At 39.0% G+C, this 243,793-nt stretch overlaps 7 protein-coding genes across 26 annotated transcripts; 3 read left to right on the forward strand and 4 right to left on the reverse strand.

Moving 5' to 3' along the window:
* Positions 1-21,359: 21,359 nt before the first annotated feature.
* tmcc1a (transmembrane and coiled-coil domain family 1a) lies at positions 21,360-68,261 on the forward strand. Of its 12 annotated transcripts, none has more exons than XM_032554142.1 (9): positions 21,360-21,460; positions 22,177-22,206; positions 22,303-22,348; positions 30,166-30,215; positions 31,929-32,833; positions 60,542-60,799; positions 60,993-61,684; positions 64,091-64,226; positions 66,179-68,261. In XM_032554142.1, exons 5-9 carry the CDS (start codon positions 32,174-32,176, stop codon positions 66,491-66,493), a joined length of 2,061 nt encoding a protein of 686 aa, XP_032410033.1. In that variant the 5' UTR covers positions 21,360-21,460; positions 22,177-22,206; positions 22,303-22,348; positions 30,166-30,215; positions 31,929-32,173; the 3' UTR covers positions 66,494-68,261. The 12 variants fall into 12 exon arrangements, with proteins under 12 accessions (XP_032410033.1, XP_032412755.1, XP_032410783.1 ...); XM_032556864.1 differs by having other exon boundaries at positions 32,553-32,833; XM_032554892.1 differs by having other exon boundaries at positions 30,166-30,211.
* Positions 68,262-72,370: 4,109 nt separating this feature from the next.
* On the forward strand, positions 72,371-176,862 carry plxnd1 (plexin D1). Of its 4 annotated transcripts, none has more exons than XM_032558079.1 (36): positions 72,371-73,791; positions 76,597-76,773; positions 84,434-84,565; positions 86,133-86,233; positions 100,986-101,115; positions 104,412-104,580; positions 104,771-104,879; positions 111,804-111,903; positions 113,202-113,300; positions 115,854-115,943; positions 117,985-118,093; positions 119,909-120,066; positions 125,374-125,519; positions 135,359-135,464; positions 138,246-138,385; positions 138,844-139,023; positions 139,113-139,197; positions 139,277-139,534; positions 147,049-147,198; positions 151,823-151,937; positions 152,511-152,618; positions 154,548-154,660; positions 155,657-155,767; positions 157,810-157,940; positions 160,861-161,059; positions 161,134-161,280; positions 161,376-161,532; positions 161,890-161,993; positions 164,781-164,844; positions 166,104-166,138; positions 168,101-168,205; positions 169,235-169,398; positions 169,485-169,632; positions 173,978-174,118; positions 174,242-174,316; positions 175,744-176,862. In XM_032558079.1, the coding sequence occupies exons 1-36, from the start codon at positions 72,580-72,582 to the stop codon at positions 175,858-175,860; spliced, it is 5,685 nt and encodes a 1,894-aa protein (XP_032413970.1). In that variant the 5' UTR covers positions 72,371-72,579; the 3' UTR covers positions 175,861-176,862. The 4 variants fall into 4 exon arrangements, with proteins under 4 accessions (XP_032413970.1, XP_032414127.1, XP_032413888.1 ...); XM_032558236.1 differs by having other exon boundaries at positions 155,657-155,761; XM_032557997.1 differs by having other exon boundaries at positions 72,372-73,791; positions 147,046-147,198.
* Positions 176,863-177,323: 461 nt separating this feature from the next.
* On the reverse strand, positions 177,324-183,590 carry exorh (extra-ocular rhodopsin). The gene is made up of 5 exons (XM_032558939.1): positions 183,049-183,590; positions 182,642-182,810; positions 182,343-182,508; positions 180,704-180,943; positions 177,324-178,880 (listed from the first exon to the last, which is right to left on the reverse strand). Exons 1-5 carry the CDS (start codon positions 183,407-183,409, stop codon positions 178,755-178,757), a joined length of 1,062 nt encoding a protein of 353 aa, XP_032414830.1. The 5' UTR covers positions 183,410-183,590; the 3' UTR covers positions 177,324-178,754.
* A 563-nt stretch (positions 183,591-184,153) lies between these two features.
* On the reverse strand, positions 184,154-211,760 carry ift122 (intraflagellar transport 122 homolog (Chlamydomonas)). Its single transcript, XM_032558360.1, has 29 exons — positions 211,620-211,760; positions 210,346-210,412; positions 210,177-210,261; positions 210,012-210,090; positions 208,975-209,051; positions 208,789-208,855; positions 208,555-208,701; positions 207,768-207,840; positions 205,866-206,057; positions 205,374-205,512; positions 204,537-204,730; positions 203,551-203,688; positions 201,942-202,106; positions 201,508-201,705; positions 200,212-200,352; positions 199,394-199,447; positions 198,091-198,252; positions 196,462-196,628; positions 195,770-195,941; positions 194,071-194,173; positions 190,035-190,175; positions 189,844-189,941; positions 188,837-188,937; positions 187,124-187,289; positions 186,936-187,053; positions 186,716-186,844; positions 186,097-186,173; positions 185,805-185,969; positions 184,154-185,323 (listed from the first exon to the last, which is right to left on the reverse strand). The coding sequence occupies exons 1-29, from the start codon at positions 211,658-211,660 to the stop codon at positions 185,237-185,239; spliced, it is 3,543 nt and encodes a 1,180-aa protein (XP_032414251.1). The 5' UTR covers positions 211,661-211,760; the 3' UTR covers positions 184,154-185,236.
* Positions 211,761-211,776: 16 nt separating this feature from the next.
* mbd4 (methyl-CpG binding domain protein 4) lies at positions 211,777-217,132 on the forward strand. 5 transcript variants are annotated; one of them, XR_004338729.1, is made up of 9 exons: positions 211,778-211,872; positions 212,015-212,219; positions 213,025-213,743; positions 214,778-214,843; positions 214,940-215,074; positions 215,148-215,297; positions 215,369-215,472; positions 215,564-216,783; positions 216,908-217,132. XR_004338729.1 is itself a non-coding variant. In XM_032558693.1 (8 exons), the coding sequence occupies exons 2-8, from the start codon at positions 212,113-212,115 to the stop codon at positions 215,636-215,638; spliced, it is 1,200 nt and encodes a 399-aa protein (XP_032414584.1). In that variant the 5' UTR covers positions 211,777-211,872; positions 212,015-212,112; the 3' UTR covers positions 215,639-217,132. The 5 variants fall into 5 exon arrangements, 2 of the variants coding, with proteins under 2 accessions (XP_032414584.1, XP_032414373.1); XR_004338728.1 differs by having other exon boundaries at positions 216,929-217,132; XR_004338719.1 differs by having other exon boundaries at positions 215,564-216,505; positions 216,598-217,132.
* A 1,317-nt stretch (positions 217,133-218,449) lies between these two features.
* creld1b (CRELD disulfide isomerase 1b) lies at positions 218,450-223,751 on the reverse strand. The gene is made up of 11 exons (XM_032558814.1): positions 223,469-223,751; positions 222,148-222,268; positions 221,964-222,046; positions 221,664-221,774; positions 221,392-221,483; positions 221,086-221,265; positions 220,889-220,984; positions 220,725-220,808; positions 220,193-220,288; positions 219,959-220,099; positions 218,450-219,476 (listed from the first exon to the last, which is right to left on the reverse strand). The coding sequence occupies exons 2-11, from the start codon at positions 222,262-222,264 to the stop codon at positions 219,256-219,258; spliced, it is 1,221 nt and encodes a 406-aa protein (XP_032414705.1). The 5' UTR covers positions 222,265-222,268; positions 223,469-223,751; the 3' UTR covers positions 218,450-219,255.
* Positions 223,752-225,279: 1,528 nt separating this feature from the next.
* On the reverse strand, positions 225,280-243,568 carry LOC116717675 (interleukin-17 receptor C). Of its 2 annotated transcripts, none has more exons than XM_032559332.1 (16): positions 243,193-243,568; positions 240,460-240,487; positions 240,242-240,364; positions 239,835-239,891; positions 238,050-238,147; positions 231,956-232,061; positions 231,835-231,876; positions 230,849-230,976; positions 230,703-230,765; positions 230,567-230,624; positions 230,239-230,462; positions 229,791-229,838; positions 229,638-229,689; positions 228,751-228,846; positions 228,629-228,667; positions 225,280-227,488 (listed from the first exon to the last, which is right to left on the reverse strand). In XM_032559332.1, the coding sequence occupies exons 1-16, from the start codon at positions 243,301-243,303 to the stop codon at positions 226,707-226,709; spliced, it is 2,055 nt and encodes a 684-aa protein (XP_032415223.1). In that variant the 5' UTR covers positions 243,304-243,568; the 3' UTR covers positions 225,280-226,706. The 2 variants fall into 2 exon arrangements, with proteins under 2 accessions (XP_032415223.1, XP_032415145.1); XM_032559254.1 differs by having other exon boundaries at positions 239,835-239,894.
* Between the last annotated feature and the right edge of the window lie 225 nt (positions 243,569-243,793).

The raw sequence follows: 243,793 nt of genomic DNA on the forward strand, positions 1-243,793 counted from the left end.
CGCGAGCACGAAACCAGTGTGCCTCATATGCTCCGAAACCGTGGCACTTGTTAAAAGTGCCAATGTCAAGCGTCACTATGAGACTAAGCACAAAGCATTTGACCAATCATACCCCCCTAAGTCCGAACTCCGGACGCAGAAAATTCGAAGTCTCACTGCCCAATATGATCAGTCCACCAGGGTATTAAGCCGTGCTTTCAGCGCACAACAAACATACACAACAAAAATATCGTTCCAAGCTCACCAATGAGCATCTGCACATGTGCATGAGAATGGCCCTGACCTCCTTCAAGCCCAGATTTAAAATGTTGGCAGGGCAAGCCAAAGCTCAATTCTCACACTGAGCAAGGGAAATTGGGGGAAGACAGATGTAAGAGAAATCTGTAAGAGAAATAGTTCAGGTGTTTTGAGAGTTGTTTTGTTGAGCAGAAATATTGAGATTGTTCAAACAAAAGGAAACTGAAGCTGCTATTTTTTCTTAAGCACTTTCTTTATTTTTGAATACATAATTTAGTTATTTTTAATTTAAACTGCAGCCACACAATGTTATCCTGTGTTTCAGTGCTAATAAACTTTTTTGAAATTATTTTAACCTGTATTATTATTTTTTTTAACACCATGTATTCCGATATTGTCATACTGCAAATAGACGATATTGCGGACCTCTGCTTGAGGAAATTTCTTTGAACTGGACCTCCTCACAGTTTTCTTGAATACCCCTGGTATAGATCTTAAAACTTTAGGAGACCATGATAAATTTCCTTTTCTGTCCAGTCATGTGGAGATTTTTGGCACTGGTGATTTATAAAAATATTAACTTGATTTCTCTCTATTTATTTATTTGAGCAGGGGCAAGACAAAAATATTACATTAAGGCGCTTCAGCATTTTAGTATGTAACATTTAAAATTAATGATACTAAAAAACCTGCTTAAATCTAACAGTAAAAAAAGACTTTATTACAATTAAGAAGTTAACCTGTAACTTCTAGAACGAAGGAGGAAAACTTTAATTAAGAGAGAAAAAAAAGACCCTGAGCAGTTGGTAATGATATGGACGTACATGTACTGTAAATATCACCACCACTTCAGTAACTGATAGGTTTTTACTCATTCCTTATAATGCTTCTTGCTGTAGCACAACATAAAAAATCTTATCAGGACTTACAGAAATACAACATGGACAGTAGAGAACAAATATCTCAGTTTATAGCAACATCATAATATAGCAGAGGTATAATACAATGAACAATAAAGCTGATCTGTCAACTGGTTTACAAGGAAATAATCACCGGACTGATGAAGAATTCTGCGTTTTATTCATTAAGTCAACATCTCAGAGAATTCAGGCTGTTGTTCAAGATTTAATGTTATTTCTCCTGACTGAAGATCACTTTAGCCTGACAGTCCACACCTACAATTATGTGTTTTTCACAAAAGCTATGTCAACATCCTCATGGAGTACTTTTTATTCTGACATTTAAACTCTCTTAATGTTAATACAACAATATAAAGTCAATCATGAGCATATTCATGGTTTTCTATGGACTGTGTCTGGACATGATGACAGCGTAATTGAGTTTCTTTATATGCAGAAAAAGAGATGAGCTCCTCTTTTTGTTTAGGACAGGAAGTTTAACAAAGGTTGGACAGATGGCTCCTGAAGACTTGTGAGTCAAGAGATTTGCCAAATCACTTTACTTTTGTTTCTCGTGACTTACCATTGAGCTGAGCAGCAAGTAAACTGATTTTACTAAAAGACTACTTAAAGGTAACATAATAGAGCAGTGATTTGTTATTGTTTGGCATGTGTAGGTGTGTGTACAGTTTGTTAGTGGAGGGGAACACACACTGTGGTGCTTCAGATGGTTGAAAGTTAAATTATTTTATTTTTGTTTCTTAAAGCAGGTTTCGAATAACAGAATCAATATGTTCACATTTCAGATTGTTTGAAATTTTTTAAAAGTTGCTCTGACTGAAGATGTTAAAAAAAATTCCAAGATGACAGCACAGAGTAACACACATGAAGTCCAAAGTCCTGTTTTTGAAAAATATTAGTGGAAATAAAGCGCAAGAAAATGCTTATTTTAAATAAATATCTTTTACAGCTAAGTTTTTTGGTGTTCCCATTTTTGTTTTATCTGTTTGTTTATCTTTATCATTTTCTTTCAGTTTTTATTTTCCTTATAACTGTTCAACACTTTGGAAAATATTATTTTATTAATGAAACAACAAATGACAAAATAAACAGCAAATGTCACTATATCAACATATAGATATCAAACACTGTATGCTCTTTATATAATATTTATTTAGATATTTTGTCAAATCATCCAATAACATTTTTTACTTCTTTATAAAGACAATTATTTGATTTTAATATCCTCCCCTTACCGTTCTGTGAACCTTAAATGTTGATTTTCTTTTATTGGTAGCATTTTGTCTCTGTAGTAAAGGTTTTATTTTAAAGTTTTCTTACCCATTTTCAGTAGAGGTTCCATAGATTGTGGAGGGAGTTGTGGCCAAATGGACAAACAGATGAAGTCTGCAGTTTTTCTTACCCTGGGTCTTCTTTAAGAGATGATTGCTCTGTAATCAGTTCTTTCAGCATGCCCTCACTCATTGATTTTTCATCTGCTGTAAAAACTTTGATGTACTTTTGTTTGGAGCCGTTGGAGCAGAGAAGAGTTACAATTTCACAGGTTGGTGTCAGTTTAATATGTTTCTAAAAAGGAGAAATCACTTAAAGGAAAAGAAAAAAAAAACTCCATTACCTACACCTGATGGATCTTAAATTGCTTCACTGGTTGAAGTGATCACATGAACATTTTGGAAATTGTACATTGTGTCATTGCTGGTAAAATTCCTGTTGCTGTTCTAGCAAACACCACAGGAATGGTGGTGCAAAGCAACATTTACTAGTTGCTTTAACTAGTAAATGTGCTTCCACATTTACTAGTCAAAGCAACATCTCAAGCCCAAATGGTAATCAACTCTACTAAGTAATTATAATATGGACTGAGGGTTTTCAATTCATCTTAATTCTGAATGCTATTTCTTACCTTGGAGTCATTATTAAGCAAAACTGAAATGTTCAGCTCCCACAATGTTTCCCACAATGCAACACGTATCCTTCTCCCACTCATAGGAGTGGGAGAAGGTCCAGATTATTTGCTGCTCTGTGACCAGTCTCCTGCTCCATCTTCTGCCCCCTCGGCCTCTTGTCTCAGCTCTCGATCAGACACCCCGTCAACGTCCTGCTGCGCTGCCATCCTGCCAACAGATGCCTACCCGCTGCCACTGCGATGGAGCTGAGAAACAAAGAGGCTGACAGTCAGGGTGACTCACCAGCTCCAAAGAGGTACTTGAAAATCACCCTTAACCCCTGAAACTACACCGGATAACGTCAAACCTACATGGCATAAAAGAAGGGTCTGTCTGGATGTTGAGCAGACCAGGTACGACTTCATTCATTCACCATTCAGAGATATTCAAATAACCTGAGATGTGTGTGTTAATTTACTCCCATATATACTTTGAATGTAGACAGCACTGGCAGGCTGGTCCATCTTCATCGAGAATGATGGAGAATCAGTGATTCACAATTACCTCTGAGCCCACATGTAGTTGTCTCTACAATAAAACCATTTTACCTTGATGCAAGAGCCTCAACTTTAAGGATAAACTTTTTTCGTGGTCTTTTTTAATCCAGGGACTCCCTTAGATTCTGCTGACCTTCTATAAAGTTGATTTAAACATTGACAGCTACACTGTATAGGAATGTTTAATAAGCCTCAAATAAATTAATTCACATTGATGATGAGTGCATACACTGTTAGACCTTTTATTGTAATTTTACAGTAACTTACTGGCAACACTGTTGCCAGCAAGTTACTGTAATTACCATTCTACAGTACCTTTACTGGCAACAGTGTTGCCAGTAAGTTACTGTAATTACCATTCTACAGTACTCTTACTGGCAACACTGTTGCCAGTAAGTTACTGTAATTACCATTCTACAGTACTCTTACTGGCAACACTGTTGCCAGTAAGTTACTGTAATTACCATTCTACAGTACTCTTACTGGCAACACTGTTGCCAGTAAGGCAACAGTACCCTTACTGGCAACACTGTTGCCAGTAAGTTACTGTAATTACCATTCTACAGTACCTTTACTGTTATGATATTTCACAGTTAATTTTTACTGTGAGTGTGCTTTACAGTTATAACTGCATTACTGTAAATGTAGTTTCTAGTATAATACAGTAATTGTATTTTATAGTAAAGCTGGTCTACTGTAAACTTGTTTCACAACATAATGTCAGAGTTTTACTGTAAATTAAAGTTTACATTTCTTTAAGATAAGAATATTTTACCATAAACCGAAAAATTTCATAAAAGAAATTTTAGTCCAAGTACTGTGAATAACAGGTATTTATTTTCAGCAGATTTGTAGAAATAAAATCCATTTACATATTCGCAATGTCATAAAAAACAATGTCACAATACAATATAATGTGCTATAAAACAACAAAACCATAGAACACATTTCCTACATCAGAAGAACTTTTATTCCATTCGTCAAACAAAATCAGTGGGATCCATCTTGTGGAAGCTGAACTGTAAAGAATAAGACAGACAATGTGGGAGGTCATGAGATGGTCAGGAAGTTATCTACATTTTCAAATCGACAGGAAGTTGACAAATTAAGCTGAAGTGACAATGTTCACATGCATAAAATCTTTGTCATAAAGCAGCATTAAGTTGATAATTTGTTTTAAAAAAAAATCAATTGGACTGAAGTGATAATAGAAGCTGCATAAAGAATGAGCAGGACTGGCTTCACTTCAGGTTTTTGGATTGTTTATGGCAAAAGCAGTCAGTCAGTCAGTCAGTCTTCAGTAATTCAAAAGATTACGTACTACAAATGTCCCCAAGGGGACGATGAAGTACAACAATCTTTTTAGTCATTTTGTTGGTGCTGACGGATTACTGCAAAGGTGTGCCTAATAAACTGAAAACTGCATAGTATAAAAATACACCACACTTAAACGACTACACACTTATACATTTCTGTGATTTATTAAGAGATGCAGCGACATCCACTTTTTACCACAGACACAGAAAAGATGTAGGCTACTCTAAAGGGCTATTGTGTAGGAATCACATGGCATTTATAAATAATCATTAAAATCATATTAAAAAGGCTAAAGTAAAGTCAGAGCATGCAAGATAGGAGGAAAAGACAACAAAATAATAAACATTTACATTTGGTAAAATACTTACCTAGTTGGAAGTCCTCCATTCAAATTCAGCAAGTTGTTGGAAGAAGGTGGTGATCTGGGAGTTGACACTGACTACTTTCTTCTTGACAAGACTTCCCGTCTTGCGGCTTGTACCGACTTTGGCTGTGCATTTGGTACCAACATCTGGATTGATCCTCACAAAGAATCTTTTAACAGAAATAAAATATATTAATTGTAATTTTTAATGAAGACGTACAATACAGCAATCAGCTATGGTTCTTCATCATCAGTCAAACTGTCATTAAATTTAATTCATAAATGGCTTGGTGTAGAGTACTTGCCATTGTATCATCTCCAGCGTGGTGGATGCTGACTCCTGATACTCCAGATTGAAGACAGAATATGACCCAAAAAAGACAGCAAGGACGCTGGCAAAGTCATGTAGTTGCTCAGGCTGGAAAAATACCTTCTCCTCCATACTGACCATCCACCGGGTTGCAGACATCAAGCTATTTCCTAAAATAGACAAACCCTTGTCAGGCTAACGCTAGTGAGTAAAAGTACAGACTACCATAACAATTACATACATTGCTACGAAAAAATTATAGTGATAGAAAATATTCCTCTTACCAAGCATGATTACCCTTGGTGTAGTGGGTAAGGTCATTTCCATTTCAACAGACATCTTGGTGGAAGATACCTTTAAAACATAAAAGGAAAACTCTCTTAAATATGAATTACTGGTAGTAATTTATATTTAAAGGGCCAGTTCACTCAGATTACAACAGGTTTTTGAGAACCTCATCCCGGAGACTAGACTAGATTTTACTCCTACATCCTGCTACCACTCTGAAACAGCGGATGTGAATGACAGTTTGTGGGGCTAAATGCATTTTTTAAAGCATTACATTCCACAAGTGTTCAGTCTGACTTCTACAATGGCGGTGACTCCTGTGCATGTGGGACCTGAATGCAGAAAATGTTCTGAAGGAAGCAGGACATTGCTCTGTTCCACATGCAAACCGATAATTAGCTGTGTGTTGATGTTTCTTCACATGACTACAAAATTCTGTAAATTCTGAAGTACAAATGCTGCAGAATTTACACCTGTACATAGTTGCACCTGTTAGTACTGACTTAACTTTAAATTTACAGGAGCATGGTTTAAACATGTGAACAGTCCTTAGGTGTAACCAGGGTTGGAAATTAACTTTTTTGTCCACCTGCCACTGTGGCTGAACCAACTCAAAAAATAACAGAAACTACTTTAATGTTTTTCACCTTTGTCCTCATTTACAGACTCTTATACACTATGTTGGAGATGTAATGGTACTTTAGCAGGCTAACCAGCTGTAGCAAGCTCAAAGTTATAGATTAGGTTAGCTGCTCCTCTACATTTCCAGACTATTTTGTGGCTTCAAATATGTTTGAAGAGCTGTCTTTTTACCTGTTGTCTTGTCTTTTGAAGAGTTGAAGCTATGTTAGCAGTCAGCAGGACAGAACTGCACAGCCACTTGGAGGGAAAAAGCTTAGGAGTTAAAAAAAAAGGTCATCTGAAGAAAAGAAAAAAAAGAACAAAGTTAGAAATTCATCCTTGCTGACCTACATAGCTAATCTGCACTTTTAACATCTGCAAGATCATGGTTTAAACAAATGAACAGTCATTAGATGTAAAAAAAAAAAAAAGAGAAGGGGGGGGATCAATTATCAGTTAAGGTTATATTGTTCGACAAAGGATGTAACAACAATGCTAACAGACACTCAGCACTGAGCTCATCTCAACCCAAAGCCGCCCGAGGAAGATTAAGCGGTAAAAGTCAAGCTAAAACCTTCAGCGGTAAAATTAGCACCTTTGCTAACGTTAATTCCGAACCAGCTCAAAAAGTAACACCATCATATTTTCCTATCTTTCACCTCATTTACAGACACGTAACTTATAAGGTTGCAATATGCCAGTTATATAAAACACCAGAGTTAGTAAAGGTAACGTTATTTTACCAGGCTAACCAGCACAAACGAGCTCATGCTATAATGCTAAGTTATAGCATTATAGCATGATGCTATAAGTTACGTTAACTCCATCTAAAATGTACATTTCCAGAGTAGGCTTTGGCTTCAAACAGTTCTCTAAGAAGTGGTTTTTTACCTGTCTTGAAGAGCTGAAGCAGTGTGAGCCCACAGCACGGAGACAGAGCTGCACTTGCACTTGGAGAGCAAAAACTTCGGAGTTTAAAACAAACGTCATCAGAAAACAGTTGGAAGCGAAGCCACGCTTGATGACGTAGCTAGATAAACTGCATATTAATGTTAGTTAGGATGTGAAAAAACAAAAGTACATGCTCTCTTTCTGCCTTAAAAATATGTTAACCACTAAAGGAGTAAAAATACAGAAACAGGGAACCACGATGAAGCAGCTATGATGACCGTTGGAAATCAAATATAATTCTTACTGTATATGATAAGTACAGTACCACTACTGTAATGTGTAAACAGTAAATTACTGCAAATTCAAAACATACAGTAAATTACTGTAATACTATGTACTATACCCATAATGCAATGCAAACTACAGTAACTACTTGTAAAGATGTCTTATGGTAGGGTGACCAAACGTCCGTATTTCCCGGGACATGTCCGTATTTCACGTCCTGTCCCGGGCGTCCCGGGGTTTTTTTAGAAAGTGAGGAAATGTCCTGTTTTTTAAATTACCTTCATTGGACCATTATATTTACAGGCACTAGGGCACTGCGCACGGCCCTGCGTGTGACGTAATCCCTGAGCCGCGTCAGTGCGGGCAGCCCTGTTCTTAATCAGAAGATAGATAGCGTGGCTGTCAGTACGAAAACAACATACGAAAGCGCAAATGTATGTTTACCTACTATTTACAAAAGAGTTTCCCCGCTTTCAGACCCCCCCACCCCCCTCGCTACAACGTGTCCTGGTTTTCCCAACTGAAAATATGGTCACCCTATTTATGGTAGTTTTACTGGGCATTTTGTGGTATTTAACTGTAATAAATACAGCAAAGGCTAACAGTGTATGATGACCGTTGGGAATCAAATATAATTCTTACTGTATATTATAAGTACAGCACCACTACTGTAATGTGTAAACAGTAAATTACTGCAAATTCAAAACATACAGTAAGTTACTGTAATACTATGTACTATACCCATAATGCAATGCAAATTACAGTAACTACTTGTAAAGATGTCTTATGGTAGTTTTACTGGGCATTTTGTGGTATTTAACTGTAGAAAATACAGCAAAGGATAACAGTGTATGAACTTTTAAATGTTTTTTTTATTTTTCTTTTAATTGAAATCCATCAACGTTCTCACAGTTTTAAGCATTACAAACCTCTTTGGCTGAGATATTTCTGCCTAAACTCTTTAGAAAACCCTTTTCTTGGTATCAAATACAAAATTTACCCATAGTTTCTAAAGAATACTCTTTAAATTTAGTTTGTTGTCTTTGTATTTTCACCTAAAATTGACAAACAGAAAACACATTGTTAATCTCGCATTAGAATTTACAAACCTCTGTGGAAGTCTGAGAAAAATATAGCATTTTAAATGAATATGTGGAAGTCGAGTCCCGGACTGCTGCGAGTTTACAGCAAATACGGTGCTGTGATCTGCAGCTCAATTTCTTCTTTCTGTGTTTGAAGACGGTTTCCCTCCATAATACATGGGCAGTAATTGAGGGTTCAGAAACTAATCATTAGCAGGGTTTCCTGGCAGCAACTGCCACCTACGTATTACCTTATATTGACTACAGAGGGAAGAGAAAAGCCACACGGCAGCTAGCATTGTTCGAACGCGGCAGTATGACATCTGCAGGAGACAACAGAATAGCATTGGTTGTTGTTATGTATGAACGCTGTGTGTTGTGTGCAGTGCTGTGGGCTGTAATGGAGAGGTAGGGGCATTAGGCACACTCATCTCTGAGGCAGCAGGAACTTGCAGCAGAACTCCACAGAGCCCTCTCCATCTGTAATCAACAAAGTGAGAGGGGAGTCACACCTTTTATTCCTCCACACAAACAATCTGTTTCTTTGCCACCTGTCTTCTTCTTTTGTCTTGGTTATCTTCTCTTTCTTTAACGACACCTTACATTTTCATGCCAAGAAATATTCATTTCAAGGTTTGAGGTTTCATATCACATGACAGACGTGATATCCAGCCATTTATTCCCTCGTGCAAAGTTAAACATTTTGTATGCATCTTGTCTTCTGTGATGATACCTGCTCCCTGTCCGTACCTGTCCCCTCCGCTGGTCTCAGTTGGGTTTGCTGTATTAGAGATTTCACCGCTGTGCCTGCGGTCTCTCCCCAGTCCCATTAAGAAGCCAGTTCATGAATAAATGAATAAAAGGGAAAATTATTATATGGATGCTCATTATATTACCCAGCAGGGCATGTGTGTGGCTCAAGGAGACTCAAATTACCTGAAATGTACCAAAACCTGCTCCCACATTTACTAGTCAAAGCAACATCTCAAGCCCAAATGGTAATCAACTCTACTAAGTAATTATAATATGGACTGAGGGTTTTCAATTCATCTTAATTCTGAATGCTATTTCTTACCTTGGAGTCATTATTAAGCAAAACTGAAATGTTCAGCTCCCACGATGTTTCCCACAATGCAACACGTATCCAAATTTATACCCTAGTACAAAAAGTGTAATTTAAATAAAGAAAAACATCTTTACATGAATTACATATCAGATGTTTTAACCACAAAGTTATGAAAATGACCTTATTTTTTTCAACTTCTCTTGCCTTTGTTAAAAGAGTATGATTATACAATATATTGTAATTTATGAGCTGCTGCCTTGCTTTTTTAATATTCTTCTATTAGGTATTATTAGACCATCAGGAAATTTAATAAAGCTCTTACATAGCGCCAGATATGCATTTTCAGTCCTTTTCATGGGTTTATTTTTCCACTTCAGAGGGGAGCCAGAGCCAAGCAACAGACTTTGGTCCCTTTCCGCTAAAGTACTTCTGTCTAACTTTGTCAATCAGTGACTAGTGGCTGTTAGTCTTGTCTGGCATTATATTTGAGTACCTAAAACACATCTGTTTGATTATCTGAGCTTTTATTGAGCCGAGGAGTCCAGAAGTTACATCCATAGAAATTTAAATCATGTTCTCATGTTCATTTAATTTACTTCTGTTCTTTGCGTATTTTAGTTTGTTCTATTTAGTCAGTATTTATCTTTTCCCCTTGGCTAGTGTCCCTTCATCCAGTTTAGTTATCTTGTGTTAATTAGTCTCGTTCCCTTATAGATAAGCTCCCTGGTTTTTGTAGTTTTTTTCTGGTTCTTCCCATTACTCTGCTGTGTGTCCTGTGAGCTTCCCTGTAAATCTCCTTGTTTGTTTATCATTAAATTTGCAGTTCTACTTCATTCATGGCGGATCAAGATTTTACATTACATTTTGGTTTATCTCATTCATCCAGAGGTTTTCTCTGTCCAGTTTGTGTTTTAGTGTTAATATGAAATTACAAAAATAACATAAATGTGGAATTCTCACACCCTCTTCATCTCCTTTAACCTCAAAATATTCTAGTTTTGTCCACTGCACCAAAGGAATTTCAGACTTGCTCTACTTACTTGAAAGGCCACCTCAACCTCCAGCTAATCTTGTCAGAGTCCCTCTCCCCTTTGTTTTACTTCTCTGTCTTGCCTTTACCATAAAACGTAAAATTAGTGTTTTAGTCAGAATGCATTCCTCTGCTATAGGCCCAGTCCAGGAGGAAGAAGAGAAAGTGCCCAGTGAGCAAAATGCTAAATCTGCTCTGTGGTGATGGGCGGATCCAGCTGGATGCCATTATTCTTTTGGTGTTCTTTTACAAGCTACAGTAACGGTTTTCAATTCAATGTTTTCTGATATTTTAGCACCATGGTTAAATGTTAATCTACAGGTGTTGCATGTCTAATTGACGATCCCTTCCTGTTTTGATCTAATGATGAAAAGAGCAAACTAATAATCAGCTTCCTTTAAAGTACATGCTGTAAAAGTTTTAAACTGACTATAAAAAGGCATGCACTTAACAGAAAAAGCAAACATTTTCTTCCTTTTCAGTCAGCCACTTTTTCTATTTCTAATTAGGCACTGCTGAGATCGGTGGGTGTCGTAATGCTGTCTTTGGGAAGGTCAGAGCTGTCTTATGATCGCTAACTACCTTGAGTGCAAACATTATTGGATGTGCTGGAAGTCTGCATATTAGTTATGTTTGTTTGTAACTGGAGGATCACCTTAAAAATGCCACCTGACATTATTAGGAGGTGTAAAAGTCCTAGAGTGTGTTAATCGCCACACTGAATATGTACCATAAAGTTTCATAGACAGAAATCACATTGCATCCCACTCTGCATGTATTAGTTCTTGGCACTTATCATAATGCTCTTACTGGATTAAAAACTCAGCAAAAAATTTAATAAGACAAAATGAGGCTGCAGGAAAGTAATATATTGTATTAGCACAATGTAAAGAGAGGGAAATTTGCTTGTGGTGTTACTCATGTGGAGTGAAGAGTTCATTGTGATGCATTTGTTATTCAGTAGTGTAGCTCCAAAGTGACAACACTGGCACGGCTTCCTTTAGACAGGCTCTTTATGAAACGAAGTGAAAACTGTAGAAATAAAATACAAGGCTTTAGATACAGATACATGTACAAACAGGTGACACGTGCTTTAACAAAAGTTACCTCGTGGCCCTGCCACTTCGGAGGTCTTTAACAGATTATTTCTTCGTCGTCCACTCTAAATTAAAATATGAAATAATTACACCATAACCAATAAATTTACAAAATATTACAAACATAACTACAAAAAACCTGGACAGCTACAGGAGACACGAGGCTGCTACACGTCCAGGCTTCTGTTCTGTTTATTCAACTCTCGCAGCCTTTCGCATACATGCAAATCTCGCTATAACGTACAGCAAAAAAAAATAGTTCGAGACGAAATTAAATAAAATACATTCATTTTTTACAAACTCAAAACGTGAACCAAGCAACTTAAATTACATTACCCTGATTGTTAGAAATAAACATACATTTTTTCATGACATAAATCATTTTAGTGACATTTACAAATAGTTTTAGCATACGATCTAAGCTACAAGCTCGCGCTTGCGTGATTTCTCTCACTAAAAAATTCTCAACTGCTGTTTCTCCATCATTAATAAAGCAAAACAACAACAAAAGTAAAACTTTTAGATGCCAAAGTTAGTGATATTTGAGTCATTTTCAGCTTTTGGGTAAATCTGTCTTAAAGGATTACCTTCAGGGATGCTGAACGTAACACCTTCAGGTGGTATTTGTGTCACTCCTGGTAATGTGACCATGTTTTTGTTTCCTTCACATGTTTTACAGTAATTGAAGCCAGTACAATCTGCAATGTATTGACTGGTTCATAGGTGTGCTTGTTACAACATCCAAAATTAAATGCAATCAAATGATTGAACCAGAGAGAACCAAGCAAGTGCAAATCTACACCAACTTACCCTGATTTAAATCCTTGCCACTAAAAACAGATTAATCCTCTAAGATGGCTGTCACAATCTCACTCTCAATTCAGTGAGTGTTGCCCAAAATTAACAAATGCCTGCATTATCCTGGTCTGACGTAATTAGTTAACATTTTGGCCTTATCAACATAACAAAAATAGCAAAACTCACCCATGTATATCTAACTTTGCCCAGATAAATCTCACTTCAAATAAAATTACGTGGCTTACTCCAGTCAGAGAACAGAGTGATTTGAAACGATAGGTGAGCAACATAAGCTCAAGCAATTAGGTATTACAATCAATATCAAAACTTGAAGCAGATGAGCTACAGCAGCACTAGACCAAACTTCTGGTGCCAGATTTTTACTTGTTACTGAAACTTCCAACAAATCAGAACATTTTCTCACTCTTATGCCCACAAATCTCCCTTGAACTAACATGTTTTTATTAGTGAGAAGACTGAAAAACAGTAGTTTGATCTTAAGTACACATTTATCTATAATTTTTCTTTCAAATTATCTATTTGATCTTTGTAAACATGACAGTTTGTACAAGGTATTGACTGCACATTGGCAACAGTGAGAATGTCACTGCTTTGAATCATCAATTAGGATGGACAAACAAGTCCCTTCTGTTGCTGTTAAGCTTCATTGCTCTAAATCTGATCAATGAAGCAGACTACTTCTCTCTCAAACACATATTAGCAATTCTTTGTTGTTGTTTTTGCGCTGCAGGGTTAAAGGCCAAATGAGCAAACCCACCCATCCAAAAAGAAAAGCCATTCAAATACAATCACAATAATCATTAAAAGTCTGTAATTTTTTATTTTTTTGCCTTACTCTATCTCAACATTCTGACTAAAGATATCTCATTACTAGAAAATCCTTTCCATGTCGTTAAACCTTAGATTTGGTTCAATTCAAACATGACTCATGCACCATTAAGTCATTTCACTCCATTCCTTAATGAGAAGAACAAGAACTTTGCTTATCATATTACACCAAGTTTAAATGTTTCGTTAACGGCGTTTATTATGACCAGTTAGAAGGTTACTTACTAAGCTGAGATTGCAGCTGACGGAAGTTGATATTTTAAACACATTTGAATCAATCAGTTTAGTTTTTAAGCAACTACACTGATATAGTGCTTTGGAAAAAAAAAATATATATTTTTTTTAGATCAATAAAGTGATTGACAGATGTGTGGTGATCAAGCTGTGGTTGCTATTGATCTCTGTGTTCCATGTGGAGTTCCCAGATCCCATATCATCCCAACTGACCACAGTGCTGGCCAGTGTTTTCCATCTGAATGCAAATCCTATACAAGAAATGGCAATTATTTCTATTAGCATGCTGATCACTGTGAGGGTGCAGGAACATTGAGGAGGAGGCAGAGGGGTCCTGACCTTATCAAGGACTGAGCGATAGCTTGCATGATTAGAATATGGAATCAGGTTTTTTTTTTTTTCTGCATTTCCTTAATGATTGTTATTTCTTCTTGCACTTGAAAATCAGACAATATTTAAAAAGAAATAGGACTTACCCTCTGAGGACTTTGACTATCCCCAGTAGCCTCTTGATAAGAGCTGTGGACACTGACATTTCATTTTATTTCTGAGGTTAATATGCAGTTAGACTGCCTTGCAAAAGTAGTGATATCTACTGAACGTTTTCATGTGTTACTTTACAACTGCAAACTTTTTGACAAACCCATACCCTCCTGAGACCCTGCATCCTCATATGAGGACATTACATTTTTGCTGTTCTGCACCATGATACTTAATTTGTAAGAATTTTGACCAATTGCCCTCATATGGGGGCCCTGCCTGCACCACCTAGTGGTCTCATAATGAAATTACACTCATTTGAAAAAAAACAACATGGCGGGGATGACAGCGAACGTCTTCTACGGCAGCTCCCGACAGAAACATGGACAAGGTAAAAATCCTAATCAAATTTTATGATTGAAACTAGTTTATTTATGCACAATAATGTCTGTAGCTTCACGTGGCATGCTTATTTGATATATTTGAGTAATATTAGCAAGCTACAACGTCTGTAAACATGACGTACTTCTTTAAGGACATCAGGTCTACCTTCAGTGCAAAAACGTAAAATTTTTCCAAGAGCATTTGTGTTATTTCTAGTCAAAATGTCTAATTTCTAGTCAAAATAAGTCTTATTACACTTAAAATAAGACTCATCCTGTAAAAAGTAACTTGTTTTTAGACAATCACCACTTGTTTCAAGCGAACTTTCACTAAAAAATAAGTAGAATAATTTGCCAGTGGAGCAAGTTTTTATTTCCTATTACAAGGAAATAGATTGTGCATTTTTATCATTACATTATTGTTTGAGTTTGCTATGACACGTTCATAATGATGCTCATAAACGTTGCACTTTTCCATGCAAAGCCTTTCACATAGGCAAGCAGGAATACTTGAATTAATGACTGAGCTCGCTATGACATGTTCATAATGAAGTTCATAAAGTTTGCACTTTTCCATGCAAAAGCTGCACACTTTTATCTGCACTTTTATGTTTGTTGACAGTATAAAATAAAGTTTTGTACTTTGTTAACCAATGGTGTCTTCATTATGAAAGTCTGGACAGAAAGCAGAGTAAATGTACATACTGTGAAACACAGATGTAAATAATAACATTGATTGAATGGTCTTATCGTCACACAGATAGACCCAATGTCATCATCTGAGGACATTGGGTTTTGAGATAACCACTTATTGTAGAAAGCTAAAATTTCATTTTTAGGCTAATTGGGTCCTTATAATCCCAAATGACAAGGAAAAAATGTATATGCAAAAACAGACCCATTGTCCTTATATGAGGGCATTGGTTTTGACATAGTTCAAAAGCACATAGAAAGCTAAAATTTAATTTCAACTAAAATTAGGTCATACTAATCCCAAATAGTAAGGAGACATAAAAAATGCACATCAAACAAAAGCCCGGGTCTCAGGAGGATACGAAGCAGTGATTTATTGTGATATGAAACACACAAAACTTGGCAGGAAAGAAGATCATCTCAGTTTTATTTTATTTGTAAGATAATTTTATCCCTGAATGGAACTTGAACTATTTAATCTATGGAAAATATCTTAGAATTTATTACAGTTTTTGAATAAAGTTGTGTGCTCAATCTAAAGAATTATTCTTCTTATACAAGTTTCACAAGATGAAAATCAACCCACACAAACTACTCAGTTTAGTTTTAAACTAGCTTAAGGTGGGCGTCACATAAGCTTTCGAGTCAATGTTTGCACTGATGATGTACATCAGCAACAGTTTAACATGAGAAAAGGAGTGACTACTGCTGTTGGAAGGTCAAATGAGGGAATATCTTCCTCCAGGAGATGTATATTATGATAAAAGAAGAAGATGCAGTTCCTCAGTCCCCAGGCTTTCCCATCTTTGCCCCCCAGCTGTGCCCTCAGCAGTGTGGGGATCGATCCCTGCCTGCCCGGCTCGACTCCCACACTCCGACCTCTTCATTAGGCCAAGCCTGTGAGAGAGGAGGCTCTAATTGACAAGGGCCACTGAGAGCCAGCATCCTCGTCTGCCTGTCTCTCAGAAAAGGGGACACCAGGCATCAGCCGCTCAGACTAATCTTCCCCATTATGCTGTGCTCTACCGTGGGAGCAGGAAAAACAGCCTGCCTGCCGCTGCCACATATCATACATTTCAATAGGCCTCTGTTTGTGTGAAACTGTTCACAAGTGTCTCTCTTGTTATTTGGCTACTGGTGGCACGTTAGATCATATAGAAAAACAGAACACATTGTAGCCATTTCAGGTGCTCAGTGACAATATCTGCTTTGAGAACATCTAATGTTTTTTCCCCCTTTCTACAGGGTATTTTTCCATCAGTCCAACTTTTTATTCACCTCATATTTTGTAAAAAAACAACTCTGAAACAATGATTAAGAGTCTCTCTCTACCTGTTTGGCAGCTAATTACTCATCATATCAGTTCACCGCTGAAGACATGGTGCACTCATTTTTATTCACAGGCCCTGTGGGGATTTATATCATTCACACGTCCAATTTCAACCTGTAATTGATGTGATTGAACATTTAATTTACGATGCAAAGCAATCTGAAGCACGGCGATGATCATTTGCAGGATGGGTAACATTTTTTGATGACCTATGAGAAATACCTGCCTCTCACGGTGCAGTGAGAGCTCTTACTGCGACCAAGCAGGGGCTGTGAGTTCTTCTGTAAAAGATATAAATATAGTGTGAAAAACCTTCTCGGGTTTTGGCCTTTGCAGTAACACAACATTCACACACAAACAGAGTAAAACCAGATCATGCTCTGGCTGAGCTGAAAAAACCAAAGTAGCTGTCCAGTAGGAAGTGTTGAGAGAAATTGTTACACATCAACTCAGTTAAAACATTACAGCTTGTACAGAGTTTCAATTATAACCCTTTTTTATGTGCATGTCACCAATACCAGGCTGAATTTCCTTTTCTCTTCAACAACTTTAACTCAACAAGGTGTAGAAAACCTTCCTTGGAGAATCTGCTCTATATTAACTTGACAACATCACACAGCTGCTGCATAATTGTCTGCTATACAACTATGTTGCAAACCTTTTGTTCCATCACATCCCAAAAGGGGTGATGTAGAGTGGGCTCTTTTTCATGCTCAAGAAACTAGTTTGACATTATTTGATCTCTGAAACATGCTGCATTTTCCAGCTGGAAGTAGGCATCAAAGATGTGTATACTACTCAGCTAGGTTGTTGAGATTAGACAATGTATTTCCTAAACACTAACCAGAGCAGGCAACATTTTTCCAATCAACCATTATCCCATTTTGATAAGGTTTTCTGAATTGTAGCTTCAGTTTTCCTGTTCTGTGCTGACTGGAGTGGACTGGAGTCCATTTGTTTCAAGGGTCAACATTTATTTTATGTTCAGAGTTTGTAGTTTTCACAACAAGTGGTTATTTGAGCTACTGTCACGATCATCTCAAAACAGGCTGTTCATACTTTGATTTCTTATTTTCATCTACACACTCTGTGTGCAGCGCCTATCCAAAGTCAACGGTTTCAGTTTGTCTATTGACAACTTTTTGGATTCTCCCTCCAACAGGGCAGTATACTTCTTCCAACCAACTCCATCCTCTCCTTACCCCCATATTCTGCTTCCATCCTGGTACACAGTTTTGTCATTTCTTGAATTGATTACTGAATTCAACTGATAGTGTCATTACTAAAGCTTCCTCATTTTGTCACATTACCCCAATTTTACAGTGACTTCACTGGCGTCTGGTCATGTACAAAATGCAATTTAAAATACTGCCTATACCTTCAAAGCCATCCATAACATTTCCCCTGCCTATCTCTCCGATCTCCTGCACATCACCACTCGGTCGTATTTTATCCAGTCTTCCTCTTCTATCCATCGCCCTGTTTACTCTGTCCACCTCAACAACATAAGGAGCAGAGCCTTTTCTCACTCTGCTCCCCATCTCTAGAACGCTCTACTCTCTTCTTATTTTCAAATCAGAACTCAAAACGCATTTATTTTTAGTGTATTCTTGTAAAATGTCCTTGGGTGTCTTTAAAGGCAACTAACAAACAAGATGCATTTTTGTTCTTATAATAATCATTATTTTTTACAGTCACTATATACTGTATATACTGTATATATATATATATATATATATATATATATATATATATATACATACAGTATATATATATATATATATATTAGGCCATTCTCTGTAAACCAGAGATGATTTTGCAAGTAAATCCCTGTAGGTCAGCAGTCTCTGACATACTCAGACCAACCTGCCTGGCACCAACACCCACACCATTTTCAAAGTCATCTAAATCTCCTTTCATCTCTATTCTGATGCTCAGTTTGAATTTTAGCCAACCATGTAAACCATGCCAACATGCCTAAATTCACTGTGTTTCTGTCGTGTGGTTGGGTGATAGGGATTCAGGTTTAATTCTCAATTCAATAACATACTGTAGAAACTTTAAAATACTCTAGCAGCTGGAATAAATGTCAAGACTCATGATGGTTCCGATAGTGGGGTTCACTTATATTCCCTGAATAAGTGTATAATGAAACTTTTCATGGTTTTAATTTGAACAAAAAAGGTGGGTGATTATGTGGTTTGTTTAGTCAAAACTACATAAATCAGTGGTAAATACATGTAAGCTTTGCTGATAAGTTATCCCATGAGCATATTTAATAACACACATGCAATCATGTATGTCCTTGTTTCTCATCCAGACAAATCTAAAGTAATTTGTCTTCATGTGTTTTTTTCTACTTCTCATCCATTACCGCTCTGTCTTGTGGCACAGTTGTGACTCTTATGTTTTCACTTTACCTCTTCCTATTAGGAAACCTCTTTAATAGTCATGTCATTTTATTGCAATGACACTTTATTTAATTGCCTTTTATGCCTTTATTTAATTACCATTTAATCAACCCCCTCTCTGGCAACGCCACTGACAAAACTCTATGACTTTTAATTTCCAAAAATTAAGAGAAGGTAAATCTGACATGGTTGTGTTTGAGCCGACACTAACCCCTAATAATTTTCTTTGGATATGGGTCTATCACAAGCATTTGTTAAACCAGTTGTTAATGATGTTAGTTTTGAAATACACACTTCTTTGGAGTTTGATGAAGATATAAATGTTGTTCTTGACTCTAGTTTTTAACATTTATGAGTTTTAGTTAAAATTAAACCAATATCTATTCAAATTGTGAACATGAATGTGAACACATTATATCTCCTGTTTGGCTTCCTCTTGTCTTTGAGGATCACTTTTTTAAAATTGTATTATACCCACTCCTTTTACTCTTCTTCCCTGATCCAAGTTTTTTTTTTCACTCTAAAAATAAATGTGAACATTTTAAACAGCATGATTACATTACAGGTTTTGGAAAGAACAGCATGAAGCGTCTCCCTTGCATTTCCCAGTTAATGCTGCCATCTAGTGGATAACAATAGAATACAAGTAAGTCAATGAAGGACATCATGCAGATTAAATGGATAGTCCCACAGAAAACAATAGCGATTATAGAGAAATGAGCAGCCTATCAAACAATAGCAGACTTTTAAAAATAAAAAAGCAGACCTAAGATATATAAAAGATGTACTGTATTAATGTATTTTAGCTTCCTATTAAGAAAGAGTAAGGGAATGTGTTAATGCAATAACCAAAACATAACGTTTATTGGTTTATGATTGAAACTCCCATTGAAGGTTTTGAAGGTAAGATCACAAAATAGAAATTTCAGCAGTGAGATGTAGTTTCCATAGTTACAACAGCTCTGAGACAGCAACCTCACACTTATTACCCAGAGTTGTAATACTTCTCTTCATGTTATCCGCCACCCAAGTGAGATATGAGGGATTGCAGACCTGTTAAAAGCTTGATTGGTTAGCTACTGCAAGAACAGTGTTTGAGCAGGTTTACGTTCTCACCATTTAGTCTTTACTTAAACCTTTTGAATTGCACTATTTTCAACAGGCCTTTTAAATATAACCTGCCAACAAACATTCAAACAATGTTTGATGTTATGCTTGATGATAGAGGAAAAGACAAGCAATGTTTAAGAGATCTCGTTTAAGTCAAATCCTTCCAATGCTTCGAATACTTCATCACAACAGGGCCTGGTGGAGGATCAACCCACGCAGGCCTCATCCATGACAACATCAGCAAAAATCACTGAGCGCGTATCTCTTTTGCTTCAGAAGAATAGCCATTCATCCGATTTCCAATAAACAATTATTGGGGAGTTCTGTTTTTTATAACCAGTGTTTTATAGAGAAGAATGAGAGACAGATGTGTTTCCTAAAATGTCTGGGATGCAAGTGTTTTTTTTCCCTCACTCTCTGGATCATAGTTGAATAACTGGCATCAGTGTGAAGATTATGCCTGATGCAGTTATATGAAGCTCTACAGCTTCACAAAACTGTGAGTCCACATTTACTTCTGTATTTTTTAAAATTGAAATACATGGTTCTATTGATTAATTATTTAATAAAATAAAGTATTAAAAAAGTATTATTGGACTGAATTTCTACCCACAAGAACTGAAAAAAAAATGGATGAAACAAATTGTTCTCGGACATTTATACTTCTGACCCTAGACTGGATTGGTTCCTTTTTCTCATTTTACAGTTTGTAAAAATATAATTACAAATACATGGTTACTATTACATCATCTTGGGCTGCATTAACATCAACAGGAATTATACATTACTGTCAGCAATGTGCAGTATTGCAATATTTTTCGGTTGACATTTCCGTAGATAAAATCATCAGCAATATGCTAATGATTTATTTCATTTATAGGAAATAAATGCTTCATATTTATCGTATAAAGAAACTGTATACATGCGTTTACGTTTTGATAATATTTATTAAAATAAATTAACTTTTCGATCATAGTCAGTTATTGATTGAGATGCAGATGTAAACCTGAAGCTAACTTGTTATCTAACGAGAGATGTAGGTCTCTGTTTTAAAAGTGCTGAGTAAGTCATCATCTCAACATACAATCTTTGGTTACGCCTTACGCCTCTACGTCAGATCTATGTTTTTGGGGAGGGCGGGCGGCCCGTGGTGTGTACCGCTCTCATCGGAGGGGTGTAGCTTGCTTAACGTCTATCAGTTTCCACAGTTCATCACTCATGGTAAATGTTTCTTATTTCTTTTGTTGAGTGTTTCTGTTTATTTTAGGAGGCTCTTCTTACCGCCAGTTTGTGCGTGTTTGTGATGCCTGTTGAGCCTCTGACTGTCAGAGTATCGCTGTTGATAATTTACCGTATTAGCAGCTCTGCGCGATGACACTAACGGGACTGTCAACCTGAGTCCTCTAAACTGAATGGTAGAAACTGCTGTCGAAAAACGCACTTGACTTGAACTGAACTGATACTTTAACGGATTTGGTCACTTTTATTTTCCTTTAGTGTTTCCACTAAACACACTAAGTACCGTCTCCTGTAATTTTATTTATATAGAACAGAAAGTACTTTTGCGTTACTCAACCGAGAATTTTTGGACTTATCTTTCGTAACGGTCTTGTCCTGCCATAACAGTACCCGTATTTACAGTTATAGAGAAATTATTTCTCTCTCTCTCTCCCTCTTTCTATGTATATATATATAGTACTTTTCTGTGTAATTTTGTAAGGTATTATATAGAAAGACAAATTATATATGTCTATATATTTATATTTATATTTCTAGGCTGATAAGAAATTTATCATAAAACGAGTTATTCAAGGTATTGTGAAGCAACTACATTATTTAAAAATTCCTTCCAGAGGTTAAAGCAGGATAATTCTAGAATCCGATGAACCTGCAGCCTCATTGTATCTGAAGGCTGTTTCTTTTTTTTTTTTCTTTAGCTTTTCATTGTCATTGTCGAAGAAAAACAGGTATGCATACTAAAAACAGGGAAACAGTCAGGAAGGCAGATGTCGAGGATTACAGAGTTCATCTCCTCTTTTTCTCATGCTGCTGGTTGAGGGCAGATTCACCAAATGTGGAAGCTTGTCACCTCCTCTGCAATGATTGAAGGTTGGTTTTCACCCTTTCACTCCACTCATACATTCTGATAACTGTTTCCATCTGTGCAGAGATGTAGCGGCCTGGAAGAGTCTAACATGACATGATGCATCCTAGTATCTGTTTGGCTGTTTCTGCTAAGTGGCTGAGAGCTTGTCTGCCCCTTCAGGGCACTGCTAACACAGCACAGCTATTCACGTCTCACTTGGATGGTCAGACCACCATGATGACGCTGCCCCTCCCCGCCTCCTCCTGTTCCTGCTGCCCTCACATTGCTCCATCCCTTCTTGGGCCTAGACTCAGAATTAAGGGTCTTTGTAGGAGCGTAATGTGTTGTGCATCTTTGTGTTGATGGTAGTGAGCATGACGCATACAAGATTGAACTCTGCGGCTTCTAAAGATGGGAGTTGCTTCACTCTCAGTTATGTGCTCAGCTTATTAAAACACTTTAATACTAGAGGTGATGAATCCTGAAGACACGCAGGCGAAGAAGACAGGACTGCAGTGTAATTTGGCCTCCAGAAGTGTTGGTTAGCTCCGTAAGAACAGCCACAATGTGTTTCTCCGAATGATGCTGACACTGGATCAGAATAATCACATGAAATTAGCAGTAATTAGTGAGGAATATCACTCATGTAATGGCTTTGATATTACTGTTATTCATTGACAAAACTTATTAATGTCTTTGTTGTTTATGGAAATGGGGGTTGGAGGACGAAACTAGCTTTTCAATAGAATTTTCCAATGTATGCTGTTGAAACAATTTAAGATTAAAAACTTACAACTTGGTATAGGCTGGAATAAAATTCTGCAGCTGTGATATTTATTGTTTTGATCTCGATGCATGTAAAAAATGGATATTCTTAATATATTCTTTATATTTTTATTTACATTGTGCATCCCTATCACAGATTTTAAGTAAGTTTTTGTTCATTCACTAAATGAATAATCACTTAATGGTTGTGGTTTTATTTAACACATGCTGATGCTTGACAAGATTAATGCTTAATTAATGATTAATTATTAATTATAATTAATATTACCTGCACCGTTTAGAAAATTGTGGTGAGGTGCTTATTCTCATTATGGTTCATAAAATTACCTGTGACTTTGTTTCATAAGACTTTGAAAACCTTTTAGTCATAAAAATATAAAACTATTTGTGCTTGTGAAGATTGATTTTAATATTACTGATGAGATCGCTGAAGTTCAGATAATCTTGATTCCCAAATTGATGGTTAGCAGCAGAGTTGTTGTTGATGTCCTACATTCTTGACTTTCTGTTAAAACAGAGCAAACAGGTGTATTTTTTTGTAATTTTTATTCACTTGCACATTTGAGGTTAAAGTTGAATAACTTTTTTATCTGACGAAGAGCCACTGACTTTAATTTTGTCCTGACAACGTAAAACCTCTTGACCTGGAAGAGGATGTACTTTTCAGAATCACATAATTTTAAAAAACAGCAAGTGTCCCTTATTTTAGTAGCTCTACATCAGGGATGTCCAAAGTTCGGCCTCCGGGGGCCTTTTATGGGCCTTGACCTCAGTGCCAGAATAGTTTGCACAGGGACAGTGGATAAATGTTTGGATGTAATTTTCTCTGATAAGATTTTGGATTTCAGTGGAAAGAATAATAATTTAAATATTGTCCTTCTCTGAGTACTTTCATCATGACATTTTTTAACCCAATTGAGAAAAGGTTGGATGTCTCTGCTTTAACATTTAGTCATAGTGAAAGGAAGTAATCATTTTCTGTATCCTCACTAGCCACCCATATTACTGAGAATATGCATTAATCAGTGTCTTTTCACTGTTGCTTCATTTCCTTGTGGTTTGTGAGAATTTCTTTCTACACAGCCATCTTTATTTCGCACCACATTTCATTTAGATTTGGACTGTAACTGGAGCACTGTAACGCTTTGATTAATTTTATTTGGGTCGTTTTGGTGTAGATTTGCTGCTGTACTTGAGATAAATGTTCTGTTTCTTGACCCAGTTTCAGTCAAGCTTCAGCTTAATTGCTCAGATGGTCTTAAGTTTGACTGTAAAGTACCTTGGTATACAGAGAAGTTCATTGTCAAAGCAGTGACTGTAAGGTCAACTTTGGTCATGCTGTTTTTGGTTGACAATATGTTCTTGTGACAACCAACTCAAGCAAATTAAGCTATTTTCCAGTGTTCTCAGTAGTATATACGTCAAAAATTTCCCCCAAAGATTAGGCTATCATCGAGACATTATGACTTCTTTCCTTGGGTGACCATTGCTGAGATATTTATTCTTATGGAGATTGTTACTGGTCTTGAATATTTTCTACTGATGAACTTTTAAACCTTAGAGTTAAAGGATGAGTTGTAAGTGATACATCCAAATTAACAATATAAAGGGCCTTTTTTCACACATGAAATATTTTTATTTATTATTTTTATGTAAGGTTCTTATAGTAGAGTTGGACAACATGTCTAAAAAAATTGGCCATATTTGTTTATGCCCTAACCTTAGAGTTGTACGGGCAGGGGCACTTACTTTTTTCCATGTCTGTTTCTGGCAGGTTTTTGTCTCCATTATAACTTACTCCCACACTTCCAGATAGAAGGTGAAATTCCTTCATAAAGGCTGTGGTTTCTCGTGGCAACAAGCTGCCGGCCTCTCTCTGATCCCTCCCAACAGAAAACAGGCAAAGGCAGCTCAGCACCACAAGAGTTTACACTTGAAAGCGGGGCTGAGTACCTGGTAATCAGTGTTAAATGCAAGAGTCATAATATATTAAATTTTGTAAGACAATGATGAAATTGACATAAACTTCAAAGCAAAACTTAATCTTCTCTTTTAAAAAATCTTGTTTATTTCTTGGCTATTTGAGATCTTAATAAACACCAACAGTGGAGGAGGATTCTAATGTCCAGTTTTTCTGCCAGATAATTAGTTTCTTCCAGTGCTATGGCTCAGCCTCCTTAAGAACGATAATGTTGAGTACTACTTAAAATGTTCCATAACTTTTGAACATCTTCTCATTCAAACACAAAGGTGCTAAACTAATCCGTCAACTGAAATAATTTTGTAACTTGAAATTTTGTAATTTTTGTAATTTTGCAATGTTTTTGGTTAAGTGCCACCAATATATTTGAGAAGATGCATATTACTGGACAAAAATATTTCAATCTGAACATCCCTAAAACTATTGGTGTTTGTTAAATTTTGTTTATCAAAAAGCTTTCAATAAAATCATGCCAGAGTAATTTTATTTTGAAGTTATTACCACAGACTGCTGGAGATAGTCTGTGGTCTGCTGGAGGATAATCGGAGTGCCCTCCAAGGTGGAGGTGGAGAGGTGCCCTCCAAGGATAATTATGTTAGATGATAAATGGATAGATGGATAGATAGGAGATAGATAGTTACAATCACAGAACTATTCATTTATTCAGTTTTAACATGTTCAATCACTTGGTCAGTTTTACCACCTGACAATTTGACTGAGTAATTGTAGTCAAACTACTAAAATTTTGTACATCACTTGAAGTAATTAAATTGTTTAAAATAAGAATTAATCCACTTGGACACAATCATTTGCATCCAATATCGAAGACGCAAATGGTTTCAGGTTGACTATAAAGTTCTTCTCACCTGCTGGAAGCATAAAGAGCTTCAAAGAGTCAAATGCTTCTTGGCCTGATGAGCTGGCAGGTTTCCCCCATCTGTTGTACCAAGTCACCATTGATCATGACATTGGCCACTCTCCCCATTGTCCATAGTGGCTGTGTGCTTTTAATACTGTTGGTGGTATGATATTTCAGCTGGTGTGTAGGTGGTTTCCAGTCTGTTGACAGCTAACTATGCTCTCCCAGACCTGTTGGAGTATGAGCTGGATCACTTCTGCTAAACACTCATCAGTTCACTAAGTGAGGCACTACTGAAAGCCTAGCATGTTTTACATGATCTGTTTATCACTGAAAAAGCAAACAAATGCTAGTAGGTGATAAAACAAGCCCTTCAGTAGTTGGAGAAATTTAATTTGTGTTGTTGTCGTTGTAGCTGGACTAGTGTCGATTCCTCCAAGGTTCTAAATTATTCAGTAGAGCACCTGCTGTGGTGTTGAACACAAACAGAGGTGTTCTATAAACAAGACCTCTCCTGTAAATGCAAACCTTTTCCAAGAATATGTTAAACCTGCAATCTGACCATTACTCATTCCCAGGCTTCAGCTCTGACCTGTCTAGATTTATTCAATATGCTGCACTGTTACACACCCACATCTCGGCGCATCAGATGATATTTTCAGCCATTTACAACTGCAGCAGATCAATATGAATAGTTCCCACTGTTCACAGTATGTGCCAGGTCTCATGGTTAGAAATGACTCATGTTTGCATCACACCTATTGTTGGCTTAGCTCTTATAAATATTGATAGTGCAGGAGTGCTAGTAAGTTGTTTTTTTTTCATATTTATGTTTTGGATATCTTTTCACCAAACATAAAACCCACAATAGATTTCAAAGTGAAAAACCCACCACACTTTATTTGTATAGCACCCTGCAAACAAATGTAATAGTATTTTGCAAGATTAAAAACAGACACCCCAACCCACCAAAAAATAAGCAGTTAAATAGAGTAAGGAGTTAAAAACTTTTGGCAAAAGAGGTTGACCCCCACTCCGAAAATCAGTTTAATACAGACATGAGCAGAAACTTCATGTTTTTGCCCTTCATTAACAAATAAATGCTAAAGAATGAAAAGTTAAATTATTTGATTAGACCAACACGCTTGACAACAAAGGACAAGTCCTAAAACACAAAGGTTTTGCCATTCTAAATGTCTAGTTAGACTATTTGGCAACTTCAGCTTGGTACATGTGCAAGCATGTTTTATGAACTTTTCTTTGACGTCAAACACTTGTTAAAGGAGGTCATTGCACATTCACTTGTTTATCCTGTTCCTCGAAGGTTTAACACCACCTTGGCATCAATGTGCCAAAATGTGGGTTTTATCAGACAATGGGGAAAATTGTGCCTATATAGAGCAAACTACCTGCTGCACGCCTCCTCACTTTCACTGGGTGGCAGGGTTAAACCCGATACAACCAGGCGAAAAATGCCGCGAACCTTTCGATGGCTTTGATTCATGTGGCGTCTTTCACTTCCTTTGTAATGTCTTTGTCTCCGTTGTCTCGTTTACTCTGCATCACCATTTGACACAAAGAGCTGTGTCTCTTATCACAGTCTGTGCAGCGTGCTGAAGTCATCTCCTTCACTGTCACAGCTGGCACAACTGTGCCATTATCTGCCTCTGAGCCCCACGTACACACACGTTAATACAATAACGATTGTTCCTGTTTCCTGGCTGTACTGTTGTTCTGCAGCTGCTGAATGAGATATGCTGCAGTTTCCACTGGTCATAGATGTCACTCACCAAAACCCATACATATACTGTATAAGTATACACATACACACTCTATGTAATTATGTTGCAGGTTTTTTTTTTTTTTTTGTAGTCGCTGTTTTCTGGGTTTGACACAAACATGCACTGCACTGAAACACAAACAGCTGACCGAACTCTCTGGCCTCATTCTGCTCTTATTGATGTGTGTCTGTCAGTGAAAGGACCGCAGGACAAAGAGCAGCGATGGGTCTGTGTGGGGCTCACAGGAAACAAAGAGAGGCCTATTCCATGCCAGCTTGTAGACTCTTCTGGAAACACTGCGCTGGCTTGTTTAGGCTGCATCCATATTTTCAGCTAAGCAGCTGTATATTCAGCAAATGCCAACAGCATATTTTCTAAAGGGTCATAGAAACCAGGCCACTCTGACTTCTATGTTGTGTCATTCATTCCTAGTTAGCTTTGTCCCTCAACAAGAGATGAATTTAAGAGAACTGACTAGAAAAGACCATGTGCTTTGTCATGCTGCTGTGATAATAACCTATTGAGATGAAGCTTGAAAACGTCAAAAAACGTATCACGATATAATCGTTTCATATCAGTTTATAAAGATAGTTATTGTTTTTTTTTTTTGTTTTAAATATCCAAAATATTGCCAGGCTGGTGACGTGACATCTTTGACTGGTGACATCTTTTATCCACAATTTCCTCCTTAGCTGTTGCAATTATTTTCTCTTTCTTGTACATTTTTGTCAGCACACAGTTGAGATAGGAATGAGATGTAGAGTTATGGATGGTGACGTGTTTGTATGAATGAAGATGATTCTGCTCCAGATTGGCCTGTGGTCACTTGTTATTGGCCATTGACAGTGTTGTGAATTTTTTGAGAAACATGCTGATGTTCATAGGATGCCAATCCTATCTCTGTTTGTTAGGAGCTGTTCTTGGTTCCTTGCATTTAAAAATGTACAGCATTCTCAATGTCTTGTGCTTTTTGATATCAAAATCTTGATACAGATTCAGAATAGGAGTTGATGTGACGTTGCCAGCTGTGCTTTATTTATTAGTCAGTTCCTGGTAGGCTGTAAGAATGTCATGAGGTGACACCGTTTGGTCTAGAAAAGGACATTTGTCATGCAAGACCCATCTGGTGTTCTTTCAGTTGCGTCATCAATTTGTTAAGGTGGATCACCAAGACTTTATTAAACTGAACAAATGTTTATACATGTAAACCAAGTCTGATAACGAAGCTAGTGTCCTCTAAAAGCTCCTGAAAGCGGATTTAGTTTGGACATAAAACCATGGGCAATCAAGAAACATCCAATCCACACAGGGATCAGCCTCGGGATGAGGGAGGGGATTTACTACAATAGCAAGAGTGTTGGGTCCTGCTGTCGGGACAGAACATCAGGTTCAGCTTCAGCTGTGGGACAGGATTAACTTAGGTTTATCCCTTGACTCATCAACTCTGAGTCAACAGCCGAGTGTTGAATCAGAATGAAACACACTTCTCTGTCACTTTCCCAGCTGGTAGGTTGCAAATCTATGCTCTGATCTGCGACTAAGATAGTCAGTGCAATATTATTCTGCAGGTGAATGCATTGCTAGTTTAAATTCCGTGATGTAATGAATGACCGACATTTTTTTTACTCAGAAAACCCATACACCATGAATGTTTCTTCATTATGAAAGTTTAACAGAAAAATTGACAAACTACAGTTTTGAGCTTGTTGAGGCAGCTCATAAAGACATTCACTTCTAGCCATTGGTAGTTAAATAATACAGCAGATTCCATTAAAATCAATGTCAGGATAGAATGTGTTTATTTGAATATAAATGATTTCATATTATTTTGTCATAATCTGTCAAACACTTGTCTCAATGATAGATTATTCTTCCCATAAAATCATTTTGTTATAACAGATCTAAAAAATTAAGGAGGTACTGTGTATTTCTCAGATCAAAATTTATTTAGTCTCAAACAAATTATACCTAAATTAAGGATTATGAGAAAAGCTAGCAGAAACTGCTAGCTTTTCATAACCAGTAGCTAACATATCCAAAGTTAATTTTACAACTGAATATCTTTTTGCTGCTGATTTTCAAACACTATTTATTATTTTAAAATATGGACACTAGTTCTTCACACTAATCTTCTACAGCCAGAAGTTTTAAAATAGGTTTTAAGTTTAAACCAAGATTTATTATTCTCTGAATTGTATTTTTTGTATCTATTCCAAGTACGTTGACAAAATCAGAAGTATGGTGTACTATTATTATTATTATTATTATTATTATTATTATTATTATTAGTTTCTGAAGTTAGAAAATGAGATTTACAAGCTGCTTAGTCATGACTCCTGTGAAGAAGACATTTAGAGTTGCTGCTGACATTTTAAAAGTTTTCCGCTCTGTTTTTTCCCCCCATCTTTTATTCTTTATTCTTGTCTCTCTCAGCATCCCAGGAAGAGTGAAAAATAAAAGGATGACAGCTGGGCTGATGGTAGGTGGGTTTTTCTCAGTTTTTTCCCTTTTCTGCTCCTTTTCCCTGCAATATTTTTCAGGCTGTCTTCAGTTCCTCAGTTTGTGTTCATAGTTATACAGGAAGATAAGAACCACAGTGCTGGTACTGTTGGACCTCAGTGCAGCTTTTGACACTGTTGACCATGACATATTACTGAATCGACTGGAGAGTTGGGTCGGACTCTCCGGTCCAGTGCTTAACTGGTTTGAATCCTACATAAAGAACAGGGATTTCTTTGTTTCAATTGAAAACTTTTCATCAAAGAGGTCAAAGGTCACATGTGGGGTACCCCAAGGTTCAATCCTAGGACCCCTTTTATTCAATATTTATATGCTCCCACTAGCTCAGGTTATAACAGGAAATAATATTAGCTACCATAACTATGCAGATGACACACAGCTCTACATTACGATGTCACCAGGTGACTCAGAGCCCATCCAATTACTGAACAGATGCTTAGAACAGATAAATGTGTGGATGTGCCAAAACTTTCTCCAGCTGAACAGAAACAAAACTGAAGTTATTATTTTTGGACCTAAAGAGGAACAATCTAGAGTCAATGCACAGCTTCAGTTATTACAACTGAAAACTAGCGATCAGGCCCGAAACCTGGGAGTAGTGATGGACTCTGACCTGAACCTCCAGAGCCACATAAAGACAGTCACAAAGTCGGCCTTCTATCACCTGAAGAACATTTCCAGGATTAAAGGACTAATGTCTCAGCCAGATCTAGAGAAACTCATCCATGCGTTCATCTTCAGTCGTGTTGATTATTGCAACAGCGTCTTCACAGGTCTGTCCAACAAATTAATCAAACAGCTGCAGCTGATTCAGAATGCTGCTGCTCGCGTTCTCACTAAAACCAGGAAGATAGAGCACATAACACCAGTTCTAAAGTCCCTCCACTGGCTCCCTGTAGCTCAAAGAATAGACTTTAAAATACTGTTGTTAGTTTATAAATCACTGAACGGCTTAGCACCACAATACATTAAAGATCTGCTTTCATTGTATCAACCTTCCAGACCTCTCAGGTCTTCCGGGTCTGGTCTGCTCTGCATCCCCAGAACCAGAACCAAACGAGGAGAAGCAGCTTTCAGCATCTATGCACCACGAATTTGGAACAAACTTCCAGAAAACTGTAAAACAGCTGAAACACTGACTTCTTTTAAATCTCAACTGAAAACCCACCTGTTTAGAATTGTATTTGAAATGTAATCAATTACAAATTTATTGATGTAACTTGACTTAATGATTGATTCTATATTGCATTGTGATTCTGTGTTTGTTATGATGTAAAGCACTTTGAAATGCCTTGCTGCTGAAATGTGCTATACAAATAAAATTTGATTGATTGATTGATTGATAAGATATTTAGCATTTGATGTTGTGGTATCATTGGATTTGCTACATAGAACAGGAACACATTTCAACTTCAAGCCTTGCAGATTAGTCTTATTTCAAATGTTTGTTGGCTGTTTATATTTTTAGCTGTTTTTTTCTAATAAAACATTTTATACTGCTTTACGTATTCCAGTTCCCTACTTAAATCCAACATTTTTAAAAGCATTTCGCTGTTTAATTCTCAAGGATTAAAGTTGTTTGCATTAAATTGATCTCGAGTTGAGGGAAAATTAATGACAATTAATCAAGGAAACATTTGAGCCTCTGATTAACTTTGTCCTTTTTTGTGTGTTAGACCAAGGCTGCTTGTTCCTGAGTCAAAGATGTTTGCTCCCAATTTGGATTCATCCCTCTGAAGGCGCCTGACCTGATCCCATCCTCCATCACAGTCCCGCCTCTTCTTCTACTGTCCTGCCATCCTTTATTCTCCCTTCTCTGTCATTGTCCCTCAGCATGTCTCACACATAGAGAGCGAGGCGAAAGCAGACTGTCGAGTTAGGCAATATATCCTTGCTATTTATTTGGTTTCAGCAGGGCTATATGCAGCAAGGGGAAAGCAGTCAAAGTGACCCAGAAAAGATGGGCCCCAGTTCAAATCCTGCAGGTAGTGGAGGGATGGAGCGTTCACAGGGCCCAGGGTTGAGGAGGGCCTCATCTCTTTCTACACATCCTTCTTTGAGTAAGATGAGCCAAAACGCCAAGGAAAGCATGGGGGTTTTTGGTCAGGGTTTGAAGCAACTGTTCCACCATCAACGTAAACGCCTCTCCCGCTCTCGCTCCACCATCCCTTCATCATCCTCCTCCTCATCCTCCTCAGTGGTGTCAGCAGGCGGCGCTTCTCCCTCTGCTCCTCAGGACATTTTGGGGTCCTGCACTTCTGACTTTGATTGCCTGTCTGCTCCTGTGATTTCTTCTGCAGCTGGACAGGGCTCAGGCGCTGCAGGCATGATTAGGCGTGGGACCAGCCTGCAGGCGCGACGCAGCAAGGGGTCCGGGTCTGGGAGTGGAGACCGGGACCCCCTTCTGAGAAGTAGCCCTCAGCCTCCGCAGCGACGGAACACCCACGACCCACAGCAGCATGTTAGTCGCCCACGCTCCTCGTCCACCACCGACACCACACCCAGCAGCCCTGCACCTGCGCTCGGCGTAGGGGATGTGGTGCTGTCGTCTGGGTACCAGTCTACTGAGGAAACGGACAGAGTAAGTGACAGGGGCCATTAATCACCGCTTCAGTTGCGGGTGATCAATGTGTCCTCTGTTTGCTTTCACAAGTGTCAAGCTTTGTTTGTCAGTGAATCGTCAATCAAAAGTTGAAGTTCACCCTGCTTTGTGTACAAAAACATCTCGCTGCTATTTTAGCTGAGAATTAGTTCCCATTCATACTGAGAATATATTAAATTACCAACCTCAAAATTAATGAATAATGTCAGCTGGTTCAATTGCGCCACTCTTGTTTTTTCAAAGCCAACTATAATAATGTATGTTGTGCTATTCTATCGTAACTCATTTTAAAACTACGTTTGAGTTCAGGCAAGTGTGTCGTACTTTTGGAATAGACCCATCGCAGCAAGACATGGTGAAAGTCTGTTGTTTTTACTCTTGTGTTTTCTCTGGTTAGCAAAAGAGCCTAAATGTTATATCAAACTTGAGCCGGAAATTTGTAGAAACTTTGAGAAGTGAATGTAAACAGCCAAGTACTGAGACTTTGTTGTGTACATGGGTACACTCTAAGATTTATTAGAGACCATACAATTGTTACAACTTTTCCTATATTTCAGCTGTGGCCAGGCCTACATATTATAATGGTTATATTTATTGTGTCTGATATCCAGAAATGTGTAAAAAAAAAAAAAACATCAAGGAAAGGGAAAAGGACGAGCAACCGAGAACGTAGCTGAAAATTGTTGAAGAGCAATGATGTCATATGTGGAGCACCAAATTTTTAAATGAAAAGTAGAAATGGTGCAATCTTCAGTTTGAATTGAAGTTCATGAAGTAAAAATTCACATTCTGATTATCCAGTGAAGAGAAGGAAGTCAGGAAATGTGTTATCTGAGAAAATTAGCTTGAACTGATACAACATGTTGGGATTGTTTCAAACCCAGTCTGCCTGTAATTCACCATAGTAGCAACTGACAACTTGCTACAAAAACTGTCATTACAATTCTGCAAGTTTTATAGTGAGTCATTATTAATTTTGCTCTTTTTTGATTAGCATTGTTGCTGTAATGCCACAGACATCACCCCTACAGTTTCAGAAGGATTTTTTTTAGCAAACCCTAACCTAACCTCTCCCCACATTATCAATCTGTTTTACTTAGGTCAGTTTAACTGGATACAGTAAACTAGCTGTCAAAACATTAACTAGTCGGTCACGCTCCTCAAACTCTATAAATATGTTTGCATCTAGTTTTTTCATAGCATGTCTCACACCAGCAGTTGCCTTATCATCTGGCTGTTTACTGCCTGCATTTTGATTTGTAAAATCTAAGATTTAAATTATTAAGTAATTATGAGGAAAATATACAGTTTTTTATGGGTTTGGAGAAATCTGTCTGTCCTATCTGTGTTTACATTCATGAAGCTCACCTGCGCAGTTTGTCTTTGCAGTAAAAGTACTCGCTCCATTCAGTAAACATTCACAAATTCATTTGAGATATTCCAGTTATAAAGGTGTTTTTGTCAAGAAAACGATTCGTTTTCCCTGTAAACTCCTACACTAAAGCCCTAGGATTCATTATGTAACACAATGTCCATATGTAGCTATCTCTGGCTCTCATTTTGTTCTTCCCACATCACCTGAATCAGAACTTTTCTATAACTATATATAGCTTTGTGTGCTTTTAAGTGGGAACACATTTTCAGTCTATTTTGAAAACTACAATCAAATCCCTCTGCAGTTTGTCTCAGTAGAGATGGATGACGAATCAATTCTTCTTGGCAAAACACAAGTACAGTTTGAGATGGGTAAGCAGCTAGATGTGGTCTCCCTCTTTTGTTTTCTTCATGTTTTATGAAACCATAATAATCCCGAGACATGAACTAATTTATAAATCAAGGTTGCACAAGAGAAGGTCTGTAAAAATGGTTGAAATATATATTCAGGGTTTCAGCTGCTTTTGTTTGAGAAATCCAACATGCATTGATACAAAGTAGTCATAGAAACCTGATTATCCCATCTGCAATCTCTCTTTAGGGTTTAATTCACGGTTATTTGAATATACTGTAGCTTGATTGTATTTTATGGTATCTTATTGCATTTTATTAATATTATTATTATTTTTTTTATTATCTTTTAGCAGCCTTTTTCTAATATGTATAATATTTATAGGTTTCTTCTCAATATTTGTCCAGTCAGGTTTTAAATAAAGTAGCTCTGGATTTTCATTAATAAACAAGTCCTTTTATGTCTTAAAACATAATGCATTCTCTAATCTTTATCGTGTTTGATAAAGTAATTATAGAATAATGAAAGGTCCACATACAGAATGTCTTTTTTTTAAAAAAAAAACATTTTAGGTAGGACGACTTTGTGTGCCAAATGAGCACTATTAAAGTAAGAATCTGTACTTTGGACAGTGTAGCCATTGGCCAGGTCCTGCTGGAAAATGAAATCATCATCTGCTTCTCAGCAGAGAAGTAGTCTGAAGTGTCCCAATCGACAGCTGCATTTACTTAATTCTGGTTCTGTGCCTCTCCACTCCTACTTCTGACTCTGGAACCTTGATTTCCAAATCAAGTGCAAAATACACTGTGATCAGACTGAGTGTGGTCCTTTTTCTCCCTTGGTGAAGTAAGATGCTTCTGACTTTGTCCCTTGCTCAGAGGCGGTTAACACAAGAAATGCAACAGCTGTGCCCGTGTTTTGGATGTATTTGTGGATGACCCCCAAACTCTTGAATGGGCTTTACTTGATCCTCTTGATCCTCTGTTTTCCTTCCACTCAATTTTACATTAATATGATTGGATATAGCATTCTGATTGTTTGTTGGAGATGCTGTCTGCTCTAAAACTGTCTTTCCATGATTGTTTAGGCCATAACATTTCAGTATTATAAATAATTTATTTAATATTCAAATTTTCTGAGACACTGAATTTTTTGGTTTTATTAGCTGAAATACATACTTCTCAAAAATATTAAGTTACACTTTTTAAACTGAATTATTAAAAAATAATCAACATTTCAATTAATGTAACATTTCTTTAAAGATGCACCTGTAGAGATGATAGAAGTTAGGCCTTTGTGCCACCAGAGGTCGCTGTCAGATCTACTAACCAGCTCTGAAGAGTAACATGGAGCTGCTATTTGCACTATGAGCTCATCGTGGGTTATTAAAATGACCTTACATTATTAGAATAAAATGATTTCCTTTTAATCCAGTTGTGTCTGGCAAATCTCAGTCATCTGTAGAGGTGCTTACATTCAGTAACAACTTTAATGTAGGCTCTATATTTAATAAAGTTCCTGCCCTGTGTGAGTGACCTCACCCTAACAGAGAGCAGACATGCGAGCGGTATTAGTCTTTAGAGGATCATGGACCTTTCTGAGGTCTGGTGGAGGAGATCAGAACCCGCTCGCTCATTTCCAGCTAACATCACAGCCCTGCCTTAGCATAGCAACATAGCAATGTCATCAGGGCAATCCAAGCTGTCGCTGTGGCTACCCTTAAAATTGCAACATGATGTATACCCTACTTTTAGTTACCATAGTAACAGCGTAGTTGACCTTGGAAGTGTGACATCCTGCTGTTTGTAGGGGTTGATGGTTCAAGGCTTCTTTTTTTTTTTTAAGTTGTTTATCAGGAATATTCAGCAAGTGATCGATTTCTTTCTTTTCTCCTTTGCTTCCTCTCCTTAATTTCCCCCCGCTGTGCTTCCTTTGACCCTCTGGTTTCCCTTCACTTCCCCCCCCTCCCTCAATCCCTGGAGAGAGCTATTACAAGCAGTCAGCTGGTCCCTCCTCCTTTGCTATCTCCCCCTCCTCCCTTTCATTCCCTCTACCGGCACCTCCTCCACCTCATCCTTCTCACCACCCCACCCTTCGGCACATTGACAGGAAGCAGGAGGCAACCTTACCTCGTCCTAGATGAGTGAGAGCTGAGCTGTAGCTGTATGTGTCTGAGGGTATCGTCAGCCTCCGTCATCAGAGAAGAATGTGGAGGGGTGTGTGCATGCGTGAATGTAAAGTCTCATTTTCATCCGTGTTTACGGAAAATCATTTGTGCATTGATGGCCATGTGATTGTGACTGACTTTGTGAGTGAGTGAGTGAGTGAGTGAGTATGACACACCTCACTTCACTATGAATACAAGTGTGGAGGAAACACAGTAGATCTGTTTGTCTTTAGCCACTTCATCTTTTTTGTCTCTACCCAGTTTCCTCTCCTCTCTGCTCACTTGTGTTTGCATAGTGAAGGGGTGCAGTGTGAACCCATGGCTATTTAGAGAGGATGGTAGCATGTGTGTTTGTAGCACGTGTGTGTGAATGGGGAGTGTGTTATTGGAGGCTGTGTGTGCTTTGGAGGACTATCAGCAGAGGGGAGTAGAACAGGGATTCCAGCTGTGGGTCTGTCAGTCAGTCAGAGAGGATGGTGCAGCGTTTCAGTCTTCGTAGACAATACTCCAAGGTAAGCTTTGCACTCAAATGTGTGCTCATATCTCCATCCATTAATTTTTCCTTTTTTTAAATTTTGCAATGAAATCCGGGTAACATCCTTTTAAATCTTTTTTCTTCTTTTCACCACCTGTCATGAAACTTCTTGATAGTATCCTTCCTGCTAAGGTTTTAGCTTGATTTAAAAACTATCCACATCTATATTATAAGATAGAAATCTCCCTGCACCCGTATTTCACAAGAAGCATCAGTTACACTCTTTGTTTTGTGTGTTTTTAATTTTTTTCCACTTCTGGGTGGTGTGTTGCACATGGTAACTGAGTGCTCCATCTTCTGAGTTTATTCAGGCTCTTATAAACATTAACTCGCACTAATGCTGTAAGTGTGCCTGTCTTTGTAATCGATCCAAGGTCTATCCAAGGGATAGGCTTTAACTACATATACATGTGATTATTTTTGACTAGAGAGCATTTATGACTCGGTCTTGATAGCAGGCTGTTAATGTGTGTTTTACGATTGTCCCCTGGTGGTGATGTGGATAAAGACAGTGGATAGGTTGTGTTAAGTACCAATGATATTATTTTTGAGAGCCTGATGTTCTGGTTCTTGAACTCAGTCTGTTATTTATAACAACTAGGTTTTGCTCTGATTATTTAGTTGACTAGCCACATCTTCCCAACCTATATATATATATGCAATAGTTCTGGTAACACCACATACTTCTGATTTTGACATACTTCTGATTAGTTTTTAGATAATAAAAACTAATCTACTGATCTACTGGCAGACTTACTAAACCAAGTAAAAGAGCATTTAATAATAAATCCAATAAGGAGGAGATGGGAGTGCTCTGGTTTATGAGGGGTGTCTTAAAATGGGATTTTTCTGTAATTACAGAAAAATCCAATTAGTCCATTTTAGTAATAACCAAGAGCAGCCTCGTAGACACAGAATACAGTCCCTTATAAAATCCCTTTTGATGTTTTTCACATTTTTCTCATGTTACAACCACCAACTTCAATGAACTGTTTTGGGTTTTATTTGACAGACCCATAACAGAGCGTTAGCTAGTAGTTGAAAGGATACAAGGTTTTTCTTTGTTGCGAGTAGAAATGAGGGAAATGTGTCAGGTGTTTGTATTTAGTCCACCCTCCACTGCATAATGTTTCCACCACCATGGTTCACTGCGAGGGTGGTGTGTTAGTTAGTTAGTTATACATGGAGGCTGAAAAGTTTTGTTCGGGTCTGATCTGACCAGGCCATCTTCTTCTACATGTTTTGTTTGTGCAAATATGACTTCTTTAATCAATTACTTTATTTTCTTGTAATTCTTGTACTTTATATATTATGTATTCTTGTTTATCTGGTTGTAACATGATAAATTGTGGAAAAATTCCAAGGAGTATAAATACTTTTGGAAGATGATATAAATTAGAGCTGTAATGAAAACAAACTGTGAATGTTAATAAATCGGTGAGGTACCGCATGCCTGGCTTTTTTCCTGTCTACAACATGGGTCATATAAGCATAAACTAGATTGTGTGCTCAGTGTAAATTATGTTGCCTTCTTCATCTTGCTAGACTTTATCTTATATAAATGAGAAGGTTAATTTTACATGAGTTTTATGTATCTTTTCCGTTCAACTATATTCAAACATGTCACTACTTGTTGTTTAGGGGAACAGAATCTGATAGTTGAGAGAAAAAAACATCAGTGCAAACCCTTACAGATTTGTAATCATCCAGCTGTCACATTTATTTATTTGCTGCTCCTGCTAATATGGAAAACACATTTTCTTTCACAGCTTTTGGTCAAGTCTAATGAGTTGCAGTATGATTAGTTAGAGGTTTCATGTTTGTGTTTCCTCCAATAAGTTAAGGACAAAGTGGTTTAGTGGTCATATTAATTATGTCTCCTTTTGCCCTTCCAAATAAATGTACATGTTAGAATAATCTGCCTTTGTTTTAAGTGCTTTCTCATGCAAATGTTGAAGATCTGTTTTTTCCATCCTGCAGCAGCTGTCATATCAGTTACAGATTTTAAGGCTTGTGGCTAAATTTGCAGGTAAATAATGCCACAGTTGACAGTGATGCCTAATTTGGTATCCTCCATAAATTTTCAACACAGTAGCACACAAATAATATTAATTTACAACATAAATACCAAAATAAAGTGTATTAAGGTGCAAGACTTTAAACTGATGTAGGGATTTTTTCTAATTGGGATGTTATAAGAGGAGTTTAAGCAGTAAAAATGAAAAAGCTCTGTTGGGATTTGAGATAACAAACTGAAAAAAACTGAAGCTAAGCCTTGAGGCTATACCTTTCACGCTAAGAAAAATATTTTTTCTGGCTGAAAAACTTTGACAGCGTTGGTCTTTGGTAATCATAGTGTTTTTCGGGCCTGTCTGCAACTTGTTTTTTCCAAAAATGTGGAGATGGGGGAATTATTGGAAAAGAAGGGGGTTGGTAGGTGACCTCTTTTCTTTCCCTCAAGTCAAATTTTCACAACCCACCTGTCTTCCTGCTCAACCTTTGTCTCCTTTTGTTTACATGTGCACATGATGTGACATTGCTGTAAATTATCCATGCAGACTAAGACGAGGCACAATTCCTTTTGTTGTTGTAAATCCAAAAATGAAAACCTAAAAATAGAAAAGAATCAACTATTTTAAATATGAAATATTAACGTTTACTTAATGGCTATATAAATCAAATTATCCCGGTATTCCCATTTTATGCTTTAATGACCACAGATCTGAATCTGCATAAAGAATTTTAAGATTCAAACCTGGCAAATGTTAAGTGGATCTGATGTCAGATGAAGGGAGAAAAAAATACTTGAGACCCAACATGCTTTTCTTTTCCATTTAAAGCCTTTGACCTAGCAAAGCTGTCTTTTGATAGCGCTTTCATTAATTGATTAGCTCTTTATTTAGCAAAATCTGTCTCTGGGTTCAAGTTCTGTTTGTTTCTTTGTTACTAATGAAGCCTGATTTGCAGGACATCTTTGCCTGTTGGGCACTATTTTATGCTCTGATTAGGGTTTTTCACCCACACAGCATAAGAATCTGATCTTCAAAATCAAAAGTATTCAAAGTCTAAAATTTACATAGAATAAAATGGCTTTTTCTTTAAAGTTTTGGACAAACCAAGCTGATGATGTAATTTCTTTAAAACAGCAATTCTTTCAGTTTGCTAGAATTTTGGTACAATTTGCCAAACTATTAGCAAACTATTATATGAATGTTAACAAAGGATCACAAAAAACATTTGCTTTTCATGAAGTTTAAAACTTACTTTTATCTTCTGACTGAAGAAAATAAAAAAACTTACCATTTAAAAAAAAATATTTTCTCTCATCCTCTTAGCATTTAACAAACAAAAATAATTTTGGTTACCCTAAATGACTTTAAGCAGAAAACATTTGGTTTGATTTAATGATATACTAATATGGCAAAAAACCCCAACAAACTCTGCCTTAATACTTTCCATCTGGAGGACTTTGCTGAAGTGCTAGGCTGTTGCTGCTTTAGTTATTCTCTGATTTGATATGACTTATTGGTTATCCTGCTAATATATTTGAATGTTGTTCTAGATAATTGTAAGCAGACAAATATCTGTTCTTCTGGTTCATAAATCACTTTGCTTTGATTGTCGTTAAGATTAACAAATTGCTTCAACTCCATTCAGCACAGCCATCCCTCAAGAGGCCGTAGTAGATCACATACTTGGACTGTTACTTGTAAAGTTGGAAAAACTGGCATTACAAGGGAACACAACAATGTTAACACTGTTTTGCAAGCAGAATAGTTGTGATTTTTCAAATATTGACTGAATAAAACACGTCTGCATGACTCACTAGTGTGCAGACAGGAATTAATTGACAGGATAACACTTGCCTAGAGTTTCTAATATTTAGATTTAAAAATATGTTGATCATAATTTTATCTTATACCTGGAATTAGATTAGACCAGCTATACTATTTAGTTTTTACTAGTCTTGGGTTTAATTAACTGACATAAAAGTTTATAAGTGGAAAATTGCTTCTGACATTTTTTGGCAGTATTTCTCGAGCTGTGACACTATAAGAAAACATTTGTAAGTGTGAGTGGGAGGGAGAAACTGGACAACTCCTGGTCCCTGAGGCTTGTTCTGTCCTTGCTAATTTTAACATCCTCTTCAATGAGCTCTTCTCATTTCTCACCCTTTCAGCCTATTGGTTGTTTTTTTTCTCCAGGTTTTACTTCAGTGGCGTTACATTTTCTGAAAACCTTTAGTAGAAATTGGGTTTTCTCGCATTTTAATGCATGTATCGTGTCCAGTCACTGACACCCTGCATTGTCTTGAAAATCTTTGTACAGAAAAGCAAAGAAGCTCTCAGGCACACCCATGTATAATCAAACAATCGAGTTTCAGGGAAAGAAAGGGACAGCCCAGGGGATAATGAAGCATGTGTTCTTGATTCACACTGGAGGTGATGTCATCCCTGTGTGTTTGCTCAGTACCAACCCATTGATGGTTGTTTTTCAGGTAGTGTCTAGAAGTGTGTGCTGCTGTGAGCAAGCATAGTGTCTGATAGAGTTCCTCAGTGCTACCTGGTTAATGGTGACGTTTCAGTGAAATTTGGAAGCACTTCAACAAGCTACCACTAATCTAAAAATCTATAGTTTGATTTCTACTAACTTTTGGAATATGATAGTTATTCTTCTTTGAGTGAGTTAAGACTTACCTCCTCTATTGGCGTTAGTTCCTCTTATCAAATGTGGCCATTAGTCATTATCCAACCATATCTCTAAGTCCTGATCTTAAGTCCATCATGTCAGACAAACAAATCACACCTTTTTTTTCTATTGCATGATATATTATTGATTTACCTTTGTTGTTTCTGCCAGTAGTGAACTTTTATCATGTGAGCATTTTTTTAACCAAGATAATCATTGATCACCAGAGATAATCATTGATCACTGCACCAGAGTAAACAGCAGTATTGATGATGAGTTAAGTACAATTAATGTTATAAACTTTTAAGGCCTACATTGTGCAGTGAGCAGCTGTATTTTTACTATGATTAAATTATGCATATTGCAACTTTTATTTATGTTTATAGTCCAGTTCAGGTAGGCACTACACTCCTTGTTACCTCTGTGTTTTTCTTCCTTAGCAACCTTTATTTCTTTATTTTGACCTCCACATTCTTTACTTTGTCACTCCCGGTCTTAAAGGCCTCCTCAATTTGGTTTCCTCACCCCCCACTTCATCGCTCTCCCTCTCATCTGTGTCCAGTCTCAGACAGGGGAGCTGGTCTCCATGGTAACAGGGTGATGTTCAGAGATGGTGGGGGCTGAAGCAGCGTAACCCAGCTGAATCCTCGCAGGTTTCCCGAATGATCTCACAGCCGCCTCATCAGCCTGTCTGGTGCAGTGATGACCTCTCACAGCAAGAGAAAAAGCTGCTGTCTAAAATTAGATTCACTTCACTGAATCACTGACTTTGTGTCAATACTGTATTGTGTCAGCATGGAAGACTCAATTTTTTGTAAGTGTTTGAAATACTACATATAAACAGGGCCCACTAGAGACTTCATTAGAGAAATCTCTGCTTCCCTTCCTGATATATATTTAAACGAGTCTGATATAATGACCTACAAACAGCAGATATTTTAAAATGATCCCAGTTCACTGGGTGCTCTGTTGCTTTAGTAAAGGGGGACAAATTAAGTAAATGTATTTCATGTAGAGATGTAAGACTTTATATGTGTTTGTAAAGCTTTGACCTGCTGATCGTGATTGAAGTAGATTCTGATATCTTGTCAGTAAATATAATAGAAAAAGACAGAACTGCAGCATTCATATTTTTTTCTAGCCTTTCTGCCATGTGTGGTCTTTAAATATTAATATCAAGAGCATGTGAGAGCAGTCGCTGCAAAAGTGAGTTTTTTTTGTTGTTGTTTTAGACCAAAGACAAAATAAGTTGTCATGAGTTGACATTATAAACGGTCTTTAGCATTTTACTAACAAATAGCATTAACAAGACTCCTCAGAGCATATAAGTTCTTACCTTAAGTCTGAGATTTTCTAAATTATTACCACATTTCCAAATCAGGCATTGTGTTGAATCATTTTAGAGAAAAAAAAAAACGAGCAACTTTGCATTAAACCTTCATCTTATCCCTGAGGTCTAAGAAGAAAATAATTCCTTTTGTACAGGTTTTTACACCTCTGTGCTTCCTCTGATTTAATTTTATACACCTCATGGATACAAGACCTCTTGGGTAAAAATGGCAACTTTGACAGTTGTCACTGATCAGAAAAATATTTGATAATTGAGTTTGTGACCAACTGGTCCCCAGTCAGCCTGATTAAGCTGAAAATGAGCTGATCCTTGCCAAAAGTGGATTTCTCAATGCATAACTAAATGGTTTGCTGTGCATATTTTCTGTGCAGACTTGGATCTTTTCTATCATGCTGTGTTGCATATGTGTGCAGCTTTGTGTGTGCTTGAACTCTTCACCCAAACAGTTTGTGTTCCCTTTGAAGTGTCGCCTCAGCCTGTTTAATTAGGCTGTTGAATATTCATTTCATTATGCATGTAGGCCAACGCCCTTTTCCATAACCCACTGCTTGCAGTTGTAACCCAAACTGCATTTCCTACTTGAACAATGCATTAAAGCTTTCACAGTTGATATCCTAATATGATATTTTAAAAGAACAGGAAGAGTTTTTGTGGCTCAGGAATGTCTGTGTGTATGATGGTGGTTGTTGATCAGCAGGGTGGACGGAGTCTTGTCGGGAAAGCTGTTTTGCAGAGGTAATCTTATTTTCCTCACAGACAGTTTGATGTTTTTCTGATATGGGTCTAAATGAGGAAGTCTGCTTAATCTCTCCATCTTCCACTGGTTCTATTAATAGACAACCGGTGTTAATCAAACTCATCATTCACCAGTATTCAAACCTACTGCTTTATACTGTATGTTCAACAGAATACACATTTTACAACATTTATTTTGTTCCCTTTCATTGATTTAATTACTTTCAGAGAATGACTCTGATGGTGTTATGTTTTCTTTCTTTCCTTTTGGCTGTGTATGAGGTTTTGTGCAGATATATGTACGTGTCAGCAGTGAGTCACTATGGGTCATTCTTTGTGTATTTATTTTTGGCCTGCAGCTGGTCTTTCCTCTTTGCTTGCATTTGTGTCTATATTGTATTTTCTCAGCCGTTCTAGGGTTGCCACATCCTTTTTTTTTTCTGTTCCTTCAGACACTGACCATGCTTTAGTCAACCTTAACCTACATCATGCCTCTGCTAATGTCATTTTAAAGACTTCTATACTGGGCAAATTTAACCTTCACTTACCCTTTTTGGAAAAGCAGCAAAGTAATTAATGATTTTATTGAAGCAGTTAGCAAGCAACACTATGCAGACCTTTTTACTGACCTTCTAGATGCATTTGACACCCCTGCTACAAAAACACCTTTGTCTGCTACTTTTATGTACTTTGCTTTTATGTACATGTAGGTAACAGGCATGTAATTTTTATGAATGCTTCTTCACATTGCTTAACTGCTTCTTTCACAATCTATCAATGAGGTCTGACATTGCATGTTGAATTATGCTTTTCTCGTATGACGATCAAGTTGTTTCAGACTTCTCCTTTTCTAGAGGTATTCTCGGCATTCCCTCCCCAAATTTAAAATCCTAAATTCTCCATATGTGTTATATATTTTTCTTTTAAAGATTTTGTTTAGTTTACCTGTTGCATATGAAATTGAACACAATTTTAGTTTTGTTTATATTCATTGTGACCTTATATATTTTATAATGTGTAAGATGTTAGTGTTTTATACTTTAGTAATCTTTCGGATGGCAGCCATATTGGCTAGAACATCATTGTAAATGTTAATATAAAACTTAGTGGGTCTTTCCTGGTTGAATAAAATACAAAATGGTTTTTCTCCCCTTATACTGGTATCATTTCTAATTGTTGCAAGTGTTAAGTGCAGAAAGCAGACAGACTTTGTTGAAAGGCCAAGCTCTTCATCCCTGCCACTCCCTGCTCAGTCTGTGCCATTTGTGTGACTCTGATAAATTATGGATGAGACCATAGATCGCTGAGCTCAGCTCTGCTCTGCTCTACTGACCCAGTTTGAACACACATGGACACACATTTCAAATCTGATCACACCCTCTAGGGAAATATCTGCATATTTTCTCTACTCTAATATCCAGAACTTTCCTTGTACCTGACAATCTTTAGAATCGTTCTTGTAGTTTGCTACTACCTCTCTAATTGTACATAGACACGTATTTACTTTCTCTATGCCAGTCTTATAATCTCACAATATCTCCCTATTACACAGTTTTTCTTTCTCATTGTGCCTTTTATTGACTTTTGAGTCATATACAGTTGTTTTGTTATCTTTTGTAACTACTCCTTCCATTTTGCCTTGCTATGACATTGCCTTTCACATTCTCCCTTCTTCTCGCGCACGGTATGATTCATAAATCACCTTATTTCTGTCTTTGATTGGTTTATGCCACCTGTTCCAGGTCAGCATGGTTGTCAGAGTAACAACATAGGAATAAGAGGACACAAGCAATAAAAAGAAACTGGCCATAGACAGAATATCTTCCAGAACCTGGAAAGCAGGTGGATCATCCAGAGTCAGTTGTGCCAAACCCAAGTGACTCCTGATAAGTTGATATTTAGCTCCCTCTGGTGGACTCTTGCTTCTACTGGTTGTCATGTTTCATCATCATCATCATCATCATCATCATCATCAGTGATGTTCCAGTTGCCTATAGTTATATTAGCGTTATTTCTAAATTTATCTAATAGTATATGGCAATGAGAAATGATACACACTTAACTGGAGCAAAGGAAAAAGTACAGACTTCAGATAGGACAGTATCACTTTTCTAAATAACTGTAGAAATTTTATTAAACACAATTAAAGCAACAGGATGGACTGTTAAATCTAATACAAATTCATCAATAGTTGCAAACAACTTTATAGAACATTTATGAAAGTCACTCAATTTTAGTAAAATCAACTTAAACTGGTGACCAGCCAGAATCCTCTTAAATTTTCATTAGATACTTAATAGCTTTCTGACTGATTAGAGCTTCCTTTTAACCAAATTCCACTCCTGATTAACTGTCTTCCTGTTATGAAATGTGCTGCTTTCCACTGGCCTAATTTGTACTGAAGAGAGAAGCTGTGCATTTGCTCAGACCAACGAATGCATCTTTATCACAGTGTTCAGTGAGGTCATTATAGGGCTACAATGTGTGGCTACGCTTGATAATCTTTCGGGGTGAAAAGCCGGAACTGTTTGTTCTGAATTCTTCATTTTCCTGTTGATTAATAGACTGGCATTGTGTTTGAGGTTTATGTACTGGCCCATGATGCATGTATTGTGCAGCATCCAGCAAAATCGACTCTGTGTTTAGGCCAGAGCTCTTTCTGTTTCAACATTACATAACTTGGTTGGAGTATAAACAGTGCCTGGTCCAACAAATACCAACCACCTCCAACAGACAAACATTTAGTCTCCCCATCTTGGCACACCATTTCCTTTCACGTAGGCATATTTTAATCTGACATTGTGTTCCTACTAGTTTTCTTTCCATAAACACTTCCCCTCACATATATCTATCCCCATCATTGTTTATATCAGTATTTAACTCCATGGTTACCCTCAAATGTCACAAGAGATCATAGTAAGAAAGTTAAACGAAGTGGAAGCGAGAGCAGCAAATGTAGAATAACTTTTTTTTACCACACCGTGTTGAGTGAGGCTTACTTATGAATTACCTCCGAATTTATATGCATTTGCCAAGGTTAAATCAGGCAGATAAAGTCTTAGATTTATTATCAGGGCAGATGCTTTATCATTATTATCCCCTTTAAATTCACATGTTTTTTCATCACTGATGTAACACTTAGAAGCGTACAACGTAGCATTTTCACAAGATTGCATACCCATGCAACATTGAAATGAATGTATTTTTTACTTTACCTTTTAATATAGAAAAATACTAAATATAGATTCATAGAGGATATAGAAACATGTTATTTACATTTGTTTTATAATATTTTCTTCTACCTGTCTGTTATAAACAACTCCCACATTGGTCATTATGATTCCTGTCATTACGGTAACTCATGCATTATGTAACCACTCACTGGACCATTGATTATGCTGAAGCATAAACAAGTTGGAAAAGACGCTTCTTTTTTTTAGAGAAGGTGCCGTTTCAAAAAGACCAAGCCTCGAGTCATGGTTGTCTCCTCTTTTAGACCTGAAATCCCATCAGTCTGTGAAGACAAAGCTTACTCTCTTCTCTGTTTATGTAAGTTCTCTCACCCCCAAATCAAGCCACAATGTGATCAGTGACCGTCGCATAAAGGGTACACTGATGCAAGAAAAATACAGAAGCTGCAGTTGAAAACATAATTTTAGGGAGAAAATTGTAAAATTGTTCTAACAGCACCAAACCTTTATTTAGTTAATACTTCTTGGTTTAATCTCATTAACAATTTTGTTCGGTTAATCTATACTTCAACCCCCAACTAAATCAGAATCAGTCTGTCTTCTGTTTTTGGACTTTCACAAACATTTGGCCAAGTTGCAGGCTTGGTCCAAGTTAAGCTCCAAACGACAAGGCCTTTTGTCTGGCAAGTTTTTCACTGCTTAAGAGTGACTGAGAGAAGTGCAGCATGCCTGCAGTACTTGCAATTAGAACAAAATGACTATGGTTAAGGCTCCCATCCCTTCAATCCCTTTGGTACTCTGTATGTTTTATTGCTGCTGGTCGTGGCAGCATAGAAAAAAGTTGATATTCTTAAGAAGTCTGTGAGACCAGCTCAATACTGTCTGGTTTATTACCCCCTTGTCCTCCAGTGAACCTTGTTCTCCCTGTCGCAATTATCTTTTAATCTTGTTTGTTTCTATTATTTATTAATGTGGCTTCATGCAGTACCAACTTGTGCAACACTGAAAGAGATTTTCTAGTAGTTGCCTCAAAATTCTGGGTGTTAATTCAGCAGGGAAGCTTAACAGGTTTAGAATCTGAATTTGTCAGTTAAAATTGCCTTGTGCTATGCCTAGTTCACACAGTAATATATATTTATGCCAATTCGTGTTCCAGTTTTCACCGGTACATCACTATCAGTACACATTAGTTTCCAGATTTATATTGCTGTGTAAACATTTTCGATACACCTCGAAATTCAAATCAAGTAAAACATTCCTTACCTTTGGTTCGGAAAAAAAGCCAACTCTTCAAGTCCACTTTATGGGGGTTGGGCTTTAAAACATCTCGCGAGATTTATATATAACCACATGAAGAAAAAAAAAAAAAAATAATAATAATATATATATATATATATATATATATATATATATATATATATATATATATATATTATTTTTTTTTTCTTCATTAATTTAATGAAAACTATATATCTAGCATGCTGGACTAGCAAACTCTAGTCCATTGTAGCTGGATCTTCTTGGAAAATGTCTAAATGGAGGGACCCCGGAAACATCCTGATCAGATGCACCAGACCTACTCTTAGCATTCTCTGGATCAAAGGTCTCTTAAGGTTAGCCTAGCCACCTTACAGAGGAAGTTTTATTTCAGGTGATTGTATCTGGGATTTTTTTCTTTCAGTCCTGATCCATATTATGTGACCATAAGTCTGGACTGGAATGTGGAAAGACGAGTAAATTGAGAGTTTTGCTTTGACAAGGTTCTTTCTTTCTATCATAGCAACCAGATCAGTGCCTGCATTACTGCAAACAACGTTCCAATCTGTAGATTTATTCCCTTTTCCATTTACCATGACTTCTAATCCAGATACATTAACTTGTCTATTTGAGCCAGAGTTTTCTTTTTGAAAATTATAGCTGTTATCCTGACCAAGCAAACATCTGGCTCGCCAAACTGAAGGTGCCTAGAGAAAAGCAAAAATGAGATCAACATTGACTTGGTGTTGAGAATATGGAGACAGTTCTTACAAATGAGTACACAGGGGCAAGATGGCTAACTATCAACCAGAGCAACCCCCACAAAATGCTTAGAGGAACTCAACCTTTAAGTCTTTTCAAAGCCACAAACATGTGTAAAAAGAAAAACGTCATGTCCCCCTTATCACTTTCAGGAGGGTAGAGATGGTATACTGTTCTACAATGAGGATGAAGGCTGCCGTTCTCCTCTTGAATCAGAGCCTCTTTTCTAACACCCTAGAGTTAAGTTTCTCAGGGAAGTTATCATAATACTTGGAACACATACTCTAGTTTTCATTCCTCCATGCGATATTGAAGAAGCATGCCAACATTGGCAGCCCAACAATCTTATTCGTGCCCTTGGTGACCTTTGCCTTGATGATAGACCCACCTTCTCCAAGTTTATAGATTCTACCTCCTACAGGGAGAACATGATGATCGGATTTGGTATTTTCCAATATAATGTTGTGGGAGAGGAAGACATTTATGCAGTGCTGTTTTTTTACAGATCTGTTCTTTCTCTTTAGGATAATATGATATGACAATTGAAGTGTCTTGAGTTTTGATTGTTGGCATTGAAATGATGCTCTCTTTAACTGCATGCTTGTATTTCAAGTTCTATACTGACTAGTTTTGTCTCTGAGCTTAATCATCCTACACCTACATGTCCTTATCATTCATTTGAAGTTTGAACATCTACTATTGCCACAAAGTTGGACAACTGAAATTTCTGAAATGCTTTTTGCTGTGTTTTAAAGTGGGGAAAAATGCTTTTTGCCATAATTTTTTTTAATCTTCCTTTTTTGCAGCAGTAGTTTTCTAATAATGTTCTCTTTGTAGTTCATGTTAACTACTACATCTTAAAGTTATCTTGTCGTCATGATCTTTTACATGTTTAGCTGCCTATATTCCTTAAGGCTGTTAATATTTCTAATAACAACAAAGTTACTGGATAAAAACTTGCGTGTCATTATCAGTTAGCTTGCGGTGAATAAAAATATATCTATGTACTAAAATAAAACTTACATAAAGCCACAGCTGCTGTTTTTGTCCCCTAATTTTGACAAACTAATTTATTGCTAGTGAGGGAAAAAACACCAATGTGGCTAACGTTTCTCTTCAAGTTATTTTCAGTGAATCAGTCACTCATCAGGACATGAGTACACCCCCCTCTGGGATTTTGTGATTGTGTAGCCACTGTGCCATTTGTGGTATGTAAGTAATGCTGCCATACAGAGTGTAAATGAACTGAGTCACTCTGAGAGCTTGCGTGTTCCTGCAGGGGGGCACATGAAGTTTTGTTCTGTTCCAGATTTATCTTTACATGAGTTTGATTTACATTTTCCCCTTAACATCGACACACTTATTAACCACAGTAAATAATCAGTATGGATATCTTGTCTTATGGCACCTGTAGAACCGTTGGAGATTATGGGACAAAAGTGGACTCTTCATAAAATAAAGAAAATCAACCTTGAACATTTTCTTCACAAAACTGTGTTCAGTTGGAGGCTTCTGTAATACAGCCTGCTTCAGTAGATCCATCCTGTCCACAGCCATCAGCATCTAGAACAACTCTTTGAAGAACCTTAAATAATGAGTTACAATAACAGTAAATTTCTCTTTGGGATTAATAAAGTATTTTTGAATTAAAAAAGACTTGATACCAAAGCAAAAGAGGGGTCATGTTGTAGATTAAAGAATAAATATGAAATATTTACATTTTACCTGAACATTTACCGTAGGTTCCATAGTTACCAAAGGATATAATAGTAAATGTATTTGTACCAAAAATATCAGGTACAGGCATTTCGGTTTGCTACCCACATGTACCAAACAAATAGATCTCTTTTTTTATACCTGATACTTGCAGAATGTTTATGTGCGGAATTAAGTATTTAGTGCTTTGTTCTGTGGTGGAACTTTAAAAAGTGACACCAAAACCAAACGGAGAGGATTCTCGGGGATCAATAAACTCTCCTATTTGGGAACATTAAGGTTTCTTATGCAGCTGCAATAGTGAAAGAAAAAAATTCAACAGCAGAACAGTATGTTGTTCACTCTACGCCCAGCTAAATTACTCACTTGAAACATTAAGCTGAATGGATACATGACTGATACTGAAATCTGCTGAAGTCCAAATCCGACTGTTTGATGCATTCAGCCAGTCCAAAGTGCTGCACAGCATATGAGGATACTGATACATGATTATGGTACTGTCATGATGAGTTATACTGACCAAAAAAGATTTCATATCAGCTGTGCTTTTATGGTACTTTCAAGTACATCTTGTACACTGGATTGTGTAACTATCAAAACAACTCCATGATTTAAACTTTTTATGTTTTATAAAAAAATTATATCCATCCATTGATTGTACCTGCTTGTCCTTTAATAATAACACAGTACACCCAAATCTCCACTCAGTTTTATTGTAGCCACTATTTTATCAGCTCTTGTTTCAGCGTTCATGTCTGCCATGCCTTATGGATCATTAGAGTTAATATCTTAGCTCTGGCTGAACTACTTGCAGCAGGAAGTCTTCTTTTATCTTAGCATAGTGTTTATTAAACACAACAAATCACCCTGAGACTTGGATTTTTCTGGATGCCTTGTTATTTAAATATATTTTGTCAGTCTTTACAGTCCTCTTTGACATCTGGTATCCCAGTAGTTCACTACTGAAACTTTTTCTAATATTTAAAAAAACTGTACTTTGGTCCTGCACTGGAAATGTCAGTTTTTCCTGCTGTTAGTTTTTCTAATAATTGCCTCTTCAGCGTAATTGCTGAAGAGGAAATACATTTTTGGTCATCAACTTTTAATGTGGTATGTAAATGTATTTTGCTATGCAAAGTTATGTGCCTTAAACCAAAACTGTTCACTGCATCTACAGTATGTTCTTTTCTACTACAGCCTATGTAAACACTGAACTTCAAGATCAGTTGTGGTTGTATAGTCAGTATTGCTTGCAAGAAGAAACATTTGACCAAGCTCAACTTGTCGATGGCCACAGGCAGCAAGCAGAAGGTGATTCATACCAGCATTCTCACTTGAGTCAGAAAATGATTGACTCTGACAATCATACTGGGTGATAATTGAAAATAATTTCTCCCTTTGTTCCAGCCTGAGCTAACTACTGTTTTTGGCGCTGAACTGGTCTAAAAAGTCCAATAGAGGGAAACTTCCCCTCCCCTCTCTAGGCTTTCTCACAACCCCTCGCTCCTTTGCTCCCTCTCTCCCCTCTGACTCCCCCTCAGTGAGAGCTCCTAGTGGGTTCTTTCCCCCCTTCCTTTCTCACTTCCCTCACATCCGTCCTCTGGGTTTTTGCCTCTTTTCTCCTTCTTGGGATTTTATCTGAAATGGACTTTTTGAACATTTAACTTCACAGCGAACTCTTTTTTGCTTTTGCTCTCGCCAGCATCTAAACCAGCAAGCCTCCAGTCGACTATCCGCCTCTGCTCTGTCACTCCAAAGCCACATCAAATGGGCGCTTTGCTCAAAGGGAGTCCGTCCTCTTCTACTAATGCAAACTGGAATTAATGGAAGCACTGCTAGTTGGACTGCATATATTTCTGCTCCAGAGCTTCTGTGACTCTGTGTGGCATGTGTTTGGTCTGAAACATTACGAAGGCAGTTGAGAAACGTCTGCTCTGCAAAAACTCTGTCGACTTAGCAGCTACCAGTAGTCATTATTTTTGTTGCCCATTCTGGATATTAAATCAAGCCAACATTAAATTATTTGGAGTTTTCTTTGGCTTCTTTTTAAGTGGAGACTTTGCTCAGTGGAGTCAAATGGACTGTGTTTGAATGAAATGATGAATTCTATGCACCTCTCTTTCCCCAGTGCTGTAGTTGCCTCCTGAGAGACACACAGATAAAAAAGACCAAGCTAATTTCCTGTCTAAGCTGCATGCATGTGACTTTCCAATCCCTCATGGAGGTCATCCTCAGCCTGCTAACTTCTGATACCTCTCCACTTCCTTGCCCCACCACTGTGAGTCTTTGTGGTTTTGTGTGCATGTCAAATCTTACTGCTGTATTGCAACTTCAGAGGAATCCCGGATTACTCTTCTCAATTTCAGATTGTTTCTAGAGTTTGTGCAGATTCTTCAGGGCATGCTATGTTTGGGATTGGCTTTGTGTTTAAGTCCATTATGTTAACACAAAAGCTGGTAAAGCTTTATTTTGAATCCTTTTGTTGAGTGAATGCATCGAACGAACCGCCTCTTGTCCCGCAACTCATGGACTTGTGTAAGTTTTCTGATCTGGGGAAAAGGATCTATTGTTGCCTCACCAGATCCCCTTAAAGGAAACAAAAAGCGGATTTTGGTGTTATTTTAAGCTTTTTTTGGTCAGAACTGAAACCATGAGGGAAAGATGTGTGTATATGACCAAAATATATTAACCCATAATTGCCCATTTTGTGGACATAACCCAACTTTCTCTAATACATGACTTTTATCTCAACTCAAGTTAAGAAGTTTGAGTTTAATTTGTTAAGTTGAAATTCAGTAACAACAGGAAGATTAAAGATCAGACAGTCAATTTGTAACAATGTAACTAATTCAAAGATATAGGCTTTGGCACGGTGAAGCTATAAAACTATTTACTATAAGTATAAACCCCTACACAGTGCAATTTAAAATTCAGAGTGATCGGCACAGGTATGAGCAAACAGTGCCTTACAATAGTATTCACACCTCTCTTTTCCACACCAGTTCATTTTACTGAGATAGTACTGGGATGTCAGACCAATGCAAAGTTTTGCATTGCACTGAAAACACACAAAATTTGACCAAGTATTTCTGGTCTAGTTTTTAGTGCAAATATCTTAATACACTTGAAATAAAAGTAACATATAGATATTGGCTGACCAGTACTCCCTAACCATTGTAGTTGAACTTGAGTTATTTTGCCAGTGATTGGGCAAACATATTTTGAATCTCTACATATGCAAAATTAATAGAGACATAGTCCCAAATGCAGGCAGCTTTAAAGGAGCTGAACACAAATACATGCCTGTCTTTATAGATTTTTCTAAAAGAATAAAATAAATGAAAACCATGATTTTTCCTTTCACGTCAGGATTACACCCTATTCTTTTTGTTGGGGTATCGCATAAATTCTCAATAAAACTTGTGGTTGTAATGTGACAAAATGTGGAAATGCTCAGAGGTTGGGAATACTTTCACAAGACACTGTAAATGTAGGAAACTAACCTTATTACGTCCACTGTGTAACCTAACTTCCATCACTGATGGATATTGGACTCTGTAGATAAGAGGGAATTGATAGCCTTGTAACCCAGCCTACAACCACTGAAATAGGGAGGCATGCCACGACAAAGCAGTGCTGCAGAGTTTCCATGTTGCAGAGAACACTGTCACTGGAGAGGTGTGGATCAGGTGTGATTTCTCAGAAAGATACCTGATGTTACAACATATTTGTTCCCCTTCTTCACCAACATGGTACATTAAACCACAGCTACATTGGAAATGCAGGCTGATATCACAGGAAGATCACCACAACTCAGCTGCATTACAAACCTTAACAACCAGCAAGGTACTGACCACTTTTTACACACAAACTGTTGTGACTTTAACCAAGCAGAACATAAAAAGAAGGGTAATGTCAGAAGATTCAGACTCAAATGTTGATACTCAAAACAATCACAGTTCAGTGCTTGGATTTGAAATGCATGTTTGCTAAATAGTGAAATAAAGAGTATTATGCAACCTACCATTCTGTAAACAGCAGAATCCATGATCATTTTATTGTATTCTTAGACATGTTTTAGGAGGGGTTAATATTGAATTCACATGATGGAGAGAGGCAGATGTTTAGACAGTGTCTCATTCCACTTTTTCATCAGGACCACTTTACTGTCTCTGACCTCAAACCCTAGTCATGTGAAAATACACCAAAAACATTAAACAGACTTATAAAGGATCAAAACAATGGCTCTAATCTTAGTTATGTGCAGCAAGAGATAGACATTTGGCTGTTCAAAATGTTCTGATTGTATTCATCAATTTATGTGATATGTGTGTCTGGCAACTTTAGTAATCTTTTCTAAATACCTGTTTGTAAGGTGTGTTTTGTAGGTCTGCTTATGTTTAGGTGGACTGTTCCCAGAGCTCTGTTGGATCCAGGATAAGTAGGTTGCCATATCATGGCTCTAACCGGCTTTACTTGGATCAGAGGCTGTTATACAAGTAGAGCCCCCTTACCACAGAGTTGGGACTTGGGTGAAGTGAGAACAATTTTCTGTAACAGTGCATAGATGCAAAGCAGCTATAGAGCAGGTTTTATGTTGAGGAGATTAGTATTTTTACATACAGTGCTGTAAAGATGCCCTGTTCTTTTTATTGACAACTCAAACATGAATGCTTTAGATCATCAAGCAAACTTAATATCAGACAAAGGAAACTTCAATCATTTTACTTGGGGGAGAGGCCAAACCAACCTTGAACTATCTGAAAAACATAATTTCCCCTTGGCTGAATAATTGATGGCAACACCTCCCATTAATCACCTACGATATAGTAACTGCCAATGAATCTTTTGCATTCCTGTGGAGGAACTGTGGTGTCTCTTTTGAAGCTGTGTGCAGGTTCTTTTGAAAAATTCCACATCAGAGGGGTTTTCTGGCATAAAAAAAAGCCTGTTTATGGTCATATTCCAGAATGTCAATCATATTTAATTGCAGGTTTTGACTAGGCCACTCCAAAAATTATTTTGTGATTTATCTGCCATGCCAAGGTGGACTTTCTGGTGTGCTTCAGATCATTGTCCTTTTGCACAACCTAAGTGCATCATACTGGATGATCTGGATGATAGACATTTGCCTTCAGGAAATTTTGGTGGAGAAATACAATCTATGGCTCCATCAAGTCATCCAGGACCAGCAAAGCAACCCGAGGACATCACAGTACCACTACCATGCTTGGCTCTTATGAATAATGTTGTTTTTCCAAAATGCAGTGTTAGTTTTACACCAAATGTAATGGGACGCAAACCTTCAAAAAAGTTCCACTTTTGTCTGCTCAGGCCACAAAATATTATCCCGAAAGTCTTTTGTGCAAGTCTTTGTGTTTTCTGTCAGCTGTGGTTTTGGGTTGAAACAGTCTCATGGATGTTAGTCATGTCCCTTCTTTTTCTGCTTGCTGAATCATGAGCATTGACCTCAGCTGAGGCAAGTTAGAACCGCAGTGGGTCCTGGGTTCTTTTTCAGCTCCCGCATGCCCTCATCAGTGTGGTTTTAGGTTAGTTTTAGTAAGCCAGAAACTCCTTGGAAGATTTGACACCATTTCATGATTTCTTTACGTATGAGTAATGGTTCCCACTGTGGTTTGATGGAATGCAAAAGCCTTGGAGAAGGATTTGTAACCTTTTCCAGGTGGATAGATGTCAATGGCTGTTTCATGGCATGTTTTGTTGCTTTTTCACATCTTTTAACCTATTTATGCTGTCAGACAGGGTCTATTTAGGAAATGTCTTAATTTTGCATATCTGGTGGTAAGACTAATGTAAACTAAACTTTTGCAAAAACTATGGTTTGTAAGTTATGTTATGATTATTCTCACTCATTTTAAAAAAGTTATCTTTATATTGTACAGGTTGCTGACCCCTGACAGCGACTCAGTCTGTCCTTTTTCCTAATAAAGACTAATCAGAGCAGAGGAACATTGAGTTCACCCCTCTATTACAAGCCATCAGCTTCTGTTATTAGGCTACACAGACTCCAGTGATGAAGCCAGTCACTTCTTGCTTCAGTGAGTCTGCATATCAATATGTTTGGCTTAGTTAACCCAAGGGAATTAGCTTCATCCTTCGGCTGACAATCTTTAATTACATGCATGATTAGTTACAGAACTTGGCTATTTACAGATGACTCTGCTCTTGGAAATTTATTACACTTTCCTTCATGTGAGATGCGAGTGAAGACTGTGTACTGTATGTTTTGGAATATGGCTGTGTCATTCATTATTAAAATGTTGGATTGTGACCACACTGTGACCAATCATAAAGTATACATCCCCTATTTATAGATCATTGAAACAAGGACTCCATCTTTGGAAATCACCTGCCCTTCCAATTGTCTGCGTCCACTACGTCTCACTGTGGATGTTTTCTTTGATCATTGACAGGGTTTGGTTTTGGTGCCAGTCTGTACAGATGACTGGGCCTTCTTATCACAGTATCCGTAGCCCCTATCTGTGCTGCATTACAGTGTACTGCAGTTTAGAGTTCAGCCACTTGTCCTTTGCCCTTTTTTATCTTCTGTTAGAGGGGATGTATTTGATTAATCAGATAATTGTCAATGGTGAAACTGGAGATAGCTGATCAGTGTTCAGATTTACTCCTTGCAGGGCCTCTGTGAATGAGGTAAGACCCCCATAAAGTTATTAATACTATTTTCAACTAGAGCTAAACAGAGACCAGGAGCCATTATGTTTTTGTTTTTTTTTTTGCTTGCCTGGCAAGCTATTCTAGTTTTGATTCATTTGATTGGATTGTATACCAATGAGTCAGTAGGCAGGAACACAAATGAGTCTTTCTTTATACAGCATGTGTAAGTTAACCCCCGATTGTTTTTTGTTTTTTCTGTATAATGCTACCTTTTACAGACATGTCAAAGATTTCATAAAAAGGGAAAACCCCTTTTCTACGAAACAAAAACACCTGAAACATTTTTTTGTTGACCTGCACTTGTTGACCTATATGGAGGAATGCGCCTAAGGATGAATGTTTGTGTGTCAGGTTGTGTAAATGGGTGCCAAACTGGTTTTTCTTGCTTCTAGATGGCTTTCTATGGACAAGCAGAAAGGGCAGACTGGGAGTTGGTACAATCTTGCTTTGTAGCCCAGTTACACCTGTAGCCCCAGTTGGAAGAATACTAGGAATGGTTTCCCTTTTTTCTTACCAGTTTTTGTAACCCTGTAAATATTGTGCCATCATTCTAACCAGGACTGTCTGGACTTTACTGGTTAAACTATGGCAATTACATGATTTGCACATTGCAAATATATTTAATATATTAATAGAATATACTAGCTGTATAAGATCATTTGAAACAAATATTCTATTTAATATATAGGTTAAAATAAGTGATTAAGATATAAGCTTATAAAATGTTAAAAGGGATTTAAAAGTTTTTTTTCCAATCTGATCTTCCCACTGATTTTGTTCCAGTGAATAGGTAGCTTGAACCAGAAAGCGTGGTTCCTTGCTGTATAACTGAGTCTGTCAGAAGAGCATAGAGTGCCTCAGAGATGTATTATATTCAGAGATTTGATCTGTACTTTGATTTGAGCTCAAACCAACTACAAAAAGTAATCCAACAAAATTTTAACCTCTCTGTTAATATTCTATAACATTTTTTAAAGATACATTATTATTCTAAATTGTTTATTTTTTGTTGTTACGAACTCAAAGTTTTATACAACTCTTTATTATGTACATACATCTCAAACGTCATAAGTTATATGTTCCTTGTTCTGAAATTCGTGTTACATGGTACCTTACATGGCAAAGTATATTCTCTTCTGGTATTAATAAAGGATCCAGCCATCAACCTGTTATGCTTGTGCACATTTCCCAACCTTTCATTGTCTTTTCACTCAACTTTTCAGACTTCTTTAGCAATGACTTTTGTGGCTTGCCCTCCTTTTGAAGTGTGTAGGCAACTGTATGCTGGACAGCTGTTGAGTCAGCAGTCTTCTTCCTGAGTTTGCGCATTTCTTTATGTAATTGGCTGTGTAATATGCTAGCTTTTTGATAACATTGCAGTTGTTTAAATGGACATGTAAAAGTTGCATGGCTCCATTTATAAAGCTCATTGTGCATTCTGTTGCTCAACATTATCAAAGTGTTTGTAGTGGCGATAATTTGAACAGTTTTATCAAGCATTAAAAGTTGCTCAGAATTGGATTGGATTCTTTGAGCCTTAATTATAAAGCGTTGCTTTTTGTTTCCTAATGACTGCTCTCGTAGTTATCTTGAGTCGGTGAAAAACAATCCCTACCTGATCTATTTGCGCTCTCTGAAGATGACGGGCTGCTGCGCGTGCCCTACAGCTGCCGGGGATGATGTCATTCCTGGGCTCTGAGGGGGAGGGAGAAGAGGGCGGGGCTTCCTCTAACTGAGTTTCAGGTGTGATTTAAACTTTTCATATCAAGTCGCGCGGGTAGAAGCGACTGGAGCGTTCAGTGAAATGTAACGACAGAGCAAACCGTCTGGGAGTTTTACTCACTGAAACTTAAACGAATCTAGACTAATGAAAATACAGAGCTGGTTGCTACTGGGAGGAAAAAAATGTACTGGGAACAACTTCTCCGTTTGAGGAATGGAAAGGTGAGCTGTAGTTATAGCACAAGTTTGCAGGAGAGATAGTGGTTTCGAGTGTAATAATGTGTATATGCGTAAACACTTAACAACAAAGCTTAAATTGAGTTACATTTAATCATAATATATAGTTTTTTTTTTCTTCCTGAGTGCATTGTTGGCTGTGCAATAGTATCATGCTTCTGAGCTCCTGGTGGGCAGTTACTTTCATCAGTCAGAGCAGGTCTAACTTTTCTTGAGGTGTTTCAGGAAATGAATCACATCCTCTGCCTGTGACTGCAGGTGATAGACTCATTATTATCTCAGGTAGACTTCTTGTAGAAAAACCTCAATTTATATGGTGACTTTGATTTCTCTACTAATACTTATAGGGCACCAGACAAAATTAGGTCACAGTCTGGAAAGTAATCCACAAGAACTGTATAAAGCCGAGATTTCCTGTTAGACTTGTTACCTGTTATAAAAATAAAAACACCCTTTATTTGGTAAATAAAATAAAATAAAAAAACATTAAAGAAAGACATTAAGAGCCTGTTTTCTATTTTTGTGAAAATAACAGTTATTTACAAGATTTTACCAACATGCGGCATGTACAAAACAAGAAGTACACCAATGGGTGGGTACCTCAGATTTGTGTGAAGATGAGTTATTTCTTCCAGTTTCTTTTCTTCATATACTGATAATTGGGAAGTTAATAACTGGCATCTTCCTCTTCAAACAAACTGACCATAAGTTGCCTTTTCAGCTGTCTCACTTTCCGCTTTCCAAGCTGCAGGCCCCTGAAAAAGCAGAAACCTAATTTTTAAAACATGTCAGCAAATTAAAAAAAAAAAAAAAAGAACGAACAATATGCAACTTTTCTAGTTACTCAAGTGCCTTACGTCATGCCCCTTTACCCACTCTAAAGTTCCTCTCTGTTTGCTGCAGATTGACCGGCTAGAGGTGAGCGGGTTGGGCCAGACACCCCTCGCTGTTTCATATGGAGCAGACAGCTCTTTCCCTTCGGGTGAGGATGGCACACCTGACCCTCAGCGCACAAAACAGGCTATCGCTCAGCTGCAACAGAAGATCCTCAAGCTCACAGAGCAGATTAAGATTGAGCAGACGGCAAGGGACGATAATGTTGCAGAATACCTCAAACTAGCCAACAATGCTGACAAACAGCAAAGCACGCGTATCAAACAGGTACGGTACCAAAAGTTTGGGATTATTTAGTTTCAAATTTGATCAGATGTATTTGCACAATCACTTCATCACAATAAATTCTGTTGAATCGATTTGTGCATGCCTTTAAGCTGAAAAGAAGATTGCACATTGCATTTAATAGTAAGTAAAATGTGTCATTCTTTGTGATTTAATGCATTCTGTTACCTGGCAGGTGTTTGAGAAAAAGAACCAGAAGTCAGCGCAGACCATCCAGCAGCTGCAGAGGAAGCTTGAGCACTACCACCGGAAGCTAAGGGAAGTGGAGCACAATGGAATCCCTCGCCAACCCAAAGATGTTCTTCGGGACATGCAGCAGGGCCTCAAGGACGTTGGTGCCAAAGTCAGCGGCTTTAGCGAGGGCGTGGTGGACAGCGTGAAGGGAGGCCTATCCAGCTTCTCCCAAGCCACCCACTCTGCTGCAGGCGCTGTCGTCTCCAAGCCACGGGAGATCGCCTCGCTCATTCGCAACAAATTTGGTAGTGCCGACAACATCCCCAACCTCAAAGACTCGTTAGATGACCCCTCGGTGGAAGAAGGGGTAACTGGTGGTGGCGGAAGATCCCTGACCAATGCTGGCCATCATCTCCAGTTGAGTCCCAAATACATAAGTGACGATGACTGCTCTAGTGCTACTTCGGGTTCAGCTGGGGCAAACAGCACCACTGGGGCTCCTGGGGGTCCTCCAAGCTCTAAGGGGAACACACTGGAGAGAAGCCAGGGCTCCAGTTTAGACATGCTGCTACAGGAGGTGCAGGACTTGAGGGACGGTCAGACAAGGCTCGAGGAGAGCCTGGACAGTTTGAAGAGCAACTATCAGAGAGACTACACAGTCGTTATGCAAGCTCTGCAGGAGGAACGCTTCAGGTAACTTGGAGAACATTCAAGAATGTCATAGTCTGTGTCACACATTCCGGAGAGGTTTACATGATCACAATCAATGGTTGGGAAGAAATTTGCTAGAATTAACCGGCAGGAAACTGGGAAGCACCTGCTAACACATTTTCTTTATTCACATCCGGGTGATGTCATCTCTGTTGGTAATTGCATTTCTATCAAAGGTTTCTATCTATAGAGCAGTTAGTCTCTTATTACTAATAAAGAAATGCACCTTTTATACTGACTGTTAAAAATAAGACCTTTTGTCAAACAAATTTTACAGATTATACTGTAATATAATTTTTATTGTAGTTAGCTAGCAGTTGTCATCTAATCTGTAATTCTAATAAGGTGACAAATGCATCCACACCCTTGTGTCTTCTCAGTACTCACACCCTCATGTTTCTATCAACTCTTTTCCCCCGGCCTGCATTCAGACTCTGGGCTTAAGACACACATTCACATTCCTCCAGAATGTTCCAACATGAGGGCACAAACAATGAGGTCAGATAAAGAAATATTGGACATATTTCTTCCTAAAATGTCCCGGCCCAGAGCAGTCAGATTTTTCCAATAAGGCTAAAGTCATTTCCACCATGAAGGACTGACCACCAGGTTTTTTCTGGCCTGTCTGCAGGGAAATACCCGTCCATAAACCACCAGAGATAATATAATTCTTCAGCAACTAATTCCAACATTATTATATCCAGTAAATGCCACCAACTCAGTAAATCACAGTTGTTGCTTCCAGCCAAAGCAATGAATGAAGAATCATGAATTTCATGGAAATAACAAGCCATTACTTTAACATTTTCAGATCTAAGCTAACAAATACTCTTTGAAATAAAAGACTCAGTCCAGGGTATGTTGAATAATAAAAAATTAGTTTTCAACTTTTGGGCCTCTTCCAGCTATTAACGAAGGATTTATTTGAAATTTCTAAATAAAGCTAACAGATAATCGTCAAAGAAAGAAACTCAATGTTTATAAGTTGGATAATTATTGGAATAAGTATGAAATTAGAGTTAGCATTTCAATAAATACTCTACACAATAAAAATGTCTATATTTCACAGTTCCAATTATTTCAAATGTAAGTTATGCATTTAAATAGAAGATTAGCACAATGATCAAAAAAATTATTGTTTAATTTTCAAATTAAAGCCTACAGATACTCCTTAAAATAAAAGCCTACATCTTTCATGGGTTTGATTACTGTGATGGGTTCCACAGCACTTACAAGCCTAAACGGGGCATTAAAACATGTTTATGTTGAATTTTCCAAACAAAGCTAAAAAAAACCTTCACTGAGCATTGATGAAGAGGGGAAAACATTAAGTTGTTTAGATTTTTAAAGGTTCTACTTTCAACCACCTGACTTAAATGAACAAGTGATTAACAAGCCTCTTTAGCACTTGGTGGCACGCGGAGGAGGTCATTTAAATCAGGTGTGCTGGATCAGGGACGCATTTGAAACATGTAAGACAACAAGCCCTGGGAACCAAGATGACTAACCACTGAACTTGATGAACAAAGAATTGTTTGGACAAAACAAAACACTGTTGAAAAAGTGCATATGTAGGGTAGATATTGGTAATGGATTTAAAGCAGGCATGAGGAAGGAGTTTTTCTTGGCCTTTCAAAATAAAGGTCAAAATATCAAAACAAATTTATGCTTGGGCCTAAGCAAAACATTTGAGAACATTTTTATTTGAATTTAGATCATGCTGGGTTTAATAGCCCATCTAAATTTCTTAAGAATTTTCTCTCATTTTTATTGTTGTTCAGTCTAAAGCCCGACAGCATTTCAACTCACTGAAAACGAAGAAATAAAAGCAACAGAAACCAAAATGTACTGTCTTAACATGGTTAAACTTTTTCTTTAAGGAGCTCTAATGTAAAGACATTTTAAACTGAAGCCGTTGTAGAATTTACCTTTGCCAAGCATTTTTCAGGACAGGGTGGTTTCTAAAAGTTGAAATGTCCCAACAATTTGTTTAAAAAAAGGTAGTTGTAGGGTGTTGAAACTCCAGAGATTTTTGTATATCATTATTTCTGAAAAGAAACAATCATATGAATCATGGTTATTCAGTCCATTTGTCTGAGCCCCAAACAAACAGGAGTTTAGATCCCCCTCCTCCCACTGGGTTCATGCCATTGGCCAGTCTCATTCTGGTAACTCTCCCTGTGGTTGGCCAGTTGAATGAGGAGATGAGTAAGCGCATCCTAATCTTATCAGGACAAGTCATCAGTTCAGTCAGGTGCCATGTGGTCAAATGCCCCTTGGCCTGTTTCTGCTAATGCTTGCATGTGTGTGGGTTTTTTTTCCTCCTTCTTGGTTTAAGCTAATTATGGCTCAGGAACTCACGTGTGTTTTCTTTACATGTGTCTTTAGGTGTGAGCGTTTGGAGGAACAGCTGAACGACCTGACGGAACTTCATCAGAACGAGATCCTCAACCTCAAACAGGAGCTGGCCAGTATGGAGGAGAAGATCGCCTATCAGTTCTACGAGAGAGCCCGAGACATCCAGGTGTGCCCATCAAACCTATGTCCACAACAACTTCACTGATGATAAAAGAAAACGTATGATTATTTTGCAACGTAGTATGTAGATAAATTAAGATATTCTTAAGTTGCTGGGTAATAAAGTACAGTGATGATGGGTCTCACTTCTGACTGGAGCTGAAATGTTTATTAGTAAAAATAACTATTATTCATTAGATAAATTATTTTCTAACTGTGTGTCTGAAGATTCTGTTCCATATTCTTATCTCGCCCCACAAACTTATCAAGTGTTTTTATAGGCCAAAAATGATAACTGACTACTCACAATGTGCTGGCTTTTAGTAATTACTGTTTCCTTTTAAACTGTTTATTTATTTATTTGGAGCTACAACTGCCCTATGTTGTAGGTACTTTACTACAACATGTTGTACATGTGTGGCTTCCAATTTTAAGCAGTGGTAAGGTATTACAGACTGGTCAGACACGTGTTAAACAGAGGTGGGCACACACCCTGCAACAGTCAGTGGCTCTATCTTGCCTTCCATGTTGACAGTGTAAACACTGTCAATATGAAGATCTATCTAAAGAATCCTGTTGGTCCAAAACAAAAGCATTTCCTTGTAGTAGTCTCATGTTACTCTATGCTTCCCTGCTGGTGTTATGGACTTGAGTTTTAGAGTTTTGGGTAAATGTCTCCCCATAACTCACAGCTGAAGCTGTTTCTGGCTGCTCTTCCTTACTCGGACAGCAGAGAGTGCTAGAAACCTGTGAATTATGCACTTCCATCACTTCCATCAACACTTTGAACCCGTTTTTCAATGTAATATGGATTTTTGGTCTGTTGTTGAACTGTTAAGGTGCTATATTTAAAAAATAATAATAATAACTAAAACCAAAACAAAGAGAAACCAGCCAATCATGAAATTACAGAAGGATAATGACGAAGGCTGCAATGGTGTTATTCCCACTGAAATTTATAAATAAATTAATAATTTAAAAAAATTATAAATAAGGTTTAAAAAGTCTTAAATAAAGAAAACTTCAACTAGTCTGCCAAAAACTAGTAAAAATAAGAAGTAAAAAATCCAGCAATGTTAAAGTGGGAATAAGAGGGTTCAAACCAGTTTAGCTGCAATGTCTACCAGTTAAAAAGACATTATATATCTTTAAAGACATTCAATCAAATTTTATTTGATTAGACATTTTGGATGATTGATGTTTCTCTATTCTTTATCTTGTGGAAGTGGATTCTTTTTGCTGTAAAACGTTGCCACGTCAGTCTGAAAAGTGATGTGTCACATGATAATTTACTTAATTACACAGCTGCCTATCCACATTAAAGGGGCAGCTCATGGTTGCCATTGACCTATCAGGTGATTTTCATTGCGTTGTAGTTTTTATAGCTAAAATCTTATGTGTGTCTGAGCTTGGTAAATTGACACATTATTTATTGGCTTTTGCTTTTCTCATATTGTGGTTGTTAACCTACATAATTAACCTTATGAATAATTTTGAAGACAAAATAACAGCTTAAAAATGAACTCTCAACTGAGTCAATATGAGTATTGATGTTACAAATCGGATGATGTCCTGTTTGTTGTCCAGCTGACACCAAACTGTGACAAAAATCTCTTTCTCTGACAACCCAGGTTTTGGAAACTCTGCTTGTCTGACATGCAGATCTGAGTATTATCCATCCATTTTTTTTACACCCTTGTCCCTAGAAGGGTAGGGAGGGGTGCTGGTGCCTATCTCCAGCAAACATTTCGGGCGAGAGGCGGGGTACACCCTGGACAGGTCATTTCATTTAGTATGATTTAAAACATAAAACATGGTAAGTACTTGTGTGTAGCGTGGTTCATTTTAATGAGAACACTGCAGACCCAGCGGGTTGTATGTTTACTTCAAGTTGCTGTTTTTATTTATAAAAATGGTTTCTTGGCTGACCATTTCCCTTCTGGGTGTCATTTTCCACAGGATGCTCTGGAAGCGTGTCAGACCAGGATCTCTAAGATGGAGCTCCAGCAGCAGCAACAGCAGGTCGACCAGTTAGAGGGGCTGGAAAATGCCACAGCCCGGACCCTCCTGGGAAAACTTATCAATGTCCTGCTGGCCCTTATGGCCGTCCTTCTGGTTTTTGTCTCAACTGTGGCCAACTGTGTGGTCCCGCTGATGAGGACGCGCTCACGCTCCGTCTCCACCATCATCGTTGTTCTCCTGCTTGCCTTCCTGTGGCGAAACTGGGACGCGCTGTCGGGGTACACGCATCGTGCACTGCAGCCCCCGGGATGACCAGATTGGCGCTTTGCTTTGGTGTCGCCGGATGATTATACTGTCACTGCAGTCACACAGGAGATTCAGAGAATGTGATTACATTGAGATGGCTGCTTGGCCATGCACTCTGAGCACGTTTGGACATAACCTGGAACCAAGATAGAGAGGAAGAGGTGGAGAACAGCTGATGATACTCAAACTGAGGAAGGAGAAAACTGTTTACAGTTCTAAAATGAAACAATATGGTGTTATCCCTCACAGGATGCAAAACTCTACTGTTTTGTCTTTGGAGTTTAATTGATTATAATGTTATTTCTAATAATATTTAATTTCCATTGTTATTTTATTCAGTACCATGTAGCATTATGACCTTCTCCTTTTACACAGAGGAGAATTTAGTCAGGAAACTGGGCTGACGCCTCAGCCTAAAGGTTCAGTCTAATTTTAGAGACATGTGGGAATGTGGTTGATTGCTTTTAGGAGAAGAAGAGAACTCTTACCTTTCTGTGCTTGGTAGATTTGAACTATGGCTATGAACTTTATTGGGAGTTGGTCCATTTTTGCTGTGAAGAACTGGTTCAGAAGGACTGAATATGGCTTTTGTGTCATGATAACTTAAGATGATGTTGTGTTTTCTTAGCATTTCTGATAGCTAAGATCACCTGCTTTGATTTAGCTCCCTTTTTAAGTGGAAGAAACTTGATTAATGAAGGTTATGAATGATAGATGAAGACTTAAGAAGACATGCTGCTTGCCGTTTAAAAAGAAAACAACCCATAAACAGAGAACATCTGTTGATTCTCAAGCATCTGCCATATGTGTAACACGGAAACAAAGCCGCTTGTTGTCATTAAGAAAATTACATGCAAACCGGTTTTGCTGCTAAAAGCAATGACGGAGCGCTGTTGTCCATCTAAAATCAATTTGGCAGGATAATTGCCTCCCACCTGCCATATTTGATATGATCAGTTTAGGGAAAAGTGACCGCTGGTGCTCATCCAGCCCCGTCTCGGCAGGATCAGCAATGATGCTGCCTAATATCGACAGTGCAAGTAATCTCCACTACAATGCAAATGCACACACTGTCTGTTTTTAACACTGTACTAAAACATTCTCCCTGCATATGAACAGTTATTTATTTATTTTTTTAGCACTAACTCTGTATTTGTAAACACCCAGTGCCAAACTTGAGTTGAAACCGGGCTGACTGGCACAACTAAGGCAATGCTCTGCACTTTTCACATATGGCATGAATGTACATGAATGTACATCGTCAGGGACGCAGCTCCTAGTTCTCAAGTCAGAGGCTCTACATGATTTAGTAGAACCCCCCACACCGCCTCCTGGACTTTCAGTGGCAGATTTATGAGCTTGATCATCAAAACTGTACAGCCGCACTTTAGCACTGCTTGTGACAGCACGTGTCAGGCTGAAGTTTAACAAATCTTCAATAGAGATTTGAAAAGGAAAAGTTGACTCACGTCAGGATCACCCTCATCGTGGTTTGACGAGAAAACCAACAAAGAAGAACTCAGAAGGTTTTGTGTCAAAATCATTGTAAACTCGGATTCCCTCAAGATAAACAGATTTTAAAAATGTATAATGTATTTATTCATCTGTTCTATTTTGGGATGAGGAAAAGAGCATTTGAGTTGAGTGAGCTGACCATTAACCTTGCATGACTTTTTCAATAACACCTATAATGTAGGGTTGTGTGCTAAACCACTTCAGTGCCTTCTGATGTCCTTTTCTAAGTGTGGAATAAATAAAGTGCATTCCCAACTAAGCTTTTTTTCCCAACCATTATTACAATTTTTTTTCTTACCCCTCCAGGGGGTCTTTTGTGGGCTCTAGTGTCCCTTATATGATAGTTGGCTGACAGGAAACGGGGAAGGAGAGGGGGGAAGACATGCGGCAAATATCGTCGGGTCCGGGAGTCGAACCCGCGACGGCCGCGTCGAGGACTCAAGGCCTCCAAATATGGGTCGCGCTAACCCCTACGCCACCACGGCACGCTCCCGTTATTACAATTTTTATCTACAAGGCATAGAGTACAACCAGGTACAATGGGGCACGTCAACATTTTTATTTTGAAACATTCTAAAATGCCAGAGGGGGATTTAAATGATGTCCTGGCACATTTATTCACTCATCCTTCCAAAACTGGATTTTATCACCACCAAATTTCAATTTTGATATTGTGTTTTGAGGATGTAGAGCCATTCGTATTGTATACATGGTGTGGGCAATGACATCGGGCCAGACAATGTTGTTTGAATGTTTAGCACCAAACTTTAAAGGGGCTTTTTCTTCAGAAGTGGAAATCCTTCTGAAGAGATCATTGATGGAGATTATTTAGGTAGAGGTTGGTAGAATACTCAGAAACCGTACTTAAGTAAGTGTAGCACTACTTCAGCATATTTTTACTCAAGAAAAAGTAAGTATTCCATAAAATGCTGCCTGAGTACTGAGTTAATGTTCATATTACCAGATTTTATATTGATGTCATTGGACAGAAAAAGATATGTAAAATAATTGGCAAACTCTGGTATTTTAAAACAAAAATAATACAAAGTTACAAAGTATAATTACAAAGTTAAGAAGCCTATAAATATGGAGCCCCTAAAGGGGCATTGAAGGAAAAAATAAACTTTCTGGTGAGCACCAGAATTTTGCTTTTTTTTCCCTTCAATGTCCCTTCAGAGTCTCCCTACAAAATAAATTTAGGTAGAAGAAAATCCTTTTCAAAATCAAATTAAGACACACATCAGTGCTGGACAGGATAGTCACTCGAAGTCTATTGGAAATCTGTGTGATGAACTAAGGATGAAGCCATCGAATTTGGAGAAGCTTGAAGGATTTATTGGATTTTTCATGTGACAAATTCCTGCAGGTTTAATCGAGCCAAACCTCTAATCTGTATGAGTATCCCGGGGAGTGGAAAGAGAGTTCTTAACCTGAATCTGGCCATTTATTTTATTTGTTTACTTAAAATATATATTTGTTTCTATTTGTGATGTAAAATTATCTCAGAACTCAAATGTAAATCTAGGATGTTTAGCGTTTAAATGGGGCTGCTCAGATGGTACCACTGTTGCCAAGGGGATCCTCAGTTTGAGTCTTTCTTGGTTTTTCTGCATGAAGTTTACATAATTCTCCCTGTGCATATGTGGGTTCTCTCTGGGTACTCTGGCTTCCTACTGTAAGCGAAAAATGTCTAAGCAATGCTGATTCACATGGTTTCACCCTCTGCTGCCTGCCATATTAACCCTCTTGAACATGTCACTTGACATTTGTTTCGTATCAATTACAATAACATGATGAGCCATATCTGGTAACTGTTTTCAGAATTTTGTACTTTTAGAGATTTTATATTCCAGCCACTAGATGGTGCACTTTCATCAGGCATTTCACTAATATATCAGACGCTCATGAACGCGTATATATAGTGTGCTTCAGGAGAGATGGGGTCCAAACATAAATAGCTGTTGCTCCTTATCAAGAAGGAAACAGGTTATGTGCTAAATGGGTCACCACTGGGAGTGTTCTAATGATAAATGCGTGAACTCCTCCTTGTTTTACTGCCGTTGCATTTTAACGGCCGGCTGAGGGTATTTGATGCTGACCCGTCTGACCCAATCTTGGCTGCGTTCCTCCTAAAACACCTACCACGGTTCACCTGCATCTTACTCATTGTGTCGTGCAGTTTAAAGGTAATGATGTTGCACTTTATCACTTTCCTCCCCTTCCACGCAGCCAGATTTGATGCGCATGGCTGTGCGCCAAGGAAAACACGCGTGGTGCACTTATCTGTCCAGCTGAAAGCTGCAAGTAGTGACCGGGGGGAGGGAGGAGAGAGGAGAGAGCGAGTTTTGTCCCCAGAGGAGTCCACGTTAAATTGGCACAGGGCGATTCCACACGATTTAGCATCAACTTTAATTATTGCGTGTATTCAGAGATAACACTTCTCTGGCTCGCCTGCGAGCTGATTTATGCAGCGTCTCACTCGCTGGTTCCACAACCAAGTATTCTATTTAGAGATGTGAGCATATGCACACTTTATCCCGATTTCAAAAATGCAAACCATATTCACATTTTCTAATATATTTTTGGAGTGGGGGTCGCATGTGTTTGGGCTTGAATATTTATGACTTGAAAGAAATCCGCAGTAGATGTCAGAGCCCGGAAAGGTGCGCTTTACGCGTCCATCTGGTTGCACTTTCACGGTTCTTACCGCGCCTTCTGTGCCCAAAACGGAACCCTTCGGATCTGCAGAACTAATCTGAGAGTCGGGCGATTTGGAGAGCACAGAAGGTGGGACGGTGACCCGTCATTAACCTCAAGATGAGCGGAACCACAATACCAGGATGGCGGTCTTGATGGCAACCTGTATTCAAAAGGATCTCATTAGTTTGCACGCTTGTGTGAAAAAATACCAGGTTTTTAAAAATCATAATAAATGACTGAACTGTTGCTTTGTTCTATGGAGACTTTGACCAGCATTCAATCTATTTGGGTACATGCCAAACATCCTCTATTGAAATGTCACTAACCTGAAAAACAGTCCAGCTGTTCTAGTAGAATCTTCCTAAAAAATCACATCTTTAAAGTTAAGGTACAGAAAGGTAACAGAGCCTCTAAAGTCTATCAGTGCATCTGTCAGGAGAAGGGCACTAATAAATTATTTTTAGATGTTTTCAGTGAGACAGTTAATTAGAGGTTTTAAGAAAGTTACTCTTTTCTTAGTTCAATTTCTGAAAGTTCACACAAGGTCAGTGTGTGAACTTTAAAAGTTCAGTCTATGACTTAAGACAAGGGAGAAGTATTTTCTTTTAGATGCTACACAAAAAGTATTTGGCACAAAAATCAACAGTCCGTATTATCAAAAGAACAAAATAGCCATAGTGGAACATGGTGGGGGCAACAGCATGATGTGGGTTGATGGAAATAAACAGTTTGGGTCAAAATGAATAAAATAAGGAACAGTTTAAATATCAGACAGGTACAACCCTTGACATTCAGGTGTCTGGTAGAGAGCTAAAGATTAAAGTTGATTTTAGTTCTAAGCCTCACAGTGACCTTAAGCATACATCAAAATAAATCAATTAACAGCTTAGATTGAGTTAATCAAAAATATATGGGGTTCCTTAAAGATTGTGGCTTTAAAATAGATATCATCACAATCTGAAAGTTTTGGAACACTTTTGCAAATCTGAGTGGGTAAATATTGTAAACCAAGATGTGGGATGCTGAATGACTCCCATAAAAAAGTCTGGATGCTGTGTTTGAAACAAATATAGTGCTTTCATATCCATGCCACCAGACTGCTGCATCTTTTTTAATTGTTGTAAGTATTTCCCTAATGGATTTCCATGTTTTCAGCAAAGCTGCACAGGATACATGACACATTAAAGGTGTAAAAAGTTTTTTAAAATGTTACTTTCACGATCTCATTCTGGTAATTTAGCAAAATTTGGCATTTTACATCAGTGTGTGAACTTTAAAAGTGACTGTAAAAGTTGAAATAAGCGTATTTTTAACAGCTGTTGCACTTGAGTTGATGTTTTGATAATAAAATCGAAAATATGAGGGCAAAGATCAATCAGGCAGACAGAGTGCTCTCAAAGGACAGTATATGTCATATCAGGGAGGCAGCACCATTCATCACGGTTAATGAGATGACACCCCTGCTTCTGTGAAAGAGCAAGTTTTATTATATTAGAAATGTATTGGTATTGCTTTCTTTATTAATCAATATTTGAGAGAAACATGACTACTACAAACTTTTGTTTTCAGAGAATGTCTGTAAATTGCGCATCACAAAAAAAATGTTACACTTAAGTAGTTTTATTTAAAGAAAAATGCGTAACTAGACTGCTCTAATGTGTCTCTGCTGAGCTGCTCGGCGGGCAGAGGGGGACAGAGGCAGAGGAGGCAGCCTGAAAAAGGAAACACGACTCGTTTATCGCGTCATTCTGGGCTCGGCCGTTGAGCAGGAAACAGCCTTTCCTCTCGGATTGTCGCCGTCGGAACAAACATACATTTTTGTCTTTGCTCAATGCACCCCTCGGCACAGAACACGCGGAAGCCGGTCAGAAGGAAGAATGCCTCCTTCGATGGAGATAGCCGTCCTGCTCCTCGGCGTCCTGACTTTGGAGACGCGCAGGAGCGCCAGCGCGCTGCACATCCAGCAGGCGTTCGCGTCTCCAAACCTCACCAATAACTTCGTGGTGGATCCGGTGTCCAGGAGGGTCTACCTGGCCACTGTCAACACGGTATACCAGCTCAATGGGACCCTGACCGTGGAGGTGGAGAAGAGGACGGGGCCGGTGGAGGACAACCTGTTGTGCCATGCGCCACAGCTGCCCCAGGCTCCGTGCGAGCATCCCAAATCCCTCACTGACAACTACAACAAGCTCCTGAAGCTCGACCGGGAGCAGGGGGTCGTGGTGATGTGTGGATCTGTGTACCAAGGCTTCTGCGAGCTGAGGAGGATGGGAAATATTTCAGAGATAGCGGTGGAGTTCCCACCTAGAGGCGAAAAGACCGTCTTCCCCAGTATGCTGAACATCGCTGCGAATCACCCGAACGCGTCCACGGTGGGGCTCATCTTCAAGAGCCACGGGGGGAACACCCGGCTTTTAGTCGGGGCCACATACACAGGAGCTGGGACCCAGTTCTTCCCAAAGAACCACAGTAAGGAGGACCTGCGCTTTGAGAACACGCCGGAGATCGCAATCCGCTCCCTGAACATCAAGGATCTATCCAGGCTGTTCACCTATGACATCAACCCCTCTGAGGATAATGTGTTCAAAATCAAACAAGAGGTCAAAACCAAAAACAAACTCAACTTCGTTCACGCCTTCATTCAGAAAACTTACTCCTACATCGCCTTTAACAATGACGCCAAAATGGGCCACAAGGAGAGCCAGCCGAACAGCATCCTGGCTCGGATATGTCTGGACAGCGACATCCCCCGAAAGTCTACCGGGTCGGAGAGTAAGAAGCTCACCGAGTCCTACATTCAGATGCCCCTGCAGTGTGGAGCTAACGGGAACATTCACAACCGCCTGGTGTCCGTGTACTCCGCGGAGGTCCACGGAGGGAGCGGTGGGGGCCCGGAGCCCTATCTGTTTGGAGCGTTCTCCAAGGCGGACAGAAAGTCTGCGCTGTGCGCTTTCAAGTTTGGAGACATCGAGGCGGAGATCCGACAGGGCCGCTGGAACTGCTCCAACTCCCCCAGCAGCGATGTTCAGGTGCTGGACAGCGTGATCCAAGGCTCCGGAGCCGTCTGCATCCAGAAGGGAAACATAGTGGTAAGGTTCATTTACCTTATTTCACGTTAAAAGAGCAAGTTAAAAACGATACACTGGATAAGCTAGGATTACAAATGCCATAAAAACAAAAATAGGATAACAAACGCCATAAGAAAAAACAAAACAAAAAACCCCAGATTTTTTATTTCCGAATTTGTGAAAAAATAACGCCTTTACAAAAATAAACAGTTTGCAAAATTATTTACACCCTGGAACTTTTTGGAACTTCATTTACTTGGATTTTAAGAAACACAATAACACAATTATGTGCTGTAAACCAGATGCACCACATTGGTTGGAGTGTCTATTTAAGTTAGAAATCTGAAAAGTGCGGTGTACACTTATATTTTCCTTTACTGAGATACCCATAAATGAAATTCCACCCAACCAACTGGCTTCAGAAGTCAAATATTTCCACTTGATTATATAATCTAATGTAACAGACAAATTGTTTTGTGCTACAGAAAACACAGCATCTCATCATGAACAAAACATGCTTTAGATGAAATACTGTGATGTCAGCAGCATGATGTGGGGACAGGGAAGTCAGATAGAGTTACACACAGGGAAATCCCAGAAGAAATCCTGTTAGGATCTGCAAATGACATAAAAGAAGGTTGGAGGTTGGCCTTCCAACAAAGCATAGTCCAGACTTAAATCTAATTAACCGTTGTCTTAATTAGATTTAATTAACATTATCTGAGAGAGCTTGAGCTGTTTTTCCAAACAAGTACTGGTAAAAACTGATGTCTCTTTATGTACTAAATAAAAGCTTGGACTTGTAACTGTACAAAATATTGCTCTATAAAATACTAACCCAGAGAGATGACTACAGGTACACACCACACTTTTTAGATTTTTAGTTGTAAAAATCAAAATAAAATGTTCGGAATGGCAATGTGGCATTTTGCGCCATATTCAGTGACTGCAGTCCTCAATGCAGTTGTTCCCAGTTCGATTCCTGGCCCCAGACCATTTACTAGTTTTACAAAACCTTAACATAAACTATCATGCTCAGTTACAGCTCAATATTTTAAAGTATTATAATATAAACACTTTGTTTATTTCAGTAAGTTAATTCACTACTAGTTTGTTTAAAGCCTGTTTTCTGTAAATTAAAAATATTACATTTATGACTAGGACAGAAATGTTAGCTTAAGGAAAAGTTTGGTTAAAACCTGCTTAAAGGTTATTATTTCCAACAGATGCTTGTAATCTCGTAAAGGATAAACAAACCTCAACAGAACACTTATTCCAACTTTTTAAATCACCTTTTTCCCTACACATTTATAATTAGGCTCCACTTTGTGTGTTTCTATCACAAATACACAAAAAATTGTGGGTCTAAGATCAAGAACTATGAATACTTTTGCAATTTACTTTATGCTTGGATATCTAATCCACACGTTTTGTTTTATTCTTATGTTGTAAACATAGAAACAGAATTTGTTTACATATGAAACATAGGGCAATGTAGTTCCTCAGGGAGCAAACATGACAACTGTATCTCACACAGAAAGTTAACCTCCTGAGCCCTGAGGCTCCTGGCTCAGAGAGAGGATCTCCTATGTAAGAAATAAAGGTCATTAGAGATAAAAAGCTCTTTAAAGCCACTTGAAAGGTTGTGGGAATGTTCAGACGCCACTCACATCTAACAGCTCCGCTCTTCTCTGTCTTATCAAATCTGAAGCACAGAAAGGGTTAACAGCTTACTATGTTTTTTCTGCTGCAGTTTGTTCTTGTGAGTTTTTGCCGCTAACTATAGCTCAACCACAGATTTTGTTGCAGTGGTCGAGTACAAATAGCCGCTTTGTTGCTGTCCCGTGGTCAGACATTATCTTGTATTTCCACTCACATACCAGGCTAAATATTTGCCCTTAAGGAAACGTCAATGCTGGAAACTATATTTACCCTCTGTTTGGATGCCGTCACACAATGGAGGCAAAGTGAATCGGGAATGTGATGAAATTCCAGATTTCTGTTGTTGTGGTTCATACTGCCAGAGTTAAGGTCAAAGGATGCTGTGGCGTGACCAGGGAGCTGCCCTGCTCCACAGCACCGCCTTATTGTCTGTGGCCCCCGGTGCCGCTCCATCCATGACCCGTTTTCTGAATGGATCTAACATCCTACTTGGTCCTCAGGCCCTTGCAATATAGACAACTTCTTGTTCAAATGTAATTTAGTCCAGATTTGTTTTTCTACTTTTGATGTCATAAAAATACTTCTCGGAGAAAAGTTAGTCCCTTTGGTTTTACGTTTATTGGCTGCGGACACGTGATCCTTTTTGTGTTTGACAGTTTGAAGGCCAGCACTGAGGGAAAGTCAGACACAATTTATGATAAGAGCGATGAGGCTGTGAGCAGAAGGGGCCCGTGGGAAACAACGCTAGAAATATCCACTGTTCTTAATTCTTTCCCTCCTTTTTCTTTTTACTTCTTTCCTTTCTTTTCTTTTCCTTTTTGGCTGAGCATGTTCTAAAATATTCAGCAAATTCCCAGTAGATTCTGGTGCTCATCCGAGCGTGGCGCTAATGTTTTATCACTGCTTACCGAGGATTTGACAAAAGCAAAGTCTTATGAGTGTTGAAGAGCATTGTAATCCCTTTTCAAGTATTCACTGACATGCCCACAAAGTAATTTAGAAGAACGAGCAGCACCAGAGTGATAGCTCCTATCACACACCACTTGCTTTCCACCAGACATTAATCACGCCGTGCTCCTGTTGTGCGCTGTGCTGTCCTGTCTTCTAATCTGTGTGAAAAACTGATGAGGATTGATCTCTTTTTCATTTCATCTTCCCTTCCAGTTGCAGCCTGAGCAGCTGGACTGCGGCGCCGCCCACCTGCAGCACCCTCTGGCTCTACGGAGGCCCCTTCGGGCCATTCCTCTCTTTGAGTTCCAAGACCTCAGTTCGGTCTCAGTGGATAATGTGCACAACCACACTGTGGTATTTCTGGGAACCAGTAACGGATGTCTTCATAAGGTGAGGTCCACTGTCGCAGCATTATGGGTGAATGAAACGTTTGTTGAATGCATTTCTGAAGGTTAGACCCCCTCCTGATATTATCCTGAAGAACTTATTTTAGGTAGTGGTTAAGCTGAAAAATGGGACATTCAGCAAAAAGATACATGTCAGTACTAGTGGAACACACATTACTATTAATTATATATGCATTTGAGGTGTAAATAGTTTTAAATCCTGCTGCATTATTTTTTTATGCTTGTTAGCCAAGGACAAATATATAATACCAAATAAGGCTGAATGATATCTGGAATATATAGAACTGGGATAGTATTGCAGTATTGAAGTCATAATACTGATTGTTATCAACAATATTTAATTTTTTCCCCCTTCATCACTATCTCTTCTCCCAACCATGTTAATTTTTGCATCAAAGCTGGTAAAAAATATGATCATTATGGACATCGTGTGCCAGGAAAATTCCTCCAAAAGGCCGAATATATTATTGGCATACAGACTTTGAATGCTTGGTTCTTAAAGGGGAGACATTGCGTATTTTCCATGCACATGGTGCCATTTTATAACACACTCAAGTAACTAATTACTGCTGCTGCTGCTAGTCAATAGCTGAGTTGGGGAGTCTTGGGGTAGAGGAGCTCTCCGAGGTGGAAGCTCAGCTGGAGACTGCAGTGCCGAGAATTAGCTTTATGGAAATAGGCATTACTTTATGAGAGCAAGCGTTTAGGCATCCCAAATGTCTGCTAAAAATGCAAGAATTACTCAAACATGCATGAACGAACCAAAGCAACATTCCTGGTATTTTTCGATAACGTAATAATGCCATAACATGACGTAGAGCTTAAAAAAAGTCAGTTTTACTTAATAACCTCCCTTTAAAATACAGCATGCTAAATATTACAGTAAAATAGTCATTTACACACATGGGAATTGTGATGACAACTTTGATTTGACATATTGTAGAGCTGTAATGGTGAGTTCTCGTTATACTGAAAAGTTGGATTTTCCAGGTTCCCGGTCAGAAAAGCAAAACAAAACAGCCTGCTGATGCTGGAACTCAGACCGGGAACATCAGAGCTCGCAGAGCAACCTTGAGTTTCAATATGGCTGCAGGCATACAGAATGTAATGAATGTTGCCAGTATAAACCGACAACTATGCACCTCTGATGGTGTGTAGCTCGTTAAACCAGTGGCACACATGTTGTTGTAAAATATCTGTTCCCTTTGTGTTTCAACACAAAAAACAGAAAGAGAAATATATTGTTTTTGCCTTGTTTTGCTAGTTAGCTGCAAAAGAAACAGAAAATCTTGATGCTTTCCGACTTGTAACCAGGATGCTCTCATCCTGGGGCAACATCATTTCCAGCTCTCAGCTCTGAATAGCGAGACAACTTAAATGCAGCATAATTCCAAATGTCCATTGGTGAAAATAAATATACCCTAAAGTAATGCTGCAAAACAATATGAATTTCTTCTCTTTGTTCTTGAAGGTGTTTCACCTTTCATCTTAAAGGCTTCTTCATCATATTTTAAGGAAAGACATCTATGGAGCTTATAAAGGCTGGGGTATACTAGGGTGGAGGGTCATCTTCCAGTAGAATCAGAAACTAAACAAACAACCACATATGCAAAGAGTGTTTCAGACTGAAGCATATGTGTGTATTAAAAAGGCCTAGTCAAAGTCCTTACTTTAACCCAATTAAGAATCTGTTTCAAGACTTAAAAATTGATCTTCAGAGACTCTCTTCATCCTCTCTGAGTTTGAGCTATTTTGTAAAGTAGAATTGGTGGAAATAGATGTTCAAAGCTGTTAGAGACATATCTGGACAGAAACTTACACTTGGTGGGGCTGAACACAAATGCACACTTTAGTTGTTCAGACTTTAATTTAAAGAAAAACTTTACTATTATATACATCTGTTTTTGCTTTGCGACTATGAATTAATTTATGTTAATCTAAATCCTAGTAAAATACGCTAGCCTCTCCTTACACCAATACAAAAAAATATTAGGATGCCTTAATCCTTACAAATGTCCAGTGAAGAATTATGAGCAATGGGTAAAAAATGGACTAAAAGCACTAACTCCTCAGGTCATAGAGTTATTGCTGTATAAAATGGTCCCTCTGAAAGGAGCTCAAGTTTTTAATTTGATTGAGCCTTGAAGCTTGGAAAAACTGTTGGATCAGGAGACACGCACGGATGCTCTGATGTGGCTGCCGCAGCTGTCGGTAAAGCTGAAGGTGTGAGAAAACACTCAGAGAACAAGCAGGACTATCTGCTTTCATCCTGTATCTTCTCAGCTCTGTCACCACTCCATCCCTAAGCAGCCCTAATCATGCGCTTTAATGTTCCTCAGACCTGGTTATTGTGTGAGAGAAGCTCTTTAACGAGACTCAGTCAGGACGCATGACTCAGCGCTGCCATGTGTTGGCCCGAGACCTCCGCTTTTACACATCCACTAACCATCCAGCTTGTGTCTAATTAGCAGTATTCCTTAATTCCTGTCTCAGTCACATTCCCAGTCGCCCCTGACTGAGATCCCTGCGAGCGCAACAATCTGCTGTCTTCAGATGCCTGTGGAAACAAAGCAAGCCGACTCTGAAGGCTTGCTTTGCACAAGCTCTGTACCTTTTACAGCATTAAAACCATACTGCTGGGAGCTAGAGGGGGTGGGAGGGTCCATTGTTTGGCCCCAACTGAGCTTGTCGTAATTGTTTTTTTTTTCCCGAGGCTTTTTGCTGTAAACCAGATGCACCACATTGGTCGGAGTGGTTTAAACAACACTGAGTGTGTATTTGTGTGAGTCTGTTTGCCTGATTACAGGTTCGACTGTGTTTTGTAGGTGTTTGACTTTGTCTGCAGGCCATTGCGAGAAGGTTTAGTGATTCCATGTGTTTACTTAGATGGATACAAACCCTGAGATTATGCATGTGTGCGTCAACCTTGTTAAATCCAGAGTGTGGTGCTTCGGTGACCTTGCAGCAACAAACTTGCTTTGTGCTTTTTAGCTGTATGTGGCTCTGATTGTTTGTGTGCGTATTAGTATGTGTGGTGATGATTGTGCATGCGTGTGTGTGCCCTGAGGATAGAGCTGTTACAGAGGTTAATGGTGCTGTTAGTGTGTGTAATGTGATTCTGACTGTGAGTTTGGCTCAGACTAAACACAGGGGAGCAGTGGTTCAGATTAAGTTAGACCTCCTTTACTGTCTTTGAGAGAGCCCTCACTGAAGTAATTTGTAATTACATGCATTTTTTTAATGAAGTCTCTCCCTCCCCATTACGACTGACTTCCATTTTCCTGCGTCTGGCAGCTTCCGCCTCTATCGCTCTCTCTCTCTCTCACATCCAAATTTGCTCCCTCCTTCTCTCACTTCATCGCTCCACTGTCCCCCGCCCCCATGTGATTCCACTTTTGTTTCACCTCAGACTCAAATATAGAAAAAAAATACACCTTTGATTCACTGTGAAAACAGATATTATCTACAGATATTGAAATAAAGGGTGCAAAAAGATTTAATCATACTAAACATTTCCTGTTTTAAGTCAGTTTGGATAAACAAAGCCCTTTCTGTTTGCTATTATTCTGGTTGCCCCAGAATAATAAGGGTGGGATTTTTGAAAATAAGTTTTCATATCTTTCTATAAGCACCAGACAATAGTTTGCAGGACTTTTTATCCCATTCCTCCTGACAGAACTGGTGTAACCGAGTTAGGTTTGTAGACTGCTTTTACTGACTTTAAAGTTTTCTGATGTTTCCTCCAAAAGAATGACTTTGCTATCCATATGCTTCATTGTACCTAAATGGTGGTATGTTTTGGATCATTTGCACCCAAGCTTTAACTTCCTGATTGAAACCTTGAGATTTTGCTTTAATATGTCAACTCCTCTCCAGTTCTTTCCTCATGATGCCATCTTCTTGAAAAGTGCACCAGTCCCTCCTGCAGTAAAACACTCCCAACATGATATTGTCTACATTGTACATCACATAGTGATGGTTCTCAGGTTTGCTAGCGTCCCATCTTTTTCCACAAAATGTTAAAATTATCATTACAGCTGAACACATACCAAACCATGCCCAAAAAGGTTAAGGTCTTTGTCCTTGAATGTGTTTCCAAGTGGTAGTCTGGCTTTTAGAGTAGATTAGTCTTTCAGCCCAACTTCATTCAGAACTGTCTCTCCTGTCAATAATAACTAACTGGTTCCAGCCAGCATCTATTTAAGGTTTTTTGGTTTTGTTGTGTGTTTTATTTCCTTATTGTATTTTGAGGCGATGCTTTAAATTTCATCCACAGGTGTGCATGTTCTGGCATCTAGAAAATAGAAAAAAAATCAACTGGAAGTGTTTATTTTGATTTAAGACTATGGTTAAAGAAAGATAATGTGACCTTTTATGCAGTGTATGTTAGTATCTGGTATCAACTACATTTCTCTTGCTGGCTCACCTCTATCGATCTTTATTCTCCTGGTTGTACACATCCAAACATATTCACACAGAGAGAGGACAGGAGAAAATGAGTGCACAGCAGCTGAGCGTTCCTTGGTTGAATAGAGCCTTTGATCTGCATGAAGATAGATAGAGAATGGAGTCAGAGCGACCTGCCAGTGCAGCAGGTGTTTTGCTGGCTGACCGGGTGCTGCTTTGTGCCACAGCTCACCTCCTATTCTTTACCCTTTCCAGGTGTGTGGGCCGCTGTTTGCAGGCTTCTCGCTGTGTCACTCTCTGCGTGTGTTCACAGTCACTGGGGCGCAGGCTGAAGACACAATACAGCTGCTTACTATCCCCACTGTGTGTGCTTATAGAAGTGGTGGGTGGCGTTTAAAAATGACAGCAATAGTTGGAGCCTGAGACAATGTCTTTCATCCGGCTTTACTAAGCTTCTGTCTGCTTCGGTTTAAAATTACCCAGGCTGGCTCAGCAGGTGGTGACGTTTGTTTTCTCATACAGTTCAATGCAGAAATATTCTCCTTTCTTGGACATTGTCCCATTTTGACATGTTACCGCCAGAAATGTAAATATTTTTATTCTAATGAAGTGGAAAGAAAATGACAAAAGAATGTGAAAATCTGTAAAATGAGGGGCTCATTTGTATCTGTAACCTTTACTCTGAAAACCCCAAACTAAATCCGTTTCATGTAAATAGTAAATAAAATTTAGCTGCTTGTTTTTTTTTTTTTAAATAAAAAAATAATGCAAGTGTTTTGTAAAGGCCTCAAAGTTTTGGAAATAAAAAGCGTATAGTACAGCAACAAACCTGTCAAGATATGACACCTAAACAGGAATTTCCAACTTGTGGGTCAAAAATGACTCTTCAGATCCTCCACTTTGATAAGATAAAATGGTGAGGAATTGATCAGTGCTTTAAAATGTAAAGCCAATAACCAAATGCCGTCCTTTGAAGTTTTACTGTAAAGAATATTTCTGTTTAGTAATTCTTTTGTGTTATGGTTGCAAACTGTGCTGTTTTGGCATCGTTTTCTATAAAAACGTAATTTTACACCAAAGAATAGATATCCATTCTCTTTTGTGTAAAGGTTTAATAAACAACAATATAAAAAATGTTCTTTAATTTGAAAATCTAAACAAATATCTTATTGTAGATATTGTAAAAACAAGCTACTTCAAGCTTCTCTTACACAATAACCAGCATTTTTGGCTCTAAATAAATTTTAAAGAGAAAAAAAATTGCTCAGGTGCAAAGGTTGTTGACCTCCTGACCTAAAGTGACAGGCCTTTAAGGAGAACATTGTCAGAGAAGCAGTGAAATACTCCGTGGTACGTGTGCAGGAGCAGCAAAGATTCACAGCTCAGATGGAAGAATCTGTTAACTGGTTAGAGCATAAGTCAGATTTTAATGGAAGAGTGGGAAGAAGAAGGCCTCTGCTGAAAGAAAACTATAAGCAGTCCTGTCTAAAATTTAGATATTTAAATAAACCCGTCAACAGGAACAGGCTGTAGGAGCAGTGGGAAAAGGCAGAAGACCTCTATTTTTTCACAGACTATTTGTCTCATATTAACAAATATATTAAAACCATATTTTCTTTTATAAAAGTTACATACTACAGCTGTAAGACATGAAAATTGTTTTCCAAAGTGTCGCTCCTTTTGAAGCTGGGAGAGACATGCCTCAAAAGACTTGCAGTTGTAGCTAAAGCAAAAGGAAGACTGAGTGTGGATGCACAACATCCTTTTTAGTGTTTCATATATGGAAATCTAGAAAATGATCTATTATTGCCTTCCACTTCAAAATACAAGCACTGCTTTGTGCAAAATCCCAGTAATACAAATTACTGACAAAAAAAAAAAAAGTTGAAAAAGTTCTAAAAGTGTAAATGCTATTCTAAGGCCCTGTGCATGTCCCGCAGATGGAGAGGCGACAGTGCCCATGCTTGTCAATAAAAGTGTCACTCAGCGTGCCAGTTCCCTAGAATGGCAGGATGTCTCCACTGAAGAGAAAACCAGTGAATTACAGAAATAAGGGCTTTCTCTGTTAGCGTGACAGGAAGTCTCACTCAGCGCTGTTTGTTTTTCCTACAGCGCTCTTTATGTGTGAGTGTGTGCATATGTTTGTGCGTACGTGTTAATATTTCACCATTTTATTATCTTGAGCTGTAAGACGGCCAGTCTGTAGATAAAGCACAGCTCGGCAGAGCAAGATTAGGCACATTGCTCAAACAAATAATCTCTTAAAATGTTTTTGAGCGGATAGAACATGATAAAAACATATTTAGGAAATTAAGTAATGAGCTAAAATTATTTGAAGGATTTTTTTTTTTTCTTAAGACTTGCCAATATTTGCAGTTTCTGTCAGACTTGAAAGTTTTTAGCTTGCTGAGTTGAAGTTTCTACCGTCAAGCTGGAGGTTTTGTACAAAACATTTGGGTACAAACATATCCTTCAAACGTAAACATTTTCATTTCACCCCTTGCTGAGCCATTTGCATCAAATTGCTGACTTTGCATTAAATTTAGCAAAACATCTTGAATATAGGAGGTGGTCATGTGAAGGTTGATTGAGCTTCTTGTATGGAATCAATTCTTTGCTGGAGTTTTTCTTTGACTCTCAGTTCTCCTTTAGATGGTTTTTAGGCTTTAAAATACTTCTTTGGTCCTCCGCTTGACTTGTCAAATTTCCACCTTTTTGAGGGAAAGGAGTAAAACAGCAGCCAGAATCCAAACAGAAACTTTTAACGACATTCCTAAAGCCACGGGAATCACTGATGAAAACTGATTGTGACTCTTAGAAGTAAAGAATAGAGAAATTGGAAGTGGTCTAAAAACTTTTGCCAAATACTGCATTGTTCTCGGCAAACGATTCATTAATATTTCAACAATCAGCTCTTGGAGCCTCCGATGACACCTTTCCCGACATGGGAAGGAGCAAGCTGATCAGCAGGCTGACGAAACCTTGCAAACAGTTTTGTAGGTGGAAGCAGCCTCCCAGCAGAGATCATTATGTGCAAGTTTCTGTCCGGAGTCACCAAGCGTGTATAGACAAATGTCAGAAAGCCTGAATTTGTTCAATCAGCAGAAAGCAAATGCAATTCATGTTGTCTTGTAAACTATGTTGTGTGTAGATAAAACTAGTGGTCCCAAACTGAGGTTCTCTGGTTGGTTTGATCGTATTTTACTCTGATTTCTACCCTCACTCTATCTTTGCAGCTGACCCTCTTCCCTAACATGACGTTGGCCAGCAAGAGTACCATGAAGCTGCCAGCTGGCGAAGCGGTCCACCACATCATGACTTTTGACCCCAACGATGGCAATTTTCTTTATGTCATGACCTCTCACCACGTAAGCACCCGAGTACAGACAAGGTTTCAGACGGTAGATGTTTACTGCTAATCTGCACAGATGTCACAGAGGAACCACAAGAACCACTTTCAGAACACATCTGCTAAAATCCAGGCTCATTGCTTCCATTTAGCAGAACACAGTTAGATTTGTTGTGTCGCTCTGAGCTCCTTCAGAGTTCAAAGCTCCCAGATGGTTTCATAACTGCCGCACTTATGGCTGCATGCGGTTGCACCTACTGCATTTATGTCACATAGCATCAGTGTACCTGAATTTCTTCTGCTAAGAGGTTAAATCACTTTGCTTCCTGTTGCAGACACATTTTGATATGCACACTGATGAGCTGAAGTTGTTTTCACACATTTTATGGGAGGTTGTTGCAAAAGATCTTGTTAGCAACATACAGCACGATCCATAACCTCTTGAATGTCATGTTGAAATCTTTAACATTTTACTTAAAATTTAATAGTTTGACCTCAAAGTTTGGAAATGTGACACAAATGCATTGTTCTTTGCAACCTGCCATGCGTATGTGTTCTAGATAGATAGCACTGTAGAAAAAACAGGTATAAAATTCTCAGCATTACTATACATAAATATAAATTTAAACAAACAGCAAATATTTATTAGCCAAATCCAGCAGCTGACAAAATTTAGGACCTACCAGCTATTTGTGACCAGAGCTTCTCAGTCAGTAAAAACTGACCAATCGCTGCTAGTGTAATGTTATGCTTTTCTTTTCCATTTTATTGTAATTTCACCAATTTAGACATTGAAACCAGGGATAACAACAATGGTATATGTACAGTGACCCAGAAATGTATAAATAAATAAATAAATAAACAAAAACAAAATGCATCAACAAAAGCCCATGCTGAAGTTACGCTAAAAAGGAGGTAATATTAAAATTAAAGTTATGCTAAACATGCTAGGATAGCTTCTGTTGTAGCTTTTGTGCTGTTGTGGATTCTGCATTTTGTCAACCCTTCTGGGTCATATTAATGATGATAATAATAATAACAACAGGGACAACTACAAAATCCCCTTTTTCATGTTCCTTGTCAAAAACAATACACAATCTACTACCCACAGAATCTGCTTTTTAAAATGAAGAAAAGTATATTTATAACAGCAAAATAATGCTCTGTCATTACCTATTTTCCTATATAATAACTGAAGCTGCAACTTTCTGCTGACCAATTTATGGACTATTTTTAAGTTCATTTATGGCATTATCCATTGGGAATGCTAGAAATTACTATTTTCCCAGAGGCCAGACTACATCATTAAATTGCTTGTTATGTCCGCCCAGCAGTCCAAATCCCACAGATGACCTAATTACAAAGATTAGGCAACAGAGAAAAAGAAGCAAATCCCGACTTCTGACAAGCTGTAGCTAGCAGATGTTGTGGAGTGCATTTGTTCAGTGACATATTAACTGATGTTCAGAGCTGTCAGAGTAAATTGCTGTTATTTATTTGTCTTCTACCATACCAGCAAGTTTGTTAAAAACAAAAATCTCTTTACTTAATCTTTTTTTTTTAATTGTTGTTGCTGTTGTGTACAGATGCTGAGAGTAAAAGTAGCAGAATGTGACCAGTGGAAGAGCTGCACTGACTGCTTGGGGGCTAGAGACGCCTACTGTGGTTGGTGCACTTTGGAGAACAGGTGAGAATGACAACCTTTTGTGGTTTTGAAATGTCTTTCTTTTAGGGTGCATTCACACCAGCCCTGCTTAGTTCACTTTGATCAAACTCTAGTTTGTTTGCCTACACAGTTCATTTGGGGAGGATTGAAATCACAGTAAACTCTGATAAGTAGGTCTTGGTTCGGTTAAAGTGAACTTTGGCACAATTCGAATATATGAATTATGGTCAGACAAGAAGATAAACCTCCCTGATGCAGCTTTGTTTTTGTTTGCATTTCATGAAGAATGAAGTTGTGCTCAGTGTCTTCTTCAGAGGGTTTTGTGTTGTTTCCTTCTGTGGTTCTTGATGCAGTGCCACTACAGGCAAAGGGGTGAACAGGTTTCTCAGGTTTTCAGGTTTTGGTTTGTTTGACACAGCTGAAAATGTAACAAACGTTGCAAATTTGGCCCTTTATCGAACCAAGACCACTGGACTGTCAGGTGTGAAAACAACCTTTATTGTATTGTGTTTTTCTTGATTTTCTTCTGGTAAAACATAATTGAGTCAAATTACCATGTGATATAGTGCCACACTCATGCCACATGGTTGTTGACATAATCAGAAAGGATGAAGGGTGGAAAGATTCACTTCGTCTTTCTAGTTAAATGCGGAAGTTTAACTGCTGCTGTGATGCTGTGCTACAGAGTGATCTGACTTAGCAGTCCTTTAAAAGCAATAAAAGCAGAGACCGATAGTTTGATGAAATCACTTCTGTTTGCCGCATTGATATTTGAGGCACAGTCAAAACCACTGACTCTTTTCCTGGTTTTGAGATTTGTCACTCTCGGTTTGAAAGTGTCGCCTTGGCACTAGCAGAGTGTGTGTTGGGTTTGAAAAACTGTCTCTGAATCATTATTGATTTGCTTTCCATTGAGCCTCAGACTTGGGAGTAACATTATTGTTTGGAGTGTTCCCTTGGCTCTGGGGCAGTCTGAGGGTGGGAGTGCCTGATGAGGAGTGACTTGGCTGGAGTGGAGCTGTGAGCTGGTAGAAGTACACAGTGATTAATGTGACTGAGTCTGGATGGGCTTTCTGGACCCATGTCAGAATATGAGTGCCGTCGAGCTGTGTTTATTTGGATCTGTGTTCTTGTTAGTTGCCAGTGATTAAAGCAGATCAGTCCAGGTAGTGAATTTAGTGACAAGCTGTGCTGCAGCTCTAGAGGTTCTAAGGCTGCTAGAGGTCGTTAAGAGCTGGAGGGGTTAAAACGAAGTGTGTCTGTGTGTATGTGATCAGCCTGTCTCACTGTCTCATTGTCAGTGGTGGTTTTTGATATGAGAGATATGGCCTAACATCCTGGCAGCAGAGCTTTTGGGACGACATACAAAAAAAACCCAAAACAAAACAAAAAACTTTTGAGTTTCTGTATTGCTTATTGCGTTTTCATTGCAATTGAAAAGTGATCTGAAGTATTTTCAGGTTTAATTGGCTACACAAACAAAAAATAAAAGTAAAATAAAAGACATTGTTTTCTATCCCATTGTTTATAAATGTTGGCTCCATCCATCCATTGGCGTAAAAAGGATAGTCTGGAAAATTATTGGATATCTGACATGAAAACACTGTGACTTGAGCTATTAGGACTGAGTTTTCCCCTGTACTGTGCCAGACACTGATAATGGCACCGAAGGTGTGGTCTGATTTAGAGGTTTCAATTTGGAGCAGATCTGCCTTGCTTTTCAGTAGAACAGTACGATGCCCTTGTTAGGTAAATAACACTCACAAATATTTACATCATGACCACTGCAGCTTTTATACTTTAAGTGTTCTATACTTGTGCGCCACTGTTACAGAGGTTACATGGTTACAACTTAAACATTGCTGCAATGTCCCAACAATGCTCTCAATCCATCTCATACATCACTATGAAAACACTTTGGCTGCATCGATGAAGACTTACTTATCTTGGGATGCCAGACACTTGACAATGATCATGAAACTGTTGCTGTGAGCTACTTGTTGATTAATTTCACCAGAACATTGACATTTCTTTTCAAAGATGTTTTGTTGATCTTTAAACATTGGGAAAAAATGCAAAGAGCTTCATCTGAATGTGGTGTCACTGGTGATTTATGATTTAATGCCTATTCAGACCATATGTACATTTATATGTACACACAGACTTTAAAAAAGTATCAGGACCTACATTAGAATATTAGAATTACAAAGAAAAGATGAGAAAGGATGTGGTGAGCAGAGGTAGGGACTTGCCCAGGGCTTCAGTCAACTAAAACCCAGCATTGCTCATTGTTATCTCCCTGTCTCCTCTCCCTATTTATCTATCTGTTGTTTTTATTCCTCTTTGTTTCTCACTTCACTGCATTTTTTACTCTAGCGACCCTCCCTTTCCTCCGCTTTCCTTTTTTTTCATTCTTTGCCCTTCTATTCTCCAGTAGCTTTGAGAATTTTAGCCATCTATCTCTCTGCCTGCCACCCTGTCTCCCTAGTTCTCGTCTTCTCCTCCCCCTGTGCCCCTGTCCCCTTTCCTATCCCTCTACAAAGGAGCGTTGATTGTGATGATGGTAGTGGGAGGGAGCGAGCACACTGGTTCTTTTTACAAGGAAATGTCAAAGTGTGTAAGCCTGCATGCAAGTGTCAGCGTGAGTGTGTGTCTCTCTCTGGCTCTCAGAGGCCAGGGAGCTGATGTCATGAGTGTTTGTGTGTTTGATGCACTGTTTGGCCAGGCCTGCCGGCCGCTGGGCTGGCTTTGTGGTTTCGAGGCCTGGGGGATGTAGTGTGGGGGTGGATGATCTCCTTCATCACCTCACTGTCTGATACAACGACCGACACTGGGAGCAGAGGAGGAAAAACCAAACTACTAGATTTCGCAATCTGTGAAGCCGCCACTGTCCCTTTGGGGGTCAGTTTGATTATATGCACGGCTCTGACGTCTCTCGGCACATCCGCAATGTGGAGGGAGCACGAAAACATGTCTGTTCTCTTGTGTGAGGTGGCATTGTTGTCAGAAAAAGAGAGCTAGTTTCTCTGGCAGAGATAAAACCCAGTCCTTGATCACTGCTTTCATGCCGGCACTGGTTTAATCTGCCACATGTCACGAGAAAGCACTTAAATATCTTTATTTGAATCAAATTATGCATGACATGCCATCTTTGCTATTCACAAATTATCATGCTTATCTGCATGTTCTTATCTCTCAGTGTAGGGGTGTGTGTGTGTGTGTGTCTACGTTAGTTCGTGTTGGCGTGAGCACTTCAGAAGCTCATATGTTCTGCTGCTGTTTAACAGCTTCACTGGCTTCCCACCTCTTCAGACACTCTGGGGGGTGATGAGTTTTCACAGGTCATATTTTAGCTGAAAATGTTGACTCTGTTTATTTTAAAGGAGCTTTTTTGAAAAAGCTTTTAAAGTCTGGCAGAGCGTGGAGAGGGAGAGGACGAGTGTTTGCATGTCAGAACTGTATTTTCATTGCCGTGCATGTTAGTGTTTCAAAAGAAAGTGAAGTGCTTTGAATTAATTTCTTCACAGTGCAGTGTTTGAGAAAATTGCTGTTTGAATTAGCAGGCAAGGTGTGAATACATTTTAGGAAAGAAAAAAACCCCTCTATGAGTGAGTTTGTTGTTTTCCTCTCCCAACAGTAGGACAACTATTAGTAGTATACTTCACAAATCTGGTCTTTATGGAAGGGTGGCTTAGAGAAAGCTATTGTTTAAATAATGCAGCAAGATTTGTAGTTTGCAGGGTGCAAACTCCAAGAAACAAGAAAATGGTGGAAGAAAGTGGTCTAGTCAGATGAATAGAACAATGAACTTCTTGACCTTCTTGCACCGTGAAGCATAGTGGTGTTGGCATCATGCTGAGGGAATGCTATCGTGGTGAAAAAGCAACTGCTGCCCCGTTTACACCACTCTTCAGTAAAGCCGCGACAGTTTTGCCTCTTTTACCTGTCGCCGATGATCGCAGTCTCTCACACCGACACGTTTTGAAACCAGATCTGAGTGAAACTTTTCTGTGCCACCCTGTGCGGAGGTCTGAGGAACTCCACAAGTGTGACAGCTTCCCACCTCTTCAGACACTCTGGGGGGTGTGAAGAAGTGAAGGTCTCATGACTCAGGCACAGCTGTGCACAGAAGGCACAGCTGTGCACAGAAATCACAGCTGTAGGGTTCAATGTGTGCACAGGCAGATAACAATAAAAAGAATGCCAGGTAGCATTGAGCTGTGTTGTGCTACTTAATCTGTCCAATTTAACACAACTTCTTATTAGGAATATTACGCGTTACATGAACATTTGGTTAATGGGAGATGAAGATAGATTATTGTTTTGTCAATGAGGTGGAAGCTAAGGGTCAAAAGCACATGCGCGTTTGATGACATGTTAGAATCACAGTGCCATATAGTGGCCTGGAATGACAACTACAGCTGATTCAAGGTGTCCTGGCGGTGCCATCTAAATGTGGTGCTGTCTAAATGTGGAGCTTTTTGCCAATCAACATCCGGAAATAACGGCAGTTTCCAGGCAGCTGTCTTGTGTAAATGTAACCTACATATACCACGCCAGCCCTGCTGTGAAACATGGTGGTGGTAGTACCATGCTGTGGGGAGGCTACTACTGTAGAGACAGGGAAGCTGGTTAGATTTGTTGTTGTTTCGAGGAGTTGTTTTGAACATCTTTTAAAGTCGGGCAGAGTTTGTGTAAATTCATTGCTGTCTGTATTTTTTTTATTTTTATTTTTTACCCCTCCACGGGGTCTGTTGTGGGCTTTCAAATAGTGTCCCTTATATGAAAGTAGGCTGACAGGAAAGGGTGGAAGACATACGGCAAATATCGTCGGGTCCGGGAGTCGAACCCGCGACGGGCCGTGTCGAGGACTCAAGGCCTCCAAACATGGGTCGCGCTATCCCCTACGCCACCACGGCACGCCCCATTGCTGTCTGTATTTGTGCTTCAGAGAAAAGTGAAATAATTTGAACTAATTCCTCCACAGTGCAGTGTTAGAGCAAATTGCTGTTTGAATTAGCAAGGTGTGAATAGATTTTACGAATGAATTCAAGATAATGAAATGAGAGAGTTTCTTTTCTTTTTTCTTGCTGTTTGTTGATGCTCCTTTCCTTTTGAGATGTAAAATAAAATTTCCTGGATGCTTGCTTCAGTTTCGTCCAATTAGGACGTATTCAGCACTTAAAAGATAAAATCTAGACTTTACTGCATGAACTAAATATATTCTTCCGGGCTGAAAGCAAGAAATGCTGTCACAGTGGTTAGCACTGTCACAGTGAGAAAACTGACGGTTGGCCTAGGGACTTTCTGTGTGGAGTTTGCATGTTCTGCCTGAGCCTTTGTGGGTTTTTTATGGCTTCTTTCCACTTCCAAAAACAGGCACATTCAGTTTATTGCTGATTCTAAATTAGCAGTAGGTGTAAGTAGGAGCAAGGATTGTAGTATGCCTCTCTGATTTGAACTGAATGTACCCAACCCCTGGAAGGCGATGCGATTTAAAGCCTGTCTCTTTAGACTGGAAAGAGGAAAATAACCATACTTTAACAGCTTTTCCCCCGTACTTAGCTACCGTAAATCATAATATAGCACATTTGTAGGATTCCTGCAGGGGACCAGTCAGCAAGAGTTCACATCTCTTGATCAACTGGCAGACTAGTGCGAGCGGGCATTTGTCAGAAAGAGGATATTAAAGACACAGGTGGTAAAAGCTTTTTTCATGGAGGAGGATCTCGTAAACAGCATCTAAGGATACATTTTTTTCTTAATAATAATACATTTGGATCTATGCTCTTTGGTTTCTTACACCAAATTTCAGAATGTCTCAGTTTTGCAAGGTCAGTGGAGTGGTCATTTGAGCTGCAGTTGCCTTTCTATCGTCTTGAACCAGTCTGACCGTGACCTCTGACATCACAGAGCCATATTTTTTGCCGCAACTGCCTCTCACTGGATAGTTTGGCTTTTTTCATCCATTCTCTGCAAACCAAAGAGATGATTCTGCATGAAAATCTCACTGAAGATCAGCATTTTCAGAAATACTACGATCAGCCCATATGGTGCTAACAAATATTCCAGAATCAAAACACTTTCATTCCCTTTCTGGTGCTTGGTTGGAACTACATCAAGTCGCCTTCATCAAATCCAGCGACCTAAATACTTTGAGTTACATACTGACATATGGAAGAAATATATCTCGAAAGAGTAAAACTTTTTTTAGACAAGATAGGGAGCAAGTTAATCTTGGGACGGCTTGAGAAAAATCATTTTAGGAGTTGAAATGTTTATTGAATATAGAGATGAGTGGGGGAAAGAAATTCAACGGTTGAGCAGTGAAGAACAAAAAGCCTTTATTCTCTTCTCTTCTCTCCTCTTCTCATCAGTTGTTTTTCATTAATAAAATATATTCATTTTTGACTGTTTGGCTGGAAAGACTGCCTTGGTATCATCACAGCATCTTGACCATGGCGAGAGTGGGCTGCTGCATTCACTGTTGACTTTATAGTAATCTATCCTATAAGCAGGCATGTGGCTCAAGATAAGAGAAAATACAATGCTTTTCATAAAACTGCATAATATGAAGTATCAAATTTAACATCAGTTTGCACAATATCCTGATTTTAAAGGACAGCATTATCCTTAACATTAAGGATAATGTTTGTATTGCCATGCATTCCCATATGACACATCAGTAATAGCTTTAGACAGTTGATGCCTATACTGGGGTTTGACATGTTTGTTCACAGACTCTAGTGCAGAAACAACTACAAACGCCACACCAGCAAAAGGTAAGTTCGAATTTATTTGTGACCAGCAGCGGGGGGGGCAGACAGGTGGACGGAGCATCCACTGGGGTCGATGGGTGGACAGGCAGGCGAGCGCGTTGAGCGAGGGGGGGGGGGGGAATCCAGCAACGAAGGCGGACGGACAGGAAACGGAGCCAGGCAGGAGACGGGGGACGGCTGTGAGCAGGAGCCGGACGAGAGGCCAAACCAGACCCTCTTATAGACCAGAAACGAGGATTACTTCGGAACGAGGACTTTTTGACCAGGAACAGGAACTCACTGGAAGCGTAGAACCATCTGGCAGCGCTATCAGGATCCGGCTTCTATAAAAACGCTCCTCCTGATGAATAGATGAGCTCCAGCTGGCCGCTCCTGTCCGACACGCCCTGCAGGAGAGAGGGTAGGAGACAACACACATTCACAGCACCGCTTCGTGGACATGACAGTACCCTCCCCCTTAATGGACGCCTCTTGGCGGACAACTAGAGGTAGGAGCAGACGACCTCTCGAAGGAAGAGATGAGATCAGGGTCCAAAATAAAGGAACGGGGAATCCAGGACCGATGTTCCGGTCCATACCCCTCCCAGTCCACCAGATATTGACGGCCCCGCCCACGAGGGCGGACCGCCAGGATGCGTCGGACAGAAAAGGCAGGATGGCCATCCACTAGCCGGGAGGGTGGAGGGGGGTCCGGTGGAGGGCACAAGGGACTGGAATGAACAGGCTTGATCTGAGAAACATGAAAAACCGGGTGAACCCGGAGGTGAGAAGGGAGTTTGAGGCGCACTGTAGAGGGGCTCATGACCGAAATGATGGTAAAAGGGCCAAGGAACCTAGGAGAGAGTTTCTTAGAGGTGGACTTAAGGGGAAAATCCTTCGAAGAGAGCCAAACCTCTTGGCCAGGGGTGTACTGGGGAGCCGGCATACGTCGTCTGTCAGCTATCCTTTTATTCTGAAAGGAGGTGCGTTGCAGGGCAGCCTTAGTTTGCCCCCACACTCTCTGACACCTTCTGAGGTGGGTTTTAACAGAAGGGGTGGCTGATTCTGGAAAAGAGGACGGTAGGAGAGGTGGCTGGTAGCCAATAGAGGCTTCAAACGGGGAAAAGCCTGTAGCGGCCGAGACATGCGTGTTGTGCGCATACTCCACCCAAGGTAGGTGGGTGCTCCAAGAACCAGGATTAGATGCACAAACACAACGCAGGGTATTCTCCAGCTCCTGATTAAGTCTCTCACATTGTCCGTTGGTCTGGGGGTGGAAGCCAGAAGATAGACAGGGCTTGGCCCCTAGCGTGGAGCAAAAATCCTTCCACACATGTGAGACAAACTGAGGCCCTCTGTCGGAGACAATCTCAGATGGGATGCCGTGCAGGCGGAAGACATGCTGTAAAAGGAGTCTGGCTGTCTCGGGGGCCGACGGGAGCTTGGCCAATGCCACTAGGTGGCATGCCTTGGAGAACCTGTCAATGATGGTGAGAATGACTGATTTATTATGGGAGGAGGGAAGACCAGTGATGAAGTCCAGGGCAATGTGAGACCAGGGACGTGAAGGGACTTCGAGAGGCTGGAGCAGGCCGGCAGGAGGGCGGTAGGACGATTTACCCCTAGCACAGGCGCTGCAGGCCCTGACATATTCCTGCACATCCTGGTTAAGGGATGGCCACCAAAAATAGCGTCGGAGGAGTCCAATAGTGCGGCTAACCCCAGAGTGACAGGAGAACCTCGATGCGTGACCCCAATGGATCACTTGACACCGCATGGAGGTGGGGACAAAGGTTCGATTGGGGGGACCTCCTCCAGGGTCCGGTTCACCTGCTAGGGCTGCTTTGAGGGAACTCTCCAGCTCCCATGTGATGGAACCGACCGTACAGGTGGGCGGGAGGACACTCTTGGAGGAGTCATCCAAGCTGTCAGGGGAATGCTGTCTGGAGAGGGCGTCTGGTTTAGAATTTTTGGACCCAGGGCGGTATGTGATTGTCAGGTTAAAACGGGAAAAGAACAGCGTCCAGCGGGCCTGTCTAGGGTTCAGGCGCTTAGCAGACTGCAGGTAGGCTAAGTTTTTATGGTCTGTCCAGACCAGGATGGGCTGCTCTGTGCCTTCAAGCCAGTGTCGCCATTCCTCCAAAGCCAATTTGATGGCTAGGAGCTCCTTGTCGCCAATGTTATAATTGCGTTCGGGAGGAGTGAAACGTTTAGAGAAAAAGGCGCATGGGTGAAGCTTATTATCGAGGTGAGACCGTTGGGACAGAACGGCCCCTACCCCGGTGTCGGATGCATCCACCTCTAATATGAACTGAGTAGATGGGTCTGGGTGAATCAGAATGGGTGCGTTAACAAACCTCTTCTTGAGCTCTGAGAAGGCCCGGTCAGCTTCTTGGGTCCAGGAAAAAGGTCTCTTGATAGAGGTAAGAGCCGTGAGGGGGGCGGCCACCAAACTGAAGCCTCTGATGAACCGCCTGTAGAAGTTCGAGAAACCTAGGAAGCGCTGCAGCTGCTTCCTGGAAGTTGGAACTGGCCACTCCTGGACAGCCTGGGTCTTCTCAGGGCTGGGCCTCACCTGTCCTCCCTCAAACACAAAACCCAGGAAGGTCAAGGATGGTTTATGAAACTCACATTTCTCTGCTTTCACAAACAGGTTATTCTCCAGTAAACGTTGAAGAACCTTCCTTACGTGGGTCCGGTGTTCGGTGATACTGTTGGAGAAGATTAGAATGTCATCCAAATAGACAAACACAAAAACATTCAAGTAATCCCGAAGGACATCATTTACTAGGGCCTGGAAAACTGCTGGAGCGTTGCAAAGTCCAAAAGGCATAACCAAGTATTCAAAATGTCCAATGTGGGTCTTGAAAGCAGTCTTCCATTCGTCTCCCTCTCTTATTCGCACTAAGTGGTAAGCATTGCGCAGATCTAATTTGGAGAAAATGGTGGCCCTTTGGACCGACTCAAAGGATGAAGAGATGAGAGGGAGAGAGTATTTGTTCTTGACGGTAATTTGATTAAGCCCCCGATAATCAATGCAGGGACGGAGTGACTTGTCTTTCTTTTGGACAAAGAAAAACCCCGCCCCCATGGGAGAAGAGGAGGGACGGATTATGCCTGCGGAAACAGACTCAGAAATGTATCTCTCCATGGCTTCATGTTCAGGTCTTGACAGATTGTAAAGTCTGCCTGAAGGCAGGGGGGCTCCAGGGAGCAATTCAATTGCACAATCATAAGGGCGGTGTGCAGGGAGAGATAGAGCTAGTGCCTTATTGAAAACTCTCTTAAGATCATGATACTCGGTGGGAACCGATGATAAGTCTGGGGGTTCAGGTTCTGCAGTAGGGCTGGGGGGCCCCCTAGGGACGGCAGATTGTAAACAGCAACTATGACAGTGTTCGCTCCACGACTCAATGAGACCATTAGACCAGTTAATGTGCGGGTTGTGAGTCTGTAACCAAGGGTAACCAAGAACCAGGGGGGCGGACTCGGTCGGAAACACAAAAAAAGAAATCTGTTCATGGTGATTTCCTGAAACCACTAACGAGAGTGGGTCAGTGCGGCAGGTTATGGTAGTTAATGGACCTCCGTCCAATGCCGACACTGGAATGGGGGCAGAGAGAGTGTGGACCGGGATGTCATACTCCTTAACAACCTCTGGACTGATTAAGTTTTGCTCGGCCCCTGAATCAATAAATGCTAGTATGGGATGCGTCTCTCGACGGATACAAAGAAGGGAAGGGATACTCACATGAGGTTTGGTGGTGAGTTTGCCCGCCAGTACCCCCACGCTTACTGACGGGCCCCGGCTTTTGGGCGAACAGGGCAGTTGGCGATGAAGTGGGCGGGAACCCCGCAGTACAAGCAGCATCCGGCGTCTCTCCGCCGTTGACGCTCCTCGGGAGTGAGCCGGGCCCGACCAATCTCCATAGGTTCAGGCGGTGGTAATGGGGACGAAGGGGAACTCGGGGTCGGAGATGTGACTCTGGGAACCTCGGTCCTAGACGGGACTGCGGAGGTCCCGGATCGTTGTCTGGACCTCTCCCGTATCCGGTTATCAATCCGGACTGCTAGATTGATTAGCTCCTCGAGAGTCTTAGATTCGTCACGGTAAGAAAGTTCATCTTTCATCCTCTCGGAGAGAGCGTTGCGGAAAGCCCCTTTAAGAGCCGCACTGTTCCACCCCGTCTCAGCAGCCAGAATGTGGAACTCCACTACGAGTTCAGAGACAGGCCGGTTACCCTGTCGTAGCTCCCAAAGTCTCTTGCTAGCGTCCTCCCTACTGGCTGCCATATCAAAAACCTGCTTGAAGGACTCAATAAAGTCATCATATGAGTAACGATGCACGCTTGACTCGTTAATTATCGCCTCAGCCCATTTCAGGGCCTTGCCTCTTAAAAGACCAACGACATATGAAATCTTACTGGCGTCATCGCGGAAGGATTGAGGCGATCGGCCAAAAACCAGAGCACACTGGAGCAGGAAACCCCTGCACTTACCCTGCTCCCCGGAAAACGGCTCCGGCGGAGGGGAAATAACCTCACGGAAGCTGGGTGAAGGGGAGGTAGTGACGGGAGCAGGCGAGGCGGCAGGAGTACCGGTTCCTGCGGCAGACAGCTTGATCTTAGCACTTATCTCCTTCAGCTGCTGCGACAGTTCGGAAAGGCTCTGCGTTAGCTCAGACTGCTGCTGCTGCATAGCCTGAAGCGCGTTGTTATGGCGGCCTAACAGAACTCCTTGCTCTGTTACTGCAGTTCGTAGTTGCGCTGCAGAGTCAACATGGCCAGATGGTTCTGACATGTTTGTTCACAGACTCTAGTGCAGAAACAACTACAAACGCCACACCAGCAAAAGGTAAGTTCGAATTTATTTGTGACCAGCAGCGGGGGGGGCAGACAGGTGGACGGAGCATCCACTGGGGTCGATGGGTGGACAGGCAGGCGAGCGCGTTGAGCGAGGGGGGGGGGGGAATCCAGCAACGAAGGCGGACGGACAGGAAACGGAGCCAGGCAGGAGACGGGGGACGGCTGTGAGCAGGAGCCGGACGAGAGGCCAAACCAGACCCTCTTATAGACCAGAAACGAGGATTACTTCGGAACGAGGACTTTTTGACCAGGAACAGGAACTCACTGGAAGCGTAGAACCATCTGGCAGCGCTATCAGGATCCGGCTTCTATAAAAACGCTCCTCCTGATGAATAGATGAGCTCCAGCTGGCCGCTCCTGTCCGACACGCCCTGCAGGAGAGAGGGTAGGAGACAACACACATTCACAGCACCGCTTCGTGGACATGACAGGGTTAAGTCATGTTAGGTATTTAAAACATCATGATGTGGGTAAATGAAATGAGTTAAAAGTAATTTCAACCAATATAATCAGTATAATATACTAAAATAATATTTCATTTGCTTGTATTCCTACCTTTGTGCAGCTAAGCCTTTAATAAGCATGAAGGCTGCACTTTGGCACAGCTCACATAAACATGATTTCATTAAAGTTGTTGTAAAAGTGTCACCATCAAGATTATATGGCTGGTTTATTACAAAAGTCCAAGACTCTGCCAATCAGTTTTGGAGTTATCAAAATATTTTTTGTCCTCTCACTGATATCTGCCATCTTAAACTTAGTCATTGTCTTAACAGTTTTACTAAATTCCAAAGCAAGTGGTAATTATAATCCTGTGTGCATTGTGAGGGTGAGCAAAATCCCCTCTCAACGTGGGACCGTTGAGAATGTGTTCAGAGTTTATGAGTTTGTTTGTGTCTGGGTTTCTTTTCTTTTTTTCACATTGCTTCCAGAGCCATCATTTTTATTTTTAGCTCAGTAGCTGACCTCACAGACCCTGCAGGTCCCTAAGTGCCAGTGGGACTGAGATTTTGGATGTCTACTTTCCTTGAACACAAATCCTCACACTTACAGGCACATGGCCACACACTTTATTTTAAAACAACCACTAAAGTGTGAAATAAAGTGGGATGTGCCAAGCTCATAATGGGACATGTGAGGAGGACACTAAATGGACCCCCCTTTTGATTCTTCTGTAGCTCTGACTGAAAGGTCACTTTGTCCTTCCAGTCAGAGCTACAGATGAACTGAACTCTGTGCCAACATTGAAGTTCATTAGTGAAACACAAGTCAAAGTGTGAGGCCATGTTGCTTGTCGAATGGCCTTTCACAATCTTTCCTGTACCAGGAATTCATTATTTTACAAACGAGATACTTTAAATGTGTCCTTGAAACAAACATACAGATTCATGGATGCACTGTTGCTTCATGCAGATTAAGTCCCAGTCTGGTAGTTTTTGTTATTCTGATATCTGCGACTGGTTCCTGATCTTGGCGCCTGCCGTATGGGTTACCATAGCAATGCGTGTGACCTACAGTCAAGTGGTCTCCTGTGCCGAGCCAGGCAAACTGACAGCCGAGGTCTGAATGTGACATTAGGAGACCAGAGCACCTCATAAATCTGCGGGAAGCAGACCGTGAAACCCAACGGTGAGACTTTGACAAGTTCTGGAATGAAATGGAAACTGAAAAGTTCGTGCTTTCTTCGCAAAGGATGAAATGTTGACCTTAAAGCTCTGCGTTCACACATGCACAATTCTCAATTACAAGATGCAGCGTTGACAAGCAATTATTATATGTGATCGTAGCGTCAAATGGGACTGAGAGAGTTTCGTAAGCAAGGTGGAGTTTAAAGCCTATGTGGCCATGTTGTGTCAGTGATTTGCAGAATTAATCAAACTTTTTCACACTTTGTGATGCTAAAACCAGAGAGTGTAGTTATTTAACTGATAGACAAACCTAAAATAACTGGGACTATCACAACATTAGTGGACAAATAGCATCATGAAGACCAAGGAAATTTGCAGACGTGTCAGGGAGAAGGGTGTGAAGATGTTTAAAGCCAGTTTTAAGATTGCAAAAGATTACCACAAGCTTTGGATACCTCATAGAGATTAGTCCTTAGGGCCCCCTGTCCTGCATGTTTTAGATGTGTCTCTGTACCAACACAACCAATTCAAATCACAGTGTTATCTTGTCAGCATGATACTAAGGGTTGCAGAACCCTTTTAAACACTCTTTTAAGTGCTAAAACATGCAGGACCAGGCAAGGGAGCAATAATCACAGAAGCTCTTTAGAGGGCAAAGGTAACTCTGGTAGAGCTACAGAGATCCATAGGACAACAGCCAGTCATAAAAAGTGTCATAAAGACAGTCAATATTAAAGGAATGGTGGTCGGTTCAGACTAAAATGTAACACTTTGGGCAAATATCTGAATATTGTGTGTTATGGAAAACTAATACTGCAAGTTGCCTTGAACCCAACATTTGAACAGTAACAATTGTTACTGGTGTCAGCATCATGCTGTGGAGGCAGAGGGGCTGGTTGGAGTTGAGGGAAGGTTAAATCAACCTAATTCCTAAGAGACAACATGCTAAAGACTGTAAGACTTAAGTATGGGGTTGTGGACGTCTTTTCATCAAGACAACAACCAAATGATACAACCAGATCTATAATTCAAAAAAATCATATTCAGGATTTGTTAGAATGCATTACAGCTGTTCAGTAAAAATTAGATCAAAATCCAAATGAGAGTCTATGGCAGGACTTGAAAATCTCTGGTCACAAATCTCAATCTAACTGAGAATGAGTTATCTAGCAAAGAAGAATAGATACGAGTTTCAGTCTCCAGATGTGCCAATCTGGTAGAGACCCCAGAGAAAAACTACAGATTTACAAATATTGAGTCAGTTTTGAAGAATACAAATGCAAAAGTGTTCACAAAACTGTAGAACACCAAACATATTTTTCCTAAAACTTTGTAACTGTGCTGCAGAATGTATTGGACTGTATCAGAAAGAAATCCTATTATGATAACATTGAAGTTTGTGTTTGCACTGTGACAAAATATGATAAAGTTCAGTAAGTGGGGAAACCTTTGCAATTCATAGTGAGATGTGATGTGATAAGACAATATGCATGCGAATCATATTTTGTCACTTTCTATCTAGATGCACCATCCAGAACGAGTGTGCCCGAGGGTTGCTGCCTCGCTCCTGGATCACTCTGGGTGAAGGCCCCAAGCAGTGTCCCTCCATCACCCTGACCCCCCCAGAGATCAGCATCTCTTCAGAAATCGAGGTACTGTTATCTCTCTCTCCCCCCTGCTATTGCCATCACCTTGTCATAAGCTGCAAGGAATGTCAGTAATGGGGTCACTGTATTTAAAGCAGATTTTTCCCACACACATTTATAATCTGACACCACCTCTGTCGTTGCCCGCCCTATTATTATAACTCGGCTGATACGATCAGACCACAGCTGTTTGATGCTGCAGCCCCCCCTTTTAATGCCACCTTCTCCTTTTCAGTAAAGCTGACATTCATCTGCCTGTTTAGCTTTCTGATTTACAGCAGTACTGCCTTTGTTCACGGTCACCGCTCTGATAGCACCTCAGTCTAAATGCACTTTGCCGCACTGAATCACATGGGAGCTCTTTGTGCGGAAATAAGTGGCACACAGCTGCTAAACAAACAATCCAAATGTGAATTAAAAGATCTGTTTTCCCCTCTCAGGTCTTTCACTCACTGAGTGATTAAAGATGCAACCCTGAAATGAGAATTTCATGCAGTACTGAAATTTTGCTCTTCCCTAATATTGTTTTGTGACATCTAAGAATTTAAGGTCGTTTGAATTGTAAATAATCTGACCCTAAATGAAGTCCAGCTATCCTGATACGTCCATAAATCTGGACTGAGATGTCGAGTTTCTAGACAAAAGCTTTTTCCCCTCATGAAACCATTGAACCAGTGGTCTCAAACTGCAGTCATCAAGGACTGGTGTCCTATAACTTTTAAATGTCTCTCAGCTTCAGCCCACCTGGCGCCAATATTAGCTAATTAGCAGAGGTCTGTAGAGCTTGACTGCATGCCGTGGAGGCAGTTAGTGATTTAATTCAAGTGTGTAGGACAAGGGACACATCTAAAAGTTGAAGGACACTGATTCTCAAAGACGACAGTTTAAGACCACTGCACTAAACCAAGCATGAGACTATGCTGTGGTCTGATTAAACCAGGTATGTTTGTTATTAAAAAACGTTTGTACATCATTAAAGGAAGTCACACCTACTGTAAAACATGGTGGTGGCAGCCTCGGGGTTACTTTTCTTCAAATAGATCTGAAGTTTTTCCTGAGGTGGATGAAACTTCTACCAGAACCAGATTTAGTCTAAACAGTTATCTGCTTTGCTCAGCTGGGACTTGAGATTGAATGAGATAAAAACATGCAAAGAGGCACTGGGATAAAGTCTGTCTATCAGTAGAAAAAGCAGCTGAAGACCATAACTACAGAGCTAGATCAAGATAAACTAACTATCATCTCTATCAAAAAAAGGAAAGTTTTATGCCTAATCTTAAAAGTAAACAGGGGGTCTGCCTCATAAACAGACACAGGCATCTGGTTCCACAGGAGAGGAGCCTGATAATTGAAAAAGACCCTGCCGTTTAAAAGCCAAGTGCTCTGTTGGGAACATAGAGTTACAGTAAGAAATTAATATATACTCTAAACTCATCACTGGGCAAGAATGTCGTATATGTGGGGGTTTTAATGATGTTTTTTTTCAGGGTTTAATGGCTATACAGCAAACATGTTCAATAACTTAATAAAGAAGATCTGGATGCACAAGATTGATTATAATACTAATTTTTCTCTAAATTACTCAGGGTCAAAATTATACATGCAGTCCGGCTAATGTTGGTAAGCAAACTATAACCCAACCACATGTTTGTTGCATTCATGAACAACCCTCTTGCATAGTTTTGACCACTGCTGCTCATGTTCTCACTAAAACTTATAAAATAGAGAACATCAGTACAGTTTTAAAGTGCTTCTGCTGGCTTCCTGTAGCTCTAAGAATAAACTTTAAAATACTTTTGTTAGTTTAGAAACGATCACCAAAGTAGATTAAAGACCTGTTGTTATCGTATAAACCTTCTAGAGCACTCAGGTCTTTTGGTTCTTCTGGTCTACTCTACATCCCTAGAATCAGAACCAAACATGAAGACACACAGTTTTTATGCCCCACTATTTTGGAATAAATTTCCAGAAATCTGCAAAGATCCAGAGACACTAACCCTAAAACACAACAAACCTACACCAAAAACCCACTTGTTTACAGTTGCATTTGATTAATAAGAACAGAAACTTTATTCTGTTCTGCCAGATGATTATTCTTGATAATTTTAATTCTTTAATAATTGGTTTTGCATTATGTATTTATGGTGTAGAGCACTTAAAACTTGTTGAAATGTGCAGTAGAAGTAAATTTGTCTTGGTTTGATTTGTTTTTGGGTCCTGGGTTGTTGTTTGGCAGTTTTGTGGTCTGAGTAAATGTTCAGACTTTCCATCATTGTCATGCATTTGTTCTAAATAATTACCTCAATAATGCAGATTTTTGCCATTTCCTAAATCTGTGTGGGTGTTTGTTCTTTGGTGGCATTGCTGGGCTTCTTTAACAGCGCCAGCCTGATTTAATCATTCTTGGCAGGATAATATATCTGGGTTCAAAGATTCCCTGAGTGGTCTGACATGCAAACTGTTGTTTTCAATAATCCCCTCTCATCAGTGCATCGTGTTACAGGGAGATAACAATGCCGTGATTAGATCACTGATCTCTGCCACTTGGAATATATTTGACCTCTAATTACGGAGCGTAATTTGATGGAAGGCGGAGACGACAGGTCATTAATTGCTTCATTAATTGTGAATATTTGCTTGTTGGGGAGGTCGGTCTTCAGCGGGCCACAATTGCTTCACCAAACAGCTAATTCACCGGCAGGAAGCTTAGCTCAAGGTTGTCTCCGCAAACAGGAAGCAGGAGGCAGGAAGTCAGGGCCCGAGCGAGGGAAATGAACAATTCCAGCAAACAATGGGGCAGATTTTTGAGACATGTCAGCACAAACAGCTGACCACCTCAGCTCCTACCTGCTGAGACACTGATTTGTTTTTCTACAGTCCAAGATCCTCTCTCCAAACTTCCACCCTCATCCTCAGCCTACCTGTTTTTTTTTTCCTCACATTGAATTCATTTAACTAAAATTCAGACATGTCAGCGAGGTGTTATGTTTCTCATTATACATCTGTCATACTTCATCACTTTCTGCAGATTTAGATGTGATTCTAGCACTCTGCCATCTGTTTCTCCATCACATGGTAGTTTTCTCTTTTTCTGCCTGATCTCCTGAGCAATCTTGAAGGGGCGCCAACATCCTCCGCCCTCTCTCGTCGAGCGTGTGCGCACAAACTCAACCAGAACACACATTTGCGGGCACGGCAAATTAAAAATCTAATTAATTTTGATCAACATGAGCAGCTATTTATGTTTCTGCTCCTATATCTGTTATTTTTTGTTTGTTTGGGGTTTTTTTCTTTCGCTGCAGGCTGTTGGCATCCTAATAAACGGCAGCATTCCCGATCTGATTGGCTCGAAGGTAGAGTGTGAGTACAAGCCCGGGGTTTCCACTGCTGCCACTGTCTATGGTCTCGCTCAGATCCAGACCTGCCCACTCCTTTCACCAGAAAACTACCAACCAATACCCTCTGGCACAGGTGAGCCATCCATTTGTCAGACACATTCATTTTTTAAAATTTTTTTTAGCATAGAACAAATGTAATTTCCGCTCTCATCTCTCATAATGCAGAAAAGGGTCTGAGTCTGGTGCCATCTATTTTGCTTTATGAGAGCGATACCATCTCCAAATGTTGCAGAGCTTGACACATGCGGCCTTTGTTTCTGCAGATCACCTCACTGTTTCGGTGGCGATAAAGGTGAATGGCACGTCTGTTGTTTCTGGGAGCTTCATCATCTACGACTGTGAGAAAACTGGACAAATACACCCAAAGACCGCGTAAGTCAAACATTTCATGTCACAATTTCAGAGTTTGGAATTCTTGGCAAATATTTGATGATTCTGTGTCACAGCTCTTCTTAATGCACTTTTTTTTCCTCCTGTTGATAATTTTTTCTTCTCTTTTGACATCTTTCTACTTTCTTCCTCAGATTCTAATATAAAAAGATCCCCCTTCTAGTTTTTAATTAAATGTATAATTAAGGTTTTCACATGAACAGCACATAGCGATGGCATGCTGTCAACGATGACACTGGTGGGTTTCACACTTCTCCATTTGAGACACTTTTACAAAAAGCTCCAACTACCTGATGTTCAGTTTAACGTCTTAAATTACTAGTTAGCATTTCATTCAAATGAGAATTTTGGGTCTGAGATGTAAATTGATGATTCCCTGCTGTCGCACTGACAGCTTTAAAGTCCTTTAAAGTTTTTGTTTGAACTCTGGCTGCTTTTCTCTTATTTCCACTAGTTTTTGTTTTTTTTAGAGGAATGAGTTTGGTTTGTTTTTCTTGTTAACTCACCAGATACATTCCTATAAAATTTTAAATTGAATCTCTTGGCACTTAGTTACCAGCATCTTATAAGAAAGACATAATTTTCTCCCCATTTTTAGTTTAATCTTTGAAAAGTAGTAAATACTAAAATAGCTTAAGATAAGGTAGTTCCTAAAGAGCATAAAACTAAATCTTATAATATTTGAGAATTTAAGGATGAGACATCGCTCTGGACTTTAACTGGACCATCCTTCCCTGCCAGGTCATTATTGTAAATAAGAATTTGTTCTTAATACCTCGCCTGGTTAAATAAAGGTTAACTAAAACACAATAAAATAAAAATGTGAACGTTTTTTAATCTAAAACATTTCATTTCAGCTTATTGTGTGTTTAGAGTCATTGTCTGGGTTGAAGCTGGAAATCTACCTTAGCCTTAAGTCTCTTATAACCTCAAACAGGTTTTCTTTTACAATTGTCTTATATTGTAACATCTGCCAAAATGAGTAAAAAAAACCATAAGAAATGAAAACTTATGAAAGTTTGAAGAACAGGCCCAGCACTACTTTAAGGAGTTTGTTCCTTGTAAACTGGATTCCACAAAGCTGTGCTTCTGATCTGCGTTTTCTGAAAGGACAGAAATCCAAATAAATATGTAAACCACATCGCAAGTCACCCTATTAAATTTAACTCTCACTTTATTAGTAAGTGCTTTGCTCTCTTTACTGGGTAGAACATTCATTTCCAATAGACTATTTATTCTCTCTGCCTGCGGCTTTTATTGAATTACTTGATCTGATTATATCCTCATCACTTTCCCACGTTTTAACGACAAGGCTTATAATAAATCCCCCAAAACAATCCCTCCTAAAGGAGACTAAACACCAACAAACTGCTCTTGTCGCAGTCTCCAAACAGAAAACCTGAACCCAAATATCAAGTGTTTCCCTCAGTTCCATTTCAGATCTGCACACACAGCTGGACAATAAAGACAAAGCAAAGCCTCAATTCTGTGTTTGTTCTTCTTCTTCTACGTCCCTCGTCTCCTCATCAAATGCTTTTTATTTAGGCCATGCTGGGTAAACACAGCCAACATGTCCTCTCCCAGGGCTTATTGTGTGTGTTTGGTTTGCTCAAGGTTTTCTCAGTGCGGGATCAAATGCGAGATTAATATTCTGTAAATGTTAAGCCAAAGGAAATTAGATATGTATGTTTGGTTGATCACACCCGTGTTTGTTCTTGTTAAAGACTTTGACTTGAATGTCCTTATCACAGCAGTGGCGTTTTTCCTCAAAATGTGGAGGCATTCCAGCTGGCATCCTCCTGCATGTTGGTGTTGCAGGATCTTCCCTATCTGATCCTGAGAGCCTCATCCATGTGCATTGAGTGTGTTTGACAGATTCACAGAGATCCCCCCCAAAAAAAGCATTTTGGTGTCCCCCTCCCTTTGTTCACTTTTTGAAAGTAGTTTCGAGGTGTGAACACAGCGGCTGCAGGTGTACGTGTGTGAGACTGCACCCAATATGTGGCGGGGTCCAGGAGTGTGAAATTAGACGGCGGTTTGTCGGAGGTGATAATGAGCAAAGTGCCATTCGCACAGGAAGAGCTTTTCGCAGAGAGGTGCAGAACTGCTGGGCTCTATCTGATCTCATTCACTTCATGCTGTTTTTTTTTTTAAACAGTGGGTTTTGTTATACACTTAGACCCAATGAAACCATATAAAATAGCTCTTCTTTATGAAAAGCGCCATCACTCTGCTAATAGATAAATCAAAGTTTTGAAGGATGAGAAAGGAAAACCTCTTTTTCTGAAGAAAGCATTTTCTTTGGTTTTAAAGCAGAGATCTTCCTCTGTTTTATGTTAACTGAGGCTATTATGTTTCATTTAAGTAATGTCGGGCATTAATGCTTTTAGAACCAAAGGCATTAGACTTTTTATCCCGCATACTTTGAATGAAATTATGTGCTTTTATAAAGCTAATTTCGTTTCAGTAATAAAGTTAATCGACAACATCATTGTTTGCTAGCTGAGTACAAACTCAACTGGTATGAACAAAACTAATTTCAAATTCCACGTATAATGTCATGACTTGTGATCTTTAAACACAAATATTGCTTTGATTCATTTGAATAAATCAGAATGCCACAGAAAAGAAAGTCATTGTAGTGATTAAACTAATAACAGTGAAAGTTGTGTGTTATATATTGTTTTGCAAGTAAGGTGATACATTACCAGTGTTTATTTCTGTGAATTTTGATGATTATGGACTATATCTAATGAAAACCTAAAATTCTGATTTTTATAAAAATCAGAATCCATCCATTGTCTAGATCTTTGCAGGGGAGGCTGGTGCTTTTCTCCAGCAGTCATTGGGAAAGAGGCAGGGTGCATCTTGGACGGGTCGCCAGTGCATCACATAGCAACACAGTACAAACAATCACTCACACGAAAAGACAATATAGAGACCAGTCAGCCTAATAGTTATGTTTTTGGACTGTGAAAGGAAGCTGCAGTACCTGGAGAGAACCCATGCATGTGCATATAAACTCCATGAAAGACCCCAGCTGGGACTAAAGGCCATTACCTTCTTGCTGCAATGCAACAGTGCTACCAACTGCACCACTGTGCATCCCATGCAATCCAAATCCAAATAATGAGAAATGCTTTTTATTTAGAAAATATCTGTCTACTAAAATATTCTTGTATTGTACAGTAAATACACTCAGTTCTTACTCGGTGGTACTTTTGCCTGAATGTCCTGCATCAGCATGGGGTAGGGCCTGCAGCTCTGCTGAGGGGTTGAAGAAGCCCAGCTTGCTTTAATAGCCATGTTCAGCTCAACTGCATGGTCTGGTCATATTCTTCTTGACAGCACTTCATAGTCTTAGTGGGGTTTAGATCAGATGGATTTTCTGGCTAGTAAAGCATTTATATATTATGCTGATTTTACCAGGCTATGGTCCTTTTTGCTATGGTCCTTTTGGTAGGTCATCCAAGTAGGTACAAAGTCCTTCTAGAAATAAAATCCCCATCTTCATGAAACCTTTGCACCTTTTTCTGCTGCAGTTTTTCCTTCCACTTTACTTTCTATAGATAGTCATGGACAGAGCTCTATGTGATCTCTCTCTCTCTCTCTCTCTCTCTCTGTAATGTCCCTTTTTAGCCATTTTTACAGAACATAATCATTACATAACATTATAAAAAAATCTTCATATTCATCTTATGTGATGAAGTTGAGTTTTACAGTAGCTATAAGTTGCAATAATAAAATGTTATAGACCTAAACTATCTCACAAATATCAATTATTTAACAAATAGCTCTCTGTCTGTAATTAATCCATATAATATGCTACATATACTTAAAATAAAATAAGAAATAAGAATAAAAAAAGAACTGTAAGCTTGACATTAGTGATTATAAAACAGAGGTTCGTAATTTGGTACTGTTTGTATTGTATTTTTTTGACTTTGTACAGTGGTAGGGTATATGTGTATTTATTAACTTTACACTATTATTAACTCTCCTGCTTATGGACTACAATAGAAAACTTGCTTCAGCTAAATCTGGTTTTTAACTAAATTGTTACAATTAATTAAGTATTTCATTCATTTACTGAGTTGCACCATTACAAAGAAGTAATTGTGAAAAATTCACAAATGTATTGTATCTGTAGGACTAATGTAGATTTCATAAGAAAATAGTGAAAAGATTGAGAAAATTTCACACCAAACCGTTTTTGCAGAACAACAGACGATGTGTAAGAGCTTGAAAATCAACACAGTTGCAGTTTTAATTTATCTATATCCTAACATGGTCGCAGGTTATTTATTTGGAAAGTTTGGATCTCATGTCTGTTGCCAGGAATTCAGAATATTTTGGCCTCCACTGACTGAATGTTGTCCAATATTTTTCATTGTGTTGATTTCTTTTTTCTTTTGTTGAGTCCAGAAAATTAACAGAAGTGTAATAATGAAGAAAGGTTTCATACAATATATTTGGCTGAACAAGTCTGTTAGCTGTTCCAAATGTAATGAATCAGGAGAAATGTGTTAAAAACACAGATAGTATTTACACTTCTGAGAGTCACACGGTAAAGTTCATTTATGATATAATGGTGCCAAACCAGTTTGCATGTGTGTGTTTGTCTGAGAGAGTGAGTGCTGTTTATACAGCTCTCCCTGAACACGGTTAAAGTGGTCACTGGGTAAAGTGTTAATGACAAGCAGACCGCGGCATTCCAGCTTTGCTCTGCAGCCTAGGAGGACAATCACTAAACATTCACTTCTCTCTCTGCCTCAAACTTACTCTATTTTTGTTCCATCCTTTACTTTCTTTTCATTTCACATTTTTTCACATCTCAATTCTCTTTCTTTTTTCCTCTCCTCGCACATGTGTCTGTTGGTTGACTTGTACTCCCCTCCCTGAGAGTGAGGCTTTCTTCTGGATGTATTTCTCTCTGACAGAGGTGTGATTGAGGATGTGTGTTTAACCGCTGTGTTCACGGAGGAACCCTGAGAGTGTGTGTATTTAGCGCGAGTGTGTACGTGAGTGGTCATTACGACCAGGAGTGAGCAGTTTCACAGGGTGTTTGCTGTCAGCTTTCAGTCGAGTGTGGTGTGTATGCAAACAGTCTGTATGTAAATGTGGGTGGGTGGTGAGGTTCTTAGGTGTTTTAGTAGGACAGAAAGGGAGTGAGGGAAAACTGCAGCTGATAACAGCCTGGAGGAGTCCGTCTGCTTTTAATCAGAACACACACACGCAGACAGTTACACATCCTCTTACACCCTCCGCCGTCTAATCTAGAGACCCCCTCAGAGTGTTGCTATCACTGGAGGCACCATCTTTCCTAGTGTGGGACATCTGTCTCTACCCAGAGGCTACTCAAAGTTGCAGACTCCACACACGTTTACAGAGTGCCGGTATATTTAGGTGGTTTATCTGGAAGCCACATTGTTGGCCCTTATCTGCAAACGTTCTTTTTGTTACAACTCAGAATGACAAAGAAAGGAGTTGATTTAGATGTTTTCCAGGTCTGGAGGATGGAAACAGTTTCACATTTCCAGAATTTAAACATTCTTTTATCTAAAACATCAATCCGTCCGTCTGTCCATTTATCATCCGTCCATCCATTTGTCCACCTGTCTGTCAATTCCTCCATCCATCTTTGCAGTTATTGTATTTGCGAGTTCCTTAGTTAAAGCCGAATCTGTGACTCATTCAGGGACGATTTTTGAAGTGATCCTTCAAAACAAGAAATCTCACTGAAAGAAATGCAACACTTTGTCATGAAAAATGTCCATACATGAAGAAACCTTTTTTTTAAATCATCTCAACCACTTTTCCAGCCTTCGTGCTTGCTGTGCACACATCAGCTGAGCCCGCAAGCATGATCTAGCAAATGTTCCCAGTAAAGCCGCTCCATGTCCGCACCGTAAAACCCGAGCCTGATTTCACAGAAATTTAAACACATGAGACGGCATGCGTACTCATGCATCATCATTTAGCAGTGAGAGAGTCTGATCTCAGCCGATTTGGCCCACCCTGACCTCTCCGCCGGCTGAGCTGCGATCGCGGAATGAGCGTGTCTGCCACTGTGACTAATCATTACTTCCTTTTATTAAAGCTTCACTTTGATGCCTGTAATCAGTTCAGCCTCCTCATTTGTTTTGCACTCCAAAATGAGTCAGAGCGGGCTTCATGCTCAACTTTTACATGGGGATGATCACAGGGACATGATATGGGGGTGAAAACAAACCAGATGGAATATTTTCCCTCTGATTTTGATTTCTGTCTCAGTATGTTAGAAAATACACAATGCATGTTGTAATACGTCATATTTTTATTATATACAAAACAAAATCATGCATGTTTAAAAAGTAAAAGGAAATTTTATACATTTTTTGAAAATGTTTTCAAAATGAATATCTGAGTAGTGCACTGTGTCTTTGTATCTATCTCCCTTTAGTCTTAAACCCTAAATAAACATCCATGTAATAGGGGTAGAGTTTGGAGCAGGGTAAAGTTGCAAAACATTATTACAATAATGTGATGGAGCACTGTTCAGTAAATAATCTGAAATAGAGTATCGCCACTATTTGACACATTGTACAAGTTGACGATTGTGCTGCAAATTGCATGTGGGTCAGAGGAAAATATTTCACTCTGAACACACAATCCCCACTATGAGACATGCTTTTCTTTAGCTAGATTTATTACAAAAAAATCCTAATAAAAGATACCTGGTCAAAGAAAATGTCGACTCCAAAGAGAAAATCACACTAATATTTTGTTAGACCACCTTTAGCTTTGATTACTGTATGGCAACACTATTTTTTGGTCAGGCTTTGTAGATTGAGGTATGTAGTTGGTACAACTGTTTAATGTATTGTAATGTGTTTTCAATACTTATGTATTTATCTTTGTTTCCAGATGCATGAGCTGCCTGAGCACAAGGTGGAAGTGCTACTGGGACCAAGAGCACCACCAATGCCTCTCAAGCAAAGATGAATCAAAGCCAAATCTGCTTGAAGTGAGTAATTCTCCCTCCAATCTATCAACCAGACAGATCCCAGGAGGAGTTCATGATATCAGTATCCTACAAGCTCAAACCTCCGACACAATCCAGACCTGGCTGTAAAAAAGAAAAGTTTTCTTTTAATAATCTGAGTCCAGACTGGTTAGGCAAGAGCAGCCATGTGGTGAATCATCGTGCGGTTACAATGTCAGTGTCTCAACTACAGTGTGCAGAAATGTTGAAACCAGCTATAAAATCTCAAGAGGTTCTGCCTTTACAGACTCATAACAGGATAATGTGGTATTTTAAAGCTCCTATGACCTGCTCTAAAGTTTCACTCTCTGCCAGATATTTGCGAATGAGTGAAAGAGTATATTCACTGTGCCTTAACGTCTGTAAGGAACTACTTTTGTATTTTTTTGAGTAGGAGCCCATACACATAAATTTTATAGATATTTATTTAGTAACATAAACCATGTAAGTGCAAGAAATGCTCTAAAACAACAACAAAAAAAGCATATCAAATAGAGTAAGAAGATACGAGCGCAAAAAAGGGAAAGTTATCCATAACAAGCCCAGCCTCATTGGAAACTATTACCAGCCTTCTTTGGACGCTTTCCTGACAACATCAAGATTAAGTCAGCTATCAAACTATTTGTGTCGACTTTAGAATTTTACTGCTGAGCCAAATCCCATGGCCTGCGTGGCCCCGCAGATTTTCCCTCTCTGCTCAAAGTCTTTTATTATCGGGTCACATGGGAGGGGGAGGACACGGCTCTCGCTCCTCTGGTCAACCACAGGTCTACTGGTGTTTTCCTTAAGCCTTTTATTGCTATGACTGTTTAATGATTAGTTTTATATCTCATGAGTTTTACACAGTTGGAGTAATAGAAGCATGATTGCATCTGTAAAGTAAATGGAGTAAATCTCCATCAGATTAGCATGAAAGAATGGTGCTTTTTTAAAGCTGCTTTATGTATTTAAATTATAGTTTCTGTTTAAACATGAAATAAGATTTTTATAATATGGGTCATGAGGTCATCGGGAAGTAGGTTGCCGTTTCCTGCTCTGCTTGGGGCTTCACAGCGTCCGGTGGGTCTGTTTTTCTAATCCTTCATCGTCTCCCTATTTGAAGTCATTGTTCCTTCCCTCAAAGGGAGACTTCACCCTCTCATTTCCTGCTTGTCCAGATAAACAGGACAGGTATTTTTGGGTGGTGGATGTATGGAAGGGGGGCAGAGGAAGCTATTGTTTTCTTTAACTCTTGTATGTCACTTCCTTCCCCTCTTGAATTCCCCCGTCTCCCACTGCAGAGTGCTGCTTCCTGTCCCAGCCTGATTCCCTCTGAGGCTGTTCCATCACCTTCAGGAATGGCCCAAGACTTCACCATGACGCTCAGCAACATCCAAGGGGTACGTCAGATATCCTCCAGCCTCTGAACTGGGCTGTGTCTAGAAACCACATGTGGTGAATGTGATTGGAAGAAAAGAGAAGCATATGGTGTCTTTGCTTCAAGCTGGGCTAAAACAGATGAATGTTTTTGCTCTGGGATTGGGGTCAATGGATGACTGAAACCAGTCTGGGTGTTCTACTTGTTGAGAATACATTGACTCTTAACCATTACAATGTCTGCTTGCTATGACATAAAAATATAAAAATTAGACTTTTTCAGCATGAAATTTGATTGTATCTTGTAACATTCAATCAAAACGCAAATCAATCAAAGGGAAAAGTATTTAAAAAAATTAATAATGTGGTTGCACAAAATGTACACAATCCCAAACTAAAATGTTGTTTCAAACATTTTTTTTTTATAGTTTCTTGAGTCCACACGCTCAACAAAGTTCATTTTCCTTGAAGGATTTTTCTATCATGGCTCATTTGCATCCATTAGTTACCAGTATTATGTCATTGTACAAAAATGTCAGTCAGGAGAAGGGTACAAAAAAAGAAACACTGCAGTTTATATATGTCCATCCATCCATCCATCCATTTTCTGTTCACCCTTTGTCCCTAATGGGGTCGGGAGGGTTGCTGGTGCCTATCTCCAGCTACGTTCCAGGCGAGAGGCTGGGTTCACCCTGGACAGGTCGCCAGTCTGTCGCAGGGCAACACAGAGACATACAGGACAAACACACAGGGAGAATTTAGAGAGACCAATTAACCTGACAGTCATGTTTTTGGACTGTGGGAGGAAGCCGGAGTACCCGGAGAGAACCCACGCATGCACAGGGAGAACATGCAAACTCCATGCAGAAAGTCCCCAGCCGGGAATTGAACCCAGGACATTCTTGCTGCAAGGCAACAGTGCTACCAACTGCGCCACTGTGCAGCCCCAGTAAAGGCAGTAACAAATAATTCTAAAAAAATAACAACAACCTTTATCCAATATTGGTGAATAGAGAGGCTGTAACTAGCAATGTTGACTTAGCTACAGCAATTTCTGGTAGAAGCAGGTTATGTTTAACATGTGATAGCAATGTTGTGGATTCTCCGTGTGTCTAAAATAAGTCATAACTTTAAAAGACAGATGCATTTTCACCCAAATGAATCTTCCACATTACATCGACCTGCAGATGAGACTGAATGCAGATATTACCTTAATAAAGTGTCAGTGTTTGCACACTTAGCAACCGGGTTCTTGTAGCTTTTTGTTTGTGACACCATTCCCTCCAACAGATTTGTCTTTTCACTGGAATTGCACAGGATAAATGTCACACTATTTGTGGGAAATCTATGATCTGACTTTCGAGAATCACTGTAAGAGATGAAGAGTTCCTCAGCTGTTTGGGCATGCTCATCCTCCGGTATCCAACCATGATGAGTTGTGCCTTTGTCAGCACACTGTACAGTGTGTGTATTCAGCCCGAGGCAGCAACACTCGGAGCAGGAGCTTAATTTTGCTCTTGTTCATTTTCATTCAGACAGTCCTCTCAGATCACTGGTTAAAACTCCCATTCATGTAGTTAATCTGCACTCAGGGGCTTCAGAAGCTGACGCTGCACCAATGAGGATGAGGACACAACTCTAAGATCTGCTCAAAATGCCAGTGCTGACTGGTTGCCAGGCGTAGCCAGTCACACTCTTAACCCCGGCTGGCCTCTCACGTTGTCTTTCTGGTGTGTTGCTATGGTGACAGACATTAAGTCACACACAGACTTCTTCAGGATAGCTGTTAATGCTATTCTTCATTATGAAAGTTTATACAGACTGACATTGTTTGATCAATGTCTTCATCTTGGACAAGTCAGCAGAGCAGGAAATGTGCTGCCAATCAAATTTAGCCGGTGCTCGGATCCTCCGGGATCTTTCTTTTGAATTCCCACGCTTTCACCACAGAGAAAAAATAAATTCAGAGCAAGTTTCTCATCTTTTACATCCCATCTCTGACTGACTCTCAGAGAAATTTTCACAGTAGTACAGAAGAACCGTGTAGCTGCCATAAATATTAGCCGTCTCCGGTGTCAGAAAGCGCCGTGAAATAGCAGCGTCCTGGAGAGGCCGATCAAAGTAGACCCATTTAAGCCGGCCGGATTCACAGACAAATGACTTCTTCCACTTTAAGCACTTATCGTCTGCTGCTCTTACCTGTCTCTGCTTCTCCATGGTCTCAGATATCCCCGCTCCGGAGAACTCAGGGCACTTATTTTGTGGAGAAATAAATTCACACTCATTATTCTGACTCCCAGATGAGCTGCCGAGGTGTGGGAGTCCAGATGTTTATGAATATGAAATCTGAAAGTCTTTTTCTGGCAAGCTCAGTTAATATGGGATTAATTTTATTTTCATTTTCCTGGTGCCTTCTCAGGGTTGATGATTGTTGCCAGAAATTAAGATTCTGTGCATTTGTTTCATCCTTTTTTCTTTTATTTTTCAAATCTTGAGAGCCACATAGTATCACATTTTTCTTGGCCGTTGTTTTCTAGATATTCCATATTGTTTAAAGTAAGTGTCTTGCTCAACAGAAGGAGAAGCTTGAGTGTGACTTTGGAACAGAACGGCGCTATGTGGCCATATGGCTGGACAACTCAACTGTCAAGTGCAGTGGGGTGACGGTAAGTACTGACAATAACCTTCCAGAAATAACCAGTGAGGCAATTTGTTTCATCCACCGCTTTACTGAGCTCATTCTTGTTATACTTAAAGCTTGTTTGTCAGCTGTTTTTAATAATAACTTTCCTTTGTTATGAGCTAACAAGAGACCCATTATCACAGCGCTGACCACATTTATTGGCAACCCTGGAAAAGATGCATAATTGCAGAAGTATATTACACTAAAATATCTTAAAAAAACAATTACAACCTGAAATTTGTGCACACTTATCAAGTTAAAAAAAATCTAATTTTAAGGAATTGTTAGGAACAAAATCTGAAGTCGTACAATTATTAGTTTCTATGCTTTTAATAATTTTGTATGATCCACATTTACCAATGGATCATCCCACCCTTCTCCCTTTAGGTTGGGATATAGTCTTGTAATATGAGATTTCACAGTCTCACTTAGAGACCATTACTCTCAATATAATCTCTACAGATATTCTGAAGTTCTGTATTGTTAACCTGTTTAAAGACCCACTAAGGACCAACATTATGTTCAATTCCAGCAAAGGGCATCAGATTTTTCTTTAAAATCTTCTGTTTTTTGAAAACATTAACTGGTAAGGCATTCTAGTAGGTAGTGGTGGGCAACGCTAAATAAAACTGAATTGCACTAACCCCAACCAACATAGTGTTCATTAGAAGGCAGTGCTAAAACGATAAACAAAATGTTAGCTCATTACTACTGTTCCCACTACTGCTTATAGGAATCTCAGGATCTTTGGATCAGCATCTCATATTCTCCACCATAATTCACAGTTAGTATTTGTGGCTTTCCCAGATATTTTGTTTTACTAAACTCCAGTTCAGATCTCAGTTGACTTTAGCTATTTCCACAGGTTTTGAGATGAAATGACAGAAAACCTTTCCCTTTCATGCCTCTCAAATAACCAGTTGGTTTACAGATTGCATTTAATTATTGTTATGGAGACTTAGTAACCCAAAGATGCAATTCTTTGTGCAATCCTCTCTGTACAACTTCTTTAGACGTCCTTGATTTGCTCTTACGTGTTATTCTCTCCAGCTCATTTTGTGCTAGGTGAACCATGTCTTTGTTGATTTGACAAAGATAATGAAAGACAAATGGTCTTTCACTATCCTATGAAAGACCCAATAATGACCCATTAGTAGTTTACTGACAGAGATCACCAGATATGTATTGGGAATGTTCTGGTATTTCAAAGAGTTCATGGTGTTATGAACTCTAACAAGGTTCCCAGAGCCTTTGTAAGAAAAAATAGGCCCACAGCATTATTAGACCTCTACCATATTAAAATATGACCATGAAGAGTTTTTTTCAAATATTCATCCATTGTTGCACACTAAACATACCTAAAGTGTCTGTTGTTAAGAGTGAATAATTAGTCTGTTCTAATCAAAACTCATAATCTTTGCAGCATATATTAAAAATCCAATGTTCGTTATACTCCATCAGAAACTGTGTTTTTATAGCAGGACTCTTAAATATTGATTGGCTCATAGACAGCATCTAATAGTTCTTACTGAGACTTAACTCCAAGATGTTACTCTTTGTGCAACAGTAAAATTAGTAGATTGTTTTGTGGTTCCAAGATAAATAACAGACCATTTGCAGCGTAGAAACTCTGATCAGCCTGAAAAGATATAAATAACGTGAAAGCTTAATTTACATAAATTTAGTTAACTTTAAATCAGTTGTATCATTAAAGAAATCATTATTTTCTAACATGGTTTTACCCCACCCAATTGAATAAATTATAGTCAAATTAAAGATTTGATTTATTAAAAATATTCAGTGTGACATTATCCACTGCAATACTCCATTCCCTGTGCACTAAATCCATCTAAAAGGGCTTTTAGATGGATACATCTAACAATGCTTTTAGGTGAATTTAGTGGTGCCAATAAATGTGGCTCCCGCTGTATGTGGGGCAACAGTAAGAAGAAGCAGAATGGATATAACACAGAGTCCAAGCACACAATGTTTTGCTGATATTACCTTCCTCTTTGCTCATTTAGTTGTTCACCAATCAGAGGAGTCAGATTTACCATCTCAGCCTCAGGAGAGCAGGATACTTCATCAGTCAGAGGGAGGATATATTCCTTGACAGCCCTCAGCCCATGAAAGGTAAGACATAAAACCTATGATTAGACAGACATGCAAAAAGAATGAAAAACACAGCCCGGTGCTATGCTGAGATCCTTCTCCTCTTCCGTACTTTAAAGGGAAAAAACAACAAAAAAAACATGACACCGATGAGAATGCATTCCTGGCGAGACGGCTGGATTTGATTGACCCTGTTGAAAAATAAAGAAATACTTACAGGGATAGACAGTGTCAGACTGCCTTTCACTTGTAATGATAGCAGTTTGTGTATTCCAACACATAATTTGCCAACAACCAGCAATTTACCATAATGTTATATTCTGCTAACGCCTAATTACACATAATAATTACAGAACATGGGGGAGCTGCAAGTGAAGGTGTTATCATTGCTTCTTAGAAGCAATGTCCAAACCTATTGCCGCAAATACAATTTGAGCTCCATGACAACAGCGAGATGATGAGAGGTGGCTTGCGTTGTTGAACTTGGCATATTGTCTTGCGGAGCCGCTCCAAGCCAGTTGTTTGCTTGTCCCAGTCCCAGATGTGACGTACGCAGTCCATGTGAGCAACAGCCCTGGCCCGCTGCCAGACATTCTGCTTAACAGGCACCTCGTCGCAGCATGCAAAGTCATCACATTTTAAAATGACACACACTTTATCACATACATACAGATGCGTGCGGCCTAATATGCACACAGTCGTGCAGATGTGCATGCGGTAATACAAATGGGACGTCTCGCTGGGAGGCACTTTGGAACACGAACATAATCATTTGTTTTCCCTGGCTTTGTTCTCATCCTCTCTGGGGTTTTTTTTTTTTTTTCCTGGTTTATTTTTATAACCATGAATATATCACCCTCCAAATGTTTATTCTGCTTATTTAGAGCATGCAGCCCATATGGTTCATGTAAGCTGTGGAGGGTTCTAACAGCGTGCCTTCAGCTGACCATTCAAGGCCAGCACAGCAAACAGATGCTTTTTCAGGCAGGGGGACAAGTACTCCAATTATTTACTTCAGTAAAAGCACCAATGCAGCAGCCTAAAAAGACTCAGATTGATTACATGCTAAATATATTGCAAATATAGGTCATGCATGAAATTAGACAAAGCATCAGCAGCAACATTTAATTACACTGGGCGCTGCCTTTTGTAGAACATGATGAGCCTAAAAATAGTTTAGACTACTGTTCTAATGTTTGCAATTTCCACAAATTAGCTTACGGAGCTGCTTGCACCCATCCGTGCGTTATTATCACTGAGAAAGTACTTTGTAGACATTTTTTCCAATAGATGCGTTTGAGAATGATAATACTTTTCAAAGAGAGTTTGTTACCATCAATTTTCTGGTCTCATCTCTAATTTTTAGTTAGATTTCGGTCAGGACTTTGAGTGAGCCATTCCGACACACAAGTGAGATTTGATGGGGACATTGTTGCTCTGGCTGCATGTTTAGGGTTGTCCACACTTTTCAGAATTTGTTGTACTATTTTCCAGAAGAATTGTTGAAAATCCCCTTAAAACATATGTGTGCTTAAATATTTTATCAAATCAAATCAGTGTTTATATATGTATACTGCCAAATTACATCAATGTGCGAAGATGCATTCACTGAATGGAACGATATCTGGTTATTAATATTTTTTTTATATTTTATCAATATATTCTGCCACAACCATGGGCCACATCAAACTGATTTATTACACTCATGAACTTCATATGACTCAAGATGAAAATGAGTTTGACACCCCTGATCTAGACAAAGACACTAAAAATAATCTTCATACTATTGTCTGAATAATGTCTGTCTCTCCCCTCCTCCCTCCCGTCTCCCTTTAGTGGAGGTGTACAACTGTGGAGTGGGCAGTTCAGACTGCTCCCAGTGCTGGGGCCGTGAGGATCAGGGACACCTCTGTGGATGGTGTGAAAACAGCTGCAGGCCGAGGGATGACTGCCAGCCAGACAGGGATGTGTGTCCTGCTCCTGAGATCCACAAGGTAAAATCCTTGCATTCAATATTCAACCTTCTCCTCTTCCTCCGTTTCTCTGTGGCCTCCAGCCTCAGTTTAGTTTTGCTGAATCATGAGGTCACTCATATGGTCCTTTATGTCCAGTGTCAGCTGCTGAGGGCCTGTTTGGACCGATTCCTAATAAAACAGTTCATTCTGCAACTACACCAACACTCACTCAGCCACAGCCCACATGGGACATAGCGGAGAGGATCTGTGATCCATCAGGAGGGCATGGGAACACCTCCCTCCCTTTAAAACATCAACATGTGTGTGTTTAATCTGTGCGGATTGGGAGCTGTAAGCGTAAAAGCCTTCATGTGAAAGAAACCACAGAAGCTAGAATAAGCTCTCATGAGAGATTTTTTTGACGTTCAACCATAACAGGAACAAAACCACTCTGGTAAAAAAAAAAGGAATTAAGGGTCGTTTATCTAACACAGATCTGATTGCGGTTGTGTCATCGTCATCTCTAAAAGGGTAGCTCCCTCAAATGCTTCTTTGCGGCTCAGATGGATGATCATATTTATTTGTTTGCCTAACTGTAGTGGAAGCGCTTTCAGTCTCATCCCTGAAGTCTGTTTTCTGCAGCTTATATCGGCACAGCCACGGTAGGCGGTCATGGGAAGCACGGCTCACATGAGAGCCAGTCGGCCCGAACTTCCTGTAGATAAAACCTGGTCAGCCCAGGAGAATAAGCAAAGCAGAACAAAGCAGCCAAATACACACACACACACGCCCCCACACACACCAAACTCCTTCACGTATACACACACATAAGCCCACAATCTGTCACACAAACTGGCCATATTGAAGCATTCATGATTATCCTTCATTCTTTGTAGCTGTCAGCATACTGTGACTAACAGGATGCTCTTTGAGAGCCTAACTCATATGGACTTCTTACGTGACTGAAGTTAGCTGGGCCGAGATGTGTGTGGGTAGACTATTGTTGCACGGTTCTCTTGCACACACCCGCACACGCACATTGGTTCTCGCAGGAGAGAGGATTGTGGGGCTGTGGTTCACTCGGGTGTGTGATGCAATGCTTTGGCAGCCGTGTTTTCTCAGAGAATCCGCAGGGGTTAAAGCCCAAGTACTCCAACTTACTGAAACCAGATCCCATCTCCCTCAACACACACACACGCAAAATCAGACAGCAGCAGCTCTTTGTTATACAATCATGCTGTGGCTACAGTAATGAAACATGTTTGTCTTCACTCTCCCGTGTCACATGTAATCTCTGTCACGAGATACAGGTGCCAAAATATCAATATTAAAATGGAGGACTTCATTATTCGTTAAAGTTTTCCACCTAAACCCTAATTATGAAAAATGCTTTCTGTTTCATGCGCCGGTGTCAGACAAAGGAGAAATTTATTATCTCCCTGGGGTCTTTGTTCCCCTGTTATGTTTAGGCCAGTTCATCGCTAAAAGAAAACACACTTTGGCATCCAAAACAGGAACTGACAACATGGTTTACCCACAACATGTAAAGAAAAAAGAACAGAAGGACCTGGCTCATAGAGGAAAGAGGATGTGGAAAGGCTTGGACAGAGAAAAGGGTGGAGAGCGCTACATTTACAACGAGGAGCTTTTTTCCTGTTTTTGTCTTTGAGTCTTCCTTGATTAAAGTGATGCAGAGGAACTGGACTGACAGGAGGAGGATGAAAGCTATGGCGACAACAGACAAAATAAACAAAAGGAAAGCATATGTTTCAGGGCAGGTTGGATACAGTATATTGCGGTGGAAACGTTTAGACTCCAAAAGCTTGCTCAAGTTTTGCCGCATTGCAACCCTTAAACGTTGTCGTGTCGGCTTGGAACAACACAAAGTTAAGCTCATAAATGGAAAGAAAATACCACGTTTTTTAAAATCTAAATCTAAAAAGTGTGAGGTGCTTTTGTAAGCCAAACAATCCCCATAGCATGATGCTGACACCACCGTGTTTCACAGTGGCGATGGTATTTTCATGGTGATGTCCAGTGTAAGGGTCAAAAGGTTCAGTCCTAGTCTAATCTGATCAGATCATCCTCTTCCATGTGCTTTCTGTGTCTCATACATGGTTTGTGTCAAACTGCTGATGGTACTTCTTACATTTTTTCCTTCTACAAGAGCTTTCTTCTTGCCACTCTTCTACGAAGGACAAAATTGTGGAGAGAATTAATAAAAAAGTTTTGATTCTCCCACCTAAGCCCCAGCTCTCTTAGATTATGCTCTGAGATTTCTCAAAGATTAGGGTATTCTTAAATTAGGCTAATTATTGACTTTTGAATGTAATTGCAGTGGATTTTATTTAAGGGTTTCAAAGTAAAGCACCACATGAAATCTTAATAGTAAATACATTGAGGTTTGTGGTTTGAACATGACAGAATGTTTGATTTTGAATACTTGTTCAAGACAGTCTAAATGTTTGTACTCTGCTTATAGAACATGTTAGGCTGAGGCATAATTTACTGTTCATATGTGTTTAATCGCTCAGGAATTGGGTCTGGGAGCTTTTACAGAGACAAACCCCCACCCTGCAATCTCTCTGGAGACCTGGCAGAGTTTGCGCTGTAAATCAAGACTCGCAGACCCGCAAGAGGTGTAAATGAATAACAGAGCAGGCTGATGTTAATGTTAATCCCCAAAGGCACCACACAGGCACACTGGGTGCTCCGAGATGCGTTCTGATAATAAATAGCTGCTTTTCTGTGTTTTGTCTGAAATGCTCGAGAGCTTGCTCAACCCTGGTTGCCGATTTATTAATGCGCTCCATATATGTGTATGAAAAGGGAGTAATATCTTATGTCAGCTGAGTAAGTAAGCACAGCATTGTCCCACATCTGCACATACTTTAAGATATTATATAAACATCAGAATAACTTCCTGAGGAACAACATATTATGCTACCCCTAATTACTTTTTCACATTTGTCATCAAAAGTTTCAATGAAGCCGAATATAAAATGGTGCAAAATTGCATGGCTAAAGTAAAAGATTTTAGCCTGTGTAAATTCTGAGAAGTGTAACATGCATTTTCTATTCAGTCAACCCTGAAGCACATAAATATTAGCTCTGCTGAGCACACCAGCAACATAGTATTTCATGGAAGCTAATGGTAAAGTGCTAACTTCAGTTCAAATTATATCAGCCCTTGCAAGACTACATTCTTCAAATACTTTTTTACTTGTTCTATAATGCCCTTACATATTGTATTTATGTTTAGATTTTGTTCTTCAGTGTGTGTGAAAAAAGAGAATGTGAGGAGAGGAAACAGAAATAAGCAGTCTTCACCCACTTCAAAATAAAAGCATGAATATAAAGTAATAGATGAAGAATTCTTAACACTCAATGATCAAAACCTCAACACAGATGTCAAACTTTATACAACAGAAAGTTTACAAATCAGCCAAGCTAATTAGTAGATTAGACTTTCAAAATGAATTTAGGTGAAGCTAAGTGCATTAAACGCTTTCAAAGTTAGGTGCAAAACAAAAATTAGCTCTGCTATAGGCGCAGTAGTGGAGGTGTGTTCAACACTGCAATCACTTCAGTTCACCAACGGCCTTCCGGAGTGACCAAATAATAACCTGTTTATTCATTAATCTCAGTTTAAATGTAGGTGTTCTGCAAAGCTTAGAGGTTTAACACATCACACATGTTGAAGAAATTCTGACCTTTTTTGTCCACATGCAAAACACTATTTGTGGTAGAAAACTAATGCTGCACATCACCCTGAAATACCATCAATACTTGGAAAGTTAGTAGTGGAAGCAACATCCTGAGGGAATGCCTTTCTTCAGTTGAAACAAGGAAGCCGGTCAAAGTTAATGAAAGATGGATGGAGCTGCGGTACGTGGAAAAAAACTTAGGGTGGAGAACAATGACCCTAAGCATGAGACTGGAGCTACTATTAAAATAGCTTAGGACATATCACGATTTCCATATGATGCAATGGTTCAGTCAAAGTCCAGACCTAAATTCAATTGAGAATTTGTTTCAAGACTTAAAGCATTGTTCACAGATGCTCTCCAACCAATTTGACAGAGCTTGGAGCATTTTTTAAAGAATAAGGGAAAATCTGTTCGATACATAAGCCTGGTAAAATCTTACCCAAAAACATTTATTTAGCGACTCCCTTCCAAGGTTCTTTTTTGCAGTACTTTGTGTTGATCCATCACAAACAATCTCTGTAAAACATGGGGAATTTACACTTTTCAAGAACATTCACTTCTACAGTTTATTTTTACTCAAACTTTAAAGAAGTTCGTCCTTGCTATTTTTAATCTCCCTTCCTTTTTGCTGGGAAATATAGAGTTTATTCATCTGTCTTGGTGTTCTTGTGAGCACCTGGTGGGTGTCTGAATGTAAAGGCAAACCTTGTCCTCTCACCCAGACCAAACACAAGTGTTGTTTTCACTTTTCAACACAGTTTCCGTTAGCAGTGGAGCCAGGCTAATAACACCAAGAAGGGGGTCACGGTGACCTCGCGTCGGCCTGGAGGTTATTCTGAGAAGCGCTGCCGAAGAACAGCCTTGCTACACCGGCGACACTATAGTGGATTTTTTCTGTCTTCGTCTCAGAGATGCTATCTTTAAGGTTGTTTCTCCCAGTAACTGAGGAGGTGATTGTTTCCTCTCCTTTGTTCCCTCCCCATGGTTTTCCAAATGGAAAATTAAGGAAGCAGAGGCAGGGGCTGAAATGACGCGTGAGAGCACGCCTCAGAACAACAGCTGAAATAGGACTAAGGAATTTGACGGAGCAGACACAGGAAAACAGATGAAAGGGGGAAAAGCGCTGTGCATTAATTCCCCTGTTGAGGCTTTGCTCTCTCACCACCATCATCAGCATTCAGTCTCCTCTCGACACTCGGTTCTCTAAATTGCCTCCCCACTCATCCACCTTTCTGCTGTGCTCTACACCTCGCCTCTCCAGCCCTCACTTTCCCACTCTGTCTGTCTCTCGTGGGATGTGAAGGGGGCTCTTAGCCTGCTCTTTATTTGCATGTGCTGTAGAGGATTAGAGACTGAAGAGTCTCAGACAGGCACGGCAGTGCGCGCCCATATAGCTAAACCATGTGTCTGTTCGATTGAATCCCCATCTCTGTCCGCGGCATGCTCCATATCTCCACGCATGGCCCCTGCTAATTCTCTGTCGCCTCAATTATCACCCATCATTATTTGAGTGATTTTAGGGCAGTAATCTTCTTATGAGCTCTAATTTATTGTGCTTATTACAGCATCTTCTCTGGTTTTTTTTCTTTTGTGTGTGTGTGTGTGTGTGTTCATTGCCTCACTCTGTCTTTGTCAGATCTCCCCCCTGAGGGGCCCTGTTGAAGGAGGCACACTGCTGACGGTACAGGGCAGGAACCTGGGACGAAGGCCAGCAGGAGTGAACATCTTTATAGGAGACGTTCCCTGTGATCTGCTGCCCGAGCGCTACACTGTCTCTGTCGAGTGAGTATTTAAAGAGAAACTTCCTTAATGAGTCACAAAGTCGCGTGCTTGCGTGTTTTGCAATGGTGTTTTTGTGGCTTGAGTGTTTTCTGCTGACTTCTCGCACCTCGTACTTATTTAATTATCCATGCCGTCGAGGGTGGTGGAAAAAAAGGGGGCTGAGAAGAATCCTTGCACAATTTTTATTTAAAGACCCGTTAAAATATGCAGCAACGTCGCAGCCAGGACTTGTGATGACAGATGCCAATTACCTGTTGCCATGGTAACCTGACATGCGTTGAGGCAGGTGAGCAATCGGATGGACAGAAAGAAGAAAGAGATACAAAAAAACTAAATGAAGAATCTAAAGATTTGATACTGAAAGAAATCCGGAAGTGAACATCTCAAATGGGAGCATATTGTGCCTTAACTCAGGCAGTACAGTTGGAGCTGCCAACTATGACTGAAAACAGGAACCAAGCTCCCTGCTCTGGAATGCCTTATCAGCTGGGAAAACATAAAGAAAGCTTCAAAAACAATTTCAGAACTCCTGAAACTGTCTAAATACCTCCAATTTAGGGCTTAAAATGTATTTTGAAGGTGAACCGGACTCCATATCCCATGTTTCCACGTCTTCTAGGGGGAAATGTTGGTTATGTGTTGGGGAAACATTAAAGCCATATAGCTTTATGTGGCTTCAAAGGCAACTGTGGGAATTTTCTCAGACATATAAATAAAAACATGAGGCTGAGGGGAGAGCTTACCAGACCTGCTCAGTGCAAATCCTCCACAATTCTTGGTTATTGACATGTATTACTGAGGAGAAAGAAGAATACATGAATAACTGGAGATGCACCGATTAGGCTCTTACTAGTAGATACGGATTTCCAGTTGTCTGTGATGTCAGACCCTGCGGAAGATTTTTTTCAAGGATTAAAACACAAAAATAGACTAAATTTACTGACAATTCATTGATGGAGTCAGTAGTTTTCCGATGGAAAATTAAAGAACTGCTGGTTTATTACTTAATAAACTGATTAATGGACTATTCCTAATTTTCTCCTATTTTACATGCATGCAGAACATAAACGTTGTAATTTTTGACTAAGTAAATAAATAATTTGACTTGCTGATCACAAATCAGAGACGATTTTGTGAAAATTGGTTACTTCACGTCTTTGGTGACTTGTGCATCTAGTGATAAAGATGTAATGTTTTTCACATCAAGTTATTTTATTTTTATTTTTTTCACATATATATTATTACTGGGCTCAATAAAATAGATTTGCTGAACCTAGAGAAATGTTACTAAGACCACATGTGGTTTTAATGCTCAATGACCAAATACTTTTATGCTGATCATTAAAGCTATGTCTTTATTGCAGCTTGAGAAGAAGCATGATGTCATAAATAGTGCATGCTCAGTTGCATGCTGAGAACAGCTAGCTGGTATTCTAAATCACTATTGTCGGGAACATCTGTCAAATTTTTCATTTTGATTCCCAAATACAACAAAGATGTATTCTGACATAAGTCTAATATCATAACTATGATGTTAGAAATGTCCCTATTGAGATGATTTCTTTCCTCAATACGGACCCGAGTCAGATTGAGTAATACTGAGTTGAGTAATTGTATTTCTTATAGCACAGACATGTACAATGTATGACAAAAATAATACAAGGTATTAACATTATTGCCATTATTGCCATACGTTTAATACATCGGTAGCTCAAGAGAAGTTTGCAGTACTCAGTCTTCCTTTTCGTGGTCTGTATCTGTAACATTTCACTGTGAGACCAAGTTTTTATGGTCTCACAGAATCAATGTGCATGAAGTATCCTACGCTTACAATCCAGCTATATAATTGTTTTAGATTTTTTGTGGGTTTTTTTTTTTTGCATTTCTTAGATTCTTGTATTGTTGGGTACGGAATGGGTATAACCTTTCCCCCTCTGTGTCAACCAAACACAGAGATTGCAGTCAGTTTTTCCATTAAAGATCATTCAAAAATGCCTCGATTGGAACCCCGGACATGCTGCATCATGGCATCCTTATATGGTATCTTGTTTGTGCGTGTGAACTGTCACATATTAAGTGCACAATAATTCTCAGAAGTATATCCAAAGAAAGCTCATAGACTTGAATAACTGGCACTTCGAGTTGTGGCTTTGCAGTCTGAATTTCAGTTGAACCGTTTTGATTTATTATCCAAAACAATCATAGGTATAATAAACTGATGCACAAACGTTGCCAAGAGTATGTACAGGCAGAACCAGGTGTTTTTCATTTTACTGCCTCCTGAAATGTCTTCTCAGGGTTTCATACTGGCTTTTTACTCATTGAATGATTCATCAGCATGTCCAGTCATGCTTTGGGGATCAAGTTTCGACAGTGTGGTGACTAAATGTGCTTTGTTATCTCTTCATCAGGGTGGAAATTGTTGATTTCACTTTGTACATTAGCTTTTGCCCGTATACTGAAAGCAATCGCCAAATGCAATCAAGCTTTTCAAACTCTATTAGTGCGCTGCACAATTTTCTTAAACATTTGGTCTCCCTGTTGCAACTAAATAGTAAAGCCCTGGCTTGCACCTAGTAAAAGCCAGTTATCTCAGTCTTGCCCAAGGACTGTAAGCATAGCAATTCTAATGACAAAGAGATGCTTCAGTGACATGAAATATTCCACAGATATCTCTAGCCATTTTGAAGGAAAATTGAGTGGAAGGAAAAATAAGCAGAACATGCTAAAACAACTCCTAAACCTGAGACAACATCAGAAACGTCTTACTTAAGGATTAAAAGAACAAGTGATTCAAAGTCCTCTTTTCAGATATAGAAAATTTTGCACTACATGAGGAAAACATGGTCCTGCAGTCTGGAGGAAGAATGGAGAACCTCACAATGCATCCTGCTTAAGGTCCTGAGGGAAGTTTCCAAAGATTAAATGGGGTTCAGATATTACACTGCGTCACTATTTTTTCTGAAGTCCACATTCAGCACTGCCATTTTATATCACTTTGAACTCTGATGACAAACTTTATGGAGATTTTTCAGCAGGACTTTCCATTTAAAACTGCTAGAATTACCAATCCCTCCTTTAATGACGATGACAGTAACCAATGATAGCACTGTGCTTGAACGGCCAGCAAACTCACTTGAGATAAGTTCTTCACTTTTTGATCGTACTGATATGTTCCTACGGTATATGTGTCTTTGTAAAGTAATATATATGTTAGGTGTTACCAGCAACAAAGACAAATAGAGAAAATCCTATTTGTAAAGTTATTAGACTTTCCAATCAGACATGCAGTTCTTGACCCTAAATCCTCTGCACTCCATTAAAAATAACAATAGATATATCTAAAATGAATATTTTTCTTTTCTTTTGATGAGACAGTAAGTGAAGAAAAATTTTCAGTGGTTATTTTCAGTTAGTGACTCATAAGCTTTTATTGAAAGAAATAAAAAAAGAGGAAAAACAAATGCAAATAGCTTAGCTTGCTATCTCCTCACATAATATCTGTGTTGTTCTGGTCTCAAAAGATGAATCTCAGCCATCCATTTGTGTTTTAGTTTTTATGTATTCACAAGGCTAATTTTCACAAATATTATTATGCAGCACATCTCTCAATTTAAATGACTCCGCCGCTATCCCCTCGTGGCTCGGGGACCATCACACTGTCACCATGGAGACAGCAGGACCCTGCTTTGACACTGGCGAAAAAGAGCTCAGTAACTCCAAAATTACATCCAAAACTTCTATTCAGTATCTGTAATGTTCCTTGAATAGAAGTGTTTATCTGGTCGTGCTCCAGTGAAGCCAATCATTGTTTTAAAACCAGTTCCAGGGTGACCTGCAGGTCTCACCTGTCACTCCAAAAGCCTGACACATCCGCACCCCTCCTCTTCCTTAAACTGACAAAAAAAAAAGAATTCACGTTTCACTCCGGGGATGATCAAATCTCCTGTCTTCATTTCTCATTGGTCCCCGAGCCTGGCTGCTGTGACAGAGGAGCAACATTCTCTCTCCTTTAAGACGCACTGACAAATCACAACATGTTAGTGCATCTGACAATGTCAGCACTTTTGACTTACACACGCATGCATGAGCACACCTTGTTGTTGCTACATCCAGTGACTGACTAACTTTGATCTTATCTCATCACTTAAACTGGGATATTTTAATCTTAGCTTCAACATCTAACACTTGGTAATTTAAGAATAAAATTAAAGAGTTGAAACCAGATGTTATATGAGATTACACCTGACTAAATTGTTTTTGATCGGTTAGGATTAACAAAATTATTTCTGTTTGCTAGAATAATTAGAGAGATAATAAACTGTTGACTTCTTCAGATTCAAAAAATATATTAAGATTGTAACTTTAAGCAATTTTGCGAACCAGATGATGATGATGTCATGGCTATTTAAGTTTCTGATTGGTTAATTTCACAACATTCAAGTTAAAGCTTAAACACATCGTTTCCTTGTGTGACATCATGGGAAAAATCACAAGCAAGACGTCTTGTGGGAGAAAATTGGCCCTCCAGAAGTCTAATCCATCAATACCCAAATGCCTGAAGGTGCCACATTCATCCGTTTAAACAATCATATACAAGTATAAACAGCTTAGGAATGTCCAACTGTGATGAAAAGATGATTGTGTCTTACAGCAACATGTGTGAATCAACTTGAGTACCAAAGCACGACTTTATGAATATGGTAACGGAGTGTGATTTCTCACAGTGAAGCCACTTCTATACCAATGAAAGGCCACTAAAAAGTGACATAAAATGCCGGATTGCAGTTTTTAAATTTTCACTAAGACATTATTTTTTAGGAGATGTGTCCAATAGTCTAATAAAACTCATATTGAACTGGGTTTTTTTCCATAATAACCATCATTACAGTAGAGGAAATGGAGACACTTACAAGTCTGAGAACATCATCCTCAGTGTGAATTGCAGTTTTGGCCACATCATGTTGTATGGGTGCTCTGCTGTGGGAGGGACTGGTGAACTTCATAACATAGATAGCATCATGAGGAAAGGACATTAAGTTGAAAAATTGAAGCAACATCTCAAGATAGAAGCTAGAGAGTTAAAGCTTTTGCACAAATGACTCTGTCAAATCGACAGTGGCCCTAAGCATAAAACCATATTAGTTACAAATGACTAAATGACAAAACTGTCAGTCTTTTGGATGGAGTGTCCGTCCCACAAACTTTGTCTTACAAGAAAGTTACATGGCAGTCTACAAACCTGACCAAGTTTCACCAGTCCAGTCAGGAGGAATGGGCTCAAATTACAGCAATCTATTATGAGACATTTGTAAAAAGATCCCATAAATATTTGAGCCAAATCGTAGAGCTAAACTAGCAATACTACTAAATTCCAAGAAAATATGAAAAATAATGTTAGCATCCATCCATCCATCCATTTTCTGTACACCCTTGTCCCTGACGGGGTCAGGAGGGCTGCTGGTGCCTATCTCCAGCAAACGTTTTGGGCAAGAGGCGGGATACACTCTGGACAGGTCGCCAGTCTGTCACAGGGAAACACAGAGACAAACAGTGTCTCTGTGTGTGTACCATGTACACACACACACTCACACCTAGGAAGAATTTAGAGAGACCAATCAACCTGACTGTCATGTTTTTGGACTGTGGGAGGAAGCCGGAGGAGAACCCAGGCATGCACAGGGGGAACATGCAAACTCCATGCAGAAAGATATAACGTTAGCAATCCTAACTTTAAACAGGAAATGTTTAGTCTGATTTGATATCAGTGAGAAAAAGGATAGTGTGTATTTTTATATAGCGTACATGAATAAATATGATTTCAACTACCGGTACATCTAAATCTTACTAATAACCCTCCTTGCAACCCTGTAAGCAAGATTATGGGTGTATAGAAAATGTACGGATTCTGATAGTGCCTCAGTCCTGAAAGTTTTTAACAGTTTTCTTTTTAATTACCCTCATTTGTGAGATTTCAAGTTCAAAATGGCTCTCGCAGACTCCCACACTCATCAGCATACAAGCGCAGCACCTACGCATGTGACCCCATTTATCGAAGCTGCTGAGACAGGTGCCCGCTTGTGTGCTGAAAAAGGCCAAAGTTCACATCTGTGTGCTGAAAAGAAAAGTGTGCAGCTCTGGAGGAACTCCTCTCCTCTCACTCTGTGTTGACATGTTAATTAATGGCAATGTCAGCCTGGGCGCAGCTCATTTACTTGAAGTGCATCTCTTGATATCTGTCGCAAATTCTTCACACCGCCCTTCCTATCAATTTCATTAGAGCACTAAGTGGCCCTCGCCCTGTCCGTTTGGCAAGACTCCGACAACACTCGCATCAGACACACCCATACACACGCACACAGCTGATTGTTGATGATCCTCATCAGCCGCTCAGGGGAAATGATAGGAGACACTTCAGTACTTGCCCAAATATTGCCCTTTGACAGCCATAATACCTCTGCAGTGTGGCGGCATTGAAATGTGGAGTGGGGGTCAGTCTGGCTCTGTTTGCCCCTGCTGGGAGACAGCTTGTCCTTTTGACTGGGATAGCTCTGTATCAGCATGTAATCACAGAGAAATACACCCACCAAGTCTCTAAACTTATTATTGTTTGTGTGTTTGGGATGCAATCTTTTACAAAACCTGACAAACATAAACCTACCTTGTAAACGTTTCTGTATTTTGTTATGTTACAGCTACATAATATGATGTATTTTATTTAAGAAAATACTATATGTAGGGTGGAAGGGAAATGATCCATGGCTTGGACATTTTTTGCAAATACAAATCTGAATGTGGTATGCACATATGTATTCAGTCCACTTGGAAACCCCAAATAAAATCCACCGTCTTACAGAGAACTGTTCAATCTATCATGCCAAAATGGAAAGAGGAAGGTACAACTACAAACCTGCCAAGACAGCTGAACTTATAGGTCTGGTAAAGAAAGCATTAGAAGCAGTTCTTCCAATGCTGGTGGTTCTGCAGAGAGCCAAGGCTCAGGTGACAGGATTTATCGACTAGGCAGCTGATAATGGTGCACTCATCAAATTTAGGCTTTATGAAGGATTGTCTACAAGAAAGCCATTACTGAAAAAAAGCCAGAACTCCTGTTTGAGGTTTGCTACAAGCCTTAAGAGACACAGGAAACATGTGGAAGAACGTAATCTGCCCAGATTAGAAAATACTGTATGTATAACCTACATGCAAAATGTTATATGTGGTGGAACACCAACCATAGAAGCTGCTCCAAACTAATGTGGAGAGATATGTAGGTAAATGCAGGGCCATTGTAAAAGATTATCTTTTAGATTCTGCAAAAACCTCGATAGATGTTCACCTTCCAGGAGGAATACAACCTCAAACACAGCCAGAACTACAACTGAACAGGTTAAATCAGAACATATTGAGTTAGATTGGTCCTCTCTACGTCCACACCTGAATCAAAGTGACTTAAATTGATGGCTTAGCAAACAGACTGTTTAAATGTTCAAAGTTTCTGGACTAGTTAGAAAACCATGGATCACTTTTTTTCTGTGTACTCCTCTGTGCTGATCTGTCACATAAAATACAATGAAGTCTGTGGTTTTGCTTCATAAAATGTGAAATAGTTAAACACTTTAAACGCTTTAGCAAGGGACTGTTAGACTGTGGTTGTGTTACAGCACAGGATCTACATGCGGGAAATTGCTCAGTCTTGTGTAATTTGGGGTTTTAGTTACAACAAAAGCAACAGTAGCGGCCTCAAACTAAACAGAAACCCATCATGTTCTTTTCAGCAGTTCACTTTAGTGGTGGTCATTTCATTGTCCCTTGAGAAAGTGAAAATCATCGGTTTCATGTGCCTGGTATTTTGGCTGGTCATTTAATCTCCAGCATTGTAAAATGGAGAACAGAAATATCTCATGTTTTATGACATTACAGTATATAAACATCAAATAAATCAGGGTATTTTATGCACTTTGGTATGAAGCGATTCTGTCAATACCTTGGTGAACGTTTCACCCAGGTCGGGTTAAGATGCAGCTGGCTGCCTCCGCTGTGGCAATCACCTGCTGAAAAAGCTTTATTTGTACTCTTTAAATAGTAATTATTTTTACCAGTTTCTTTTATGCACCACATAGTCTTCTGCAATAGTTTTCAGCAGCAGATGTTTAATAATACGATGTACTGTTTTGATAACCCTTGAGTCTGCAAAAACTGTGCATGCTCAGGCTGATTCAGGCTTCCGTGTCTCTTATTTCCCTTAGGCTTGAACCTGAGATTACTCATGTTTCATCATATTTGTCCCTTTTCATTCTTCTCCAAATTAGAGCCTGTGAAATGATGCATTTTTCTCAAAGAGCGCCCTTGTGCCAGGTGATGGCAGGAGTTTAATTTGAGGGTAATGACATTCTTTACCTGATGCTCTTGTTATTAATGAGCAGCACTGTAGGCCTCAGCAGGGTCTGCAGCTACTGCCGGTTATTTTAGAGTCTTTTCAACAGCTACTCAGGCACAGGAGCAAAATTCACACTTTAAAACAGACTCATTAGACGCTGCAGTCGCTCGGTCTTAGATACAGTCACGCAAAGCACATTTCAGTTTGAATTGCATATTTAAAAACACACTCAAGTACAAATTTCTTTCTAGTTTTAGTCATAACTGCTTGAATGAATCTCTGCCTAATCTTATTGTACAACCAAACCAGGTCTGTCTATTTGAAACACAGCTCCTCCGCTTACATGCAGTGCCCTGCAAAAGTATTGATAGCTCAACCACAAAACTCTCAGTTTTAACTGCACTTTATCTGGTAGTCATACACAAACACATAAGTAATTGTGCAGTGAAAGGAAAATGCCACATGGTTTTCAAAGTTTTCACAAATCTAAAAAGTGTGGGAGACATTTGCATTCAGCTGCTTTTACTTGCGTTCCCATAAAGAAAAAAAACTCCTTTTTTTAATTTATTTTGCTTCATTTGTCTCCTTACAATCAGATAAAGCAACAGTAGCGGCCTCAAACTAAACAGGAACCCATCATGTTCTTTTCAGCAGTTCACTTTAGTGGTGGTCATTTCATTCTCCCTTGAGAAAGTGAAAATCATTGGTTTTCACTTCCGCTGTTCCTCTGTACAAACTCAATCAGATCAGCCTTCTTACAATTTTACATTAGCTTTAGGGGGTTTATGTAAAATCCTAGTTTATCGCTATAAGGTGACAAAATGTAACAAAAAGTCCTGAAGGTGTGAATACTTCTGCAAATTCCCAGTGATGTCTGCCAGTGTTCAGATCACTAGCTGAGAGTTTCTAACCTCTGCAGCAGCAGGTACCAGACTGAATAAACCAACAAGCTGTCAACCTGGAGGGGATCATTGGAGGGAATAAAGGTTATATCCCGCCCCTGGTACATTTATCCCTCTGAGGTCCCAGAGCAGTGGGTCCCCGTGCCTCCATTCTCCACTGTGTCATTAATACGAGTCGTCCCTGCAGAGCATGCAGTAGTGGCAGAGGGTTTAATCACAGCCAGGAGGCTGGAGAACAAGCCTCAGCAGCCCCCTAATCTCCTTTGTGGTTAGCCGCATTTGGTCAGGGGGGGCTTTGAACTTTACATCTGCTCATATCTGATACCTTCGAGGCGTTATTTGATTCCATATGTAAATGCAATAGGGACTGATGAATTACCTCATAAGAACCATTCTCCGAGATATATTATGTCTTTGTTTAGCCGTCACAATCAGATTTCCCTCGCACACAATTTGGCTTGATTAAAGTCCTTATTAAATCAAAATTGGATGCTGTATTGTGTTATCCAGATTGTGTTTTTATTAACTGATCTCTCGCTGTGATGCTCTGTCCTCAGGCTCGTGTGTCACACTGGGAGGTCCTTACATGACAGGACGGATTCTGTCCGCGTGGACGTGGATCAGAGCGGGACGGGGACGTCAAAGGAAAGCTTCGCCTACTTGGTGAGCATTCTCCAGCATCCGGCTCTCCTGCTGGGTTTTTGCGCTCCCTTCTGTCTGTGACTTCCTCCATATTCTTCCTGCATGCTCTTTTGCTTTGCTCCCCACTGGGAAGGCCTTCCCAAGAGTGTCAGCTGAGTGTTAACAGATGTGTTTTATGGTTCAGAGGAATGTTGGTGTGTGGGAATCTTCAAACGTCCATCTGAACTGAAGCTAAAAGTAATAGTCATGTAGCTTTTTTTCTGCCAACAAAAACAAATATTGAGACTCCTGGAATGCCCCTTTTACTCTGAATTTATCAGTGGCTGAGGTAAACCGGGCCAGTGCTGTGGAAATTAACCTCATCCCACACAACCTCTCATTGGAATAAGGACATTCAGCCTGTGGAAATACCCGTGTATGCTCTTTGTTTCTCTGTGTTCATAGACAAAGACTGTTTCATAATTCACAGAGTCGTTTCAGCAGCTTCTAAGGGCAGCTCTGTCCATGAGTCATACTGCAGAGAAATAACCCCAATCTGAAAACCCATCATGATACATAAAGATGAAAAAACTCTGAAACAGCTAGTTTAAAGGAGGGGACTACTGTGGGAACTCCTGTTAGGCATTTTTTTTTTATCTCTAAGAAGCTCAACGAGAGCCAGGCTGAATGGGAAGATGTAGGGGAAAAACTGTTTTGGAGACAGGATGTGTGTCTTTGCTGCATCTCCTTCCTCAAAATTTTAAACGGAAACATCTGCCTCCTTCCACCCACATTGACACAGCGAAGCACAATAGGTCTGCCCCATCCCTGCTCGCTGAGGAAGTGAATCCTGTCAGCAAGGATAAGAGGCATCCCTGCAGGCGAGGTTCATGGAGGGGATAGAAAGTTTCGAAAAAGCAGCAATGCTGATTCTGGTAACTGCAGATTTCTATGAGGATAATTTGCCCTAGGACTCTTTCTATTAATATATACATATATGAACAAGTTTCAACGTATGTAGAGCTTTTGCCCTTTCCTTACGGTATTTCTTTAATATTTTTTTCTAAGCCACAGTCCTATGCCAAGCACTCGTTTTCTTCTATTTTATTAGGGTTTTATGTGTTACACCAACACATAATTATGAAGTGGATGAAAAAGTCTACATGTTTTCACATTCACATTTTTTTTTACCAATATGAAACTGACTAGTGTATTTGTATTTACTCCCTGACTCAATACGTTGTAGCTGCATGTGTTTTAGTGCATCTCTTTACTAATTTTGTACATTTAGAAACAAAAATTTGTGCCCACAATCAAGTGTTTTGTGGCTAGCTTCCCTATCTCTAAGCTGAAACATTCCCACAGCATGATGCCATTGCCATGTTTCTATCTATATAAACTGCCTGTGTTCTAACAAGGGCTTCCTCCTTCTCACTCAACCATGAAGGACAAATATGTAGTTTTTTTAGTCGATAGACTCTGCTGTACTCGCTGTTAATCTCTAAAGTTGTTATGGGCCTTTTGGCTGCTTCTCTGGCTAATGCTAACCTCCTCTGACCTGGTGGTGACAGCCTAGCAAATATACTACATGCTGTTGTATTTGGTTGCATGCTACAGTGAACAGTGATCCATTAGATGATCATATCTTAACTCTGGTTTAAACATCTCCTCAACTTTATCCCAATTAAAATTTTTGAATTAATTGCAGAGTCTGTAATTAATTGATCACAATTGCAAAATTTTTATTCCAAAAACCCTTCCCACATATTAGACCATTTCTTACTGTTAAATGAATTAATTAATAGACATATGACCTCAACAACTAATATTTTTATTGTTTTTAATCATTTAGGTTATTCAGCCAACAGATTGGTCCAAAGTGCTTTTATACGCAGTTTTCAAGTGCTACAGGAATCCTCAGTGAGACAAGAAAACCGACTTTGTTGTCCACCAGTGTTTGAATGCTGTTGTACGTCAGATTTATGGCCGTACCAGAAACCCAGTAAAAAGGTTCTGGTTTAGGATTTTTGTATGTAAAAAATGAAAAATACATTAACATTTTTAACACATTAAATTCCATGTAACTATTTAATTGAAATTAACGTGTTAAAGTCCCGCCACTAATACGGACATTATACATTAGTGTTCTCTTATTAATAACAGGGTGACTTCTGAAGACAGTTGATTGTGGCAGATTAATTTTGATGATGATGATAAATGATAATACATTTATTTATTTCACATAGACATTTCAGAAACAAAACATAATAAAAGTAAAACTTTCATATTTTCCAGATGTAAATGTAATACCCTATTACCAGATATACAGGTATATTCAAATAAACTTAGTAAATGCACAAAACAATTTTCAAAAAATTGTTTTGTAAAAAATGTTCTAAAATAATTATAATTTTCTCTTAGCAATTATGCACTACTTTGTGTATGTCTGTCACATAAAATTCCTACTAAGTACACTGCAGTTTGGAATGTGAAGGAGTGTGAATACTTTTGCAGGGCAATGTGCAGCACAGAATGACTGTCCTACCATTTCTGGCCCCAAAGGGCTAATGGCTTCAGCTGCATAATAATGATCTGCTGCAACATGGGCTATCTTCACAGTTTTCTTAATTGTTATAGCCAGCAGCTGTCTCAGTCAATTTGCAAAACCCGGACACGTGAACCTCATAGAAAGAGAAGTGTTTTCATTTGTTTCAAAGAAAAGCATTATGTAGGAGAAATGTCTAAATGGGAAAAGCTGTCAAGTGTTCTGTTATCAATCTGATGTCTTTCCTGTCATTTGCTGAATCTTTGTTCTGAATACAGGTCCCCAATGTGAAGTCCATATATCCAGAGAAAGGTTCTCGTGTTGGAGGAACCCGGGTGACAATCCGTGGAAAACATTTGGACATCGGCTCACAGGTTAGAGTAAAGGTCAACGGAACACAGGAGTGCACCATCACAGAGTGAGTACAACATTTTTATTATTATTTTTTTTTTTTTACATTTTCATTCTCAGATTGTTTGTATATTTTAGAGACGTGACCCTGCTTTGCAAGTCTGCATGAATTCTGCCCATTACAATTACAAATCATTTGCATGGTTTCTTTTCCTTCCCACGTATTAATGGCTTTCCTTTTTAAACAGCGGATATTAAACGCATGAAGTGACAATTAAATATTCAGAGTGCATTGCTTTGCAAGTTCTGCATAACTTCTCAGAAGATTAAATTCAGCACTTCTAGTTGTTGCCATAGCGCATACCAAAATAGCTCCACCGCTCCTGTGAAAGTCTGCCAAGCAGCAAAAAACGTAACTCCAGCTGTAATCAGAAACAGTTTTTAGGATGGAACCTTTTTCTACACATCACAAGTTGTGGGTAACAGTGTTTACATCTTTTTATTTTATTTTATTTTTCCCCCCAGAAAAACGGATCAAACGATTAAATGCATCATGCCTCCAGCGTTGGAGGCAGATGCTGAGCTGGTGACAGTGTGTGTGGAGTTTGAGGACCGTCCTTGTGAGGAAGCAAACATTAGCACCATGTACACCTATGAGCAAAACCCAACTATCAGCTCCATCCACCCAACGAAGAGCTTCCTCAGGTGAGTAAACTCCCAGAAGAACTGCAAGTGAATTCTAGGCAAATTCTTAGTGGCTGCGATGTAACGATTGCTGTGTGTTTGTGTCATAGTGGTGGCAGGACCATTACGGTTAAAGGTCATGGTTTTGACCTGGTTCAGAGTGTCACCATGAATGTCCTGGAAATTGGGCAAACAGTAAGCAATTTTTCAGCCATGCTACTTTGAATATAATTTATTATTTCATGAAAGGTTTTAACTTTTTTTTTTTTTTCAGAACTGTAGCGTTCTCTCCTCCTCAACAATCACCTGTCTATCTCCGGAGTCCAGCCAGTCCCAGGAAACCTCAGTGCAGTTTGTCCTGAACGGCGTCCCATATACCGGAGACAGCCCTTCATCCTCCGATGACAGGCCCGGCGAGCCTCATAAAGAGCACTTCCAGCTGGGATACGTGGAGGACCCTCAGTTCTTCACCACCAACAAAGACAAGCAGATCAAACACCATTCAGGAGAGCCACTGACTCTCATCATCAATGTGAGTAACGAAGCTGAGGCAGAATGTGCATCCCTGCTGTGTTCAGGTGTCATTTATTTAATATTAACCAGATTTTATCACAATTATATTTCCTTTGTGTTTCCCATCATTTGTAGTAATTCAGCATTGATTTGGTGTATTTTAAGCAACTTTTAAATCAGATTTATGGGAATAAATCAGGAAATATTCAAATAAACTGACAATTTAAACTTTATTTAACCTCTGAACACTTTCTACACTCATAATAAGAGACCTGTAGTGGTTTGGTTTCAGAAAATCAAATTGAACATGAGGGAATGCTGCTTCAGATACATTTGAGAGAAGAAGCTGATGCAGCCGAATACAACACATCTTGAAATTGGAAATGGAGATATATTTGAGTTTATTTCAGGTCTTTACACATCAGTCATTGATGTTATGTTTACATTGCTTTATTTTGTGTTGTTTTTAGCTACTAAGTAGGTGAAAAGAGAATTACTAGTAGGTCTGTCGAGCATGAAACTAAGAAAATCTGAGAAGTTTATGTAAACAACTAAAATGACTTTAAGTTGGAGTATGCATGGTTATGCACTAATGTTTTTTTTGGTTTTTTAAACGTTAGGCTTTATTTTTTGGGATATTTCTTACTGAAAGAAAACTAAGATTGCAATTGGTTCAGAGACACTGAGAGAACCGTGGGAGCTTTCACATCACAATCATGTCTGCTGTCTGCTGCAGGAACATTTTCACTTGTATATTTTCATAACTCTGTTTAATTTTACTGTTAGATGAGTGACTAAACCCTGAAATATATGAGTGGCGCCCATTCTGTGACATTGTTTTGTGGCATGCGGGAGCTTGAAGCCACTTCCTGTCTGCCCTGCTCAGTGAACCAGACCCCTTATCAGACTGTGTAATGTTGGTTTGGGGCTAACCAAAGAAAATATGTCATTAATGGGTTGAAAAAGATAAATCTTTAATGTGGACAGAATTTATTATTGTCTGATATCCTGAACAGTAGTTTTTAGTCCCAGTTACTATAGCTACAGTTAAGCCCAAAATTATTCATAACCTATCAGGTTTAGATTTTAGGCAACACTTTATTTGACGGGTTGTGAATAAGACTGTCATGACACCGACATAAACATGACATAACACCTGTCATGAACATGAGTAAGTCTTCATGAATATTTATGACTGTTGTCAGAAAGTGTCATTCGGTAAATCATGACACTTTTAATACAAAGTTGACGTTATTCTAAATGTCTTCATTAGGACAACTTGACATTAACCAAGAAATCATGATCTGATGTAAATATGTTATGAAAGTAGTACTGATTAAACTCTAGCTTTCATAACATAAAGCTACATAATTTTTAAAGTTTAATCAGTAATACTTTTATAACAAATGTATGTCATGTTAAGTAGGTTTTCATCCAACCAAGAAGTAAGTTTGTGACAGAAAATAAAACTATCATCATTTGAAAGATAACAAAACAATGTGCAAGCAGTTTCTTTTTTGGAAATAACATGATAATAATAGCATTTCATAAGCAACAATATGTCAACAATTTTTATACTCTTCTAATCAATGAAATATTAACATTTTTTTAACATGACGGTGGTGAGAGTTTACTTGTTTTCCATCTTATCTTATCTTATCTTACCTTATTTTTTAATCGTTAATAATAAAAATTTATTTATCACAATATATTTAACAAGCTAGGTTTCTGCCAGTCAGTGTAGCAAGGATATTCAAAAGCAACCTTAAACCTTTGAAAGGGTATATTATGCAGGTCAGGTTTTATAGTGGGATTATAAACATAATCATCTAAACTCAGTGCTGGCTGTGACCTTATATTTTTTATGATTGTAGATGGATTATTTACATTCACTTGTCTTCCTTATTCAAATTTTTTTGTTAATGCAGAAACAAAAACAACAACTTAAGAGTTTCATTGACATCCAGTTGTCACATCTTCAACTCTGTTACTCTGCTCTTAAGTTTTTATTTATCGTTCTGTCTGCAGATATGAATGAGTTATGGCAAGTGGCTACTTTATGACTTATGGATGATATGTTTTCTTGTGTTTATCATTAAGAAGAGATTGATAAAGGAAGCAAGCGTCTGTGTAATCTAACATCTATAGCCAACCAAGCAGGCTACAATTACTAAATAAACGTTCCCAGACCATTTAATTCACTTAAAATGTAAAGAATACATCATAAGAAACAATGCCTAACTATGTTATTTTTATCATAAGCATACGGGATATCAATAATTATGGCTCCTGTAATTAGTTAAAAACAGTGGTTTCTTAACTAAATCAATGTTCTGAAGTTAAAGATTGGATTTTCTTATTTCTTTTAGAGTCATTTATTTTTGAGACTCACACATCTTTATCTGGAATGTTAATAATCATGGAGGGCTCTGTAGTTTTGAGTAACGGTTTTGTCATTTTATATGAATAAATACTAACAAATGTCAACCTTATGATGCAGGATAAAGAATAATTAAGGCATAATTAAAATTTTTGGTCAAAATGTGTTCCTGTAGAGATGGACTGAAGGAGTCAGACAACTGGCACTGCTTTTCCCACAGTCAGAGAGAAGCTAGATATAATTAGACACATTCATTGCTTATCATTTTTGGTTAAATGGTCTCTTATGATGCCAAGCTGGCTTTGTAACAAATATTCATAACAAATATTGTCATAACTAAAGGCCATAAACAAGTGATGAAATTTCCTTTCTTGTTTTTTGGATGCAAAATCATTACTTAACAAGACAAACTCGACAGTGTACATCAGACAGAGCTGAGTGTGTCCTTATTTATATTCACATAAACCAGAGGCACATAAAACACATCAAAGACCCTGTCCTCCTAAGCATGTTGATTTCTGTTGGAGGTGTGAGTGGGGTAAGGAGGGGCGCAGTGGCAGCTCAGTGGGAGGCCCCATGTTTGTGCGTTCTGGCTGATTTAAGCACCTGTCTGCTTGAATCCATCACGTTAAAGGGCTGCCGGCTGTGACACCGCGCGACACGCACACAGGAACAGCACAGACAAGGATGTCTGAACATGATGCCACCTCCTCTTTATGTGTTAGTGCGTGCTAGGAGGAGGTCGCTGCAGGAGTCGCTGTCTCTGCCTGCCTACATGAGCGACTTGTCTGTTGTTTCCTGCTTTATTTAGGAAAGGTGGATTCCAGTTGTGGTGGACTTGAGGGGAGGGGAGGCTGCAGACAGAATGTGTTTGTTTAATAGGAAGCTTGTTAGTCAGCCAGGACCAGAGGTAGGATTTGCTGTGCATACTTCCTGAGAGTTTAGAAAACATTTATTGTAATCCAACTATGTTTTCTACAAAAATATTGTGAATTTTATATTTTAAAAAGTATTTCAACATATATGGATGATACTCTTTATTTTTGTGTGTGTGTGTGTTGGTTGTGACGAAGCACTTTTTGACAAAGGTTAAAGAGGCTGCATCCTGTAGGGACCCTCTGTGTGTAATCACAGAAAGGAAACCCTCTGGTGATAAAGACACACATACACACACACACCCTTCCTCACTTGGCCTAATTATATTGAAGGGATGTTGCTGTTTCAAACTAACAGGGGAATTTTTTTGTAGGTCTGGTCATCCTTCCAATAAGTAATCACAGTGTTGTTCATACTAGGTTAATTGCAGAGATCAAAGCATGTTTCAGTCATGTAATTATTGTGGGATTACATAAAGAATGAAAGGTCAATGATAAAATGCAGCTCTGCTGTTTCTGAGTTACAGCCTTGTGCGTGTTTGCAAACCTTTGGCCCACTTTGAGGATTGACCTTGTTGAAATATTAAAGGGCATTTTTCATCCTTTTTGCAACTTGTCCTTTGTACTTGTGTTGTGGGTTGTGGCTCGCAGTAGTTTGCATTTATGTCCAGGCCTGAATGCTTTTGATCTGTTGGTCCTTAAGGGAAAAGTTTAGTCTTGATTTACATCTCTCAGTCATGTGTAGATCAGTCTCAAGGATGTAGGCAGATCAATTTACATAAAGAAGATATGACACAAATAGAAAGTCATTAAGCTTCATTGTGCTTTCTTGTTCAATAGCAATAAAGTAATTCTGATTCTGAGAGTTTCAGAGGTGCAAGCCATCCAGGAAAAAAATCTTTATTAACAGTGGTGTATTATGTAAAATCATCTTTCTAGAGCTTTATATAATGTAATGTTATTCCCTCATCAAAAACATACCTGGAGTGATGCTTTAATTCTTTCATAAAGGTTTGAGAAATCCTTTAGCCTCCTATGCAGCCACCATAAATGCTTCCTTCCACAAATCATAAACCCTCCCCCAACTCAGCTTATCCCGATTAGCGGCATTAGCAATTAGCAAACACCATCATCAACATCCTAAAAACTACTTCTCAGTGAAACGGTGGTAAAAAAAAATTGTAAAGGATTAATAGAGGAATATTGCTGTGATGACGTCCTGAACAGCGAAATCAAATTTCTTCTAAGTTATGTCTCTTATATACCACATTTTTCTACTAAATGAAGGTGACATAGTTACTTGATGGTGCTATAAAATGGCGCTATATGACTTGAAAATACATTATATACCTGTCCCCTTTAAAATTGAAATCTTGGGGTTGCAGTGATTTGAGCTTGTTCTGCAGCTGCAGAGACCTGGAGAGCTTACAGTCCTTGTTTCAACCATGCAGTCAAGTATGCCTGACTATCATAGAGTTATAAGTGAAACCATCTGTCCAGCGACTGAAGCCTGACTGATAGTGGGCTCATGAACAAGGACAGCAGCAGATCTCCAAACAAATTGGCTGCTGAAAAAATTAATTCATGCTTTGCTGTAGTTCTCTTAATACGGTGACTCCAATCCGTCTGAAACTCTAAAGAATCAACCGTCGTAAGTTCAAAGGTCAAACCGGAGGCACATGTCAAGATGATGAAAAAAGACAGGGTGTGATGATAATGTTGGGTTTTCTGATCTAATCTAGACTGACAAGCTTGTGATGCTTAACCAGTCGGGCATTTTGCTGTTTGTCAAATGTAGATGAAGGCAGAGCAGTAAAAGCTCAAAGAGAGAGGAAGATGAGAGTGGTCCCAGCGATTAATAGAAGATTCAGGGCAGGGAACGTCTAACCTACAGTGTTTCCAGTATCTTATATTCCTGTCTAGATTCACGATTCTCTGCAGAACCCCTAAACCTACCAGGCCTCTTGTAGAAAATCTAAGCTTGTAAGACGACCACCCACAAAGGAAACTAGCGTACATGCAATGAACAAGTACAGCTGTAAAAAATTAGACCCAATAAAAACCTCCCTGCAGGCTTAAAATAACTGTCTGTAGAAGATGTTCTGAGTAGAAATCCATAAGATCCACAGAGACTTTATGGAATTCCCATTAAAGGAATAATTCAGTAATTTAATCTCATCCCTCCAGATCATTTTGGGATTTGCAGCAGACGCATAAACGTAAGATGAAGCTGCGGAGAAGGCTGATATATGCTCACTTTTAGACTAATGGACATGGTTGGATTGACTCTAGATGAGGCCCAACATTACAAATTTCCCTAAATGCTTCCTAATTAAAAATGTTACTGAACCCTGACTGGCAGACAAACATCCTTCACTTTCCAAGCCGACAGTGTGTAAAGCCCAAGGCAGCGGGGATGATGTCACCAGCAGTAGGAATAGTTTTTTTTGTCAGACTGTAGAAAGCTCCCTGTGGGCACCCAGAAGACAAAGTGGAACTGTATGAAACGGTTGAGGTCTGCCACTCCACATGACTTGAAGTCACACGTAAAGTGTAAAATCAGAGATGGGTCCCTTTAATTAATGTAGCTCCCAGCAGTGAGAGGGGGTGTTGGATAGAAGTAGGACAGTAAGATTCATTGCTACAGACCTCTGTGAAGGCGCTGAGTGTTGTTCTGGACTCACCCAGACAACTTGCTATATACATTAGCATATAGCAAATCTATTCATACGCCAGGAAATCTCTTACATTTTGATATGTTATAACCCCAGACTTCAGAGTGTTTTACTGAACCCTAACCTAATAGACCAACAGAAATAGAACATAATTGTGAAGTGAGAACATATACATTGCTTTGCAATTTTCTTTACATTTAAAAAAATCTACTCACCCCATTATTTAGCAGTGTGTCACTTAATCTGAACATTACATTCTTTGTAAAACCACCTTTTTCTTCAATTCCATTTGCAAGTCTTAATCTCAACCAGCTTCCACTGGTTGAGAAAAAATATTTTAGCTCCTTCCAATTAAGCTGAAGATCAGTCAGAGTGGATGGAGAGCATCTACGATGCTCAGTTATACTTTGCAGGTAGACATCATCAATTACAAGTCAGCTGTGATTGTTCTCTTCACAGAACAGCTATATTTATACTGATAATTAAATCATACCTTGATTAATTCCCTTTTCCAAATGTGAAGGAAAAATTTTGTTTTGAATGTACTTTATCTCAAAGGTAAATTAAACAACTCATATCATCCAAGTATCTTCAAACAGTCATTGTGGATGGTGATGATGTGGATGTGGATCTTCAGTGGCAGTGAGTTTTGCAACAAATCTAAAGGTGTCTCTGACTAGAGACTGTTGCTGTAAGACTGTCTCTATCATGATATGCTAACAACTCAATACCCAGGCAGTAAACACAGTAGTCCACAGTACTATGTCTTGATTACACCATCAGTAGTTCACAAGCACTGCCAATCCACCTCATTTGCTTTTGCTACACCTCTTTAAGTCTCTGTCTGGAGGTATTGTCAGAAAATTGGTTAAGGAGACATTGGAGTGGGGCTATAATTCTTGCACATTATGTTCAATGGAAAAGATGGTTTGAACTTCCTCCTTCTTGCTCTGCTTTTGAAGTCTCCTTTTCAACTCCTCTGGGACTTGGGGTCATAGTTCAGTTATTATTTGAGCTTTTGAGATGCTAATAAGTTGATCCCAGTTGTAAAACCAATGCCTTGTTGCCAGGGTTACGTGTCATAACTGTCCTAAATTTTAAAAAAAGAGCAAAAATGCTTCCAGTACCACAGGATCCAAAACCAGAGAGACCAATTGTCCAACGCCTCAACCAAAACAATTATGAACAAAAGTCTAGCAGAAGAGCAAACCAGGATGGGCTAAACAGAGTTGCTCCAACATGTTGCCACCATGAGTAAGGCAATTCTAAACAGAATCTATTGGATTTTATTTAGGGGAATTACATTCAAGGGGGCCGACTACAAATTACTACAAAACCATTTACTTCTTTTAGGCTTCATATTTATCTAAAACTTTGTGCATCCATTTTTTCTGCATCACAATCACGCTCTACTTTGTGCAGGTCTAACTCATAAAGTCTAACTTTGCAAACTGCAAAAAAAAAGAAAAGAACGTAATGTATTGCAATGCATGTATGTGCATGTGGGCTAAAGCTTCGCATCTTTATTACCTAGGCCTGTTCAAAGGGGAGACAACTCTTGGCACTGACCAGCTCATGTTTTTTTATATATGTTTTGCAGCAGAAAGTGCCGAGTGAGCTGGAGCTGGTGCCGGAGGAATACTCGGTGATGATTGGCTCCTATCCCTGTAATATCAGCTTCCATAATGACCAGCTGTTCCACTGTACCATCAATGGGCAGCTGAGATCCAGCGAAAGTGAGCTTCCTGTCACCGTAAGTACAAACACCACAACCTCACCGAGGTTTTCACACAGACCCTCATCTCGTCTCATCTTGAATATTATTGCTCAACAGACCCTGATAATTTCAGCTCCTCACCCATCTGTCATTTAGCATTTAAGCCAAATATTTAGTCAGAATCAGGACCATCTGTGATGTTAACTGAAACAGATTTAGTGTGCAGGAACCCATGCACTGCAAATAAGATGTCTGAGCCACCTCTAACATGTTTTATGAATGGTTTCAGGTTTCTAAGCATGACAATATAATATTAGCTGGGGTGCTGAGCCGTCACTTAGTGACAAAACATAACAATAAAACAGTGACACATTGTATTTATCAACTGATCTTTGTGTCCTTCAGTTCTTGTCACTCACATTGCTACACAATTATTCTGAGTCAGTGATGATCTCACTTTCCAGTGGGGTAGTTTTTTCTTCCAAGTTATTAAGTAAAACCATGAGGCACTTCTACACTTGTTTACATATGTTGTTGTCCATTTTGATCTAGCAGAACAGCACTTTATTAGGAGGGACTCAGCTCATCCATATTCAAATGTGAGCTACACTACTAGTTTTTGATGAGGAAACTCTGAAGCATATGTTTTCAGTTGAGTTGTGCTCTGAGAGAAGTTTTCTCCACTTTTATACAAAAATAGAAATAAGAACCTCTTATTTCTCCTCCACCTCTTTCTTGTACCTGCAGCACTCTCAGGTGCGCGCCCACCTCTTCTGTCTATCAAGATCACTCAGAGTAAACAGGGGTAATTAGCAACAACATGAGCAGAGAGCAAGGGTCAGAGGAAATGTCATAACAGAAATGGGTGGGCTGCCAGCGCCCATAGGAAGTGTTTGCATTTGACAAGGCTGTAAATATAGCCCTCGCATTTATTTTCCTTTGTGTCTGCAGATTTAAATAAATGCTCATATGCTTTGCTCAGGCAGAGTTTGTGGCCATCAGTGCTTTTTTTCACTTACTTTAAGAAGCAGATCTATTTTTGCATGCCTGTGTTGTGCTTGGCTCTGAAGTGCTGTAGCAGTAGACGTGAGGAAGTGATGTTTTTCTACCCGAAGCGAAACAGGAACATGGAACAATGGCATTTTCCCCTCCATTACACCGGGTCACAGTGGTGCAGTCTCTGGAAAAAGAAGGCCTTCTCCGGCTGCTCCGTGTAAATAAGCGCCTGAACTCGAAGAGGGATGGAGGAATATTGAAAGCAAGGCAACCCAATGAGCTTGTTTCCCCCACAGAGTTGTGTGTAAGAAGGATTTGGTTTGAGGATTGGAGGGTTTTTTATCTGAGTCTCTTTTTATGAAGTATGCTGGGATTGCAGATGAGGAGGGAACGAAGTGAGCTGAGACCACAGAGGACCCTGCTGACTAATCAGAAGGGAGAAGTGAAAGTTCGCTTCTTGCCACATCTGGGTTAGTTTGAACTGGGTGACTCTTCCAGCGCTGAGAGAGGGAACATTTTTCAAAACCTACAGCCTAATTTCTTTTTTGCATGTGTGCACCTGTCTCCATTGCAAAATGGATAGGCTTGTCTGTGTGTGCGCCAGCACCTGCGCCCCATTGCGAAAAGTTTTAAATATGCTATTTAGAAAAGATGCTGTCCTTATTTTATGCCAACTAAATATAAGCTAACACTCTGAAATAAAGGTTTGGGGTGGAAACAAGAGTAAAACTAACCCTTGTGAACTAACTTTAAAGATATTTTTCTACCTCACTAGTGTGACTAGTGAGGCATAACTTTGAGAAAGATTTCTTTATTTTGTCATTTTTATGGTTATAATTACCTTTGGACTGTGTATTGTTTTCCTACCACTTCCCAATCTTGCAGCACTTTGTGTCGATCTAACACATACAATATCAACAAAAAGATTGCAACTGCAGTGTGGAAAGTAACTGAAAAGTTCAAGGGGGTGTGAATATTTTTACACAGCACTGTGGATTAGGAAAGTTGTCTTTCACAATCAGTTAAAAAATAATTACTTACTGGGCTTGCAGTTGGCTTTAAGAGGCTCCACTGTGCAGCTAAAAGGGGCAAAGGTTTCAGCAAAGCCTGGGAGTAGAGAGACTAAAAAAGACAGGAGCTTAAAGGGCTTGTTCGTGATTTAAGATTAACTGAGAAGCTGGAAAAAGTATTTTCATATGTGAATCGGAACGTGCTATTCTGGTGCAGTCCTGGGATAAAAATATAATAAACGAGTCCTTTAATGTTATTCCTCCTCATACCTGCTCTGTCTTCCTGAGCTTTTCTCTCTTCATCTTTGTATCTGTCTTTCAAATACACTTTACTGCCTGTATGTAATAGAGTAGAAATTTAACATAAGAAGAAAATAAAAGGTTATCATACCTCCAGCACATACCCAGGGACAGTAGCTAAAATTAACTCAGCTTGAAAAGTTTATTCCTGTATTTCATTTTATTTACTCTACTGCAGCTGTATTTACTGCTGCTAACATCAGCAGCTCAGTTTAAGCCCGTATGAAGTGCTGCTACATTGCTTTTAACACCACTATGCAGCTTTTTTAGTTAGCTTTTGATGATTTCTATTAAGCAGCACCCTAAAAAAATATTTTAAAAAGCAATACCTAGCTTTTTGAATGATGTTAATATAAAGAAGGGACTTCTTAATCAAAGCAGGAAATGTTACTTAAAGAACCTAATGATTACTACAGTAATTTAACAACCATTTTGTTGTAAATCTTATGTTACTTCACTACATGAAGAGTGAAAGACTTTCACCTGGAAAGTCTTCTACAGCCTGTAAATGTTATTTTGACACTTATGTGATTTTTGAACTTTGGTGAACAAGCTACTCAGTGCACAGAAATGTCAGAGGAAAATCTTGATTAATTTCAGAGGGAATAGTTTGCTGATTTCCTTGCTCTGAAAGCAGGTCACTGGCATCTTGGACTTAGGTGACAAAGATATAAGAATGTTACTTTAAGAAGTGTAATGTGAATAATTTGTCTCTATTCATGGACTAAAGACAAATTTAAACAGCATCATCTGCTGCCAAGTTAGAAGTGGTATTTCTAAATGGAGAAAATATAAGTTTATGTAATTTTGTTAAGATTTACATGTTTTATTTTCACCAACATTATGATTTGAAATGGTTCTTCTACTTTGGTAAAAGTTTTTGATGACATTTCACAACAGTAGCACAACATCAATTATTGTTTTTGAGTTTGCTGTTTTCTCATTAAATAAAAAAGAAAAGTAGAAACTTCTTTATCCATAATCACTGCATTATGCGTTCCATTTATTATCAAAAACAAAATTTTTATGCTCCCAACATGGAAAAAGAATCAGAAAGCCAGAAGCAAGACTTTAAAGAAGCAACATTGGACATTTCTTACCAACCAAACCTCACAATTCAATATGGTTGCCGTGCTTTTATTTTCAAACTTGTTTATGTCCACTTCTGCTGATTTAAATCTCTTGCATGTCCTTATGTGGTGTATATTGTATCTTTAAACATGTTGCTATAGTGTTTCAATGCATATTCAATGCAGTGCTATTGGCTTAGCAAGTACTTAAATGTCCCAAATAACTTGAAGCACATGTAAACAAAATCAATTGTTACTGATTCTTTGTGATTAGGCATGAGATTAAGTAGTGATAATCTTGAATAAAAAGTACCAGAATATTTACACAGACTTAACACTAAAATGTGAAGAAATCCAATGTTTTATATTTACAACAGAAAAACAACTGTTCTGACTCCTGAGAACCTGCAGGCAACTGTTTTACAGATATGTTGCTTGTAACTTTAAGATAGTATTACCTTAATAAGACTGACCAGCGCTCCTTTAGCTTCCATGCTTCTACTGTGTGTATTTTCCTCAACCAAAAATATTTCCAAATTGCCAACTTTGTCAGTTATGCAGCTTGGAGACAAATCCAAAATCCTTCTTTCTGCCAGCTGAATGGCAGTGACAGCAACAGGTGTGGGAGGGGCAGCATGAGGTTATACCAGGCAAAAATGTTAGATACTCTGAATTTATTTGACATCTCTTTAAAATGACCTTAAACCACACGAACAATACAATGGATATTTCTTAAAGCATATCTGTTTACAAAGCTGACACAACTTGACAGGCCTATACCTCATTGTCATCCATCACAGTTTCCTAAAATCGTTTGCACTGTCTCTCTCTCCTTTGGATGCTGCAGTTTTTCAGTTGAAGCAATCAATGTGCATGAAAAAAAGATCATCTGTTTGGCTGTATGTTTGAAATTTAAACCTCAGTTTATCTTGCTTTTGCTAATTCGCTTTATATTTAGCTAATTAGTAGTTGATACAAACATTTCCGCTGAAAACATCCAAATAACCACTAGTGGAAACTGGAGCACAGTTAGAAAACTGGGGTGGAGAAAAGTTATTTACTCACATTTGTGATTTCTTTACATTTTAATAATACTTAGTTGCACCTTAATGCTATTTCTGCATTTGTTTTGTTCATAATAGCAACACACTCTTTGATAAAATGATCAGTATAGGACTAATGGTATTTGCGATGGCCACTGTGAAATTAATTCTGATAAAAGAGAAGTGAGCGTTTCAGCAAACGTGACCCAGTTTTATGTGGAACTCTTCTTTCTCTTTGTAGGTGCAAGTGGGGAACTTTCGCCACATGATCACCAAAGTGCAGCTCGGCGGCAGCGAGTTGGCCATTGTGGTGTCCATTGTGGTGTGCTGCGTGTTGCTGCTTCTGTGCACTGTGGGTAGGTCCAGCACACACTCACCCCTGCACGCGCACCAACACACACACAGGCCTGCCAGCAGATGATGGATGCGTGCCTGCTGCAGCTACGGATGCTCCAGATGTGGAAAGAGATAAAAGGAATTCTAGGCTTGTAGTTTCCTGCACTTGCTTCATCCCTCTTTAGTATCCAGCACACAAAGACTCCAGTGTTCCCAATTCTGTCTGTGTGTCTGTTCTCTGTAGTCAGAAACCGAGATGGTCTGCAGGGCAGGTGTACGGGTGAAAATTAGAGCGAGTGTGTACTTTCACACCGTTTCCCAATTTGGATCATATATTCACAAAAGCCCCTTTGTTTCCTGCCTGACATTTTAGGTGTAATGCTACCAATGAGAGAGTGTGTACATGAATTGTGCTTAGCCATTACGCAATGTGGACAATGTCTCATTCAATATTGTAGGATTGAAATTAATTTAGAAAACTGTGACACAGAAGCTCTGCTGAAAATCGTTAATGAAAGTATTTCAGAGCCATTTTGACCCCATACTGTGTGAAGCGCCTGTTTGTTTTTCTCACCGTTTGCCGTCGTTCGCAGCTCTCGTCGTGTACTGCACGAAGAGCCGGAGGGCTGAACGCTACTGGCAGAAAACTCTTCTCCAAATGGAGGAGATGGAGTCCCAGATCAGAGAGGAGATCCGGAAAGGTGGGGTTAAAAGAGGAACTCTGAGATGTAAAACCTTGTATTTGCCTGTATATGTTCTTGTGTTTGCGTGCAAAACAATGGCACTTGGTTTGGAGGCAGTCTCATCTGAAGTGGGAAGGAGACACAAAAGTTGACAGATTTGTGCCTCGTAAGCATGACTCATAAAATGAAGAGCCTGACAAATGATCAGTCACACAGATTTACCAAGAGGCCACATAGTATGTCCTGCATCTACAGGAAAAAAGCCACTGTGTGTCTGTATGTTTACGTGTGCGTCTGAACATTAGAGTAGGCCCGAGTGAAGGCCACTCCATGTCTGAGCACCCAGATTTATGGAGCAGAGATGGAGGGGGGGACGGATAGTGAAAGAGAAATGGAGGGAGGAAGCGATAGGAACGGGAACGAGGGCCGCGAGCCGGGGGAAGAAGCGGAGGCGTGGGAGGGAGAGGAGGAGGAGAGGCGAGGTTATTTAGTCAGAGGACATAGATAGATTTGTGGACGAGTTCATGGTGAGTGCGCACAAAACGAGGGATCTTTCTGCTGAGAGGAAAGAAGCTCTATGGAAAAAAAAGGAGGGGTAAAAGACGACAGGAAACTGATTGTCCAAACATTGCTCCAACAGGAGGAGTTTGTGTGAAAACAGAAGCACAGGGATGGTTTTATATTTAGCCTCTCCATTTGTTGTGAACCAAATGATGTGATCTAGTTGAGAGGATAAATAACTTAAAGGAGTAATAATCCATACATCAAGTGCCATGCAAGTATTCCGAAAAAAAATTAAATTGCTTCCATCCTAGAAGCAAAAGCTTATGTGTGGTATAAAGTAATACTGTGCATCATCTGAACTCCACACACACCCACAGTGAAAGAGTGATGGTGGAGGCATCAAGCTGTCGAGATGCTTGTCTTTAGCAAGAAAAGCGAATCCGGTCATTCAACCTAAACGCAACCTTTTAAAAAGATGAACAAGGTTTATCTGTTAAAAAGGCCTAGTCAGAGTGAATTAAATCCAATTTTGGCAAGACTTGAAAGAAACTGATGTTGATCAATGTTCTCCATCCAATCTGTCGCAGACTGAGCCATTTTCAAAAGACAAATGAATATAGACTTGATAGGTGGTTCTGCAAAGTTTTGACTATGCTGGTGTTAAATTACTCAGAGGCGACATTTGAAGGCAACTGGTTGATTTTATTTAATAGTATGGGAATAAAGGACATTAAAAATGCATGGCATTCTCCATATTTGTATTTGTAAAAAACAATGTGCCCTTTTCCTTCCCAATTATGTATGGCTTAGTTGAGGTATGCCATCTAAAATCCCAATGAAATGTATTAGGGTTTGTATCTGTAATGTAAAAAACAGTGTGGAAAAAGCATCCCATACTTTTGTAAGGCCCCATAAAATCCCTCTGGATCTTTCAGTTTTATTCTTCCTTATTAGACAGACTCTAAAGAAATTGCGATTTTAACCTAAATATGTCTCTTCTCCTGTGAAAGGAAGTATGTTCCCATAAAATATCTCCAGCCTCTCATTAGAGGCAGACATCATCATCTGCTGAAACGTAGCGCTAGTGCAGTATTAGTATGTAGATAGGAGTCAGTGTCTGGACATGCTGATACTGTTTCTGCATGTAAACCTCAGCCTGCACACATGTTTTGGATAAAAGCCTCAGACTGGATTTGGCTGCTGTGATTGGCATTTGGTAAATATTTGCCTCCATACTGAGATGGGCTGCACAGTCTGGCAAAGAAACCGGGAAAAAGATCACAGGATTACACTTTTCTATGTTTAATATTCATCAAGGATATGACCCTGGACAGTAATCAGAGCATCAGAACCCAAACACATCTTAACATATTTTGCTTCAAGAGAAATAACTTTCTTATCCAGACAATAGGTTTCATTGTTCCTTATGTTTTGTCCTTGCAGGCTTTGCAGAGCTGCAAACAGACATGACAGATCTGACCAAGGAGCTGAATCGCAGCCAGGGCATCCCCTTCTTGGAGTACAAACAGTTTGTCACACGCACTTTCTTCCCCAAGGTGAGAAACCTTTTTTTAGCGCGTTATCTGAGTCTGGCTGGCAGACTGACACTGCCATTTTTCTCACTGGGGGTATTCATATTTTTATTACTCCCTGCCTGCCTCTTTCTTTTAAGCATTTCCCACTGTCGGTAATATGCAGGATACAAATTCACCTTGGAACTTTTAAACACAAGGTAAATGTCGAGCAAAGTCTCTTCAGTTTGGAACCCAGCAGGAGAGTTAATGTTTACCCAATGGGGTAAGCATTTTTCCTCACATGACATCTACCACAAAGGTACACTGTGGGCATATCTCAGTGGGTTTTTTCCGCAGATAGAGACAGAGGGCTTCATCTTGCAGCCACATTCATGATCTTTCAAGGAGACAGAACAATGACGGGCAGTGAGACAAGCAAATTTTCCCTCGAAGCAGTTTCCCTACTCAGCTCCCACGCCCACGCTGTTTTGCAACAATAGATGATCTTGCACAATTTCAGCCACACGGGCTGTAGAGTGGACAATACCGGTTTTCTGCTTAGAAATGTCTTCGAATTGGGTTGTTGCACCCCTGCCATCATCTCCCCAAAGTTTTTTTTTTTCATAAAGACAGGCAAACACTGTCCTTCATGGCCCTTTGTTTTTCTTTCCACAAGCGCTTCTGGCTGTCTGAGATTACACACTCTAAACAGTGTTAGACACAGTCAGAACACAGGCCAAGTGTAGCTGTCCTGAAATGACAGACTGAGCTGAAATGCTGCCTTTTAGCTCTGCTTCACTTTGTCTCAAAAAGCCTTTTCTGTTCCTAACTTATGGTTTCACCGTGTCATGTCTCTTTCACGCGATCATTTAAGAGCCTCTCTGGGTTTTTTTTTTTTTTTTCAGTTCTGGACAGCAATCCAAACACAAACAACCGGTGCCCAGCTCATTATTTTCCCTCTCAGTCCCTCTTCCCTATGTTTACGAATACAACACTCTTTGTTTTACAGTTTGCTGTGTGTGTTTATGTGTGTTCCAGATGTGTTCAGATTATGAGAATAGTCTGGTACAGCCCACTTACGTGAATGACTCTCTTGGACCCCGGGTGCTACCGGAGACCCATCCGCTGCTGCAGGACTGGCAGGTGAAGGTCTGCTTTTGTCATCCTAAGATCTTTTCCACAATAACATAAATATTTTCCCAAGCAGAGATTTTCTGCTGCATTTGGACCTCCTGTCTACATGCAAGAGAGATTTGTAAAAATTGTCTCCAATGTTGAGATTTCTAAATTCCCTAATTAGTCTGGTAAAGAGTTTTTCTGTGTGGACTGAATATATATAAAAAAAATTTTTTAAATGAGACCGTCTTCCACTTTTCTCATTATGACTTTCTGTGCTAAAAAATAAATAGTGTGGTTGAAAAAAGTTTTTTCCCCACATCTACATTCTCTGTTTTCATTAAACTTCAACTGTAACCCAAAGAAGTTGAGTGAGTGAAAAACAAACACTGCTTTGGGAGAACAAACAAGATTATTTAGAATTTTTAACCTAGCACCGCTTTAGCCATCCTTCTTCTTTTGAGTACTGATGAAATAAATGATGACATTGTTTCCACCTCCTGGACAGGCATATATATTACAGTCTTTTTTATACGAATCCCAGAGACTGTTGATGCAGAGCAACAGCATGCAATAGTATTCATTTAAAACATATCTGGGTTGTCATGATGTGGATTTGAAGAATATCTGAGTATATGTGAATGAGCTCACATGTTCATGAGTGCTATTGTGTGTTATTTAATCATTTCTAGTGAGTGATGCATTAAACACAAGCTGATGTTGTTGCATCTTTCCCTTCTGACTCTTAAACAAATCTACCTCCAGTAAGTTGTGCAGGCCTGATTTAGAAGAATGTGGGTCCCTGGGACAGAGCCAGTTTAGGCACCATAACCACAAAAGTTATGTTTACACATGCAAAATACAATAAGATTATAGTCAATTTGTAAAGTAGCTTGATTTTACGAATTATTGATTTGATAGTTGAATTTGCCATTTCTAAAAAAAATCCTAAAAACAGAATAATATCTGTAAGGCTCTATGTCTTAGCCAATTTGTACCCCCACTTCATAACTCAGGATTTATTAAATCAACAAAACATGGAGAATTAGCATTTGACCCAATTAATCAATAATTAAGTCTACCTTCAATGAACAGATTATTTAAATCTGAGGGGGAAAAAACAAACCTCAAATTATGTAATAAATGTTTTACTGCAGCAGTGACAGACTTTAATAGACTGGAGAGCCCCAGGTAACCAGCTGAAGTAGCAAAAAGAGCAAAAAATCTCTGGAGATGAACGGTCAAAATTAAGAGGTTTGTGTCACTGAAGTGGTGAAGAAACCAGAATCAAAATGTGACAGTAACCTTGCCAGGTGACAAAATGCACTAAAAACATACATTTTAAGAATCTCAAGACTTCCCAGTACTGCCCCTGAAAGCCCTCTCTGAAGTGAAACCCAGGTTTTAGCACTCAAGTTGTGCTTGCATACTGCCAGACAACACAAAGAGGTAGAAGGTGCACACTTTCACACATGGGTATTAACGTGTGCTGAGTGTGAAAGCACACGTATGTTCATGTGCAGCATCTAACAAGGGAAAGTAAGGATTGCAGCGCTGGTTTTGGGTCGGCAGCCAGGGGAGCCTGTCTAACGGTGATGAAGTGCTTTGGATCCACATTGTCTTCGCAGGAAGTGTTTTCCAGGTCACAGCGAATAAATCTCAGAGGCGGGCATTTATCTTAATGGACACCCCTGTTCTCCTTCTGTCAGACTGCAAACCACACCATATGGCTGCGGTCCAGAGGGAAGACTTCATCACGCTGCTGCTTAGTCGCACCCATTGATAGACCACACTCATTAAGTCGACTCCACACATTTAGCCACAATCAAACACTGTAAGGGGCGGGAGTGGGGAGCTCAGCTACTGTGGAGAAAACTTGAATGGGGGAGGAGGTAGCTGAAGAAGCAGAGGAGAGAGGATGCAATAGAGGGATGAGGTGTTCACTGGAAGGGTCAGATCAGACGAGAGGTGGTGAAGATGATAAGTGAGGGCGCCGCAGGTGTGTAATCCAGTTAGGGTGAAATCATGCAGAGAAGTAAATGTTTCACCCAGCCTCTGTCATCTTCTGTCACCAGGCCAACGACACAACACGACCTAATGTGGAGGAGGGCATCACTCTGTTCTCCACTCTGCTCAATAACAAGCACTTCCTGATCACTTTCGTCCACGCCCTGGAGCAGCAGAAGGACTTTGCTGTGCGAGACAGGTACCTGCAGCCTTTACTGCTTCATTACTATGTAGTCTTTAGTTACAACTGAAAGGCTACACAGTGCTCTCCGGTTGTGCTGAAACAATTAATCAGATTAGTGATAATTAATGGATCATTGAAATAATTGCCAGCTAATTTAGTAATCAGTTAGTCAGTAACTTTAGAATACAGGCTCTTAAACGCAGCATTTGTTGAAAGAACAACATTAAGTAGATATTAATCCAAAACTGTAAAAAAAAGTATACATGAAAAACCTCTTTATTAATATGTTTTACTCAGAACTCCTCTAATGGTGTAATTTTAGCCTCACCCATTTCAAATTCTGTAATTAAAAAAATCCTATTCAGCACCTTTGCTATCCCATTATTAATCGGTTTTGCTATACAATTATTAATTGGTTAATCCAAAACACAGATTTGCTATCCACTCTATCGGTGCTAAGTCAAGCATAAAGGGCTGGGCTTTTCATATGTTGATTTTAGAAGTTTGTTTTTTTTAGCTGCAGATGCATCCTTTGCTACTAATGATCACGCATACACTAAAGAAATTCTATGTTATTATATTTAATACATAAAGTGTTTATTTTCTTATTTTTAAAAGGATTTCAATTCTGTATTTACATTTTCATATGTACTTCTAATATTGTACAAAACAAGCCTAAGTGTTTAAATAAATGTTTTAATAAACATTGGACAATTTTCATTATCCGACCTGAGACTACTTGATTAATTGTCAGAATAATCAATTACTAAAATAATCGTTATCTGTAGCCCTACTGTCCACACTTACTGTCTGCACTTTTTAAAACAGTGGCGTCTTTGTGTTGTGAAGTCTCCATGAGAAACATTAGACACGTCTACTTGCTAGCCAGTTTTTTGTCATTAAAAGCACTTTCTGTCCTACCATAATGAGCATAAAAAATCTATTTCATGCTTTGATCACAAGAGACTAAGATTTTTTACCAAGAAACACTCCAGATAAGTTTGTCATAAAAGAAAAGACAAATTTGTGGAAGAGCAAATTATGTTCACTGTTTGGTACAGTGGAAGATTTGTGAGGTTTTGGTCCTGTTAGTTTTCAAAAACCCTGGGAACATTGTAGTTATTGGACAGCATTGCAGCATGCACTTTGAAACAACATGAGACTTTAAATTAAAATCTGTTGGCCTTTCATAGAAAGCTTGAACTCTATCAGCTGAGTTTTTATACAAAGTATGAAGAGCAAAGGCAGTAACAATTGTGCCACCTGTGAATTAATATTTTTCTAATGTTCTCAAATTAATGGAAGAGTTTTTCTACATTTTGTCGTGTCAAAAAATGTGTTGCTGTAATGAAATACTCAATTTTAAGGCTTTTAAGTCATGTCTACGAGTGGTGCCAATAAGTCTGGAGGGCATCATAGGTTGTGAAATTCTGAAATGTTAATGATATTCCTGCCTTTAAATGTCTGGTTAAAAATTGAACTGTGTTTTGCTCTGTTGGATGGTAGAAGCAGAGAATTATGAATGACTAAGCCTTTTGTTTGGAGTTGACCTTTGCAAAGTGGCCACTTATTAGAGCTGAGCCACCACTGACACACTTTCAGACAAACACTAACAGAGACAGCTCTCTTGGGATTCCAACACAATACACAGTTTGCTAAGCTGTTGTTAGGCATAACTGAAAGGAAACTGGACATTTTTTAATTTTTACCTTAACAATAGAGATGCACCAATCAGTGTTTTTTCAAACCCAGACCAACTAGCAGTTTTCTTTGAGTTCTGAGCTGCCAATTCTAATTTTGACGATTCCAAATTTTTCAAAGACTCTGAATCATAAAGGCGGGAAAATGTGCTGCAGGAAATTGTCGCCCTAATTACGCCCCCTAATGTTTGTCTAATTTTTATGAGACTAAACAAAATGTAGTGGGAGTTCTTAATCCTGATGCATTTCGTACATATGAAAAAAATCTGTGTTTCACCTGCTGATTACTAATCAGAACCAATCACAAAAAAATAGTCTGATTGAGGCGTGCATCTTTAACTTTAAACAGCTAAAGTTAAGGGCTAAAAAGCCAGATGATTATGTAATGTGTGTAATAATGACACAGTTTCACAATTTGTGGTGAATTTTACCATTTCCGGGAATTGTTTGGGTTTTCTGACCAACAGTGGTTTAGTTTATTTTTTTCTGCTGTCATTTCTGCAGAGAAGCAGTTTATCATTTTGCATGCCTTTCAGCAAAAAGCTGTAGACAAACAAGCAGGTGATGAAAACAATGGAGGATTTTTTATTTTATTTTTTTAGCAAAAGACACAAGCGTGTGATTCAGTAAGACACAAATAAAGTGACAAACAAGAAAATATTTGCCTTAAATCAGAAGCAAATGCTCAGAAACAAATCTCCTGCTGAAAGCCAAATGTTGCTCTGTATTTCTCAAACAAATTATTTATGAGAACACGCAAAACGGTGGTACCAGGCTGGTGTTGCCTTTTCTATTTTTGCCACACACAGTCACAGAGCGAGCGAGAGAAACGGGTCAAGTTTTATATTGAGGTAAATGTGATGTTTGTTTGAGGTTTCCCAACATTAAGCGGTCACTGTGAATCAGAGAGTCAGACTGCATCTCTGTCCCTGCACAGTGTCAGCACTTTACTGACTGATGGAGCCTCTTCCTGGTGGATTAAAGGAGCTTTGTTAGGGAAATCCCCTGCCTGCACTCCTGGACACTGACTCAGACACTCCCTGCCTTAGATCAGACCTTTATTTGGCTCGGCAGTCACAGGTGCACTGGACCAGACTAAATCTTGTTTAGGTTCTCATGATTTATTATTTTTAAATATCCACTGACCACACATTGACAGAGCATGTTTGCACAAGCCTGAGATTTTTTTTTTTTTTTTTTTTTTGCTCATGCCTCCTCTGCTGATCTGTTTTCAGATGCAGCCTGGCGTCCTTGCTCACCATCGCCCTCCATGGGAAACTTGAATATTACACCAGCATCATGAAAGACCTGCTGGTTGATCTTATCGACGCTTCGGCTTCCAAGAACCCCAAACTGATGCTGCGCCGCACCGAGTCCGTCGTGGAGAAGATGCTGACCAACTGGATGTCCATCTGCATGTACAGCTACCTGAAAGTGAGAACAGAGAGGAGCCGTGAGAGACAGTTCGATTCTAAAAGAAGCGCATTGACTCAGTTCTTTTTTCACAGGAAACAGTGGGCGAGCCTTTCTTCCTACTTCTTTGTGCAATCAAGCAGCAGATCAACAAGGGCTCCATAGACGTCCTCACCGGGAAGGCCCGCTACACCCTCAATGAGGAGTGGCTACTCCGTGAGAACATTGAGGCCAAGCCACAGGTTGAACACTTCACACACTCGCTGCTCGTTTTTCACCAACAAAATACATTCAATGCAAGTGACACACTCTTTTCCTTCTTTTCTCTGTCTGTCAGAACATCAATGTGTCCTTCCAGGGGTGTGGCATGGATTCACTGTCAGTCAGGGTCATGAATACTGACACGATCTGCCAAGTTAAAGAAAAAATAATTGAAGCCTTTTATAAAAACCTGCCTTTCTCCCAGTGGCCTCGAGCGGAGGATGTGGACTTGGGTAAGAACACATTTCCTCTGATTATTTCCATCCTTTCCCCTCCTCGAGCCCTCCAAGATATAGTAATCTCCTTTGCAAAAAGGTCAATTCTTCTCATGAAGCCCAACTAACCTGAGGCTGCAATATAATAAATGACAGAATGCATTGAGGAGAGTGTACAGTCATAATCACAAAGAGTTATTGCTTTCAGAGGCTGCCGAGCCTGCAGAGCTGATTTGATTAATGGCCTGAGAATATTTCCACAGGTCATGACATAGAGCCGGAGCATAGCTGCCGTTTGTCTCTCCTGTTCTGCTTCAAATTTAACAATGAAATTGTCTCAGTCCTTCACCTTCTTCTTCCTTCTCCCCCTTTCAGAGTGGTTTGACTCTGGCAGCAACAGTAAGCTCCTGCAGGACCTGGACAACTCCTCAGTGATGGAGGACGGTCGAAAGAAACTCAACACAGTCTTCCATTACCAGGTGGGTGTTTGTGTGTGTGTGTGAGCATGCTGCTGAGGTGGGTGATGTCACAAGAGTGGCGAGAACTCGATGTCAATTGTATTGCTGGACTGATGCATTTGAATAGTTTTTGTCAGGGTGGACAACCTCAGTGGTTCTTAAAAATAATAAGATGGTGCACAAGTTTAAATTGATTGTGGAATTATAATTAATTTACATGGGATGATATTACACATAAGGCTCTCATAAATACACATGCCATCACTGATAGAAAAAAGTCCTTTAGCCAAATCACAAACGTTTTGCAGTGAATCAACAGGGCCTGCCTTAACTCTAGCTGGATATTTGACCACTCTTCAGTTCTGAAATGATCTCATATAAATTGGTTGGTTTCCTGCTAGCTTTAGGCATCTTTTTTTACATTTTCAATACAGTTGATGTGACTCCAGTAGCCTAGAGTTAGCCAGCTTCATCCAGTTCAAAACCAGTCTGAACTGGATAAAGCTGAGCTAAGTGTTTGGCATCATCCTGTTGGAGCGTCCAAATGTTTTCAAAGTTGAAGAATTTGAATACAGTCCTCCTCCTTATTCCATTCAGTTTTTATCACTGACAGCAGGCCAGAACTTCAACATGATTCTGCCACCACCTTGCTTGACAGTTGGTACTATGTTAATAGGTTATAAAGCCTCAACTTGATGTTCAACATTTTTTCTGTCAGTGTGGCCAAATACCTCAATGTTTCTCATTTTATCGTAAAACATTTCTCCAAATGGCATTTGGCCCATCTTTGTGGGCAGCTGCAAAATTTCTGTCAAGCTTGAATGTGTCAATTTTGGAGCAAGAGCTTCTTTCTCAGTCCATGGTGTTGTTAAACTCACTTCACTGTAGACAGTGGCGATAGTTTTCAAGCATTCCCCAGTTCACAAAAATGCAAACTTGTGCACCCAACTCTTGTTTTTAGAAAATATTATAGTTTTATTTTGTGTTATCTAAGCAACTGAAAAGAGAATGGTTCAAATGCATCACTAAAAGAAAAAAAGAATATGACAATCATGGCAATGATGACTGTACGTAAACTTCTGATTGGAAACATAGCCGCCTGTTTCTATATTATTCTCTGTATTGTTTTTACAATAGGAACTTATTAGTTACCTCCACCTCAAACCAAAACATGATAAGGTCAAGGTTAAGCATTACAGAGATTATGCTATGTGTATACAAGTCACAGCAGGGGGGAAAGTGGTTATAGATCTTGTGAAAGTTCATGCGTAAAGGTCAGTAAAACAAGCAAACTGACGTAATCATCGTGAGGCATTTCCCACTTCCAAGCACATACCTGTGTGTGTGCCGTGGGAAATTCAGCCTTACTCTGATGTTGTTGTTGAGCTTCTGACTTTACTGTAATTGGCTTTAAGAGAGTGGGAAATGTTGGGACTTGTTAGATCTGTAAGTCCTGAGGGATAATGTCCCTGTTCAGCAGAAAAAAAAGGTGAAAACACACTCGGCACATACCTTATGTAAATCTTGCCTCATAGTGAAGGTCAACCATTGAACTAAAATAACTACAAGCATACGCTTTCCTGAGTTAATTAATTCAGTTCTGAACTTTAGTAATGCAAGGGTTTTTATAATTGCTGATCACTTTTGATCAGTATGACTTTTATGTTGTTGAAAATATTCTCTCCTGTATTGAACTATTAAAGATCAATAAAATTAGAAATATAAGTTTGCATTATTTAAGTGCTAATGAGGCTTTCTATTAACTTCAAAGTTGTGACCCAGATATAAAAAATATATATATTTCTCTATTTATAATCTCCACTTTTTGTTATGTTTGACCTCCTATTTCAGATTTTGAATGATTGGAAATATGCCTTGACTATGAGATTTCCAAAGGGTTGTCAACATTTCCAAATCCATCCTGTTTCCTGACAGAGAAAGCTTGAAAGCTAAAAGGGAGGAAACAGAGTAACTTCCCTGTAATACATTCAGTCTTCCTGTTATCTGCTAAAACTCTTGCTCTCTCTCATTTTCCAATAGCCAGTATGACCACTAGACAAAAATATCCTGACATCTTTTTGGTTCCTCTGACCTCATTTTTAAATGCCTGAAGTGACCAAGTCCACAACAATGAGAGTTTCCAGTGCAATCTTATAGTAGAGTAAATTCGCCTACAGGAAACGTGATATTTTTACATTTCCAGTGAGCACTTGGCTGAAAACTTAGGCAACTCTGATCATCTGCTGATTTCTTTCAAATTTAAAGATTAATTTAATCTCCCTCCCAGCAAAGCATACTCCTCCTAAATCAGGCAAATTTTGCAAAATGAAGGTGATGTGACAACAGTAAGTCTTTTTAAATCTACTCCTCCAGCTACCTACATGTTTTGTACGCGTGTTTATGTCTGCGATGATTTGTGCATGATTAAACAAACACGCCGTGCCTCTCGACCTTTGAACTGTTACCTATGATTTGGTAAGTGTTGTTGAGTTTCGCTGGGCGGTTTGAACGGAGCAACAAGCCAGAGCTTGTACTAACAGTTTGGGTTCACTGGCAATTCTGTTCAATCCATTTCACTGCAGGTTGACTTTAATGAGCTGCGCTAGGCCCCTGCAAAACCAGCCACCACTCCAGACCAACACACATACACAAACACTTGCACCTCTGAGCGAGACATTGCCCTCCAGGGCATGCTTAATGACACTGTTTTGGTGCACCCAAGCTCACCCCTGACCTATGCCCTCTGGCCTCTCTCGCCTTTCTTCGCCCCCTCATCCTTCTTCTCCTCCTTATTCCCCGCTTTTCTAGATCCCAGAGGGTGCGTCGCTGGCCATGAGCATGAAAGACAAGAAAGAAAACACCCTGGAGAGAGGTAGGTAACCTTCAAACTCGCCCACTCTCTGTCACTTTGTCATGCACACTCGCCCGGATGTGGAGAGGTACACTCACCCACTCAATCACTTGGAAACAGCACATGCTTAGGCGATCACGAGAACATGATCCACTCATGTAAACATACGTGAAACCAAGCAGCTGCCCCTTCCCCTCATCCATGAAAAGACTGATATCTAAATACTTTCCAGTCTAATAAATCACGACAGAAACTCTAACAACAGTGGCTTATTGAAAGCATTTTTTCCCCTCCATGTCGTGGATGTAATCCATTAGCAGCTGTCAGCTTGTCGGGAAAAATGTGACACAATTTGGTCCATTGTCCAGCATCCACCGAGCTTTGCCTGTTGACAGATGAGTTTACATTCAGCCGTTAATGGGCTCCTGCGCTTGTTGTCCAGTTGTCCACCTTACATAATCAGCTCCAGACCAGAGACTGGAACTCTTCAGGTTCTGTCCATCAAAGGTGCTTCTCTCCATTCACATGGTGCCAAAAATAGGCTCAAGAGCACCAAACCTGGCGCCTGCTTCAAAGCATCAAGGGGGTGCTATGAGCTTGTAGTGCTCCCTGGCTAATCTGCAACACTGTCCTGGCCGTCTGTGATCAGTGCTGAGGGTCTGGACTGTGGCCTGCTGGATGGGAGCTTCTCTGGCAGAGTGGACTGTAATGAGAAAACACACACCATGAAGGTGCCTGTTTGCGTGTGTGTGTGTGTCTTTCAGTTTGTCTTTGTTTTAGCTCTTGTGCCGTGCACAATAAATTTACTATGTTTGTCTTTGAGCCCGTGTTTGAACATGAGTCTACGCTCATCCCGGCACTCATATCCGTTCATGCGTGTGTATGAATATGTTTTGTGTCGAGATCTATAAATAAACCAGCTAGATTTAATTCTTTTGTTCCCAGCGTTGGCCGAGCATTACCATCTCATTACAGCGGCTCCACAACCAGTCTTAGACTCCGTGCGTCCGTCTCTCATAATCTCTCTCTTTTCTCTCCCCTTTCGCTCGTAATCTTTGTCTTTCATTCTCTCAGACAGCTGCCCTCCCCTTCAGGCACACAGTCCACCCTAATCACGTTCTGCTTTAGCACTCCATCTCCATTACTCTTCTGTCAGTCTTTTTTGTCTTACTTCTATCTCTCACTCGTCTCCATGCCTCGATCTTCTCTCACTTGCTCACGCCTGCACCACATTAGTTGTGTAATTGTTTAATACCATATGCTTTCTTGTCTTTCTCTAGTCAAAGACCTGGACACAGAGAAATATGTGCACTTGGTGAGTATCTTCATGCAAGTAATTTGGCTAAATCTGAGGAGCTTTTCCTGTGGGCAGCCCAGCGGCAAGTCTGATGATGGAGAGAATATGGGGGTGGGAGGAATGGAGGTGAGAGGGAAAAAGCTGCTGAGAGGACATGACAGCGCTAATGCTGCTTAAGCTCTTTCATAAACGTCAGCTAAGATATGGGCCCTTTGACTTTAATATAATGAGTTTCTTGGAATACAATTTGCCGGGTGAACGGTTGGTTTTAACGGAAAGTTCTAGCGTAGTTAGAACCTAAAGGAATAGTTTAGGATTGTTTAAGTGACGTTCTGTTAAAAGGTTATAAGCAGTTTCTATCCATGTAAAACTCTTTTGGAATTGTCATTTGGTATAAATCCAGATTAGTTGGTCCAAGGAGGCTGCCGCTAACAACTAGTTAGAGAAGCACTAAGACCAAGGTGGACTTCTTCCGTCTTAAAAACATCTTAGTGATTTATGATGAGGATATTTTATTTAAACCGTGGGTCTGCAACTAATGTCCTTGAATGTCAATGTCATGCAACTTTTGAGTAAAATAATGAATTACCCCTTTGGCGTGTCAGCAAGGCTTTTTCTTTAACTATTCAAGTGTGATACTTCCAAAAGTCGCAGGGCAGCAGCACTAAAGGACCGGAGTTGCAGACCCCTGCCTTAAACCATCATGTTTGTGTGTTATTTACAACAGGGTGTCCAAACTTTGTGTTACATAAGACAAAATTTTCAAGTTAAAAGGACTTGCAAATAAAATAAAATTAGTCCTTTCTTTCCATCGCAAATAAATGAAGCTGATGTACATCAAATAAACAAATAAATTGGTCAGATTTTTTAGTTGGAAAGAGATGTGCAAATTATTGTAGATTCAAAACTTATTTAACTTTTTGCAAGTTTGCCTAATTTTAAAAAGACATCTAGTTTCTAATTTCTTTAGGTCTTGATTGGAAAAAAATTGGGTCAGTTCTGAGGAATAGAAACAGCATTTCGGTCACTCTTTCTTTGGAAACCCTTCCTGTTTCAGCCAAGTTTAATAAATTATTGAAAAACAGATTTGGGTCCAGCAAAGTTTTCTATTGAGTAAAAATCACAATATAGTTGTGGAACCTTCAGGAAAAAGCAAAAGCCTGGTTACTTAAAGATTAATATGTTGTGATATAGTCAATATTTTCACATGCAGAGGTCATTTTTCCTTTTTTGTTATAAAAATAATTACGTTTTTGCTTTTTATAATTAAAAATGAAACTCTATTTTCTAATCTGGCAATCTGTGTTTCTCTATTCACCAATATTACAATGTAAACATGCTTACTCACCTCAATATTGTAGCCACAAAATCAACCAAAACATAAATATTTAATAAATTAATTCATACCAAATTATCTTGCGTTGTCTTTGAGTCTATAGTTTCTGGGACTTTTAAGAGATTTTCAGTCTGTTTTGTGGACCTTATGGATTTTAAGTTCTTAGTTTAAGCTTAAACAACTTTGAAGAGTGAACTTTTGCTTAATCTACACCTAGGTTAAGAAGACAGGAGACCAATTTGGTCTGTCTCAGACTAGATACTAGCTTCCAGCTAATCTGGATTTATGCTAAATTAATTCACCAAGACCATTATCAACTAAAATATTAACTTCATGCAACTTTTTAACAGAAACATATTTCATGAATCCTCAACCATAAGTGAGTCACAGACATGACCCAGTTCCCTAAAAAACGTACAGCCAAAAAAACAAAAAAAATTCCTGAGAATTTCCCAACCTCCTTGGACTTCCCTAATTTTGTTTATCCTTCAGTGCTCCAAAAATACCCTGAGTGAGTATCTGGATCATGTGTCTAATGCAAGAACCAGAAAAAAAAATCCCTCTTTGACAGCTCATACAGACAAAACACAGCAGTGTATTCACTTACTACTCCTTGCAGTAACGTTTGACCTCTGGTTTTTCAGGTTCTACCTCATGATGAGCTTATAGAGACCAAGAAGTCACACAGGCACAGTCATCGCAAGAAAGTGCTGCCAGAAATCTACCTGACACGCCTTCTGTCTACGAAGGTAAACAGAACTCTGTTGTCAACTCTGCAACATAAAGTCAGAACAAAATCCCTCTCTTCAGGTTATTTAGAGCCTTGCAAAAGTATCCATATCCCCTAAATGTTTTCACATTTTGACAGCCACAAACCTTCATAGGATTAAATGGGATTCAATTACTTTTCGTCAAAAGGATGATCTGCATATGTATTCACACCAACCTATGTCTCCGCTCTATAGAATAACCTTTTGCTGTAACTACAGCTGCCTTTATCAGCTATGCACACCTAAAGACAGACATTTTTCGTAATGCTGCTCTGTTTGGAGTGTGCATAAACATCGACTTTCATGCTTTCCTAAGGCTGAAATGAGTGGGTCATTTTATGGCAGAAATATTCTTTGATCTGTATCATAAGCTTTAACTCAGGATTTATGCTTAGTGTTGTTCTGCCATTTTCAGCCTCTAGCAGGTGTTAGCCCAATTTGCATGTGGGCCGAAATGATGTGCAGATTTGGTCTCATTTGATTCTCTCGTTTATGGGCCTCTGAGTTAAGGTGGACAACCATGTTTTGTGATTTCTCAAGCGGTTGATTTCGTTTAATCATACGCTGCACTCATGAAAGAGCCGGCGTTATTTGGCTCGGTTAACTACATTAACTACATTAAATAAATGAGTAAAATGTTGTCAGGGGTTTTTTATCCATCGCTTAAATAATAATAATAATAATAATAATAATAATAATATTCTAAATAAAATATTTCCAGGTTCTACACATATTAGACTGAAAGTAATTGAATACAAATGCACACCACATTTTTCAGGTTTTAATTTGTAAAAAAGGTTTTCTCTGTTTCATAGTTTTGCGCAGCTTACGACTTGCTCAAAACTTCATAGTTTTGCGCAAGTCGTAAATTAAAAAACACAAAAAAGTGCACCAAGGTTTATGCTTCACAGTATGTCAAACGGTTCAAGGGGTATGAATACTTCACATTTGTGTCACTGACGATTCCTACATCACGTGAAATTATGCGAATGCCATTTTCCTCCACAGGGAACTCTTCAGAAGTTCTTGGATGACCTCTTCCGGGCCATCCTCAGCATCCCTCCAGACCGCCCGCCTCTGGCCGTCAAATACTTTTTCGACTTCCTTGAGGAGCAGGCTGACAAGCGGGGCATCACGGACCCAGACACCCTGCACATCTGGAAAACGAATAGGTAGTCTACTAAACACCATGATTTAAGAGTCCTTAGTGTGTGGGTGGAAGTCTTTAAAAAACTGACTCCCCCTTCCGTCTGGGCAGCTTACCTCTGCGTTTCTGGGTGAACATCCTGAAGAACCCCCAGTTTGTGTTCGACATCGATAAGACGGATCACATGGACGCCTGTCTGTCCGTCATCGCCCAGGCTTTCATTGACGCCTGCTCCATTTCTGATCTGCAGCTGGGAAAGGTGAGTCTCTCATTTACAGTGTTTATATTAGAAGCAGCTGTGGAAAAAGCAGCATGCACAGACATGTGTCTTCTCAGCAAAATAAATTAGTAGCTGCCGGTATGTTGGAAAATTAAATTATTTCCTCTTCTTTGTTTAACCTTAAACACCACAGTCTTAAGTATTTTTTCCTCAATCCTTGTTCAGTGATTAACTTTGGACCTTCATATATTTTTTGTAAATAACTGATCCAGTACAAAGTATTGACAGTATTTGTGAGGTCTTGAGATTCTCTTTCCTTTGAAGAAGTTTCTCACAGGATTTGGCAGCAGCAGAAGGTCAAACCCATTCAGGAGCAAATCCACAGAATGTAAACAAGATTAGATAGCAGGCCTAAATGGTACCACCCAACAATGGCTGTGCCACATGTTGCAATCAGAACATCAGTGATAAGGATGTAATTTCAGCCAATGGCTCAGAACGAGCCATTTTCACTCTTATTACCTCTAAAATCAGGTGAAAATTGCTGAAGCATCATTCACTGTCACTTTATGAGGAACTGGGTCATTTCTCCTTCTCCACAGTTAAAACCTCAAATTATTTGTTCTCCACCTATCAATCTTTGCATCTACTGTAGCAAATTATCTTTCCAACAGCCACTGCCACACACACATACTCACACTTCTTCAGCCCCCCCATGAGCCCTCCTCCTAAGCCTTCACACTGTCAGCCCCATCTACCTCCCCTCCTGTTATTCCAGCCCACTCGGTTTATCCAAGGTCATAAGCACCAGGGATCTCTTTAGGTGCTGTGCATGAGTTTGTGTGTGAGTGCGTGAACATTCATTCATCTATCTATCTTTCTATCCGCCTGTCTGCGTGTGCACGTATGCATGTCAATGTCCTCACTGCTCACAAATCTGTCTCATCCTTCAGACACCATGACCCTCAGCACGCTCTGCTTCCTGTCTCCTTCTGACTGGCTTCCTCCCTGGAGGAAGCTGAGGACTCCTCATATAATGCTCTTTTCTCTGAGAAACAGGCTGATTTATGTGCCTTATCTCAGCGCCAAAAAGCCAGCGTGCCTACAGCCGCTATGCTCAAGCGTACAAACGGGATAATGCATGTGCATGGATGCAGAGACAAACATAAAACCTTCAGCGATGAGATAAAGTGCGTCTACAGCTCCCTGATTATCTGGCCACATCTGGCTGTGTGTGTGGCGAAGCCAAGTTCAAGGATGTGGTCACATCTTGTCCAGCAGGTGAAGGAGAAAGGTGATGAAACGGTACTACGCTTTGAGAGATTCTGCACAGACGATGACTACAAGACGAGACAGTAAAGGGATCCGGATTAGCTGGGAGCCCAGCAGCGGTGAACTCAGAGTAGGAAGCTGTGTGTTGCTTTTGGTTTCCAAAGAAACCGTCTTATCTGGCGAGATGCAGAGAGTAGAGGGCCACATGGTCACAGGAGGCTTGGTGGACAGATGGATGAGCAGCAGGAAGTGACCTTGTGGACAGGAAGAAAGAGGGTTCCTATCAGAAGGAGCAAATTTGGCTGCAGCAGCTCAGCTGCTTGGCACGTTTAACTCACACAATAAGTGACACAAATAACTCATGACATGTGGAAATGTTAAGGTGCACTGTAAGCACCTTCAGCCCTGCTGAAAGCAGTATCTGCCAGTCTGTTTGCCTGTCCTACTTTCTCTGTCCCTTTCTCTCCCCCACAGTGCACCACGCTCACAGCAGTAGTCGCCACTAAAACCCGAATATGCCCACAGCCTTTTAGGGCTGCTACTTCTCCTCCTGCTTGAATGAGCACCAGTGTGGGGAGATTTGTTTAGACTGGAATGTTCTCTGGCTCTGAATATGATTCCTGTTGTTGTGAGCAAAGGAAAATGTTTTCTGCCTCCATTGTTTTAATTTTTTGTTTTTGCTGGTTTAGATTAGATCATCAAGAATAACACACAGTTTAGATGAACAGTTACTTTTGGGGGCACAGAAATAAGTAATGGTTTGCTCCACTGTAGCAAGAAGAAAACGGAAAATGAGAGCTCGGAGTTTGAGGTGTAACAAAATGGAGTCAACTTATTTACAGCACTTTAAATAAATACAAAAAAGGTAAAAATTAAACTAAAAAAACACACACATAGATAATCCAAAATAATACATATAGATTATAAAAATGAGAGTAAAAGAAACATTTAGGAAAATATGTACATACTGAGTCAGATCAAATTAACCTCTTTTCATTAAATGCACATTAAGCTGATAACATATAAACATTTCATCCAGCATCTTTTAAATGTGTCAAGATCAGAAGCGTTCTTCTTTGGTGGTAAGGTGGTATATACGAGTAAGAGAAATAGGTAATTTATAGTATCCAGCTGCGTAAGCCACTGAGAACATTTTGTAGTGATTAGACTCATCAATGTGAAGTATCGTTTCAAGTGTGAAGATATGATAACCTCCAGTGTTGAAATAAGGATAATGGTCAAAGTGCCAACTGCATATTTCTGTTCAACTAGGGCTTGATTGCACGGAGGTGGGTTGTAACAGTTGAAAGATTGGCTGGATTTTAGGGATATTTAAAGCACAGCAAGCAGAAATTGTCGTCTGGAGGAGGCAAAAAAAAAAGAAGCCTGAATTCAGCCCGTAAATGTAGAAATGGCTGGCAGAAAAGACAGAACAGCTGGAAATAAAAGACTTCAGCTGGAATAAAGATATAATGTAAAAAGAAAAAGATCATCCTGTTAGAAATTATATCAGTTTTAGTAAAACTGAATGAAAACATAAGCAGCATTTTAATAATTTACAGAGTCAAATTATGCCTCAGTTTGATGTTTTTGAATGTGAGTGGCTATCTAATCTTAAAAGAGCATCAGGCTTCTGAAGCTGATTAGAGTTTTGTAGATAAAACCTTTGGACGACTAATTAGAAGGAAACCTCCTGACCTCAACAGTAATCTGATTACTTTTGCATAGTGTTAGCATTTTCCCCTGCATGCTCTGAGTCTGTGTCCACTTATACCAAAGGATCATTGTAAAGCAATACAAAGTTATCATTTTTTTCCTGTGATGGAAAATAAGGCGTTGATGTTTGGGGTGCTGTCCAATTATAACAGGAGAAGTCATTAAATAGGCTATTTAGTATAAAGTGGTTTTAAAAACGGGGGATTCATTTAATATACAGGCATGTTGAAAAGAAAATACTTGTAGGTGTTTGTGTATTAGGTTATAATTTATAGGTACGGTAGATGCCAGAATCAGGTACCCCCCATGATTTACCTTGTAGAACCATTTTTAGCACCAATAATTTGAAGTAATTGTGTCCTGCATGACTTTATCAAGCCTCTCACTTCATTGTTGAGAAATTTCGGTTCGCTTTTCCCTGCCTATGAGGACGATTCCATGTTTGCATGACCCAATTTTATCCAAGCTTCAATCCGACAGACGGCACCACATTTAACTTCAGAACAATTTTGCATATAAAGGAGTTATTTACCACAATGACTCCGTGATATTCCAAATATCTTACAGTTTATTGAAATACAACCTTGCAAACTGAATTTGTGCTTCCATATCCTTTTTTGTCAGTAAGGAAACTCTTTGACTTTTCACAATTTATTTGTTCATTACACAAACCAACCTTTGGGTGGATTTGCTGAGATTGGCGAGTATATTTTAGTGTTGTTCACATTGGAATAATGTCTCTCCCTCTAAAATGATGGAGTTGAATTAGTTAGTAAATTACTTTATGACCTTTAAACAATTTTATGGATTTCACAAAGGTCACTGCTGTTTTTTCCCTCTTGTCATTGTGTCAACACACTGTTGTATGCTCCACAGCACCAAGCTGACATAACTCTTGCTTCTATAGAGGTGGTACAATTTACAGATTACTAATTAAATTAGCTTGATTAGCAACATTTGGCTGCTTCTTTACAAATCATTTGTCTAATAATATCAGTATTGTGGAATCTTTTGCATGTTTTCTACACATCAAGTCAGATGTGTGACAATCAGACAGATTTTATCATCTCTATACATTGAAATCTCTCAAAAAGGGTGCACATTTGTTTTGTTATGTCTGCATGTGTCATGCATTTTATCAATTCCCTATATTCTACTCCTCTTTTTTTGTCATTTGAGTTTTAAGTTTGAACTTTATAGTTTAATTAAAAGTGCTGTATTTGTTCTGAGGATGAAATTAAAGCAGCATAAATCTTCAGTACAAGTAGGTCAAAGCACTGTAGGTGCAAGGGGACCCTTTCTTTAGCTCTGGGACGCACAGTCACCATGACTGCAAAACTAAACTTTTACACAAGTTTCCTGAATGAAATATCAGGTCTTTTTTTTTTTCTTCCAGGACTCACCGACTAACAAGCTGCTGTATGCCAAGGAAATCCCAGAGTACAAGAAAAACGTGCAGTGTTACTACAAGCAGATACAAGAAATGCCCCCTCTTAGTGAGCAGGAGATGAATGCTCACCTCGCCGAGGAGTCGAGAGTAAGTCAAACATTCAAACAGCTCCTGTTTGTTTATCTGTCTGGCTCTTCAAAAGCATGTTATGACACATAAGTCTCATTTTGGAATTTGATCTAATCTGCTGTTTTGATGTCTGTCTTGCAGAAGTACAGAAATGAGTTTAACACCAACCTGGCCTTGACAGAAATCTACAAATACGCCAAGAGATACAGAAACCAGGTGAGAGATTTGTGCATTTCTTCACTGTTTTTGTAATCCGAGACGTGGATAAGATATGTTTGGATGTTCAGACTAGCTTTTTTTTTTAAAGCCACATTGCCTCAACAGAGCTCACTTGAAGTATTAAGTTTCACTGATAGCTATCAGAGCGTGATGCATCAGCGCTGCAGATCTCAGCTGCCATGAGAGATGTAACAGACTGTGGATGGCGTTGCAACATGTCAGTAAATAAAAGCACGTAAAAGCTTTTTTTTAATTCTTTTGTTAAAAGGAGAAACAATCAGATTTGGGCTCTCGTCCAAGCAGCAGCAGCAGGAACTATTCAGTGTGTTCACTCATCTCTTCCCAGCCCACAGATACCTTTCACTTTAAGCAAACAGCGTGTTGTTTACCTTCTCGTGAGCCAACACCCCCATCTGTTTAATGGCGCTGTTAAGTTGCCGCTTCATATCTCTCGTTTTGCTTTGAACTAGCCCTCTTTAGGCTCCTGCTGTCCTCCCCCATGCTTCCACGCTGCTACGCCTTATTCTGCAGAGAGAGGCTTAGTCAGTGGTGACTGTGCCTTAATGGAGCGCCCTCACAATAATGCTGCTTAGCTTCTTCCCTCTGTCATGCTACTGTACTGACGCGGGCCAGAGGCTTAGACTCTGATTCACAGAGCTCTGTGAATGGCCCCTGATTGCCTATTCTCTCGTCCCGGCTCAGTTCGCTCTGCCTGGTAGCACACTGCTGCTAAGAGCCCATAAATCCCACTGACACAGTGACAACTGTTGGGCATGAAAACCAGAGCAGATGTGGGTTTTATAAATATGTAAAGAGCAAGAGCTTTTGTGGTTATAAGGCGTGCATGGAGGCAGGGAGAGGAGGCTGAAGCACTTCGCTCGCTCCTTCTGCTGCTTTCCGAAAGTATTCATACCCCTTAAACTCAGAGCTGATGGGAAGAGGGATGGAGCAGAATATAAGCAACTCTAGAAGGAAATCTTTTAGAGAAGGCTAAAGACTCTTTTGGATGATCAGAACTACCATAGAGTGGTTAAGATCAAAGAATGTGTTTGACTTGCCCAGACAAAGTCCAGACTAGAACCTTAGTGAGACTTTAAAAATATTGCACAAAAATGTTTTCCATTCAATCAGACTCATCTTGGGCAAAGAAAAAAAATCAATCGTTAGATGTGCAAAGCTAGTAACAAATTTTGAAAGCCATGGTTGCTTTTTTTCTGCTACATACTAGTTTTGTTGGTCTATTACACAAAACCTTTTAGCTGTAATGTAAAAAGGATCCAGAATACTTTTTTAGGAGTTACTGTCTGTGGGTTTATTCCCTCTTTTTGCATTTATGTAGACAGATTAATGCATGAATCCTTGACAGCTTCTGAAAGTCATCTTTGTTTTTTTTTTCTTTCCTCTCTTCCATCTTCGCCGGTCAGGTGGTGAACGCTCTGGAGGCCAACCCCACGGCACGTCGCACTCAGCTGCACCACAAGTTGGAGCAGGTCATCGCTCTGATGGAGGACAACATCTACGAGTGCTGCAGCGAAGCTTGAAGCCGCCGGTCTTCTCTGCTCCCCACCTCTTTTCTGCTGCCAGCTGCCTTCCTCCCACCTACACGGTTCCCCAGGACCGCCGCTCAGGAGGAACTGTTCGCGTGTGTGTCTTGACTGTTGCGAGAAAACAGATTTTAATGCTGCCTCTGAAGCATCACATGCTCGCGACGTGTTTTCTCCTATGACACAAGACAGAATTCCAGCCTAACTCTGATTAACATTAGGAGGAAATTGCAGGAATTCACAACTTTTCCCTGGATTTCTGCACAATTAGCCCTGGTGGCCACCTTTAACGCACTGAGCCCTTTTTTTTAAAAAAAAGGGAACGAGCCAATGATGCACTGTACTGTAATATAATGTCTATAGCAATATTTATAGATGTGTTATAATGCTTTCAAATGGCCTGTCCATCAAGATTAGTAGGGCCATAATGGACTCCTCCCATCTCCTAAAGCCTGCAACGATCTCAGGTCTGGCTGAAGAGGGACGACAGGCTCCCAGCGGAGCTCTGAGCATTGCGCCCCAATGTGCTCTGCAGGCTGATGACGGGTTGATGAGGAGTGGAGGGAAGGCCATAAAAGACTGCAAACAATTAAATCAAATGTTTTAATGTAGTTCACTGGGAAGAGCTGCATCAGTATAATCAGTGTGATTGTGAATGGATGTTGGATTCTGATCAATTTAAAAAAAAAAAAAAGAGGGAAATTTACATTTAAAAGAAATAAAAATGTGTGAGCTCAATATAATCTGAGGAGAGACTGTAATTGTGATGCCAAATGATTTGTTTGTGAAATAAATTACAGGAAAGTAAGTATTTTAAAGTGTCTAATAATGCTATTTATTATAGCAGCTGCTGAAGCGCTGTGCTCTTGAATGCATTACAGGATTTTAACGACATTTGACAGCCATTACAATCTGGCCCTTTACTCGGCCGCCCACAAAAGAAGCATCTGGAAGTTCTCAGAAAACATTGTAAACGTTGTCATGATTGAAAAAAAAAAAGTGCAGGATAAGGTTGTGCAGACATTCAACTTTGTTTTTATTGCAACACACAAATCCTAGCCTCTACACAACAAACAGTATGTCTCTTCATTACACATTCTGGCATCCATTCAGATACATAAACATCTGCCAAACACACACACACACCATCATTCAGTTTCGCTCCACACCCATGGCTGAGACAAAGTACAAGCTAACCCTCCCAGGTTTATCATCATAAAGACCAGAAGAGGGAATAATCTGATGCTCTAATAACATTAAACAGATTCATGCTTAAATAAATCTAAGGATTTCATAACTGGTTAGTCAGTGTCTGATTTGACCAAATAAACTGTCAGAAGTTTACATGCGCATATCATTGACATAAATGCAATGTTCATTTGGGGCTTTTCATTATGCATTAAATTTAATGTTTCTTTTTTTCAGGTTGACAATGATACAGTGATTTTTAAAAATAAGAGTTGGGTGGATATGTTTATTATTGATCTTTATCTAATTAGGGGCAAATAAATACAGAAAGGTTCAGATATTTACACACATCCCACTAATATTTCAAGAAATGTCCTGTAGAAAGTTGAAGAGAAACCACATGGTTTTTTTTTTGTGACCATTATTAAAGTTCTGGCATCATTACGGTTGGGTATGAGACCACATTTCTAGATAGAATTGATACCTAGAAACAGTATATAAATTGATTTTATTTTTTCGATTCCCTTGCATTGATGTGGCTTTTTTGCACAGTCCATATATTTTCAACAGATTTAAGCTCAGTGACATTGTTACCCTGCAGTATCCACAATAGTTTTCGTATGTTTGGTATCTCTGTCCTCTTTGATCATGAAACTGTGTATAATTTTCACCCTTCTGGCCCAAATGGTCACTTCCAATGAGAGGATTAGGAATGACCCGAGAACTACCAAGTTTTTAAATTACAGTATCTTTGAAGGTTTTGGAACAACAATATCTGTGTCTATTGTTAAGATGCGGACAAAGCAAGATCCTCCTGTTCCAAAAATGACACTTTCAAGGTTGACAGAGATTTGCAGATGTGCACATGAATGTCTTCTGGAGAAATGTTTTCAGGTTTGATAAGACAGACATTCAGTTGTTTGACCTCACAAATGGGAAAATTGTTCAGAGGAGAAAAGGTGAGGCTTTTAAACCTGAGAGGATCCACCAATTGTCAAGCAAGGAAGGATCAGGCTGAGCGTTAGTTACGCTGCCAGTGATGAACTAAAGTAACATTCCTTAACCATAGCATAAATCCACAGCTGCATGGTTGAAACTTGAAGACACCAGGAACCCAAACACTCATCAAAACTGGATCTGGGATGGATAAAGCAGGCTAGCATTAAGCTGGAACCTCAACACGATTAAAAAATGATGGACTATGGTTAAAAAATGTATACAGGAATCCAACCAATTATGTAAGCTTTAAACTTTCTGACAGGAAAAGTGAAATATCCAGCTGGGATTATGTCAGTAGCTTGTACATGACTACAAAAAGTGTGCATCTTCTCTGCAAAATGCTAAGAAATGTTTATCTAAATATTAGTGGGAGCATGACTCTGAATCACACTTTCACCTATGACCTGTTTACTGAAGCAGCAGGGGAGGCCTGGAAGGGATTCAGTTGGATCCGCATCAAGATGACAACCCTATAATGCCGGGTAAAAATCTGAACACTTTCCATAATTAAACGGGCTGAAAGTGAACATGCTGGCCTTTGATTGAGTCTGTCCCCCTGAAGTTGGCATGAGCACCAACTGCAGCGAGGACAACTGAGGAGGTGAGTCCGGAGGAATCGGCCAATGGAACGTATTGATGCTCTGCGGTGGTGGGTCCCTTGGTGAGCGGGAACAGATGGAGCAGATAGAAGAGGGAGTGAGGGGTCAAGCAGGGGCCACCTGGCTGGAGGAGACGGATGAAGTCTGGGTTTTGGAGACTGCGGCGGTGGCCTCATCATCTCCGAATGGGTTCTTTCCACAGCACACTGTGGTGATCATGCAGTTTCTGAACTGGAGACCACAGAATCACATTCAGGAAACATTGACTTGGCTCATTAGCGTGGCCAGATGACATATTAATGCAAAAATACACTTTGTCTAAAATTTAACCACACTAAAAACAGCATGTGGTATTCATTCTCACAACCTAATGTATCAACGTTAGCTAATAGTGTGTTCACCTCACCTTGCTAGATGTGTGTAGATAAAATAACCCAGCATACGCACATTTTTGCAGATGTCTCACATTAGACCTTGTTTAAGCCATTAAAGAGAACGTTATTTGGATCTTGGAACAGTTTCCAGTTTGAAGTTTAAGTTTTAGATCATTTACTAGATAATTCTGACAGTTTTATGGTAAGGAAATAAACACCATTTATCTTTTGCACATGTTTCAAATACTTTTTAATACTTTTTTTCTGATTCTGGTTACACTATTACTAAATATAAATATGCAAAAAAAATTTTTTACTAAAAGGTAAAGTTGTCCTCTATTACAGTACCAGGTTTTTGAAATATAAATAAACGAGACCATGGCAAACCATTTAAAAAACCTTTTTCCACCTTTTATGTGGACCTATAAAGAATAATTCAACCATGAAGCAGAACAATAGAAAAAGGTGCAATAACCTGCCATGCACAACCATAAACCAAAGCTTTGTTAAAGCACATTTTGTTTCCATTTTTGCATTTTTTCTTTTACCTGGTGCTGGTAGCAATCTATCAGCACACCAAATCTGGACATTTAGTACACATCCAGCTTTGGGTGAGTCTGTCCCGGGTGAGTCCAGAGAACTGCAGACCACTGTCCAAACATATCAGGTTGTGAGACATTTCTGGTCTAGCGCCCTGTCCAGGTGACCCCACAGACGAACTGTTGAATCTAGTTCTTTACTCCAAAAATTTTAATTCCCTCTCAGAGTTTTGCTTGGATGACTGACTGTGAAAGTGTAAAAGAAAATCCACCAGGACAAATATCTCTCCATATGAGAGTTTTTAGTGATGTTCGGTGTTGTTTTTGTACCAAATGCACCTTTTGGAACTGAGACCCAAGCATTGGCCGAACCAGTCTCAAACAAGATTTTGGGATACTTTAACACGGCTCAGGTGCTTTCTTTGGGGGGAAAAAAAATATTGTGTCTTGCAATCTTATTTCTTAGTCCAGAAATATAGAAAATACAAGAGACTGTTCTCACATTTAGAAGACAGACGGTACTTGGCAGAAAATCCTGCAGCTCCTTCAGCTTCTTGGCAGTCTCATTGACCAGTTTGTGTCTCATCTTTAGTTTTAGAAAAATGTCCAGTTTTGTAATGTTCCTACATATTTTCTCCAATTAGTAATGACTGTATTCACTGTTCCATAATGCTGCAGATTGTTTGTACCCTTGTCCAGATTAATCTCTTTGTACAATGACATCATCTTCATCCTTTGTGACCTCTCTGCAAGCTCTGGCTTTAGTTAAAGGATGGAAATGTCAGGAAATGTCTGGACTCAAGAAGACAGAATGCTGAAAGCACCAAAGGGGGCTTCGGGAAACTAATCATTTCAATGTGTGCACATTTATGCTACAAGGTTATTTTAGTTTTTCATTTTTTAATATTTTTTTCTCAGAATATTTTGCTTTTTTTTTACTTTGCAACTAAAGGCTAAATACTTGTGCAAAGTGTTTAATTCAAAATATAAAATCCAACATTCTAGCTACAAAATAAACGTACTTATTAGACAGGAAAAAAATGAATATTCTATTTGAAAATATAAATTAGCTACCTTTTATTAAATCATCCAATCTCACGATCTGCTAAAAAAAAACAATACAGTTATCTTCTTTGCATACCTGTCTGTTCAGCAGAATGTAGATGACTGGATTGTAGAGAGCAGCGCTCTTGGCAAAGAAGGCTGGAGCCGTCATGAACACTGGTCCGAACTCAACTCCCTGATTGGCAAAGATGTACCAGGCCACAGTGGCGTAGGGCACCCAGCACACCAGGAAGGAGATCACCATCACTATGACCATACGTGTCACTTCCTTCTCTGCTCTTTGGGTGGTTTCAGACTCCTGCTGCTGAGCTGCAGCCTGAACACAAACGCACAGAACCTAAACATGAAGCACGACTGGGAGATGAAAATGGATCCCAAGCCCTCAAACTGGTTTTGTAAGGGCTAACATTAACTTTCTGGAGGGGTCAAAACCTTTGTCCTATTAAAATATATGGAGGAAACTTAAAAGTCATCTCTATGGCAGGAGACATCGTCCAGTTTCAACAAGCTCTACTGTTTCTGGTGAGAAAAGTGAATATATCAACAATGACATCAGAAGGTTCTCTTCACCTTGTAACTCTATTTTTGAAAGTGTTGCTATTTCTTTAGAAATTAGTTTTTTGTCATTTGAACATTTCTAGAAACTTTTAATATATCTGATGGATTCCTGTCAAGACAGCCTGTGTTTCAAGGTTTCTAATTATTTTTTTTAACCACCATTTTCATCAGATGAGAAAATGAATAAAAAACATTTATTAGATTTATTGATCAGTCATATCGTTTGTGCTTTTTTCTAGGAAAATAGAAGAAATATAAGGATGCACAATACAGGTAATTGATACTGGTCAAAAACAATTTTGAATGAAAAACTGAAATAGGAGATGTAACAAACTTTTCTTGCAGTAAACATAAAATTTTAATCCCTTTGCAGCGATTTTTAAATGTAAATACAAAATGCTTTTGTGGGGGAATAAACCATAAATTTGAGAACGTTGGAATAAGTAATAATACATTACATTTTCTAAAGAAGAATATTCTTGCATCTCAATCGAAATTAATATTTGATCAAAATTAGTTGGAAAATATTGCCCAAACAACATTAACCTCCTCCTTGTTCAGGATGTCAACAACTGAACAACTACAGAGGGTTTAGCTATTTTCTGTTTGTGGGAGCTTCAGAAGTGACCTAATGCACTTCTGGGACTGTTCCTCCAGTATAATAATAGATGTCAGCTACTAAGTGATGAACTGAAAGAAGGATTTGGGTGTTCAAATGCAAAATTTCTATAGTTCTTCATCTTTTCTTAAAACATATTATGACAAAGAACAACAAAGCAACACTGGAGCTACAAATGATCTTGTTTTTGGTAGATTATGCACTTTTACTAATACAAATTTGGATGTGGAGATTTTTTTTTCCATTAATGCCTCAAATGCATGATAAAAAATTGTTGTATTATCAAGGGCGTGAGGATGACACAGTGTGGAGGCAGACTGCCCTTTAACTTGAGAACCTCAGTACAAGCTGCCACGTTGGCAATGATCTGCCCTCCTGAAGCGTCCTTGAGCTTCTAAATCCCCTCATATCTCCTGAGACTCCATGATGCTTCGCCCTCCTTCAGATGGAGGGGAAAAAAATCTTTATCCTGATAAACAATCTATCATATCCTTTTTTTTTTCTTTTTCAATCGAAGCATAGATGGTGATATTCTTACCGCTCGCACGGTACAGAGCAGGCGACTGTAGCAAAAGAAAATGATGAAGAGGGGAATGCAGAAGTGGAGGACGAACATATAGATGACAAATGAGGTGTTGTTGATCTCCGGCTTGGGAGTGTAGTAGTCAATCCCACAGGAACACTGCATGCCCTCTGGGATGTACCTGCATCCAAAAACAATATCGCAGCATGTCATTATTAGATGCTGCCTGTATGCATTACTATAACAAACTAAAACAACAAAAACAGAATGTTTCTGCAGTTTCACAGTGGCACAGATATGTTGCCATACAGTACCGGGACCATCCGAACAGAGGCGGCGCAGCACAGGTCAGGGCCATGACCCAGGAGAACGCCAAGCCAGCGATGGCGTGTTTTTCCTCGAAGCGGAAGTTGGTCATAGGCTTACAGATCACAATGTAGCGCTCAACAGCCAAAACGACCAGAGACCAGAGGGCAATCTCCCCTAAGACATAAAGCAGGACATTTTACTATAAAAACTGATCTACAGTCTTGTATTGAAGACAACTAGGGCAGCTGGAAAAAAAAAAAATCTGACTTTTATTCTCCGTATTTGTAGACAGAATTCTGAGAAAAAAAGTCATGAAAAAAGTTTTTCATTGGCCCTAATCCTCTTCCATAGTCTTGAATTGTGGTACACAGTGGAAGTATTTTGAGCAGAATATACATGGATAGCTTCTCACCTCCTAAAGTGGCAAAGAACCCCTCAACGTTGCAGCCGGTGATGCCCAGGCTGAAGTATCCGTGAAGAGCCGTGTACAGGGTCACCGTGAATCCTCCAACGATCATGAAAAGGTCGGCCACCGCCAGGTTGAGCAGAACATAGTTCAGCGGGGTTCGCAGCTTTTTGTGCTTGATGGTGACGTGAAGGGTGAGGAAGTTAATGGGGAAGGCCGTGATGATGAGGAACAGCATGTATGCGGCCAGAAGAGAGTACTTCCAAGGCTCGGCCAGGTAGTACTGAGGGTGCTCAAATGGGCTGAGCACCAACCCTGTCCTATTAGACATGGGGACGTAAAAGTTGGGTCCTTCTGTGCCATTCATGGCTGTGGCTGTTGATGATGTCTTTTCTTTTCTCTGAGACCCGGGCGAAAGAGCCTGCACCTCTCACAGCAAAGTACAGCTGGGATGTCTTGTGGTGCAGCGGAGGTGGAAATTAGGAGAAAAATACGGATGGACGGCTGGATCCTGAGGAAGTAAGATGTTCTCTGCAGCCCCCTGAGGAGGTGCGCCACCTTTTAATAGTCTGGCCGGATTAGGGACGAGGGATGGAGTGAGGTGTTAGCAGAGATTGAATTAAGACACAGTTTGAGAGGCATTGCACACATTAACAAAAACACACACACTGAGACACACAAGACATCACGGGAGAAAGCTCTAAAAATACACAGCACATAAAAGATGTGAAGCATTTTCTCAGTGAGAAGTTAGAACCACGGTTAAATAAACCCATTAATTACTGTCATGTGCATCAGCGCTGCATGAGAATTAGCTGAGAGGACCGAGTGGGAGGGGAGGCGGAGGAACGGTTTGGAATTTCAGCCGTTCGGAGTGGACGGACTACAAATGAAATTTCTGCAGCAATCCAACTTATTTGCATCTGTAAAAAGCTTAATCCTTAACCACTGCAAGGCGGAGAGCTCCACTTATAGTGTTGAGTGTAATCAAAATCAGCGGGTTATACTGCTCATAACAGCTCTTACACAAACACAAATCCCAAAGTTCAAACAAAAAGAGAAGGCAGTTAAAATCACTAATTTTTCCCTTGTAAAATGGATAACAGTCATATGAAAGCCAGAATATTTTATTATAGTTGATACAATCTGTACACAAGCTCAGGAAATACACAGATCTTTGTGTTATAACATGCACAACACAGTAAAAAAGAGATGTTTCTCAATTTTTTTTTATATATCTTACACTGTACACAAAGTACCTTTATTCCCAAACACAACATGTATTACCTCTGCTTCCTGAAATTTAGAACAACAAATTTACGTAACTCAGCTATATCTTTACAAAAAACTACAAGTTATACCTCCTAAATGATTATTTTCTAATTTTCCTGAAAATAAAAAGTAAAATAAATGAAAGGTTCTCAAACTGTCTGTGTACTTGTACTGCCTTTAATGGTCACAGGAAATTTTGATGATGTTATTTAAAAATAGATATGAATGAACTGTGATGTAGAAAAGGTGAGTTTTTTAAGACCATTTGTGATTAACTGAAGACGGTTTTGAGATCTCTATGTGTGAACTTAAGGGGACGGCAGTGAAACAAAACTGGTGATTGTGGGTATTCATGCTGTGCTTCACTGACCTCTAAAGCCTTACCCTGACCTTGACGACCTTGTTCTTAACGAGTATCACTTACCAATTTATGTGATTAGTCGACAAGTTAATTACTACTAGCAAACTCCATTGTGTACCCCCAAACACGGAGAAACCTCACTAAAAGAAGTATTGAGTGCGACTGTAAGGTTTAACAAGAAAAAGTATCGCACAACAGATTTTTCAATCTGGTGTTTAGGAAGATTTTAAGTCCCCAAAACTAAATGTGAATTAAATTTTAAGTGTAACACTTTTAATGACATTTTTAAGTCCCACCAGAGACCCTTCCACTTCTGAGTAAAAATGGAATGCATTATTAAATTGCATCTTTCAACTAATCATTCAATGCAAATTGAAAGTGTCAGTGGATAAATCTTTTTTCCTTTCCTTTTTATATGATTTATCATAACAGGTCCTGTTGAATTATTGTGTTAAAATGCCTGATTGTACTTGGAGGTCTTACTATTTACTAATGAGGTATTTACCATAAAAAGAATTACTGCAATAAGTGAAATGTTGGATAAATTTAATATAGTGCTGATCAGTTGGGTTCATCAATGGGTCGGCGGCAGTAAGGACAGCAGTTGTGCTGCAGCAAAAGGATCTCATAGTCTTCACTGTGAAACATCTGCAAGAAAAAAAGAAAACGTTAGAAAACAAGAAAGAAGGAGCAGCAGATCAACCATCAATCTAGAGATTGAAATCAGACAATTATGATGATCCACAAGTCAACTACAAAAACATTTTTTTTCTCTCTGTTTATTATATTGATCAAAATGAAGAAATCACAACATTTTCAGCCCAAAACCCCCCCCACATCAAGCAAGAGTTTTCAATTTGATAGACTTTTTGAGTTAAATAAAACTTCTATTATTGATGAATAAAAAGGAAAATCGCTTAAATTTCATTTGGATTTAAAACTACCACTTCCTCAAGACACTGCAGCACTTTTTTTTCTCTTGTTCATGTTTAGGTCATAATAATTAAAACAATTGCAATTGGCCAAACTCCGGATGGTCTAGTCAGATCTCAACTAAATAGAAAATCTGTGTCAGCCAGTTAAAACCATTTTATCAAGAGCTGCAGCACTGGATATGTAAATGCAGTACCTTGAAGCAGCTGGGGCACATGGTGATGCTCACATCCGGCAGCAGGGAGCGGAAGTATTCCCATTTGAGCGGCTTGGGCCAGCGTTTGATCAGGACGTCCCTTCTGCTCATGGAGCGCAGCACTGAACGGCTCACCTTGACGGGGACAAAGGTGGAGCCCCCTTGCTGTTCGGACACACAGATGAACACAAACACATCCTCTTACGGCCTCCGTCTTTTCACTGTCTCCAGCTGGCTCACCCAGCTGGCAGAATATTAATCACCTCATCTATTTTGTCCTTTCTTTTCTTACCTCGAAGCTCATTTTGGCTGAAAACGGATCGTCGTCTGTATGATCCAACTCGTCGTCTATCCTCAAAGCCTCCAGGTCTGCTTGGCATCAATGAAGAGCAAATAACCTTTTACGTTTTTACAAATGTCTTCCACAATGATACCTGCAAAACAGGAAAGCTCCAGATAAACTGATATCTGAAAGCGAGTTCTGGGAGACAATGTGTTTAAGTTGTGCCTGTCAGTCACTTCACGGCCTTGGAGGAACACAACACACCTCGGTGCCCTTGAGAGTCTGTTGGCTAATGCAGGTTAATCCCCACAGCAGGGCTGTGCCTATGGCTCTTCGAGAGTTAGTGTCATTAAGATGAGACGGGAGAGCCTCACTAACCCTATTAGCGCGAGGACTAAGATGACTTAGTTCTGACAGCTTACCCACAAGCACAAAATCAAGGCCAGTGCAGACTAAACAGCTTCTAAGGACCATCACAAGACAGAGGAGAGCCATGTGCTTCAATTAGAGGAGGTGTGCTGTTTGTAAGGGCAGCTGCAGAATGAGCACTTAATAATTCATATACATCAAGTGAACAATCTGTCACTTTGTGTGCAGATATGATAATAAGCTGAAGATGAAAGGATACCACCGCTGCCCACGTTGGGGCCTCGTGCTTTGCAATCTTCTGTGTGAGGAACCTCCAGGTCGATGAGGGACAGAGCTTCCTCATCACTGATTCCCTCCCCCAGGTAGAACTGCACCAGAGGCAGCACCTCTGTGTCAAACAACATATGCAAAACAATGAAAAACAACGACACAATAAATCTCACATTACTGTTAACACATTGCATGTTTGAATCACTGACCGTATGACGAAGCGGAGTAGATGAAAGGCTGCCTGCAGTTGATGCACACGCTGCCCCTGCTGTTCAGAAGCGGGTTGTTTGTGGAGCACCGGTAGCACATCATGTCCTCAATAAAGTCCTGCAGGAAGCATGAAACCTTTACCCAACAGGTAACAGGACAGGGATTTTAATTGAAGTCTTCAACATACCTCGCTGTCGTGGAAGGGCTTGGAGTGGATTGTGAGGCTGCCCAGCTCTATGGACTCCACTAAGCGTGAGGGAATGTGAAGCTCCTGCAGCTTCTCGTAGGAATATCTGGCCAATTTATACGCTCCCAGTTTGCAACTCTCCTTGGCCAGAGCAAACAAGGTGTTGCTAACAGTCAGGTTAAGGCTTTTGTGCCACAACATGTAGGGATACACTGATCAGAGAGATGTCTGATAACCAATTTTGTGAAGATCTGACAAGCTGGCAGCAATTCTAACTGACTGGCTGTAAATAGAAACAAATATTTAACATTTTAAGCAAAATAAATAAATGAATGATTTCTTAAGAGATGATTTGGTAGCAGAGACTTCTCTCTGCATCACCAGCAAGTCAAAAATACAGTAAAATATTTACAAGAGGAACTTGTAAAAGAGAAAAACAGCAAATTTAATCTACTCTTTTACAATACAAGCGCATCTTTTTGTTTTGCTTCATTGGCACACTTCAAAATGCAGGTCATTAATGTTATTCTAAGTGGGATTTAAGGAGCCTTTCTGTGAACATCACGATTAATATTATGAACAGAGACGATGCCACATGGTGTGTGAAGGAGAGTTTTCCACAGCTCTGCACTTAAATTTCAACATTTGAAACCATCGACAACATGATTAAAATCTTTTAAAAACCTTTAATTATATCACTCTGTGTGTAATGGATCTATCATAGGTTTATTTTTTAAAATTAAATTATGGCAATAAATAAACTTTTTAATGATTGAGAGGCACCAGATTGGAAAAAGATCTTTGATCTCCCAATCATTGGTCGTGGTCAGTCAAATGTAAAAATCAGCCAAATCTGGTGACTAGTTCGTTTCTTGGTGAATCAGATCCTTAAAGTAGTAGCAAAAAATAAATAAATAAATTACATCACCCACATTTGGCAGAGAGTCTGAACAGAACTGCTAACAATTAGTAATTATATAAAAACAGATTGTGGAGAGCAGCTCTGTGAGTGCAAAGCACAGGTCAATCAGCTGCAGAGGCAACAGCTCTATATCGGGACACTATTCCTCTCCAGCTCCTCCTACACACCCAGCTCTGCTACTCCTGATAAACACACGTCCTTCTATTGTGTAAAGTGTTTAGTTCGGGGGGCTGGGGCGGTTATTTGCAACACTGTGTCAAACAGCTCACACCAACGTCCAACACCTTCCCGCTAAGTTCATAAATCTCACTTCAAAGTTGTCGGAACAGTTCGGTTCAGCCACAGAGGATCCCAGCTGCTGGGGTGGATTTCCTCTTCCAAGGCCCTGCTTTCCTTCCTCATGCCAGCTCCTAGATGGGTTGCTCTGTGCGCTTTTTAGCGGGGTGAAATCTGTTTGTTCAAATTAAAACTTATTGTTCATTGAGTTTATGAACAGTGAAGTGTGCACAGAGTTCAGTAATCAAACCACTTGTTTAGAAAACCAACTATGTGCCTCTTGGTAGCATCGCCTCCTCCCCGTCATCACGGCTTTTCTTTCCCTCAGCAGCAGAGTGGTCTCTGCTGTGGCGCCAACACTTCCGTTCTCTCCCAACTTTTATCTCTTTTCCTCTGCTTTGTCACCGCTGCTGCCAGCCAGTGTTGACTTTGGAGCGATTTGTTGTACCAAAGAGGTAAAGTCCACCCTACTGCAACATCTTGGTGTGTTAAATCTACTTTCGTTTCAAGGATACACTTTAGAAATCCCTGGAAGTACATCCTTGGTGAGGTTGTTCAGCAGGAACCTGCAGAGGCTGAAGATTGTCTCTGGCATGTGGGAACTAAAAGGTTCATCCTAAAGATAGAAAAAATATTTATAATGAGAGATGAAGGTGGTATGCATTAAAAATAACCGAAATATCTGATAACTATTTTAAAAGCTCCATTTCTTTTACTCCCACTCTTATTTCTATAATCTTTCAACCTGTCCTAAAGCAGCCTAACCCGCTGCTGCGTCTTATCCGTCCTCGGAGTGCCCTGGAAGGCAAAGATGAATTTTCTAAAGCCGTCACTAAAAGCATTTCATCCCCAAGAGTTGATAACTTTAAATCTATAGCGCCTGTCTGGGAGAGTTAGCGTGATAAATAGAGGTTTTCCTGCTCTGGTCTGGATCACAGAGATGCCTCTGTTGTTGCGAGGGTGTGACCATGGCGGAGAGACAGAACGAAGGAGCTGAAACAACAAACTGAGCACTGACACAGGCCAGGTCACGCACACACACAAAACGCTTATAAGCAGGAACTGTGTTGTCTTGAGGCATATAAGGCCTGGGGGGCAGGAGAAGGCCACTCAGGAGGTTGTCATGTTGTTCCATAAAGGAGCTTTTTACCTTAGCGTCAGAGGTCAGGGGGTTTTAAAAGTCCAATAATGGGTGGGATATTTCCCTTTAGTGAACTGTAACCTCAACTTAATGCCTTCTATTTTCTCTTTTGTTCGCTTCGCCTGACACTCTCTGTGCTTATCTTAATTTCCATTTAAAGCTGAATCATTCTGTGGATTGACATAATCTCGCAAAGCCAGACCTATTCTCTGTGTGTGAAATCGTAAGTCACGTATAAATTAACAAAAATAGGTCTCTAACCACATTGTAGGTACTATTTCTGGTACTAAAGAGTTTAAATTTGACAGCTACTCACTTAGGTCCTAGTCTTTCCGTCTTTGAGTAAAGCAGAATTAAAAAGTTAAAGTTCTAGAGTCTCACCGTGTAACGCTGAATGGAGCTATAGACGTAATAAAGCTCAGCAAGATGCTGAAAGCTCTCAAACTTCTCCAGCATTTCCTTTTTCTGCTCTTCGTTTTCTGGTTCCGATAAACAAAATTGTAAGAAGGTGAAACTTCATGGCAAAAAAAAAAAAAAAAGGTTTTTAAGACTTCATTGTTGATGTTCCTCACCTCGGGCAATGTCCAAACACTGCATAGACAGCATCCAGTAATAGTAGCCTGCGTCGTTGAACCTGTTCTCCACCACTGCATTGTGGGTAAGCTGCTCCAGGACTTTTACTGCTTCATTCTGACGCCCGGCCTTGTGAAATGCTGACAAGTAGGAAAAGATCAACAGTCAGCTGCTCCTATGAGTCTTCAAAAGCCAATTTAATGAAGCAACACTTCATACAGTTGAGTTATAGAGAAACACCATGTTACGTTTTTTACTGGTGTTCCAAGCAACCATTTCACACATCAGGAAAGCAATAATTGGAAAGGTTTTATATTCCTCCCCATTAATGCTTGGCAGAGGTACATATAACTGCTACAGTTAAGTGACATTACAACCACAAACTTCAATGTTTTCCATTAGGATTTTATGTGATATTTTTTATTTTGTTGTGATTTCTTATACAAATTTAAAGTATGGCACCTTTTTTTCATGCATTTGTGCTTCAGCCCGTGAGATGCACCTTTCACCTCAATCGCAGATCCATTTCTTCTAGCTAAAAATGTTTTCTGCCTTCTTTGCAAAACTAGCTCTGGATATACAGCATCTTATGAGAAGCCATTTTCAAGTCATACCACACATTCTCAGTTGGATTTAAGTCTTGACTGTGACGAGATTAGTCAAACAAATGGATGTGTTGTTTGTTTTTTTTTAATCTCTTGTATTGCAGTTTTGGCTGTATGCTTTGGTTCTGTGTCCTACTGGAACGTTGGACCTGAAAATCAGTCTTTTTAAAGCCTCTAATAGACGGATATTACTGTATTTAAAATCCCTCTCTTTATAAACTCAGACAGCTTCCCTGTTGCAGTTTTTTAAAAAAGCCTTCAACAGTATGATGCTGCTACCACCATATTTTACAGAGGGGTTGGTATATTCAGGATGCTGAGCTGTTTCCTACCACACGTGATGTTTTGCATGTAGAGGTAAAAAGTTTAAGTTTTGGTCCCATTCCATCATGTGAAGCAGAAACCCAACAGTTGTCTTATCAATAGATTCTCCCAACTGAGCTATGGCTCTCTGCTGATGCTCCAAAGTTAGTGAGCTTCTTCTCTCCTTCTCTTATGCTCTTCCTGTCTCTTTATGTAAACACTTTTCAGATTTTTATTTGTGAAAGAATTTGAAGTATTTTTCCTTTCTCTGAAAACAATATACAATACTTTCTGTTGGTCTATTATTGCACAAGGTCCCAATGAAATACAGCTAATTTGGTAGTTTTAATGTGACAAATAAATGTTATGATGCGCGAGGCACTGTGAATAAATGTCAAACGTGATGTATTTACCAGATAATAGATAAAGTGTTTATAATGTGATTCTCATTTTGTATATGAAAGGACTAGCTGCAGATCAGTCCAGTTATGAAGGCGGTTCTTAAAATATTGCCGAACACCAAAGCACTTCTACTTTTAGGTCCAAATAAACATGAGATTAGTCTCTGTGTTCCTATCACTGGGTAATTAGAAGCAGCTTTTAGGAGTCGACCTCAACAGTGACCCTGCCCCCACAAAGCACTGCAAGGGTCAAAATGCATTATTGGCAAACATATATTAGAAAGCCTAACTGGATAGAAATCACATTCAGCTGCTTTTGGTTACTGTTAGCGACAACAAACCCCAAACCCCCACCTAACAGAAACACCAAACACAAACTGACAAGTCTGCAGACTGTGCTCCATATTTTCTAATTTGAGCTCGGTTTTAGAGACAAACAGAAATGCATGTTATCTTACATGTTATATTACTATAAAGTTAGCAATATGCTTGTTTATCACTTAACAGAACCATTTATTTGTCCACGAAGATAAATAATATCTTAGCTGTATAATCTGAGGACAAAGGGGTAGAGCATCTAGCTGCATCAGCATCTAATACAGATAAAGTCTACTGTTAAACAAACATGAACAGAAACTTATAACTACCAGATAATGTGGTTAACTTTCCACTCTCGTTTGCATGCAAACACTTATTCCGGCCATACTTTTAAATATGTATTTAAAAATATAATACAATAAGGTATATGAAAAGATTTCCAAGTATTTTTTCTCCTGCTACCTTAACTCTGAGATTTCCAAAAGGTTGCAAAAAATTTCATCATCCTGCTGGCAGAAAGAGGTTGAAAGCTCAAAAAGATGAAAACCCATTTTGTTATTTTATTAACTTCTTACATCTGTGAGCTTCCGCTGTCTTGTTTTCAAACGCCTTTTTGGTAGAACAAACAGCTAACCTCGAATCTCCTTCTCTCTGTATTGACATCCACACGGAAAAATGTTGTCGGTGCAACCCGGTAGCTCTTACATTATCTGCAACCATAGATTTGATAAAACTGGATTTATGTTGGTCACCAGTCAGAACAAATTTAGGTGACAACTGGGCAATTCCAATCAACAGTAGGATAGTGCAAGAAATCACAAATTTAACAAACTACTTAGAGTAGGACAAGTCTTAGTTAAGCATTTGAGGATTATGCGTTCAGTATCTCAATGCCAGAAAACATTTGATAATGCTTTTCGTTCATTGCCGATAAAGATGCTTAAAGGAGGGCAATCAAATCATTAAGAAGCTACATCAAGATTGTTTCATTGTCAAAACAACAAGTAACCAGAAATCATCTAAAAAAACATAAGATGTTGTTAAGGTGGAAATAATGAGTCCAATTGTTTTTTTTCAGTATCTAGATAGACTAGACGCTATCTGGGTTCTGCGTTTGCTGCTAAGTGTTAGTTATGCATTTGTATGTATTTAGTTTAAGTACTGTATGTGTTTACTTAAAATAATCCACAGTGTCTTCACAATATTCATTGATACCTTCATTTCATGTGTTTTCCTAATATCCTACACCCATTTCTTGGTCCATCTCTGCAGAATCCTTTAAAGTAAAATTTTGGGAAACTGCTTTTTTTTTTTTGCAGCACTCAAGCAAATATCCTTTAATATCACCATCTCCTTAGCCTGTTTTACTGTTGTCCAGCATCTTAAACATCTTTTTTAAAATTCATTTGGATTGGGGCTCTTATTTGGGGCATTTTTGAGCTTTAGAAACCCATCTCTACTGCTCTAAAATGACAGCATCGTTTCCCATTCAAAGAATTTGAAATGATGACATTTAATAAGCACAGGGATTTCTAACAGCATCCAAATAAGACAAGTCTTTTTCTGTGAAGAAAAATAGCTCATTAGATAATTTGTCAGACTCAAGAAAGACATCATGACAAGACCAGACGCTCTTGGGCATATTAATTCATTCAACTATTCAAAAATGGAAATAAAAAACACACAAACAGTTTTATTTTGTGTGCTGTTACTGTGGAGCCAATAACCGCTCATTATTTCATTTTGGAGCTCAATTGTTATCCATAAAAAGCCGCAAAAAACAACAACTAAAGCACTTTAGCACTTTGAGCCATGAGAAGATTGTCACAGACAAAAAAACACCAGTGCATTGAGTATGAGACTACTGAGACATCACAATCACTGGTAACACAATACTGCCTCAACAGCTCCCTAAAATGCACACAATTACCTAGACGCCTGCCTATAAGCAAGCCCAAACACAATCAGTCATAAATCCCACATAGAGACGAGCAGAAGAAGATTATGTAGGAGAGGAAATATGCCTGCTGAGATTATAATTATAAATCTATGAGCTGATTATGACTATGGTTAGAGTTGGTAATCATCATCAGAGCCGCTTGTAGCACTGGTGATTAGAGGCAAGCATGCGTGTCACTCACTGAACAGGCAGCCGAGCTGTGTCCTGCTCTGGCAAAGAGGATCATGTTTTACAGGGGATATGGAAAATCTTGAGGAAGTTGTGGGAAAAAAAGTCTGTGTCCAAACCCAGCAGGTTTTATCACTTCCATATGTAGACCAACTAAAAGTATGCTCTATATGTTCACAGAAACCTATTCCTGGAGGCATGGGTTTTTAAAAAGACGGTAATACATGCATCGTATTCCAGAAACAAATCGACTGGGTAAAGGTGAGGCTGGAGCTCTGACCTTTCTGTGCCTCCTCGAAGCGATCGTTTTCAGCCAACCACTGGGCGTAAGGCACAAAGACGTCATATTTGAACTGTGGGTGCTTCTCCACCAGCGAGAAGGCCTGGATGATTGACAGTTGAGAGGACAAAGGAAACATTTCAGTTAATAGAGCATCAGTGTTCAGTTAGTTGGTACAAGATAGAAAACATGGTTAAATGGCCTAGGGCAGGTAAAGACCCAGCTGTAACTCATTAGGGAAAAACAAGTTACTGTACATTTTTCATAAAAAACACACCTAACCTCAAGTCAAAACATTTCTACAACATTATTAATTAACTGAAAACAAAGAGGAATGTACAAGCAAAGCCGGCTAAACACTCAGTTACAACTACAACCGCATCGCTATTTGAATGACAGGAAATAAAGAGTTGCTGTGGGGCCCAGTGAGCAAAAATTTGCCTTACAAAGTGACTAATTAAGCTCGATGTCCTGTGGCATAATGAGAGCCAAGAAACACACATCGCTCACACCAAAGAGTGTGAGCGAAAAGTTTTGAATGAGGTCTCAAAGTCATTTAAAAATACTTTGCTTGAGAGAAAAATGGCATCCATATGATGTAGCAAAGTTTGTGTTGTGGTCTGGCTGCCTTGTTGCCCACCTCCCTGGGAGAAGCACATAAAACCAAAGTGTTCCCTAAACCTCTGACACCCTCCTCATGTTTTCTCCTTTCTCGCTTTCTGAGGATTAAGAAATACTCCAAGAACCATGTCTTTGAGATTTGATGTTTTGCTTTTGGCTCTAGTGATTCCAAATGCAAATCATCCATATGCATCTCTGCACTGCCTTTAATTTGATTACAGACTGCAGATGGATTAAAGAAATGCAGTATTTTCTTTTCCTATGAGCAGCATGATCTGCTGTGATGCAGGAGCATGATTGAAAGTTGAGTATAGTTTCAAGCTGATGCAGCATATTGTTTTGAACTTCTCACAGGCTCATCATAATGTGGGCATGGATTCAGAGAAATCAGCATCTTGATGATCGGCTCTGGAGGGTCTGTGGTTTCATTTGTCAGTAAATGAGGAAATCAGGCAGACATGTCTTCTTGTTTGCATTCAGCCATGGTTACTCTGTTATTCTGACAAACTATTTGTTGGAGTTCCCTGCCAAACTAAACAAGCCATAAAATACAGTTTACTCTGTGGCTCATGAAGCACTTTATTAACAACTGTTTTATGTTACTGTATTGCGGGAGGTTCATAAACATTTTTCCTGCCAAATATGCTATATTTTTCAGACTTGAATGTGTATAGTTCTCAGGTCATTTTCATTTGTATTTTGAAATAATAAGTTAAGTCAAAATACAATAAAAATACAATGTAAAAAATACAAGCAGAACCTATGAGAGGTACGTATATACAGCATGTATGTATGTATGGAATAGACCAAGAAAAGAAAACTGAATGATTATGATGACATGTGCATCATGCGTTCAAATCAATAGTAGTAAAGCGCACTTATTATTTTCATTTCTGAGCAACCTAGTTTTTTTAATTCACATATTTACTATGTATGTGATGAGAAAGGTAATAAACCTGAAAAAAAATCTATTTCTCTATTCTTTCCCCCAGTACATAATTCAATCAAACTGACAACTCTCTCAAGACTTTTCTGTATACGGTGAGTCATCCTGATGAGCTGAATAAGTGTCTCAGACCTCTTCCCAGTGTCTCGTCTCCACGTGCAGCTGCACCAAAGCCTTCAAGTCCCCCATCTTGGAATAAGTCTCTGAGGCATAGCCATGGTGTCTCAGCCTCTTAAAGTGCATCGCACACTTCGCCAGCGGTTCACGCTCAGCCTTGTCTAGCTTACGGGCGATGTCGATCAGCCTACACGAGAAGAGGGGAATAGGTACACAGATAGGGTGAGTGCAGGTAAACCATCAGCTTGCCGCCTGCTGCATCATGCTCATGACCCCGGAACAAATTTTAATCAGTCAGGGTCCGAACTTGAATCTGATTCAGGTTAAAGAGCTCTGACTGTGCTGAGCCCCTCTGATCCACCTGTAGCACCATAGGAGGATCGCAACACGTGCACAGCGTGTCAGATGGAGGCAGCAGGATGACTGAAGCAGCCACCATTGATCTATTTGTCTACACAGAGAAGTGAGTGTAACTTAACGTGATTGTCATTTCTTTCTTTCAGGATGCTGAATACTTGCGACGCTTTGAATTTTGGAAATATGAGCAGGATATTTCTTTGTAAGTATGAAGTACTACTGTCTAACTCTTAGAAGCTACGATAAAATAGGTATTTTTTTTAGTACAAAAAATAAACAAATAAATGTGTGTACTGATAACATAAAGATATGTCAGGGGAAAAATATCTCCTAAAGTGAAAGGCACTTACATGTCTGCCCAGCCGTGTTCTCCAATAATATCTATAGCTTTCGCATGTTCTCCTGCTGACAGGTACATTTCAGCTGCAGCTCGTGGCTCCTTGCTGCATTTAGCCCAATCTGCCTGCTTCGTTATTAGTAACTTTGAGCTCTGTGGGTCTGTAGCACCAACAAACTCCTGCAAAGAGAGAAATCAAATTACTTAAGTAACATGGAAATGCTGAGTTATCCATTATGATCATTGCTAAATATTGTGAAAACAGTTAAACATATTAAATTTGCTTCCTTAAAATGAATCGTGTCCTGAAAAAAATAAAATTAATATTTCAGTAGTACTGATCAGAAAAAGCAATGTGAACTAATCTACATAAACTATTTTATTGTGTTTTGTTTTTTTAATAATGACAACAGAAGGCAGTGGCAGCATCATGCTATGGGGATGCTACTCATCAGCAAAGGGCCGGAAGGCTGGTAAACATTATTGGAACGGAGCATGTAACTAAATATAAGCGATGCTGGATGAAAACTTGTTATATGCTGCAAAGTATTTGAGACTGAGGTAGACACTCAACTTCCAACAGAGGCTACACAGGGCTACAATGAAATTAAATTTAAAATTCAAATTTAAACATACTTTATTTGTTTTTATTTGTGTCTTAGATTCTGTGAAGAAGAGTGGTGGTTCTATAAAGTTTTAACTCATGGAAGGAATTACATATAACAGACTTATCAAATTTTCATTTGTAAAGAAAACTTTCCCTCCAATTCACAATCATGCAGTGTTGGTTTATCATTTTAAATTCCTGTGATCTACATTAACTTTGAAGATATAAAGTACCAAACAACAATACGGTTCATTGGGCATAATTCTACATACAATTTCTATCCACCTAAGCCAGACAGGATATTATTTCCATTAGAAAATAATGTCACTTTCAGTATCTCAATAGTAATCTTTAGAGAGAGCAAAAAACCCTGCTCAGACTAAACCATCTAAACCATTCAAGCTGTAAAGGTCTGAGGCAGGAGGAAGAGAATCCGACAAACATCAGGCAGCTCCTCGGCCTTTCCCTCCGGTGTCCTTCCTACCTAAAACAAACAGGCTGCGCGGCCAGATGGCCACACAGCCACAAAAATATACAGCTGCCACATCGCACCGATACAATCTGATACACACATGCATGCAGAAATATACATGAATAAGTCATAGCTGTGTCATCTTCCTCAGAAGTAAAATGTAATACCTACGTTAAAAAACACTGCCACAGGAGAATCAAAAACAGAACATATATATTCAGTTTGCATATACATTTATATGTTGTTTAAATAATAACCATTTAGGAGAGCCATCCTTGTGTTGTCCCAGAGTATTTGTGTAAAAGTGTGGCATCTGTGCCATGATCAGATGATGTATGATGTAATTCCGGTGATGTATGAGGAGATGAAAGACAGACGGCTAAAGGGGCCTGTCTGAACACGGCACAGGGCCCCAACTTGGCATTTTTCCACATAATAAAGAAAAGCCACATGTTCTCAACTCATACAGCTTGCAGTACCTCACAGGGTTTTTTTGTTTGTATTTGTAAAAAGCTGAGTTGCAAGCAATTTGCTGTGACTTTGTCAGTAAACGCTTCAATCACCTTGGCGTACTCGAACATGCGCAGGTCGGTGTACATGCTCAGAGCTTTGGATTCATGGCCGGCGCGTTTGTAGAGCTTAGCTGCCTCGCGGAATTTCCCCTGGAAGGCATAGACGTCTGCCAGGAAGAGCTCGTTGTCGTTCTCGCCCCGCTTCTTCCTCTCCTACAAATCAGTCAACATTAACTGTGCGCGGACAAATAGTCAACTGCATGTCACACATCTGCACAACAACAGCTAGAAATACAGAAATATTCACAACCTTGCATTTTTTTTTCACATTTTGTGTCACAGATGCAAGCTAGCATTAATCCAGCTGCTAAATAAAGGCCTTAGAACTTTGTTAGACAACATAAACGAACAACCACCATCATTAAGATCAAGGAAGCACAGCAGGAATAAAGTGAAGAAGCTTAAAGCAGGCTTTGAACGTCTCATAAGCTGTGTAGCGAACACAGCAAACATCTGGCGGAGGATGCTCATGAGAGTAAATTGTAACTTTTAGCCCTGCATGCAAATGATTAGCCCTGCATGTATCATGGAAAACCTGCACAGCACATCCCTCGGAACAACCCATTCTCACAATTAAATATGGTGGTAAATTTGGTGACACAGCCCATCATGCTTTGGGCTGTTTTTCTTCAAAAGGGACATAGAAGCTGGTCAGAATTAATGAGAGGTTGGATAAACTTAATCACAGGACAATGTTGAAACATCTGAGAATGAAGAGGAAATTCCAGCAGGACAGTGACTATAAAAAGAGCTACAAAGGAATGATTTAGATCAAGGCACATTTCCGTGTGTTAGAATGGCCTAATCAAAGGCTAGACAATGATTTTGCAGAGAACACGGAAAAGTAAGTTTTATGGACACTCTCCAGCCAATCTGACTAAACTTGAGTTGCTTTCTAAATAAAAATGATTTTCTAATTGCTCAACGCTGATATGATGTAAACAAGGACAGACTTGAATCTGTGACTTCATCAAAATGTGATTCTATAGCATACTGACCCAACATTCAGCTTTTCAGATGTTCATTTAAAAAAAAAAGAATGCATCCTCCTATTTCTAATTCACAATAATGCAACATTGTGCTGGTCTATGCCATATTATCCTCAAATAATACAACAAAGTTTGTGGCATTACCATGACCAAAATGCTCACTCAACACAAATAGGTAGCTATACATTACCTATTTTAATAAGGTAATGTATAATTTCATGAGAAAACAAGACAAAGATGAGAAGGACATTGATGTATGACTTATGTATGACTTTTTTTTCTTTCCTCTGATGAACAGACATTACCTCAATGCTGCTGATCAGCTCCAGGTAGCGCAGGTCTCTTATTCTAATAAAGGCCTGAAAATGGAAAAACAGTGTGATTAAATTATTTTTTTCTTATAATCAGATTAATTCTGTATGCATCACTAGCTTCAGCTTCTTCAAAAAGCCCTCTTTAGAGAGTAATTAACCTCGTGAGCTACAGACTATTTTCTAAATTCCTCACCTGAAAAACCTTCTGACATTCAGTCTAAAACAGCTCAACAACTTAACTAAACAACTTGGGTTTTATGGAACAAAAAAACCTTGGCATTATTTGAAATGAAGCAAATCTTCTTGTCATTAAGCACTGGCAACAAACAACAGCTCATGCCAAAAAAAGAAGACTTCAATTTTGTTTTCATTTCAAACAAAGCTGTAAATTATAAACTGAGTATAATAACAATAAGTATAAATGTGGTGATGTGATTTAAGGATATCCTCATGTGTTGCAAATTAAGCATAACAAACACAAAGAAAATCTCTGTTTTAATGAAACTAAAATATGTGAAATGCTTGGAGATTTATTTATTTTTTTAAATAGTGATGGATGTGTATTTCTAACAAATACAAACCAAAATGAACAAAATGAGAAGCAAGAAATTTAAAACACTGTTCCACTGTTTATTTTGCTCCTTGGAAAAAGTCCAAAGATCTGTTTCCATGTTTCAGAGATAAACTCCATTGAAAAAAGCCGGGCATGAATGTCTGCTATTGTTTATATTTTTTTTGCTGATTCAACTAAACGTAGCAATCTTGTGTGTGATAATGACACATTTCTTAAACTGGTGTGTCTGACTCACCTTCTTGGCGGTTTCAAAGTCAAGTCCCTCCAGAGCTTCTGTGGCTAAATCCCTCCAATCACTGTCTGTCACACCGAGACAGGCGATCTGATAAGCTTCCTTAAACATCTTCTTCTCTAGGTATTGGTACATGGGTGCTGACTGGGCAGAGAAAATGTAACAGTCTCAGAGAGTTTTACATTTTTCCATCTTACAAATTACAATCTTCAACTTTTTTTATTGACATTTTATGCTTCAGACCAACACAAAGTAGAACAATAAACCGAAGTGGAAGGTAGAGGAATAAATGTAATGGTATCAAAGAGTTTTACATTTTGTCATGCTACAAATAACAACCTTCAACTTTTTCTGTTGATATTTATGTTTTTTTATTGATATTTTATGCTTTAGACCAACAAAAAGTCGAACACTATACTCAAGTGGAAGTTAGAGGATTTGTAAGGCAGTTGTACACGTTCTTTATAAGTACAAATCTGAATTTGTATTCATCCCCCTTTACTTTGATAACCCTAAGTAAAGATGAGAGCAACTAATTACAATCATAAATCACATAATTAGTACACAGCAATTACCTGTGTGTAATTTAATCAAAGTACAAATCCAACTGTTCTGTGAAGTGGCAAAGATGCTCATAATAACTCTGGAAGAGATATGAAGATGCACATTTTATATGTCAGAATCTTGTATAATTTATGGTTAGCTTAATTTATGGGAAAACATAAATTATGCACTCTAAATCTTTCTATCTTAGACTTCAGACTGCTGGAGATTCACTTTTGAGTTGAAAAAAGATACTAAGCATACACCCAGATCTACAATGACAGAGTCAAAGTCTAGACCTAACCTAATAGGGAATCGGTGGCAAGATTTGAAAATTGTTGTTAATAGAGGCTTCTTGTCAAATCTCGTTTCTGCAACAAAAAAAAAGCTAGTAGAGACAAACTCTAAAAAAGTTGTACTAAATTATAAAGTATTAGCTCAGATGGGCCGAACACCAGAGCAGGCCACAATATTCAAGTTCTTAAAGAAAAGTTGTATGAAACTATCATAACTATATATGTCCACCTTATTGGGTTGGTCTAACACACAAAATCTCAATAAGAAAATTTGAAGCTTGAGGACGCAATGTGAGAAAATGTGTAAAAGTTGCAAAGCAGTGAAATATTTCTTCTAAAACAAATAACCTTCAGGACATTTTGACCACTATCTCAAGGTTGTGCTACAAAACTCTTTTTTTACTGAAGGGGAAACCGTCACTACAACTAGATTAAAACATGCCAACAAAATACAACCCACCTGAGGCACCTCGACAGCAGACATGGAATAGACGTGGAGACAGAATATTTTCGAGCCGTTGTAGCCAACCATAAAGCCCTGCATTTTCTGCTGGTGCACAGGAAAGTTGCTCGCCTTGATGTTCAGGTAGCCGTTCCCAGAGAAGCACAGCATGTCCTCACACTGCGTGTTCCAGGCAACACTGTTAGCATTAGGCTCCTACAGAGAAAATATGATAGGATATGAGAAAGTTAAGGTGTAGAGGCAACTGAGAAACAAAGAAGAGCCAGAAAGACATACTTCAAAATTAAAGTCTCCCTGAGCTGCTTGCAAAAACTTAACATGCATCCATGTTTGTTTGTTTTTTTTTTAGACAAGCTGATTTTGCGTAGTCCGTTCAGAAACCTTTCGATTTGCTGTCCTTGAGATGTTTTTCCGTACTGCTTTTGACAAACCTGAAAAAGTAGTTCTTTGCTTTTGATGTCATAGACGAGGAGGGTGTTACGTTCATCCACCACAGCCAGCTTTTTGCGGGACGCGCTCATGTCCAGGCAGCGCACTGACAACGACAGCTTCAGCAGCGTTATTGGAAAGGGGTTGTCGATAAATATCTTCAAGATCTACATCACAAAATCAGAACAAAAAAAATATGAGCAGATGAAATGCTTGCTGTGATTTACAGGGACTTGCAAACTGTGGTCCGGAAGGTTTTTGGGCCTTTCACAACAGCTCTTAATAACTGCTTATAAGTGATATATATGTCATGATAGCAATAGCTGTGCTAATAAATACAGTTTTTAGCTGTTTTTCCATTTTTTTATGAAATAATTGTATTCAATGTTCACATGAGAACAACACAAAAAGTACTAGTATAAATATTATTCATTCTCTTTTTTTCTTTATTTCAAACACTAAAAATAGTAATAAAAATGTGGTTCTTTAAAAAATGGCAATGTATTTCCTTTTTTAGATTTTTATGAAAAATCGTAGGTGGTCTTTTTTTAAAATATCACATAAAATTTCAGGCTCTAAACGTGTCTTATTTAGCTGGACTGAGGGCAAAAATGGCTTTTTGGTGGGTAACATTTGCAGCGTCCTATGATAGACCAACACAAATCAGTGCAAACTGGGAGAAAAGAAGTTTCATATTTTTTTACAAATAAAGATCTGAAAGTGTGCAGTGTTCTGTATTCAATACCTTCTAGTCTGACATCCTTAAATAAAATCAAGTATTTTAGTATTTCCCTTACTAATCACCTACTGTAATTAATAGAAGATGTAAGAAATTTACTCTACAGCTTCCCAGAAGTCATGGAGAAAACACAACAAACATGTGGAAGAAGGTTTTCCAATTAAATTGGATCACAGACCTTCACATAACACTGAACACTGTTTAACCAAGGTGAAATATGGCAGTGATAATGTTCAGAAGGACAAGTAAGCTTTTCAAAGTTGATAGGATGCATCATTTTAATTCATTTCCTTTTTATACCTGCAGATTCACAACAGCTATAAACTTTACATTTTACAAGACAAAACGTTTCAGTTTCTCAAAGAATTGTTAAAATGATCCCATAAAAGGGTCAGCAAATTACACATGATGTAACACAGATGTTCACACATGCCCTCTCTTCAAACTGACTGAGTTTGAGTTATTTTGCAAAGATAAAAAGGCAGAAATTTCAGCTTTTCTACATGTGTGAAGATGGAATAGACATACACCTAAAGACTGCAGCTGCTACAGCACCAAAATGGCTTTCTATTAAGTGTTGCGTGAGAGGCGCTAAATACAAATGCCTAACACATTCAGACTTTCATTTATCAAAAAAAATCTTCAAAACTTTTCCTCCTTTATAATTATGGACTACTCTGTGTTAATCTATCACATAAAATCCCAATAAAAAAACATTGAAGTTTGCTGTTGTACCAAAAGCAAAGCTACACAGATATCTTTGCAAGACATCGTAAATTTTGCATTTCTCCAAATTCCTAGAGAATTGACATAAGGGAATGGTTACCATTTCAGAGTTCCTGTAGGAGAATACATTGTCTTTAAGTACTCACAGCTCCGTTTTTTAACCCCACAAGTAGACCCTCTTTGCATGGCGGGCCACCAATCACTTTGATGTAACGAATCATAGATTCCATCACCCATTCTTTTTCCTTGACACCGGCAAAAGACAGGCACTGGAGCCTTTTCTCCTGTGCAGAGCATAACAAGTAATATGAAACCACAATCATATACAGTCCTGACTAAAAGATTCATTATGGCAAAATTGCGGTTTTAGCTCAATCATTTCATGGGCTATTAATCATAGCAAAACAAACTCATATAAGTCCAATAAATTGCAGCATGTTGTTCTTTTAAACACGGCAAAGGGTGTTTCAATGTCAGAAGGCAATTTTACAAAGATAAACAATGATATAATCTACCAGAAGCATACACAGAAACATATATAAGAAATAAGATCTGTCTGGGGCATGAAACACAAGCAGGTCCGATAGAGAGATCTAAAGCACCCCTGTCACACAAAGACAAATTTAAAAGGAAATAACCTCAGCGCTGTTTCTCAGCCCCACCAGACGCTGTCAAACACAGACGAAAAACAGAGGAACCCCCCAAAACAAAAAAGATAACCTTTCCAATCCATTCAAACTGCCTTTTTTTATCCATCCAGTTTGAAGAGGGTTGCAAAAGGGGGAGAGGCGCGTGTTGCCCATGTAGATGGGAACACAAGTACAGCTGGGGTCTCGTGCGAGCTCGGCAGAAACGTGGAGAAGCAGCGATTCAATTCCTGGGTTGCGTAGGTTTGGAGTAAATGGTTTAACACTAATTCATTCTGACTTCATCATCTTAATGGCGTCCTAATGTTTCTACAGCTGCAAGGGTCAAAAGGATTTAGCAGAGAAACTAAAGAAGGAAAGGTTTCATTATGAAAGAAGCCAAATGCAAAACAGGTGGGTCAAAAGCAAGTTTAATAAAATCATTTGATGGGCTTTGCTGAGTTTTTAATGAATTCAAGAAAAAAAAAAAAAAGACGATTCCAGACCTGACAGAGAATGACGTGCTGGGAGCAAACCACCAGCAGGTTGCACTCAAACTTTTTGCAGATTTTGTCAGTAATGCGGTATTCCATGGTGGATAAGTCGTCCGTGCAAATGTTGATCTTCTCGGGTAGCTGTATGGCCAGGCGGTTTCTGTAGATGGCGATTTTCTTTACCAACTCATGGCACTTGATTCTCACTAGGAAACATAAGAACATGGGTAGAGAACATTTTCAAAAGAAATATAGAAATTGCTTTTAAGACAAAAAAAAGTATGTTTTCTTTTAAGAAAATGTCTGAAAGCCAGAACTACAATCTTAAAAAAAAAAACAGGGTTCCTATAAGATTTCTAGACTCTGATTTTGAGAATTTTGTCCTTTATCAACAGAAAATGTAATTAGACTTTTTGTTACACTTTACAGATTTAAATATGGCTCCTTCTACCCTGGTGGAAGATTGATGGATGGGAAAGTCTGTAAAAACAAATGTTTTTTCATACTCTATGTTTTTCCAATAGACTCTGATTTTTAAGACTTAGAAATCTTAAAAAAAACTTAAAAATCAGATTTGAACTTTTCCAGACTGTGTAGGAGCCCAGCCAGACTTAAGAAAAGTCTTGTGTTGGTAATTACCTTCAGTTCAATTCAAAACTATTTTATTCAAATGGAATGGCAATAATCTCCGAAGAAAGTCTAGTAATGTAGTGAAAGTGTAATTCCATTTCTACACAACTGATTCAGGTCAATGTGACGCTAAAAGACACCCGACCCATTATTTACTAAAGCATCATAACATCCCTTCAGTCATAAACTAAGCTGCATGATGCAGGTGCAAAGCTTTACGGTTTTGCTCAGTGATGAGGTCCTGCACGATGACATTGGTCATGTTGTCTCTATATGCGTAGAGGTCTTTGTAGAGGCCGTGAACTGTGGTGAAGTTTAGTTGGTAGCAATAGATGGTCCCATCCTGGCAGCCGCACACCTAGATAAGAGACAACAATGTAGCAGTACATCCTATTAACACCTCTAAGAAAAGACTGAGGGAGTGGGAAAATGTTCCTGTTGTTAAAGCCTCTATACTGCCGAGCTGCGAGAATCTGCCAGGAACCAATTCTCTCCTGTGTGCCTCATCACTTTCAGTTAAATATAGTGAGAGGAAAAGCTGTAAAAGAGTGACTGTAAAATGAAATAGCTTGTGTATCTGTGTAGTTAAAAACTGTATTATCCCAACTGGAAAAAATATTTATCGCTTTCTCTGCGACATGCATTCCTACTCAGGGGCATGGAAAGGTGAGGTTTCGTTGAGATATATGGAACAATGTGATGTGGACCCACCACGTAGTTGGAGTCGGGCTTAACTCGGCATGTCCACACCCATGCTTTATGCTCTCCAATAGTTCCTAACCGCACACCATCTTTAGTATAGAGGGACACCTGTTTGTCTGAGCCACCCATCACAATGTACTCGCCCTTGGAGAAGTAGCTGATGCAACAAGGGTCGTAGTTTAGAGTTCTCTCTTTTAAAACCTAAGGACGACAAAGAGAGAAGAGCACATTAAAAACAGGAATAAAACAAGCATGTCTTGTATTTATTGCTCAGGGGCCTGAGCCAGCACTTCCTACTGTCTGGGCCGGCACACTTCAAAGTCCTCACTACATTCAACTATCCCTTTGAATCTGATGAAAAGAAAGACAAAAAAAAAGAAAAAAGAAAAAGAGAGCGTCTGTGGATAAAAAAGCCTCTATTGTATTAGAGTTCAAAGTCCATTTGTGCAGCATCATATCAGGTCTCTCCATTCTATCCATCTGTTTTTTCTCACCGAGCGGAAAAAGGGGGACTCCCTGACAACTGCTGCTTATTTTCTTTCTTTGTGAGCGATCCCTAGTGTTGTAATCAAAACAGAATGTTCATTTAAACTGATAAATAGGGAGATAACAATGGAAAAAGCTCCAGATATACCAGAGAGAAATGAACAGTTCGGATTTGTCTATAATTACAATATTGCCCACAGGGAATTGAAGAGGAAGCAGTGATTATGAGTAGGCCAATAAAGCATAGCAGGATCACCTCCCGTGTACTGTCAGGGTTTCAACAGACAGTCAGAATACAACTGATTCTAAACTCAGTTAAGGATATTTTGTGGGGTTTAGGGCTGCACCGATTTATCTGCAAGCTGATTTATCTTCAAGCTGATTTTTCAATCCCGATTTCCTCAATTTTGGGGAATTGGTGATCGGCCGATTCCTACATGTGAAGCTGATCTTATCCACCAGTCTTATCTACCTCAACTGAAGTCTAAAAACCAATACTGTCCTCTTTTTGCCCTGCTGTGAGAGAGGATTGACTGACCACCATACACACCCACCAGGTCATGTCTGCAAGTTTTCAGTCAATAGTCACCTCACTATTGCCAACTCAGTGTGGTGAAACTGTTATATCTAGCAACATTTCAGACAAAAAAAAATGATTGGCCACAATCGGAATCGGAGAGCCAGGTTTTTTAAAGATTGATAAACTGCAATCAGCCAGAAAACCTCAATCGGTGCACTCCTACTAGGGTTACACCTACAATATTTTAAAAAGTCAGCTGTTATTTCTGATAAGTTACAGACTAGCCGGTGTCCTGTAAAGATAGAACATTAAATCCATTTGAATTTATAGTATGTACAAATGCATCTAAATTTATTAGACTTTATAGAAAAATTGACTTAGTTCACTCATTAACTTCCAAAACTGAAACTAAGATTACATACTGAGTGATTTTAAGTATATATTTTTGTTACTATTGATTATAATGGTTTACAACCAAATACAGTATGTCAGACTATTAAGAAATTCCATTAAACCAATAAAAAATGGCCAATTACCATAGAAATCCTCTGCAATGAGAATGAGCCTCAAAATGTCAATCCTAATTAAGCTGGCTGTAGCCAAGCATCTTAATGGAAAGTTGAGTAAAAGGAAGAAGTGTATACAAGGTGTACAAGCAAAAATAACCAGAGCTTTAAGAGGACCGTGAAGCAAACCCCTTCAAGAGTGTGGCTGAAAACATGTTGCATACATTCTGCTGTCAATATTTATGCTGATTAAAATGACTTCACTATATGTAGTTACTAGTGTTAGTATTATTTGATACGGCACGTATATTTTAATATTTTAAAATTTAAGTCAGAAATATGAGGTATTAAGTTGTATTCGGGAAGAGAATATTTATAGCAACAATTACTGATGTTCACCTGTTTCCCACTGAGCTGGTAGAAGGAGAGTTTCTGACCCCAGTCTGCCACAGCCAGTGTGTCGTGATCATCCCTGTGAAGCAAAAACAGCTTAGCCATTGGTGCTGATAAGTATAGTCTTTTGAGCTGATAGCGGCTTTGGTTGGTTAAGTAATGACAACACTGAAAACCACAGAGGCCAATTTTCATTTTAAAGGTTTCCCCTGTAAATGACAAGCAGGCAACAGGAAGCTTTGTTATGTTTCATCTTAATCACATTTGTACTTACAAAGAAATATATGACATGGTAAGCGGATGTACCTATTCATCCTGTCAAATGTGTCGCTGTCTGGTTCCAAGGCAACTAAATCCCTTACAGCTTAAAACACAACTTCTTCCCAGAAACACCTCATGCTAATTTTTAAACAAACTATTATACTTTATGGATTGTTTCATTGATGATACATCTGTTGTATTTCATCGCTGACACTTAAAACTAACTTTGCACATTATTTTTGTATTGCTTTATTTTTCTCCAAAGAACCCAGTCAGAGAAGGGCTCCTGGTTTTGGCAAAAGGGGGAAGCAGAGAACTGAGACACTTTCAAATAAGCATCATAATCTCACTCACAGTTCAACCACTCTAATGTCAACTACTGCCACCTGCTGGCCTCGCTTAAAATACGCAATTTACAGTCAATAAATCCACAGTGCTAACACCATGGACAACACAGGATGGATGAAATTTTTAAAAAAAAGAATCAATATTTCTCATGGATGTTATGATGCAGTAAGTAAGAATCACTAACCTGGATGGATTCCACGCTATTGACCAGATTGGGGATAAAGATCCTCCTGGACGCTCTATCTTGACCTTCTCCTCTCCATTCTTGTTCCGTATGCTCACCACACCATTCATCATGCCGAGGGCGAGGTACTGCCCATCGTTTGTCCACCTGAAGTTTAAATAAACTCAAGTTGAAGCATCAATGTTTTGTATGAAAAGATAAAAAGTGTTTCATGACAGTCGAGAAACAACTTACCCACAGCATGTTATTCTGCTACTCACTTTATTCTTGTTTACAGATTTTTGTTCAGGGGACCACAGGCCTAAAAAATATGAACAGATAATGCTCTCTTTTTGATTCTTCTTGAGATATCACAAAGAAGAATAACTTCTAATCAACCAGTCAATCTCATGCATAATATGTGATTGACTGGACACTCACCAAAGTCACCAGATGAGCAGGAAGCAAGTTGGTGAGTGATTGGGTTGTAGGCGACACACTGGATTGCATCGTTGTGGCTGCAGATAAGGTCAATAAAAAAAGAAAGGTGAATGGAATGAAGACACAGTGTACACTAGGATGTAAAAGTGGACAATTATGTCTTATTCAAAAAGAAATGTTCTTCATGACGGATATGTATGCCAGTGAGAGAAACATATTTCCATATTAACAGACAATCATTTCTTGCATTTTCCTTGGATAACACAACCCAGTTTTCAGTTTTAAATGAGTGAACAGAAACTTGATTCATTATAGGTTATAAAAAGGGATGGGAACTGTGCTAAAACAGAAAATTCAGGAGGATCACTATCCTCCTGAATAGTGGAGGATAGTGGGTTTGAGGAGTTTTCAGTACAATTAAAATATCGCTTTGGCAAACATTTCTGAATTGTATGGCTTGATTGTGGGAAGAGAAAACATTATTCCAAGGTCCTCTCAAGGCCATATAGCTATACTTGATCCCTTGGGATGATGGGCATACATTTAGCGCCACCTGTGGGCTCAAATGTGCAATGGACAGAGATTTTCCACCTTTGGGCCTGTCTAAGGATTTTGTAGACAGGCCCATTTTTTTACAGTACCTTATAAAATAATTTCTATCCTGTTGGTTAACCAGGATTTTATCTGGGAATATCAGAGAGAAGTGAATGCAAATGCACAACAAATTTAGCAGATTAAGAATTTTGTCAGCTTGTCCAAATCCATATAAAAGCAGTGCTGTTTGTGTTTGCAATCTGACAAAATGAGATAGAGGTCATTAGGCTGTTGCCAAATATCCTAGTTTTGCTTTAAAAGATAATACTTATGTCTTTGGAACATGATCTGTGAATTGTTGGTGCATAAACAAACTGAATCGAAGAGATATTTATTGGCTTTCTTAAGTCATTAACCCCTACACAACAACATTAAAAACATATAAATAATGCAATTACTCTTGAAAAGTAAGGAGAAATTATTAGAATAATAAAATCACTTACGTATATCTTAAAATACCCTCCAGTTTAGAAGTCCAAATGATAATGCTTTTGTCTGCAGACCCCGAGGCAAACCTCTTACCTGCACAAAAACATGGTTCCTAATGAGATGAAGGTGAATAAGATACAGAAAGTCCTAAGCATTCAAACAGAAAACCAGCTCAGTACCATCCCTGGCATAGGCCACACAGTACACTGTATCACTGTGTCCTTTTAAAGGCTGAATAATTGTCCCATCTTTGGCATCGCAGACCTGGAAACAGAAACCATAATTTGTTACAGCAATGCATTCTGCAGAGATGTCCCTCGCAAGGAAAAGATAAAAGGTGAGCCTTACCAGCACACGTTGCCCTGCAGCCATTATAATTTGGCTGCCATCTGGCTTGAAGGCGAGGTCATAAACACTGCAGTAGAGAAAATTGTTTGAAATGCTTGTTTTCACAAGATTGATTGGTCGATTAGCAACAATGCGCAGAGTCATTTATCAGTAAAAATCACATATTGCAGTTTTAATGTTGAGAGTGACCCCTAAAAGCTCTTGAGAATGTTGTTTTATAAGTGTATTTTTCTTATTTTTATCTTGTGCATACAAAGAAGCAACATCAATGTAAACAAAGCTGATAACACACAGCCCTGCAGAGAGATTAAAGCTGTTATACATCCAGAGAAAAAGCAGGATGTATAACAGTCATACGGGAGGGGAATAAACTATTTGTTACTCCCCTCCCATGAGCATTTTTTCTAATGATTGGTTGATTAGTAAAAATGCTCATGGGAACATTTTTTTTAAAATGCTCCCATGATTAAAAAAAAAATCCAACAAAAATAAAAAACGAGTCTGTAATAATAACTTAAAACTCTAACTGAGCATGTTTGCATACCTAAATACCTGACAGTATTATAGTTATTTTAGTTGTGTGACATATTTTTCAACTTCCAGTTTAAGAACATGTAATGTTTTATTTTTAAATATTGTAGACCATATGGAATGACATGCAACACTGTACAGCTATATTTATAAAACGACAGAAAATGTGGTAACATTTAAAGCCTGTATTGTATAAAGTCCCTAAGCAAACTGTATGCAAAAACATGTAGGTAAAAGATAGATGTAAATGTAAAGCAGGGTTTCCTAAGTCTAAATAAATTGTTAAAACGTGGACTGTATTAAATCAGGACATCAACAATGTGAAAAGGGTTGTGAGTTTTAAAGCTAGAAATTTTTTTTAAAAAAACGGAAAGAAGGGACATAAGCTTTTTAAGGTCAGAGAATGAGAAAGTTCTCTAGTGTAGTTGCAGTGGTAATTAACCAATGACAACATTTTTTGGGAAAACATTAAATGCAAAGAAAACGCTTTGACAAAGGAAACATTTCAGTGAGATAATTGCGAAGAAACAAGAGTATAGAATCTAGCTAGATCTGTGGCAATAAATAGAGACTTCTAGTATATAAGGTGTCCATCATTTGCCTTCGATAAATAGCTAGATGCTAATGTATGTTAGCTGGCTTCTACTAGTTTACATAGCAACCACCGTTGCTATCCAGCTAGCGTTACATCCTAGTTTCAGACCAGGGTAAAAAAAAATAAACACAAGGTTAGACTTTCTTACCGATCACGAACCGTCTCTTTCCATTTTTCAATTGGCCTCATTTTCAGCTATTAACCATAAAAAAGACGACCTAATTTTATTTTAAATCAACAAGTTATTGCAGTTCGGGTTTTCCGTTGTCAAGCTCTGCTCGGACTGCGCACGCTCAGAACTGCTTCCGAGTTTCTGCACATGCTCAGTTCCGCTCCACTGTTGACAACAAAACTTGGTTTGGACCGCTCTGCTCCACAGCAAAATAAATTAGATGAATTCGGTAGGTGCAATTCTAATTTGATTGTGATTTACTCTCTTCGTTTGCTGTTGCATAAAAATAATGGAGCAAAATGACGCTTCTTCTGTGTTGCACAGTGAAACATTTTTTACAGCAAAGTGTGTCTGCTGTCATTTTACTGTAGACATTTGAGAGGACAGGGTGAAAACTGGTCTAAGCTTCGTCCCTGATTCTGAGATTCCTCTCACCAGCGGTGAAAATGAGCTGGAAATCAGCCTAGACATGGATGTCCAGAGTAACAAGGAAGCACTGCCACATGGATGGATTAGAGAAGTGAGGCAGAGAAAAGCTGGCAAGACTGCAGGAAAACTGGACGTGTACATAATAAGGTGATTCGATTGGTTGTTTTTTTTTCCGCAAGTCACTTTACATATCAAAAAGTTAATTAAAAAGAAATTGACAAGAAAATGGGTATATAGACCTGGTGGACGACGTACTTTGTAGCATGGTGTAGAAACGCTTTGAATGTACACAAAGCAAATGAGATGATTGTGGATTTAGCAGAATCAGTGTTAGGTCAAACAGTATTTGGTGGTGAATGAGTATAAATATGTGTTCACCTGGACAACAGACTGCACTGGAGACTTAACAGTTAAGTTGTCTACAAGAAGGGACAATAGAGTAGACTTTACAGCTCGAAGAAGTTTAGGTCCTTCTATGTGTTCTGCCAGATGCTACAGTACATATCTTCTATAAGTTTGTTGTTGAGTGTCTCTTCTGTTATCATCTGTTGGGGCAGCAGAACCAGGGACCTAAAAAAGTTAAAGAAGATGGTTAATGAGGGCTGGTCCTGGGATTTGCTGTGGAATCTCTGGAGATTATCATAGAAAGATTCTTCATAAAATGAACATTAAGGACAACCCTGAGTATTGTCTTCATCAAACTGACATACAACATTGTCAGTCAGAAACGTCCTCAGATCTACTGTATTACAGAACACTACAAGAGATTATTTCTTCCCACAGCCAGTTACAAAAACATTTCATTTTCTTTTGGAGTAATAATAATGAACTTTTGTAGTGAAATTAATTAAACGCTGTCCAGCAGACAGTAACTGAAGAAGGCTAAACTTAATTTATTTACAAGCACATGACTTAAATCAATGACTAATCTTTTTTTTTTTTTTTGTTTCAGTCCCAGTGGGCAGAGGTTCCGGTCTAAGTCGTCCTTGCATGATTACCTGTTGAAAAATGGAGGAGAGAACCTGGACATAAACCTGTTTGATTTCACCTCATCCAAAACTAAATTCACCAGCTCTGAAACAGATCACTCCAAAGAAACACAAGAGAAATGGACGAAAAAGCAAGCAAATGGACAGCAGGAACAAATAGGTGGAAAAGTGAAGTCTGCCAGACATAAATCTAAAAACAGCTCTTCCTCTACTAGATGTAAAGTCAGCAAGAGCAAGGTAAAGCCTGCTGTTGAGGATATTAGAAGTAATATTTTGCAAGAGGACATAGCTGAGGAGGCTGAGCAGATTAGCTCACAAGCTACATCTTCATCAGACTTGGCAGATGATGATGACACACACAAGAGCCCCCGGAGGGTGGGACTGCTGAGGGAGAAAATTCTGAGACTGGCTCCTTCCAGTGATCAACGAAACACCTTCCTTCCAGCTCACAGGAATCAACTGGCAAACACGCCGCCTTCGGTCCCGACTCTGAGTGTTGAAGCTGCCACTGAGAGCGAGGATGAAAGTGAGAATGTGGCAAACACAGATGTTGCACAGGCTCACAGCAAAGGTGACAAGTCTAATTCAGAGGTAGTGGATAATGCTGACAGTCACAGAGAGGAGGAGGTGTTACCTGACAACAGTGGTGGAAGCTGTACACCAGTTAGAGATTCCCATAATAGTAAGTAGGAGCTACATGGTCTGACAGCGAAGAAAAGTTTGTAATTAAGACTTTTATTTAATTTAGTTTTAAGCTAAGTTCATGTGCTACAACCATAAACTTTTTTCAATCATATTTTCTAAGTATATCCAGCTTGTGCATTCTCCAGCTACAATTGCATGTTAGAGAGGTATAAGAAAATAACTGAAATGTTAGTAATTTGATGGAACTTCATGAAGAAAATCATTTCATTTATTTACATGACTTATTTTGATACATTACTTCCTTTTCTGATTTCATACAGTGCAGCAAAACAAGAGCTCTGTCAGGTTAAAATATGAGTTGAAGGAGTAAAGTCAACCATTTAAAGCGCATTACAAAAGTATTCATATTTTGAACTGCAGTGCATTTTATTGGGATTTTGTGTGATAGACAAAATCCCAATAAAATGGGATTTACACGTTACACAAAGTAACGTGTAATTGCAAAGTGAAAGCAAAATGATGCATGATTGGTGGTAGAATCAGCATGGGAAGGTTTTTTTTAAGTAGGAACATAGTAGCTGGTTAGAGTTGACTGAAGGATTGATAGAGCTAAACAGCAGAAAACTGAAAACAAATGCATTCCACAGTTTCCAAATTTTACTCCACAGCTGTGCCCTACTTTGTGTTAGTCTAACTCTAAGACAAATAAAGGCTATTGAAGAACGTGATTTAAAAAATTCAGGCTGTATGAATACTTTTGCAAGGCCTTGTATCTCATTAGCTGTTTAATGGAAGCTCAACCATTACCGGTACTTTAAATAATGCTAATTACAAGGTCAAACACAAGTGTGCTTTGTCACAGCAAATTACAGTTAAATCATTTAATAGGGTGTGTACACTCTGCGTTTCTGTCAAGTTTATGTTAAAATTCAGAATTTTAGTAATGTTTTTATGACAACTTAATTCTAGTCCGTGAAAGCCCTAAAAATCACATTTGCGTTCATTAAAATTTCAAGGATATTAAAATGACAAACATTATGACTTATTTAACACTTTCCTGTGTTCTCATAGGATCCAGGAATTTGGAGAGCAGGCGGAAAACAAGCCCTTATTTCAGTGGGAAACATCTCAAAGATGGTAATGTTTATGGAGTTAATTTGTGCACAATTGTTGGCAGGCTTTACCCTTCCTAATATCTGAGATATTAGAACTGTTCTCTGTGTTTATGCTCAGGACTCAGCCCACCCAGGAGAAAATCTCTCAGAAAATGGACACCTCCCAGGTCTCCCTTCAACCTCATACAGGAAACCCTTTTCCATGACCCCTGGAAGCTCCTGGTGGCCACTATTTTTCTGAATAAGACAAGTGGTAAAGTCCCACATTTGTGCAGCCTGAATCAATCTGCAGTAAAAATTGGAATTTCACTAGTTTTTCATTACAGGAAAAATGGCCATTCCAGTGCTTTGGGTGTTCTTTGAGCGCTACCCGTCTGCAGAGGTGACCCGGGAGGCCGACTGGAAGCCCATGTCTGAACTCATGAAGCCACTTGGGCTCTATGAGCTTCGAGCCAAAACAATCATCCGCTTCTCCGGTGATGATTTGAGACTTCTGCTGGATAACTTTCGTCTAGGAAAAAAACTAACTGTGTTTTCTCCTGATTAGATGAGTTTTTAAATAAACAGTGGCGTTACCCTATTGAGTTGCATGGTATTGGCAAGTACGGGAACGACTCCTACAGGATCTTCTGTGTTGATGAGTGGAGACAGGTGAATGAACTCAACTCCCTAGCTATTTTAAGTTATTTTTAAGTCACAATTAAGCTAAATCAGACAGATTATCTGTATTTTTCTTTTATAGGTGACTCCTAAAGATCACAAGTTAAATAAATACCATGCCTGGCTGTGGGAGAACCATAAAACGTTGGGAATCTGAAGAATGATCAACCTCAAGAAAGACTTTATCTTCAAGCAAGAAAATCTTCTAGGCTACATAATGATGGATGCTATCTAACCTACAGCAGATCAAAACAATACATTTACACTTTTAAATCTGAATCTCATAAAAATTATGTAGCAAAGTTTCAAATGTTTGCCTTTTAAAAAGTTGTATTTCTTGTTCAATAAAAGAGTTTTAGTCATTTTTAAATTTTAGCTGAACGGATTCTCTTCCTTGTTTTGCTGAAATGTAGCTCACGCCTGAAAATGTTCTCAGTGTTTATCTGGTTAGTTTGTTGCCACGCTAATAATCTTTCTCTATACCCACACCTACCTCTATACCCACACCCATTTATGTTTCTCAAGACACTCCAAACTTTGCAGTCACTCCAATAACCTTACCAATTCTCCCAGACCATGGTAGGGTGCTAAAGAGCAGTCAGGTGAGGTGCTTACCTGGTGTCGACCTAATGTGCGGTTGCTGTAGATGCATTATTAAATAATTAGACACAATAATTGTAAGTAAACATAAAAGCACAAATGTATAAATCTGATTCGCAGAATATTCCGAGGTTGGATCATTTGTACCCACCTTTGGTCCTTAAACGCACCGTCAGTCTCGAAACATGCGCTGTTCACCATTATTACCACCAGAGGTCGCTGATCATGCAAAGAGGAGAGCGTTTCAGGTGGAAAGAATGAGTCCTGAGATACACCCAGGGAATAGCCTGACTTTTATTTTGGTTTTACTGTTAAAAAAAAAAAAGATAAAATCATGGTCACTAAGTTGAAGTTGTTGTGTCAGGTATCATCAGGTGTGGAGGAAACCATTGTATGGATCCATCAGTGAGAAAGAAGAGTACAGGTAAATCACTTCAGCTCTACATTCTAAATTATCCTCTGACAAGGCCTCACCTTTGCACAGATTATTAATATGTGGTTTATTTTGCGAGAAAGGAAATAGGAGAGCAGCTGAAGAGGCAGATGGAGGAGAAGTGCGTGGAACTGAAGCTGCAGCTAGCTAGTAAAGTAAAAGAAGCAGAGCATCTCATAGCGGTGGACCGCCTCGCCCTATCTAGCGAGAGACAACAGCGAATTCAGCAGACCAAAGCAATGGCAATCTACAGAGATGAGAACAAGAGGGTACGGTCCCAATCATGCATTATGCATCCATTACCAATCCCTCTGTGTACTAAAATATGCTGGAAATGCTTCCTGGAGCACGCTTTGAGGTTACAGTAAAAGGTCTTGTTTTTTTTTTTCTCAGTTGTACTTGTTTTGTGTGCAGCTAATGGAGCAGAGCAGGAGGGACAGAGCACTAACACATTCCCAGGAGGCCCTGAAGGAGAGAGAGCTGCTGTGCCTTAACCCCATTAACTGGAATGGAACACTGACATGACTCCAAGTAGCCAAAACCTGCAATTCAGGCTTCTTCTCAGCCACTGAGGAGCAAACCCTCAGTTTGAAATGGAAAAAAAAAAGTGATGGAAAACAGAAAGCATATTAAGTGGAATAAACATAAAATATGGGCTTAGTGTTTTGTTTTTTCTTATAAATATAAATATGGAGAAAAAATGTCTTGAGATCTAATTATAGCTTAGCTTATTAAAACTCAAAATTGTGTTACTGGACACAAAATAACATCAAACCATTAAATAAAAAAAAAAAGGTGTATACATGTCCAGTACAGTACAAGATCTCAATACTTGATCAAGTTTCATTTTGCATGAATTACTGCATCAAAGCAGCGTGGCATGAAGACGATCAGGCTGCAGCGGAGGTTTAATGGAAGCCCAGGTTGCTTTAACACCAAACTTCGCTTTTCTCCATTGTTGGGTCTGCTGTCTCGCTTTTTCCTTTTGATGCTGAAAAATTAAATCAGCATTTCCTTAAAGATCTCCCAGTCAATTTCTGCACCGACCTTGATCTAGAATACACAAACACCAGCAGATAACATGGCTCCCCAGACCAACACTGATTGGAAACTACTCACTGGACCTCAAGCCTGGGCCTCTCCACTCTACCTCTCGGACCTTATGTTTTTTCAAATGACATGCAGGATTTTAAAAGAAAGGATTTGCAGTCATCTAGTCCTTTCTCTCCTAAAGTAAGAAGCTTCTGATGTTGTCCTTGTCTTAGGAGGGACTCTAGACAAGCAATGCAACAGCTGTGGCCCTGGTCCTGGATACATCAGTGTGGGAAATTCAGATTCCAGCTACAGTTCGCACAGAATTCTTCCATGGGCTTTGTTTCAGGGCCATTTTCAACCATGTTTTATCTTTCACACAACTTTTCATTGACATATTTACCAACAGCAATATGAAAAACCTACACTACCCACACTACACTGCTTCTTTAATAAGTAGCTATATTCTTCAACAAAGCTACTTATTAAAGAAAGTGTAGTCCACTGCTTACTGCACTACAGTCATGTCAGCAGTCTTCGTCGTCATGATTGTGTTGAGCATAACATGACCATGTACTGTTTTATTGCATGATAACAAATGCAATAAAACAAATGTTAATATTTCTAAAATTAACTATTAGAAAACAGAAGTTTTCTAATGGTTAATACAATTAACTACTGACATTATCACTTGTAAATAGATCAGTGTGCAATTATACTATAATTTTTTTGACAGTCAAAAACATTTAAATTCCTGAAATTGTTTTATAATATATATTAAACTGGTACTATTTTATTTGCCCAAACATTTTTCTTTGTCTTCTGTTTCTCTGCCACTTCATCAAACATAGTTTTCCATGTTTCAGCAAAGATAAAATAGTCTATCAAAAAACAAAGCCTACAAAAAAGTAAAATCTCCTTTTATTGTAAAGCAAACACCTGTGGACGATTCCAGTCCAGGTAAATAAGGATCGATAAAATGACCAAATGGATCAGAGGTGTTAGCGTTATGGCTCTCCAAAATAATCTCTGAATTACAGCTGAATGTTTGCATTGATGATACAAACAACTAAATATTCACAAACATAAATAAAGCTTTTTTTTTATAAAGAAAAAAAAAGGCAGCAGAAATTGGCTTGAATTATCCAGATTGCACTCACACACTCCTTTTACATTTAAATAAATAATCCAGCAGCTAAAAAAGTAAAAACAATCATGCTAAAGTAAACGATAAATTAAAACAGTGCAGTACTTCTGATTTCAAATGAACATAACATGCATTGTGACACAAACATTCACAGAGGAAGAGGTATAAAGTCATCCAGTGAAAAAAAAACCTCATGATATAAACCTCCTCAGACTCTATTTAGGGTCAGTTTGAGGGGACAGTGTTGATCTAAGTGCATGCCCATAGCTACCATTTGGAGTACAGCAGTAACCTGACACAGGCAAAGCTTATGGTAGGGAATGAAGTTCAGGTATTTTATATTAGTGCGGTGTTGCTTCATTCATGACATCATAGTCTTCACCTTTTCTTGCATAATCCTCTTCATCAATTATACATTAATTAATCCAAGCCCTTATAAATTACATAATTAATCCCTGAAAGGCTAGCATTGAAGATAACGTCCCACCTTCGGTCAAGTCTTAGTCACCTCTTCTGGCTGGTATCCCCAGCTCCCTCTGTTACACAGACATGTGAAGACAGTCTAACGTCCCTTCAGAAATCCATCCAGCATGTAGTCTCCCTTCTCTGTCAGCCAATATCCAGCCATAGCAGCCACTCCTCCAATAAAAATGGCTGTGAACACCATGTCTCCCTTGGCTGCAAGAGTGGCGAGGGCACAGATTATGACGCCGAAGAACATCTGCTGCAGCACAAGAACCTCATCATCGGTCATGTCGTCAAACAGACCTTTCTCTGGGCCAGCTGAGGAGGCAAGATGAAAGCAAACTCAGATTTCAGAGTCCAAACTTCACCGAGATCTCCTTATGGATTGCTTTCCAACAATGAGGTCAACATTTGCATTACTGATGCCGTTTTTACGCACAATTTTCTTCCCAGCATTTCTTGCACATAAACTTTAGATCCTACATTTGTCTTCAAATGTATAGACACAGTGCCTTCTTTCCCTAAGAACTACAAACGTCAATGTGTTTTAATTGTCACTCTCTATACGACTCTGTTACCACTCTAGGTGGCATGTTACAAACTCTTTCTTTGATGAGACTTAAAAATATGTAAATGAAAAAAATACTTAATGTACAAATCGGCTGTATTTAAATACAGCAGAAGGCATTAAACACTGGCAGCATTGATTCTAATTCAAACTATTCAGAGAAAATACAGAGAGAATACAGACGGGAGACTATTTTTGGTTCGTAATGCTTTGCCTAAAACCTGATACTCACCAGGTGGCTTATTCTCCACACAAATGCTGTCTCTTCTGATGAATCCCTCAGCGCAGTCGCAGTGGAAGGAGCCCTCCTCGTTGATACAGGCCTCGTTCAGTCCGGGGCAGGCTATTGCGCGTTCGCTACATTCATCTATATCTGAGAGGGAACGCACAGTAAAATGGCTGAACCTCCGCCAGGATAACCTTATGTGTTAAAAATTACACAGATAATTAATGACAGTTTAAATACCAAGACACTTGGCTCCTTTCAGTCTGTAGCCACGCGCACATTTCTTACAGCGAGCAGGACCGCTGCCCATGCAGCCCACACATGCCTGGTCACAGCCTGGAAGGTGAAACGGTCAGCATCATTACTGTCAATGTGATGCTCTGCCAGCTAGCAGAACAGCAACTGCCTACTGTGGTCAAGTTTGTAGTTTCCACAACCTTCACAGTTCATGATTCTTAAGTTTTCTTAAGAACTTTTCTTAAGTTTGTATCAAGAAAACCTAAGTTTTCTTAATACAAACAGCATTTCCTAACCAATTATAGGATCCAGTTAATTACTTCATATTGGTAATTGATGCTCTTACTCTGACTTAATTTTCAAAAACCTCACAGAGACTGAAAATATCTGACTGCTATTTTCTCAACAATAACCCTCATACCGACCCGTGTTGGTTTCAAACCATTCGGTCTCTTGTCAGGATGCATGCTGGTCAATTGAAACAACCAGCATGATTTTGTTTGCTAGAGATCAATAAATATTGAAGGAGCCATACCTCTGCATTCATAGGATCCCTCTATGTTGTGACAGTAAGTGTTGGAAGGACATCGAGCCAGCTCTGTGCCGCACTCATCAATGTCTACAAGAGACATGGTAAAAGTCACGGGAAGTGTATTCATCCAAATTTGCTAAAGAAAAAACAACCAAATTCACACTCACCCACACACTTGTTGTCATGAAGGATCCACCCAGGTTTGCAGGCGAGGCACTTGTAGTCCTGTGGCCCTGAGCATTTCTTACAGGAGTGGAAGCACGCTAAACGTGGACGAGAACCGTTAACATCAAACCGATATCCGCTCCGGTTGAACATGATGCCGATTTGAAAATGTGTAAACAGCAGTGTGGAAATGGTTCACCTGCACAAGCCCCTGCACTGTCATTGGAGCTCTTCTCCCGGAAGTAACTATCAGCACAGCTCTGGCACAGCTGGCCCGAGTAACCCGGGTCGCAGACACACTCCCCATCTCCCAGACGAGTGCCCTCACCCTCACATCGGCCCAGACCTCCACACACACCCCCAGGTCCGGACGGGCACTCTTCAAATTAGCACGATTACAATGATCAGCTCTTTGCTTAAATACTGCAGCAATGAAGGAAGTAAGCAAGGATGTAGAATCTGTTTTTTTTATTGTACTAACATAAAGTAACCTGCTTGTGCACACCTTTGCAGTCAGGCCCAAAGTGTCCAGGTGGGCAGCACAGTGTTAGCTGCTCAATGCAGAGCCACTCAAACAGATCTGGTGCCTCCTGCTGCCTGGAAAACAAACAAAATGTTCAAACAAGCTCATGATAACACAGCATGATTACACAGAAGAAGCCATAAATGTTTTCATCTGTTTTGATCTATAGGGTAATAAAACAAACGTATTATAGGCAGGTTTATAATGAAAAATAAAAAACTTTAACACCTGTAATAATTTTAGCTGAGCTGTACCTGTGGAACCACCACGTCTCAACCTGGTCTTCTATCTGCTCCAGCAGACGGTTACATTCAAAATCTGTTTTCTCACAAGCGGCTTCGACGATCTCCAAAAGCCGAGTCTCACTAAAACGAGGAGACGATATTAGGCAGAGGCTGAACCACAGAAATATGCGAGTAATAAATACACGAAGAAGAAAATCAATATTTAAAACCAAAAAACATTCTAGAGAAAGTATTGAATAATAGATAAAACGGATGTAAATTACAAATGGTCACAGTATCTCAACAGTAAGCTGCAGAGACTATTCCTACCTGCGTGCATACTTAGCCAGCTTCTCCTCCTCCCATGCAGTGTTGCCGCCACCAAAGTTCTTGTTTGCCGTTTTTTCTAATCCCTACACAAAAACTTACATTTTTTAATCCTTCAGTTTGAAACAAAGAAATAAAAGCATGATAAAAAGATGTCAAGTGAAAACTTACAGTTAATCAGATTTACCTTAATGAAGCTTTCAGTGAGTTTTCTGCAGGTTTGACATGGCGCAGCCTGGACTTTCTCCACAGAGAGCTCTGACAGAAGCACCAGAGCAGGCAGCAAAGGCCAGACTCCCCTCATGATCCTTCAGAGGACAAACAGAAAATATGTGCTTCACCAGAACAGGCAGACAGTCTCCAAAGTTTGAAGCAACAAGTTTATCTTCTAAAATTCTTCTGCACCGAGTGCAATTTTCTTTGCAATTATTAATTTGAAAACTTACCTAAAACCTTAAAAGCTGCTTGGTAAGACAGCCAACACTATTCCACATCTGAAAAACTGCTTACTGCTGATACAGTAGTTTTTCACTGGAACAAGCAACCTTGTATTACTCTGATTTACCAAAGTTCTTATTGGCTTGATTCCTACATATGTATGCATTTTTCTTCAGAAAACTGAAGCCGTTAAACCATGAGATCAAATTACATTTTGTACCTCTATGTTCCTTGCATGCGAATGTTAACTGGAAAGCAAGCTTTCAGTTTCTCTCCCCTCTATGCTTGAAACGCATTCCAGTCTGAACTAAAACTGTCAGAACTTGTATAATCTTTCTGATCTTAAGAAACCAGCAACAGAAACAGTCCCTGTTTTACATTTTAAATTGTTACCGTTTTATTCATTTTTAATTTGTCTTGCCCACTACGACATTTCCATTCTTGGTCAGGTCAACTTTTAGAGTTCTTGAGCTTAATAAGAGTTTATTAATAATAATAAATAATAATAATAATATACAGGTGATCAATGTTGTCCAATAATGTTCCATTGTAGCAGATAGGGCTGCTCTTTCGATGAAATGCATGATTTACCTGCTTCTATGTCTACTGCACTTTAAAATTCAACATTCATGCTAATGAGAAAATAAAGATAAACTAAAACAATAACAGTAAGCTTTCAAACAAGGGTGGATAAGCAATTAAACTACAATTTTAAGGCAAGGTAAGGTACAATTGAAGATATTAACCCACTGAACTAGTAGTACATCTCATATACCAACATTTATTTATCACTTATATAAATCATATGTATGTAACATTCTGCACACTAACGTAGTAATAAAAACAGCAAAATAAGCTGTTTATCCAGGCTAAGATGCTCTGACTTCAATGTTAGCTTAGCAACATCAGCACCAGCTAAGGTCAGCTAGCTGCTAGCTTTAGCCAACCGTATCTATAAGACTGCTCTTCTGGAAACCTCTGTTTATTTGGAGGCACTATTCAATCACATATATATAGCGCTTAATCATTTTTACCTCCATGTTTTTGCTTTGAGATCTTTATTTTTGTACCTTATTATTAAACCACAACGTCTGCTGCACCACCGACAGATCGTCTCCGTCCCTGCTGGCTCACTGTCACCTGAAGCCGGGCAACTTCACATTTTACGAATCCTCCTTTAACTTTTACTTTTCAGCCACAGACTGTTTGATTAACGCTGGAAGTGCTCCTGCAACAGCCGTGGCGCTGGACTGCAGTGGGACGGGCAGAAACTACACTCCGCTGTGATGAATGAATGATTGGCTTCTAGTCTCTTCTGTGTTTTCCATGGAGCTGCTGCCACGCAGGATATGACGTTGCTGGGATTTAATCTATCAGCCAATCACACATCAGAGCCGTCACACCCATTTATAATGTGTGTTAATGGTCATATATCCTTTTCTTTACTGAAATGACAAATTATTAAATTAATCTATTATTCATTTCGAGTGGCTTAATTTTTATATTTATATTTAATTGATTCATCTAGTCGTTTTAAAAACGTTTTTTTCCCCTTGTTTTTTATACCCACCTTATTTATATGAAATCTGACAGAATTTCATACACTGAGAAGCTGAATGCACTGCTCTTGTATAACTGTGTTTACTTTTAAATGAAAAGTATTTATTTGTAGATTTAGTAACATCGCATGACTGTTTGAAGGATGACATGTTATTTTTGCATTCACTACTTTTAGTGTTAGAAATTACAAGTTTCAAGACTGGAAAATTAATGGGGACCTAAAGCCTTTAGGGGACTTTAGGTCCCCTAAAGTCAACATTTAATGAAGGAGAGTTATATAATAGAATTCTGACCACAAAATCCAATAGGATTTTCAGACTTCAGTTTCGTTTGGTGTCATTTCTAGATTTACGTTCTGAGTTCAGAAGTTAATGGAGAACACAGTTGGCACTAAATGTATGATTTTTTTACTATCATTATTTTGTTCTGGGAATTCTCAAAATTTTCTCCATGATACTGCTCAGTTGAAACTACTTTAGAACAACCTTGAACAGCTAATCTTTTAATTGTGGTACCATTTTTCTGTGTATATCACTGAAGACAATCCAGTGGCATGTATATTTGCATACATTTTAGTATGTGCTTAAAAATTAGTACCTACCACATTTTAGGACCCATATTGTATGCCAAAGCTCATCTTTTAACCACTACCATTGCAAACAAGACAGCACTCTATCTACCACCACAGTCTCACTGTTTGCATACTGCAGCACCCTATCTTTGCAAACACACTTTGTTGTTTTAATATTATTTTTTATTTGCTGAGCCTGTTGAGTTTTTTGGAAGTCAAGGGAATAAGCAGCAAACAGGATATATTATCACTGGAAGTACCTTATCCTGTCCTCTACACAGTTACGTTACGTACTGTATTGATTTGATAAGTTTTATGTTGAAAAAATGATTAGAAAAAGTGTTTGTTCTACCTAATTTTGCTTTGTAGTCATATTTGTACTTTAAATGTATTTTTTTGTCTCTGCTTACACAATTTTACAATGTATCAGATGTAATGTTCACAGCTATAAAAAGCTCACCTATGTAAATAATTTCTTGGATGGCTACTTTTTTAATGTTGAGTAAAAACATGCTTAATGAGCGCTTCTCTTGAGTATTGTTTTATCCGACTCATACACTGCATCTGCAGTGCTCCATATTATCCATACAACCAAAGTGATGTTTGCTGACTGGTACATCTCTCTCAGTTGTTCTTAAAAACTGCTTTATTGTGCTATAATCTATGTTGTAACATTCAAATAACTTTTATTGTGAAATTGTAGTAAGTCAAAATAAAGTTTCTGTTATTTATTCAGATATGAGCAATAACTGTTTATAGACAAGTACAATAATGCTTTATTCAATCCCATATTAAAACATTTAAGAGAAATCACAGTATAAAACCAACTCAGAATTCCTGAGCAAACCATATAGCATATTTACATGTGTAGTCTCTCATATATATAAATTTTTTCTTTCATGAATTGTAGGGTTTTTACTGTCCAGATGAATTGCAAGAACATCATGTACAGGTAAAATGACTTAAATACACACAGTGCCTCTGGAAAGGTTGGTATAAATATCAAGAGCATGCTACACTGAAAATGCTCTTTTTGAGGTTTTGTGTTAATGCCATTTTGCTTTTTCAAGATCACAAACATAATTTGCAAACTCCTAAAAATATCTTCTATTTTTAATGCATTTTGTTTTTCCAGGTAGTGTCATGTTTCAGTGCTGGATCATGTTTCTCTTAAGAGTTAGCTGCTCAAGCTTTACTGATCTAATATTTATCATATGAAACTGTTCTTGCGGCTAAACACATAGCATCCAGGCTTATCAAGCTGATATTACTGTTTGATAAACCTAACTAGCAAAACTGTTGAACAATATGATGCTTCAACATGTCCTAAAGCAATTTCCATGTTGTCCTCATGCATGAGTGTTTTCTTCCAGACATGCCAGATTCCTCCCTCAGTTCAGAAACATGGTTCACTGGTCACTTCAAACTAACTGCAGGTGTTCATATGTATTTTCTGAACTCTGAGTTCAAATTTTCTCCCTATGCAGGTGTGGGTTTTCTCCAGTTACTTCACTTTCTTCACATTGTCCAAACTAAGTGTGCTAAGTTTCTCTTTCAAGTCCCCATAGGTGGCGGTATGTGTCTGTGTGATTGTTCGCCTTTTGTGCTTCTGTGTTGCCATGTCTTGGATCAGCAACCTAACCTAGTCCGCACAATATATTGCAAATTATCGCAATATCAATGTGCACAATAATCATATTTCAAAGGACTGTTTGGAGTGAAATAATTCCAGCTAATATATTCCAAGACTTATGAAATTGCATTTTCTTCCAATGTTAATCTAGTTGGACACAGCCTCACTGCAGCAAATACTCTCACTGGACACTAATAACATTGACCCAAAATGCTAAAGATCACAGAGTGTAAGAAGCACAGACAATAGAGACAAGAGGGAAAATATTAGGCATATCGTAACTGATATCATCAATCCAATATTTACCAATATTATTTCCACTGAAAGATGTTCTAATGTCATGCAGTTGTGTCCTAACTCTTAACTGCCTTCTGTTCAATAACTTCTGGAGACACTTGGAGATCATCAAGCATCAGCATCCCACGACACAGTAAGGGTAACACAAACAGAAAATGTATATCTTTGTGCATTAATTGAGGTATCAACTCAACTCCAGGTACACTGGAGCCTCCCATAACTTGTCCTTTATGATCCTCTCTAGTTGTCAGACCCAATCCATTTTACCGACCACTGTATCAGGACTGGACGGTGGTGTGATTAAATTTGGTTCTAAGAGTAGTGTTTCCCCAGAGTCTTCCTCTTCCCGCCCAACACAGCCTGGAGATACACCAGCAAGATGCAACACATTTGTCCCTGCTGTGAACCCCGACAGCCTTTTGGCAAACACTCTGGATGCCATTCGAAGCCCCCCTGCCCTTTTCCGCCTTGCTGATGCTGAGGCGATTTGTTTGGAGCCCGCCAGCTCAGTCAGAAAGCCCAGACTTTGGGACGGAAGACTGTAGAGATGGAGTCCACAAAAAAGTCTTGGAAGCGGTCGGTAACCACCCGGAGGTGCAGGAGGGAGTGACTCAAACTGCACCAGCATGAACCGCTCGCCTGCGCGGCCCTGTAAATAGTCTGCAAGAATACAGCTCAGCGAGGCGCCAAAAACATCCACGTGCCGGGACAAGGCAGAGTCCCCCTCCGCTCCTCTGATGCTCTCTTCATTGTTCTCGCAGCTGCGGGCTCCCCATTCCTCCGCTCTGGTCCACGTGGTCTGGGTTAGGACTAGCACCACCTTACCGCCCTGCCGCTTCAGACGGTCCAGTCGCGAGTGGAGCCAGGGCACGGGGCCGAGCACGCTGAGTTCGCCCTGGCTCCAGAGGTCAAGAGACACGGTGAAGCCCAGGGCCTGAAGAGATGAACCCAAGTGACATAGGAGCTCTGGGAGACGCTTGTCATCATCAGGCGGATATAGCAGCATCACATGACCGCCACCCACAGCACCTGAAAGAAAGAAAACATTCGTGCTGGCTGTTTTCAATCACAAGACAAAATAAATATTTGTTGAATATAATGCATGTTGTAATAAATTAACACTAAATGTACTTTTTAAGTCACAGAGTAAAAAAAATAAAAAAATCTCACCTGAACTATACAACTGGTATAAATTAAAAATCTCACTTTTGCACTGCCTTGAAAAACTGTTTCATATTTTGTCACATGATAAATATAAATTTATGAATTTTATTGTAATTTTCTGTAGACGGACACTAAGAAGTCCATGGTTGTAAAGTGGAGAAAAAAATATTGGATACTTTTCAAGTTTCTGAACAAATAAAAACATGAAAAGTGTAGCATATATTTGTGCCAATACGTTGAAGGAAAACTTTCACTGCAATTAAAGCTGCCAGGGGGTATTTTCAAAAGGTTTCCACATATTCTCCATTTGATTAATGTCTGGGCTTTTACGTTGCCATTTTAACGCATGGATTTACATTATTCTTACTCACACCTCCGTTGTTGTATGTTTATGTTTGCTGCTCGAAGGTAATCATTCACAGCTGTTTCTTTTATGGCAAAAACCATAAACAGAACTTCTTATAGCTGGATTCTTGGCACTCTCACTAAATTAGCCCTTATATGTGGAATGGACGACTAATGGTTGCACTGTAGACAGTGAGGTTTCACTGCATCTCCTTCATAGTTACAATGGCCAATTTTCCTCTTTGATTTCCTCTACAGATAAGTACAGTTGATAGATTCGCAGTTTGCAGTATTGTTTTAAAACTTTGATTTAATCTTTTCTACAACTTTGTCTCTGATTTAGCAGGCATGTTCCTTAGTCTGCGGTGATGCTGTTTATTCACTTATCTCCTCAAACAACCTCTAAGCATCACAGAAAAGCTGGATTGAGATTTAATTACACTTTGGTTGATTATTTTAATTTTTCAAAAACACTTTTTCTTTTCCTTTACAACTATGCTCTACTTTGTGTCTACAACATAAAATTCAAATAAAACAAACAGAAATTTGTGTTTGAAGCAAAAATTTTAAGCAGTAAGACTAGTTTTTAAAGGAATTGTAACATCAGCAAAAGGGTTTTTTTTTTTGTCGACGTAAACAGAAAACAAGAGTTAGACAAACCTTTGACGTCATCATCCTTCAACCATCTCCAAACATATCCTGGAGAAAAAGCAGAAATAATATTGAGACATTTTCATACTAACCACAAGAGACATTCAGTTTTGTATCCTAAAGAAGCCAACCTTTCAGAACGCCTTGTATCAAATAGACTCCAAGTATAGCCAAACATATCAGGATAAATCCGACGAGAAGTGAAAGAATCCATCTCTCTCGATGTGCTAAAATAAAACAAAATAAATTTTAAAAAATCAAGAAGCCTTCATAAGATTGTTCAACCACATCATGAGATTGTAAATGTACAGTGAAAGTCAAATGTTTTGACACTTGTACAAATCTTGTTTTTCATTAACTTTACTGCTTCATTTAATGGTGACAATCAGTCTTTTGTTGGCCACGGTTACCTTTAATGAAACATGCTGTCATTGTCAAATTATGTCAAAATGGCAGATTGCACCCAAGTCAGCCAGTTATCCAAATAGCACAATTTTCAATTAAGGCATTTTAACAAATTATAGTTGCCAAAGATGGTCCAAAGACAAGGACCATTTATTAAAGATTATTCAACAAAGCCAACTGTCATCAAACTTTTCACACCAACTCCACCCACAGGGGTATAAGGTTTTTAGTGCTTCTCCTGAAAATGAGTCAAGTTAAGTTTTAGCTATAGATAAAAAATAGCAAAATCATTCCCAATTTACACACTTCTTTCTGTATTTTCCCTTTTCTATGGCATTAGAGGCAGTAGCTGATGCTGCTCAATATCCTTCTCTAGTGAGCTGCTGATGTCACTTTATCAAAATTTGGTGGCTCAAGGTTTCATGTTTATTAGTGAGCTCAGTGTGGCCTACTTTATAAAAACATGACAAAGAGAGCAACGGTGAGGCAGTAAAGTTTGTGAGAAACATGTTTTTCTTAGGCATAAACTGTACAATAAAATTCATTAAATGAGCCACATAAAAATAAACATTGGACATTGTTTTTAAGATTATGTAGTAGTTTGAATTCTTACTTTCAAATGGACACTGGGGCTCTGAGAACGAGACCATCCATTCAGATTTAACCTATAATATAATGGTTTAAAGTGATTGTAGGTTCAATGGTTAAGTACAAAATGTTGTTAAAAACAGAGAGGATTTATTGAGGAAAAAAGTACAAATTGTACCTGCACACAAAGCTGAGGGTGTGGCTGGAGCAAGAACTCCCCTGCTTGCTGAAAAGACAAAAAGGAATAAATTAAAATGCAAATTAATAAGTATAATAAATAGATCTCAAAATAATCTGAAAGCACAAAGATGTCTGAAATACTGGCAGGAACAGATGTAACCACACCGCAGATGTCTGGCATGTGGTGCACAAGGACATCTCCTCAGACAACAATGCTGCCTGACTTGTAAAATGACTTCATGCCAGGCATTAAGCAAACAATGCCTTTTCTTTTATACAAATCATTTCAATTGTGATCTTTATAGGTCTCCAGGTCGACAGTTACACCATTAAAATTTGGACTGATTCCAAACATTCGTCAGCATAAGTCATTTTGACTGAGGCACAAAATTTTGACATCTACTTTATGAACGGAGGGTGTAGCATATTGAGGGATGTTTTCTTACCCAGTGTACTCTGTGCGCCGCAGTCCAACCAGTAGTCTTGAGTTGCTGTTTGGACCCCGTCACTTCTTCACACTGGCCCCCTGCCATGTCTTTCTTGCACAATTGCACCTCTGCCTGCACTTTACAGGGAGAGGTTACATTCCAGCTCAGTCCCGTTTCCCCAATCCTTAACGGAGACTCCACCATCGTCACAGACATGTTGTGTTGCATTCTTCTCAGAGCGTCTATTAAAAAAATAAAAAAGCAGAAAATGGCACGTCATATTCCATGAACCAATTCATCACGAAGCAGATAAGATCGGACAGCAACATCAGGAAACAGCTCTCACCTGTTTTATTTGTGAAAGGACAGTACTTCCCTTTCGTGTTTTTACTGTCAAACCATGCCTACAAAAATAGTCACGTTTTAATCATTCCTTTCATCTTATGTATATGAATATTTTTCCGAGTTAAAATTCTAGTTACCAGGAAGCATAGGCATGGTGCAATGAGATATGATGGAATAACTATTTCACTCTCGCCAGTGGGCTGCACAGACAAGAAAATTACACAGGCAAAACTATTGTTGAACATTTTGAAATGTGTGCATGAACACTTTAGGGATGACTTACCCACAGAAGAGGCTGTCCAGATACGTCATCCCATTCCATTCCCCAATAGACCTTCTCTTGTGTGGGAGGAATATTTTGCAGTTGCAGCCGGACCGAGCTTTCTGTGTCATTTACATGGAACCTGGGAACTGGGAGAGGAACACGTCAGTCATTGCAAACAACTGACTGTAGTCCTTTTTTAAATGCATTGCGTGACCACATGTGCTAGGACAAACAAACAAATGATTCCAGATAATGTTTTATCTTAAAAAAATCACAAAGTACAGAAAAAGATACATACATTTGTCATCTTCATTATAACAATTGAAGATAACAATTGTTATAATGAACATTAAAACTTTTTGCATTTAAAAACATGCAAAAAGTTTTTAAATTATGATTTGTTTTTTTCATTAATTAAGGGGGAAAAAAGCCACCATTAGTCCATGTGAGAAACAACTTCCCTCTCTAAACCTAAAAGCTGAATGCAACAAAGTGGCCTCAACCATTTGTGATACTTGGCAATCAGTCTTTAAATTGCTGTAGGGGAGTTTGATCTGCTTTTCTTTGCAGAAGTGGTTTAATTAAGCCACATTAAAAGATTTTAAGCATCTCAACCAGATTTAAGTCTGGACTTTCACAAGGCTTATCCAAAATCTTCCTTTTGTTTAATTTTTTAATTCATTCAGACGTGGACTAATTGATGTGCTTCAGACCACTGTCGTGCTGCTTAACTCAAACGCTCTTGAGCTTAATCTAAAAAACTGATGATCCGATATGCTTCCATCAATTTCTGCAGGTCGTTGAGGTCATGAAGCAGAAAAGCACCCTACACCATCACACTACTGTCTCCATGTTTCTCTGTCTGATATGCTCTAGTTTTAATGAAAAGTACATCTTAAAAAAGGCTCTGCTTTTGTGTCATCAGCCCACAGAATACAAAACCGAATGTAACATTTCTTTAGATTTTTGTGGACAATTGTATTTGTGAAATTTTAATCTCTTACCGTGGAGCTCTTGAAAATCTTCCAAGAGATTCAAGGGGCAGACTGAAAGACAGAGAAAGGAAAATGAACTCTCTGATTCTGCTGTTTTTTGTTTTAATAAAATTACAGCATTTTAACTCACCTTCTTTAGGTGCAGGAAATGTGATATTTTTGACGATTTGTGTTTCCTTTGAATCGGCTGTGACCACAACAGGAGCCTCAAAATTCACTTTCTCTATCAGCAGCAACTGTGTTAGCCGAAAATATAAAACCAATGTAAACTTTTACACCCTCATCAATCCATTGTATATCTGCATTGCATTTTTAAATGACATAACATCCAGACACTTTAAATAACATTGTTTTACGAAGGTGCTAGGCTGCTGTCAGTCACATTTGAACCGTTCAAAACATTTATTGTGTACTCTTGGTAACATAACTTTATCTCATGCTGCACCATACAGATGGTCTGTCTGCTCCAATGAATTTTTACTCACTTTAGGAAGAGGTCATAATTGAGATAGCAGAGAAGTTGAAGCTTGTTTTTCAATTTAAATAACTAGTAATATTTTGACCACTTGAAGGTCATTTAAAGTCTGTACATCATCTAGAACAACACAATTAGGAAGAAACTATATTAAAATTATAAAGTAAATTTCAGCTACTTTAGATGCAGCATGCAGATGATCCCAGTCTGAGGATTTCAAAAACAGCTGATCTGGATTTTAATGCACAGCCATGATATCTGAGTCCAAAAAAAGGTAAGCAATCAAGAAGCAGTTCTTGTGTGAGTAAAAACAAATTATTGATGCAAGAGGATAATTTGCATCATAGCTCAAAAAGTTAGAAAACTAAAAGAAACTTAAATAATATGAGGGGCCGTTTAGGACAAAATTTACGTTTTGTCTCTCACACACTACCAAAAAGTCTCGCATACTCCAAAAAAGTAGCCACGCACACTCCAAAAAATTACGTTTTGTCTCTCACACACTACCAAAAACTCTCGCATACTCCAAAAAAGTAGCCACGCACACTCCAAAAAATTACGTTTTGTCTCTCACACACTACCAAAAACTCTCGCATACTCCAAAAAAATAGCCTCGCACACTCCCAAAAATTACGTTTTGTCCCTCACACACTACCAAAAACTCTCGCATACTCCAAAAAAGTAGCCACGCACACTCCCAAAAATTACGTTTTGTCTCTCACACACTACCAAAAACTCTCGCATACTCAAAAAAATTACATTTTGTCTCTCACACACTACCAAAAACTCACGCATACTCAAAAAAATAGCCACGCACACTCAAAAATTACTCACGCACATTCAAAAAATACTCAAATTGCGTATATACACACACTACTAAAATGTCACACACACACACACAAACGTTAACTTTCTCGCTCACATACACTGTACTAACAGCTCGCACATTCACAAACATTAACTTTCTCGCTCACATACACTGCTAACAGCTCGCACATTCACAAACGTTAACTTTCTCGCTCACATACACTGCTAACAGCTCGCACATTCACAAACGTTAACTTTCTCGCTCACATACACTGCTAACAGCTCGCACACACACAGACGTTTATCTCTCACACACACAAGACTATAGTTGAACACACACACAGTACTAAGACTCGTTTTATGAATGTGTGAGAGCGAGACTTTTTATGAATGTGTGAGAGCGACACTCTTTATGAATGTGTGAGAGCGAGACTCTTTTTGAATGTGTGAGAGTTGTCACGGAAGAGGCGGGGCATAATTTTTGGATCAAACTGCGCATGCGTAGATCCTAAACTATAAGTTTCGATTGTTGACTCACTGTATGTTCTATTACTTAGTATATTTGTGCTTTTAAATATATATAGAACGTTTAACTTTCTTGTAGATTAAATGTGCTATAGAAATAAATGAATCTGATTGATTGATTAAAAATAGCAAAATTGCTGTAGTACAATCTGTCCACTGGGTGCCAGATTGTAGCACTGCGGGCAGTCGTAGAATCGTTTAATGCGCCTGTCAAAGTGCTGGTTGCCTCCGGAGAAGATAGAATGGTGTTTAAAATGGCAGCTGCCTGACCAATTCTCTCTCGTTTCGAATTACAGTTAGCCATGTTCGGTATAGCAAACTCTTTCTTCTTCGGCACTAGTTGGCGCCGGTTAATAATTCCTGTAATACTGGCACCCAGTGGACAGATTGTACTACAGCAATTTTGCTATTTTTAATCAATCAATCAGATTCATTTATTTCTATAGCACATTTAATCTACAAGAAAGTTAAACGTTCTATATATATTTAAAAGCACAAATATACTAAGTAATAGAACATACAGTGAGTCAACAATCGAAACTTATAGTTTAGGATCTACGCATGCGCAGTTTGATCCAAAAATTATGCCCCGCCTCTTCCGTGACAACTCTCACACATTCAAAAAGAGTCTCGCTCTCACACATTCATAAAGAGTGTCGCTCTCACACATTCATAAAAAGTCTCGCTCTCACACATACATAAAACGAGTCTTAGTACTGTGTGTGTGTTCAACTATAGTCTTGTGTGTGTGAGAGATAAACGTCTGTGTGTGTGCGAGCTGTTAGCAGTGTATGTGAGCGAGAAAGTTAACGTTTGTGAATGTGCGAGCTGTTAGCAGTGTATGTGAGCGAGAAAGTTAACGTTTGTGTGTATGTGCGCGAGCTGGTAGTAGTGTATGTGAGCGAGAAAGTTAATGTTTGTGAATGTGCGAGCTGTTAGTACAGTGTATGTGAGCGAGCTGATAGTAGTGTATGTGAGCGAGAAAGTTAACGTTTGTGTGTGTGTGTGTGTGTGTGACATTTTAGTAGTGTGTGTATACGCAATTTGAGTATTTTTTGAATGTGCGTGAGTAATTTTTGAGTGTGCGTGGCTATTTTTTTGAGTATGCGTGAGTTTTTGGTAGTGTGTGAGAGACAAAATGTAATTTTTTTGAGTATGCGAGAGTTTTTGGTAGTGTGTGAGAGACAAAACGTAATTTTTTTGATTATGCGAGGCTATTTTTTTGGAGTATGCGAGAGTTTTTGGTAGTGTGTGAGAGACAAAACGTAATTTTTTGGAGTGTGCGTGGCTACTTTTTTGGAGTATGCGAGATTTTTTGGTAGTGTGTGAGAGACAAAACGTAATTTTTTGGAGTGTGCGTGGCTACTTTTTTGGAGTATGCGAGACTTTTTGGTAGTGTGTGAGAGACAAAACGTAATTTTTTGGAGTGTGCGTGGCTACTTTTTTGGAGTATGCGAGACTTTTTGGTAGTGTGTGAGAGACAAAACGTAAATTTTGTCCTAAACGGCCCCTCATAAAATAACCGCTAACTACAACCAGGGTATGTGCAATACCATCCATATACACAACATGTTGAAAGTTGAAGAAGAAGAGCTTTTCTGCCAGCTGGCACTTTGTACAGTGTGTTTGCACAGTCTTGGAATTGGGCAATCATCTTATCAATTATCACTATGGTGAAAAATTTCTTACCATGATAAGAATTTTGATTTTTCATGATAAAAATAAATGACGTCAGAAAACTTCAAAAACTTAAGACTATTGGCAGGATTGCTACTTTTACTATGTTCTTTTACTTTTACGATTTCCATGTGGAACCATAAATTCAAATATTTGATAAAATGCAGATTATGTGTGCATAACCAGCAGACATAACCAGCAGACGTTACCTGTGTTATGTCTGCAGGTTTTATCAGAAATCTTTTTCTGATAAAGATTTTAAAAGAGTAATAAAAAAAAAATCATACTGTTAGATATGATTTTATCAGCAGTTTTTATATTTATTGGGCTTGAACTTCAGTGACATACTGAGAGATTACAAAGAAGCTATAAATATTTTTTGTGACTACTTTTACAGCTATGACAATACATACCACAAATTCTAGTAATAAAATTTTAAGTCAACGTTCCCCATTCCCAACACAGTCTCACCAAAGTCGTATTGTTCCTAACTTGATGTCTACTTTAACATAGTAATGCGTTACAAAGCTCAAATCATCTCCAACTGATTTCTTGTTGAATCTGTGCCACAAGCAAATGAGGCTGTTGTACAAGCCAAGGTAAATATAGTAAGCATAGATTAGAAATATGTACATTCACCTGAAACCAGTCACTCATATGGATGTTCATTCTAAATAAAACAATCACAATAACTATATTTCTTTAAAAAATTATAATTTTAAACATTAAAATGATTTCAAGTAGTACTTAATTACTTTGTAACAGCCCAATAACGATGATAGACTATAATTATATAAGAAGTATGCAGAAGTTCACTAAAGGGCTTCCAGCAATGACTAGTAACAGGAAGAAGAGGAAAACTGTGACTCCAATAAGGAAGAAAAGCTCTGTAGCAATTAGTTAGATAAAAATAAACCCTTATAGGTTGATTTTAATATTTCTGTTGTCTAAGAAAGTTTGGCTCAACATGAGATGAACAAGAACACATAGATTCAGAGAGTAGATAAGAAACATAATATATTTATTCTACTACAAAGAAAGCAGAATAAAAATAGCTTTACTTGACTTCCTTGTTCAGGGATCCTTAGCTTAAACAACAAAATTTGATTACATCTGTTTTTAAAGATATACTAAAATTAATCAGGTGGCGCTTTTCACCCTACGATATTCTAACAATATTCTGCTTATCTATCTTTCCCTCTTTCTGTGCAATTTTATCTTACTCGATTTAAAGAATTCAGCAGCATAAACAAAAATAAATGCAGCAAGAACAATAAAAGTCAAATTAACAAAATGAATTAATACTGTATATCCTTACTGTAAACTTGAGAATTTCTGCTCAGACTAGTCCGTTTGTACCACACATTTATTGAATATTGTACTTGAGGTAATATTGTACGTATAAAATTTTACAATTTACTTTTAAAAACCACGACAAAGTGCAGTTGGTAATAGTTTCTGGGCATTCAACTGCAAGAGTTTCCAAAGAATTTAATGAACTCAGCAAAGCAAAAACGTCTTGCCCACAAGTTGTTCGAACACGTTTCTGCTTCTGCTCCAGGGAGTTGCTTTAAAAACTCATGTCTACATGTTTCGTTATGTTCGTTCTTTTTTTTTTTTTCAAACACACAATGACGCCACGTAGGAGGATGATATCAATTTACCAGGAAGAAGTCAAAGGGAATAATTTCTCAAAAAATAGAATTAGTAGGAAAAGAGAGACTTCCGCCTGTCACCGGCAGAATAAATACCTTTGATCTTTAGGGACCATTATCTACTATCATAGTTAAAATTAAGTACTGTTTATAAAATATGTAAATATTTAGAAACAAGGTTTTTTTAATCCTTTAAGAAGCATAGTTCATTTCATTTATTTGAGACCCAAATTAAACCAAAATTTAAAAGCTGTGCTCAAAAAGCCAAACATACTCAAAGATTCAGCTGCTTGCAGTACTTCTAGCTCTGATCAGTTGGATAATCTTATCAGTCTCGCTCATTGTAGTGGAGGAATTTATGGCCCTTTCTTTACTCAAAGAGTTGTTTCAAAAGTTGTATGCAGATCTATCTTAAGGTCCTATCAGAGCATTTTAGTCAAGGCAAGGCCTGGACTTGACTGAATCCTTCTAAAACCTTTAAATTTTTTGCCACTCTGCTATCGATTTTCCTCCAAGTTCAGAAAAACCTTTTGATTCACCTCATGAATTCACTCTTAATCTGGTAGAATGCCCACTTCTGAAAAGTTTGAGTGCTGTCCTCAATATTTTCAGTTTATTAGAGCCATCTCTCTCAATGCCAATGAACAGAGAACCTTCTAACCGTTGTCAGATTTATGGACGGCAACAATTACTTTTCTACGATCATTACTGGAGTCCTAGAAAGTTTGCTTACATGGATCTGCTTCAAGTTCCTGTTGATCAGCTGATTGATTGTATTTTTAATCAACTAAACCCAGTTCTACAGTATCTACTGCAAGAATTCCTTTGGAAAAAGTACAGGTGGGTTAAATTTTCAATACATTTCCTCTGCGTTGAGACTTTTTTTTGAATTTGTGTTAAAGTGTTGCATGTGATCTAGTGTTGTTCACCAGAGGTTGTGCGTTGCAAACTGCAATACCAGAAGAGGATTAGATGAATAATTTTAATAAAGCTTGCTATGTAAAATCTATGTAAAACCATTGACTTCAATGAAGGTGTCCTTTTACCAGGACTGTTCTTGAGGCTATCTTTTATACAAGGCTTACCTCGTATTTGGAGGACGCGCTCATGTAGGTTAGTTTAAAACGGATTGCCCTGCAGATATCGATGGAACCCGGCAAGGAGAGACAGACTTTCACAATAGCTACAAGACAAAGAAAACAAATGTTATATTAATTACAGTATAAAGAGACCCAGTTATTATAAAGAGCCAACTACAGTGTCATTCACAATATTAGCACACCTAGTAAAGACACACAGAGGACTGAAAATTTGGTTATCTTTTGTATGTCAGAAAAATTAAACCTTTTTAAATAAGCTCATCTGGAGGTTTGTTGGTAAGTGTGTTAATATAATCAATAGAGGAAAAATCACCTTACTTCATGTAACTTTTATAAATATATATATATATATTTTACATATTTGTTGATTGTGTCACCATGTCATGACAGTATGGTATGAGACAGTTAATCTGTGGGAAAAAAATCTAACTCCTTCGCCTTCTCCTAGTGATAACTATAAACAACCAATTAGAGCCAGGAGGCGGGTCTTAGCCCTCTGGCTCCTGGTGGTGAGATAAACTTGGATCTTAGTCCAGCCATGTAACTAACTATGTTATGTAACTATGTAATGTCCAGCCATGTAACTAACCATAACTATGTTATGGTGGTCAGCACAAACAGACTTGTACTGGCCATCAAGAACTAAGATTTGCCTTTAAAGAAAGAGATCATCTCAACCTGCTCACACTTCGATTCAGAGCAAACAGCCTAAAACACATGAGACTGTCACATAATTGGCTGGATAAAGGTCCAAGTTCATCTTACCACCATGAAGATGGAGTTTAAAAAAATCTTACTATAAATAATTGCTGGAAGGAGTGGCGTCTTAGGTCACTAACTACCATTAGATAAGATCTACATGTCGGGAAGAAATCGTTGATACCATCACAAGCCTAAACTTGTAGAGTTTGCCAAATGCTATTGGGACTTAAACCTGAAATGTGTAATATATTATAAAATTCATGTAATTGAGTGTGATTACATCTATATGATTGGACTGATTTGGTTAAATAAGTTGGAACTGTTAGTGTTATACAACAGCTTGAGTTGAGTTACAAACATAATGAATTTAACTCAACAGAGTGTTTGAGTCAGCTGAGACTAACATCATCCACATTTGATGAACAGACCCTCCAAATTAGTTTGGTAGGAAATACAGGATGAATATGTAGAAAGCACCTCATGGCCTCTGTTATACATAGTGTAGATTCCATCAAACTGTGGGACTGTTTCTTTTCTGATGGCCCTAGAAGTTTTGACTTTGACTTTAAGGGAAGATCAGTTTTCACTGCCAGTAAACTGAAAATGGGTCATCATTTGGATATTTTGGTACGATAATGAGCCAGAGCAAATAACCACATCAAGATAGAAATGATTTATCTGAAACAAAAGTCTACTTCAGTACATCACCAGCTCATTCCCAAAATCTAAATCCTATATAAAAAAAAAACATGTGAGGTGAATAAAGAGAAGAGAACATATGGGAGGACCAGGATGCTCTTTGTTCACTCCAGTTCTGTGAAATCTTGTGGAAGACAACTACGAGCTCTCCCATTTCCAAACATAACCTAGTTTCAATCAAATATTAATGAGCAATTAAATGAGGCACTGACAATTTATCTAAAATAATTACTTTTCAACATTTCCCCACCAGTCAATGTGGTAAGGCAATAATTTTCTACAATTTTACAACTTCTTACACACCTTTACTGGGAGCACCAATGATGTGACATGAGCTTTAACTACCCTCCTTAAGAGTTTATTTCATACCTTCTTCATCGCTGTCGTCACCTGATCCGTCAGGACTCTGCTTTTCGAAATCTGCACCTACTGTAACATGTACGGTAATTATATCAGCAAAGAAAACAGTATTACTAAATACTGCAGAAGCAACAACAGAAGCCACAGTGCTGCAGCAAAAAGCTACAACAGAAAATATAGATAGATAGATAGATAGATAGATAGATAGATAGATAGATAGATAGATAGATAGATAGATAGATAGATAGATAGATAGATAGATAGATAGATAGATAGATAGATAGATAGATAGATAGATAGATAGATAGATAGATAGATAGATAGATAGATAGATAGATAGATAGATAGATAGATAGATAGATAGATAGATAGATAGATAGATAGATTTCTTTTAGAAAATAAATATTTGAAGTTACCCTGGAGACTGATTTTAATTTGTAGACATGGTTCACAGACCAAGTGGCAGTGAGTGGCGTTAAGCTGAAAGTGTGTAATATTTAGAGAGCCATATGGATCAGGTGGGGCATCTCTGAAAGACACTGAAGACAAAGAGCGTCTGTTTAGACCAACTCTGAGCGTGCGAGCTTGTCATTATAAAACAGAAGCATATTTACAACAGATGTCATGCAGCTACCTTTGGTCATGTGGCAGTCAGAGAGACCCTGGAGGCGAGGAAAAAAAGATATAAGAGAAATGTTAATGAACCACACCTACAAAGCACATCAACAATAAATACTGGCTTAACAGGAGTTCACATGTTTTATACAAGAACAAAACCACTACAGCTTATTTGTGAACAAGACAAGAGTAAAACTTAATTTCAACCTGGCTTTTAAAAAATTTTATAGACTCTGTGGTCTTGTAAAATCTGAGGTTATATTTGTTTACAATTATAATGCAGTTTTCATAAAAGCTTCACAACTTTCTAAAGCTTCTGAACTTCATTCCACCTTATGACAAACAACAGAAAAAAATGCACTAAATCATTTTTTTAGTACATTTCCCAGTTTTCTTCTCTTATTGAATGTGATTGGTGGGTGTAAGGTTATCACAACACTTTTCATAGAGCTGTCATCTGAAAAAACATGAACAAAAAACAGTATTTGAAATTTGGTTTCATGTTTGATGTCTCCAGTCGGCAGGGCTTTTTAAGTGACTGTGTCAGTTAACTCAGCCATGAGTCATAAACTCCACAAACTCTATTAGTTTTTCCTGTTCACCCATAAAAAGTGTTTTTTACATTTAAAAAAAAAGCTAAGGCTGGGAGACTTTGTTATTTTGGAAGAAAAAAATTAACCCATTGCATAAAAACGGCATTTACCTGGTTTTTTTTTGTTTGTTTGTTTTTAAACAAGCTTTTTTTCATGTTTTTCTCCTGTGCTCAACAATGCATAAACTATCTATGGTAAAAGAAGAGAGGAATATATACAGCTAACCTCTGGTAAACATGTGCCAAAAGAGAAAGACAAGAGAACATGCGTTTAGGTCAGGCAGATATCTATTGATTTACATAACTCAAGAAGATACTCGCCTATTATTTTCAATATCTACAGTCTGGATAATGATGAAAAAGTTTGAAACAACTGAAATTGTGAAACGAAAGGCTGTAAAAATACTTTATTCTCCCATTATGGATCACATCAAGGATGGTAAAAAGATCTCAGAGGCTGAATTTTAGGGAACTGTATCATCTTGTTATTACTGCATCTGCAGAGCAGCAAATAGTTTGAAGGTTTTAGCACATCTTTACCAGGTGTGCCAGTAAAAATGGAGGGTTCTGTGTTTTTAGGAGCTCGGAAATTGTTCAAAGGTGACATGAAGCTCATTTCTGGATCACATTAAGAAAAAAATTGTTCCTGGAAAATCAAATTACCTCAATTTTAAGTAACTCAAATTTAAATACTTTTAGTTTTCTCCTTAATTCCACTTTATTCTCATCTGTTATTTCCCCGCTTTCTTCTCTTACTGAATGTGTTTTGGTGGGTGTAATTTACAACTAACCATTTATTTTTATAGCATGTCTGACAGATTTGGGTTAAATCAGAGCAGAGTGCTGGTGACAGATGTGTTTTTATCCCCCCCCCCCCCCAAAAAATGTGTGACTACAGAAGGCTGTTACTGTAAATAATAAGTAAATAATAATTTATGCCAGATTATCACTTGGAAACAGTGTCAAAACAAGCACATCCCAGATTTCCGCAGTTTGGTTTGATTCTATATCAGTGTTTATTGTACAAATAGTTTCCACTCGACTAATTTTAGTACAACCAGTTTCAGGTGTCAGCTCCAAGCACATATTTTTAATTAACTTGCTCTGTAAATCTGTAAGAAAAAACAAAACATATCGTGTTTGTGCAAAGCAACTACTAAGACTCCAACCTGTTGCTTGTGTACTTTTGAAATTACATTTTCTTCCTGTCACTCAAATTTATATTTATACGCTTGGATTCAGCACACCAAACAGCTATCTTCACACCGGAGGGAATAAACAGGCATCAGCCAACTACTGAGACCAAAACACTTCAGGCATTATCTCTGTTCCAGTAGAGGATTACAAGGAATGCAACAGTTACAATACAGTCTGTGACAGGTGAATCTCCACCAAAATCTTAAATAGTTCTCTGAAGGCTGAAGTTATTTCTGTTGGTTGGGCATTTTCTTTCCATACTTTTTTCTTTCACTCAACTTTCCACAGTACAGCACTCCAAACAGACTTAATGGAAAACTGAAAAGTCAGTCAGTGCCTCCAATGATTTAAGTCATTGTAAAGCAAAAACTTAATATGTAAACGAATTTAAAATGAGTCCTAATCTAGTATTCACAGAAACTGAATTTTAGGCTTCGTAAAGAGTAAGTTAATGATCACAATTATCCATGAAATGTATCACCCTCTGTGTAATGAACTTGCATAATATCGGAGCTCCTCTTACTGATTTGAAATAATAAACTTTTAGGTGATGTTCTAACTTCTCAACGTGCATTTAGTAGGTACAGTCATGAAAAAAAAAGTTAAAAAAACTTTTTTAGGAAGAAACGCTGAAAATGACAATTTAATTTTAGAAGGCTGTTTCATTCTACTCAGACGTTTAGCGGTTTTGTGTGAAAGTAACTTGGTCAGAACGCCTTACCCCACAGAACAGTGGGGTAAGGTGTCATGCTCAGGACAGTTAAATAAGTAATGGACATTAAACTTTGATCCCTGCCTGGATGCGCGTCTTTTCTGAATTCCGACCCATAAAAGTAATGTCAATACATCAAACAACTTTAGCGAACTATGTTATCACACATTATACATTTATGAAGCAGAAATAGACCAATTAGGTGTAATTTTAAAGCTTAAGTTGATAATGTCGGTTAATTCGGTTACCTGGCCGCAGAGTAGTTCAGGTGTGTCCTTTTCCTGCGCGCCTGCTGACAGGAGCAGCCACACAATGAGCACAGCCACAACATGCGCTCCCATGCGCAGAAAGGGAGTCATATTTTCCGCTCGAAGCCGACAGGGACGTTTTAATCCTCTTTTCCCAGCTTCTCCTTGACCGTTTCGTCCATAGAGCAGCACGATGCCTCAGCGGAACTATATTTCCAAGAAGAAAACAAGCTGCTAGGCTTGCTGTTGGATCCGCACACGTGAGCCGCCTGTACTAGGTTTCACTGCACAAATTGAATGACAGCCCCGGGACGTGGGCATGTCGCTGTTGAGCTACCTGCTCAGATGCAACCTTGGAAAAGTTGTTGACTTCTCACAGAGCGTGACAGGTTTCTGACGAGAAATGGGCGGATCCTGTTGTGCAGGTTGTGACGTAAATCTGAGCAATTGCCACACAGGTGAAAGATTTATGTTTCAGGACATGGAAGGATTTGGGGTAAACAAGAGCTTTCTGGTAGTAAAAGTTTAAAGTTGTCAGAAGATCTCAGATTTAAATATTATGGAAATGAAAGGATTGACATATGAAATACCAGTATATATG

Source organism: Xiphophorus hellerii, chromosome 1 (assembly GCF_003331165.1).
Source record: "Xiphophorus hellerii strain 12219 chromosome 1, Xiphophorus_hellerii-4.1, whole genome shotgun sequence".
NCBI classification, from domain to species: Eukaryota; Metazoa; Chordata; class Actinopteri; order Cyprinodontiformes; family Poeciliidae; genus Xiphophorus; species Xiphophorus hellerii.

What these genes read in the sequence shown, in the direction of transcription:
- tmcc1a (XM_032553430.1), top strand. Translation starts at nt 32,174, where the DNA reads ATGCAGCAAGGGGAAAGCAGTCAAAGTGACCCAGAAAAGATGGGCCCC. An exon ending in CTACTGAGGAAACGGACAGA is followed by an intron (nt 32,834 to 60,541) that starts GTAAGTGACAGG and finishes TGTTTGCTGCAG; the next exon opens with ATTGACCGGCTAGAGGTGAG. An exon ending in AGAGAGCCCGAGACATCCAG is followed by an intron (nt 64,227 to 66,178) that starts GTGTGCCCATCA and finishes CATTTTCCACAG; the next exon opens with GATGCTCTGGAAGCGTGTCA.
- plxnd1 (XM_032557997.1), top strand. Translation starts at nt 72,580, where the DNA reads ATGCCTCCTTCGATGGAGATAGCCGTCCTGCTCCTCGGCGTCCTGACT. An exon ending in ATGTCATGACCTCTCACCAC is followed by an intron (nt 84,566 to 86,132) that starts GTAAGCACCCGA and finishes TGTTGTGTACAG; the next exon opens with ATGCTGAGAGTAAAAGTAGC. An exon ending in CACGCCTTCTGTCTACGAAG is followed by an intron (nt 168,206 to 169,234) that starts GTAAACAGAACT and finishes TTTCCTCCACAG; the next exon opens with GGAACTCTTCAGAAGTTCTT.
- exorh (XM_032558939.1), bottom strand. Translation starts at nt 183,409, where the DNA reads ATGAATGGCACAGAAGGACCCAACTTTTACGTCCCCATGTCTAATAGG. An exon ending in CCTCTGTTCGGATGGTCCCG is followed by an intron (nt 182,509 to 182,641) that starts GTACTGTATGGC and finishes TTTTGGATGCAG; the next exon opens with GTACATCCCAGAGGGCATGC. An exon ending in TGCTCTGTACCGTGCGAGCG is followed by an intron (nt 180,944 to 182,342) that starts GTAAGAATATCA and finishes GTTTGTGTTCAG; the next exon opens with GCTGCAGCTCAGCAGCAGGA.
- ift122 (XM_032558360.1), bottom strand. Translation starts at nt 211,660, where the DNA reads ATGAGGCCAATTGAAAAATGGAAAGAGACGGTTCGTGATCG. An exon ending in TGTGGCCTATGCCAGGGATG is followed by an intron (nt 210,091 to 210,176) that starts GTACTGAGCTGG and finishes GTTTTTGTGCAG; the next exon opens with GTAAGAGGTTTGCCTCGGGG. An exon ending in GAACACGGCTGGGCAGACAT is followed by an intron (nt 195,942 to 196,461) that starts GTAAGTGCCTTT and finishes CTTCTCGTGTAG; the next exon opens with GCTGATCGACATCGCCCGTA.
- mbd4 (XM_032558482.1), top strand. Translation starts at nt 212,113, where the DNA reads ATGGATGTCCAGAGTAACAAGGAAGCACTGCCACATGGATGGATTAGA. An exon ending in TGGGAAACATCTCAAAGATG is followed by an intron (nt 214,844 to 214,939) that starts GTAATGTTTATG and finishes GTTTATGCTCAG; the next exon opens with GACTCAGCCCACCCAGGAGA. An exon ending in GTGTTGATGAGTGGAGACAG is followed by an intron (nt 215,473 to 215,563) that starts GTGAATGAACTC and finishes TTTCTTTTATAG; the next exon opens with GTGACTCCTAAAGATCACAA.
- creld1b (XM_032558814.1), bottom strand. Translation starts at nt 222,264, where the DNA reads ATGAGGGGAGTCTGGCCTTTGCTGCCTGCTCTGGTGCTTCTGTCAGAG. An exon ending in TCACTGAAAGCTTCATTAAG is followed by an intron (nt 222,047 to 222,147) that starts GTAAATCTGATT and finishes GTTTTTGTGTAG; the next exon opens with GGATTAGAAAAAACGGCAAA. An exon ending in GAGACGTGGTGGTTCCACAG is followed by an intron (nt 221,484 to 221,663) that starts GTACAGCTCAGC and finishes TTTGTTTTCCAG; the next exon opens with GCAGCAGGAGGCACCAGATC.
- LOC116717675 (XM_032559254.1), bottom strand. Translation starts at nt 243,303, where the DNA reads ATGACTCCCTTTCTGCGCATGGGAGCGCATGTTGTGGCTGTGCTCATT. An exon ending in CACCATGCCTATGCTTCCTG is followed by an intron (nt 230,625 to 230,702) that starts GTAACTAGAATT and finishes CTATTTTTGTAG; the next exon opens with GCATGGTTTGACAGTAAAAA. An exon ending in GATACAAGGCGTTCTGAAAG is followed by an intron (nt 228,668 to 228,750) that starts GTTGGCTTCTTT and finishes CTTTTTCTCCAG; the next exon opens with GATATGTTTGGAGATGGTTG.